The sequence below is a fragment of the Marmota monax genome, unplaced genomic scaffold (assembly GCF_021218885.2).
Source record: "Marmota monax isolate L192 unplaced genomic scaffold, Marmota_monax_Labrador192_F-V1.1 WCK01_AAM20220418_F8-fsc00059, whole genome shotgun sequence".
In the NCBI taxonomy this organism is placed as follows: Eukaryota; Metazoa; Chordata; class Mammalia; order Rodentia; family Sciuridae; genus Marmota; species Marmota monax.
In genome coordinates, this window is record NW_026693595.1 from 7,160,859 (window position 1) to 7,411,353 (window position 250,495).

The following is a 250,495-nucleotide window of genomic DNA, read 5'->3' on the forward strand; positions in this document are numbered from 1 at the left end:
GTGAGAAGAGAAACGGAGACTTATTTGAATCCACTTCAGTCTCAGGCCACTCCAACTGGCAGGTTGGTGAGTAACACAAAAAAATGAAGGAGTTAACAACTCCCAGCCCTTGCTCTTACTCTCAATACATAGCTCAAGAAAAAATGGAAAGAAAGACAATCAGGCACAGATAGTGATCATCTATTCTCATCAAATATTGTGACCGCCTCAGTGGAAACAATTCATTAATTTTTCATTAATAATTTTTTTGTGGGTGTTTTGTTTTTGTTTTTGTTTTGTGTGTGACTTTTCTTGTTGATTGGTTTATGGATATATCCATAAACCAACCAAATACACACACACACACATACACACACATATTTGCTTCTTTTCTTCTCATTTATAGCATTTTTTAAAAATGTAGTTACTGTCCTTGCCTTGTCTTTTGAGGGTTAAGGTTTTTGATTAGTATATGTTGGTTTTGTTTTATATTTTTTAATTTGTCTGTTTTTCTCTCTTTCTCTCGTTTTTTCTCTGTCAACAGCCAATCCTATTGTTTCCTCGTTCACTCTACTTTGTTACTTCTATTTTTTTCTCCTCCTTTCTTAAAATATCACACTCTACATCTCTTCTGCATTCTCTCTGTTCACTTTTTGAAATTTTATACTCTTTTCTACCTTTCTACTACATTTTCTTTCTCTTAATTAGCTGCATTCTTACTGTCTTTTAGCACTAATTGGGTCATGTAACTCCTACTCCCACCATTAATGCTATTGCAGTTATTACTGCTGTGGATGACATAGTTGACACCTGTTGTCAGATATAGTTCATGGTTACTTATTGTTTTTGCTTTGGGAATTTCTGACCCTGACATTTCTGTTTTCTTTTGTGGCAGTTACCATTGTAGATATCATAGTAGGAGCCAGGTATTTAATTTAGTGCTGCATGTTGTTTGCATTGATTGTTGCTATTGTTTGTTTCTCCAGATTCTGTAAGGTCCTGAGAAACTATAGGGACACTACAAGTTCACAGGGTAGAAACTATGTTACTGAACTAAACTCAACTAAAAGTTAGTGTATCTTGCTCCACACACAAACTAATGATACACAATCATCAAATGTACTTTAATGCAAAAATAAAACCCCAAGCTAACAACCAGATTCCAATAAATGCCTAAAGGTGAGCCCTCAGGTCCTATCTACATCCAATTCTACAGGAAAAAAAAAAAAAAAACAGAGAAATAACACAAAATCTCTGAATAACACACTTACAAGGGATTCTCAATCTAGATCACTCTAGGGCATTTTGGCAAGTGAAGTCTGTGCCCTAAAAAAATCCCAAACAAAAGAGTGGAGGGGAAACCCTCCCCAACAGATACATAAAACCCACTACAGGAATATAAAAATATGAAAAAATAAGCTAACACAACACCTCCTAAAGTTCATAATTCACCAGTAAATAATCCCCAAAATAGTAAAGTGGATGAAACATCAGATAAGGAATTCAAGAGGATTATTATAAAAATTATCAATGAATTTCAAGAGAACACAGGAAAAAAACAGAGTGAATTAAGGATGTCAGTACATAAAGTAATGAGAAATTCAACAAGGAGATAGGAATATTAAAAAGCTTTAAAAGCCATTGAGAATTCCTCTGTGACACAGTATAAGACTGATTTTGAGAAATGTTTGTAATTTCCAGTTTGGTAATGCTGTTGTTTAGTTCTTCTAAATAACAATTACTTTTCTTTTTCTGCTTAACCATCAGTTTCTGAGAGAAGTGGGTTAAAATTTTCCACTGTGATTGTGATTTATCAACTTCTTGTATTTCTGTCTATTTTGCTTTATGTATTTCAAAGCTATGTTGTTAATATTGACTGTGAGCATAAAAAAAGAAATATTAAAAAGACTATCAGAAATGAAAAACACAATAAATCAAATAAAATGTTCAGTTGAAGGTCCCTTTAATTGAATAGACTAAGCTGAAGACAGACTCTCAGAGCTAGAAAACAAAGTGATCCACCTTGAAGACTCAGATAATATTGAAGACGAAAAAAATGTACCATGATCAAAATATACAAGAACTCTGGGAAAATATTGAGAGAGACCAAATTTAAGTCTCATTGGAATTGAGTAGGGCTGTAAAATGCAGACTAATACAATGGATTACCTCTTCAAGGAAATAATAACAAAATTTTCCCAACCTTCAGAATGAGATGAACATTCAGATACAAGATGCATTCAAAACCCCTAGATGTCAAGATCAAAAAAGAACTATAACACATTTTAATTAAAATGCCTAATATCCAGAACAAGGATAGAATTTTAGAAGCCTCAAGAGAAAAACATCAGGTCACATTTAAAGGTAAGCCAATCATAATCACTTCTGATTTATCAACACAAACTCTACAAGCCAGGAGGATTTGGAATGATGTGTTCCAAGTCCTGAGAGAAAATAACTGTCAAACTGTCAACCAAGACTGCTTGATTGACAAAGCTATCCAGCAAAACTATCATTCAAAATCAATGATTAAATAAAACGTTTTTTAAAAAAAATTTTTTAGACGTTGATGAACCTTTATTTTATTCATTTATTTCTATGCAGTGCTGAGAATCGAACCCAATTCCTCACACATGCTAGGCAAGTGCTCTACCACTGAGCCACAACCCAAACCCCTAAATAAAAATTTTTTTTTTAATTTTATTTTATTTTTTTTTATTTTTAATTTTTTATTGTGGGTTGTTCAAAACATTACAAATTTCTTGACATATCATATTCCACACTTTGATTCAAGTGGGTTATGAACTCCCACCTTCACCCCATACACAGATTGCAGAATCACATCAGTTACACGTCCATTGATTTACATATTGCCATACTAGTGTCTGTTGTGCTCCGCTGCCTTTCCCATCCTCCCCCCTCCCCCCTCCCCACCTCTCCCCTCCCCTCCCCTCCTCTCTCTCTAGCCCCTCCACTGTATAACCCTGAGGGTCTCCTTCCATTACCATGCAATTTCCCTTCTCTCTCCCTTTCCCTCCCACCTCTCATCCCTGTTAAATGTTAATCTTCTTCTCCTGCTCTTCGTCCCTACTCTGATCTTAGTTACTCTCCTTATATCAAAGAAGACATTTGGCATTTGTTTTTTAGGGATTGGCTAGCTTCACTTAGCATAATCTGCTCTAATGCCATCCATTTCCCTGTAAATTCTATGATTTTGTCATTTTTTAATGCAGAGTAATACTCCATTGTGTATAAATGCCACATGTTTTTTAATCCATTCGTCTATTGAAGGGCATCTAGGTTGGTTCCACAGTCTTGCTATTGTGAACTGTGCTGCTATGAACATCGATGTAGCAGTGTCCCTGTAGCATGCTCTTTTTAGGTCTTTAGGGAATAGACCAAGAAGGGGAATAGCTGGGTCAAATGGTGGCTCCATTCCCAGCTTTCCAAGAAATCTCCATACTGCTTTCCAAATTGGCTGCACCAATTTGCAGTCCCACCAGCAATGTACAAGTGTACCCTTTTCCCCACATCCTCGCCAGCACTTGTTGTTGTTTGACTTCATAATGGCTGCCAATCTTACTGGAGTGAGATGGTATCTTAGGATGGTTTTGATTTGCATTTCTCTGACAGCTAGAGATGTTGAGCATTTTTCCATGTACTTGTTGATTGACTGTATGTCCTCCTCTGAGAAGTGTCTGTTCAGGTCCTTGGCCCATTTGTTGATTGGGTTGTTTGTTCTCTTATTGTCTAATTTTTTGAGTTCTTTGTATACTCTGGATATTAGGGCTCTATCTGAAGTGTGAGGAGTAAAGATTTGTTCCCAGGGTGTAGGCTCCCTATTTACCTCTCTTATTGTTTCTTTTGCTGAGAAAAAACTTTTTAGTTTGAGTAAGTCCCATTTGTTGATTCTAGTTAGTAACTTTTGTGCTATGGGTGTCCTATTGAGGAATTTGGAGCCCGACCCCACCGACTGTAGATCGTAGCCAACTTTTTCTTCTATCAGGCGGCGCGTCTCTGATTTGATATCAAGCTCCTTGATCCATTTTGAATTCACTTTTGTGCATGGCAAGAGAAAGGGATTCAGTTTCATTTTGTTGCATATGGATTTCCAGTTTTCCCAGCACCATTTGTTGAAGATGCTATCCTTCCTCCATTGCATGCTTTTAGCCCCTTTATCAAATATAAGATAGTTGTAGTTTTGTGGATTGGTTTCTGTGTCCTCTATTCTCTACCTTTGGTCCACCCGCCTGTTTTGGTACCAGTACCATGCTGTTTTTGTTACTATTGCTCTGTAGTATAGTTTGAAGTCTGGTATCGCTATACCGCCTGATTCACACTTCCTGCTTAGCATTGTTTTTGCTATTCTGGGTCTTTTATTTTTCCATATGAATTTCATGATTGCTTTCTCTATTTCTACAAGAAATGCCGTTGGGATTTTGATTGGCATTGCATTAAACCTATAGAGAACTTTTGGTAATATCGCCATTTTGATGATGTTAGTTCTGCCTATCCATGAACAGGGTATATTTTTCCATCTTCTAAGATCTTCTTCTATTTCTCTCTTTAGGGTTCTGTAGTTTTCATTGTATAAGTCTTTCACCTCTTTTGTTAGGTTGATTCCCAAGTATTATATTTTTTTTGAAGATATTTTGAATGGAGTGGTTGTCCTCATTTCCATTTCAGAGGATTTGTCGCTGATATACAGGAATGCCTTTGATTTATGCGTGTTGATTTTATATCCTGCCACTTTGCTGAATTCATTTATTAGCTCTAATAGTTTCTTTGTAGAGCCTTTTGGGTCTGCTAGGTATAGAATCATATCATCTGCAAATAGTGATAATTTAAGTTCTTCTTTTCCTATTTTTATGCCTTTAATTTCTTTCGTCTGTCTAATTGCTCTGGCCAGTGTTTCGAGAACTATGTTGAACAGAAGTGGAGAGAGAGGGCATCCCTGTCTTGTTCCAGATTTTAGAGGGAATGCCTTCAGTTTTTCTCCATTCAGAATGATGCTAGCCTGAGGCTTAGCATAGATTACTTTTACAATATTGAGGTATGTTCCTGTTATCCCTAGTTTTTCCTAGAGTTTTGAACATAAAGGGATGCTGTACTTTGTCGAATGCTTTTTCCGCATCTATCGAGATGATCATATGTTTCTTATTTTTAAGTCTATTGATGTGGTGAATAACATTTATTGATTTCCGTATATTGAACCAGCCTTGCATCCCAGGGATGAATCCTACTTGATCATGGTGTACAATTTTTTTGATATGTTTTTGTATCCGATTTGCCAGAATTTTATTGAGGATTTTTGCATCTAGGTTCATTAGAGATATTGGTCTGTAGTTTTCTTTCTTTGAAGTGTCTTTGTCTGGTTTAGGTATCAGGGTGATGTTGGCCTCATAGAATGAATTTGGAAGTTCTCCCTCCTTTTCTATTTCCTGAAGTAGCTTGAAAAGTATTGGTATTAGTTCTTCTTCAAAGGTTTTGTAAAATTCTGCTGTATACCCATCCGGTCCTGGGCTTTTCTTAGTTGGTAGTCTTTTGATGGTTTCTTCTATTTCCTCAATTGATATTGGTCTGTTTAGGTTGTCTATATCCTCCTGACTCAATCTGGGCAGATCATATGACTTAAGAAATTTATCTATGCCTTCACTATCTTCTAATTTATTGGAGTATAAGGATTCAAAATAGTTTTTGATTATCTTCTGTATTTCTGAAGTGTCTGTTGTGATATTGCCTTTTTCATCCCGTATGCTAGTAATTTGAGTTCTCTCTCTTCTCTTCGCTAGCATCGCTAAGGGTCTGTCGATTTTGTTTATTTTTTCAAAGAACCAACTTTTAGTTTTGTCAATTTTTTCAATTGTTTCTTTTGTTTCAATTTCATTAATTTCAGCTCTGATTTTCATTATTTCTTGCCTTCTACTTCTTTTGCTGTTGTTTTGCTCTTCTTTTTCTAGGATTTTGAGATGAAGTATGAGATCATTTATTTGTTGGTTTTTTCTTTTTTTAAGGAATGAACTCCAAGCAATGAATTTTCCTCTTAGAACTGCTTTCAATGTGTCCCATAGATTCCGATATGTTGTGTCTGTGTTTTCATTTATCTCTAAGAATTTTTTAATTTCCTCCTTGATGTCTTCTATAACCCATTGATCATTCAGTAACCTATTGTTCATTCTCCAAGTGATGTATGCTTTTTACTTCCTTCTTTTATCGTTGATTTTCAGTTTCATTCCATTATGATCAGATAAGATGCATGGTATTATCTCTACTCCTTTATATTGTCTAAGAGTTGCCCTGTGACATAATATATGATCTATTTTTGAGAAGGATCCATGTGCTGCTGAGAAAAAAGTGTAACTGCTTGATGTTGGGTGGTATACTCTATATATGTCAATTAGGTCTAGGTTATTAATTGTGTTATTGAGTTCTATAGTTTCCTTATTCAACTTTTGTTTGGAAGATCTGTCCAGTGGCGAGAGAGGTGTGTTGAAGTCTCCCATGATTATGGTATGGTGGTCTATTAGACTCTTGAACTTGAGAAGAGTTTGTTTGACGAACATAGCTGCACCATTGTTTGGGGCATAAATATTTATGATTGTTATGTCTTGTTGGTGTATGGTTCCCTTAAGCAGTATGTAGTGTCCCTCTTTATCCCTTTTGATTAACTTTGGCTTGAAATCTATTTTATTTGATATGAGTATGGACACTCCTGCTTGTTTCCGAAGTCCATATGAGTGATATGATTTTTCCCAACCTTTCACCTTCAGCCTATGTATGTCTTTTCCTATCAAATGCGTCTCCTGTAGGCAGCATATTGTTGGGTCTTGTTTTGTGATCCATTCTACTAGCCTGTGTCTCTTAATTGGTGAGTTTAAGCCATTAACATTTAGGGTTATTATTGAGATATGGGTTGTTCTTCCAGCCATATTTGTTTATTTCTGTTACTAAACATGGTTTGTTTTCCTCTTTGATTATTTCCCCCCCTTTACTGTCCTACCTCCCACTGTTGGTTTTCATTGTTATTTTCCATTTCCTCTTCCTGTAATGTTTTGGCGAGGATGTTTTGAAGAGATGGTTTTCTAGCTGCAAATTCTTTAAACTTTTGTTTATCGTGGAAGGTTTTAATTTCATCTTCCATCCTGAAGCTTAATTTCGCTGGATACACAATTCTTGGTTGGAACCCAATTTCTTTCAGAGTTTGAAATATGTTATTCCAGGATCTTCTAGGGTTCAGAGTCTGTGTTGAAAGATCAGCTGTTATCCTGATTGGCTTACCCCTAAATGTAATCTGCTTCCTTTCTCTTGTAGCTTTTAAAATTCTCTCCTTATTCTGTATGTTGGGCATCTTCATTATAATGTGTCTAGATGTGGATCTCTTATGATTTTGCACATTCAGCGTCCTGTAGGCTTCTAGGATTTGGGATTCTGTCTCATTCTTCAAGACTGGGAAGTTTTCTCGTATTATTTCATTGAATAGACTGTTCATTCCTTTGGTTTGGAGCTCTGTACCTTCCTGTATCCCAATGACTCTTAAGTTTGGTCTCTTAATGTTATCCCATATTTCTTGGATGTTCTGCTCATGGTTTCTTAACAGTCTTGCTGAGCTGTCTATGTTCTTTTCCAGTTGAAATACTTTGTCTTCATTGTCTGATGTTCTATCTTCTAAGTGTTCTACTCTGATGGTAGTATTCTCCATTGAGTTTTTAAGTAGGTTTATTGCTTCCTGCATTTCTAGGATTTCTGTTTGTTTGTTTTTTATAACCTCTATCTCCCTGTATAGTTGATCCTTTGCTTCCTGGATTTGTTTGCGTAATTCATTGTCGAAGTGATCTTTCATTGTCTGATTTTGCTGTTTAATGTCTTCCTTGATACTCCAGATCGTCTGAAGCATGTATATCCTGAATTCTTTATCTGACATTCCATCTGCTGCAGCTGTTACCTCTTCTAAAGTTGCGTTGACCTGCATTGCTTGTGGTCCTTTCTTTCCTTGTCTTTTCATACTGCTTGCGTATCTTTCCTGCAGGCGTGGGCGGCGGCTCTGCTCTCTCCTTATTCCAATTGGGGTGTCGTGGCTACCACGCCGGCAGGTCACTGGGCCTGTTCTGGGCGCTGGCGGCGGCTCTGTTCTGCCCCTACTCCAATTGGGGTAACGAGTGTACCCTTCAGGCGCAGGCGGCGGCTCTACTCTGCCCCTACTCCAAATGGGGTGACGTGTGTGTCGTACCGGCAGGCCACTGGGCCTGTCCCGCTGGTCAGTCGCAGATCTGCCCACCTTTTGGGCACGGGTGGAGGCTCTGCTCTGCCCCTACTCCAATTGGGGTGTTGTGACTACCCCGCCTGCAGGACGCTGGGCCTGTTCCTGGCACGGGAGGCGACTCTGCTCTGCCCCTACTCCAATTAGGGTGGTGTGTGTACCACGCCGGCAGGCTCCTGGGCCTGATCCGCCAGTCTGTTGCAGGCCTGCCTACCTTGGAGGCGCGGGCGGCGGATCTGCCCTGCCCCTCCTACCACGCCTGCGGACCCCTGGGCCTGATCTGCAGGTTGGTCACAGGTCTGCTCACCCTGTGGGCACGGGTGGCAGTTCCGCTCCGCCCCCACTCCAATTGGGGTCACGTGACCACCACACCGGCAGGGCCTGATCCGGGCGTGGGAGAAGGATCTGCTCTGCCCCTACTCCAGTTGGGGTGACGTGTGTACCACACTGGCAGGCCACTGGGCCTGACCCGCCAGGCTGTCACAGGTCTGTTTACCTTGCAAGCGCGAACGGCGGCTCTGCCCTGCCCCTCCTACCACGCCCATGTACCACTGGGTCACGGGTCTGCCCACCTTGCGGGTGCGGGTGGCGGCTCCGCTCCGCCCCCTCTCCAATTGGGGTCATGCGGTCACCACGCTGGCGAGCCGCTGGGCCTGCTCCGAGCGCTGGCGGCGGCCCGGCTCCTCCCCTCTGGCTCGACGACAAATTGAGGAGACTCGGGTGTCTGTACCTCACCCCCCCTACCAGGAGACCAACTGTTTCTGTCGCCGCTGGTATTGATGAAGTTCTCTCCTCCGCCGCTTTCTGATGACATCAGATCTCTGCCATGTTGGTATCCTATGCGAATGGCAGCATTTCGTTCCCCTTGCCGGGCAACCAAAGCAACGGGTGAGTCCTGACCGGCCCTCAGCAGGACCCGGACAGAGAAGCAGTTTCCGCGGGCTCCCAGCCCCGGGCCAGGGAAGTTCCGGGAGCCGGGAGCCGGAACTCGGCCGCTCCGTGCTCGGTGTAAGCTCCTATAAGAGCAGTCCCCGCGGGCTCAGTTCCGGGAGCCGGAATTCGGCCGCTTAGTGCTTGGTGTATGCTCTGATAGGAGCAGGGTCCAAGAAGCAGCCTCCGCAGGCTCCGCAGCCCTGGGCCAGGGCGGTTCCGGGACGGTTCCGGGAGCCGGAACTCGGCCGCCCCGCGCTCGGTGTTTGCTCCGATAAGATCAGGTTCTAAGAAGCACCCAGGCACTGAACCCTAGCAATCTGTCTGCAAGCCGCAGGCGAATGGCAGCCTGAAATTACCTGTTCTATGGCTGAATGAGCTGCGGTCAGTCGAAAACAGGGATGGTGACGTCAGCTTTCCAACATGGTGGCTGCTGGCCTCCTCTGTGGTCTGACTGGTGTGGAGAACCGAGATGGACCGCTTCCTTCCCCCGTCTCGAACCCAGAATTCAGCCCTGAGTACGGTGCTTGCACGGCTGGCAGAAACTGCAGCGCTGTATCCCTGCGTCGCTATCTCCTCCAATAAAACTTTTTAAGATAAGCAGAAACTAAAATAATTCATGAATGCTAACCAGCACTACAGAACTTAAAGAAATACTGCGTGCAGAAGAAATAAAAAACAAGCCTCAGAGCTCACAAATAAACAAATCTCATTTGAAGAGTAGCTAAGCAAATGAGAAACTGGACCAAAATAAACATGATAAATAAAATGGCAGGAAGTCTTAAAAATTTATCTATAATAACATTGAATGTAAATAGTCTCAATCCTCCAATTAAAGGACATAGACTGGCAAAATGGATTAAAAATAAGACCCACCATATCTTGCTTGCAAGAGACTTTAAAGGCAAAGACAGACACAGGCCAAAAGTGAAAGGATGGAAATTGATATACTTTGTAAATGGAGCTTAAAAACAAACAGGAGTAATTAATCAGAAGAACAAAGAAGGCCACTTCATATTGGTAAATGGACAATCCAACAAGAAGAAATAACAAAAATAAATATTTATGCTCCAATGTGGGTGCATCTAATTACATAAAAGAGACACTACTCAAATTGAAGCCTCAGATAGCCCCCAGTACAGTAATACTGGGTGATTTTAACACACCTCTCTCAACATTATATAGGTCATCCAGACATAAACTTGGTAAATACTCTTTGGGCATGAAAAATATTGTATATCAAATGGGCCTAATACATATCTATAAAATATTCCATCTAAAAACAGCTGACTGCATTTTCATCTCAGTGACTCGTGGAACCTTCTCAAAAATAGACCATGTTTTAGGTCACAAAGCAACTCTTAGCAAACACAAAAACCAATATAATTTTTTCATCTTATCAGATAATAATAAAGTGAAATTAGAAATCAACATAGCAAAACCTATCAGAAACTATATAAACACATGGAAGTTGAACAATACTCTTTTGAATGATGAATGAGTAATAAAAGAAATCAAGAGGGAAATTTAAAAATTCTTAGACTCAAATGAAAATAGTGATATAACATAGTAGAACCTCTGGGACACCAGGAAGACAGTTTTAAGAGGAAAGTTTATAGCTATCTATTAGTGCCTACATAAGAAAACCAGAAAAAGCCCAAGTAAGCAACCTAGTGATGTATCTCAAGGCCCTTGAAAATGAAGAGCAAAACAATTTAAAAACCAGTAGAAGGAAGGATATAATTAATATCAGAGCCAAAATCAATGAACTTGAGAATAAAAAAAAGAACAAAACAAAGGATCAATGAATCAAACAAATAGTTCTTTGAAAAGCTAAACAAGATTGATAAGCGTTTAACCAAACTAACCAAAAGAAAAACAGAGAAAAACAAAATTAATTAAATTAGAGATGAAAAAGGAGAAATCACCAAAGACATCTCAAAACTTCAGCAATCATTATGGATTATTTTTGAAAACTTATAATCAAATAAATTGAAAACCTAAAAGAAATGGATACATTTCTAGACAAATATGATCTGCCAAAACTGACTCAAGAGAATAAAGAAAACCTAAACAGACAGATAATTTGTAACAAGGTACAAGTAGTAATAAAATAAAGAAAATCCCAGGACCAGATGGATTCTCAGCTGAATTCTACCAAATATTTAAAGAAGAACTAATACAAATACTTCTTAAATTATTCCATGAAATATTACAAATTCATTCTGAAGCCAGTATCACACTCAAACCAAAACTGGCTAAATGAAATAAACTAATCCCAAAATACAAAAGGCCAAATATTCTCTCTGATACATGGATGCTAACACACAATAAGGGAAAGGAAGAGGGAATAAGAGAAGTTCAGTGAATTACACAAAGGGGAATAAAGGGAAGGGAGAGAATATGAGAATACAAATGACAGTGGAATAAATTGGACAACTTTCTTATGTTCATATATGAATACATGACCAGTGAAACAACCACAAGAATGGGATCTTAAGTTACACTCCATGTATGTATGTCAAAATGTACTCTACTATCGCGTATATCTAAACAGAACAAATTAAAAAAAAATACAGACTGATATCCCTGATGAGCTCAAATGCATAAATCCTTAAAAAAATGTTAGCAAATCATGTTCAATAACATATTAAGAAGGTTGTATATCACAACCAAGTTGGTTTTATTCCAGAGATGCAATGATGTCTTAATACACACAAGTAAATGCATGTAATTCATCAAATTAACAGAATTAAGGACAAAAATTACATAGCAATCTCAATAGATGCAGAGAAGACCTTTGACAAAATTCAGCACCCATTCATGATAAAAACACTGAAGAAACTATGGATAGAAGGAACCTATCTCAACATTGTGAAGCTGTATATGAAAAACCCAAAGCCAACCTCATAGTAAATGGGGAGAACTGAGATCATTTCCTTTAAAATCTGAGACAGGATGGCCACTCTCACTACCATTTAATAGAGTGCTATAAATTCTAGCCAAAACAAGCAAGAGAAGGAAATAAAAGTGATAAAACTAGGAAAGGAAGAAGCCAAATTATCACTGTTTGCATATGATATGCTTCTATACCCAAACAATAAAAAAAAGAAAGAAATTCACCAAAAGATTGGTAAAGCTAATAGACAAATTTGGCAAAGTAGCAGATTACGAAATCAACAAAAATCAATAGTTTCCTATATACCAACAATGAATCTGCTGAGAATGAAATCAGGAAAATAATTCCATTCACAATAGCCTCAGAAAATACCTAGGAATAAATCTAACCAAGAAGGTGAAAGACCTCTACAATGAAAACTATAGGAACATTGAAGAAAGAAATTGATGCACTCAGAAGATGGTAAGACCTCCCATGTTCATGGGTAATCAGAATTAATATTGTGAAATGGCCATACCACCAAAAGCAATATACAGATACAGTGCAATCCCCATCAAATACCAATGACATTCTTCACATAACTAGAGAAAAACAGTCCTAAAGTTCATTTGGAGAATAAAAAACCCAAAATAACCAAAACAATTTTAAGCCAAAAAAAGCAATGCTGGAGGCATTACAATACACAATTTCAAATTATACTACAGAACCGTAGTAACAAAAACTGCATGGTTCTGGCATAAAGATAGATATATAGACCAATGGTAGAGAATCGAAGACACAGAGACAAATCCATACATCTACGGTCATCTGATCCTTGACAAAAGTGCCAAAAGCATATACTGGAGAAAAGACAGCCTCTTTAACAATGGTGCCGGAAAAACTGGTTATCTATATATAGAAGAATGAAATTAGATCCCTGTATCTTACCCTGAGCAAAAATCAACTCAAAATGGACCTAGAAAGTAGGTCAGAAACTAGCAATTCCTAGATGAAAACACAGAGTCAACACTCCAACTTTTAAGAACAGGAAATCACTTTCTCAATAGGACCTCTAAAGCTCAGGAAATAATGCTAACAGTTAATAGATGGGACAGCATCAAATTTAAAAGCTTCTGCACAGCAAAGGAAACAATTAGGAATATGAAGAGAAAACTCATAGAATGAGAGAAAATCTTTACTAGCTACTCTTTTGACAGAGGCTTAATATCTAGAATACACAAAAAGTTCAAAAATATTTAACACCAAAAAATCAAAGAACTCAGTTAATAAATGGGCAAATGAACTAAACAGATACTATGGAGATCAGTATAGAGGTTACTCAAAAGACTAGCCATGAAAACACCATATGACCCAGATATACCACTCCATTTGCAGGAAAATGGATGGAACTAGACACCATCTTGCTAAATAAGTCAAACTCCAAAGTTCAAGAGTCATACATTTTCTTATATGTGGAACTAGAAAGGAAAAGAAAAAGAAAGTTGGGGGTAGATCTCATAAAAATCAAAGAGGTGAGCAGTGAGGAGAGAAGAAGAGCTAGAGAGTGATATTGGCCAAATTATATTGTTATATCATGTGCATGTACAAATATGTAATAACAAATCCCATCATTATGTATGACTATAATGCTCCAATTTAAAAATTGTGGAAAAACACTCTATAAATATGGTATCTTTAAAGTCTGCGTATTATTCCCCTGTAAAGACATACCAGCCTATATTCCACTGTAAAGACATACCAGCCTGTATACCAGTTCTTTTATAGCTCTACATTTAAGTTAAAGTTTCTACTTTTTCACTGTCATAAGCCTGAGATGAGCAGAACAATAGATGTTTTGTTCCCTCTGTCCCTTTTCCCTTTTTTATGGCATACATGTCTTGTTCTTGCTCTATCTTCAGTCAGCCATGTAGTTTGGGGAGAAATGATTCTGTTCCAGGATTAGGAGTTGATTGGCTTAAGTTAGTCAGTGTAAATCATGCCCTTGGCCATGGAGGATGGTTCATGTAAGGACACAAACATTTTTTTTTTTTTAAGGCAGTATGTTCAATGACACTCTTCACTCAAAAACTTCACTTTCAGGGGTAGACTTAACTGTATGTAGCATCGGGTGTCTTTCAGTGTATCAGATAAACACAGTGATAGTGCAAAATTCTAGTTGGAATTATTAAAGGGCACAATGCATGTGATTCAGGAAAAGAAGAGAGGGATTCTGACCTGTTCTGGGAGCAGAAAAGAAAAGAAGGGAACCTGTTGTAGCCTGAACAGAAGTTATGTCCAGAGTAAAAGCCAGTGAAATAAGAAATGGCATACAAAAGCAAATTTATTGGCGTTTAGGAAACATTGTCTATTTCATTCATACTTTTAAAATCCTGGTTATATTGTACATTAGAAAGAATGCTTGGCTATCAATTATTAGAAAAACCTAAGTCAAGAAAAACCCCATCACCAAAGGTCATTGTGTGTTTTTCATTCATACAATCTCAAGTCATAAGACTTGAAATGAAAGACTGAGATGGAATGAAGGTAATCACTAAAGAACTCAAAGGAAGGAAGGAATCTACTGCTATCAGAATAGGTACATACAATTTTGCCTGTTCAAAACCATATCAGAGCTGGGCATGGTGGTGCATGCCTGTAATCCTAGCAGCTCAGGAGGCTAAGGCAGGAGGATTGCAAGTTCAAAGCCAATCTCAGCCACTTAGAAAAGCCCTAGGAAACTTAGTGAGACCCTGTCTCAAAATAAAAAATAAAATAGGCTGAGGATGTTGCTCAGTGGTTAAGCATTCCTAGGTTCAATCCCTGGTATGAAATATATACATATATCTCAAAAGCTTAAAGATATGACCACACTCTTATGGTGTTTGAATTAGAAACAGATGAATAAAAATTCATGGATGGTTGTCCTCTTACCCAGTGATCAACAGTGCTTGAACCAGTAAGATATACTTGTAGGCTGCCGGTACAAGACAGGCTGATGGAGTTTGGGACCTCAAGGATTATTTTAAAGAAAGATATCTATGAGCCAAATACTTGAGTTTGCCTATAACCCGTGGCTTTAAATTGGCATGCACAGAGACTTCAGATCTGCATGCAGTGGCAAACAAGGCTTTCATTTAGACCCTATACATTTAGCATGGTGCCTATAATATTTTATCTACTAGAAAAGCTGGCAGGTTGCCATTATTTTATATGGTACTCTCTGAAACACTGAATATCAGTTTTGATTCTTGTTAATGTGAATAGGTAGATACAAATATTTGAAGTACCTTCTGAGAGTATCTATAATGAAGTAGAAAAAACACTAATAAAGCAGCCTAGAAAATCTGTAGATAGAGTAGAATAAGACCAAGGAATGGTAAGACATAGATATAAATGCCATAACATATGGATCCACCACAGTTCCTACAATCATCTGCAAATTTGGCTTTGAGTCTCCTGCTAGCCAAAGCACAAAGAGTAACAGGGACACTTAACACAATGTTTCACATTGTCAAGAAGGAATAGGGATATCTGTGTTTTTTTATGGGGGAGGGATTTCCACATACAAATATAACTAATTAGTTTTGGAAGCATTTAAACCACCATTAGAACAATTATTTTCCTTTATATGGCACATAATACTTTGTGGAGTAATTTCACATACTTTATTTAATTTGCACCAAAAAATCCCTATGATATAAGATTTGAATACAGTATTATTAAAGTAACAGGTATCTCTCACTCATGAATCTAGGAACCTTGTCTAGCTGGGAACCCAGCACAATGAATAGAAAATAAGCAGAATGATCTCTGAGTTAGCAAACCAAATGGCAAGTTTATGCATGGAAACGAACCTCTCATTTGGGACCTATATTCTCTTATATAACCTAAAATTCTAACAAGGTTAGCTAATTTCCCCTTTAAAACTACAGTGGTTTAAAAGTATTAAAATAGAAACTATTATAGAGAAACTATTACAGATGCATCCCCAAAATGGCTAGGTATGAAAGTAGAGGTGAGAACTAAAACAAAGGAGCTGTTGTAGGGACAAACAAGGCAAGGCACTGAAGATAGCAGAAAACAGTTTTTTGGTTTTTTTTGTTTTTTTTTTTTTTGGCTGCAGCCAGGTTCAGAGGGAACAGCTTTTGCTGTAATCAATTAATCCCATGAACCCCGAGTTCAGGGAGTTTCAGAGTTTTACACCCAGCATGGAAGGGGAGGGGCTCAGAAGTTCACAGTCTGCAGAAGTTCACATAAAAGCAGCTTTTTCTTTCTCTGTTTTGGGCAAGTTAACCCTTCAAGGACAACACCTGAGAAGGGGAGAGTTTCTTCTCCCCTTTCTTTCCTCCCCTGCCAGCTGTTACCATGGAACCCATTTGTAACATCTTAAAAATGTAGACATCTCTGTGAAGCCCAGCTCAAGGCCAGAGCCTTGTTTGCACATTTCTTCAAAGTACTATACTGGATATGTTTGTGAAAAACTAGTAAGGGGGTGTCCAGCACCTGGAGTGCTGGTATCTTCTCGGCCAGTGGCCAAGTAAACAGGGCGACACGAAAATAGGAAGTTTATCTACATTGAACTCTTTTGCAGAGACTCTTTTGCTGACAATCCTAAAATCAGTCTGGGTGAAGATTTCTGGAGAGACCCAGTTAAGACTTTTCAGTGGAAAAAGGAGGTGCCACTTCAGAGCAGTTAGTATAGACTCAGAAAACCCTGCCAAGTACACTAAGTAGGGAATGCAGTCATGACTCAGTTTCCCCACCCTGGACCTTGAACCTCCACTAACCAGCTCTTCACATAATTACCTCTGCAATCTTTCAGGAACAGAAATGTGATGCCGTTTTCCCAATCCCAATTTTTAAAATCCTTCAGTGGCTTTCTAGGCTAATGAGATAAAAATCCTATTTAAAAGGGACCACAGGGCTGGGGTTGTGGCTCAGTGGTAGAACTCTCACCTAGCATGTGCAAGGTGCTGGGTTCAATCTTCAGCACCATATAAAGATAAATAAATAAGATAAAGGTATTGTGTGTGACTACAACTAATATATATATATATATATATATATATATATATATATATATATATAAAATAAAAGGGACCACAAGGTCCCAGCAGGTCTGGTAGCTGCCTGCTTCACCACCCTCCTCTTACTTGGGTCCCACCTGCTTGCACTTTTTCGCTGCTACCTCTCCTGTGCGATCCCAAATGTCATCACCTTAGAAAATCTTACCTAGTATTGGTGACTAGATTAGGTTTCCCTGTGCGTCTTTAGCAATTAGATTGGAGAATATGCTAAACTATACAGTCGCTCCTAACTAGTTTCATTCTTTGATGATATTTCCTCTAGTATACTGTGAGCTCTGGTGAAACAAGGACATTTCTGACTTTTATATGTGCTGAATAAATATTTACTGAATAAAATGAATAGGTAATGTCACAGGACCAGCATGCTGCAGCTTCCTGGTATATATAATATTTACATTTTACTAAAAGATCCTTTTAGGGAGGGCGGAGATATGGTTTTATTTATTAAAGCAAAGAAATTTATTATGGAACAGAGTGCAAAATTCATATGAAATTTAAAGCTAAACAAGACTTCCAGAATGTTTCTGGCTACACTCCCGATTTTTCCAGAGGCATTGTGCTTAAAATAATGTAGAAACACTGTGTGGAAAAGATCTATTTCCCAAAGGATCAGGATAATCAAGGGTTATCTTTGTTTTAATAGATAAGAATACGTGTATGAAGAGGGCTTTGCCAATATAAGTTTACGTGCCAAAACAACTTTATTATTATTGAGAACTCTTTCCTGAAATGGGGGAATTAAGCTAATACATCGCCAATTACAGGTGGAGCTGGCTCCAGAACCCCTGCCTCCTGGGGCCTGTCCAGCCCACTGCTTTTCATTAAAGCGCAGCACCTGCCACCTGGTCCCTGCTGCAAAGGGTCCCCACCCTCCTGATCTAGAAGCCATATCTGGGGCAGAAGGCCTGTGCCAGGCTCAAAGACACTTTAAATTCTGATCTACCAAAACTGAGCAGCAAGTAGGAAAATCAAGCTGAGCCTTTCCCGGCAGCATAATCCAGAGCCTTTCTGCTTTCCCTGGTGGGACTGGGCAGTTCCCCTCCTGGGCTGCAAATCCGGCCAGCTTTGCTGGAGCCCAAATCCGCACGACTCTCCCCCTTGCGGGGAAAATGTGCAATGCAGTGCGTTCCGGAGACAGCGTCTATCTCCTTTTTGAAGTACAGGCAGTATTTTAAGGGACCTGAGAAGCTGGAAAGCTCGGGAGTAACTTCCCGTAGGAGTCGGCGCTGAAGCCTGACTTCGTGGTCCTCAGGGTGGTTACTTCCTACGTGCAGAGTTTGACCACAGCTGCTGGTTAGGAACCTTGGCCCTCCCCGCTTAGGCTGCTGCAGAGACGGGTGGAGGTGCCTGTCAGTTCCCTCGGAAACGCAGCCCATTTTCTCCTCTGGGAGCCCGGCTGAGAGCTGAGGCATGTTTCGCCCACCGGAACCTGGGTGCTAGAGGCGGGGGCACACCACGCGCCCACCCGCGCAGAAGCTGCGGCGGGGCGACCAGCAGCCCATGGAGTACACTGGCGCCACTGCCTCCGGCTCGCGCGCCGCGCGTGCACGCGGGTGGGCGTGGGAAGCAGGGGCGCTACTAGCTCGCGGCGTGCGCGCGCCCTCACTCGCAGGCGGGCCCGGCCCGGCCCCAGCGCGCGTCACGAGGGGCAAGCAGGCAGGCGGGCGGCCGGGCGGGAGGGAGGGGTGAAGGGGGTGGGGCCGCCGGACCGGAGGGGCCCGAGCGGCTGCTGCGGAGCCGGAGCAGAGCTGGGCGAGGGCGGCGGCGGCGGCGCCGGCGGCAGCGGCAGCAGCAGCAGGAGAAGATGGTGGCGCTGGAGGTAGGAGCGGCTGGAGCCGAGCTTTATTCCCAGGCTCCGCACCATCGCTGTCATTAGCGCCTACTGCTCCCGCGGGCCCGTGGACCCAGCTGTCAGGCAAGGTACCACCGACAGGGAGGGGTGGGTACGTGGTGGTGCTCGGCGCTGATGCCGCCCCAGATGGGAGTCCTGGTCCTCTCCTAAGGGCGCTTCTGGGCGCAAGAGGCTCTGCATGGAACAATAGTATGGATGAACAGGGACAGCAGGCTACATCCAGGGGGCAATGCCTTAGCCAGCGAGGCGAGGGAAGGGGACATTGGAAGAGAGATGTCGGGTGTCCGGTGCGCGCTGAGGTACCGGAGCTTTGGGGGCAGCGAGCGGGCCCGATGACAATCATGGCAGGAGTGTGTGTGTGTGTGTGTGTGTGTGTGTGTAAGTACAGCAGAGGGTATGGGGGTGGTGGACCAGAGGTGTTGGGGAATGACATTTCCAGGAATCCCCACTAGGATCCTTCATATCTGGGCTGACTCTCGGGGAGAAAGAATGTGATGATGGAAACGGTGAGGTGGGCTGGAGGCACTGGGTGTGCGAATTGTTGAGGGAGGCAGTGGGGTAGAGGCGGGTTTGTAAAATCCCGTGGAAGTGTGCGTACGCGTGTGGTTGCATCCACGCTCCTAAAATTGCGCCCCAAATCAAGAGATCTGCCGGTGCCTAACCTCATGTCACCAGCTAACACTGTGGGACAGTGTTTGTTATTTTGACCCTGCAACTCTGAGTACAGTCTCTGTTCTGCTTTTGCGTGTGGATGGCCCAGAGTAGGAATTCTATCTTCCCCTTTCTCTGGCCTCATGACGTGGGGATGTGGAAGTGAGCGTGTGGCTTTGGGGCACATGGTAGGGAAAGAGGATAATGGTTACACATTCTGGGCTTGCTAGTATCCCTTGTTTTGAAGGGTTTCTCTCTTGATACTTCTCTCCTCAACTGCTGTTCTGTAAGGGTCTTGGACTCCCTGACTCTGCAGTTTCTATTGTTTATCTCTTGTCTAACCTGAGTCTCTAACTATAGATCACCTTCCTCTCCCCTTCCTCACAACTTTGAATGCCAACCAGACCTTGTCCTTCTACATTTGAACACTGAAATCCTATGGCTGAAGGATGGGTAGTCTTTGTGTTGGTTATTTTAGAATGAACTCTGGCGGTGTGTAGAGAGAGATAGATGGGGGAGGAGTAAAAAGGAAGAGAAAGATCTACTGAGAAATATTTGGGGTCCACTTTCTGAACATCACACAGCCAAGGTGTTTCCCTTGGGAAATGGGATACTTTATTTCTACTGCTGGTAACATTCACTCTCCCAGCTTTCACAATGGCTAGTTAGTACCGTGTATCATTGAAGAATTGTAATCTTTCAAGACTGTGGGGATGGGATCTCTGATCAGTGAAGTCCTTGCTTTTCTACCTGATGTAGCACACTAGTAGGGAATTTAGTAAATGTCAGGCTTCCAGGCTGGGGCTGGAAGCCAGGACACAGAAATGCATACAGAGTCCATAGCTGTTTTAATTGTCTCTGCATGATAAAGATAGGCTTCTGTAGGGTCGGATGGATAGAAATAGGAAGGGAGATGGTAAATTCATGTGTGTCCACTGCAGTTTGACTCCTTGCTGTCTGTATTTCTCCTGCAGCACTCGTAGGAATGAAGGCACCTTTGTGCTTAATATCTTGGTACTTCTTTATTAAAATGTTGTATGACTAGATTAACCTGCTTAGGACACATTTTGGTCATAACACCCTAAATTCTACTGCATTGCTGTCAGAATCTAAACTGGCTGCTCTGGTTCTCTTTGAAGAAAGCTTGTAGCCATTGTGGTCTTTAAAAATAAATGCACAACACGTTGGCACCAAGGTTTCTTTTAAAAAATTGCTGTTTGTTTTTTGGCAAATATTGCATGAATTCATTGTTACATTGAAAATAATAAAACTAGAGCTATCCACATATGTTTACTCCCCCCATTTATCTTCTCTTAATTAATGATGATATATAGACCAGGTGCTCTGGAAGCCATCAACATTAAGTAAATTTTCCCATGTCCTTCAAGTCAAGCCTTCTAAAATTTTAATGTGAGGTTGTTGGATCTCATCCAAAATTAAGGATAGATTTATAAAAATGAATTTTGAGTCTTAGTTCTTTACTCTCTTATTGTTTCTGCCAAACCTCTTTCTGAGAAAAGTACTTATGAAATTTAAAATCATTCTAAGGGGTTTTGGTTTAAAAAAAAGTCATCATTTTCATATTTGCAAGTAAAACCAGAGATGTAACCGCATTATAAGAAAGTTTAAGAATTTAGAAATTACCAAGGTAAATAACCTGTTTAGCAAACAAGGAATTATACAACAGCATGATTAATGACGTGGAAATTAGTGATTTCCTTTCTAATGTAAATGGGATAATTTTTAAAATGTAATGCCTGGCTTTTTTAAATATTGGGCTGGTAAGGCTAATGATATAGCTCGAATCTGTAATTCAGCCTGGTAAACGGTTATACCTTGTGCCATAGCCTGCAGCAAGGTATTTGTTTTGCGTGGATGCCCTTTCTTCACTTAAAATAGCATTAATGCTTTTTTCATTATTGAGTCTCTTTTTTAAAAAGTTTGGTTTTTTTTTCCTTCCCCAGAAGACATGGAAGTAAGACATTTGAAAATTGACCTGTGGGGCCAAAAGGAATAAACTATGGTCCCATGGGGGGAAATCAGGCCTTTTTATCCTGAGAGGAACAAGTAATGGAGAGAATGGCAATCAGTGGAAACAGACTTCCTTTTCAATAAACCTGGTGGAAAGGAAGACTGGAGGAGAGAGTAATAAGTCAAAGAGATGTCACAGTAGAGGGAAAGGAATACGTTTAGTATAGAGGACTCGAACCTACTGTATAAGCTCAGGAGAAGAATCACTGAGAGGGAGAGAGATGGAGAATGTAACGGGGAGGCTCAACTGATGAAGTCTTCGAGAAGATGGGCAGGAGGGTACTGGGGAAGGTATGACTTGAGACAGAGGCAGAGGAATTTTGAGGTGGAAAGAAGGGAATTTGTCCATAGTCTTTTAAGGAACATCAGAAAAGATGTGGCAGGTTGAGGCTAGGAGTAGAATGACAAAGACTTGTGTGCATTGTGGAAATTTAGCAGTGAATCCATTGGGGTGATTAAAAGATTATCAGGCAGCTATGAAGACTGCTTGTGTTTGAAGAGCATGAATTTGTAGTAGAACCAATTAGTGCTATATAATTAGGGTTTGACAATTACTTAGGTAGTTTTTGTAACAGTATTTAATGTTGCTACATTCAGAGGTTCCCTCCTTTCCTTAAACTCAGGGAGGAAAATGTTACCTTTAAAATAATCTGAATAAAAGACTGCACTTGAAAAATTTCATATGCATATTTTCTCTGAGGAATCTGAGTTAAATGAATAAGGCTTATAATAAAATAATGGGGAAAAAGATAAATATTTCTAAAAAAGATTAACTTTCCCCATCTAATTATAAACTGTGGCTTTCATAATAAATTGTAAAGTTGATTTTTTTCAAAAGAAAAATCAAATATAGAATCTCACTTAGAACCATACTGATCATATATATTTTTCACATGAATACATGAATAAATTATTTTAGTAAGCTAGGTGTAGGGTCTGAAATCTGAAATCTCAGGATTTCTTATTTATATACTTAACATTGAATGAGTCACATTCCATGGCTTCTATAAGTTTATGATATTATTAAAACAGTTTTATTGATTTATACCTACTATGTATGTTGAAACTTGTCCAAACAGATAAAAACACACACACACTTTTTTTTCCCACAAAATAATTGTGTCCACTTTAGAGCCTTGTGACCCTTGTGTTATGGGGTTGTGTCATGATTCCAGATGAGTTTATAGAACTTCAACTGTAGTGCATGATAATTTTGAAGTTCTGATGACAAATTTATTTCTTCTTTAAACAAGTATTTATTGAGCACCCTCTTTGGGCCAGACACTATTCTAGATGAAGGGAATACATGCAAGGTTGGGGAGAGGTCCCTAATATAACAGAGCTTTTAGTGGGCGAAGATGAAAAATAGATAAGCAAGTATATAATATGTCAGGTGGTACAAGCTATGAAGACTAAAACAGGGAAAGCAATAGGGTGGGACATTACATAGGGTAATGTTATTTTATGTAGGGTAGTCAGGGAAGGCCTTAAGCAGAGGGAGCTTAAGGATCTGAAGGAGTGAGACATGCAGCTATTTGGGATAAAGGTTTTCTAAGTGGAAAGAATATTCAGAGTGAAGGGCTTGAGGTAGGAACATGCTTGATGTGATCAAGGGATAAGGAAGCATCCCAGGTTCACCTGGACGTGTGGTACCTTACTGCACAGATGGAACAGTCACTTAGGATGTCTATGAAAAGATGCTTTGCCTTTTAGTATTGAACTGGTCACCCTTCATGCTGTATCACCCCCCACCATATTTAGGATGACCTGTGAGGCAGAATAGTGTTTAGAAAAGAATGAATGTTTTCAACCAAACAGATTAGTATTAGAAAACTTGAAGAGTGACTCTGAGTGGTGACTAAATACTAGTCATTTAGAAGTAGTCCCTCTCCTTGGAATTTCCACATCATTTTTTCGTGGTCTGAATCTTTAAATGTAAGTTTCTTGTCTTCCTCCATGTTTCACATTCTATTCTCAAGAGTTAACATCCTTGAAGCTAGAACTCTGCTTTGTTCATCTGGGTATACTTTACAACACACAGAAAAACTCTTTGTGGTGGTAAGAGATTAAATACTTACTGAAAGGAATGGAGGAGACATTCCAAAAGTTTTAAGGAACGTGGATGCAAAGATTGAGGGTAATTTTTTTTTTTTTACCTGACTTCTGCAGACAGCTAAATGTTCTCCAAAGAAGACCCAAAGTCACCTCATGATGCTGATGTGGTGGATACACACAGAAGTGATTCATACATGCAAACCTGAAACGAGGATTTGGGTCCAGATAGTTTATTGGGGAGGCAAGTTCAAGAAGCACAAGTGCAATTGTGAATAAAATGAGGCAGGGAGGGGAAGAGAGTGAGGAAGAGTGGGGTTACTGAGCAGGCCACCACTGTGAGCAATTGATGCTTGGCTCTGCTGGTATCACATAAACTACAGCTTAAAATTGCCCTCCAAGTAGTAGGGAAATTGAAATATTTTTCTACCACTTGCCCTCAGAGCATTAAATCCCCAGCACATTGGGGCTGTTGGTATTAAGCCTGAGCAAATTCCAGAGGCACCAGAGTAAGCCCCATGTAGAGAAGCAGAGAGGAAGGGATGGCTGGAGTAGAAAGCTGTCAGTGTGTATGGGAACCATCAATCAAAGTTATAGGTAAACTCAGAAGTGGGCTGAGGGGACCTGGGACCTCAGGTCCACATGGAAGAGACATCTTATAGGAGTTTTCGACACATAAGAATTAATTTGATAGCAATTATTAGTATTTTAATGTAGGGATTTTCATGTACTGCAGTAACTACCCGCAGTTCAGTTCATTCAAAAGCCAGCCATTTGCAACCCTCAGTTATCTGAGATGCAGATTATCCCATGTGTTTATGTAAAGGTGTCCTTGGTTATAAGGTGGCTCCCAATTTTCCAACAAAAAGGTTTTAAAGATGGTTTTATGTCAATTTGTATATGTACATTCTTAGAATATAGCAAAGAATGAAATATCTATTTATATTTAATTAATTTACTTGCATATGTTTCAAATTGTCTTGTTAAAAATTAACAGTTTAGAAATGCTACATCCACTCTCACATGTTATGAAATCATTTATTCAAATGTTTCCCATTCTTCTTTGACATTAGAGTCTGGCATCCTTAGACCACTTTGGGTATATTTATTTCCATATGACTTATCTGAGATAGAGTACTGTTGCCACTACAAACTTTATTCCAACTTTGTGTGCCCAATTGCACAATATAAGAACATTTGTTTTTTCTTTTCTTTCTGTAGGTATATATTCAGGTCTTCAACCAGCACTTCCATATGGCTTGTGTAAGGACATCCAATATAGGCAATTATGAAGCTCCTCCTGGGAGTATGAATCTAAACCCATGTTAACGCTTGGCTTCCTTTACCTATTCATTGGGTCATTTATCATATTCTAGTCACATGAACTCCATAAGCATTCCTATCTTGTATTGATTGAGGTTGTTTCAGGCAGTCCTCTCCAAAGAGTTCTCAAGTAACCTCTGAAATACACAACACTTTTCCATGAAATCAGCAGTCTTACTAGGTAATGTAATTTTGACCTGGCTTCTCCTTTAAAATCAGTTGCCATTACATCCAGTGTTAATGAATTGCTTGATTTTTCAGTTCCAGTTATCTTGGGGGTAATAGGGTTCTTGCTTTTTGGCTTTCAGGAGAAAGTAATAGAGAGAATGCCCTCTAAAATGGGAGCCTTTATAAGTATTCAAACATAAGGCAGATTTCTCTTTTCTGAAATATACTTTTTTGGAGAACAAAAATCTCATGTTATTTTGGTATGTATAAAGTGATCGTGGGAAGCTGTCAAGGTATATTGGTGGTGAAACCATCTCTGCCCACCAAGTTTCCCCAGCAGCCTCCTCCTCTTCTGTCCCATGGTGGATTAATTTGTGTACAATTAGTGTGAAAAATAGCAATGGTTTATAGGAGTTGACTGGCTATCCTTTCAGTTCATGTAATGATTTAGGTTTCTGACTTCTGACAAATTTTAAAACTCAGGATTAGTGTTTATTAACAGGTACACACTATTTTAAAGAACAAGCATATGTGACAAGGTGTGCATAAACCCTTTTCCCCCTGTAAATCATAGCATATTTAAAATGCAAAGGAAAAGCTTGTCATTTAATGAAATCCTACAGGAATAAATACCCCCTAACTTGACTATTCAATGAATTAGGATATTTATACCAGACTTTACTGAAGTAAATCACATTCTGTTACACTGTTTTGTTTTGTTTTTGTTTGTTTGTTTGCACATTTTTGACCACAACTTTTGGTGACAATACAACTTATATCACAGCCTGACACTATGGGTGAAGTATGTGTAAACACACAAACACACACACACACACACATCACTGAGACAAGTTTCACATCACAATATTTGCTTTTTATTATGTGTAATATGCACTCTGATATTTTCTCTCCTGCTCTGTCTTTTTTCATATGTTTGCCAGCCCACTAAATTGATTTCAGCACTAATGAGTCCTGACATAAGTTTAAAACACACTGCTCCATTGTGTTACACCCATCAGAAGAGTGCTTATTTTTTTTATAAATTAAGCTCACGTCAGAATTTTTTTTTTCTGTTTTGTTTCAAATCATGAGCACATTTGGATATTTGGTGGTGTGACTGTACTATGTCACAGTCCTTATAAAAGGAAACTTTATTCTCCAGTGTACATTTTATATCTGAAAGAAGAAATTATTCGTGTGGGAAATGGAAATTGGAGGAAGGTGAATGGGCTGGTTGTAGAGGCCAGCGGCTCTCTGGGCTGTGTGAAGCCTGTAGCGTGTGGGCCTGGTGTCCTTGCCAGGTAGCTGTCCCACAGGTCTGGCTCTTCTCTCCCTCCTCATGGTTCTTCCCTGTCCTTCTCCCTTCTAGTCTCTCCCTGGCTGCTTCCCTGAATACCCCAGGGCTCAGGATGTACAATTCAATTTCTTAATTCTAAATTTCAACCTAATTATTTCTTTCCAGATGTGAAAATAGTTTTTACACCTGCTTTTCTTCCAAATAACGAGACAACACAGGGATCGTTTTTCCTCTGAGCTAACTAACACCTGAGGGATTTTTGTCCTGCAGGAGCCAGAAGGGATTCCACAGGTGGAAGATTTCCATGGTGTTGGGTCATACAAAAGCATAACCAGGTCTCATGTTCAGGTACAACTGTGTCCTTATGCCTTTCTAGTTATTAATGTAAGCACATATCAATTCCTTTTTTAAGAGCTCAGCATGTTTCCCATGCAGTGACTAAAAACAAGTGACCATCACAAAGCACCAAGCTTACATTAAGTATTACACACACGACTACCTCATGCACTTCTCCTGAGGATCTTCCTTCCCTTTCATTACCACATCAGGAGAGAATGCATATTGCAGACAGGATTTTCAGGAGCTCAGAGGTTCTCTCAGTGACTAAAGGACAGGGGTTAGGAGTGGGTCCAGACAGCTCTTGGTCCCAGAGTCTCTTTTATCCTCTGGGCCTAGCAGCATCCTCCCATCCCACCTTTCCTAGCTGGACTTCTTGTCATGTGCCCTCATCTCATGTACTGGAGGTTGGAAGAGACTCAGGGTGACCTGGAATATAGTGCTTCCACTCAGCTTCTCCAGTGGTAAAAGGGAAATGATGAAACCTGGACTTCTCATTTCCTTCCACATAGAGCCACTGGGAGAGTCAAATGGGACATAAAGGCTAAAGTAAGGTAGATGAGGCACTTCCTTTATAATGACATCAAACAGAAACAACTTCCTACTCCTAGTTCCTAGCATCACCTTCCTCTAAAACAGGGGGTCAGCTAACTTCTGTATAGGGCCAAATAGTAAATAGGTTTTTTAGGCTGTGTGTTCTTTGTTGCAGCTTCTCTGCTCTTGTAATGTAAAAGCACCCTAAGACAATGTGTAAGCTGGTGAGTGTCTCTGTATTCCAATAAAAGTTTATTAATAAATACTGGGATTTGAATATTGTACTATTTTCATGTATCAGAAAATTTTGACTGCTCTTTTTTTTTTTTTTTCCTCCAACTATCTAAAAGCATTCTTAGCTCCTGGGAAGTGCAGTCACAGGCAATGGGCTGGATTTGTCCCACAAACTTAGTTGGCTGAACCCTCACTGGTCTAAACTCTCATTGCACTTTATACCACCCTGGATTCCAACAGCTCACCTGCACATTTTCTCTGCATGTACATATGGTAACCCCCTCACACATGTATTTTATATACTGAATAAGTATTTATTGAATAAAAGGGCATAAGAAAAGCTATTGCTTTTCTGAGCATCCTGTTTCTCCATCTTTAAAAAAAATTCTACCTGTTTTATAAGCAAACCTTTGGGAATGATTGAGTTAACATTTTGTGATTAACTTAAGAGCTTTGAGATTCTTGTTTTAAAGTTTCTCTCCCCACCCACTCTGCTATTAACCGTAAAAGGAAAAGAATGTTAGGGAAGAAAGAAGGGAAAACAAACAGACAAAACAAAACCAACATTTCAGCATAAAAGGGGCTTGTTAGAGAATGACTGTAGTGGCCAAATGCTTAGCTCTGGTCCCTTAGGCTTCCTGTCACTATAGGGAACTCTAGGACAGGGTGAAGTACTTCTGTGCCTCAGTTGCCATCAGCCTGCTTTTTGATGTGCTCTCTTGAAAATTTAACATTGGGGCCCACAACTCCATGCATTTGGCTATAAATGAAGAGGCGTTGGTAGAATGCACTTATGCTTTTATCTGTATTTCCCCAACACATATTGATGAATCATATACATGATCTCTTTAAAGAGCAAAGCTTTGAGCATAGCTCCTGTCTTACTTCTTAATATGTATGAGCTTGGGAGTTGAATTACTAGGAAATATATAAATTTAAATTTTTCTTCTCAAAATGAGGTGGACAAAGACTGGATGGTGGAATCACAGCAGAGTATGTGGGGTTTTGTATATTTTCCAAGTAATCTAGGAGAAAACAGATGCTCCTTAACTTACGATGGGATTATGTCCTGATAAACCCATTGTAAACTGAAAACCTTGCAAGTCAAAAATGCATTTAATCCTCCTAACCTACTGTGCATTCTGGCTTAGCCACACAGCATACTCGAGAGCATCAGTTGATTCCCCTTGAGATCATGTCCCTGCCTGGGAGCTGCAATTCAGGCCACTGCCCAGCATCCAACATATCCTAAGATCAAAATTCACAATTTGAAAAGTATGGTTTCTGTTGAGTGCATATCATTTTTGCTCTATCATAAAGTCAGAAAATTGTAAGTAGAATCGTTGTAACTCAAGGACCATATATATCTTTATAATAAGGAAATTGTATACATGTGTGTGCACATGCTCCTGTATTTGAGGTGTTGGCAGAGGGACTGTATCAGAAAATTGATACCAAAATCATTAACAGTATATCCTCCTCATTAATATTTTTAAGGAGAGGAACAATTAAGTCAACTTTCAAGTAAGTACTTATTTTAACCTGCCCAAGTATATTAATTTGCTATAACCTGGAAACAGATCCACAGCAGGTGTAAAATAAATTATAAAGTTATTTTTGAATGGGCTTAAATTGTTAGTGCTATGGTGGCTGATGTCTTAAAGATAAGATATTAAGCCTGTGTTAAAAATGCATATTTCATTTCAGTTGTGCTAAGTTTGTGAAGGCTGCTTGGGGCAGAGTGGAGGCTGTAAGTCTCCGGATTTTGTTCCTATTATGTCTAAGCTGTTTGGTATGAGACACAACATAGTGCTTACTACAGTGCAAAGACTTCTTTCAAAAGCACTAGATGGATGCAGAGGGGGCGAGGCGACTGGGAGAGCAGGCTTAGAAATAACCGTGTGGTGGTGGGTAGGTAATTATCCATCTGTCTGTAGCTGCTTATGTAGAATGAGGTTCCCCTTGATAAAGAGAATGTGCTTATGAAGGTGGATGATTCAGGTTTCACTTATGAAGTCATCTGCACATATTAGTCACATAAGTGGCTCTTAGCATGTCTTCTTTCTGACATTTTTTTTTCCTTTTTACTCCCCCCCTCCTCGTTTCTTTCTTCCACTTGGGAAATTACCGAGGGCTTGTTTATATCACCTTGTTTACTTTGATTGCTTCCTTCTATTCTGGATATTTTCAGCAAATGTTTGGTTATCACTAATTGTCCATTCTTAGGGCTGTGACACTAAAGCTGGCAACAAAGCCTATAATAGTTGTCAAGGTTTGTAGATGGCTTAGGTCAGGCTCTGCAGAAGCAGACGTAGGCAAGGAGTTCGTGTGTGTGTATGAGCCTCCTTATTAAGGAGCTGGTCCCCCAGGGAAACTGGGAAGGGAAGGGGAAGAAGTCAAGCACAGGTGTGATCTCAGTCAAAGTGCCTCTGAGGGTGACTTCAGCCTGATCCTGGGGGAGCCCTGTGGCGTAAGGCAACCTCAGCCTTGAGTCAGTGGGGGTTTGGTGGTTCATCCACCATACCTGTCAGTCATCGATTAAGGGTCTCTAGGGAGGGGGCTTTTGAAGGAGGGGGATATAAATTCTGAAGTATTTCTGGCTTTCCACATGAAAAGACAAAGCTAGTCTATCCCTCCCCCAAAAGTCATATGGGCTGGTAATTGGATAGAAAAGTACATTGAAAATAGGGATTTTGGAGGACACTGGCATTTTCCACTAGTGGCCTCTCTTTAAAAATAATCAGGCAGGGTGCTTCCCTGGGAGTCCCCAAATTTTAGTTGTTTTCTTGAGGAGGAGCTGCTGGTTCCTGGTGATATATGTGTTGTGCATGGAGCACAGGGCCAGTGCTTACTGATCTGGTCAAAGAATCCCCTGTCCCATCTTTGCTAGGCTTGTATCCATCCCTGGGTGTCAACATCCCAGTCATTACAAAGAAATGTGTTGAAATTTCATTTGTGAGTATTCTCTCTTCCATTTTCTTTGTGGTCTAAACCTTTGTAATCATTAAAATGGGGGCTTGAGAAGAAAAGGGTAAAAATATATGTGGTCTGTTTGCCACCTTTAACCGGGAACCACCCCAAACAAAATTGAGAGTAGAAAATTAAAGTGACAGAAGTCTTAAGTGTGTGTGTGCTTAAACATTTATATTCCTGTAATTTCATGGAAAAAGGCCAGTAGTTGGGAATTAGTCAATCCAATATTATCTAAGAAAGTACTATACTGGTCAAGACTAGTAGTTATCATCTGTAGTAACCATTAGCTGGATAATGTGAGTCGGTGGCCATTGTTGATATCTTTGGGCTAAATCTCTGTCTTCCCCATTATTCTTGGACATCAACATCAAACACAGGTCAATAAGCTGCTGATGTCAACTTGAACCACAGTTTCCAAGTCATCACATCAGGGTTAATCTTTGAATTGCATAAGTAATAACTTTGGCAGAATCAGAAAACACTATCTTGTAGTTCAAGGAATCTGAAATTAAAGAAACTGCCCTCTCAAATAATTTTTTTTTTAAAAAAAAGAAGAAACTTCCCTCTATATAGAACAGGTTTATTCAATGGATTAGGATTAGTAGGGAAAAATGAAAATCATCTCCAGTTCTCTCATGGCTCCTCCATATCCATTTTGTAGACTTCTCTTTTCTTCCATGTTGGAATAAAATCTTGGGCGGTCTTTGAGATTTCCCAGTTATTGAATAGTAAAGTGTCACATGTGTCTATTAATCACATAATACATTTTCACATAGTAATATAAATTCTGGACTGTCATCTAATTTTTGATTTTTAATAATTACAATACTACTTGAATATAATGGAGAACAGAAATATCAAGTATCTAGTTTGCTAAATTTTCACGTACCTGACAACTTATATAACCTAGCACTTGGGTCAAGACACAGACCAATTCCCATCCCCTAAGAAGCTCCCTCACTTCTTTCTCAGTCAGCATCAGTCAGCATCAACCCTAACATGACTAAACCTTTCACCTTTAGCACCAGAGAGCAGTTTTTCACACTTTTAACTTCATATAAATGGAATTATACACTATTCGAATTTTTTTGTCTGACATCTTGTTTAAATATTATCTTAGAGATTCATTCATGTTTTGTGTCGACCAGTATTCTTTCCCTTTTATTGCTGTTGAGTAACCATCATGCAAGTACTGAGTCTGTCCATTCTTCTGTGTGATTTCACTGTGAACTTTCCCATACATTTGTTTCGGTGCACATATACACTGACTTCTGTAGGCTGTAGGCTAGGCTCAGGAGCGGAATTGCTGGGTCATAGAATGGGTGTATGTTTTAGCTTTAGATTCAGCCAAAAATTTTGCCAAAATGGTGATACCAGTTTACATTTCTAGCAGCAGTTTATGAGTATTGCGGTTGTTCCACACATCCACAGTAGCACTTAGTGTCTGACCATTCTGTGTGAAATTTATCTGATTTTAATCTTCACCTCCTCCAGCTCAGGCCGGCTGCTTCTGTGGGAACCACACTGTACCCAGAGGAAACACACAACCTTGTTCCTTTGGCAGAAGAAGTATCTTTGCCGCAACATGGTGCCCCCTCTCTCTGCTGTGCTATATCTGACTGGCCTTTTTCTTTCTCCCAGAAAGTCAGATATCAACATCTGGGTCCCATAAACTTCAGAAGGTCACGTCAAGCTCCTGGAGTTTGTTTTGAAGACTTTTTAATTTGATGTCTTAGTTTGCTTGGGCTGCCATAACAAAATACCCCAGACTGGGTGGCTTAAACAACAAATCTATTTTCTCATAGTTACAGTGGTTAGAAGTCCAAGATCAAAGGTGTTAGCTTCTCTGGTTTCTCTCGATGCCTCTTTTCTTGGCTTGCAGGTGGCTGTCTGCTTGCTGTGATCCTTGTATGATCCTCCTTCTGTGGGTGTGTTCCTAGCATCACTTTCTCTCCTTATAATTATAACAGTCATGTTGGATTAGGGCCTCACCCTTATTATTTTATTTAACCTTAAGTAAGCCTCTTATAAGCCCTATCTTCAAATATAATCATACTAAGAGTCGGGCTTCAGCATATGATTTTGGTGGGTGACACAATTCAGTCCACAATACTTGGTTTGATGTGTTTGTGGGTGGAACGCTCTGTCAATGCTTCAACAACGCATGAAGTGAGCGTGGCAATCAATGATGTTAAATCAAAGTATAATCAGTCATGAAAATGACTGATTAGGAAGGTTTTTCTTTATAATAGAAGTAGAAAAACAAACTTAACTATATGGCTTAATGAATTTTGCATACATATAAACCCATATGACCAACACCCCATAAGGTTTTCTCCTATTCTTTTTCAGTCTGTACCTATTTCCTTCTTCCCTAGAGGTAACCATTGTTGTGATTTCTATGATTATTGATCAGATTTGATGATTCTTAAACTTTATATAAAGTAAGCTGGGCACAGTGGTGCATACCTGTAATACCAGCGGCTTGGAGGCTGAGACAGGAGGATTGTAAGTTCAAAGCCAGCCTCAGAAAAAGCAATATACTAAGCAACACTGTGAGACCCTGTCTCTAAATAAAATACAAAATAGGGCTAGGGATGTGGCTCACTGGTTGAGTGTCCCTGAGTTCAATCCCTGGCACCCCCCACCCCCCAAAAGAAAAGTGTTGTTAGTTTTCCATCACCATAACAGAATACCTGAGATAATAAACTAAAGAGAAAAGCGTTATTTTGGCTCAAGTTTAGGAGGTTTCAATCCTTGATCCCTACTACTGGCCTGTGGTAGGGCAGTACCTCACAGTGGGAGCATGTAATAGAGCAAAACTGCTCACTTTAATGGCCAGGAAAACCAAAAAAGGAAACAAGGAGGGGCCTGGGGTCCCACAATCCTCTTTGAGAGCACACTCCATGACTTGAAGACTTCCTGCTAGGCCCCACTCCTTAAAAGTTTCACCGCTTCCCAATATAACCGCGCTGGGGACCAAGCCTTTAACAAATGGTCCCTTGGAGGACACTCAGTAGCCAGTCTATAGCAGTCATATGCATGATCTTTTTGGTCTAGATTCTTTTACTCTATGTAATTTCTGGGATGCATTCATGTTATTACACACATTGGTAGTTGTTCAGTCTCACTGGTGTAAAGTATTCAGCTGTATAAACACACAGCAGTTTGTTGATCCATTCTCCTATTGATAGACATCTGGGTTATTTTCAGTTTTCAGATATTATGAACACAGCTACTATGAACATTTTTATGAACATTCTCATACGTGTCTTTCTGTCCCTCTTCATATTTCCTGGATATATATTTAGGAACGGAATTCCTTGATCATAGTGACAGCTACATCTCCAGTTGGAAGCATTTAGCCAACTGTTTTAATAGGTACATTTTGGTCTGTACTTTTTAATGCAATCTTAGCGGTTTTTTTTCCTGTTGTGCTGTTGGGCCTCATACATGCTGAGCAGGCTCTTCCACTAAGCTACACCCTAGCTCTTTAACATGCCTTCTTTACAATTCAAGGATAGATATTACCATACATGCTCTGCTTTAATGCAGTGATGTAGTTTTGTTTATTTCATTGTCTAGCTCAGTTAACTGAATATGGCTTTGTTATTTTATATATCAAAGGTAAACGAGGCATATGCTTATGAATTCACTAGATACTGAACAGGTTATTCATGCATATTTGAAGAATGTTTTTGTCACAGTCTGTTAAGAAGCCAACAACCATCCATTAACAGGCATTTTGTTAGTTTTATCTGAATCAACCAGGTTATGCATTCAGAATATTTTCATTAAATTGTCTTATGTATAATAAAACAAGCCAGTGCATATTTTAATTTTAACATCTTAATTTAAACATTAATTGAATCCCATTCGAATTAAAATATAACAGTTTTAACCAGAATGCTGTAAAGCATCTTTCAAAAACACCTATTAATAATAAAATGGCAGACATTTATGAATCGCTTACTATAAGCAGCATAAGACACTGCTCAAAGCATTTAACATTCATTTAACTTATTTAATACTCACAACAGCTCCAAAAGTTAGGCTATTGAGATCCTCATTTTTCATATGGGAACACTGAAGCACAGAAGAGTTAAATGAGTTGCCTGAGATGGCACAGCCAGTAAGTGACAGATCCATGATTTGAATACAGGTAGCCAGGGACCAGAGTCTGTGCACACACAACTACCATACTTCTCTGCCTTTTCACTCAAACTTTTATCTGAGTGTATATTGTTTATCCATGGGTGAGGAGATCCCAGGAATGCATATTCCTGTTTGGTTTACACTGAAGCAGATAAAATCTTTATCATTCCTTTAATAGATGCTATTAATCAGTTGCTTACATGATACCAACTTGCTATCACTGTCTTCAAAAATCACATAAAAAGACTACCACCCCCTCCCAGTATTTAAGCCCAGAGATCATCCTGGAGAACTGGCTTAGAGAAAGACTAGATGTTCCTCCAGACCCTCGGAGGCCCTTGAAAGCCTTGTATGGCAAGAGCCTTATCCTGAGTGAGGATGTTCCTTCACTGCTATGATCCCAGGCCTGGCTTCATTCTAAACATCTACCCTGGGTATGTTCATTTTACGTGCATTGCTCTGCATTGACAGCGAGCCAGAACCATGCAAGGCCCTGGGGTTGGTGGGAGCAGCTTCTCTACTCAGGGAGCTTTGGGGCCAAGTCCAGGAGACAGCACTAAGGCAGACCCACTTCGGGTTTCTCCCCACTGATGAGTTCTGTGGGGGAGAAGTGAGGGTGCTGGCGTGTGACAGAGACGCCTGTGTATCCTGGCTGTCAGGAAGGTCTCTCTATGAGGGATATGACTGGGGCAGAAGGTAGAGTATGCACCATGGCCCTGGAAAGGAGAGAGGGCAGTTGAACATTTTTATGGACTCTCAGCCTCAACCTCAGTGGGGGTTGTTGACTGGCGGGAGACTGAGCCAGGGCCATGGCAGGCAGGAGTTCCAGGTCACCTTTGGGATTTTCTTCTTTTTTCCGAGAACAATTAGAAGCCATTTTTTAGCATTTCAGATATGATCAAATCTGTGCTTTTCTATGGTCTTGGGTCGTAAAGGGGGCAAAAGAGAAAGCACATTTATATACATTTTATGAAATGGACAGTGGTTCCCATTAAGAAGTTGTTACAGAGCGCCAGGTGGGAGGTGAGGCTTGGAGTGCTGCGGAAAGAGCTGGGGAGAAGTGCACGGGCTGGAGATGCAGGTAAAACCCTTGAGGCTTGGGGGTGGACTGGGTGTGGGAGGTCAGGGAATAGCAGGCATCAGGACACCAGGTTCTGTTTCATGCCTCTGGAGGAGTGGGGCTGCCAATCACTGAACAAGAGGTGGAAACGGAAAGATGTCTGGTTGGGAGGATGGGCAGGAAGCAGAGAAGACCCTGACTTCAAGGTGCCTCTGAGATTCTCAAGGAGGAGTGTAAGGCGGGGCCCTCGGTTTATAGGATCTAAAGCCCTAAGGAGAGTTCTGGATGAGAGGTTAGCTAATCAGTCATCGGTGATTTAGAAATTAGGTTCTCTACCCCCATTCAGAGGTCATGAGCTTTGGTAGACCAAGTGTTTTCACAAGGCAGCATACAACAGGCACCCGGGAGTGAGGGTAGTTAGATTTGCCCTTGTTCAAAGCTTCAGACCTTTGATTGCATCTGGGGCTCTCCTTGGAGTCCTAAAACGGTGAATTCTATGATAGCCAGGTGGCATATGTCCTAGAAAACCTCCTTTTAGTCTAAAAAATAATGATTTTTGTCTACTATGAAATGGACAGAAAAGTTAAAAAGAGAAATAGCTGAACAGATATGTTTTACTAATTTGTGAGTATTTGATCCATTTTTCTCTTAAATGCAAGTGAGTGTTATGTGTAAAATGTCTATAAATATATTTTCACATAAACCTGGTTAATAGTAAAGTTTGTAGCATCAAGTATGGATTCACTTGAAAAGTTACTCTGTGTCTAGGCTTTCAGTATATCCAAGTAACTTATTCAAGTGCTCCTTGTCACTTTATCATGAAGTTAAACCCATTTATCTATTCTGGCCCAGCCTTTACAGTAGTTTTATTCCTAACCTTTTTCTTGCCTGCCTTTGATTTCTCCCAAGAGCACTTCTCTTGTGAGAATTGGTGAGGCTGAGAGTCCAGTGGCCCCTGATTGAGAAGCCAGGACAGAGGTCACAGCAGACTCGTTACTTCTTGGCAGGTGGCCAGCCCTTCACCTGTCCAGATACTGCAGACAGGATACCCGAGATGCCTTCCAGCCTTGGCCTGGATGTGCACACACTGCGGCCCCACCTGGGCAGCAGTGACTTCACCAGTCACACAGTCCTGTCCTTCAAACTCTGTCTTAATCAATGCCATTCCCCAATCCCTGAAGAAACCACCAGAACCCCAGTCAACAGTCTGCTTGTTTGATTAAAAAGGACCGAGTTTCTTTCTTGATTCAGCACCTGTGGTTTGGTTTCCTGGAAAACAGTGTTATTAGAAACATTTTGGCTGAAGATTTTAGGTCCCCCATCATTTAGTTCTGTTTCTGTGCACTGTGTCTTTGCATTTCTATAGAGTATGTTCTGGTGCATTATGGAAGCAACTCTTAAAGGTCAGTTTTTTGATGAGGTTTGATTTTTTCTGTTTAATGGCATGCATATCTCAAACTGTTGCTTTCGTGACCTTGAATTATAACTCAAGAATAAATTTGAGGAAACTATAATCAGGAAACCTGAGAAAAGTGATTGGCTTTGGTTATTGTCTATCCTGAAAGCTGCCAGATAAAGATTATGTGTAATAGTTTGAATTTGGCTGGCTACTTTATTGTGGTTTTTGAAGCACTTACTGTATCCAGCTACTTTGCAAAATGCTGATAAACTCTTGGAAAGATGGGTGTGTTTTTATAGCTTGATTTTAAGAGTAATAGTTTATGAAACTAAGATATTTTATCTGAGGGAGGCAAGGAATAATAAAATAGCAAAGGTAGAACGGTGGATTTGAGATCCAAGGATTTGCTTTCTCTTCACAGACTTTATGAAGGAGAAGGTTAAGATCAATGGATAAGCTTTCTAGGCTTGATCAGGGTTTGCTTTCTGAACCAAAAAACTATAATCCCATTAAAATATCCTGCTGCTAATAAAACCTCAGGGCCTGGCTTCAGATATTTGATTTGATGACAGGTTTCAAACCACTGTTACTGAGGCACGGAGTCCTATTAGGGAGGTTCTGAACAGTAAGTAATGATGCATTACCCTTGCAGGCAGTGAGGGAGAGGCTGTAGGCAGGACTAGCAGCATCTTGGGGCTGCTTGTCTTCTCTGCAGAATTACAGGTGATTGAGAAGAGCCATCCAACAGTCAGTGTTCCTCTGTGTCCCAGGACGTAGGCATGGAGGACACTGAGAAACCTAATAGTGTTAATTGCAGGTCCCTGGGTGGTGCCTGGACCCACTAAATCACCTCCTTCCAATCCCTTCCTGCCATGGATATTCCCTCTGAAAGTCATGTTAAACATCCCATATTTGTATGTTGATGGCATTTAGAGGGAGGCCTTGGGAAACAATTGAGATTAGATAAGGTCATCAAGGAGAGGCCCACAGCATGGCACTGATGACTGTATAAGAACAGAAGACCAAGCTGATGCACGCAAGCTCATTTCTGCTGAGTGATACCCACTCTACATGTCACCATGCAGCAGGAAGTCCCTCACCAGGTACAGTGCCATGCTCCTGGGTTTCCCAGACCCAGAACTGAGCGCTAAAGAAGCCTCTAGCCTTTGTAAATTACCATTTTATATATTTTGTTGTGGCAACAGAAAACAGACTAAGACATCTCTCAACTCTGGAACCAAGTGGGAAATAAAACCCAACAGACAAATGGAGCTGGGTTAATGATAAAACCCAGATGGAAACTGTATCTTAGTTATGTGGCTACCTAGGACTGTCTGGAATTACGGTCACTCATGCTCTCAGCCCTGGCATGGCAAGAGCAGCCCATGCCTGGTAACTTACCGGGCAGAGAGTAGACTAGATTGTGCCCCTCTGTGGGCAGAAAGAGGTGGAAGAAAGAAGAAGGGTTGAAGATGGGCATGCTCAGGACTTCCTCCTGAACTCTCCGATGATTACTGAGGGGTGATGGGGTGGGACTAGAGAGGCCCCTCGTGTTGTTATTCTTTGCAAATCCTTGTGGGAACATCAGACCAGGGCAAGGAAGTTGCTCATAACAGTGAAGATGGAAAGTAAGGATCTGCATACCTGCAGAAGAACACAGATGGGTTTCTTTATGCTCAAAATAATATTTTATCCGAAACCACACGGTACCCCCAAAAGATGTGCAATGATTATTGTTGCTAAAATAATTACATAAGAATGAAGCATGCACAGGAAAAAATTGGTCAATTGTATATAAACAAAGTAGAAGGTACCCTTGTCACTCGTTACCACCTTAACCCAAGATAATGATACAACACTCTGGTGTAATCTTTCCCTATGTCTGTAACAAAAATACAGAAACTATACTATTTTGCCTTTTGCCTCATTTCACTTAACAAAATCATAAATAAATATTAATAAATCTAGAAAATGATTCCAGAGTGCTTACTAAAATAAAACTTCCTATGTTTATCTTGTTTATATGTTAAAGGTTTTTGAACTGGTTTGTTGTAAGATCGGTGCATGGACATACACGTGTGGGATTTAAAGTAAAATAAAACATTTTGGGGTCTTAATACATCTCCATCGAAGTTCTTAGATACAGGCAGCAGAAAGTGGCTCTGGCTGACTCGGCAGAGGGCTAGACAGCTGGGGAGTTGTTGGGAGACCTGAAGAGTCGGGTGAGGGCCAAGCTTCCCGGAACAGCACCCAGCACCAGACCTCAGAACTGGTCTGACGAGAAAACGCCATGCACACTAGCTCTCACTGTCACACTTGTACTGTGTCAGGACCTCAACCTCACCTGAATCATAACTGCTGACCCTGCCATCATCACAGGCCACTGCCACCGTGGAGAGAGTGAGCACCCTCACCCCCCTTCACATCTGGAGCTCTTGATTCCACCTCTGTGCAACTAATTGGCAGAGCTCAGCTCTCCCTCAGCCTCTTCTTTAGGGACCAGTGAAGCTGGGCAAGCAAATATCTGGGAGTTTTTCTTCCTACTTTGGGTAGGCAACCTTGCCATGCCTAACCTGGATTCAGAAAATGGTGACTGCACCAAACACAATGCAGTTCAGTCCATGGGTAGCCATGGGAACACAAAATGTTCTGCATGTATTCTGTTACAAGCCCTTGCCTTAACTGATGCTTTCAAATAACTGACAACTTCCTGTCCCAATCTTGTTAGAGAAATTGACTCCACTGCTTTTGGCTCATGCAACTTGGACACGTTACAGTCTTTCTTACCTGTCTGTCCCACAGGCTAGTAAGGATCAAATTAGATGAAAATGCTTTGGAAAATATAAAGACATATATACATAAAAAGTGGAAGTTATAGTCAACCCCTCAACCAATTCCTTCGTGTCTCCTTTTCATTCAACCTCCATCTAAAACTTACCTGAAGGATTACCATGGATCTTCTGATAAACAATCCAATGATCTCTTCCATCTTGACTCCTTGGCAGCATTTGACACCTCTCCCACCCACAACCCCACCCTCTTATACCACACGTACTTCCAGTCACTTGCCAAACTATAGATTCCTCTCATTTTCTGACCCTGTCCTCTGTTTCTAGAGCCCTGTTCAGGACTACATCATCTTCTGTTGACAACTACCACTCTTGAAATACAGCTCTCCATACCTACTCTTGCTCAGAATCTAGCAATGGCTCCCAACGTTTTCTAAAATCAAGTCAGATTCTAAGGGACTTCACCATTAGGACTCTACTCTCCATCCAGCACATCTCACAGTTCTCAATGGACTTTCCCAACTTTCTCTGCACAAACCAGTTACTTGTATTCTCCCAAACACACGAGAGCCATGCCTTGCACCCATCCAGCCCTGTTCCTGCGCCTTCCCTGCCTCCATCTGTCAAAACAGCAGCGCAGTCCGCACTCCCTCATTTCTAAATCTCTGCTGTGTCTATGCTTATTTATCCCATTTTGATCTGTTTTACTGGAGTCTTCTCTCTTTGGATGTGAATAGTCTTGGCAGATGTTTATCTTACTAAACCTTTTTAAAAACCAGCTTTTGATTATGTTACTATATTTCTCTAATGTATTGATTTCCACCTTAACTATTGCCTTCACTGTGTTTCTTTGGGCTTCCAGTGTTTTTGTTTTTCCAACTTTTGTATTTGAATGTTTAGCATCTGTATTTTTAAATTTTCTTTATTTCTGGATTGATGTATTTAAAGCTATAAATTTTCCTCTACATACTGTTTTAGCCATATCTCCAAAATTTTCACATGTAATGTTTACATTCTAACTCACTTCTAAATATTGCTCCTCTACATTCTTCAAGGTCTTTAAAATAGCCTACCTTCTTCCTAACACCTTTTGAATCAAACATGAAGTTTCACTCCATTCTCCTTAATTTTGAGAATCTTTTTTTTTCCTTCTTAGAACCCTTCTTATAATCTGCCTCATATGGGTTGGGGTTGTGGCTCAGTGGCAGAGTACTTGCCTAGCAGGTGTGAGGCACGGGGTCAATCCTCAGCACCACATAAAAATAAATAAATAAAATAAAAGTATTGTGCCCATCTACATATAAAAACATATTTAAAAAATCTACCTCATTTGTTATCTATGTGGATGCTTTTTTAAAATTTATATATGACAGCAGAATGCATTATAATTCTTATTACACATATAGAGCACAATTTTTCATATCTCTGGTTGTATACAAAGTATATTCATACCAACTCATGTCTTCATACATGTACTTTGGAGAATAATGATCATCACATTCCACTATCATTTCTAACCCCATGCCCCCTCCCTTCTCCTCCAACCCCTCTGCCCTATCTAGAGTTCGTCTGTTCCTCCCATGGTCCCCCTCCCTACCCTACTATGAATCAGCCTCCTTATATCAAAGAAAACATTCAGCATTTAGTTTTTTGGGATTGGATAATTTCACTTACATTATCTTCTCTAACTCCATCCATTTACCTGCAAATGCTATGATTTTATTCTCTCTTTTTGTAATATTCCATTGTGTATATATGCCACATTTTTTTTTATCCATTCATCTATTGAAGGGCATCTAGGTTGGTTCCACAGTTTAGCTATTGTGAATTGTGCTGCTATAAACATTGATGTGGCTGTGTCCCTGTAGTATGCTGTTTTTAAGTCCTTTGGGTTTAGACTGAGGAGAGGGATAGCTTGGTCAAATGGTGGTTCCATTCCCAATTTTCCAAGAAATCTCCATACTGCTTTCCATATTGGCTGTACCAGTTTGTAGTCCCACCAGCAGTGTATGAGTGTACCTTTTCCCCACATCCTTGCCAACACTATTGTTGTTTGTCTTCATAATAGCTACCATTCTGACTGGAGTGCGATGAAATCTTAGAGTGGTTTTGATTTGCATTTCTCTAATTGCTAGAGATGATGAACATTTTTTCATATATTTGTTGATTGATTGTATATCATCTTCTGAGAAGTGTCTGTTCAGGTCCTTGGCCCAGTTATTTATTGGGTTATTTGGTTTTTTTGGTGCTTGGATTTTTGAGTTCTTTATATACTCTAGAGATTAGTGCTCTGTCTCTCACCATGAACAAAACTCAACTCAAAATGGATCAAGTACTTTGGAATAAAACCAGAATTCCTGTATCTAATAGAAGAAAAAGCAGGCCCTAATCTCCATCATGTGGGATTAGGCCCCAACTTTCTTAATAAGTCTCCTCTGGTGCAAGAGTTAAAATTAAGAATCAATAAATGGGATGGATTCAAACTAAAAAGTTTTTTCTCAGCAAAAGAAACAATCTGTGAGGTGGATAGAGAGCCTATAATTTGGGAGCAAATCTTTACCCCTATGTGGATGCTTTAATTTCCACACTTGAGTGTGTCTCTTGGCAATGGGTAAAGGCTGTGCAGTGCTCTTGTCTTCTGCTCTGTCCCCTAGTGCAATGCAACAAAGCAGGTAGTCACAATTAATAAATCATTTGGACCAAAGGTCTTCCTTTTTTAGCTCCTATGCACAAAATGATCACTCAGTAAAACTCAATTCACAAGCATTTATTAAGCTTCTTTTGTTTTAAAGTCACTGTACAAAGTCCGATAGGTGAGTCTTGAAGAACTTAAACTCTTGAGGTCCCATCTTAGACGTGGCTAAAGTTGGAAAGAAAAGAACAGGGTTGCTAGATCTCTTAGAATGGAATTCTACAGTGAGAACCTTTGAGCCTTTTGGATGGGTAAAATCAAACTGAAGCAACCAGTTTGTGATTGAATGGCAAAAGAGGAATTGAGTTGAGCCTCTTAGAAGAGAACTAACAGAAGAAATTTAGGACATGGGAATAATAACTAATGTCAGCATTGGAAGAGTACAAACCACTGGTATGGACATAGTGGAAAATGTTCCACTGTGGGACAGTTTCCCTGGGTGTAAGTGGACTGTGATGGTGGCCATTCAGTTATAGACATGTACAAATTAATACTTTATTCAACAAATATTTATGGAACATCTACTTTGTGTCTGATGCTAAGAATCCTGGTGATACGGTAGGGAGCATACCTGTTCTCATTCTCATGAAGCTTACACTACGAAGGAAGCAGATGATATACATTTACTTCCTAGTCTGTTTACTATCAGTTATTTTACAATACTCCGAGGAAAAATAAAACAGCATCATGGCAAAAAGTATAACATAGGAGTTTCTGGTTTGGATATGGTAGTCAGGGAAGACCTGATCATTTGAGCAGAAGTCTGACTAAATCAGGAAGCAAGCCTTTTGAAATATCTTTGGGAAGATATATCTAGGCAAAGGGAACAGCAAATGCAAAGACCCTGAGGCACCAGCATACTTGGAATCCTTGGGTAATAGTAAGAAGTGGAGAAAAAGTACAATGGTAGAAAGAATGGTTTTCAGGGATCATCTCAGGTAGGGCCTCAGAGAAGAGGGATGGATCATTTCTCCCTGTTCTATATCTCCTTCCCTGAGAGTTATCTTCAAAGTTCCCCCTGGCTCTCTAGCAATTGGGCCTTAATGTGGAAGTTCTGTATCCATAGACAAATCGGATGGGCACTTTGTTAGTAAATTCACATGTACTTAAGAAAGCTTGAGTGAGTTCTTCAACCAAGGGGCTCATAACTCACACATTATTCTGTGCCAGATGGAAAGTGGGGAAAAGTGGCTGTTGACATTGAGGAGGGAAAGGTCACTGGAACCCTGCAAGGGAGGACAGATCTCACAGTGAGCCTATGGGCCTCAAGAATGCAATGGCTGTTGGAACCTGTGGAAGTATTTCCAGCTGTCATAATATTTATTTTACAATTATTATTATTTTTTAAAATGAGATATAGCTTACATACAATAAAGTTCACCTCTTAAAGTGATTTTAAAGATTGAAGAGTTTTGACAGATGCATACAGTTTTGTGACCTCCACCACAATGAAGAGACAGACATTTACGTCATCAGTAAAAGGTCACTTGTGCCCTTTGTAATCAATCTGCTCCTCTCCCCTACCTTTCAGCCCCTGGCAACTACTGATATATTTTCTGTTCTTATGGTTTTGCTGTTTTTAGAACTACATATAAATGAAACCATACAGTAAGGCCTTTTGTGTTTTGCTGTTTTCACTTAGTATAATACTTAGAGATTAAATCCCTGTGTTGCACAGATCAGTAGTTTGTTCGATTTTATTACCAAGTATGTTCCATTACCACTGTTTATTCATCCACTACTTGATTTACATTTTGTTTATTTCCCATTTTTACTATTGTGAATAAAGCTGCTTAGAATATTTATTTGCATAAGGTAAATATTTGTTTTCAGTTTGGGGAAATAAAAAAAGGAAGAAAGAAACATTAAGGGAAAGAAATGGATGTACTGGATCATATATAAGTACATATTTGATTTGATAAGAACTCCCTATGTTAGGGTTCTCCAGAGAAACAGAACTAACTGTGTGTGTGTGTGTGTGTGTGTGTGTGTGTGTGTAGAAACGGGGAGGTAGGAAGGGAGAGTTTGCTTAAGGAATTGACTCACATGATGTGGACACTTGATGTATCAAAATCTGTGGAGTAGTCTGGCAGGCTGCAGACCCAGGGAGGAATTCAAATTTGAGTTCATTGGCATCAGTTGGAACAATTCCTTCTTGCTCATGAGAGGGTCAGTCTTTGTTTTATTAAGACCCTCAACTGATTGAATGAGGCCCTCTTAAATTATGGAGTGTAACCTGCTTTACTCAACATCTACCATTGAATATTAATCTCATTTTTAAAAAATAGAGAAAAAGAAACCTTCACAGAAATTTCCAGAATAACGTCTGACCAAATGTCTAGGCTCTTTGGCCTGCAAATTTGATACCTAAAATAACCATCACACGACTGCACTGTTTTCCCCCAACAGTACATGCAAGTTCCAGTTACTCTGCATCCTTGTCAACACTTGAAATTTTTAGTCTATTAATTTTTTTTCTTATCTTAGGTAGGTTATAGAGCTAATACAATGCATTTTTTTAATAGCTAATAATGTTGAGTATCTTTTCATGGCTTATTGACCAGTCATGTCTTTTCTTTAGTTAAGTGTTCATTCAGATCTTTTGCTTTTCTTTTTAGTGGATTGTTCATCTTATTATTAACTTATAAGTTCTGTTTAAATATTCTGGGTAAAATCCTTTATCATTTAGTTATTTTGTGAATATTACCTCCCAGTCTATAACTTGTCATTTTTAAAAATTCTTAGAAGGATAGAAATTAAAAAAAAAAATTGTTTTTCAGTGCTGGGGATTGAACCCAGGGCCTCACACATACTATGCATGTGCTCCACCACTGAGCTCCACTGCTAGCCTGAAGTTTTAAAATAATGATAAGGCCCAAATTATTCAGCTTTTTAAAATAGTTCATGTATTTTTACTTACTATTTAAGTAAGTAATTAAGCAATCTTTGCCCAGCCTCAATTGAAAAGAACATTTTTCTCCTATGTTTTCCCTTCCTTCTTTCCTTTCTTCCTTTCTTCCATCTCATCCCTGCCCCCCCCCCCCTCTTTTCTTCCTTCCCCTGCTGGGGATTGAACCCAGGGCTTCTTCACTCATGCTAAGCAAGTTCTCTACCACTGAGCTGCATCACCAGCCCTCCTACATTTTTTTTTAATAGAAATTTTATAGCTGTACCTCTTACATTTGATCTCTGGCCCATTTCAAATTAATTTTTAAAAATATAGTGAGAAGGAAAGGTCCAGGTTCTTTTTGATTCATATATAACCATCTAGTTGTTCCAGTACTATTTTTTAAAAACACATCCTTTCCCCGTTGAATTATCTCAGTACTTTTGTTTCAAATTAGCATACCATACATATATGGTGAGTCTATTTTTTGGACTCTGTTTTCTTCTATTGATCTGTATATCTATCCTATGTCAGTTAAAAAAAGGAAGAAAGTAATCAACACTATCTTGATTACTGTGACTTTATACAAAGTCCTGAATTCTGATAGCATGTGTCCCCGAACTTTACATTTCCAAATATATTTTAAAATCGGGTCCTTGACATTTCCTTAACTTCTAGAATCTGCATATTGATTTCTACAGGAAAATCTGCTGGGATTCTATTGGTATTATAATGAATCTCAGGAAATAATTGACACCTCCTCAATATTGAGTCTTCCAATTCATGAGCATGGTATATGTCTCCATTTATTTAGTTCTCCCTCAGTTCTCCTTAGCAAAGTTTTATAATTCTAAATGGGCATATTTTGTTAAATTAATCCATAAGTTTGTCATTTTTGATTTTTTTTCATTAATTTCAACTTCCAGTTGTTTGTTGCTGATACATAAAAATGCAATTGATATTTATATATTGGCCTTGTATCTTGTGACATTGCTAAACCCAATTAATAGCTTTGTAACTTTGGTCTATTCCTTGGAATTTTTCTACACAGATGATTATGTCGTCTTCAAATAAACAAATTTTACTTCTTCCTTGATTTCTTTTTTCTTATTATACTAATTAGGAACAATAATATTGAATAGAAGTGGGAGAGAAGTGGACTTCCACCACTAAATATGGTGTTAGCTTTAGGCTTTTTGCTGCTGCCCTTTGTCAAAGACATTCTATTCCTACTTTTCTGAGAATTTTTATTATGAATGGGAGTTGAATTTTGTGAAATACTTCTTCTGCATGTATTGAGGTGATTATATGACTTTTTTTTAACTAGCTATATAGCCTTGGGCAACTTACTTCCTATTCTGAAAAATAAGGATAAAAATACCTGTTCTTGTGATTGTTATGTAACATATATAATGTTTAGCATAGAACCTGGCATTTGGTTAGAAAAATAAAAAAGCATGACTCTTCGTAATATTATTATATGCAATAAATTTTTTTAAATTTTACAAGTATAAATTTATATTGCACATTAATTCTTTGCAAATTATATGAATTTTAACAATTGTAAAATTTTCCCAAGGGGTACTTGTGCCCCAGATGAGCATTACTGTCCTAAGTCTTCCAAATTTGCTTTGTTGCCCAGACATGAGGGCTCACACTGTTTTATGATTTCTCAATTAAAATATACTCTATTATAAAATTTCTGAATTATAAAAATTCTGTGATTATTTCCTAGTAATTTTAATACAACTTTTTGTTTAAATATGCATATAGCATATGTGAGTGGTGTGAATAATTGTTTTGGGAATTGTACATATATATAGTGGAGAATAGATGAAGCTTATTTACATTCATATTCTCTTTCATCCCTTCATAATTTATTTGCTAGAAAAAAAATGTGTTGATTTTTCTGTAGGATATCCCATGCCTAGTCCAGGTTTTGTTGATTGCCCCTTATGGTATTATTTAACATGTTCCCTGTTCCATGTACTTTTTAATTGGTTGATCTAGAGGCCTCTTCAGTTTTTTATTTTTATTATTTTTGATGAAATAATTTCATGAATATTTTTTCTAAATATATTAATTTATCTGGAATTTTAAATATTGGACTCCTAATTTTACTATTTGCTCATTTATTAGCTAAACTTCTCCTGAAAAAATATTCCTCCTGTCCACTCTCCAGTTTCTCTGAAACATAATTTATACTGACAAGGCAAAATAAATGCTTGATTTTTCTCCTTGTTTACCAGTTTTTAAAATAAAGAGTTGGTGTGCTTGCATCCCCCAGAGATAACAAGAGAGGAGGGGAGGTTGTTATTCTAACTGTTGACTTTGGTGTCATGAATTTAAACATACACTGTGGTCCATTTCAGTTTGGCCTATTAAGTTCGCTCCTGAGTCCTTTTAACATGATCCTAGTAGTCTTGGATAGCTCCCTTGCTTCTGATGCAATAAAATGTTCTAAGTTCATATTTTACATTTCCTACCTTAGCCTGGAATCAGATACTTTCTCAGGAAATCTGATCTCTTTCGGTAAGAAGTGGTTCTAGACCAATTTAATGGGTATATTTATAAATACGTGTGTGTGTGTGTGTGTGTGTAAAATACATTGTGAATTCATGCTGTTCTCTCTATTCAAATTCAACAAAATAGGATTTCAACTCCTTTTTCAAAAAAAAGTTCACATAGGTACATACAACCTCCTAGCAGATTTCAGTTGAGAACATTATAAAGATGATGATATAAAATACCTTTTAATTGCAAACTCATCCTGCAAAATAGAAACTATTGTACTTAGAACTTACAAAATAATTAAGGAAGATAGAGGCAGAGGATTGGATGACCATGGAAATCAAAACCTGTTATATATTCTCCTACAGTTCTAGGGGTCCTGAGAATGGGGCATGGATCCTCTAGTTTGACAAGCCCCATCTCAGTTTATTCCTCTATGTTATTCTTTTGTGACTTCATTAAGTTTACACCTTGTATTTCTTTTCCCTTAGCTTCTTAGTGGGTACTGAAGCATCTGAAGCTAAAATATATTTTATATCTTGCTTAGATGGACATCCAGCTTATCGTTTCTTAGTAAGCATTTGAGGTGACTTTGAATCACTTCTGAGTCCTTCACTCTCTGGAAACCTGAATGATGCTGTAAATAAGCATGCACATACAGCATGCACACTTAGGCATGCCCACACACAGACCAGCTGTTCAATCTCACACACATAAAGAAAGAGAGGGCTGGGGCAAGGGCTTCACTATTCACATTACAAAGTATTAACTTTGGTGTTTTGTCCATAAATTCAGATCCCCTAGCACATTTGAAATATGACTTCTGTGCAAAATCTGATTTGTATACAGCAATTCAGCAACATATCTCTTGAGTAAATAAAATTACAGCTTATCAGTTGTGTTGTGTTTGGAAGAAACAGCACCATTTATGATAGTTGCTAATGCTACCCAGTTGTGAATTCTGCACAGAGGCATTCATGGCAGTGTCATGATTCATGAATTATGTGCCACAATTGAACAAGGAAGTTGGCTTCATTTTCCTTCCTTTCTCTTAACTCATATGCCCCGCCTCTTTTTTCCTACATTGAATTTCCTTTCTAAATTCAATGTTTAGACATTGTCCATCTTTTATTAAAATCTAAATTCAGCGTTTATTGTTCATAGTTGTGATTTTTTAAAATATCAACCGTTTTGAAGAATTTGTGCTATAGCCCTTTTGCTCTTATATGTTTGGTATCTCCATTAAATTGGCAGAAAGCAATATACAAGATAAACAGTGTCTCTGCATTGAAAATTTACTGGAACTGCTTCTTAGCCTGGTATTGAAATATGCTTTGTTGTGCCATGGTATTGAAATATGCTTTGTTTATTTTATTTACATAGGCTGATGGTTTATCACGAAAGCAGCCCACAAACATTTATTAAATAATTGTCTCATATAGATTATGACCTAAAGATGCAATTAATGATTAATTCATATTGTGAAGCCAAAAGTTGATATGTCACCTTCTAAAATTAAGCTTCTTCATTGTAATTAAGAGCAGCAGTCCTGCAGTATTACTGGGAGCATGATTACTAACAAGATGTGACTTTTAACTGCAGTTCCAGGCCAGCTTGGAAAAGGCTAGCTAACACTAGAGAAACTTATATTTGAACTTGTTCTCAAGTGCATGATAGCAAATGCCTCAGTGGATTGAATGTGGATGGAGAGGATACTTTGATCATTTGAGAGGCTGAGTACCAGCAAGTCTAGTCCCATGTACCAGTGGGGGAGACTAGAGCACAGGGTGTGAGTCCTCGGCAGCTTCTCAGCTGCCAAGTGGGAGAGGCAGGGTTAAAATTCATGCTGGAGAGCTATACTCCTTCCACCCTGTGTCTCTCCTGATAAAGGAAAAGTACATAAAATGCATTTGTGGGGTGAGGTTGGGGTGTTGAGTAATGATTACTATATATCTTCAGTTTATAATTAGATATTTTAAGAAGTTTGATGTATTTGAAATCTCTTCACATTTAAAGAATTTTACTTAAGGTTTACAAGACAAAGAATGTTAATTTGATTGTGGATCATTAACAAGAGTTCCACCCAGAACAGTTTAATGAAAGCTGTTTTCTCCCTCCCCTATTTTAAAAAAAAAAAAAAAAAATATATATATATATATATATATATATATATATATATATATATATATATATATATATAGTTGTTGCTAGACCTTTATTTTATTGATTTATATGCAGTGCTGAGACTCAAACCCAGTGCCTCACACTCACACATGCCAGGCAAGTGCGCGACCATTGAGCCACAGCCACAGCTCCTCTCCCTCCCCTTTTAATGTTATTTTTTCTTTCCTCTGTTATTTAATAATCAGTGCTTTTTCTGAGCCTGTGGTGTACAGGAGCAACAGAATAGCATCTAATAAGTACTGGGCTTTGACTGGAGACCTCAAAAAGGGTAAATTATTTAATTTCCCTATCAACTGTGTAAGGTTGAATCCTTATTTTATAGGTGAGAAGATAGTCCTGGAGACATGGTGTGTCCAAGTTCATGATGTTAGAAAGTGCAAGCTCAGGCAGGTCTCACGTGCTCTGCAGTTCCATCTTCTCCACCAAAGTGTCCCTCAGCTTAAGTGAGTTGTCCTGGGTCAAGGTCAGCAAGGCTGTTGAATGAGCCTTCCATTAACCAAGCCCCTGAGTATTTTTTTTTTACATGATCACCTGTATTTATTCATGGGTTATTCCCAAGAAGAGATGTTGAGGACCGATCAGAGATGGCAAGGGACAGAAGGGTGGCTGTGGAGTTGGGGAGGGAAGAGAGCCTTTCTGGAGTGGCAATGTGGCCACCTATGCCAAAGGCAGCAGAAAGCCAGAGGAGTCCAAGGCAAGGTCTGCTGCACTGGGGCCTGTGGAGATCATTCGTGACCTTCTAGAAGTGTCGAGGAGGGATTTAATTAGAGTGAAGTGAAGAACTCAATGAGGGCCAGGAGCCAGAGTGGGGAGCAGCATGTCTATTCTCTTCCTTTAAGAAAATCATCTGAGAAGGAAGGAAGAAATTGAATGATAACCAGGAGGGAGCCATGTTTTGTGAAAGATAGTAGATACTAGAATGTGTTTGAAACTGATGAGTGGGGTCCATTGATAGGTAGAGGATAATAGCATCACAGAGACAGGGAGCACCTGAGGGTCCAGGTTGACCTTCTAGACTTAATTCTATGTGACCTGGCCCCCACCCACACTGCAGACACCATCTTCTGGCCACCATGCCAAGACTTCCAAGGTGGAAGTTCATATGAGACATGAAAACTCTAGTTTTCTTTCTGATCTGCCATGCCAAACTCAGTCCTGCATTAGGGCCTTGGTGTTTGCAGTTCCCTCTACTGGGCATGCTCTGTCCCTGGATCTTTCTGTTTGTTTCTTCCCTGATATGGTGGTCTCAGCTAAAATATCATCTTCTCATAAAGGACTTGTCTGGTCATTCCATCTGGAGCATTCCCTGTACTCCCTCGAGCCCCTCCTTCTCACATTCTATGCTACCTCCTTCAGGCACATTTCCTCCGTCAAGTATGTCCAGATGCCTCTCCTGACCACTCCGTTTAAAACTGTGACCCCTGCCCCTCCCCATGCACTGTTTCAGTCACCCTTACCCTGCTTATGTACTTATTTATTTTAATATAGCACATGTCACCTTTTAACACAGCATATAAATCACCTGCTTAGTATGACTTCTGTCATTGTCTCTGTCCCCTTTTAGAAAGCAGTCTCCATGAGGATGGGAATCTATATCTACTTCCTTCACAGATATATTTCAAGTGCCAGAACATTGTCTGGCAAGAAGTAGGACCTCACTAATATATTCATTTGAATTGGCCTAACTCTGGGCTCTCTGAAATTACCTGTATCAGTTCTTTGCTTCCTTGTTAGTCATCTGTCCTCCAGCTGGAATGCCAGCAGGGACCTGTCAGTTTCACCTACTGGGGCAACTTCAGCCCTGGAACTGTACCAGTGCATAGTAGTGCTCATTGAATCTATGTTGCATGATTGATGGTTACATCCCCTCACCTGATGGGAATCCCAGGCTGCAGACCTTTGATCTGACATAAACACAGATGTTTCAAGACTCTCAATCTGGACTCTCAGTTTTTAGACCTTTGCCATACTTGTCATTCTGGAAAGTTCTGGAACATCAACATCTGCAATAACACAAAATATGGATTCTGATTCCATTTTATACAATGGTTGTCATCCTCATAGAGATAACATGTTTATACTTCATGTAAACTCTTAATGCGTATACATGATTAATGAATATTGTTCAAAAATTAAGCTTAATCTTACCATTAGCATTAGAAAGAACCCCAGAATCTAGTTAAATCTGTAGCATATATCATGGTAACATTAATATTTGCTATCTAATCATCAGAGGAAGTAAAAACTACAAAAAAACCCGTCAGTGTCCCAAATATTATATAAATCTTGCCATCAATCACATACCTCATATTGACATTCTAATATGTGAAGGAGAAGGCTGATGAGATCTTGAACATACATTGAATATGTTTAAAAGTTATAACTGGATTCAATTAAAACTTTAACTTCCTTTATTATAGATGTCACATGTTTTGAAGATAACTTTTATGTAGTTTTATGTAAGTAAATTTGTATAGCTAATTTCTAAAGTTGACATCCTATTTTAAAAAGCTATTAAGAAGTTGCTGAAAGTCTAAGAAATGGAATTAAAAATTAACAGAGGCGGCTGGGGTTGTGGCTCAGTGTAGAGCACTTGCCTAGCACATGTGAGACACTGGATTTGATCCTCAGCACATAATAATTACATAAATAGCTTTTCAAAAATGCATTTTTAAAAAAGAATTAACATAGGACTAGATGAACACACAAAAATTTACAGCCCTGTAAAAAGACTTCCAAGGTGGAAGTTCATATAAGATATTTTTTTCTTCTTTATTTACTTTCATTCAAGAACTGTTACATGATCTCTCAGGTATGGAGATTTAATGGAAAATTATTTGCAAAAAATGTTGGCTATAGGCAGATGAAGACAAATTGACTATCTCTTACTGTTTTGCATTTCCAGTAATTTTAAGTAAAGCTGCTTAGAAGTTTCCTTTATAATATAATAAGATTTTCTAACATGTCACTATGCCCATTATTTTTCATTATCTGCTTAAGAAGTTTCTCTGGTTAATAAGCTTTCCATCATAGATCTCAGAACATCTAAGAAGCTAATAGACATCCTTTGGTTCGGTTGCCACAGTGCGCTGATGGCTCTGTCACTCTGAATGTTTCCTCCTATGATCATTTGCAGAAGAGGGGGTTAACAAAGTATTCTTCAGCCACTATTAGGCTGACTCTGACTCACTTTAAGGAAGAAAAGAAAAGGACCCTCATTTCTCCTCTGAGTATACTAGCTTTCTCTTTCTGCACAAGAGATTACTACAAAGTTGGCGGTTTAAAACAACACACATTTCTTGTCTCATGGTTTCCATGGGACAGAAGTCTGGGCTTAGGCCAGGTTTCACAAGATTGTAATAAAGATGTCCATTGGGCTGCATTCTAGTCTGCCCGCTTGACTGGGGAAGAATCTGCTTCCATGCTCATTCTAATTGTTGGTAGAATTTATTTCCTCCCAGCTGTAACTGAGGATTCAGTGGTTTTCTAGTTGTAGACTGGAGTCCACCCACAGCTCTGCCATGTGATCTTCTCAGCATGGTTGCTCACTTCACTGAGTCAGCCAGAGACCCTCCCACTCCAGCCTACTAAGCCACAAGCTGATAGCAATACTTATGGGAGTGATATCCAAACATCTTTGCTCTATTCTGCTGGTTAGAAGTAAGTCACAGGTCCACATTCACAGGGAGGAGATTACAGGAAAGCATGAACAGGAGGAGGTGGGGTCCCTGGAATTGCCTCAGGGTCTGTCCTCCATGCTCAGGAATCTCTCCTCATCTGTGCTTTTGCCTTTTGGCCGTCACATCACATCTTCTGCTGAAGTGAGAGATGAAAAAAGATGGAGGACTTTGGACCATATATTTTGTTTTCTACTATGGGATTGATTTGTGTTCCATTCTCCAGCTTCTCTCTATGTCCTGGAGTCCCTCATGATTACTCAGGGAGATGGAAAGAGCCCCTAAGGATAATGGAGGGAAAACAGATCTTGTTCTTAAGGAAAAGGATGTTTGATTCCAGAATTTTGGGGGCACTGTCATGAGTATTTCATGTGGCATTAACACCCTTTCCACTTGGTTTCTCATTATGTCACCAGGTTATAACAACAAATTGACACCCATATGGCACAGACACTGCTGAAGGAGTCCTACAGTCAGGTGGGAACCGGTGCAGGTGAACTCACTGAGCAGTCCCATCCACAGACTCTCTGTTTTTGCTAAAAAATTAGAAAGTCTGCCCTCCCATGCAAGCCATTAAAGGAAGGATATATCCCCCAGAGAGCTAGTTAATGGAAGAACTGTTTTTCAGAATCTGAGAGAGAAGGAAAAAATGAAAACCCTAGGGTAATCTTACTGTATTGAACTATAATGAACCTAAAGACAGTGTGATTTAATAACCAAAAAAAGAAAAAGAAAAGTGAAAAACAGTAACCCTTCACAATTAAAAAAAAAAGTTGGAGTATATTTTTAAAGATTCTCTCACATTGAGAGTGCCCATATTTTTATAATTATTTTGTAGCATGTTTCTGTTTATATTCTTACTAATGACTTGCTTTTAAAGTGCTTTAAGAAATGCCCACAGAGTGCATTAGTTTTACTCATAATAAAGAATAGGTCAGCAGTGTGTGTCATTGTATGAAGGGTTTTGAGTAGTGACTGGAAGGCACTTTTAAACATTGACAGCCAGAATTACTGAGGTAGAAATCTGCAAAAGCAAAAGCATTATTTAAGGTAATAACTCTGAATTTATCCAAGTTTCTTTCTCTGTAAGTGCTGTTTTCCTCCCACTGGCCTCAGGATTACTGGCTTTGGGGACTTACTGGCTGGCATTAGTAGGTAAATAAATGTGAGGAGAGACGCCATTGGCTTTTACGGATAGCAATATGCCTTAGGACATAAAATCGTAATATTTCTTTTCTTAGATTTGGAAAGCTTATATTCCTATTCCATTCTCTCCAGGAGGTTTGGCCAAGTCTTAAAGAGTAAATTCATATAAACAGACAGAAGTGCCAGGTGCTTCTTGAAATCTGTTGACAGATAAAGAGGGCAGCAGTTTCATTTTTACTAGTTTGTATTTTTCAGGAGATGTTTGTTTATGCAGCTTAGCTGACAGTATATTCTTACTTCCATGTGTGTTATAATAACGAAACCTGGTCCTAATAAGAAGGTGGCTGCATATTAAAATAAGAAATCTTTATTTGATTTTTTTTTTGTTTCCCAACTGTTGGCTTTTATATCATTCCTTAAAGACACTAATAGCTTCTAATGTACATTTGTCAAAAGCTAGTTTAGTCCCACATGAAGACCTTCATGACAAATTCTAAGCCAATACAGCTGCTCTTTTTGGTAGGTACCTGTGGCCAAAGCTCAGTTTCTCTTCAAACCACTGTGCATGCTGCTCCTTGCTGACCTTACAAGCTTGTATACTATATTTAGAACCTACCAATTGCTCTAGAAAAAAATACCTCATCTAAATGCTCAAATAAAATGTTCATATGACCTGTACTTAACAAATGGCTTTTTCCTAGACCTGGAATAACTTTTAAATGGTACTTAACCTTTGAGTCTCCCCCAGTATCTAAGTTAAACCCCTTCTAACTCAAATAAAACCTTTTCAGATGATCAGGGTAGCATTGGATATACTGCCCCAACAATGTACTTAAGAATTAATCTGCTGAATTTATTCTCAGAGTAATCTAGGCAGTGAGGAAATTCAAGCCCAGTGACATATGTTGCACTCTTATATAGTCAAGTTGACAATTTGCACTGAGTTCCAACATCTCACAGTTATTGGGATATTTTTTAGCACTTCTCTAATAATAGTTTGGTTAATATTAAATTTTACAAAGAACATATGAAAAGTCTGAATTATGTTTTAATTAAATTAGCCCCAGTAGAGGATAGTGATTTAAATTAATTGGGCCTGAGAGTGACACATCTCTGAGCCCAATTAATGCTTGAGGCCCTAAGAATTCTCCAAGACTTAATATTAATCAGGCAAACTCAGTGTTTCCCGTATTCACTGATCCAGCAAATATTGGTGCCAAAATTACATGCCAGGACCCGTTCTAGATTGGGATGCCACAGTGGTCAATACAGACAAGATCTCTGTTCATTTGGAACTTACATTACACTTAAGAAGAGACCACTAAGCAAAAGATATAGATGTTCAAGAATACTATCAGCTGGAGAGGTGTCCTGGGTGGGGAATTAATCAGGGCGATAAAGAATGATGGGACAGGTATTTTAGATGGGTGGACTCGGAAGGTCTCATTGAAAAATACAGCTTTGAAGGGAGACTCCAGTGTTAAAAAGGAGAAGACCTGGGAAAGATGAGGGAGAAGACATTCCAGAATGAACTGCTAGAGCAAAGTTAGCATGTTCAAGGACAGGTATAAGGCTTTGTGGCTTTCATGTTTTAGAAAAGGGAAAAAGGTCCAAAATAAGGGCAAATTGTGTGGAACTTTATGGCAAGGAACGTATTTAAATTTAAACACAAGATAGAACCCCAAAGACCCTGGATTGTAAGCTCCTTGAAGGCAGTGTCAAGGCAAGAAACCTGGGTGAAGTCTGTAGCGGTGGTGGTTGTTTGCAGCTGTGTGTCTGTAACCAAGGTGGCTATGACCTATTTTTCCTTTCAATAGGAAGAAAATCCAGGAAAAAAAAATATGTCCTAATTTGACAGTGGAGAAAGAGAATTTGATGCACTGTTATTTTATTGTTCATGTCTTTCTAAACTCAACTCCGCCTCTGGGTTCCTCTGCATTTGTGAGAAGTTAAACTGTAATTCAAGCTTTGCTTTTTAAAATCCTTGCTCAGTAACAAGTTTTGGTCATGCTATTGTAATTTTGTTTCAAAGACTGATGTAATTTCTTGGAAATGACTTCAGTGGATTGCTTTCTAAAATTCCGAACATATTTAAGTCTTCAGATAAGGCAGGCCTAGTTCAGGTAAGAGCATGAAACCAGGTCTTTGGGCCTGCTGGGCATCTCACCTGAGCTCTCTGGGGTCTTGGGGGAGGCATATTCAACCTCCGATGAGCAGCAGGGATTGAACAGCATCCTGGCTGTTCTCAGAGAGATGCTCTTTTGTAAGCACTTTCAAAATAATTGTCAAGACATGATAAATAGAGTACTTCTTGGAAAAATAAATATTGTTTCAAAATTTAATGTATTTTTCATTTGGGATCTTGGTTACAGCTGAACAAATTTTTTTGGCACAATAAGTATGAACATTATTGGCTCCTGTAAGTGTATGGGGTGTTTTATTCTTAAGCATACCCCCATCCATCTTTATGCTGACCTTTACATATTCTGGCCACTATTGAAAATTTACTGTGTTGCCAATTCATGTTTTTCTTTGTTAAATTCAGAGGATGTTAGATTTTTCACTGCAAATTGGTTTCGGCTGTACATTATCCTAATTTGAGCATCCGGGAACTTTTTATTTCATATCCGGAATCCCTCAAAAGCAGTTTGTCAACATGTTCTAAATATAGGTTATAAATGGGAGGAAATGAAAACAGTGGATTATGGTGATTTATGTTTCACATTTCATGTTTTTTTACATTTCAAAAAATGCCATCTCATCTACCTCATGTATATCCATATGAGACAGAGACCACATCAAGGCATCTCAAGATGTCCCAGTATGAGAGGTGTCACAGCACACCTAGGGATCCATTTGTGACCCATTCGTGATCACAAGCTAAAACAACAAACTGTCCCCCAGTCTTGTTTCAAACCTTGTGAAGGGTGCTGGACTATAATCCTTAGATGTCCCTCCAGGTAGCTGGAAGCCTATTAGGGTACAGGTTCCTGGGCTCCCCAAAAACCTCCTGAATCAAACTCTCAAGATTGAGAAGTCAGGAATCTGCATTTAAAAAACACTCCCCTCCCCAGCTGATTTTTATATGGGTTTAAATTGGGAACATTTGGTATAAAGAACAGATAGATCTAGTTGAGTTCAGTCCTGGGCAAAACTGTGAGGTTAGGGAAGATTTTCTGTGACCTATCCACATCCTTTTCTGAACTGTGTTCCTCCCTTCATGACTTCCAGTGTGCTCCCTGCTGACATTAACCAACCCCTTCCCTGAAAAAGAGGTTGTGCAAAAGCTAAAAGTACCACTCTCCCATAGGACTTCTGCTTTTTAACCAAGACCAATTCCTAAGAAGAAGAAAAGAAATAAAAAAAAAAAAAGAGGAAAAAGAAATATCCTGGAGAAGTTGAGCAGGCATTTTGGAATGAAGGAATAGGAGATCCTTCATGAACCATAGGCTCACTCTCTGTCATCCATTCCATCCCAGGCTCAGGTCAGTTCTGGGTAAATGGAAGCAGAGCACAGTCCAAGCACTCCTCTAGAGGGTGCACATTTGTAAACAATAGATTGGTGACATATGAGTTTTGGGTGGGGTGCCTCTAAGCCACTCTTGAACTTATTATTTTCCTGATTTTTCAAGTATAATTTAGTCATTTGACCCAAAGCTCATTGGCCTATAGTGATAAAGTCTGGGCCTTATCTTTCTAGTGGGACTCCTGGCTCTGCCAGGGGTGTGGAAACTTGAGTCATGAGGTCATTGTTACAGATTCTGTTGCTGCCTGCACTAATCACAAAGATAACACGTGCCGTTTCTATGGGCTGTGATTGCCAAAGCCACAGCTGACCGCAAGCCACTTTCCAGACATTAGAAGGTTTTTGATGTTGAGAAATCTTATTTCTCACCCCTAGTGAACTTCTAGGGAAAGTCCTTAACTTGGCAGGAATTTAGGATAGATTGTTCTTGGACATACAGAAGAATACATTGCAAGAATATTCTCCAAAGCCATTTGGTATAAAAACAGGCTTTGTTTTAATTTGCACTGGCCTTGGGTGCTCTCGTTACTGAATGACCTCATAGGCTGGAAACATCTTTCAGTAGCACTTACTTCAGCAAATGGAAGAACCCATGAAACCCAGCCAGAACTTTCCTGCTTTTGTGATGAGCAGGACACTTTCTAGAGAGATTTGGGTGCAGGAGATGTGTGTGACACATAAGATCTTTGCTTGGCCTCTTACTCCCAGATGTGGGGCTAATCCTTCTGGGCCTCAGATCCATCATCTTTGACAGGAAGGGAATAGATTGAATCTGTGGATCCCAAACACACATGACATCCCACATTCCTGGGACCTAACCCAGAACTTCTGAAGCACAATTTCAAAGTCTGGGCTCTGGGGAGGGAGGTAGAGTAAGAGAGTATATACATATTTTCAACCTTCTGAAGTGATTTAGGGGCTCCTTGGGTTTGATGGCCTCTCTATCAGGTGATCTTTAAGACCCCTCTGCCTCTAATGGGCAAGAAGGCAGCATCTGTCCAGTTTATCAGGTTGCCACATGTGGGGCAGCAGAACATGGTTTGTTAGTAATCACAGCCAATATTGGGTTCCAATTAACTGCTTCATTTCTGCCAAACACCATGGTTTATTCACTAGTAGGAAGTGGACTAACTTCAACAAACCTTTGCCTAAGAAGCCTTCTGGGCCCGATTCACTCATAATTTTCTTGTTTATTCATGAAGGAAAGTTGGATAGCCAATACTCATTTAGTGCTGTGTGCCAGGCACTCAGAAGTCCTTGATCTATATATGAAATCATCTGATCCCAACGGCCACTATTGTGGGGCTATTATAATACACGTTTTACAAGTGTGTAAACTAGGGAACCAAGAGAATAAAAAACTTTCCCAAGGACCCATAGTTAATTCCTAGTGGGGTCAGGACTGCACCTGAGCAGCCTGACCAAGAACCATGCCCTCTGCTGGTGTTCTACCAGTTTCTCCACAGATAGGAATTTGTCATTGGATTTCCTTCCATATTTTAGGCTGGTCCAGTGGAGGAGTAGTTGGATATTACTCCAGGGAAGGCAGCAGAGAGACCACACGCATGGGAAAGAGCTATTTGGCAAATTGAGCTTGAGATATATTATGGACTGGCAAAAGATAAGTCACATTCAGAGTAGGAATGGCCAGAAAAACAGAGTGGGAAGATACCAGAACAGACTTGGATGGCAGGTAAGGAGCAGAGTATAAAGGGCCAAGAGAATCAAAGAGAACCACGGTATTAGTCAGGGTTCTCCAGAGGAACAGAATGAACAGGAAGTGTAATTATAAAAGGGAGACTTATTAGGTTGGCTTTCATGACCAGACGCTGGCCGTCTGCAGGCTGGAGAGCTGGAAGAACCAGTAGTTATGCAGTCCAAGAAGCTGAAGCCCCAGGACAAGAGGATAAATGGTGCTACCCTACTCCAAGACCGAAGGCTTCTGGAGAATCATTGAAAGAGTCCGCTTTGCAAGAGTGAAGAAGTAAGAGTCTGATATCCTCAGACTATTGCAGTAGCAATCAAGAACTTGTTCAAGAAGAATCCAGCTTGCTTCTGCTGCTGCTTCCTGGTTCTTCTATTTTTTATTCCATCCAAGCCATCATCCTATTGGACAGTGCTGCCCATGCTTAAGGAGGGTCTCCATTTCAATTGGCTATCCCACATGCCAGTCATTCCTAGACACACCCTCATCAACACACATAAGCCTCTTAATCCTCAGCATCTCTTATTTCCAATCAAGTTGACAATTCAAATTAACCATTACAACCACCATGGGGGTTGCCTGCCCCCCAGTCCAGATGGATGAGGAGCCAGGTTAAGGGCAAAGGAACAGAGAAGTAAGAGGGGAACCAGAAGGGTGGAGATTCAGGAAAACAAGAGAGCTGGAGATTTTCTCTGATTAAGGAAGGGTAAACAGTGTCAATTAGTGCAGTGTCAAACGAGTGGAAAACTGGAGAGGTGGTAGAAATGGAATAACTACCACATCATCAGGAGCTTTCAGAAATGAATTTCAGGGGTGTTGAAGTACCAGATGACAAGGTAATGAAATGGTGTTAATGTGCTGCATTTAATTTAATTCATGTGATCTTGGCTTTAACACATTAATAAAATCCTGCTGGCATCAAGATAACTGGATTGCCAGGCAGTCAGCACCTGCCCTGCTTCAGTTTCTTTAGTTAACCTCATTTTGCTGGGGATGAAACTACCACTTGGTGAATACTTATTTTATACCGTCACTCATCTGTACCCAAAGTCCTAACATCCCCATTTTACAGATCGTGAAACAGAAGCACTGAGGTTATAACCTTGCCCAGCATCCCACAGTGAGTTCAAGGAAGAGCCCAGATTCAATCCCATCCCCTGGGCCTTTAATTCAGTCCCCCATGTGGTTGCCTCACTCAGCCACTCGGGCCCTGCTCTGGGTTCAGGCTGTCTCTTCATTTCTGGAACCTCACTGTGGTTCACCCGTGTAGCACCTCCATGTGGCCAGACTGGCCTGGGTCCGTGCACTTTTACCTCTCCCCATGAGCACTTTAATGACTGGAACAGGGCTCTGCAGCAGCTTTTTGACCCCTGTGGGGTCTCCTTGCCAGTCACAGAACTCAGAGGCAGCACACTGTCTTGCCTAGAGATCTAGGAACGGGCGCCAGTCCCACTGCCACGCTGGCCACCACCCATTTCCTTAGCATGCACCTCAGATCCTCGCATTTCCTTACTGAAGATGGCAAATCCATCTGCAGGAGGTACGTGGGGTTACAGTGTGTGTTAGTCTCTGCCTGGATTAGAAAACAATTTTAAGATAAAACCCACTAGACCATCCTTAGGAGAAATTGGAACCCCCCTCCCCAGTACCAACTGCAGACCTAATTGAGAGGAAGAGGAAATGTTGAAAGCTTGAACATCCCTTTCCAGAAGACAGACAGGGCTTTGAGACCAAGATGTCAAGGGAAGACTGTTCCCTGTTCACCATTTAACTGCTTGAGTATAGGGAATCTCTCTCTCTCTCTCTCTGCCTCCTTTTCTCTCTTTCCCTCCCTCTCTCCCTTCTTCCCTCCCACCCACACATCTCTCTCTCTCTCTCTCTCTCTCTCTCTCTCTCTCTCTCTCTGTCTCTAATGTTCTAGAGATTTGGGGTAACTTTTCACACCCAGAAAAAGATTTTTATTTTCATCAGAAAATTCTGTTGGCTGTGCAGACAGGGAGCGAAAAATTTGCCATTGATGTCATTCAGCCAGAGCACAGTATGTGTGTGTGTCTATGTGGCACATGCAGATGCCACCCAAGTGCCTTTGTCAATGTGAACAAGTAGGCCAGGCCACATCCACTGAAATCCAGGGTTTAAGAGATGACTGTGCATCAGGCTCAGACTTTTTCACAAAGCAAATTTTATTGTGTCAACAGGTAAAATCCATTCTGGCTTTTCTGTTTGTCCCAATCTATGTACAGGGAAGGGAACCTGTGTTTCAATAACAGAGATTCTCTTATATTCTTTGAGATCATGGTAATAATAATATCTTGCTTTTGTATGGCTCCTCATGGTTGGCAGAGCCAATCCATGCTCATTATTCTCTTTGAGGCTCAGAACATCATGTGAACTATACAGGAGGGAGATTAACCTGCTTTTTATGACTGGGAGAAGAGAGATCCAGAGAGGTTAAGCAATTGCACAAGGTCACACAGCTAGTAAAGATTAGGTTTGAACCATTTGACCCAGCTATCTATCCCACTCTTTGGTCTATATCCAAAGGACTTAAAAACAACATACTAGAGTAACACGGCCACATCAATGTTTATAGGAGTTCAATTCACAATAGTTAAACTGTGGAACCTACCTAGATGCCCTTCAATAGATGAATGGATAAAGAAACTGTGGTATATATACACAATGGAATATTACTCGGCATTAAAAGAGAATAAAATTATGGCCTTTGAGGGTAAATTGATGGAGTTGGAGAATATCATGCTACAGGAAGTAAGCCAATCCCAAAAAACTAAAGGCTCAATGTTCTCTCTGATAAGTGGATGCTGATCTATAATGGGGGTGGGGTGGGGAAAATGGAGGAACTTATATTGGGCAAAGGGGAAGGAGAGGAGGGGTGGGTGCATGGGGGCAGGAAAGATGGTGGAATGAGATGGACATCATTACCTTAAGTACATGTATGGCTGCACATATGATACAATGTTACATCGTGTACAACCAGAGAAATGAAAAGTCATGCTTCAGTTGTGTACAATGAATCAAAATGAATTCTGCTGTTGGAATGTGATGGTCATTATTATCCAAAGTACATGGATGAAGAAACAAATTGGTGGGAATATACTATGTGTACAACCAGAGATATGAAAAATTATGCTGTATATGTATAATAAGAATTATAATGGATTCCACTCTTACATATAACTAAATAAGTAGATAAAATTTTAAAAAATTCATTCTGCTGTCATATATATGTAATTTAATAAATAAATAAATAAAATTTTAAAAAAGGTTAGGGTTGAAATAACAAACAAGTCTGTATGTAGTATTTATAAGTCTCAAATTTCCTCCTGTAATTTATGGAAATCTTTCCAGTTGCTTCAGAGTTCTCTCAGCCTTCATGAATAACTATTATGTGGTCACTTGAGTATATGTTTCCAAAGTAACGTGCACACTATGGATTCTTTCATGAATATAATTTCCTTTCTTATGGCTTTTTAAGATATATATATTTCTTTCTCTTACCACTCAATGAAGTCCTTGAGAATAGATTTTAGATTTTCTTTGAATTGACTCAAAACAACAAATACTGTGCTCGTTTCTATAAAGGTTGACTGATATAGTTTTGTAGCCCACTAGTCAACTTAGAACTTTCTTAAACAAAAAGAACAAAAGCTCTTAGCTACTTGTCATATGCTAAATATTTTGTTAACTGTTCTGCAAAATCTATCTCCATTAGCTGTGAAGCAGCCTGTTGGGTAGACGTTGTTGACCCCATTTTGGAGATAAATAGGAAGTGTAGAAAGGTGGAGAGACTTACCCAAGGTCACCCGGCTAATAGTTGGCAGGGTTAGGGTGTGGACCCCGCTACCTTTTACTCTATGTAATGTATCTTTTAAAACAAAGGCTGAAAATATTTTGCCAAAAAACTTCTTATAACATGTACTGCTCCCTGGCCCCTCCTGTTGCCTGACTCTCAACCTAGGTCCTCTTCAGGTTGCGGCACAAATCCCACGTTACTCTTGATTAATTCTGCTTCTCTCAACCCTCTGATTCTCTGTAGTGCCGATGATCTTCAGTTGAAGAGAACTGGTGATCTTGACTTCCTTCTGCCCTCACTTTGTTTGTCTCTTTCTGTGGAAAGTATCACCTCCTTTCTCCTGCTCTAACCTCCTTCTAGAACACTGAACTTACCCTGAATTTAACCCTGCTGTCAGCTAGTCACTGTAGTGCTGGGAACCGTGCCCTTTGCACGTATCAGGGATGCACTCAAGGTGGAGTGAATGAAATCGAGTCAAGGGAGGCCGAGAGCTTCCTAGACAAGTAGCTGATGAAAATCCAGAGGCTCGTGTTGTCAGCTCATGAAGTCTGAGGAGCACCAGGGATGCCCCACAAAGCTATGGTCTATGGCTATGTATGTGCTTGCCAAAGAGCCTATGTGGCCTTGTACCAAAATGGCTAGCCCACGGGTGACAAATGCATAGCATGCATGCTGCCATGATCCCAGCCACCTGAGGCAGATATCCTGCTCAGTCGTGGAACTTACTGTTCCCACGTTGCATCACAGACAGATTTTACCAAGCAGATAAGGTTGGCATTTAAGGAAATATATCTGCTACTCCTGTATGGCTCTACCTAAGCCGTGTGTGTGTGTGTGTGTGTGTGTGTGTGTGTGTGTTCAGTCTTGACAGTAAAATATTGGAAGTTAGGGCATTAGCAATGCTAGCTATCCATATATCATTAAACACCTAGACTTCATCTTCTGATTGGCAGGAAAGCAAGATACAAGGGGGTATGTTGGCACAAGTGTGAATGTACTTAATGATACTGAATTATATACCTAAAAGTGGCTATCTTGGTATGTTTTACTTGTATTTCACTACCTTTTTTGTAAGGAGGTATAAATCCCAAATATATGGTGTTGACAGTCACATGGCTAGGCGGTAGGAGTGGGTAGAGGTTTCCAACAGAGTAGAGATATAGTCCCCATGTGTCCTCTATATATTCTCAACATTTTCCCAATCCTACAGCAAATATGTATCATAATCTTGGATGAATTTATCACTAAACTGAATTTATGGCTCTTACAGCCAAGCTATATAGGGAATAGTCAATAAGTCTCAATGATGGTAATGATCAAATGTAGGCTTGATACTCACATACTAGTAGATTAGCCATTGTCCTAGTGTGTTTTGTGCCACTATTATATGAATACCATGATCTGAGAACAGAAGTTTCTCTTCTCGCAGTTCTGGAGGTGGGGAAGTCCAGGATCAAGGTACAGTGTCTGCTGAGGGCCTGCTCACTGTGTCACATGGCAGAAGGCGGAAGGACAAAAGGAGTGAAACCCTTCTCAGTGTTTTCTTAAGGGCACCTCATCCCCTTCATGAGGGAAGAGCTTTCCTGGCCTAATCATATCTTAGAGAATCCACTTTTAATACTCCACTTTGGAAACACTTGAAATTTAGAGGGGGTATATTAAACCATATTGTCATTACTGATTGTCCAGACAGATGTAATTAATTGCTCAGTCCATTTCCAAATTGTACCACCTTGATAGTGTGTAGCCTTCTTTTCCATCAGCTTTTGACTTTTATAAGTCAACCAGTAAGATTTCCCACCCCACTCTCGAGGACAATGCCTAGCAGGAAGCATGTTTTAAAGAATCATTGAATGGATAAAGAGAATTGTATCCAGTTTGTTTTTATATTTGTCACCGTGCTCAGCCCTGTCACCGAAACAGTATGTGGTTATTGCTCCACTGATGTTTTAGATTAACAGCAGATCCTGTACCAGGTTAAGCCTCACCTACCAGCACATGAAAGATAAGTCAATAGTAGTGGTTGATATTAGAGTATATCTGGGAATATTAAAGATAACAAAGTGGCAAAAAGTCACATCTGTGATGGAGAAGGAAGAGGAAGATGTGGAAACATCATAAAATTAGGGCTCCAACTTGGGAAGCTATACTTGGTGGGTCTGGGAAAACCCAAGCTCTCCCTGTGGGTGCTCTTGAGTTCAGTTTGCTCTCAGTGACTGTGTGTAATTACCCTCCAGGTCTTGATCACCACTTTTAGGGAGGACAGGAGGACCCAGAGAGGCCTCTGAAAGATAATGGTGCTTACAGATGTTCCTTTGTGCCTATTTACCTGTAAAAAGCCATAGTGTGTCAGAAATACTGTCTTTAAGGGGGCCCCTACCTTAAACCAGTGAGACTGGTCCAAGCAATGGTCCCTCATCCCAATCTGTCATTGCCCATCATCTCTGAATTTTTTTCTAGCCCTTTTGGAATCTGGCTAGTACAGGGGGTGCTGGATATAGTTCTGCCCTGTGTGCCACCTCCTCCCCTTTCTTTCTGAGTAATTTGATGATGGTGTAGATTCAAGACTTCTTTCCAACTTAAAAAAAAAAAAAGGAGTCCACCAGATGGATTAAGATGCCTCTAATCTGGTGTGGGCGCATTAATTTATCACTGTAGCAGTTTCCACCTTGGTAAACATTTCTATTTTTTACTACTGAGTTTTCAGCCAACAGTGTTCATTATTTTAATTACAAAGATTCTGAGATATCTTTTCCAAATATGGTCCTAAGTGTTCTTTGGGGAATACGACTACATATAAAAAGGGTGAGTTGTGGGTTAGTTTGCAGTATTATGTACTTCCAATTAGGTGAATGTGATAATCTATGGTGATCGGAGTCATCTAAAAATAGAAGATGTGGCCTGTTTCTACCATGTACCATCTTGTTACTGCTAATATTTTATAAGCATAGTCTAAATATAATTTGCTAACATTTATTCTAATTATATAACAAATGCTGAGTGCCTTACATTTATAACTTCACAAAGACCCTGTGAAGGAGTTGCTGGAAATATCCCCATTTTTCAGATAAGGAAACTAAGGCTTATCCAACTTAAGAAATGTGTCCAGAGTCAAAAAACTAGTCAGAGATAGCCTTGAGGTTCCAGCCCATGCAGTGTCTCTGGAGCCCCAAATGGCTGCAAACCTGGTTAGTCCTGCCTCTCATGAGCCATGATGAGCAATGATAGACCTGTTTTTGTCCCATTGATGTTTTACTTTAGTAAATCAAGTTAACAGAAAATACATAAATAAAAATCTGTGGTTTTATTTACGGATAGGAACCATACTGTGCTATTCAAACGCCTAGGGTAAAGCTTCATTCACTTGGAAAGTTAGAGGAAACTTGAATTAAAATCTATACATCTGTCCCATCACTAGGCCTCCCAGTAACAGTGGAGGCCACTGCCTCTGCACAGATCAACTCAAGGCCAAACTTCTCATTTGGGAAACAAAATTCTGGCTGGAATTATGTGGTTTCTCTAAAAAAAACTACTGTGTTTCTTAGGACAGTATAATTTTGCTTTTTGATGTTTGCGTTTACCTTCAAAACAGGAAATTTCTCCATCTGCTGCTGTCACTTGCTCTCTTGCCCCTCACCCCCACTGCATGTGTCACTTCTGTTAGGGAGCAACGTGTCCTGAGAACTATGTAAAGACTTTCACTGTACAGACCCAAGCCACTCCCTTACTGTATCAACCATATTTTTCTTTTCTGAGCATCAATTTCTTCATCTGTCAAAAAGTAAGTAAAGCCTACCTCACAGAGTTTTTGGGAAGGCTAAACTAAGCAACAGATGTCAAGTTCATCACCAGGCCTGTTGGCTATAGCAGGTGTGAAGACAATAATACCCTGTAGGTCTGCCTCACCTTCCTTTCTCTCACTCCATTGCACCACAGTTTGATGATTCTGGTTTTTTCTAAACAAAAGCAATTCTTTACTAATTGATAGAGGACACAGAGGCCTCTTTAGCTGCACTGATATTCATAAGAAAGATCAGCTTGGGATGTTGCTCAACAGTACAGCACTTGACTACCATGTGTTAGGCCCTGGGTTCAATTCCCACTATTGGGGGGGTGGGGTGGGGGAAGAAGATCTTAAATAAGAAAGATCATTGCCTTTGCTTACATATCATTTTTTTTTTCAAAGTGATCTGGATATAAAATCAAGTGAGTATGAGAGTGGATTCTTAGAGTTGTCAAACCTGCTGACAGGACTTTGCACATGTATTCTTCCTTCAGATTCCAAGAGCCTGGGAAATATGGATAGATTTCTTATGGTCACAGGAGTTCTATTTGATAATTTCACATTCATTCTCTCAATTATTAATTCATTGACTTTGAATGTACATATCTCATCACACACTGAGCACTCTGTGAAGTCCCGGGAATAACATAGTCACCAAAATAGGCCCACATCTCTGAAGACATGGAATTTTCAATTCTAGTGAAATTCATGTTGATGATGATTTAAAAACAAATGTCACTTAAGCATGTTCTGGACTCACTGGTAACCATCTTTAGACCTTGCTGTGAGGTTTCAGTGCCTACGATGACTTGTGACTATTAGTTCCCTGACATCAAATAGCTCTTCTTGCATAGTCAGCAGCTCAAAGGACAGAGGTGAATATAATTATAAAGGATGCCTTCCAGCCAAAGCCTGGCCAGAGGACAATATGGGGCAGTGTCTGTGGCAATGAATGCTTCATGAGGACCTGAGTAGGAAAAAGCCTTTGGACAATTGAGCCATCATGTGGCATTCGGCAGCACAGGAGGCCAGCCTCAAAACAAATCAGGCTCCTGCATGGGGATCTAATTCCAACAGTACGTACTTATCAGATTAATTAATGTGATTCATTTGGATTTTATTGGCTTTGTGGGTTTGTTTATATTATCAGTTATAAATTTGTACTGATTTTATAGCTATGTAAGAGCTTGAAACATAAGGTGTTTATAGCTTTATAATAATGTTTTTAGTTAGCCTGGGGAAGTCTGAGATAAATTTTTTTTACTGTAAAGGAGGTCAGAACCATTAGTCAAATGCACAAGCCTTGCTCCAGAGAGAGGTTCTTCGTAGGTAAAATTCTTTGTACATGTAAAGAGTTTAGCAAAGCCCAGTTATATCCTTGATTTATCAGAAAAAATTAAAAAGGGTTGAGGGGAAAGGTGGTAGCTGTTTCTTTACCCCCAAATTGTTTTATGTTTTGCAGTTATGAGCTGCTGTGTTTTTTTTTATCTAAGTCATGACTGAACTGCCAAGTCTCTTATTTTTCATGAATTCTCTTCAAAGAAAGACATTACAGCAACCTCCATCTTCCTTGCCACACCCTCCACTGCCCACACTAGGGGCAGGTACAAGCATACACATTGCCCTGTGACGTCTTCTAACTTACAATCATCACTTAATGATGTTGGACATGTCCTCAATATACACTTCTGTGTACAGGTTCACAAGACTTGTTTTGAAAACATGTTTAATTTTCAGGGTAACTCTACTCTATCTATAACAATCATAGGGGAATTTTTAAAATAATTAGCACTTTTACAATGTAAGATAGCAGGACCTGATCTTTCCTGTAGATCCTGGGATCTGGAGCAGGACTGAGAAGTGATTCTCTGCTAGGACCTGGCATAAGGCCATTGGTAGGGTGACTACACATCTGTCTCCATTTGTCCGGCACTGTCCAGGTTTATGTTTGCTGTCTCAGCTTAATTGGCAATGGTGCTCCCCCCCCCCCCCGCCTTTCACTCTCATATTGATGATGAATGATAAGGTCACTCTAATTACACAAAACATTTTGGCATTTGGACCCTACTAGATTCAAATAAAGCTGTTTTGCTTTTTCATCAATTATTCTCTTTCTTCACTGACTCTTAACTGTAGACCTATGTTTGAATTTATACCATTTCGAAATATTAATGTATAAAGATATGACAATATTCATGTACTTTTGGTAAGATCTCTGTTAGGATCAGAACAAGTTTATAATAGAAAAGGCAGGAGTCAGTCACTTTGAACCAGGGATTGTCTGAGATTTAGCAAAACTTTTTACAGTGTGAGCTGATCAGAACATTTCCCATCCAGGAAGTCAAAGCCTGCAAATCCTGTTACAATTAATATCAGGATTTATAAACATTCTTCTTTCAAAAATTTAAAAGCCAAATTGCATTATTGTGAAACAAATGTATCATTGACTAATTGGTTTTCATAAGTTTTGACTATAACTTCTGTTTTTAATGATGATTTTGCCTTTGCCAGAACTGCTTATTTGGGTGTTAAATCTGAGATCTTAGACCAGGATTGTTTTGTGGAGTATGGCATGTGGACACAAGATAAGGAAACCCCTTCTGATCGTTATAGAGCCAGCTCTCCAGTTTACCCATGGCCTGGGCCTTGCTTCACCTCCTGCCCCTTTCTCTTTGGCTGTTTGGTTTGATTCTCACAATCCTCCCAAAGAACCAGAAGGAAAGAAGAGGGAAATTCCCCAATACTGGTTTTATAGAAAAAGTCAAATGGTAAGAAAGATGACTGAATCTGTTCAGCATACTTTTATGATTTTTTTTTGAGGGTTGTGTGTGTGTTATCTTCTTTGTTTGCCAGACAAGTATAGACCCCACTTATCTAAAGGGTACATTCCAGGAAACCCAGTGGATGCCTGAAACCCATAGATAATACCAAACACACACACTCAATCTCTCTATCTCTCTATCTCTCTATCTATCTATATGTATGTGTGTGCATGTGTGTATGTACATATACGTGTGTGTATGTACATATACGTGATTTTTATATAAATAATATAAATTTAAAATATAAATTAAACAGTAATAATAAAAATCATCAAAACAAAATAGAACAGTTATAATAATATACTATAATAAAATTTTGTGAATGTGGTCTCATGCTTTGTCAAAATACCTTATTGTGTTATAATCATTCTTCTTGTTGTGATGATGTGAGATGATTTGATACCCACACAATGAAATGAGGTGATGACTAAGCACTTATAAAGTACTGAGGGCACAACTATTGCAGTTTGAGAAGTGACTGCAAAACTAGTGTGAATTTCTTTTTTCCTTCTTCACAATTTCACAGATGGAATATTCATTCTTACCTTGAATCTCAGTAATCTCAGCATATAATTCTTTTCTTTCCTTAACTCAAGAACTTTCACCTCTTCACTTAAAAGAAGCACCTTACAATTTCTCTTTGGCATATCTGAGTTACTAGCATCACTGCTCTTTCACTTTGGGCCATCATTAAATAAAATAAATGTTATTTGAACACAGCACACAAGCACTGTGATACTGTGACAATCAATCTGATAATTGAGATGGTGACTAATAGCAAGGTAGTATATACACTGTGGAAATACTGAACAAAGGAATGATTCATGTCACAGGCAGGATGGGGTGGGATTTTCCTCACACTACTCAGAATGGCATGCAATTTAAAACTTATGAATTGTTTATTTCTGGAATTTTTCATTTAATACTTTCAGGCCCCAGTTGATCATGGGTGACTGAAACTATGTTAAGTAAAACTACACCTGTGTTACTAAATATGTAACATTTTTTATTTTGTGAAAAATGTCAGACATTAGAATAGAAACTCCATTAGGAGCCAGGTTTGGTGGCACAAACTTGTAATCCCAGAAGCTTGGGAGGCTGAGGCAGGAGGATCACAAGTTCAAAGCCAGCCTCAGCAACTTAGCAAGACCCTGTCTCAAATCAAAAGAATAAAAGAAAAAGAATAAATTATCTTACACAGTATCATAATAAATACAATTTTTGATGACTGAATGGTTGTTTTTCTATACCCAACTTCTCTCAAACCTTGATGTGTTTGTTACTAGTTATATGGCTGGGTCGTTATCAGTTACAAACACTTGAATTTAAGAATTTTAAGGTTTACTGTGGAGTCTGAGCTTTGTTGGGAATGAGAAGGAGAGGGAACATACTTTGTAAAATGTAGTAGAGTCTCTCTGGGAAAGTAGTTTTGTTTGTGAGTCCAAAATAAGAATGACTGCCTGTCTGTGGGGATTGTTTGATTCTAGCACCACCCAAGGCGACTACAGTGTGATGCTTTTTAAATTTTTTAATATCAGAGGAGAGAGGCCTCTGTCAGAGGTAGCCTTAGATCAACTCTTTCCAATTCTTTTATTCTATGTACTTATTAAATCAGTTTAAAGTCCCTATGAATCTGCTGTTCTTCACAGAGTAAAATCTGTCAAAACAGATTAATGCCATCACCCCAAAACATTTAGCTATACTGTGACAACTAATCTGGAAGGATTTATCAGAATTCATGTAATTTAGCCACTTAATCATTGCCAACAGGTGGTTATGCATAGTCATTCAAGCCAGCAAAGACTGGGAAGGTGGGGATGGTTTTACATCCTCCTTACCACAAGGTCAGGTAGAATTCCAAACATACGTTTTCCTGCATTTCTGGTGGTTTTCAGTATTATCTTTTCTCAAAAGATTTTTCACTATTGTGTGGGTATGTAGTGTCATCTTATTAGATCTGAAGGACTATGTCGAAAGGAATAAGAAACTGATCTGATCAGAGAGGAATTTAAACATCTTTGGATTTTGGAATGTATTACCTTCTTTTGTTTGAAACTTTTCCTGGAAGGTGAATATTCTGTGTTGTTCACGTTTATCTAATGCTCTCAAAAGCTTGCATCTTTGTGTTGACATGAAGATATGGGGACCTTCTGCACATACTATCTACTGCCAGCTTTTCTTTTGGTCTGTAAAATTATGGATGTGTTGGTCAACTTTACATCATTACGACAAAATACCTAAGAAAAACAGCTTACAGGAGGAGAGATTTTATTTTGGCTCATGGTTTTGGAGGTTTCAGTCCATGGTCAGCTGAATCCATTGCTTTGGGCCTGAGGCGAAACAGAACATCATGGCGGAAGGGAGTGGTAGGGGAAAGCTACTCAGCTCATGGAAACGAGGAAACAGAGAGAGAGAGAGAGCAAGGAAAGAACAAGGAAAAAGATACGTCTTACCAGGGCCTACCACCAGTGACCCACTTTCTCCAACTAGACCCTACTTCCTACAGTTTCTACCACCTCCTGGTAGTGCCATTAAATTATGAATCTGTCAATGGATTAATCCACTGATGAAGTCAGAGATTTCATCATCCAATCACTTCCCAGAAGCTGCACCTCAGAACATTGCTGCACTAGGGATCAAGACTTCAACATGAGCCATTAGGGGACATTCTAGACCCAAACCATAAATGGCAGGAAAACCTCATATTTATTAGCTATAAGTTTTGTAATACGGTTAGTATTAACCATTTGTGATTTTTTTCTACCATATGTTAGCAAGTATACTATGCCTGTTGCTTACATCATCTCATTTAATCCTCACAACAACACTCTAAGATGGAAGGTGGGATAATATCTCTTTGAATGACAAAGAAGCCTGCGTAAATGGCACACAACTAATAAGCGGTAAATCTGGATTCTGACTGTGACCGTTGGCTACTTTCTCTTAAAGGGTTTTCACTTGCATCTTTTCAAATTCTCACAAGAACTCTGCCACCTGTTTTTTCACAAATGAGGAAGCAAGGGTCAGGGTCACCCAGCATGTAAGGGAGAGAAGCTAGACACAACATGAGATTTCCTGCCCCTTGCACCTGATGTTCTTATTACCTTAGTCATTGTTAGGAAATCACTAATGGCTGCAGCTGCACTCCTCCTGTCCTTCTTCACTCTTCCCTGAAGACACAGGAAGGGGAGCTGACAGGAGTCCTGACTTTTATGGCGGCCACAGTTGTGAAATGTCCTCTTGTCACTGTCATTACCAGAAGACAACAGACCAGATAAGAAGGGGAGAACAGCAGCTGCTTCCCTGGTCAAACCAGTGGGAAAGTGCGAGGGAGGATTCTGTCCTTCCTGCAGGAAGTATGAGGGTGTGATCAGATGTTTGCAGAATGCTACCAGGCCATCTTAGATCAGTCTTACAAAAATCATAAAGCCTCAGAAAGAAACTCATACTGGTTGGCCTTCTGACTGGCCTTACCCTTCTAGGGTGACTATGCTGGTTCTTAACATTTTAGGTGTCTCAGACTCTTAGAGTGATGGTGTTCACCTTCTACATGCATGAGAATCCCCTAAAGGAGTTGGGAAGACACAGAGCACTGGGCACCACCACCAGAGACTCTGGTTTAACAGGAGGCTGCAGAGCACCTGAGAATCTGCATTTCTAACACACTCCCAAGGATGCTGGTGCTGCTGGTCGGGGACCACACTTGGGGAACCACTTTCTCAGGGAATTTTGGTGAAAGTTCTGTGCCCTCTCCTTGAATAGATACCAGGTTGATAGGTTTAAGAGCATTAGTCTTTGGCAATGGAGGGAATACATGAGGATATGATTTACTGAGCAATTTGAAGTTGGTTTGGTGAGTCAGTTCAGGGTAGCGCCTACAAGACAGGGGTCCTGGGGAACCCAGGGGCACCCTTGCTATTGTGGGTTAGCAGCAAGAAATAACTAAAAAATCTTTTAGTATTTACAAAGTGGTTATAGGCTATGACTAAACCACTTTTAAAACATTGAGAGCTGCAATGAAATGCAGTTCTCTAATAGGCAACTAATATTTTAGACTAGGTTTTGAAAGTTGTGTTAAAGTATACATAAATCCAAAATTTACCATTTTAACCATTTTAAATATCTAACACAATGGCAACAAGTATATTCACATTGTGGTGTGACCAACACCATCTTTTGCCTTTGGAACTCCTTTATCTTGCTTAACCAGAACTCAGAGTCCATCAGACAGCAACTTCTCTTTGCCTTTTCCCCCCTTCCCTCAGGCCCTGGAAACCACCAGAGTAGAATTACTTGCTGACTCTCTGAATTTGACTCTCTAGGCCATTCATATAAGTGGAGTCATATAGTATTTGTCCTTTGGAGACTGGTTTAGACTACTTATTTGAATAGACTTTGAAATGCCCTAATAATAATCCTAACAGGACATAAGCAAAGATAACTTGAAAAAACTCACATTAGAAAGCTTTATCTTTAAGCTTTAGAAGAGTCCTCTGTTGTCCACTAGAAACCTTTTTCTCGGTGCACTCTAGGCCCAAGATGACCCTGGACACACGGACTCCTTTCCTCTCTCTTGACAGGTAAACCTTATTCCTTGTTCTTGTAAGAATCCTATCCTCTTGAAGCCCTTAGGTAGGACTGTGTCTTGGGCCACCCTCCTCAACCATTCATTTATGCATTGGCAAATTTATTCATTCAGCAAACACCAGGCTCAGGCGCCACTGAAGGTGCAAAAACCTAGAGCACGGCCATATTCCCTCAGCCTCCCTCCCCGCTCCTCACCCCAGAGCTTCCCTCTGGGCCCAGAGGAAGTTGAGCAAGAGCCAGGCCCCTCAATCACCTGTACTTGCAGACTGATATGTGGTGTCTCAAGATTTCCCAGGTGAAGAAATGTGTGACTTTAAATGTCTTTTAAAATTTTCAACTAAGTCAGTGGGAATCTTTCTATAATGTATCTGTCCTCCCATGCCTTAAGGAGAATGTGCTGGATATAATTTCACCTTTCCTCCACAGCCAAGGTCTGCATTGCACTGTAAATATTGATTTGCTCTCCCACTCACCGTCTCAGAGCTGCTGCGTATAATTTAGCAGCCGCTGCCATTTCAGCTATCACTTCCCAAGGTGTCTTCACATCCCTTTCTAATCTGCTAGTTCTGGGAAGATTTAAGGAGAAAATCACATGTTCTAGACTCTGAATCAGCTCACTGGACTGAAGAAAGACTGTGGCAGAAGATAGTTTGTATCTCTGAATATCTGCTGTCTACTTTCTTATCTATGGAATACTCAGTATAGATGGTCCTGGACTTCGGATGATTCAATTTATGATTATTCAACTTCATCATGGTGCAAAAATGGTACACATTCAGCAGAAACCATACTTTGAGTTGTGAATTTTGATCTTTCCTTGGGCTTGGGTTTTGTGGTCCAACCCTCTCTTGTGATGCTGGGTAGTAGCAGCCGGTGCAGCTCCCAGCCAGCCATGCAGTCTTGAGGGCCAACAACTGATGCTCCACCATGATCTGTGTTGTTAAGCTAGGATGTTTGGTAGGTTAGGTGTCCTCAGTGTATTTTCAACTTACCATATTTGCAGTTTACAAAGGGTTTGCTGTTAAATCTGTTGTAAGTAGAGGAACATCTGTATTTAGCTGGTTATGTGGCAGCAGAGTGGGGAAGACTACATTTCCCAGTCCCCCTTACAGCTACGTGCCACCATTATGATGAAGTGCAATTCAAAGAGACATAAACAGAGTGTGGCTTCAGGTGGTGGGGTCTTCTTAAAAGATGATTTACACCCATCTTCAGAACATGGATAAGGTGTGTTGAGTTTCAGCTTGGCCCATGAGGATATGAAAAACACATTTGAGGAAAATAAAGCAGAAAGTCTGAAGCTATCTGGTCCCCCATAACTGGTGCTGTCACACCAGGCACAATCTCATTTATATAAAAGAGAGAGAAACTCATTTCTTATTCATTCACTGGGAATTTGTATCTTAGTAACTTGCAGCAAAATCTCATCAAGGAACACACAGGTAAATCTAATGAAGGGATTTAGATGCCTCAAAATGAGAAGTACTACATTAGTGGTTAAAAAAAATTGTCAGCAGAGCTCCAACACATAAATAGGTAAAAAGAAGTTGCTAGCTGGGCTCAGTGGCACACACCTGTAATCCCAGTGACTTGGGTGGATGAGGCAGGAAGATTGCAAGTTCAAAGCCAGCTTGGGCAATACAGCAGTACCCTGCCTATAAACAAACAAAACATTTTTAAAGGGCTGGGGATATAGCTCAGTGGTAAAGCAGCCCTGAATTTAATCCCCAGTACAGCAAAAAAGAGAGAGAGAGAGAGAGAGAGAGAGAGAGAGAGAGAGAGAGAGAGAGAGAGAAGAAGGAGGAGGAGGAGGAGGAGGAGGAGGAGGAGGAGGAGGAGGAGGAGGAGGAGGAGGAGGAGAAAGAAGAAGAAGAAGTCCTTGGAGTGAGGAGTGTCTAGTCCCACTGGCTCAGCCTTCTCTCCTCTTTTGTAACTTCTGCTGCATTCTGTTTGTAGTGTTGGGGATTGGACCCAGGTCCTGCACTCTGACACTGAGTCACATTGCCAGCCTTGCTTTCCCTCCTTTCCACCAGGGCTCAAAGGCCTCTCCAATCATGAATTGCTACAGAACATAGTTTGAAAGCTGCTTTGCAGGAAGGTCTCTTCCAAGACTTAGATCCTGGGAGGTAAATGGAGCCAGCCTAGAACTGTTGTGTCCTAGACAGGCTGTCTCCTTGGGCATCCTGCTGTTGTCATTTACTGCTAGCCCATGGAACACCTCAGTGTGGATTTGGCTAGAATCAGCCATGGGATGGTGAACTTTAAGTAACTTCACTCACCTGAAAATAATCTGTGAATCCATAAGTAAACCAAAAATGTTTTTGAATGGAAATAGTTATTATAAATCCATATCCCTTCTTTGCATAGGACCCACCCTCAGGTTACTGCCAACAGACATAAAATGGCATGTGATTTAGTGATCCACTAAACGATGTCTGGGAAACTGGCTCAATCAGTCAATCTCTGCCATTCTAATTGTGATTTATTAATAAGCAGGAAGGCAGAAGACATGAACTAGATGGATTTTCTTCAGTCTTCTTTGAAGTCCCCCAGGAGTACAGATTCCTTTGGGAACCAAACCAGAAAAGGAAAAAAAAGGAGACTGAAAATATTAAACATCAAGCGTTTGTTTGATTTACTGCCTTCATGGTGTTTGGCAACAGACCTCAAGCCGAAAGGCAGTTATACAGATGTTACCCAGACACTCAGCAGCAACTTTTTTTTTATGAGAACACTAATTTTATTTTTTATTTACTTTTATTAATTATATATCATTAATGTTTATGATAGTTGTCATGAATCCACTGTTTGCTTTGTGTCAGTCTTTGTATCAAGAACTTCATTTCACATTTCTCACTTAAGTCAAACAACTAAATTTTAATTCTTATCATCCTATACAATATACAATTCAGGAGCCACTTGTCAAAAAAAAAAGAACTTTATTTTTAGAACACACACGCCAAACCACACAGCTCTTCAGGAAAAACCCTCAGAGCCCAACTGCCACCACTGGCTTCCCACAAGCCTCTCCACCTCCCCCACTCCTCCTGCTCTTAAGGCCGATTGGCTGGGTCTCGTGGGCGGAGCCAAAAAAGTCCCCCAGTGAGCAGCTCCGTGGTCTGAAAGGGCAGGGAAACAACCCAATATGCATCACGGCAGAGGAGCCAATCAGTTGGCAGCTGGAAGTTTGCTGGTGCCCCTTTGTCTGTGGCTCTCAACACTATATGACAGATGATAACATTTACATCCAGAGAGATTAGATAATTCATCTAAAACTAATAACAGAAAATCATGATTCAGCCTTTCAACAGACTAAAACTAGTAACAGCAAATCATGATTCTGGCTTTTCAACAGAATTTTTAACCACTGTATGATGGGATTGGTCTCTGTAGGGCCTGCTCATCAGAAAAGATTGGAATGCTTTTTAGAACTCTTTGAGCTCTCAGCTGGATGAACTTTTCTATTAATATTTTCTTCATATTATCACCAGGAATCTTCAGTTGTATCATTAATATATATTAGTATAATCCCAAACCATATAATCAAATCATATTGTGCCCAGTCATATTATCTTCACCACAATCATCCTTTTTAATTGTATCCAATAATTTTATGTCATTCTTCTCTCATTCCCTAATTCTCTCACATTCCTTAATTTTCCTTTCTTATGATCACCTCCTGCACAAATGAATCAGGGAAACTATTCCTCCAAGGGCTAATTTGATATACTGGCACACTAAAGGAGATAGGGGCCTGAGAATTTGATTATACACCCCAGTTTCTCAGAGTGTCATATGTGAGCCACCAGCATTCATGTCACCAGGCAGCTTAACAGAAATAGAGACTCTTGGGCCCTACCCAAACCTACTAGATCAGAATCAGCACTATACCCCACCTTCCCTACCAGTGACAGTAGCACATTGGGGTTTGAGCTGTGTGGCCCCTGTCCATGCTGCAACTGTGATGTGGAAATAGATGGTGCCAGAGGCTGTTTCCAAAAGATGAAAAGTGGACAGAGCCAGCAGGAAGAAGACCCAGAGCCTGTGGCACAACTAAGGAGTGTGATGAGCCAAGAAGAGGAAAGAGACAAGACTTTTCCTCCACGTATGTAAAAGAACATGTCTGGAACCCAATACCAGAGGATCTGACACCTTTGTTGTTGCACAGATGCAAAAAAGATCTCAGTCCAACTGAAAACTATAGGAAGTTAACTAAGAGTTAGGTCATCAAGGTCAAAAGTCATTTCAGAGAGCTTTATTGAACAGATTTCATAAGTATGGCATCCTTCAGGGCAGGAAAAAAGCTGATAAAACAAAAGATTTTTTTTTTCCTGAAAAGTAATTTTGTTTATTTTGCTTAATTTTTTTAAATCCCTAGTCTATCTTGGATTTCATTGTAGTCAATAGAAGTGTGAAAGAATATACCTCATTAGAAATTTTCTTTCAGCAAATGGTCTAACCTTTGTCTTCTGCTCCATTGTTTTTTAAAGTGGAACATAAAAATAATGTTCGTGCTCTGGGCATGTGCTGACTTTAACCTCCTGTAATTCCCCGATCCCCACATTGCATCTGTTCTCTGCTCATATGTGAACCTCCACATCTCACCCGCCATAATCCCGCCCGTGTTCTTTTGGCTCCTTGTTGATAGTCCTTTGATAATTCTTATGATTACAATTCTTTGAAAATTTTCCAGTGATGACTAGATCTAAGCAAGTGAGGTATCACACCCTGCATTTTTCCTATCAAAGCAATCTTATATTATGTATGCATAATGGTGTGGTTGCTGATTTAAAAACCAATTCTAGAAGAAAAATGCTTCCCAGGGATTATAAATAAACAGACATAGATAAGCACAGGTGTATTTCTGTCAGGCTTCAAATATTCCGACAAGAAGAAAGAAATGTTGCTTGACTTTCAAATGGCACAGAAATGCAGGCTCTTACTTTGTATTTTACATGCACTTTCTTTGGAAAATAATATGATATTATGAGGGATAGACACTGTAAAGTCAAAGGTTAGGGTCTTCTAACAGTGTAATCACTCTAAAGGATTTAAATTACTAATACTCTTATATAATATTTTATAACACTTTTTAGTTGCAAATCTTTTTATCTCATTCAATATGATAAAATAGCATAACATTTTTATGTACATAGAAAACCTCAGTTCCTATGTAATGGATATGGTTATATTTACAGTTCAGCTTTCAGGTTCAGGACAATTTTATTCTTAGCAATATGAAGAAAATCTTATATAAGATTTCACTTTCTTTGGTACAGAAATGATGAGCTTTGTGACCTATAGGAATGAAAACATCACAAAAGATGGTGAGCATAAAGTGCAGAGGAACCTAAGATTCCTATTCAGCATTTGAATAGGGGTAGTTCAGGTAAATGACTTTCTAATTATAAAAAATGATGAAAGCATCCATTTAAAAAATCACTTTTACAAGCAAGAAAACATCACTCGGTCAGAATACATTCTGTAGAATTATTCTCAGCCATGATGCCACAAGATGAGGACTGGTTGTTGTGACTTAAAACATCCATCACATCCAGGTCAGTCGGGATGGCAGGAGGTGCACTGAGGACTGGGCTTGCTGACCGCGGCATGTATTGTTGACGGCTTGTGTGTGCGACATTTCAAAAGCAGTGGCACACAGTGGTCCTTATCTTCAAGAAAAGGAGGAACAGCTTACACATTGGAATGTTTAAAAATATTTGTTAACTCTCTGTATTGAGGAGTATAAAATGTTATTCTACTGGAAGAGCTTTGAGTTGATTATGAATTCAGGAGTCCTCAGAAGGCAAACAAACAAAAAAAGACAAAACTAAAGAGATGGACTAGGGCATGTGAAGGGAAGGGGAATGCATGCAACAAGCTGAGAAACATCAAGGCTTCAAATCAGAAGCTGTACCTTGAAAGCATGTAGGGAGAGGGAGCCTGACAGGCAGGACACCCTGTCTTCTCAACCGCCCCTCCCCTCTGCCTCTGCAGGAAAGCATCCCATGCCATATTTCACCTCCTCTCACAGTTTGGGACAGAAGTACAAGGGCTGTCCTGGAGTCATGGCAACGATGGGAAAGGATTGCCTTCATGGGTCTATTCAGATTTTCACTTGGCAAAAAACTTCCCACTGAAAGAAACCAATCAGCTTTCTCTTAGGACTTGGGCCATTAACCGGATCTGGGAATTAAAATCTTCCAAATATTCTATGTGCCATGTAGCTGACTGCAGTGTGTGCCTGGGAGCAGAAACCTGCTGTTATTGGGTACCCCACTGTCTCCCCTGCCTACCCCCATCCTGGAAAAGCTGGGAGTGAAAAGCTGGGGAAGCACAGGGTATATTCTTGGCCAGGAAAAGACTGACACAATTAGCAGACATTAGAACAGTTGTCTGGAAATTGAGGGTGATTATTTCTCCTTCATTGTGTGTAGCATCCTTTTGAGATCGTTTGGGGAGGGATTTTGTCAGATTGGAGAATTGTGATTAATGATGAGAGCCTTGTCGAGCCAACCTGCGTGAATGCATTATCCTCAGTTGCTTTCCCATCTGCACACACAGATCGCTCAGTGCCAGAGCTCAAGGCCCTCAGAGCTGAGCTGGGCTGCCCTGTTATTTTGGCCGATGAACAAACAGACTCAGAGAGGGTAAGGGGCTTACCCCGGAGCACATAAAGGAGTTGGCTCCAAGCCAGGACTAGAACCAAGATCTCCAAGTCCACAAGATACTGTTTTCCCTGCCAAACACAATGTCATTCCATCTGCCAGTCAATTCAACTGCTGTTTATTTGAACCTCACTGTATCTGCCAGGAATTGAGCTAAGCCCTGGGGTTTCTAAGACAAGTAAAGCAGGATCCTTCTCCATGAGGAACTCATAGCCTGGGAGGGAGGAAGGAAAGAAGAGGGATACATTGGTAACTCATGTCATCATTTAAAAAAATTGAGACAGGAATGAGCGCAAGTATAGAAACACCGCAGAAAAGCACCCCCAGAGCATCCCAAGGGCCGTCTTGGGATACTGGAGGAGGTGTCATTTGAGCTGATGCTTCAGAGATTGCCAAGGGGAAGTCTGGGGAAGAAAGAGGGAAAAGGCAGCCCAGAGGCATGAGCAGCCGGCGCCCCCACCCCATGCTTCCCAATACCAAGACAATTCCTCCTGGTCCTCTTTGGAGAAGCTGTGGGGTCCTCAACTTTAATTCAGTAACCTCATTTCTCTTAAAATGGCAGGTAGGGGATACAAGGACCGTTTCTGAATTATTCTTTTTCTATTTCACTTGAGTGGAAGATTGACCTAAAACATTTGGCTAGAGAAAAATAGAAAAGGCAGTCCCAGTTTGAATTGCTTGAATCTGATTCAATTAGGATCTCATATGCTCCTGCTTATGATTTCAACTCTTTCTGGAAACTACCTGAATTGGGTGGTGAGGAAATCCAAAATGAGTTTTCGCTTGAATGCCCTACAGACTACCTCAGTGATCTGAAAGGCCCAGTAGAAACCCATGGGCCAGATGAGATGGTGAATGAAAGCTGTAAGCGGAGACCTACCTCTCCCTGTTTCTGGTGACTTCATGCTCCAAGACTGTAATGACAACTGCACATACCCCTGTACAGTGCTCTGCCTGCTCCTGGAGGAGGAAGCTGAACTAGTGGGCAAGAAACTTATTACATGGAGCCAAGGAATAAGGAGGCAAAAGAGCAGAGAAAAGGGAACTGGCGTGGGAGTCTAGCTTCACGTCCATCATTTCCCTCTTGCCATGAGCAAGGGAATCAAGCAATAATGACTGATTGCCTTCTAAGTACCAATCATTCTACTATGTGCTTTAGGAATGCAGAGAATGAAAAGATACTGTCCTTCCCCTGCAGTGCCTCTGTGTGACAAGGTTTCATGCCATATAAAGTAGAACCCTACCCCGTTTTTATTTAGGGAGCCATGCTATTGTTGACAAGGAAATGCAAGCCTCAGTTTCCCCATCTATAAAATGGGAGTGCTAATTCACAGGAATATCATTAGATTTAATGAGAATTCTATATAAAGCATCTCACATAGAGTCTGATGTGTAACGTTCAGTAAATATTAGCTGCCATCATCATCACCATTGCCATGGTTTAGAGGAAGTAAGCTGTGACACATGAGCCTTGATGTCTACGTCGACATCTGCACAGAGATGTTTAACAGGCAAATCAAACTTAACATGTCCAAAAATGGGAATCCTGTTATTTTTCTCCCCACACTGGTTCTTTTCTTATCATCTGATTAAATGGCATCTCCATCTAAGTTCCTCAGGACAGAAACTGGGAAGACATTATTGATTGCCTCACTTCTCCTTCCTTAATTTTCAACCAGCAAGTTTGTCGGTGCTAGTTCCAAAAATACGCTATCAGTTTTCCCTCTTCTTTTCCATCTCCACTGCTATGACTGTGGTCCAAGGCATGATGTCTCATCTGGACCCCTGGCCCCACCTACCTCACCTAGACCACGGGGCCCTGTTATCCTCCCGCTATTGCTAAGCTCCAGCATCACTACCCCTCCTCTGTTCCTCCACCATGCCAAGCCATTTCTTGCCCTACCTCCTTCATCTACTGGGAATATTCTTTTTGCCTTCTCTCTCCCCAACCGCTCTGTGGCCTCTGTTTGCAAAGTAGGTCTCTTTTCAAATGTCATTTTCACAAAGAGGTCTTCCCTGACTGCCTGAACTTCCCTCTCTGCCAGCAATCTAGCTTCTGATTGTACTCTCTTTTATTCCTTCTGGACCATCTCTGAGGATACCACTAAAAGGGGGGAAATACTGGAGGATCTCACGGGATGTTTTTAGGAGAGGCTTGGAAGTGGCTTAAATTGTTTCTGTTCATATTTCTTTAGCCAGAGTTCAATTACAGAGACCCAAACTATCTGCAAGGGAGCGTGGGGAGTATTTTTCACTCAGGTAAAGGCAACAGTGTAGTGAAATCATCTTTGACTTTCAGAGAATACATAACTGAAGGTCCACGTGTGTGACTTCACCTAGATGCTCCATGACCCCAATCTCCAGTTTTTCCCTCTCCATCTTGGAATTCTACATCTCTTTGTCCACATTTTCAGATGGGCTCTCCTCTCACTGACACAGATGGATGCAGAAGCTCCATGTGTTGTCATTTATAGTTGCAAACAGAATCTCCTGGAAGCCACAGCAGAAGCCTTATTGACTGACTTGGTCACCTTCCCACTACAGAACCCTTTACTATGATGAAGGGAGCATGGCCTGTTGGTTACCTTAAGACCAATGTTATGCTCCTGTGCTTGGCTTTGGGGTTGGGGTAGGGACCCACTGAACCACAGTGAACCAAGATTGGGGAAGGATGGATCTCAAAGGGACTGTCATACAAAGTAGGATGAATGGATGCCAAAGACAAAAAGAAAGAAATCAAATGTCCACTGTATCAGCTCATAATTTATCAACCAACAACGTGCCCCTCTAAATAATACTCTCAAACTTAGTTCATCTCAGGATCAATGGATCCCATTTTCTTCTTAAATTACCTCTGGCAGCAATGTTCAGAAGTATATCGTATAGCCACAACTATGTTGAAAGTACTTAGAAACTCTTGTGGGGTTTTGTTTGTTTGTTTGTTTTGATTTATCTTAGTTTAGCCTGAAATTTTATTGTTGTTGTTGTTTTCTAAGGTGAAACCTGTCTTCATTTTAGTAAAGAAAAAAATATTTTTTGAGTTGTTAGTTATAATGAACAGACAGAACTTCCATTATATGAACTCAGTTCACCTCTGCTTCACAAGACAGAGTAGCCAAAATAGGGTGAGAACAAGATCTGCAGAGAATTCAAGGAGGTTTGGAGTCATGATGTGGGGAGTATATTGGCGTCATCCAGATATATGATGGCAGAAGGGATCCAGAGCCTGAGGAATGAAGCTATGTGACTCGGAGGTGGTTGGGTTGCTGAAAAAGCCTGAAGGGTTTAGGGAACAAGAAGAGAATGATCTAGAAGCAGCACTGAGAAGTAAGGAAGATGGCAGTGCTTCTCCTAGACCAGAAAAACAAGGCCTGCAGAAAAAAAAAAAGACCACATTTGAAATCCCTGTAAGGGAAGCAGTGCCCTGCTCAGAACATTAGGCTGTGGCTAGAGAAAGAGGATAAAGAACATTCCATGAAGAGGGTAACGTTGACATTTTCTGTCTAGAAGCCAGTTCAGCTCAGGTAAGGGCTGAATGAAGACAGACCCTTATACGTCAGACAGCCAGAGGCCACTGTCTGTTGAGCGATGGTCACTCAACAAATATGTGTTGAGACCTATGACGCATCAGCCCTCTGTTAAGCTCAGCAGATCCCATACGAGCCGGCAGACGAGCAGATGCAGTCCCGGGCCTCGTGGAGTTCATGGTCACGCAGAGGAGTGCTATCCTTTGGATCTGGAATGTCCCCCAAAGGCCCATGTGTGAAAGGCCTGGCCCCCAACCCTTGGCACTATAGGGAGGTGGTGGGAACTTAAGGGTGGGGGTAGTGGGAGGTTTTAGATCATGGGGTATAACCTTGAAGGGGATTTTGAGACCATGGTCACTTCCTCTTCCTTTTCTCTTTATTTTGCTTCCTGTCTGTGAAGTGAGCTTCCTGGATGTGAGGTGGGCATACACACTCTCTGGCATGATGTGCTGCCTTTTCACAGGCCCAAAAGCAACTGGGCCAACTCACCATTGACTTAAACCTCCAAAACTGTGAACCAAAATAACCTTTTTCTCTTTCTAAGTTGGTTGTCTTAGGTATTTGTTACCATAATGGAAAGCTAACTAACACAAGGAGGTAGACAAAAACAGGAAATAAATGTCAAGATAGAAGCTCTGATAATAAGAGATGTGCAAATATGTGGAGCACGACAGAGGGAGCTATGATTCTGGATGATTCTATGCCGAAGGGTCAGGAAAACTCTAGGTGAGAGTCTGGACACAATATTGGGTGTGTGATGTTAACTATTGCAAAGGTTGAACCCTAAAAATGTAAATGATTCATCTTTTTAGGGCTCATAATATGTGAGTGGGTTACTGCATGATGGCTCCAATTGTGTACCCCAGCACAAAACCTACTAAGCAGCCTCAATAAAGGGTCAGGAGCTCCAGCAGGGCAGAGGAAAATTCCTGGGCCGTGTGATTGGTCACTGTGGTCCATTATAAATGATAAGGCAGGCGCACACACCCATGAGCAACACAAAAAAGCAGGCCCAATTTGAAAATGCTGGGAAAGGTTGGCAGTCAACAACCCAGGCCACTCCAGGGTTATATGAAAGACTGGATCTGGGTCTCAGGATGAAATGGGCAGCAGAAAGGCAATAGTCCCAAGCCCTAGGAGGACTGTAGACTCCGCCTGTGACTAAAATGGACAAAGCCTAAACAGGAGTCCCATCACCAACAGAGTCATTAGTTGACATCCCGATCTCATGAACAGGGAGGAAGTCCACTTTTCACAGCAATTAGTACAAGTCACAATGGTCGAGGGGATCTGGATACAGGGCCTGGACATCAGACCAGAGTTCCAGAAATGCCCTCAGAAGCAGATCAGGACTGAGTTGTGGGGACCTGGCAAAGCTGAGCCTGAAGCTGGGAGAGATGGCTCTCCTGAGGTTAGGGGAATGATGAGGAACCTGGGACCCAAAGCCAAGGCTGGATGGGTCATTGAAGTGGTCCCCTTTTCTCGAGTACTTTGGCCTTGGCAAGAATGTGAGTATCTCTTCCCTATTCTTCAGGCTCTTCTCTCCATCCCTTCTGCCTTCATTCAGAGGATCCTAGTGGAGGTTTGGGGTAACTAAATTAACTGACCTAACAGATTATTATGGTTAAGCAACTATTTTTGTCTTTAAGTCTTTCCCTTCTACTTTTAGTATTTTAAGGAATAGGTAATTTTTCAAATGCAAATTTACTAATTAGATATGAATTATATCGCTACCTGACATGGTATTCATTTGTTTGATGTCTAGGGCAGGGATTTTGTTTTGCTCTAGGGAGTCTCCAGTTCCTAGAACAGTGTTTTTCATATAGTAGATGCTCAGTGTATTTGTTGAGTGAACAAAAGTGTATAAACGAATAAACAAGAGAGCATTCAATTCTAATGAATTTGACTACTCAATTCTTTCCAGACATATTATGCCCAAGTGACATAATTAATAGTTATGATAAGTTATTAAAAGGTTCCTCTGGATATTGTAGGTATAAGACTAGTTCATCCCAGGCACCAAATGACCATTCCTTTATTTTTTGGCTAAGCCAAGAATCATTCCAATTTTTATGTAAATTTAGACTTTGACCTTTTCTTTAAGTTTTCCTACAAGAAAAGAAAAATGGGATGGATTTTACTTCAGAGATACGGTATTATTTATTTCCCCATTAAAATGGACCCCCAGAGTTTTCTAAAATTTACTGAAAGCTTACTGTGTATCTAGCACTGTTCTAAGCCTTTTCCATGTATCAACTCATCTTTATAACAACTGTATGTAGTACTATTCTTGTAATTGTTATTATTACTATTATTCTCATTTTGCCTATGGGGAAACTGGGTACAGAGAGGTTAAATTACTTGTCTAAGGTCACACTGCTAATAAGTAGATGAGGCAGGAGCATTCTTAACCACTAGACCATACAGCTGTAATGTTTATCAGTAAATGTCACTCAAGTCTTCTTTGCTGAATGAGTCAAAATAATAAGACATATTGACAACTACATCGGCTTCTCCTGAATTTAACACAGAATCTGTCACATGGTAAGCACTCAACAAATATTAGCCTTTTTCATCTCCCACCTCCTGTAGGAACTCATAGTCTTGTAGAGGAGATAAGCATGATAACCATGCTTTTTTACACACGCACACAGGTATGTACATATGGATGGATAAATATGTGTGTGTATTTCATTATATTTTTAATGAATTTACATTTTTTTCTTTCACTGGCAGAAGTTAGAAGAAGAACCAGAGCCAGTGGTATTAACTGGAATTTATTTTGCAAACACACAAGAAGGGACTGTGACTCACTATTGGAGAGATTGCAAATTGCAGCCATTCTTCAACTGACCTGATAGAAGAGCATTATACAAATAAGAAGGAAAGTGGTTGACATTTAAATGATGCTCACTATGTGCTGGATGATGTCTTGAGTCCTCCCCCCATCCCTTGAAGTTAGGTATCATCACCCTCGAAGGGGAGATAAGGAGATGAAAGCCGGGGAGGCTGAGTACTTGCAGAGGGAGCAGCTGGCTAGCGTGCCCTTAGAACCAGTGCTTTTAGTGACTCTACTGTACCACACATTGTAACATCAAGATCATTGGTTGGGTGAGAGGAGGTCAGTCATGAAAACTGCTGCTATCTAAGACTTTTATGAAATGGTGGGCATAGTCGCGACAGAACCCCTGGTAGTTTTTCTAAACTATGTAATTACAAATCTTTTTTAAGATGATTTTTCCCCTTTTAAATCCCATTCATTTGTGGGATCATTTTCTTGAGCTAACTCTAATAACACTATTTTAGTATAATTACTTGATATAGGAGCTGAAGATAGAATTCTTAAGAACAGGGTCTGATTGATGAAGGGTGATTTTGTAGTGCATTAATAGATTAAAATAAATCCCAGTGGTCATAGCCATGACCACTCAGGGTTTCTGATCGTCCTTTCCTTCATTTGTTTGCTTCATTTATTCGCTTCATTTATTCATTCACTCAGCAATATACATTGGGAGCCTACACGGGATTTGTTCTGAATGAACATGACAGCTTCCGGTTCGCGTGGATCTTACCTCGGTTTCATAACTGAAGGAGCTGAGAAAGCAAGTGAAGCAGGAAATTCAGGAGGTGGGAGGAAAAGCTAAGTCCTCAATTAGAAGAAGGAGCCCTCGGTAGAGCCATCAGCCATCAGTGGAGCTGGCGAGGTGGGGATGGGAAGAAAAAGCCAATAGGTAGGAGAGAGCTCCAAAGGAGAGGGCAGAACAAATCTGTGGCATTTCCCCCATTTTACCAGCGGGGGAAACTGGGCTGAGGGGGTTGGGAAGGTGGGTGGGAAGCAAGGTGATCCAGAGGAGCCAGTAGCGCAGGCAACTTGCCTACAATCTGCAAATGCCCAGTTTGCGTATTCCTTTGTCCCCAAGTCTGGGGTTTAGTTTGATAGGCTGTTACATCACCATCTTGTAGATAATTCTCAAGGGAAGGAGCTCTCAGTCCTCTGCAGGAGAGGGCTCTTTGAGCTGCAGTAGAGACAAGTGGGAAATGTAAGAATTCACTCCTTTGCCTGGAGCCCTGTGATGCCTAAATGGGGAGTTTAGCTATAAGCGCCTGCCACTGTTTATCTTCCTTGGTTATCTGATCATTTAAATCAGAAAGCAGGGGCTGGGGATGTGGCTCAAGCTCGCCTGGCATGCGTGCGGCCCAGGTTCCATCCTCAGCACCACATAAAAAACAAAGATGTTGTGTCCGCCGATAACTAAAATAAATAAATAAATAAATAAATATTAAAATTCTCTCTCTCACTCTCTCTTTAAAAAAAAAAAAAATCAGAAAGCAAACCATGACTCTCCTGGATGTACTGAGGGCCAGGTTAGATGCCTGTGGGCTTTTAGAAAAGTTTAATATATTGACTGGAAATGTAGCTTCTCTTTTTCCTCTTGTTTAAATAACTTGAAAATCTCTAAAGAGAGATCCTTGGATGTTGGCAGCGATTGCTTGCAAAGGCTACTTTAGTCTCATGAAGACACTTCATATATTGGCCCTCACTCAGTCCAGGACTCTGAACCAACTAGACCATGCCAATCTACGGTCCCTCCTGCACAGATGGCCTTGCCTGCCCCATGTGTCTTCATACTGGGAAGTTCCGAGAGGGAAGCCACACCATGGTCCTTATCCTCAACCCACAGGGGACTAGACAGGGATCACATAGCTGTGAAGCAACCAAGGCAGGATTTGCTCAGATCTGCTTTTCTCAGTCCTTTCTCTGAGCCTACTTTTCCCCTAGGACATTTTTTGGGAAGAAATCTTCTTGCTGAAGGGGTCTTCCTTCACAATATTTATTGAGTGCCTGCTGTGTGCCATTACAATTCCAGGTTAGTCATGGCTCTGCTTTCTTATACTGACACCAGATTTCAAAAGGCAAAAATATAATTGTCCTTGAAGTTTGGAGGTTCTATGCAATCAGCCCCCAACACACCTAAAGACTGTATATTTCCCTAACAAAATGATTTGTTCCTTTGTACCATGTAACTTTTGAAGTAGGCAGGACTCTTTGTCCCCTCCCCCCATGCCCTTAGAGAAGTGGAGTGAGCTAAGCTTTCTGGATGCACTAAGGTAAATGTCAGGGATGTTTTCTTAGTGAATCTCAGTGGCTGAACTTATTTTTGCTTACAATGGAAAATAATGGCAGTGGCCAGGCCAACATGTAATTCCAAGGTGAATAAATTGCAGGACAGGGTGAGGGGAAATGCATTTTGACACTCTCACCATTTAAATGGCCTGTCGTGAGCCTGAATTTGATTTAGGTCAGATGTGCCAGTAAATTACAATGCCAGAAAAGGGTGCCTAGAGATGACGCCATTCACAGGGTATACTGGTGGTGTCACTGATGGGGGCCATCTTTGATCTCTGTCGCCTGCTGCTAAGGAAATGAGTGACTATAAATTATAGAAGATGGCAGAGGCTCATAGAGGCATGTCAAAGATGGATCCAGGTCAGAATACCCATCAGGAGTCTGTACAACAATTCAGCTATTCCGTTTAGGGATGACTATTGAGCTCCTAATGGGCATTCGTTTTATTTAATTGCTTAAGAACAACCCCACAAAGCTGCCAAGGTGACAGAGACGGTGACATGAAGCTGATGTAGTAGGGAGCTGAAGGTACTTTATGTAGCCCACAGGATTCTGTAGGCTCAGTCGGTGTGTCATATGGAACACCATTCAGTGGAGTGAAAAGCATTTCACGCTTTTAGTTTTGCAAAGGAGACCTGTCAGCAAGTTTCCTATGGGGGAAGAAAACTGTGCCACAGTCTTCACTAAGAGTCCCATCCAATCAGAACAGATCATACCATTATGAGGGGGAATTTAGGGCTTAGCTAGAATAATAGGATACTAATAGCTGCCAATAGGATTTATTTTTTTGCTGTTCGGGGGATCTGAACCCAGGGCCTCAACAAATGCTAGGCAAGTGCTCTACCAATGCACAATATCTCCAGCCTGCTGATAGGGTTTCTTAACTCAGGACAGGCCATGGCCACTGAAAAATTGATTTTTACCCCTTAAACCCAGTTCTTCTCAGTGCCTGTTCTCTATCTTAAGTTCATGTTGGGTGATGAGGAGGTGGTGCTCTAGTCAATGTGAAGGTTGCTAAGGAATAATTCAAAGTAAGGGAATTAATATTTAAATATACACTCAGTGATATAACACTAAAAGCACCCACACTATGTGCCCATGGCAGACATTGCTAATTGTTCATAGCACCTAGATTCAGGCTGGGAATCCTCCATAGAGGGTTCCTGGAAGCTGCAGTCAATCAACAGGGTTTGACAAGCAAAATACTCATGTGCCATCCAGGCATTTAAAATGATTTCCTTAAGGACGAGAACAAAACCCATAGCTTCCCTTTTCTTGCTTATGTGTGGCTATCTTTGCTGCCCAGCACAGGTCTACTGTTACATTAGAATTTGCATTTTGAGAATGGTACCCACAAGCAGATGGGTATATTTTTTAAAAGGAAGTGGGGAAAAAATCCATGTAGGACTACACATATCCACAACTCTGGGTCAAAGCCTGACTGATATAGTTAGGTATGTGCTCGGCTATAAAAAATACTCTTGCAGTTAATTGGCTTTTGAGAAATGGTATAAAATGAGCAAGAATCAAATTAGATCTACTTCCAAACCGGCTTTTCTCTGTTTTCTCTCCTCTCTTCCTCCTCCCCCACCCACTCTTTTCCATCTCCCTTTCCATCTTATTTCAGTTATGACATATTTACAGGAAATCAGGCAACATGCAAAATTGAGATCTACCACTTTGTGAGCACCATAGGCGCTCCGGTGAAATGTTTAAAAGCATTGGCATAAAATCAGACTGCCTGGGCTTGATTCCCCTGCCTTCCCATACTAACCACACGACCTTGGACAAATTACTTAATTCTTCAAAACCTCAAAGTACTTAGCAGTAAAACAGGGCTAATACCAGCCCTGTGTTTTTGTAAGAATGAAATATGATGTTACTATTGCACAGATGAATGTAAAATATAGTCCCTGCTTATACTTTGAGGAATTAGATTGGTTTAAAAAAATGAAACAAAAATATAGACATTCTTCCCATGGCTAAAGTCTCCATAAAGCACAAGGTTGTGGACATGCCCATCCATAATTTGGGAAACATGGTTATGGTTTGGATCTGAAATATCCCCCACAGGCCATGGTTGATTTAATTTCTCACTCTAGAGTGAGAAACTGCGATCACCAGCCTGTGGTACTATCAGGAAGTGAGGGAACCTTTAGGAAGTGGAGTCTAGTAGGAGGAAGTTAGGTCCTTGGGGTGTGCCTTTGAAGGAAATATTGGGGGCCTGTCCTCCCACTCCTTTTTCTGGTCACCATGAGGTGAGTAGCTTTGCTCTACCACAAATTCCCCACCATGATGTTCTACCACCCCATGAGCCCAAAGCAACAGAGACAGGTGACTGCAGAACAAAACCTCTGAAGCAGTGAACCAAAACAAATCTTTCTTCCTTTTAACTTGTTTGTTTCAGGTATTTTGTCACAGTGGCAGAAAGCTGACTAACACATATTATGTCCTTCCTGTGGTCTTCATTTAAAATGACCTAATCTTACTCAGAAACTAGCACCGTCCTTAGACAAAACTGCTGCTCCAAGTGCAGTCCAATGGCATTCTTCAAGAGACTGTGCACCTTGTCACCAGAATGGGTACTGCAGTTCATATCATGATGCGGGGGAGGTTGGGAAATACCCTTAACATGGAGTGGCATGTTAACAAACACTGAGCTTTCTTAGTGGTGTTTGGCTGTGCCTTTTTATCTATAAAAGTCTCATCAAAGTTTCTGTGAGAGATAGTACTCAGTTGTTGCTAGAACTCCATTTCCTAATCCTCCTTTGCCTATTTAAAGAATGGATTTCCTTAAAGCAGTTTGCAGCAGCCACAGATTTCTTATTCACTTGTCTGCCCATCCACTCCTTGATTCATCCAGATGTCCATCCATCATGTGTTCATCCAACAAGTATTTGGTGCTTTCTATGTGCTAATATGAAGCTACGTGCTGGGTAAAATGGTGTACACAGAGATAGAATCCCTGTCTAATATACTGTTCCAATAAAATTGCTTTTGTCCAAATTCAGGTATCATATTATAGCAGACAGGCTGTGTGTACTAAACTGCACCATAAAGACTGAGGGGAAGAGAAGAGATGATACCAGTGGTGGCCAGGGAAGGGGGTGCTGTGCTGCCCCCCAAATTCACCACATTTTCCCATCCTTCAACATAATATTCCCAATGAGAGACAATTGACTTCTCCATCTTTGTTAAGTATGGAGAGAAGCATTTTTAGAAACTGTGCAACCTTTTATTTAAAGCGTATAACCAGATTGCCACCTCAAAGGCTCTTCTGTCCAGAAACTCTGGATAGCATTTGGAGGAGAAATCAGTGAAGGTGAGAAGATTCAGAAAACCTCCAGCAGATGATGTTCTGTGAGTCTAACCTCAAAAGATGTTGAAAATCATGACCCTAGATGCCTCAGGCTTTCCACACAGAATTGGAACATAGTCACAAGAAAACCACTGGTCAGCCAGGTGTGCATTGGCTGGGAGTGGCTGGGTCTGTGAGATCACAGAACAGCTTGAGAGGTTGGAATCCGTGATCCTGGGCCACAGTCCGGCTGCCCAATGTCTGCTCCTCATGCCATGCTGGGCTTTGCCAGGGGCTCCCTTGCCATTGCAGTGGGGCGATTCTGATCTTGCTTGGTTGATTTAATCTCTCACTCTAGAGGGAGAAACTGCGATCAATGTTTTCTAATTTGCCCCTAGACTCCTTTAGCCGTTGCCTTCAGCACAGCGAATCTGAAGTACTTTATTTTAGATTAGTTAAGAGGAACAGAGAGAGCGTTTGCAGAGTCACTTGGGACAAAAGGATTTCTCCAGCTGGGACTGTTCTGGTGATCACCTGCTTTGCTGCCACACCAGAGTTTTGCTGTGAAATCCAGAGATGTGTGTGTATTACAAGGGTGTTACCTGGACCAAATCTTTTAACCTCTCTGGCCTTTCTTTATAGTCATCCAAAATATAAAGAGCTTAGATTAAATAAAAATTTTCACACACTGGCTAGACAAATGAATTTTGGGAAAGTAAAGGATGAGCATTCTTTATTTCCTAGATTAGATTTATTTTTCAAGGTCACATTCCACTTAAGTAATGATACCATTTTTTAAAAAAATAGTCTTGGGTAACATTTTCATGTGTGATTTCTTCCTTCCCAAGCTAACCCTAACTCTGTAGCTGCCTTGCCCCAGTGGTTTTAAGTTATAAACTCTTTCCTGTCTCCTTTCCAAAGGCTTCTCCATCTACTTCATGGTGCTCTTGAGAGAAACCAGTCCCTCTGTGTGCTGAGTGTAGGGGAGTGGTTTTCAGTAGAAAAACAGGAAGCCAAATGGATTTCACACCTAGAGACTGGTCCAGCCCAGGACACTCTCTGTCTTTCTTCAGTCCCCTGTCACCTTCATAACTATTTTCATGTCTATGCACCACAACTACTCAATGGCTTAATGTTTTCTTCAGATAGACTGAGTTTATTTTCCCACTCATATAAAAATGTGTAATCTTCTTTACATGTTTTTTCATATTACCTAAAAGAAGAGTAGCATCAACATACCACCTACAAAGAATCATAGTGACCCTTTATTCTGTTTAAACTTTTGCTCCCTAGAAACCTCACAGGGTCTCTTTCCCCAGAGGTCCAGTAAGAGATCAATAAAGTCATTTACTTTGTACAGGTTATCTCTATACATAAAGGCTTTAAAAAAAAACCCATCAATTTATTAATCTGGGCCTATTCTGCTGACTCAGGTGTTCAACTCAAAGGGAAGCGGGTACTGTTGTGTGTGAAAAGGCAGGTGGAAGCACAGGCATTCCTTTACAGGGGAAGGAAGGGGGATGTGTGTTTGGGGAGGTGATCGCTATGTTATAGGTAGAACAAAGTGAGGCTCTTTGGTAATGATTCACAAAATTCAGCAAGCTCAGAGCTATTCTGGAAGTTTTTTGCCAAATACTCTGTATCTGTAACCTGTGTCTGCTCCTCACACCTAGTAGAACCGCTGGTTCTTACCCAGGTACACAATTTTTTGAATGAAATGAATCGTTTTTTCCCCCAGTACTGTGGTTGAAACCCAGGGCCTTGCCCATGCTAGGCAGACATTCTACCACTGAGTTATACCCCTAATACTTTTTAAATTTTTTATTTAGAGAAAGGTCTCATTAAGTTCCCCAGGTTGGCCTGGAACTTGTGATCCTCTTGCTTCAGCCTCCAGAGTATCTGGGATTCCAAGCGTGCCTCCCCATATCTAGCTATGAATAACCTTTGGAAGTTCATCCTATTGTAAGATCTACCATTTTTTTAAGATATTTGATGGGTGGATATTTTTACTTTATCAATATCAAAGATATTTATTTGGAGATGCATAGATATATGCATATATATGTACACACATATATAATGGAGTGACTATTTTTATAGGGAAAATGTTTGAATATCACCCATTTCATATAACCTCATGGGCTGGGGGTGTGGCCCATAGCACTTGGCCTAGTGTGAGTGAGGCCCTAGGCTTAAACCTCATTATGGTATGGAGGGAAAAAGTTAGGGACTGGGATGTGGCTCAGAGGTAGACCATGTGCCTCACATGTGAGGGGCCCTGAGTTTAATCTCCTGCAGTGCAAAAAAGAAAAAAAAATGGTTCTCTTACCTAATAAGACAAAGTTAGAAAAACAATCTCATAACCAGGACCAGGGAAAAAGGAAAACATCACTGAACAGAAATACAAGGATAGCAAAGCTGTTTCTAAGTCACAGTGCTAAGTCGCAGGAACCCCTGGTTCACAGTCAGCTCTCTGAGCAGCCACCTCCCTTTCCACCCTGCAGGTGTCATGTGTGTGTGTCGTCACAGCCCCAGGCTCTGCAGCTTGGGAATCATCAGAAAATGCTGAGTTTCTTCAGCAGAATGCCATTTTGCAGGGAAAGACATTAACCCCAGCTATTTTGTTGATTCATTTAGAAGTATTAGAGCCATCAATATATAAGATGGAGGCTGGAATCTAAAGATACCATGCTCTACCCTCTGGCACTGTGAAATCAAAAACTTAACATGTTCCAAGCCAACAATTCTACCTTCTAAATTTTATTCGTAAAAAATAAGATTCATGTATTATTATGGTGTTCTTTGTAAATTTATTTATACTTTTCCCTTCCTAATAAGGGGCTATAATAGTAGGAAAATAGTTAAATAAATCACAGAACCTATAACACAAGGAAGTATTATGCAATGGCTGAAAGTCATATTTTTTAAGATGTGTGACATGACAGAAAAACTGAAGGCCATTCAGGCACCCAAGAGCTGGAGCAGCTACCGTTATGAAACCCTGAGCTACGGGTTCCAGATGGAAACCACAGCTCTGACCTGGAAGAATTTTCAGTCTAGTGGAAAAGAGATCATGATCATACTCAGAAAAAAAAATAAACAGACAAACAAAAAGTGACAATTGCTCAGATGGAGGTACATACTAGGGGTTCTGGGACCCCCCAAGAGGGGCACTTAGCCCAGACAAGGGGTCCCAGAAAGATCACAAGAAGATGCATCCCTGAACTGGGTGGACATCAAGTGGCCACAGAAGAGACGAAGTGGAGGGGTTTCTCTAGAAAAAGAACATGCACATGAAGGCTGTGGAGCTGCAGGCGGGGAGTTGGGGAGTGGTTCTTGGTTCCTCTGGCTGGAGCTTCCAGGGCCTGGAGAAGAGGTGAAGGTGAGGGAAAGATAATAAAGGCAGCACTTTCCCTGGCATACACCAGTGTGCAGCAGGAACTCTATGCCCATGACTGCATCTTGTCTCATCTCATGACCAGTTTTGAAGAAGTGGCAGAGCAGGATTCTGATGAGAATGTCCCATGCCAGTGTCTGTATCTTCGGCTCTGCCCTGACATTGGAGTGGTCAGCAGAGGCAGGATCAAGGACAGCCTCTCTTTCCACGGGACACAGTTTGGTTGTGGAGACAGGGAAAGTAATTCAAAGCTTAAGCTACAGGTTGCACATCCCTAAGCTGAGAGCTGAAATGTCCCCAAAACCAAAACCTTTCGACGAAGGCCAACATAATGCTTGAAAAGTTTCAGATGTAGGAGCATTTCATAGTTTCAGATTAGGGATGCTCAACCAGTAAGTGGATGCAGATGTTTTAAAATCTGAAAAACTTTGATATCTGAACACTAAGCATTTCAGATAAGGAATAATCAACCTGTAAGAGCTAAAAAATGGGAAATGGCCTACTTTTCTCCACAGGAGAGTAGGAAAGTTACATCCATTTAGTGTACTAGTGTCTGTGAGCATTAAAATAATAAATTTAAACCATCATATTAAAACTAACATATTTAGAACTTTTTCCATTGTACAATGATAAATGTCTATTATAGAAACTGAAAAATTCAGAAAAGTATTAATAACAGTATCATGTAAAACCATCATTAATATTTTGGTATATTTCTTTTTGTCTGCATGTGTGTGGATAAGTGTACATGTATACACACACACAATTAGTGTCATAATTATATAGTTCTAGAACTTGTATTGAATATTATACTGAAAGTATTTTACCATACATGCCATTAAGTTTTCTCAGAAAAGAGACCTTTTAACATCCCTGTAATTTTCCATGTTATAGAGGAATAATTATTTAAGTGTATGTTAAAATAAGGATAAAAATGGCATGGTCTTTACAATTGCAGCTGTGGAGAACTGTCATATAAAACATATTAATAAGGTAGGGTTTATGGGCAATTTCTCTATTTGCTCTAATGTGATTATTTTCATAATTTAGTTTTTTAATGATTTCTCAACCCTTTCCATTCATTCATTCATTGGCAAGTAACATTTTTCACCATCTTACCATTTATAAAGTTACTGACTAATAAGAGAAGCTGTGCTTCTGTTTTGACATCCCACCCTGGGTTTGGGTTTGGAGGAAAAAATGCAGATTGGACAGCAGAAGGGAGGGAGAGGAAGTCCTCCACAGTGTCCCCTCAATGTCACTGCTTTGGAAAGCACAGGGAACCCATGACCGAGTGGTCACGAAGCCGTGGGGAATCGAGAAGGACGTGTGTTCTCAGTGTTCTCAAGTGGAAATGCCCGCATGCTCCCAAGATGGCCTTCCAGCGTCCACCCCTCCTCCCATCTGAGAGTTGCAGAATTGCTTTGTCAATGTGATAAGTAATAAAAACCAGAAGAGACTTGTTTTATTAGGCTTCTATTGTTCGTGTTGATTTATTAACTCGATAATTTTTTTTTCTTCAGAACATGGTCACAAACAAACCAAGAGGAACAATTGAGATTCTCGTTACAGGCTTTGACGATCAATGGCTCTGGGAGTGAAATGTTATTTAATTTATAGCCTGTTCATGTTTGTATATGGCACCCACAGTGTCATAGACGGGGGAGTCATAGAAGCAAGCCTGTAGAAAAGTGACAATATAATTTGTCAGTTTGGTGAGAGATAAATAGTCAGAAAAAGTGAAAGGGGGCTACTCTATTAAAACATTCCCCCAACTTCCTTGAACAAGTGTCACAACTAGTTACAAGGTAGGTCTTTATTTTGTTTTTGTTTTTGTTTTCTATTACAAAAGCATTTACTTAATCCCTTTTTAGGGAAACATTAGATCATGTTTTATCTGTTTAAAAATCTTTCAATATCAGAAAAACAGAAATGCTTAAAGGATTCCAAACTATTTGGGGAGAGTTGCTTTGAATCTAAGAAAAAAAGATTTTAATGTTAACTGTCTCAAAAATAGTACTATATGACATTGAGAAAGCCTACCTTTATACAATCAAAAGTGTATAAAAAATATGACTCCAACCCATATTTCTAAAGAATATCTGAGTATCTTGGCCGCTCACACCAGCATGCTCTTTCAGTCTGAGAAACCCAGGATTGAGCCTCCTGAACATGCCATGCCATTCTATACCTCAGTGCCTTTGCACAGCATTCCCCGCCACCAACAACAGTACACCTAGCAAATACTTCTTCACCCTTCCAAACCAAAAAGACACCTCCCTGTCCAGGATGACTTCACTACCCAGATTGTGGCTCCCTGTTTACCCTCAGGGAGTCTTTGAACACTGGACTCCTGCCCTTCCACACCACACTGCTCTCCTTTTGCTGGACTACTCTCCATCCTAAGCCACGGAAGGTCAGGGGTTATGTCTCTCTCTATTCTGTGTCCTCACTGCCTGGCACATAATACACACTCAGTGCAGTTTATATGAAAAAAAAAATCCTCCATTTTAGCTATTCTTAAAAATGTATTCAGTGGTCTTTAGGACTGGGCAGGTTCCCGTTGATTGGAATGATGCCTGCACCATCTCTGTTTTCTTCTCAGGCTTCCTAGCTTCCTGATTAATATTCCCTGATTTTCCATCTTAGAATGCATGGAAACCTCTCCCTCAATTCTGACCTATCTGGCAGGGGAACAAGAATTTACCATGTTTCTCACAATAAAGGCCAAATGCCTGGCAACTTGATTCAATTATTTCTGGAGCTCCATCCAGGTTGTTCTTATTTACCCAGGAAGAAAGAAAGACTCACTATCGTACGTTTTTTGGCCACTTTCAAATCAGTGTTATTCCAGAAGAGGGCAAGGGATCATTTTTCCCCACGCTAAGCCTGGCTTTCACCCCATACTGCAGAGGTTTTATTTCACAGGAAGAATGTTAAGTCTTACAAAGTTTTCTGTTTCTGCACTTTAGTAGAAATTTCTGGTATTACCTCAGTCACCTTAGATGATGTGCATAATAGAAATAGGCACATATATTTTTTCAGAGCTTCTCACCTTTGGCATTCTTGAGATTTGGGGCTGGATAATTCTCTTGTGAGGGATTGCCCTGTGCGTGGTAGGGTGTGCAGTAGCATCCCTGGCCTGTGCCTACTAGATGCCAGTCTCACTCCCCTTCACACACCCTGATAATCACAAATGTCTTCAGACATTGGCAAATATCACGGAGTGGGGAGCAAAAGAGTCCTAGCTGAGAACCCCTGATACACATGCTTATAGTGTTTAGAAATAAATACACATTACACACATTCTTGAACTCTCATACAGCCTTGGGCAATTCTGCTTGGCTTTCATTTATTCATGAAAGTCACTTGCTTTAGAAATATTTTTCCAGTTTAGGCTGTGTGTGTAAAGCCACACCTAAATGGAAAAGGTAGCATCCCCAGAACAGACACCAAATCAACCTTCCTTTTCAGAAAGGAAGCACCCAGGAGGTCAAACAGAAACATGGAAGTAGGCCCTTTCCATTGCTAAGTGACCCTTACAATAAGGGAATGGTCCAGTCTTTGTTCTTTCTCTTTGGACTCCAAGCATCCTTTGCTATTGCTGGGTGTGGGGGACCAATGAGACTGTAAAGACTGAACCCTTCCAGAGAATAGGGGTATAGCTCAGTTGGTAGAGTGCTTGCCTTTCATGCACAAGGCCCTGGGTTCAATCCTCAGCACAACCGGTGGGGTGGGGGTGGGGGTCTGACCCTTCTGGAAGGTCCAGTTCTTCCAAGCTGGCTCACATCCCACCTCCAACATGCTTGGCTGAAAACTGTGGGGATTTCTTACTATCATCCCAAACCCCGAGCTCATCATTTCTTTCAGTCCTACAGTACCTCCAGGTAAATACCATTACAGTCACAGCTGACACCCGAGGAGCCTGGTGCAAAGCAGTGGGTCCATGTGGCTGTGTACATGCTGCTGTTAAAGGGTAGCCTGGCTCTGGACCACCACTGTGCTGCCTCACAAAGAGCTCAGGGGTCTGCTCACCAGGAGCCTCAGAAGACTACATCAGAAGCTATTTATATAAATGATGTCTACGTCTCTATATGACCTCTTCCATGGCTGGTTGGAAGATGGAGGGCTGGTGACAGCGAGGAGACACCTCAAGTTCTAGTGGAGGCAGTCAGAGGCACGGCTGGGCAAGACTGGTCCCGTTACGTTGGTGTGGATGTGACAGAGTGCCTGCATTACGGCTGGGTTTTTATAGCACTGAGGTGGAAGATGTAATTAGTTCTCTTCTATTTCAAATAACAGATTAAGCTGTAAAATTTAAACATTCAAAGGAAACAGTGATTCATCCTCAGGCTTTGAGAAGGCTCTGGATCATTCATGAAGTTTTTTTCTCTTGCTGTGGTTGTTGGAGTGTGTTCACAGGCTGGCTGTGCTTAGGAGATTTGAGAGATGAGAAGCTCCACACAGGGCCTGTGGGAGCCTCTCAGGAAGTCCAAGTGGCTTTCTGTTGCCCTTCTCAAGTGGAAAATGTCTCTGAGTCTCCTACCCAGATGACCAAGGAGGCTGTCCTGCACAGGAGTGCAGAGTGGACCTGTCATGGGTCATTTTTCTTACCTTGTGTGGTTATTTAATCATTTTGACAGTGTGATATTGCTGTTTGAAAAGTAGTAAGGGGAATTTTCAGGAAAGGAGAGGGAGACACAGCCTGAACAGGCCAGCTCGAACCCTGACTCCTGCCCAGGGTTGTTTCTCCAGCCTGATCACACCTGAGGGGTACAGCAGCACTCTTCCCCAACTCTGGTACACAAGCTCAAAGGGCCAAGACGGTCAGGTGCAGAGTGGATGGTGAGAGGAGGCGAGTCTACCACGTAGTCCAGGTCCCTCCTGTCATTTAAAGAAGCTCTACAGCTTCTGTCAGACCTGTGCCCTACTTGAATTCACCACAGTCTGATATGATAAGATGGGGTCCAAACTTGGGACTGAAAGTTGGTGAGGAATGTAGAAAATGAAGACTTCCACTGAAGCGGATGTCTAGCCTTGGCAAAAGTCCCTGAGTGTTCTGAGAGCCTTGGCAGGTGCAAAGGCCCTGATGTGAGGATGAGCTTGTTTTGCCTGAGACAGAGGACAAAGCTGGGAGATGAGGTCAGACAGGCACCTGAACCTTGATTGGCCATAAGAGGATTTTGAATTTCATTCTTAATGAGATGCAAAGCCATTGGGCAGGAAAGAGACCCAATCAGATTGATATTTCAGTGTCCTGAAAGCCCTAGCTTTCCCCTTCATGGGTGTTACTTTCTCTGTTGGAAACACCCTCCTCTATTTGGCACATACCAACTCATTTTCAGGAGACAGTATTATTTCTTGTACATGGAAATGATTGATCCCTTCTCTATGCCTTACAGAATTTAGTAAATCCTTGTTGAATAAACTGGGAATTCCAAATCAGGATCTCTAGTATTTTTTTTTTATAACAAATGATCCCTGTTTAAAAGCTCAAGCCATACTGATATGTAAAATCACTCAAGTTTGAGCATTTATTCATATATCATTCATTCAACAAATATTTGTTGTACCCCTGTTTGGCTCTGGCTCTTGTTCCAGTGGCTGGGAATATAGCAAGAAGTAACATAGACAGATCTTCAGCCTAAACAAAATAAAACAAAAAAACAGCATTGGCAGAGGGTGATGCCGACTTATAAACCAAGAGCAAGTATAATGTCAGAAAATAATGCACAGTTAGGATATAGGGAGCAGGGCAGGAGGGCCGTGGGGGAGAGGGCCAGGTGGGCATGGAGCTAGCTAAGCAGGCGGGGCAGGAACATCTGAGGTGAAGCCCCAGTGCATCTGAGGAGCTAGACATGGAGACATCTGGGGAAAGTGGGTCCAGATGGAGGGCATGGCAAATGCAAAGGCCCTGATGTGAGGATGAGCTTGTTTTACCTGAGACAGAGGACAAAGCTGGGAGATGAGGTCAGACAGGCACCTGAACCTCCATTGGCCATAAGAGGATTTTGAATTTCATTCTTAATGAGATGCAAAGCCACTGAGCAGGAAAGAGACCCAATCAGATTGATATTTCAGAGTACTTTCATCAGCTTTTATTGCTGCATTTATCTAGCACCAATATGTGCTAGGCACTGCCCACATACTGGGGGATGGCAAATAAAGGACACTTGTGGGGAACTTGAAGTCTGGCATAGAGCCCATGAGGCCAATGGACACCTACAGCACACTGGGCTCATGTGATGGTCAGCATAATAGAGAGCTGAGACCCAGGATGAAGGGACCCAGGACAAGGGTATAGGAGGAGATTTTCTGATGATACTGTTGATGATGTTCTAATCTGTGACATAACAGCAGGAGTAAACCTGGCTAGGGGATGTGCCACAGGGAGACCTACCTCAGGCTGAGAGGGTTAGGGGAGGATGTTGAAGGAAAGGAGTTTGAGATTATTAGGCTGAGTCTTGAAGATGAACCGCAGCTGGTCAGGCAGAGAGGTAGAGTCAGGTCCAGGTGAGGGTCCAGCATGGGCGTAGCTGACAAGGGGCAGATAGGGGTGTGACCACAGATGCTGTGGGCTGGCTGACAGCCAGAGTGCAGCCCTTGAGGCTACGGTCAGGGTGTGGGCCATTGTTCTGAGAGCAGTGGAAGCACATTAAATAGAGCAGGGGCATGATGGGGTCTGCACTCCAGAACAGTCTCGGGGGCTGCAGAATGGGGGATGTCTGGGAGCAGAGCAGCAAGAGCTGTGCTGAGGCTCAGACCAGGGCAGACACGGGGTGGGAGGGTCAGAGGCAGCATGGAGGAGCTGAACATGGGCAGGAGGCGGGGCGGGAGGCCTGGGCTGAAAGGCTGGACAGGGAGGGTGCTGGAGAAAGGTGAACCATCAACTGTCACAGAGTTGTCCTGGAAATGGGAGCATCAGGGCTGTGTATCGAGATATTGAGACATATAATATAGTATGGAAGAAGAAATGTGATAGACACGGAACATGATGTGGCCTTTGGGGGTAGTTAGAGACAGCTTCAAAGAGCTACCCAGGGGGCAGTTGGATACTTGGGTCTGAAGCTCCACTGGGAGGTGTGACATGGAAATACACCTGTGGGGCCATCAGTGGGTAGACGTTGGAGGTGATGGGAACAGATGGATCGCTGCAGCCCCCTGCATGTGAGGATGGCCTGGGCACTCTCCCCAGCCTGTGAAGTTCAGGTCCTTCAGGACACATCAGGAGGCTGCCAGGGTGGGGCAGGCACCCCAGACAACAGGAGGGTCTTTGAACAAGTGACCTCCAAGGTGATAAATGAGCTTAGAACCCTGCCTGATGGTTCTGCCAACCACCTTCACATTTTAGCTGCCTGGAGGCTTTTGCAAGTAGAGAATCAGTCTTGTTTTCTGCTTCTTCCCTCAGAATTAGAATGAGAACTTTCTTATGCTTCTTTCTCTTGGCCCAGACTAAATGAGGAGGGCAACAAAGGACTGTTGCCATTTTTTCCTTACATACTCAAGGTGAAGTTTTTTCACTAAATTCACTTTAGAAATATTTCATTTGACTTTAAAGAGGTTACTGTATTATTATTTTAAAAGATTTTTTTTTCTCCATTTGGGTTGCTTCTTCTTTGTTCTAGTTTGGGCTATTGTGAATAACCCTGCTATGAACATTGGTGTACAAGTATTTGAGTCCTGCTTTCGTTTCTTTTGAATTTATACCCCAAAGAAGAATTGTGGAGTCATATGGTCATTATTTTATTTTATTTTATTAGCAGCTGTATTTCTTCCCCAGTAGCTGCACCAGTTTACATTCCCACCAGTAATGCATGAGGGTTCCAGTTTCTCCACAGCCTTGCCGACCCTCATCATTTTCTGATTCTTAGATGACAGCCACCCCATTAATTGTGAAGTGCTGACTCCTGCCGCTGACTTCCAAAAATTCCAGCCCTCTTTTGAGCACATATTAGGTATTAACTTATTTTTAAATTGATGGTTTGGAATCATGAGTTTCACCTTCACCAGGTGAGCAACAGTGTCAAGAGCAGTGTCAAGCCTACCTTATTGAGTGGCACATCCATTACCTGGGGAAATGGGCCTTTTCTAATTCAGAGACATCACAGTCGAAAGCAAAGACATACTCTTTGTTTTTAAATATTGCTCTCTGATCACTGTATTAATATTCATAAAGCTCTTGAAAGGAGATTGTCATTTGGTATTAAGGCCATTATGGTTGTCACTAGGTTTCAGAACGTTGCTGCAGAGATTAAATTGCCCCAGCTCTTCCGGTCTCTTCAGATAAACTGTGTTAGGGTAGGAGTTCCATCATTCATTTGCAAGCCTGTGCTCCTGAAGTGGAGATGTGGTTATTAGAAGTACAGAAGTTAGAGAGGATGCTTTGGAAGGAGCTTCTGGGAATCCAAATTTGGGGAGTTGCAATTTGTGTACACATTAAGGAGATAATGTCTCTAGGAAGAGAACTCTGCCACCAGCCAGCAATCTCTTACTGTCAGTGAATGCCACCAAACACGATTGACTGAGACTGGACATTGAGTAGAGGCTGTGCTGTTTGTTTTCAAAGAAGATAGCTTGTATTTCTTAACATTCTGTCCCAGTGACTTTCACATTAACAAAAGCCAGTGGGTGCTATGGAAATAATCAGTCTTTGGCAAAGCTGAAGACCTCCTGTTCTCTCACCACTTGGAGAGAGATGTTCATCTGAGTGTTAGCAACCACAGGACCCAGAGCAGCTAAGCCAGAAGGAGTTGGTTTCTATAGAGTGAACTGAATCATCTGAATCCTATTTGTGTGTGTGTGTGTGTGTGTGTGTGTGTGCGCGCGCGCGCACGCACATTCTTGGCATTGAACCCAGGAGTGCTTTACCACTGAGCTACATTCCCAGTTCTTTTTATTTTTTTTATTTTTAGACAGGGTCTCACTAAATTGCTTAGGACCTCACTAAGTTGCTGAGACTGTCCTCAGACTTGCAATTCTCCTGCCTCAGTCTCCTGAGTTAATGGAATTACAGGTGTGTGCCACTACGCCTGGCTGAGGGACCTGAATCTTGATGAACAGACAAGTGTCTCTAGTAAATTTTAACAAAAATTCAAATCAAGTCATGGATAAATGGGAAAAGATATAAGCCAATATGTTCTCTACTGATAGGAATCAGATGAGGTAGAAAAGTTGAGTATACATAGGGGTACCCTGATTTTGTAGCCATGCAACATATAAACATGTTAGCCTACATAGTAAACTTTCCTACTTTTGAATTCAAATGAATGTTTTTATTTTAGAGAATAGAAAGTAGACCTGACATTGGATCTTAGTGAAACTATACTACTAGTACTGGACAACTTTTCACTTGTGATCATTTTAGAAAAGATGTTAGGATGATTTCTCCTTGGCCATTGAGAATAGCAGAGAAATTTAGCAACATTTTTTTTTTTAATTTCAAAGTTCATTTTCATGACTGGGAAAAAAAGAAGTCATTTTAAACTGAAAAGTGATAGGATGCATGAGGGGATACTTTTTTCTTAAATTTATTAAAAATGATGTAACTGAAAACATGGAAGATTATGTAATTTGGGGTTTTCAGGATGTTTCCAAGTTTAGGTCACTTTTTACATTTACAGATAAGATAGGCTTGAGGCTTGTGTGTGGAGAGGTTCGATTTACAGATGGACCTGTTCATTCCATGGGCAGCTGAAGTCCAGAGCAAAGCTTAGCTGAAGGTTTTTAAGTATCATGAGGTGACTTTAAATTCTGCTCAAGATTTAGAAAACAATCATTTCCAAAGAAGCAAGCTAAATTTTGCAAACACCTTTTGGAATTGATAGTGACAGCAAATTTAAAATAAGTATCTTCTATAGTGTTCAAGTCTACCAGTTCTGAGTATCAGTATTCCTTATACATTAAATCAGTATTTTAAAAGAATGTTATATTTTTAAGCCCAGAATTCAAATGTTCTATTTGGGCAGATTTAGTTCGTCCTATCTGCAGCAGGCTGACTACACTCTGTGTGTGTGTGTGTGTGTGTGTGTGTGTGTGTAGACCTTAATCTCCAAAAGTTTTGACTAAAGAAGAAATGCAAGAAGAACCAACAAAATCTGGGATATTTTAAAGATGCCTGTAATATTTACACTACAAGATATAATAAACTAGTGTTTGATTTGACCTTATAGTAACAAGTTAATTTCCTTTGAATGTATGTGGGAAACATCAGTGGGTTTACTTTGGAGTACACCAAGTCATTCCAACTGCTGCTTCTTTGGGAGAATAATGAAAAAAACTAATTGAGAAAAATTATCACATTCTACACATACACACACACACACACACACACACCTATTAGAGATAAAATAGCAAAACTGAATATTGTGGTCATCACAGTCACCTTAAAAGATGGAAGTTGTAGAACTGGCAGATCCATCTATGTCCCCAAATTAACTACTGTCAGGACTCCAGTGGATCTCTGGAGTGTGTGGCCGACGTGTATTGCTTTTAATGAACTTTCTTTGATCATATGGCATGATTAACTTTGTTCTCCACCTAAAATTATTGCTGAACTCAGGTCCTGAGAATCCAGGGCACTTTCCTTTTCTATAAGAGTGGTATCACTTTGATGATAGTGCTAAAATGTCCCAAAACAGTGTGACTTAAAGCTGATGCTCACATCCAGTCAGTGGAGTGTTTGTGACTGGTTGTCAGTGGGTTGCACCATAAAAACCATCTCTGCAGATCAGTTGACCTTTCCTTCATAGCAGCTTTCTTGATGAAGGAAGCACAAGCACAACCTAGGTTCTGGAGCAAGCCATTATGCAAGCACTCCACTCTCTCTCTTAGTGTTCTCTATATGACTTTCAAGAATTTTTTTCCAAACCTTGGAAAATTAAAAGAACATGATATTTTTGTTGGGTAATATTTTTAAAAAGCAATTTTATATATAGTAGTCCCCCCTCTTCTGTGGTTTTCCTTTCCACAAGTTCAGTTACCTGCAGTCAACTGTGGTCTAAAATATTACTGTAGTGCAATGAGGAATTAAGATATTTAGAGAAGAAGAAAGAGCAGATTCATATGACATTTATTACAGTGTATTATCCTGATTGTTAATTTTACTAACAATAAAATTCTATTTTATTGTTAGTTATTGCTAATCTCTTATTGTGCCTAATTTATAAATTTTATCATATAAACATAGGTATATTTGTACAGGAAATAAAACTTAGTATATTTAGGGTTTGGTGCTATCTGAGGTTTCAGGCATCCACTAAGGGTCTTATAATATATCCCCTGCACATAAAGAGTGTCTACAATATCTTTTTTATATAGTCTGCATTATTATATTTAATTATTTACTTCCTTTTTATGAAAGACACTTTTCTGTTTCTGTGTAGTAATGATTTGTACATAAATCTGATTCCTGTGTAGGCAAATTAATAGTAATTATATTGTTGTGCATTGTTTAATAATAATTGCTATTAATAAGTGCTTATTGACATACTGTGCCATGTGCTGTGTGTACATTCGCCTATGTAATCTTCACAACTATGTTTAGAAGTAAAAATGTTTATCATTCTTCTTTTGGGGTTGAGGTAGAGACTTAGAGAGATTGAACAACAAATTCAATCTCAAATAACTAGTGATTAGTACAGCATGATTCAAATCCAGGTCTTTAGCTGTAGGACCCTTGCCCTCGACCACCCAAAAGCCCAGAAGGGTCAGGCAGAAAAGTGAAACAGATGTAGAGTCTGGCAACAGGGTGGACAAAACCCTTGCAGAGTCCCTGTAACAAAACAGAGAGAGAAAAAAATTGTTATAATAGTTGAGATCAAAAGAAAGAAATCACTAGATGAGAGAAAAAAAGTAGAAGCTCAAAGGGGCCAAGTAAGAAAGCTGTTGCTATGGTGGGGGTGTTACTGCACCTAGACCCTCACGCCACCTCCCATGCATGCAGGAATAGTAGGTGTGACTAGACCCATGTAGACTGAGCTCCTCCTCAAGACCTGCCCTTTCTCAAAAATGGGACTTGAGGAACTCCACCTACCAACCTCTTTCCATGTACGGGTATACTGGTGTGAAAACTCTATCTGCCCTAGTGGTGTCAATGTCTGGGGAGGCTGTGTAAACTAAAAGGTGATAAACCCTTAAATTGAGGAAGCATATGGCTTCTGTCATTTTTTTTTAGAATCATCTCAAACAAATACACACTCTAATACAACATTTAGAATTTTAGAACACCAAAGATGAAGAATTTTAAACTCAACCCTAAGGGGAGAGAGCAAATAACCAAAGGAGATGGTAAAATTGTCATCAAAGGAAAAGCAACTCAATTGGTAGTCCACACTTTTTGGTAACAATGAAGACCAAAAGACACTAGAATAATAACTTCAAAATATGAGAAAAAATAACTGTCAACCCAGAATTCTATGCCCTGTTAAACTATCATTTTAGAGTGATAATGACATGGAATATTCAGTGAGAGAGAACAAAACTAAAATAAAAACAGCAATCTCATAAATATTATGTTGAGTGAAGGAAGCCAGACACAAAAGAATACTTATTATACAATTCTATTTATTAAAATTCAAAAATTAGGTCAAATTAATGGATAGTAATAGCTGTCTGAAAGCAGAATCAGGAGGTGAGTATGGACAAAGGACATGAGAGAACCATTAGTTGTGATAGAAATCCACAATGGGTGGTATTTGCGGGAGGTATATATGCAAAATCTTCTGATATATGCACATAACATACCAAATTATGTGTATTTTAAATCTCCTCCACAAAAGAATTTTTTTAAAGAGGAGACGTAATAATGACATTTTAAGCTTTTTATAATACTCACTAAAGAATTGCTCAAGATACATTTCTAGAAGAATGAGACAGAACCCAGAAGATTGGAGTGGGTTTTAATAATGAACAGTGAAGGAAAAAAGTGGTAAATAAGTAGTTTCATTTAAACAAACATTGACTAACAGCAATAATAATGAATTTGAGGAGTAGGGGTTAAAGCAAGATGGAATTAAAGCTCTAAATAACAACCATGGAAGGTGGTAGGTGATAATTGGAGCTCCAGCATTCTAAGATCCTTGTTTTAGGGAGGAGGAGAGTAGAAATGTTGATTAATTGTAACTCTGAGTCAATGTTAAAAATTTAAGGTAGTCACAAGAACAATAGAAACAGGATGTTTAATTTTCATATCAATTGATTAGTAAAAATTAAGAAATTCAATCTTACAGAAAGCAGAAAAGGAGAAAAATAAAACATAGGAAATGCATTGTAAATGGAGAAGATAACAGAATAAATAAGTCCAGTTAAATTAGTAACCATAATATAAATCTAATTTATTAAAGGATAAACATTTAACATCTGTTAGAAGACAGCTTATGCCATGCTTTTTATAAGAGACTTCCAAAACAAAATTACAGCAAGCAAGGGGATTAGAAATTAAAATCCAGGAAGATCCTTTAAAAAAATGAGAAACAATACAACTACATTCATATCATTCAGTTTTACTGAGACTTTTGGCTCACCTCTTTTTTCCATGGTGTTTGAATAATATGGCTCGTTCTCATGGTTACAGTATTCTAGACTTGGTGTGTGTCCTCCTAATTTGTAAATCTCTAGCAATCTTAACCCTTTATAAATGATTCATGTTGGCCTCTCATTTTGTTAGATTTTAGTGTCTCTTTTGCATCTTTTGTTGACCTAGAAATTCTACAGGCAGCTCCATTTTTAGGCTGATGAAACGCAGTGATCCCTGAAGCAATCCAGCAGTCTCCCACAGGTAACCTTCTTCAAGCTTGAAATGATTCCATTTATTACCATGAATCCCTGCCCTTGAGAACATTTCAGTTGAATGTCTGCTAATTTCTTTCCATGCTCTGCCTGTGCACATTGGATATCCGTCTGTCTGCTAAAATCTTTCTTAACATCCCTAAGTTAAGGCTTTGATCACCAAATTATGTATCCCATGGGTGTTTTTGGCTGACACAAAAGGAATAAAACAACCTGTCACAGCTAATTTTACAGTATAATTGAAGAGCTAAAGCAACTCTTGAGGGTGTGCATCATCCTGTCTCTAAGGAATAAATACAGTGAACAGATCTGTGCTTTTCAAAAAATCTAACTATTCTTCCCATTTGCAAAGAGTAATAAACTACAACTGTACACGGTCACAAACTCACCCTGGATACCAGAATTTTTCACATGGTATCTTTGCTGCACTTGTGTAAAAACTTCTGGCAAGCCGTCCAGCCCCTTGGTACCCACAGACATCCACTCTTGGTGCCTCTTTCTAGCCTCTCTATGGCTTCCTATATCTGCCCCGAGACTTTAGTCTTTGATATGTGGACTGAACAAAATGTGAATGCTGTGGCTTGCTCTTACTGACCAAAAAAATCTAGTTTTAATTTCAGATCCAGATATATTTGAGTTGATTTGATATTTTGCACTTGCTATAAAGTGAGGAGATACATCATTATGATAATGACAGATCTCTCAGTTATGTTTGTGTAATTGTTGTGTTTTAAGGGTTCCTGTGAGAGAGACTTCTTTCGCCATGTGTTAATCCCTAGTTGGAGAATTAGCTGATAGTTTTCTGATTTGGACTCAAGCAGCAAATCATGTTAAGCATGAATCTGAAAGGGGCCTGAGTTTTGTTTGTTTCTTTGTTTTCTTCCACCTACATGCTTGCTTACTTAGGGTTCATTAATTTTAGGCTTAGATTAAAACAGTCACCCAAATCATAAAGAAAATTTTATAGCTAAATGAATAGTATCTTTATTATATAACTAGCTTATATAATTTTTATTAATAACACTAAGACCACAATAGATAAATGAGCAAAGGATGTGATCATTCTCCTAAAGAGAAAATCAGTTGGTCAGTATGAATCAAAAAAAAAAAAATGTCCAGCTCACTAGTAATCATCAAAATGTGAGCTAAAAGAACTGTGAAGTATCCTTTTTCATTTTATAATTCTACTTTAGTAAGATACTTAAATTATTTCTAGAACTTTATGAAAAGGCATTAAAGATTTTGATTGTTAAAGGGATAAGTTTTGAGACACATATATTTAAGTTCTCTGCAAATGTGCATATATATGTGTGTGTGTGTGTGTGTGTGTGTGTGTGTGTGTGTGTGTGTCAGTATATAGGGAGAGATGCCTGTCTCTATGCACATTTGTTTACATTGAGATGATCCATTTTTAAATATTGCCAAAGAATGAGCAACATGCTGCACAACTATGATATGATTCTTTTAGGCACTAAACGTATACTTAAGGAGATCTTCTATAACACAGAAAACATGCTTATGAAAAAGACACATGACATTTCATGTATCCCCAATCCCCACTGCTCACATAGTCAAAGCATAAGAGAGAATGAAAGGTGTGTGGTATCTAGCATCACCAGGGTGGATATCCACTCCTTTGATTCCCTCTTCATATAATCTAAGGAATGTTTGGAATCTGGGTGGAATAGCCCCACGGTATAAGGCAGTTCTTCCATGCATTGAAAAATGATGGCACAAATGTTGTTAAAAACATGTCCATGGTTAAATCATGTACTACTGTTTAGAAGAAACTTGGACAGTCTCCATGCAAAATGACTTTCCAACGATGGAATGTTTTTGTCTGCAGTTCATTGCTTGGTTTTGAATATTTAAATTATGGGAACCTTGTATTCTTGGGACACGTGCAAGACATGGGAATCGTTAGTAGTTGTTTAGCTTATTCTCCATGTTACATCTGCAATGAATCCCAAAGGACTGTCTGTGAAGAGAGCTGATCTTCCTGCAGGTGTCTTTACTATGGAACCAAGATGAATAGAAAAAGTTTGTACAGAAAGACTTATCTTTGGAATCTGAGGACATCATTATGAGTGTTTTTTTAATCTAAAAATATATGTAATTCTTCGCTATTTTTAAAGGATGTGCCTTATTTGAGAGGCAGTTGCAAAATCTCACAATCAAAATAATTTTATTTTTAAAGTAGAAAAACTTAGAAATGATGAAATGTTTTGACTGATGTGGCACTGAAGCTCTGATGGAAGTTGCTCTTATGTGCATATCGGATAAGTTTTGTTGTATAATATTTAAGTTCCCTGCAAATGCGCTGTCCTGATGGCAACTTCTGGAATCTGTTTCTGTGCTGATCTTTTGTAATGGAAATATTGGAGGTTTGGAGTCATCTTTGTAGTGAGTAAGCCAGTTGGACCTATGTCTAACTTCAAGTATGGAACATACTAATGGCATAAAGATGTCTTAGGATAAAGAGAATGAATGGATTTTGGAACATGACCCCTAGGATCAACCTCTGGCTCTGCTTTGTACTGAAGGTGGGACCTTAATTTACTTAATGCCCTCAATCTGTTTCTTCACCTGAAATGTGGGAATAACCACACTCATTTGGCAGCATGGTGAGGACTAAAGAAATTTTATGTGATACATAAGAATCAACATATGGTAATTACCATTAATATTTCCATAACATTTTTATTAACAATGTATGTCATAGGTTTTTCAATAAATTGCTTTTTGAATAATTTTACCATTCACCCAAATTGAGTACCACATACCATGGGTTAGATTTCTAGTCTGGATGAGGAGTTTTGCAGGTGATACACACTCTTGCTGACCACCTTATGGTCAGTAGCCCAGCCCAGGGAGATTACACAGGGGGTCTCTCCTGTTTTCTGAAATCTGGAAATATAGCACTTTTCACCAGAAAAACCTACAAGTTTGTCAAGCATTCAGTCCACATTTACGTATTCATTAGCACCATGCTGAACCAAATATATTTAATTGGATGCTTAATAATTCTGATTCAGACACTTTATAGAGTGTGAGAAAGATATATTCTATTTCTGCCAGGAACTTGAGATAAAATATATCAGAACAATCTGTAAAAAAAAATATCTGTGCTGATAACTTATTCTCAGTTCTTTTCTTATGCCCATCTAGCCTGGTCTTAAATCTCATGAAGAGCAAAAACGATGTCCACACTGGAAATGACCCACATGTCCATCAGTAGAGAATAGATGAACCGACCAAAGTATATTTGTGCAACAGGACACTAGTCATCAATAAAAAAAGAAATTCTGAGCTACTGATAGATACAACATGGATGAATTTTAAAAACAATTTGTAGTAGCCAGGCATAGTGGCCCACACCTGTAATCCCATCAGCTCAGGAGGCTGAGGCAGGAGAATATCAGATTCAAAGTCACCCTCAGACACTTAGTGAGATCCTGTCTCAAAATAAAAAGGGCTGGGGGTGTTGCCCAGTGGTTAAAGGCCCCTGAGTTCAACCCCTGGTACCAAAACAAACAAACAAAAAACAGTGTGTTGTGCCAATGAAGCCAGACACAAAAGAATATTTACTGTGGGATTTCATTTTTGTGAAGTTCATGAACAGGTATATCTAATCTATGATGAAGGAAATGGGAAACAGCAGTAACCTATGGGGGGAGGAGGAGGTATTGACTGAAAAGAGGCAACATGAGTTTTCTAAGGTGAGAGAAAATGTCCTGTATCTTATAGATAGAAGGACACCCTCCCCACCACATGCACACACGCGCGCACACACACGCACACACACTTATCAAACTGTACAGTTAAGATTTGTGCATATGCACTATGTCTGTTTGAGTTATACCTCCATTTAAATAGTGTCCAAGAAAGGGAACCATTTTGTTTATGGAGAGAGGATGAGGTGGAGATAGGAAGAGATTAATTCTTAAAATATTGATTTTTCTAGGGTTTACATTTTTATGAGTTCTGTTTCTATAAACAAATATACTATTGCACTCTGATTTTAAAATTAAATAAAGCCTGTCAGCGTGGCTCCCAGCTCCTGAATACATTGGACACCAACTTTTAAAGTCAAATTTCTGCTCTGAAAGAGAATAAACAATATAAACAGTACTCACATTTAACAGAGTTCTAGCCCTGGAATGCTAGAAGGCGCATCTGTTTGGAGTTTAGAAGTGACATTGATTTTAAATGTCTCTGGATGCATTGATATTTTAGTTTGGAGAAAAGAACAAGTTGTTTTGCAAATTCATCTTCCTGGCTTGGATTTGTTCAACTCTTCCATGGGAGAAGCAGGAGGATAAATTGCTTAGAGTTGAATGTGAGCATGTGTTTGAACTCGAGGTAAATTGATTTTCATACATGATATCTTCATTTTATGCATAAAAGTGAGCCACTAGCTGATTAATTTCTGCAGTTTTTGCATTTGCTAAGATTTGAAGAGAAAATACAATGAATCAAACCAGGTAGGAAGATCTCCGCGGCTCAGCCTAAGTGTAAGCACCCAGCTTGTGAAGATCACCTGGGAAGCAAATACTGATGCTATCATTTCATGTTTTCTCTTAAAAACCTTCACAATGGTTAAAAAAATGATAAACAACTTCTTCTGTTGCAGTATTTAAAGCTTATCTTGACACTTTTTCTCAATCTTTGTAGCTATATCACCCCTTCTTCTGCAGGAAGCCCCACTTCTACCTTTCCATCCACCCAGAACTGTGTGAGTTTCCTTAGACCCCTGAAGAGTTCCATCTTGGTCTCTAGACACTGTCACTTCTTCCCCCGCACTTCTTCCCTGTCTCTCTACTTAACACGACATGTCTCAAGCAGAATAGGCATGAAAGGTTTACTCAGTTACGGGAAGTCCAGAAGGACAAAGCCTGTGTCTATCTGCACAGCAGAGATCTTTTTTAAAAAAATGAAATGTTTTAGATTGACCATTTCACGGTACACAGGTTTTACACTAATAAAGATTTCATGGAACCTTTCAACAGCTTTGTTCCTCCCTGCCTTCAAAACTTCATAACACTCAGTAATTAGGATTCTCGTTCCAGCAACAAAAAAAGGTCACCCAGAATTCTTTTTGTAACAAAATAGTTTATCAGTTTTGTACAGGAAAGTAAAGGGGGAAAAACAGATTCTGAAACTCCATAAGCTAAAATTTAAAAAAGGGTAAATAGATAAATAGGTAAATATTGTTATTTTATTTTTAAATATTGTTTAAGTTATGAGGCTCCTCTCACTACTATGAACTACAATGTCAGAGCATCCATGACCTCATCCCCTGAATCTGTCACCAAGGCCCAATAGCTGGGTTGAGACTTGAAAGGCACCTTTGGATCACTTTTATAACATTTTTTCTTGTCATAAAAAGGTATGTCTAAAGAAATCTGAAGGCAGAACATGTCGATAATTTTTTTTCCTCATAACTGAGATTTCAACATTACTTCTGATAAAGTTTTAAAATATTTGTAAATGTATTTCATATTTACTTGCGTATTTGTACATATAATACAGTTACATATGTACATACAAATGTATACACATCAATACAGCATGCCCATATATCTGTGAGGTGTGCAGTAAATTATTTACAGATGTTGGGAGATGACATAAAAATCCTCTTTGTGACTACCTTGGGACCTCTGAACTTGCCAGTTCTTATGTCTGAAAAGCTGTTCCCCCAGATAGCTGTAGGCTCCCTCTCCCATCTCCCGTGTCTTCACCCTTGTTCGTCCCTTCACAGCTGTTTTCAGAACCCATAGTATATATTTGATCATCTGTATTGTAAACTCTTCAGTATAAGATAATTGAGGGCAAACCCCTGGTTTGATTCACCTTACATCCCTAGTGTTATCCCAGTGCACATATCATAGGAATTCAATAAACATTTGCAAAATGAATGGAAGAATGAATAACTTCAAGGTCCAACCCTGATCCAACCCTTTGTCATACATGTGAACTCCTTTGCATCATTCCTGGTAAGAACCTACGCTCATGAATTAATTGAAGGGCACTTCTAAAACAATATGGGAGCAAACTGAATATATAAGAGCTTAAAATGAAATAAAGGATGACCCAAGTTGAGCTGAGGAGAAAATTTTCAGAAAGTATTTCAAAGGAAAGGAGGAAGAAGGAATCAACATGACCCATGTTTGTAGCTGGTGGATTGTATTTGTCATGGCATTTATTACTTTTATTTCAGAATCCCTGAGAAATTAATACCTGTGTAGCACTTTATGCCAAGTATGCTAGTACAGTTTATGACATTATTTAAAAATAAGTGGCTAACTGAATAAAATCAGGCTACACAGAGACTAATTATGAGAGGGTATCATGAACCACATTATGAGGCCCAATCTAGAAAACATTGTTGTATGCCTTATCTAATAGGAGCTCATTATATGAGTGAGTGGGATGTTCCAATTTTTCAGATGTAGAGATTGAGTCTCAGAGACTTTAAATGAGAAGTCTCAAGTTCATATGTGTGCATAATTCCATCTTTGAAAGAGCATCTCTAGAATCCAGAGACTGTAGTATCTGATAGAAAAACTCATCTTCAATTGCTTGCAGCAATCCTTAGAAGTTTAAAAAAGAAAATTAGAAAATTCTATTTCTTCTATCTTAATGTAAGTCTCTTTCCCACATTGCTGTCCATCTCAAAGAGTTTCTTTCTTGAATTACAAACTTATTTTAGAAGTCTTCTCCCACCTCCTCTTCCTCAGATGCAAAAACTGAAATGACATTAAACTAATTGTCTGAATTTAGGTGATTCACTATGCAGTTTCCTGTTTTCACCACAAGAGGTCACTTACAGGCCAGTGAGGGCAAAACCTCCGAGGGGTTTAGGAGAAGTTGTAAAAGAATTCAGGGATTAAAATTTATAGACCATGTCATAACTCCTGACAGGGTGTGAAATGATGACTCATTAGATCAAGTTGGCAGGAAGTGAAATATCTTGGGGTTTGGGGACAACCTTGGACCAAAGAGGGATGAAAGGCAAGAAGACAAGAAGTGCAGAGACCTCTACTGGTTCCATTACAGCAGGTAGAAATACATTCTTACCGGGCACTGCTCTAAGCCACCTTCAGTGTCCCAGGCACTGCGCTGAGCATTTGGAAAATGACAGACAGCAAGGGTGCAGCCTCTCCTCCCACCACTCCTGCAGCTACAGGGGTGATTGACAGCCTGTTTCCACTAATACTCTGTCCTGTGCTTTAAAGACGAGATTGAAAACTCAGGGCCTATAATGGGCTGCAGCTGGATTTGTTTGGCTCCGGTGCTACTCTGTAACTCTTACACATTGTTTTGTTTCCTATCTGGCTGGCTTCGCTCATTGGCATTCCCTGCCCAGCCCCATGGACATTTGAGTTTTCTCCCTGGGCTCTCTTTCACCTTGCTGCAGGGAATACGAGCCCCTTCTACTTCTTTGCTCTTCCTTTGAGAGGTCTGGTTTCCACCGCCCTGGGCATTTCAGGACTTGGCCTTCTTGCTGCCTCAGCAGCTGCTTCTGTAACAAAGACAATGTCATCTCCCTCTCCTCCAGATGAGATCTGAAGTCAAATGACCTTGTTTGCCTCAAAGAGAAGAACCAAAGGGCTTTGTGGGTAGGAGGGAAGTCGGCAAATTAGCAGGATGTTCTAACTAGGGCATCTCTGACTTGGCTGGCCCCGAGGGCATGTATGGCCAAATGTCATTGGAATAGGCAGCCTCCAAAAGCACATGACACTGTAGGTTTCTCTTCGAGTTTCATTTCTTTCCCATCATTTCCTTTTTCTTTACTTTTAAACCTTCTCCTTATGTCATCCACTGTCTTTCCCATGTTTATGCCTTTCTTTGGGGTATTATCATCTCATTGCTTTCTGCTCCCTCTGGTGGCCCTTGCAAAAGCTGATGGTGATCCTAGGGCTTACTTCAACCCTTAGTTGGGACTCATTTATCTGGTTCCATGTTTTAACTCAAGTTGAGCTTCTAGGTCATGGGACATGACATGCACTGCCCAGTTCATGCCACAGCTCCAATCATGTGAATAGTTATTTGCCTATGACTGCATTCATTTAATTTACCTGTTTGATCTCTACCACATTAACCTGTCAGCTGCTCCTGTGCAGGTCAGGAGGAGCATCCAGCAGCTTGCATCAAATGGTGACAAATATTCCAAAAGAGTTTGCAGATTCTATAAATCCACTTGTATTAGTTTCCTATTGCTGCTGTAACAAATTACTACAAACTAAAAACAACAAAAAATTAATATCTTATAGTTCAATAGATCAGAAACTGGTACATGTACCATGGAGCTAAAATCAAGGACTCTGTTCCTTTCTGGAAGCTCTAGGGAAGTGGGGGGGGCCTGTTTCTTTGATCATTCAGGATGTTTACAGAATTCAATTCCTTGAGGTTGTAGGACTGAGGTCCCCATTTCCTACAGGCTACTCGCTGAGGGCCATTTCTAGCTGCTTGTGTCCCCCTTGGCTTTATGTCCTCCTTCTGCCATCTTCAGAGTCTTCAAGGTCAAGCCCTCCTCATGCTTCAGATATCACCTTTTTCTTTGGTCTCACCACTTTGACACAGCCAAAGAAGATTCTGCACTTTTAAGGACTCATGATTAGGTTGGGCCCAACCAGATAATCCAGGATAATCCCCTCATCTCAAGATCCATCCCCTTAATCACTGCCACAAAATCCCTTCATGATGTAAGGTAACATCTGCACATGCCTGGGGATTAGGGGATGGACATCTCTGGGGGCCGTTATTCTGCTGAGCACAGTGGTGAACCCAGCTCTTTAGCAGGAATTCCACATGGTGGTTATATCTGAAACCAGACATGGGATGGTCCACTAAGTAAAGCACTTGATGGTTCAGGGAAATCTTGGATCTCATTCCAGCCCTGTGACCATGAACCTAGCCAAGGCTGCACAGAACTTGCTTTTCTCATTTTTTAAAGGGTATTGCCAGTATATTCAGCTTTAAAGTATCTTAGAGATTGAAAATTAATAAAATTGATTAACATCCTAGTAGTCAGTATTTTCAACTACTGATATGAGAGAGATCTACTCAATATCCATTCTTCCTGTTTCAATTACTGAGAGAAACTAGATTTTATTTGGGATGTCTAGTCAAAACACAACAGTTAAAACTCTGATTCTAAGTTTTCCTTATAGGTGGTCATTGTGACATGTTTCTGGTTGAGGAGATAAAAATGTAAAATGCTAGATGGGGATTCTAGGAAAACTCTCTAAACAGAGCTGGCTCAGCTGTTACACACCATTTCTTACCTATTCCTTGCGCATTGCCTGCCTGTAATGCAGACATGCAGCCGGCACCCAGGCTGCTATCTTCAAAATTTGAGAATAAACTTGAAGAATGGAAGACTGGGAGTATGGGAAGAGCTGATTTCTCAACCATATTGCAAAAACCCCCTGCAAGCCTTGGACTGCCCCCCTCTGGACTTTTACATATGAAAAAAAATGTGCATGCAAGTACAAGTGGGGGAGTCTACTTTGTTCCTAAGAAACTGAAATTAATTCCTCACTGGTCTCTGTGCTCTGACAATTGATTTTCACTCTAAAGACATTATTATAAGATTCAGAAGTGTCTTCTGGAAATAGGAAATAGGCTGTGAAAAATAGCCCTTTCTTTAATAATAAATTTAACTCTAGCAAATTATTTCAAGACATCAGTAGTTATAAATGTAAATCTAACACTTTTAAATCACTGTCACTTTTTCATATGCATTATATGTCATTTTACCATCAGAATAACTAAGAAGCAGGTGAATCGGACATTGGCATTGCCTTCATCGACAGTTCAGGAAACTGAGGTAGAATGAGCTTTGGCTGACTTCCTAAAGACCCCAGGTCCTGTCTTTTGACTCTAAGCCATTTGCTGTCTCAGAATCCTCTCTTTAAGGTTTACTCCTGAATGTTAAGTTTTAAAAGATTTTGTGGTTTACAATGTAAACAAAACATAAACTTTCTTTTCTTTTGTCCATCATATTTAACATAGAAAGACTGAAAGTTGACTTTTCTCAAGAGTTACCTCTCCCAGCTCTGATGAAGGAGGAGGTAGTCATACCCAAAGGAAGACCTCCCAGAAATGAGGATGGTCAGACCCTGGGAATGGAGCTGTGACCCTGCTGGCCAAGAGGCAGCAGCACCACCTCCAACTCTCTTAGTGAAACCAGGACAGCCTAGGCAGAATCCCTAGGAAGAGCAATTCCTAGAGATATAGAATTGTAGAAAGGAAAGGAAACCTTCAACATGAGTGTGGCAGTGATTCAGAGCACTGAAGTAGACAGACTTCTGAATGAGAAAATTTTCTCTTCAGCTGGTGGTGCTCACCTATAATCCCAGCTAATAGGGAGGCTGAGGTTAGAATGGCAACTTCAAAGCCGGCCTGAGCAATTTAGTGAAACGCTGTCCCAAAATAAAAAAGAAAAAAAAGAAAAAAAAAGAAAAGAACTTTCTCTATTGCTATTGTGCATGATGTGGTCTGAAAGATTTCAGGCTTTCTAAGTCTCAAGGATTTACTTGAAAGGCAAAATGCTGATTTTTATGATGATTATTTTAGTCAGTTGTTTTGCTGCTGGGACTAAAAGATCTGACCAGAACAAGTATAGGGGAGGAAAAATTTATTTGAGGGCTCCTGAAACCAGGAGTCAAAATAAACTTTCTTTTCCCTAAAGTTGTTCTTGTCATGTATTTTGGTCATGGCACAGAAAATCTAATACATGTACATTATAAAAGTTACCCTAGGGATTCAAATTATAACAGACTTGTACTCTGACATCAATGTATTTAGAATTGAAAGGGAGAGACAGACTAAACATGTGATAAATAATAAGAACAAAAAGATGCAATGCCTTATCACTACTTGCAAGCATCTTCTGTGAGTTAGCAGATGTCTCCCTGCCCAACAAATTGCCACATTCTTGGTTTTCTATGGATTAGAATTATATTGCAAGTAATAGAAACCAGTTCAAGATAGCTTAAGGAGGGAAGAAGGTTAGGAGAAGTTGTATGTAAAGAATATGTAAGTATCTTATAGGTCTCAAGGGCCAATGGTGCAGCCTGGCTACAGGACAGACAGGAAAGCTACCAAGAACTCACGTTTTATGTTAGGGTTTTGGATTTTTCTGCCCCTGTCTCTTTAATGTGCTCTCTATTTCAATTTTTTATGCCAGTTACCACATCCACCAAGCTGCCAGGACAAAATTGTAGCTCCTGGTGCTTCTATTCCTCTGTTCCTGAAACTAGCCCAAATGAGAATTGAAATCTCTTAGTCCCACTTCTAAATTTCTACAGAGAGAACTACCACTTCTCATGAATCAGGTACCCTCATTGTTCAGTTGGCTAAGGCCAGGTGGAATAAACAAGGCTAACAAAGGTCAAAGTGGAAAGCAATTCTAGAGAAGTTAGAATTGTGATAAGCTGCACAGAGACCCGGACAAGGTCTTCTGATCTGCCTGAACACCATCCATTCATCTCTAGCCTCTGGGTGGAGAATGGCAAGTGGGAAAATGGAGACCTGTTTTTTTGTTTGTTTGTTTGCTTGTTTGTTTGTTTGTTTTAAGGAGGTCCTTCTTTGAAAGTATCTACACAGATTTTTTTTTTTAATTCTCTATCAATTGAATAAATAGTATCTTCTGAGCAGGAATGTGCACATGTTCTCCAGATAGGTGTAGATGCTTTTGAAATTTATGCAATTTAAATTTCTTTCAGTGTGTTACTAAGTTACATATTTAGTCATTATGTATCTTTTTCACTCACTGGGCACTGATGGTAGAGCTATTCCTATCTGGGAGTTCCTGTTGTGCAAAATAACCAATACCCCTGTGTATAATGTGAGGCATGGACTGAAACTGAGGAGCTATGGCTGTTGGATGTCAGGTGTTCATCACCAAGGTCTGCACATAAATTTTGTTTATCAGTCTTCTTGTGTTATCATGAATTCATCTAAAGACACCTTACTACACGGAAGTATGTTATATGCATATATATAATAAATTGGTGGAATGCCTACCTTGAATGATAGAGAATGTTTAACTGTCTTTATATTACTTTCAGTCACATTCAGTAACAGGAACCCAGCCAACCGAAGGTTGATAAGCAAAGGTCCTTTGCAACATGCCATAAGGAATATTTAAGCATGACTTGTAATTTTCATGGTGATTTTTGAAATGTGAGCAAATGCTTTCCAAGTGTTTTAAAAATAGCCCTTAAAGTTACCTTAAATACTAAAAGTACTGTTCACACTCTTTTATGGATTCTTTTTATAGATATTACAAAAGGAAAGTTCCATTCCAGCCTTAAAATAAGAATGACAACAATGTGAATGCAGTAGAAGCTAGTTTTGCTAGGAAGTTTCTTGATATAAAGAGTTGGCACTTTATAAATATCTTTTATTTTATTTTATTATTATTATTTTTTTTTGCCACTAACATGGATACTGTATGTGTATGCCCATTTTTATCCAGCAGGAAATCAAGTTTGAGAGGCCTGCAATTTATGTCAAATTGTTTGGATCCAAATTAATATGTATTATGGTTTAGATATGAGGTATCCCCCAAAAGCTCATATGTGAGACAATGCAAGAAAGTTCAGATGTGAAATGATTGGACTATGAGAGTTTGAACCTAATCAGTGCATTAATTCCCGGATAGGGATTAACTGGGTGGCAACTGTAGATAGGGTGTGGCAGGGGGAGTGAGTCCCTGGGGTTGTGTGTGTGCCTTTGGGGCTTATATTTTGTCCTTGTGTGAAGCAGTCTCTCTCTGCTCCCTGGTGCCATATCCTGAGCCACTTTCCCCCACCACACTTCCTACCATGATGTCCTGCCTGTCCTGGGGCCCAAAGTAATGGAGTCAGCCATCTATGGACTGAGACCTTGAAACTGTGAGCCTAAAATAAACTTTTCCTCCTTTTATTGTTCTCATCCAGTATTTGGTCCCAGAGCAAAAAATGTGCTTTTTACTATTCCCTTGAATGGAAGCAATGATGGCAGAGAGATTCAATTTGCCCATTAGGTTAACCAGTGAAGAGTCGGACATTGTGGTCACAATGGAAAGACACAGCTTCATTATTAAAACCAGATTCTGAAACAAACCAAAAGATAAAAGTTCTAATCCCGTCCCCACCTATTAGCTTTGTGACCCTGGGAAAGTTACCCAACCCATCTATTCCTTGATTTCTACCAAACAGTTGAAGATGGACAAGCACTACTTCAGAGAGTTGTTTTAAGGATTAAATAATATTAAGTGCACAGCATAGTCCTTAGAACATAGGAAATTACCTTCCCAACCTGGAGCCCATGCACTTCGTGTTTAGCACAACTGAGGGGCTGCTGAAGTACAGTGGGCCCCATCAGTGGTCCAGTTTGGAAAGGTAGAGGGCAAAAAAAAAAAATCCAGTCTTACTCCACCTTGTAATTCTCCATATTCTAATGGTTTCCAGACTTCTTTGTTTGGTCCATGAAAGGGAACCATCAGAGCAATCAGAGTGGAGATGCACACTGTGGAGAACATAGGCAGAGACTGGGGGAATTCACAGCACAGCAGTGGTGGAAGAAGAGGGAAGTCAACAGCCTGCAGCCCCCAATCCTGGCTCAGGCAATCATCAAGGGCTTCTTCCAATTAGCGGCCACCACCCCTCCCAGGACTGCCATGATACATACACTTTAAATCCATCCAATGCTGTTCTTAGAAGCTAAGGAACTCTAACTAATTGGACAATAAAAAAAGATTTGGGTCTTGAGAGGGTGGTACACTCAGAGTTCACAGTGATTTTGATTGCACTCTGCTTTGCAGCTGGCTGGCTGAGGCCTGCAGAAGCCTCTTAACCTTGTTGTGCTGATTTCTCCTGCAAGGAAAATGAGAACTGGTTCATTTGCCCTCTCTGGCCTCCCCAGTAGTCCTCAGAAGATTAATTGCTATTTGCGATTCATTTTGATTTGGTTCAAAGAAATACAACTACAGACTATAGAAATACTAAGGCAAAATACTTAATTCCTATAAATCAAGTGAAATTATGTGTCTTAGATACAGTGACCATTTAATTTATCACCCAAATTTGGGCAATTTTGAGAATAAAAGGAAGCAGTAAACATAATTAAAATTTCGTGATTTTTCTTGAAACATGGTTTGGCACTTTCTTAATGGAGCTAAAAATACTCTTACCATCATATGATCCAGCACTCAGTCTCCTTGGTATTTACCCAAATGACTTTAAAACTGGTGTCCATACAAAACTGGCACATGAATGTTTATCACAGCTTTATTCATAATTGCCAAAACTCGGAAGCAACCAAGAGAGGTGAGTGGATTAAAAAAACGGTGGTGAAGCCATACAATGAAATATTATTCAGCACTCAAAAGAATCTGAAATAGTCAAACTTATGGAAGTAAAGAGTAGGTGCCAGGGGCATGGGGAAGGGAACAGGAAGTTGCTGTTCAACAGATAGGAAGTTTCAGTTGTGTATGGGTAATTTCAAGAGATTTGCTCTACAACATTTTACCTATAGTTGACAATACTGTATTATATATTGTTTAATTTTTTGTTAAGAGGTTATATCTCATGTCAAGCATTCTTATTACAATAAAAAATTATTGAGCACTTGTTCAATATCACACACTGTTCCAGATACTGGGGACACAGCTGAGAAGGAGGAATGAGGTAAAGAATCAACAAGTATGTATTTCTTCATGTGAAATGTGCTTTGAAGAAAAAATAAAGTAGCTGATAGTGATGGAGATGGCTATCTTAGATAGGTTGTCAGAGTTTCCTCATAAGGTGACATCTGAGCAGAAACATGGCAGAAATAAGCCATGTGGGACAAGATCTGTCTAGGCAGGGGGAATAGAGAGTGAAAAGAAGGTGCTGGCATTTCATGGAATTGCAAGAAGGGCCATGTGTGAGCAGATGAGGGCTAGGGAAGAGCAGAAGTTGAGGTCTGAGGGCTGAGGGAGAATGAGATGAGCAATCATCAGAGGAGGCACATAGTCCAATTCACTATGGCAGGATCATGAAAGCCTGGAGGCCAATTAAGAAGCTGTGGATATGGTCCAGGGAAGAGATGGGTGGTTGAGTCTTGACTCAATTTTGAAGGTAGAAATAAAAGCAGTTGCTGGAAGATTTAATATAGGGTATAAGAGAGTGGGCTTAAGGTTGATGCCAAGGTTTTCTGGGAGCAACTGAAAGAAGAGTGATGAGTAAGATGGTTAGAAGGAGCAGGTTTAGAAGGAGGAAGCTGAAGTCTGCTCTTCTTACATGTGATAATTTGAGGCACCTGCCAAATGCCCATACTGAGCTGTTAGGAAGGCAGAGTGTATCTAAAGAAGTTCAGGGAAATGGTCTGAGCTGACAGTGGTAACCTGAGAACTGTCATCCTATAGATGGCCTAAGAGCCAGGAACCTGCGTGAGCTCACCTGGGGGAGTAGATGGGGAAAAGAAAGGTTCAAGGTCCGAAACTGGAAGAGAGGTCTGGCAGAGAAAATGGAAATAGCCTACGAGATAGGGAAGGAGCAGCTAGGGAAGAGAACCAGAAGAAAGTGATATGGAAACAAGGAGAGAAGTGTACTTGGAGACAGGGAACATGGCTGTATCCAATGCTGGAATTTGCAATATGGTGACCTGAACAGAAGCTGATTGGGTTGGAGTGGTAGGGATGAAAGCCCATATGGAGGGTGCTTAAGACAGAGAAGGGAAAGGGGAAGCAAGAGATTCCAGAAAGGTTAATGCTGTGTCATGAAACCCACCTTGTAAGTGGGCAGAGGTAGGATTCTAATGCAAACATTCTTACTCCAAAGTGAGGCAGTTTAGAGTCCTGGATCAGAGGTCAAGGCAGCTTTGACACCTATAGGTTGTATGACCTTGAGTAACTCACATTCAACAACATCTTTGAGGTCCTTGTATGTGCCAGCCATAGATAAATAACAAACACCTTCTGCTCAGAGTAGGGAGCTGGGAGGCAAGGTAGGGATGGCTCCTAGGAGAGGTGGGGCAGCTTTGGTAGTTCTCATTTTCCTTGCCGCTTGACAATTGGGAAGTTCATACCAGGAAAGCTCCAAAAGCCCTTATCCTTAAGCTCCATGGACTTGGGAAATAAGTCCTACAGATGAAGGAGGAAGAATCAGCCCAGACTCCCCCACCCTCCAAGGTGTATCATCAGGGTGTTTTAAAGATGTCAACACTTAATTAGAATTTTTAATTGGGAGAAATGTGTGCAGGCACTTTAGGTGCAATTAGTGCAGTAGATTAAAATCATTGTGAAGTGACCTCATTCACTTCCCAAACTATTTAAATTGATTTTATAATTTTCTGCCCATGTAAGTAGCCAGATGACATATAGATAACTAGAGAACTACTAGTAGATTTTAATGAGGTTATTGTTGCCAACAAAGGGGGAAAGGTCAAAACTATTCTAGCATGTCTTTTTTTACTGCATTAATTGAAAAAAAAAAAAGAAAAAGAAAAGCTTCGGCCTTTTTCAATGAGTATTCACAATATCTTCAACAACCTGAGGTACCCAAGAATCTGATGTGTTCCATCTCAACCAAGCAGTCCTCATCTTTGCTGGTTAGTATTACTAAATCAAACTCTGCTCTCTGGAAAGAGAGACTATAAAGCCAGCCTAAGACAAAAGATATATTGGGAAAAAATATTTGCAATAGTGTGACAGATAAAAATTATTTAATATCCCTAATATTAAAAAGCCTCCTACAAGGAAAGTAAAGCTCAATAGAAAATCAGGTAGTTCACAGAAAAGGAAATTCAGTGGCCAATAAGCCTATGAAAAGAGGCCACCTTATTAGTTGTCAGGGAAACTCAAGTTAAAAATCCCCTACCAGACTGGCCAAAATTAAATCTGCTGATAACATCTGTTGAGGGAACTCCATTTCCCTGCATCATGATTCATTGTGAAATAGCATTCCTGGCATCTCTCCCTGCCCCTCATTCCCTTCTCTCCAGAAGATGATTGTTGGTGAATTTGGAGAATGAAGCTGAGTGTTGGGTTGGTGCCATCTGGGTCCTCTTTTCCATCAAGGATGCAGCCAGGATGTGTCTGAATGCCAATAACCCTACAGGAGACTTTCCCATGCAGGCCCTGCGCCTGTGAAGGACACCTGTTGTTGACAGATGTCCCAGTGATCACCTATCTAATGCAGAGGTGAAGTATCACTAAAACAATCTGAGTGCAAATCTAAAGACACACATCAATCCAACTTTTCAGATGATACTTACAGTACCCATTTGTGTAACTCCGGCATTTTTCTTTGTTGGTTCAAAAGTTGGAAAAGGAAGAACAGAGGGTTTATCATAAATTGCCCTCTCCCCCCGCCTAGGGGAAAAAAAAGAAAAGAAAAATATATCCATGGCTACATTCTGGGAACTCACTTTTCAAACGTGGTCCTAAGGTCAATAGGAAGATCATCTGGGGACTTACAAGAGATAGAGAACTGCAGGCCTCAAATTAAGTCAATAAATTCCAATATATTGTGCAGAGTTATGGAGGAAACTACGCCCTAGAAGAGCCCCTGCCAGAAAAACAGTGGGAAAAAAAGTATATTTTACTCCCAGCATTCGTGTTTCTTTTTTAAAGCTGAAAGTTAATGATTTGTTTCCAGGCCCCACTGAAATATACCTATGCATTGATTTATTAGGTTAACATAAACTTCGAATTTTTTATTGGTGCAACCCATTATAAGCTAATTCCTAACAGTGGCAGGTCATTTCTAGTTAGTAGACAGTTTTTCTCCACATGGTTGATTTGGGGACCCAGCTCACTTCCTCCTATGATTCTAGTATTCTCAGGCTTCTGAATCTTCTGCATTTAACTAGAGGATAAGGAAAGAGACTATAGAAAAGGCAATCTCACTGCTTACATGATCTGACCCAGAAATGCCATCCTCACTTCCACTTCCATTCCTTTGAGGAGAACTATTCATGGCCCTATCTAGAGACAAGGAGAGCTTGCAAATGTAGCTTTTGGTGACAGTTCCACATATGGAGTGTCTTAGTTGGTTTTCTGCTGCTATAACTGAATGCCTGAGACTGGGTAAGTTATAAAGAATGAGATTAATTTCTTATGGTTCTAGAGACTGGAAAATTCAAGAGCATGGTGCTGGCATGTTGTATTAGTCAGGTTCTCTAGAGGAACAGAATCAACAGGAAGTATAATTATAAAAAGGGGACTTATTAGGTTGGCTTACAAGACTACAAGCTGGATAGTCCACAATGGTTGTCTGCAGGCTAGATAGCTGGAAGAACCAGTAGATGCACAGTTCAAAAGTCTAGAGCCCCAGAAGAGGGATCAATGGTGCTACCCCAGTCTACCAAAGGCTCTGGGGAATCATTGGCAGAGTCCACTTTGCGAAAGTGAAGAAGCAAGAGTCCAATATCCTCAGAGGACTTAAGCAGCAATTAAGAACCCATTCAAAAAGAATGGAGCTTTTTCTTCCAACTTTTATTCCATCCAAGCCATCATCCTATTGGTCGGTGCTGCCACACTTAGGAAGTTCTCCATTTCAATTGGCTATCCTGCATGCCAATCACTCCTAGACACTCCTCGTTGGCACACCCATAATCCTCTTAATCCTCGGCATCTCTTAACCCAATCAAGTTGAAAATTCAAATTAACCATTACACATGTGGTGATGGTCATTCTGCTGACTCATAACATGGCAGAGGACATCACCAAGGGAGGACATGTAATGCAAGACAGTGAGAAAGATGAGGTCAAACTCATCCTTTCATCCGGGTCCCAGGCTCACAATAACTAACCTATTCCTACAATAGCAGCCTTATCCATTTGCATGGGCTGTGCCCTCATGACCTTATCCCCTCTTAAGGTTTCACCTCTTAATGCTGTTACAGTAGCAGTGACATTCAACATGAGTTTTGGAGGGGACATTTAACCATAGCATGGAGGGTGAGCCCAAATCTTGGTAGATAACAAACCATTACTGTCACACTGTTTCCAAATAAGTATGTATACATGACACGTATCCCCTGGACTCTTCCCACAGAGAACATGTGTGTACAGATATAGGGAAGTCAAATGTTCTCTAGCAGGGAGGATGACAAGTCAATCAGTTGAGCTGTTTGCATATTTCAAATTCCTTTTCTTTGATATCATTTAACCAAACATCTTTTTGTAATTGCTTTCTTTCATTTAGTAGATTTGTTTCCACAATTGGATCTTGTACTCTTTGTAATGAACACAAAGGCCTTGTGCTGGAAGAATGGAAGGAGGTGTGGAAAGAGTCTGGCAACAGGCTCTCTAGTGCTAGCTTCATTAATACAGGAGTGAGTATGCACAAGCTACGTAACCTCTCCACTGCCTGGTTTCCTTATCTATAAAATGGGGACTTGTTGGGCTTTCCCAACCTTTTCAGTTCTAAATTTCTATTACTTAAATCCATCAGTGAACTGATAAATCTGAGTTTCTAGAGAGTAAACTTGAATGTTCACAATCTGGATTAGACTTTCCCACAAAAGGACTGCAATTCTCAAAGTCCTTACCACTCCCACCCCTGCAGCCTGTCTACAGAGACATCACCCTTGAACAGTGAGGATTAAACAGATACAGAGGGTAAGGACCAGCATGGCCGCAAGAAACCTGACACATGATGAGAATTTCCATCAGCTACACAACAGAGCTTTGACAGGGATTCTGCTCATCAGCCCTGCCACACAGACCTTCCTCCACAGGACAGCAGGACACATTTTCCCAATCACTCTGCAGTTTGTAAAGTAATCACCAACATTGTAAAATAGGCAGTATTTTCATTACATGTTTAGTTTTTTTTAATGGGTTCATGGTTTTAACATTAAAAAGTATAAAAGACATATGGTGCAAAGCCTCCATCTCACCCCAGATCCCATCTCCCCATTTCTCATTCCTTCCCCTGCTTCCCACAAAAGAAGTGGTCACTGGTGTTAGTTCCTTACCTAGCCTCTCATAGATTTTTATACACATCTATTCTTTTCCTCTTGTACTGTATATTAAACAGCACAGCAATCCTCCCGATACAGGGTTTCACTTCCCGTTATCACACTAAGGCGACTGAGGTCTAAAAACATAGCACAGGACAAAGTATAGTACCATGAGATTTATGTGCTTGCATGCATATGTGCATGTGTAAGAGAAAGAGGCACCATATTCACATACTTTCATTACAATATATTATTACAGTTGTATTTTATTATTATTATTTATACTAACCTCATACTATGCCTAATTTATAAACTTTATAATAGTTATGTATATATAACAAGGAATATTATATACACGCTTCAGTACTATCCACAGTTTCAAGCATCCACTGGTGGTCTTGAAATCTATCCCCCAAAGATAAGGGGGACTACTGTATTCATTACACATGTCTGACCTTGCTTGGACATAATGGATCCAGAGAGTTCCTTCTGTCTCTGTTACAAAGAACACCCTCTTTGCGTTTTGCAGAATTCTATCCCATGGACACCCTATAGTATATTTTACCAATTTCCTAAGGGTGAACATTTTGTTTCCAGTCTTTTCACTTCACCTACTTGTGAGTGAGTATGTATGTAAATTCCTCTGAATGGTAATTTTCAATACGTTCAAATTACTACTCGTCACTGGCCATTTCATGGATGAGGAAAAGCTGTAGGAGTGCATGGTTGCAAATCAAGGGCTGGAAATGACTTGCCTGCCCAGAGGCATGGATTTCCTGAGTGGTCATGGACGAGCATGAGTACCAGAGGGCGGAAGAGGCTTGGGATGGAAGCTCAAACAGAGCATCTCAACCACTCACTGAGGTGCGAGTTGAAGTAATGAGGCTTGGTTGCAGCAGACTGGGAAGTCACAGTGGCAAATGTGAGCTGAGTGCTACCTCTGGGTGAGCAGGCACTTTGTGAGCCAGAGGCCGCAGTGCGGGGGCAGACTTGACAGGGGGCTCCAGAAAGAGCAGTCACACACAGTATCACCAGGCAGGCTTTGAGCCAGGCAGTGGGGAAGTGGCTCTCCATGCAGGTTGCTGCCACCCACATCTGCACCCATCAGGTTTTGGGCTTGGGACAGTGATATCACAGTGTTGGAGTTGTGACCAACTCTCATGGTGATTAAGCTTCCATGTGGGCAGCTTCATTTTTGTGTGTGTTCTGTAATTTTTTTTTAAGAGTAGTTTTTGGTTCACAGCAAACTGTAATGGACAGTACAGCAAGTTCCCACATTAACCCATCATACAATCTCCCCCACCATCATCATCCCGTACATGAGAGGTATAATTGCTACAATTGCTGAACATATTAAGACATTATCACCCAAAGTCCATAGTATATATTAGGGTCAGTCTTGGTGCTATATACCCTATGGGTTGCAAAGTATATTTTATTCCTATACTTAGTGCTACATTAACTCATTTAATTCTCATAATAACTCCACGAGGTAAGTTTTATTATTACTCCCATTTGAAGAAGAGGAAAGTGAAGGACAGACAGTAAGGTTAAATGACGGCCCATGGTCACATAGCTGGTGAGTGTTGGAACTGAGACTTGGTCTGGGCAGACTGACTCAGTGTGTGTGCCTAACCTCTCCACTATCCTGCTTCTGATTCTGTCCCCTAGTTCCTATGGTTCCTTTCCCCCTGCCCAGCTATCCTCCCAATAAGGCAAAAAAGTTCCCTCTGTTCTTACATCCCCTGGCTTCTCCTGATCCTTGTTGCCTGTTTGAAAACTTTGAACAACTTCAATTACTGTTTTCTGGAGTGAGGGCCTTGGTTGCTAACGGACAGGATCTATTGGTTAGCTATGGCCATGCCCCCAAGGATTATTGTGAGGGGCACAGAAAGGGAATGGGAGGGTGAGATTTGGGGTGACCAAAGGGGAAAAGGGAGCAGGGGCCGTGACTATAGATTCGCAACTCCAAAGGATATGAGAGCAGAAGACAGATTGAGGGAGGCAGGGATGTGGAGAGACTGACGGCCAGGGAGACCGAGGACCAGACAGCATAGGACCTGATCCTAGGTGACAGTGACCATAATCTCCCATTATTTAAGAAGCACAGTTCTTGCCATTGAAGGGCCTTTTGTTTGTTGAACAGAGTGATGGAAGTAGGTAACAATATATACTTTCAGAAGCACTTGAACACAGCTAAATTATTATGTAAAAGAAAAAATAGGGAGGAGCCCAGAAGGAAGATCTGGAACTGCACCATCCAACATGCGGCTATCAAACGCTTGAATGTGGCTCCTCCTAATTGTGATGTGCTGTAAGTGTAAGACACACATTAGATTTTGAATACTTGGCAGGGAAAAATACTATAGACCTTCGGGGTAGTAATTTTTTTATTAATCTTATGTTAAAATAATAATATTTTGGTAAGTTCCTTTAGAAACTCACATCTCCCCTTGACGTTCTAAGGCCATGGGTCTTAGAACACCACATTTGGATCTCATACATCTTCCCTTATTTGGACCCTAAATGAAATTAGTGACTAGAAGAAGAGGTTTTGCTGGAGACACACTGCTTCTTTACAGTCTAATCAACGTGGCCTGTGAACTATTATGGGTTTCTTGATTGTTCACAAATCATTTTGAAGGGGAAGTAATTTTTGCCTTTGCCCACATTGTTTCCTTCCCTGTTAACTTTTTGATAACATGATGAGCTGAAAGAAGTAATTCTCTTGGGAGGCTTTGAAGTCAGTACGGGATTTCTGGCTCATCAAATTCAAGCCCCCTCCATTGTTGCTACCTCGTAGTTGCTTAAAGGACTTTTTTCTCTGGGAGTTGTGAAGTTGGGCTGGCAGGGAGCAAACCTTCCTGGATATAGGTTTTTTAATCACTGAATGTAGCCTTGCATAAGCAGATTTGAGGCATAACTGAAAAAAGGTGTTTCAAGATAATGGTCAGCATGCTCTATGCTGCTTTTCTGACCTATGAATAGAAAGAAGCTCCAAAACAAAAATTTAATTTGAAGCTTTGTAACGAGTAACATGGCTGACATTCTGGTGTACACCTGGGGAAAGAAATGCACAGGAAACTTGAGGGAATAGAGATGAGCAAGTTAACTGACTTTCTAATGAGCCAAATAATTTGTAAAAGTAACAATAGTAGTAAATTTGAGATGATGTGGTCTCAAAGGAAAGACTGTATTTTAATGAATTACTGTTCAATTCGTCCTTAGCCTGAGATTCCCCTGTCTTCTCCTTTTGCAGAATGAATTAATGAGCCTCTGAAAACTAACATAGCTGAACTGATTTTAGAAACTTAACTATCCTTAAACCTATGGTGCTGTGTGTATGGCTGTGTGGTAGAAATATCAGAAAAATGGTCCAGATTGATTGTAAATGGTGATGTGATACCTCCCTGATCTGAGTGTGATGCAGCAACAGAGATAATAAAGCCATGGGGATGGAAAGAAAGGCATAAAAAAGCAATTGTAACAGGAAAAAAATATCAAGTTTCTGTAACCTTCAGTAAATTATGGATTGTGTGTATATATTTGATTTTATACCAGGGGCATTCCACAAAAATTCAGATAGACTTTTAATTGGCTTTGATTTCCAGAGAACATCCCTTGAGTTTTCTGTAAAATTTGCAAGATTTCCCCTCTGACTTTCTGTGATTGCCTTGAGCTTATTTCATGTATCTTATTGGAATCAGGATGATAAATGAAGGATTTGATCTTTAAAGTGCTAAACAAAGAGCTAGACAATAAGGAAATCTACATAAATTTAGAAATTTCTCTTTAATCAAAGGTTGGATTATGATCAGAGCTTTGTGGTTGACACTGCTAAATTCATCTAAGTGGATGAATTAATTTTCCTGCCTGGTTAACATTGGCCACAGACTTCAAGGCAGGATGAAAGCAATGAACCTGATTTTGCGGTAATCACACGGGGTGCATTCATCCAATTGGCCTCTGTCCCACCATTTCCTCTGTGAGGAAAAAGGCTTGTGTTAAAGATGTGGCCGTTGACCAAAACAGCTTTTAAGCTCATCCTTTGGAATTAACTTCAGAGCTTGAACTAGAATCTTTAATAACCCTGGATGCTGCCCATCTTCATCCTTTAGGGACAGATTGGATGTTTGGAGGATATAAAAAATCATTCACAAAGATAAAAAATAAAAATGAGAAATAAGAAAAAGCATTCTTGGCCAAATCTTATAAGTAAGGTGGGTGATAAATCTGGATCATACCCTTTGAGGTTAAAAAGTCAGATATTACTAAATATGACTATGGAATTGAAAATGACTTGCTGGTAGCTTCAAAGCCCTTAAATTAACTTTGAAATCAATTCCAATATAGACATGCCCAAAGTGTTTTGAGTAAAGGCAGTGCCCTTGGAACATGTATGTCTAGAGTCTGCCAAGGTGACTATTCTAAAAGGGATTACACCAATTTAGATGTTTGTTTTAAAAAAAATCAATCACATCACTTTATGAGCTCAGTGTAGTGTAACAGGAAGAACATGAATGGTGAGAGCCAGAAGATCTATCTCCACCCCTTTCAGCTCTAAATGACCTTGGACAATTTATTTAAGCTGTCTGAGCTTCTGCTTCATAATCAGCAAATGGAGATAACAATTCCCACTGGGACTGTTGTGAGGGCTAGAAATACAGCACATAAAGCATGTATAGTATGCCTATATATAGTTCAGTGTTTGTGATTATTATTTGATGGAATTATTTACACTCAGTCTTATTTCAGAATGCTTGTTCTCCATTGCCTTACTTAGAAAATGGTAATATTAATAAATGAATTGTGTGCTCAGGCATTTATACTAACATTGTTTAATTTTTTAATGTGTTAATGATTTTGTGTTAATCTCTTAAATACTAATTATGGTGGGTGCAGAAAATGCACTAATAAATGTTAAATGATACTCCCACTGTGTCAGACCTTGGTCTTAAGTACCATATTAACTATATAAGCCTTACAATAACCGTTTGCTATAGGTACTGTTATTATCCTCATTTTAGAAACAATAAAATGGACACATTTGCTGCAAGTTGTCCAAAGTCAAAGAGCTAGTAAGTGATAAAAATCAAGATTCAGAATCACATTTTGTCTCCCAAGACCATCACTTTAACCTCTAATACCCTCTTACTTGGAGTGGATGGTGGGATAATCATTCACAGTCAACAATTGTAAATAAAGTGATGGTATATCCTTCAAGGTAAAAAAAAAATCAAATAGGACTAAATATTGCAATGGATATAGAAAAGGATTTGCTGGTAACTTCAAATGCTACAAATTAACTTAGAAATTTATTTCAAAAAAGGATCTTTGAGTGAGGCCAATGTCTTTGAACAAAGGCAATGCCCTTGAGTAAGTACAGCATCTACCACATTCTTGTTGAAAAGGACCAGGATCCTGCCCTGGCCACCCAGACAGGGCATTGATAAGCTTGATACCAAAGAATGAGGAATTGAAAGTAATGAGGAAGATTGGCCAGTCTGCCTATAGGACAAGTTGCCAAATCACTGGATATGATTAGGGGCCAGATCCCAACCCTAGAGTGAAGGATAGAAGGTAGGATTGCATGAAGCCTGGGAACAGGCTGCAGTAGATGGAATAGAGCAGTGAAAGAGGGTCAGATGGCCAGTGCTCTAGGGACAGGAGGGACAGAGAGGCTGAGGCCTAGGGAGGCACACTAATTATGCCCATTTGTCTTCCATTGGATGTCCTGTGTCAATACCTTGAATGACATATAGACTCTGGAGAAGTGGTGCTGTAGAGCTGGAAAGACATAGTAAATAGTAAAGCCTAATGCAGGATTTCTCCTGAGGGTGTCACCTTGGTTGATGCCATACTTACTCAAGAGCATTGCCTTTGCTCAAAAATCTTGGCCACTCCTTTTTTGAAATAGCTTTCAAAGTAAATTTATGACATTTGATGTTACCAGCAAATCCTTCTCAGTATTCTATTGCAATATTTTAACTCTAGCTGTACTAAGTAGTATTTTACATTTGTTTTAAAATGAACTAATTATTGTTTTATTTATTTATTATTCTCTACCAACATGAACATCATACCTTAGGTATCAGTTAGGTTCCAGTAAGAGGTAGATGGGGCACTCAAATTGGGTAATATGCAGAGAGGCAAAGAGTATAATAGGGGAACTATTTACGAAGGTCTGGTCTATGTGGGACTCTACCACCCCTGTGTCCTATAAGCCTGAATGGAAGGGGAAGGAGTCATCATGTTGAGGCTATGCCCTCCAGAGTAGAGATGTTACCCATCAGAGGTTACCCTATACAGAGAGAGAACTGGAAGGAAAAATACACCAACCCCAGGCTCCTCCCTCCAGCTGATATCTTGCTAGACGTCCCCATTGGCTGAACCGAAACCCTGAGGCCCAGATAGCTCTGATGCAGTCCAGACAGAGAGGCCAGCCCTGTAGGGCACAGAGCAGGCAGAGGGTACAGAGTGGCTCTGCAGATGTGCAGCCATATGTCTTCATCTAAGTTAGACAAGGTCAAGGACACAGAGACCCTACCTTACTTGACGTCTAGCCATTCAACAGCCCTCCTTGGTTTCAGGTATTCTCCTCACTCTGAAATCATTACCAACCCTATCCTCCGGGTCATGCTTCACAATTTAAGCCTCAAGGATATCAGGGGAAATAATTTTGTTTTTCTGCTGAGACAGATGTTTTGTTTCATCAGGGTTTTTCTGACCACATGAATCTATCTAAACTGGAAAACAAATTTAGGAAGAAGAAATGTGTTTTGTATCCATGTTTTGACTACCATTATCACTAAATTTAATTCCCAGATGAGTCAAAGGAAGTTAAGCTTTAATGAACTCTAGTCTTTTGTATTTCTGTATTTTATGTTACTCTTGCATATGGATGCATTATGTTTAAAAGAGCTGATGACTCAAGCAGGGTTCTTGATGTCCTTTGGATTCTCTAGTGGATATTTCACAACTGATCTAACTCATGAAAGGAAAACATTTTTATATGGTGGAGGAAATAGACAAAAATACATGGGTATTCTTAATAGTTTCATCCATTTTTTAAAAATAAGAACTATTAATTTCTCAACCTATTCAGAAGGCGTGTGTGTGTGTGTGTGTGTGTGTGTATTGCATTGAGGGCATAATCCTCTTTAGCAACCACAACTATTTGTTGCTATGGATATTAATATTAATAGTCTCAGGGTCAAATGCCACCTCCCCCCAAGGCTTGGTGGCAGACACTATGTTACTGAAATAGTCCATATACAGGTATATTAGGAAAGGCTGCAGGATCAGGAAATGGGACTTTATTTCCAACTGAAATGGAGAAAGACAAGCAAAAACACATTAAGTCCATAGATGTGACCATAAAACACAGAGTTTGCCAAGCCTTGGTCAGAAGGACAAACATCCACCCACCTGTGTTGAACAGGTTCTAGAAGGCAAGTCCAGCTACAGGTGTAGATGAAAGATGAGTCCAGCAGGCCATCTGCCATCTAGAGGATATGGTGCAAAGATAAATATGCACAAATATAAAAGCTTTTATATAAATAGAATCATTTATTCTATTTTTTTAGGGAAGAGGATAGCTAGTCCAGTCTTTTTTCTTCTTTTCCCTCTTCTCCTCCCTCCTCCACCCTCATGTGTTTTCTCTACACCTACATTACTAACACCAACCCCTGACCGTTTCTCCCCACGAACCCACAAACACACAAGTTCCCTCTGTATTAACAACTTGCTGCAATTCCTTTTTTTCCTATACTTCATTTGATTGTCAATCAGACCCTTCTTCTAAAACTACTTCTGAATGTGTTAAAAGGCCAGTTTGTTGGAAATTCTTACCAACAACTAAAGGAAAGATCAACGAAAGCAATTCACAGCTGCTCCTTCTATAGTCTCAAATCAACATGAGCCTCAGCTAACCTCATGAGATGTCAGGATTCTATTGCCGAATCCGGAGATAGTCTTTCAATTCTAAATGGTGCACTGCAGTGAATTTCTCTTCCTTTGTTCTCCTTTCCCAGCCAGGCTATGGAACATTCCAGAATTAGGAGCCCCCAAACCACCTGTGCTTTCCTACTGGTAGTCTGGAGGTCCTGCCTTTTGTAGCCCCCCTCTTCATATCCTGTAGATTCCCTTGAGGAGGGGTGCTCTCTCCTGTGTCTTCCAGGTCATGAGCCTTTTTGTAGATAAGGAGAAATTTTCTTTAGGCAGCTGCCTGTTCCTCCTCCCTTTGCTTCATCTTCCAGATTATCAAGAACAAGATTGAAATGGATTCCATACTCCTGTGTAACTAAAAAGAAGGAAGGAACGAAGGAGAGAAAAGGAAAGAAAGAAGGAGAGAGGGAGGGAAGGAGGGAGGGAGGGAGGAAGGAAGAAGGAAGGAAGGAAGGAGAGAGAGAAGAAGGGAGGAAGGGAAGGAGGGAGGGAGGGAGGAAGGAAGAAGGAAGGAAGGAAGGAAAGAGAAGGGAGGAAGGAAGGAAAGGAGGGAGGGAGGGAAGAGGGAAGGAAAGGAAATGACTGGACAATGGCATTTCTCCCCTAGGCTGCTAATGAGTTCATGGAATCCAGACCCTTGAGAATAGCACACTGAATTTCACTCACAAGGGGATGCAGTTGTCCTTGTTTTAACTCTAGGCTCCTTTTGTGTCTTGAACCTATTTTTATTTTGCACCATCACGAGGTATTATAATTATATAATAATTACACTATATAATTATATATTATATAGTTAATGTCTGGGACCATGGTTTAGGAACTTTTGTGTGTTCATCTGCAGTAACACAAGAAAACCTTCTGAATACCCTTTGCCCTGCACAGTGCCTGGTATATGTCCAATAAAGGCCAGTTGGATCTGCACACTCAAAAGTAGGAGAATGTTGAATCTCTAGCATTCTTTGGGTCCTTAAACATCAGAAGAAGGTTAAGGAGGGTTCATAGGTGGATGAGGGCAGCAAAGATTCAAGATGGAAAGAAGTAAGTTCTTCTCCAATGGCAGATCATTCCCTAGTTATTGATTGGGAGGGCAAGTGAATGAAGATTTTTTTTTTTTTTTTGCTTTTAAAGTAATAAAAATTCATTGAGCACCAGCTGTATATCCTCACATATCCTCCATGTTTGGCATTAGAGAATCAAAAATGCATGGCAAGACCTCTTTTCCCAAGGACTTCATCTTTATAAACAATTATTGCCCAGAATAGGGTAGGGAAAGGCAGAGGGGGAGACAGACGTACATAGAAAACAGACAGGTAGATTAGTGGGGACAGGCCTTATCTCCCCCTTGCTTAAAATCCCCAGTAGTATACACCTACCCTTGAGATAAAATCACACCCTGAACCATGATGTGCCAGATTCTGCCTGACTCAGCCCTTTCCCATCTCTCTATCTTCATCTCCTGCCACACTGTCCCTTACTCACTTCATTTCTACCCACAGATATCATTTTTTGTTCTTGAACACAGAAAGTCCTTTCTCACCTCAAAGCCTGTGCCCTCAGATCTTTTCAAGACACCCTCTTTCGTGATCATTCAGGCCTCAGCTAAGTATCACTTCTTCTGGCCCATTTCACCATATTACCCTCTCCTCAGTCACTTCCTATGACAATGTTGTATTTCCCTCATAAAATATTTCACTGGGAAATTATCTTGTTTACTTCTTCACACAATTAGTCTGTTACCCTTTCCTTTGCTTCCACCCTCTCCCATGCATGAGAAGGGGGCTTCCAGAGAGCAGGGGAGTCTCTCAAGGCTTGGCCACTGCTTTGCCCTAGTGCCCATGACATGGCCTGGAGATGGCACCTAACAGACACTCATCAAATACGCACTGTCTCCAGGAAGATAAGAAAGGTTCACTAAGAAGTGTAACAGATGGGAAATTTCCTAAGAATAGGCAAGGCTGTTAGTGCCAGCACTGGGACTTTGGGCTGTCGGACATAGTGCAGGGTGGACTGTGAAGATAAGGATGGAAGAGGGAAGCAGCCTGAGGTCTTGGTTTGCCAGGAGTAAGACTTAAGAACCTAGACCCCACAGTCAGAGAACAGGTCTCAAACACCAGTGCCATTCCTTGTCAGGTATGTGACCCAGGCAATAACTTAACTCCCTGTTCCTCTGCTTCATTATTTTCAAAAGAACCAAGATGACATCCTCTCTTAATCAGGTTAATGTGAGCAACGAATTGGTCAGTGGGAAATGCCTGGTACACAGTTAGTACCTGGTACACAGTTAGCTAAGTACTTGTACTGCGCACTGGAAGGGAATCACTGAAGGGTTTGCAGAGTATGGTTACGCATTCATATATTGTGTTCTAGAAAGATCATCAGGCTGGAGGGGGCTGAGAAATCAGTGACTAAAACACTGTGTAGACAAGACAGACCAAGGCAAGGGAGCAGCAATGAGGACAGACTTGAGAGTTACTAAGGCAGTGAAGTTACTAAGGCTTTCACCCATCAATTGAGTGAAAGCAAGGATCCCATGGGTGGCTGGTGGTGCCCTTGATTCATACAGGAACTACAGAATGGGGGGCCAGGTTTGGGAGATAGGTGTTCTTCATGATCAATGGATGATGCTCAAATGCTTAGCATCATACTTAAAAGTACTTAATAAATGTTAGTGCTTAATAGTTAGGTAATATAATTTTTGCTTCTTAAGTAAATACTAGGAGAAGCATCTGTCTTGGCATTTTCTTTTAAACTATAAATAGAATTACTGGGGCACAAGGTGTATTACTTTTGAAAGACTTTAATTCATTTTGACAAACTGTTTTTCAAAAATGTTGTACCAATATGCATTCCCACAATAACCTGGGATTCTTTAAGAAGTCTGGGTTTGGTTTTGTTTTTAACAAATACCACTTCCAAAGTTGCAACAGTACAGAGAAAAGCCCTCTCCTATGTTAGTAATGGAAGTAACCATGAATTCCAGCTCCTTCCCTAGACATTGCCAGGTGCTTTGTTGTAGGGAAATCCCTCAATCCAAGTGTCTGATACTCATTAATATATTGTAATGAATATGCACACTGTACTCTTGAAATCATGATGGCGAATGAAATACAGACATTATATGCACAAATATTCCTTTGAGGTTTGGAGATAGAGAAATGAAGAGAATATTCTTAGCGAACAAAGAGTTCCATTGTACCAAAGCTGCATTATTCTAACAATATTTTCCCTCCAAAGGCTTTCTTTATCATGATCTATTGTTGCACCTGCATGGAAATTCCATTTCCTTTGAATCGATGTGTGATTTATGAGAAGGCACCGATTGCTGATCATATATGATTTTAACCCAGAATATACTAAAATTTCTTTTTAAAACATACATCAATAGAAGAAAAAGCCATTTTCACTGAAGAATGTGGTTTGGTCACTTCTGCATGTGCTCATGAACTCTTAGCCATTCACCTGCTTCGAATGCTTGTAACTGTATTTCTATTATTGACCATGCACAGTTGAGAAGCCTCGGGGTAATAGGACCCAGAGAAGCTGGTAGTATGTTCATTATCCTTCTCTGTGAACACTTGCCATGTGTTCATTAAACTCAGATTTGTATACTAAGGTGTAAGTGTACTTTTAAAGTAGTTTGTATCCGCTGTCTTTTCTAGAATCTTTATAAAGGAAACTGAGTTAACACTGTTCTTATCTGTGTGTTGCATTGAATCCAGTGTTTTGCATTCTCCAGAATCGTGTAGAGACCATTTAAGCAGGTGTCTTTCAGTACCAGCTCTTGACTTTTGTTCAGGGAATTATCTATCAAGGTTTGAATGATAATGCATAGCTTCTTTGGGGAAACTTCTTATACTTAAGGTACAGTCACTGTTCTCAGGGATTAATGAGAGGAAGCCACAATTTTTCAAAACAGGTTGGGAGTAACTTGAAGTGGAATTCTTTTTTGAGTAGAGAAGCAATAAGGATTGTTCATCTTTGGTAAACCATGATTGTTTTCTTCTAAAGAGCATCAGTTAGAGATGGCTCCATCAAAGAATGGATGGAGGGATATATTTCTGCTTCAAGGTGGACTTGGTAGTTTCAAAATGGTCTGCTTTTCTACTTGGCTTGTCATGAATGTCTAAAGGGAAACTGTTATGGTTATGGTGGGGAATTGGGTGGAGTATAATTCATGTCAATATATCTATTAGCTGTACCTTGTCGGCCATGTTAGCATACGATCAGTCCCTTTTCTAACTCCACATCCTCCAGTTTTTGTCTATAGCTATATTGACATGATTAGGTTCTTCCATTCATATCCATTCTTCTTTTACATACATTTATAGAATGTATGAAAATGTACTTCCCATTTGCATCTAATACCATCCTCCACCCCCCTTCTGAATCAGAGTATTATGTTTCTCCGAAGCTTTCCCTGACTTCCTCTCCTCCAGGACTTAGTTTTCTCTCCATTAATTGGTCACTCTTATTAATACAGAACTCAACACTGCACTGTACTACCTATATAGAATGTGAGTCAATCAGATCTCTAGTCTTCCTGGAGCTGTCAGTTATTACACTTAGGAGTTTACTTCCTGTCCATGAGCAATGTATAAGATGGACTCTCCAAAAGAAGATGAGAAAAAATCACATATATTATTCAACCATTTATCCCAAATGTCTTAAAATCCCAAGGATCCTGAGGTTTTTCGTCGGTTGGTTCCCTGGTTGGTTGGTTAGTTTTGTTTTTGCTTTTTGTTTCTGTTTTTATTCTTTATATTCCTGTGTCTGTTTCCATTGCACAAATTATGCTGTTAAACTATTTTTTGATTAAAAATAATAGAGGTTGGACCCAAATCTGTCTATAGTTTCAAGTTTCTCTAGAACTAAAAAAGAAAATGTCCCATACTTTCTAAAAATCAGCCATGTAATCCATTTCCAGCTATTATCAATTCATAGAATCCTAGAATTTTAGATTCAGGGCATATGGGGGAAGTATTAAAAACAAGCTAGTTAATATTTCTGTAAATGAATTTGATACAACTCCAGCTCACGGGGGGGGGGACTATTTCCTGATTAAAAAGTTAGGGAAACATTTCTTATCTTTTTCCTGAATATTCACAATGACAAGCCAACTGTAACTTCCCAAACTTATTGTACCATGGAGTCCTTTTTCCCCTATGCAATAGCTGTTAATATCTTGCATTCAGGAAATGAGTCCCTTCTCATCTTGAGGTCCAGAAAACTAAGCAAATTGCCCGAGATAACATAGTAATGACAGCCAGGATGTATCCCCACTGATGGTTGATAACGTCCCTCAGAACAGTATTGACAGCAAAGGCTTCAAAAAGATTTCAAGATTAGTTTTACTTGAAATTTAAAGAATTGCTTCTAAAGTACTGAGGATCCTAGCTTAATTTAGAGAGATTTATCTTTCAGCAGATGGAAAATGTGTCAATTGGCCCATTCAATTTAGTAGTACTCTTTATTCATATACATCAGAAATGGAACCTGAATACTATGCACAAGAACAAAATGCTCATGAGGCTCCCAGTCTGAGGGTGGAGAAGGCAGAACGCCAATAAGCAATTTAAAAAGTAGATATGTAATTACAAATTATGGTGTGTGCTATGAAGAAAATGAGCTGCGTAGTGTCAGACTGAACTTAAATTTGCAATCATTTTTTAATTGACCCACATTCAGAAGGGATCAATAGCAGCTGTTTTTATGGTTATCTCTGTGGTTAGTTCAAAACTACAATTTGAACCACGTGACAGCCTCTCCCCTTCTTGTCTTTCCAGCCCCTTGGAGCAAAATGAGAGCACAGTGAGCAGGCCCAGCCTCTCTCCCAGCCATCCACGACGCCCACCATGAACCACTTGGAGGGCTCCGCGGAGGTGGAGGTGACCGACGAGGCGGCAGGTGGGGAGGTCAACGAGTCAGTGGAGGCCGACCTGGAGCACCCCGAAGTGGAGGAGGAGCAGCAGCCGCCGCAGCAGCAGCAGCACTATGCGGGCCGCCACCCGCGCGGGCGTGTGGTCGAGGACCTCCGCGCGCAGCTTGGGCAGCAGGAGGAGGAGGAGCGCGGTGAGTGCCTGGCGCGCTCCGCCAGCACTGAGAGTGGCTTCCACAATCACACCGACACTGCCGAGGGCGACGTGATCACCGCGGCCCGCGACGGCTACGATGCGGAGCGCGCGCAGGACCCTGAGGACGAAAGTGCTTACGCGGTGCAGTACCGGCCGGAGGCCGAGGAGTACACGGAGCAGGCGGAGGCCGAGCACGCCGAGGCCACGCACCGCCGCGCGCTGCCCAACCACCTGCACTTTCACTCGCTGGAGCACGAGGAGGCCATGAACGCGGCCTACTCAGGCTACGTCTACACGCACCGGCTCTTCCACCGCGGCGAGGACGAGCCCTACGCGGAGCCCTACGCCGACTACGGCGGCCTGCAGGAGCACGTGTACGAGGAGATCGGGGACGCGCCCGAGCTGGACGCGCGCGACGGCCTGAGGCTCTACGAGCAGGAGCGCGACGAAGCGGCCGCCTACCGCCAGGAGGCCCTGGGCGCGCGGCTGCATCATTACGATGAGCGCTCCGACGGCGAGTCCGACAGCCCCGAGAAGGAGGCCGAGTTTGCGCCCTACCCGCGCATGGACAGTTACGAGCAGGAGGAGGACATCGATCAGATTGTGGCCGAAGTCAAGCAGAGCATGAGCTCTCAGAGCCTCGACAAGGCGTCAGAGGACATGCCCGAGGCCGAGCAGGACCTGGAGCGCGCCCCTACTCCCGGTGGGGGCCGTCCCGACAGCCCTGGTCTGCAGACACCTGCTGGGCAGCAGCGGGCAGCGAGCACCGCCGGTGGCGAGGCAGGGCAGCGGTACAGCAAGGAGAAGAGGGATGCCATCTCTTTGGCCATCAAAGACATCAAGGAGGCCATCGAGGAGGTGAAAACCAGGACCATCCGTTCGCCTTACACCCCTGACGAGCCCAAAGAGCCCATCTGGGTGATGCGCCAGGACATTAGCCCCACCAGGGACTGTGAAGACCAGAGGCCAGTGGATGGAGATGTAAGTCTGCGAGGGTTCTGGCTGGCTCAGTTCCGCGTGAGGAAGGGAGGGTAAATGGTAGCTCTGTGGCCTTGACCGTAATGGGAAAACGAGGTCATGGGATAAATGGGCTGTGCGAGTGCTAAGAACTCTTACATGGTAACCCTCAAACAGCTTGCACGCAAGCTCTGGTCAGTGAAGCAACACCCGGAGGGAGTTGGGGTTCCAAGCATTTATCAGATCCACAGCAGGATCGCTGTAAATCATTAGGTTCCAAACTGTACCTGAAGGATTTGTTGAGAATCAGATTCCTGGACACATGCCCCCACCATCCATTTGCTGATTCAGAAGTTCTGGGATGGGTCCAAGAATTTGCATTTCTAATAACAAATGAAAATCAAGGCTGGATTGAATACAGAGAAATTTTATTGGAAAGGATTATTGCAAAGGAGAGAAAAGGATGGCGTGAGGGGGCGGGGTGGTGAAGGGTATAGCAACAGGAGAATCTCCAACCTTAAGATCTGTAAACCTTTCTAGGATAAGACCAAAGGGTTTTGTTTTTGCAGGGAAGAGTAAGGCTAGAAAGAACAAGGTGTGAGGAAGTGGGATGAAAGAGTAGCCTAACTAAATGTAGATCAGAGAATAATTTTAACATGCTACCAGCCTATTTGGGGGAGGTGCTTATGCAGGCCAAAGTTGAGGCACCTGGGGGAAGGAAAGAAGCTTAACCAAAGTTAACAAGCATTTTATTCTAATTAATCAACAGTTCAGCTAATCATTTATTAGGCAAAGAATGGAAGTTTGGAGAGTTCGTGCCTGGCCTTGTCAACAAGAGTCATCTGAGAATCTTATCCAAGTCATTTAGGGAAGGGGGTTTCTTTGCTGTAAATTTTTTCCAGAACACACAATGACCGGAGGGGAGGTGGGTCTTAATCTTCCCTGTTTTCTAGGCAGGGCTCTTAGCTAAATATCAGCATGGTCACTAAAAAGGTCCCAGGTGATGCTGCTGATTCCAGAACCCCAACTGGGGAACCAGTGCCTTAAAGATATCCCTTAAAGATTTGGGTCAGGCATTATGGCCTCTTTGTTGGAAACCCTTCTGAGCCCTTTCTGGCCAGGGTTTCTGCAGGTGTGTGTGTTTCCCACTCTTTGCCTCGTTGTGGTTTTCAGTAAGTGCTAATTTCACTTCTGGTGGTACCTGGGCATCCTGCCCACCTCATAGAAGTCATGTTTTTTATTTAAAGCTAGATTTTTACTTCCCTGTGAAGACCTACACAAAGCTATTGTTGCCTCTATCAACATTTTATTTTCCATTCTTAAAATATCTAAGGAGTTTGATAATATGGCAAGCTTGGGTGTCACAATCTGTTCAAAATAAATCAAGAAGACTAACCTTTGCCCCTCTGCCTTGCTATAAAGATTCTTTCTGCTCCAACTCTCACTTTTCCATCCTCTTGGGTAATTTTTAAGCAGTTTCATTTAAAAATGGAGCTTGGAGTAAGAGAAGGGTCAAGAGGTTAAATTCAGTTTCATTTAATTCTGCATTTACGATTGTACCAGGCCGTTTCTCGGTATATCCTTTAGAGTGAAAAATTATTATTTTGTTATAAACATTATTATGTTCACTTTTTCTAATATATAAAGGTTTGTGCAGGCTACAGCAGTATCATTCACCTTTTGCTTTGGTCAAGTCAGTGTGTGCTGTCAGCTGATTACACTGCAAATCTAGCACCTTGTAAGTAAAGGTTGGAAACCCATAGGGAAGGCAACTGCATCCTCCCCAGCCAGGGGGCAGCATTGAGTAGGTTGAGACATGCCTAGCATCTCTTCTCTGTTTTGTAGGCTTCTGAGTCAGTTAAAAACTGGTGTGCTCACATGGAGCATTCTCCTTGACCTCCAGCTGTCTCTAGGTTTCTTACAGCTAGGAGAGATTGCAGCAAGCGTTTTGCAAATGAGGTGGAAATTGAGCAGATTTTCAAAAGTAAGGAGCTGGCAAGAGGCTGGGTTGCACATCCTTTTAGAAACTTGAAAACCATCAGAGAAGAAGCTGCAGAAGCATCTGGTCCAGGTGCTAGCCTCTCCTATAAGCTTCCTCAGTTGCACCAACTCCTTGAAATGACCTTAACCATGTGACCCCAGGAGCTTCATGCTGTGCCTCCAGCACAGCCTGTGTAGGATCTGAGACAGTTTTTATTCATTTGAACTAGGAAGACAACTTCACTGTCTTGCATGATGTTTCATTCTAAGCAGAATTAATTACAGAATGTTGAATGATGCTTTAGGAACCCATACATCAGAGAAAAAAAATTCAACTTGATGTTAAGAAATTGGTGAGTGGGCTCCCTGGGTTATGAATACTTAATATGAAGCAAAACCTAAAACCTGGGTTTTAAAATATTCCCCTTAAAAAAGCCATTTGAATTTGTGGGTTGTATTTCATCTGCCATTCCATATTTATAAGAAGGACCTTCATTTGCTAACCCTTTGATGGTGTTATTCCACCTCAGCATCAGAAAAATATTTACTGAATGCTCATTCCATGCACACTGATGTAGAAAATAGAAAGCCATCATGAAAAGCAGTGTGGTCTGATGTCTAGCTGGAAGGTACTTGTTAAAAATGCAAGTTACTGCTGGGCGCATTGGCGCATGCCTGTAATCCCAGCAGCTCCGGAGGCTGAGACAGGAGGATCATGAATTCAAAACCAGCCTCAGCAAAAATGAGGTGCTAAGAAACTCAGTGAGACCCTGGTCTCTAAATAAAATACAAAGTAGAGCCAGGGATGTGGCTCAGTGTGCAAGTGCCCCTGAATTCAATCCCCAGTACCCACTCCAAAAAAAAATGCATGTTACTACCCTTCCTTTCCAAACCTAAATACCTGAGATGGAGCCCAGTGATCTGTTTTTTGGTTTTGTTTTATAAATTCTCCCTGAGATTCCTGATTATGTGAAAGTTTGAGAACCACTCATTTAAAGGAGAGTGTTTTAGTCAGCTTTTTTGCTGCTGTGACTAAAGGACCCAACTAGCCCAATTATAGAGGAGTAAAAGTTTATTTGAGGGCTCACAGTTTCAGAGGTCTTATTCCATAGAAGGCCAGCTCCATTCCTCAGGACTCAAGATAAGGCTGAACATCATAGTGGGAGAAGGTGGTAGAGAAAAGCAGCTCACATCGTGGTGACCAGGAGGCAGAGAGAGAGAGACTCCACTTGCCAGATACAGATATGTACCCAAAGCCATGCGCCAATTCCTACCTCCTCCAGCCATATCCTATCACTTCAGTTACCACTCAGTTAATCCCTATCAGGGGATTAAATCACTGATTGGGTCAAGACTCTCTCAACCCAATCATTTTTCCTCTGAACCGCCTTGCATTGTCTCACACATGAGCTTTTGGGGTACAACTCACATCCAAACCATAACAGGGAGGGAAATTATCATCTGGGCAGTTATCCCACATAAGGTCTGTGAACTTGAGTTTTAAATCAGTTATTAGTAGCAAAGATAAAATTTTAACAAAAAGGGCTGACCCACAGTGGTTATGGTCAGCAGACCTGGAGAAGTGACTGTAGAATTCTTGTTGCAAAAGCTGTGCATTCTCAGAACGGCAAGTTCAGAAACTATAACGGAGCAAACAGAAGGTAATTAAGAATAGCTTTATTACCACTTACCAGAGATAATAGCTAAAAGTCAAGTCTGCTTTTAACACTACTTTTCTTTCCTTCTGAACTTCAGCCCTTTACACATGGAGCTGACTGGCATGTGTTTGCTGGTGAGTCATACAGAATGAGAAGATAGGATTGCTCATCTATAAGTTATTGAACTTGTAGATGTTTGTCACTGAATGGAAATACTTGTTTTCTAAAAATATGAAGGAAAATAATCTATGCTTTGAAAAACAACCTGCTTCCTAAAATTTTACTGCAAAACCAGTGAGTGAAAGCAAGCACTGACATGTGTTGCTTACAAACAGGAAGAGCAAAAACCATGTTTTCTTCTCTAGGTGCTAAAACCTAGAGCCTTTTGTTGAGATGGTGGTGTCACAAGATGGCAGCACCTCTCTGGCACAGTACAGGTCCTCTGGGTATCCTGCACACCCACAATGAGGGGACTCAGCTGTGTGAGACATGTACCAAGAGAGGAGGCAACCTTTGTTGTTTCAAGCCATGGGGATTTGGGAGGTGGTTTGTTACCATGGTGTAGCTGGTCAGTCCTGAATAATACACTATGAGGTTTCTGTTTCCTCTGTTCTACCAAATAATTGTGAGTATTTGTACTGTAGACTCCCTGGAGAGGCTTAGGAATCTATGAGATACCAGATACCTCAGGTGGCATGACTATGGGGATGTAGCTGAAAAAAATAAGAGGATTATTTTTTTTTGAAAGGCAGTCAGGGGAGGCATTAGACTTCCCCATGCCTTCTCCAGCCAGGGGTCTCTTCCTCCCCACAGGAGATCTGTGACTTCTATAAGGAAAGGGTAAACAAGAGGAGCATGACACTGGGGCTGCCAGCCACAGCTGAAAGTGGGAATGAGGTGCCTTGGGGAACACAGAGCCTTGCAGTGGGACTGCAAGAATGTCATAGAATTCTGTGTACAAGGAATGAAAGAACATTCTGCTGTCATGTGTAACTGATTAGAATGAATGAATGAATAAAAAAAAATGTCATAGAATTCTAAGTTGTCAGGCTTAGAACCACCCATCTGGAGCCCCCATCCCCCAGCAGATGAGAGTATTCCTCTCCAGGGAAATAGGTACAAGAGAAGGTCCCTGCAGAGAAGGATGCTGATGTCTGTGATTTCTTGGCCATCTGGATCCCCACCTGGTCTCCCTACAGTGAAGGCTCCTGCCACGAATGGATCTTCCAGTAGGGTTTTTGGGGACTCACTCTCAAAGATGAATGGACAGCCAAAGATCATCAGACATTTAAAGAATATCTCTTAACATGAAAGACATGTGGAAAAAGACACTTGGAGAAATAAAGGCAGTTCTCAGAGCATGCAAGGACTATAATAAATCTTTTATAATTAATATCTTCAAAGATAGAACAAGCCAAGGGAGCCATTAAATTAGAGGAGGGTACCATCTTTAAGAAATTCTTTCAAAAAAGGGAAGTCTTAAACTAAAAACTATGGCAGCAATCATTCAACATTAAAAAGAGGACTTCCGTTAGGTTAGAAGACGAAATTGAAATCTTCAAGGCCATAGAACAGTTAAGGCAAAAGATGGAAAGTAGTAGAAACAGATTAAACAAAGGGGACATTAAGAAAAACTATTTCCTAGAGCCAAAGGACATGCCAACTTGTATACCTGACTAGAACAATGAAATAGGAAAGACAGAAATTTTAGAACCAAAGGACGAAAGGGAAGACCCTATAGGCTTTCAGAGAAGTAAAAACAAATCACGTGATCAGGAATCAGGATGGCCATGGCCTTCTTCCAAACCACAAGAGATCTTCCATGGTCTAATTTCTAATCAGCATGAAAGTAGAATAAAGAGGTTTTCAGACACTCGGGGTCCCAGAATTCCTAAATTCTGTAGCCTCTCTCAGAAAACTGGTAAAGGATTGCTCTCCCCAAATGAGAGCATTAGCCAAGAAAAGAGCTAGGAGATCCAAAAAACAAGGAGCAATGCAAAGGGAACCTCCAGGTGATGGGAAAGGAGACTCCAGGGTGAGGTCTGTGTAGAAGGCCATGGTAGCAACCTTCCCAGAGGTCTCTAAAGAGAATGGAACAGAGATATTTCCTGGTATGTGTGGATTGACTTACAAATGGTTTTAGAAGAGTTTTGTATAAATTATTGATCATAACATAGAAGACTAAGCAAGTTGAAATATAATTATGTACCTCTCTAAAAACAATTATTACAGAAGAAATGCAGAATAGTCTGCATGTGGCTTAGTTGGGGAAATCACAGATGTAATCTTCAGAATGCAAATACTGAATATTGATTAACAAAAAATTATAATGAGAATATGAGGAAATGTGTAGCATAAAAGAGGTATATTGTAATCATTTATAGTAGAAGCCAAAAAATAATGTCTAAAATTGAAAAACGAAGACAAGACACTATAAACTTGCTACTTATGAACATGGAAGTAAACATCAGAAGAAAGTGCTAGAAGCAATTGGGTATGGGGAGTGGTAAAGTGCTTTGATTTTTACCATAAGCTGTATAGCATTATTTGACTTACAAAACTGTATTTGTGTATTTTTTGCCTTAAATTACAAAGCTTAAAAGAGTTGTAATCATTAAACAGAGATCACTCACCTTACAAAGAGATAATCTCATTTTACTATTTTCTTGAAGTAGAGAAACCAAATAGTTCTGCATGTTGTGTGCACAGTTTGTAGGAAAGGACTGGTTTATTAACTGTGTTATGGTAAGATAAGTGTGCTGAGTTTTTCATTTTAATTTCATGCAGTGTATCTGTTAAACATGCACACTCTCATTTGACTTACATTACATGCAGAAGAAAGAGAAAAGAAATTTTAAAAATAGGTCAAGACAGAGCTGTGCCACTTAAGGTGAAGAACTAGAATTGGTAAGTGGATTTGCACCTTGATGATAAAAAACCTGAAGTGTTCTGAGGCCACGGCTTGCTCTTGTGCTTGGTGTTTGGAAACCACAGAACCTTCATGGGAAGAATAGCAGCAGGCATACTAACCGCTGGGAGTAAAGTGTGCTGAGGTCAAGTATAGATGCACTGATTCTCTGCAGACTTGAATAATTATGTAGGTTAATGGTCTTTACTTTAAAAGAAATGTTTTTGAGAGCTGCCTTTTACCAGGGTAGATTTAACAGTCTATTCTGCAACTTAGAACCCACAGTAAAGTGTCACATCCCTGCCAATGGGGCATAATGCTCTATATAGCAAAACTTAGTTGTCAATAGCAATTAAAAAAATGAGCCATTTTTCTATGAGCTATGAGGACCTGAGTTCGGGGCAAATGTTTTAAAGATGTAATGATCTTATGGCTGATTTCAAAACAAAGAGGCTTGACCTTGAAATCTCATTTGAAAAAGAGCAAGTGATTCACTTCAATCATGAACAAAAGGTGATAGGATATTTGCCTTTGCTCTCTCTTCCTAAATTCAAAGTATTACTCCCAGTGATCTTAATTCACCTGCTGCCTCTCAGGTAACTCCTTCCTGTCCTCAGACCATTGCCATATCTGAATCACCAGAGCAGAACTTGTCCACTGATCTGCACACCAGAAGGCAAGCTCTCCAGTGACTTTGTGCTCCGTGGAATTAAAAAAAAGATCAAAGCTGCAGTTTTTTTCTCTTTGCTGAACCTCACTCCCAAGAGGAATCTTTCTCAACTTTTTAATGGATTGTCTACCAGACCATGTACATGTGAAACTGTGCCAAGAAACAATAAGACAAGCAACAGGGAAGGAAATGGACAGTTTAGCCAGAGAGAATTTTATCACTTTCCAGTTAGATTTGCAGCACACAGAGCCACAGTTTAGGTGTCTGATGTGCTCACTTAATAAGTGGAGCCTCAAGAAATTGCCCATGAGTCTTTAGAAAAATTGTATGTTCTTTCTCAACTGGGCACTCTGGATATTTCCTATGATAAGTAGACTGGAACTGCATCAGGGAGGAAGAGCAGGTGCACGGAGAGGAACCACTGTACCATAGACCATGCAGTTTCTTATGTAACCAGTTAAATCCTGGGGTCCAAGTAGTCCTGCAGAATTATGAAATGTGATTTGTCTATGTAGATGGTCATTAAAATGAAAAATATTCCCATTATCAATACAATTGGCAACATGTTCTTAATGCAAAATGAGTTTCTCAATCCATTTTTTTAAAAAAACAGTTTTTGCTGACTACTTTCTTGAGAGCAGCCAGAAAAGAGGACCGTTTGTATTAGACAAAGGCCTCCTCACTTTCCAAACTCCAGCAGGTTGGTTTTCTCATGCTATTTCCCACATTGTGACAACAGGCCTTCAACTCCCACCTGGTGTGCCTAGCTGACCTCTTCAGTGGGTCAAACACTGTCAGTGGGACACCAAAAAATAAATAAGGCTTGGGGATAGGTTGAAGAAGCTTTGGGGCCAGGCTGAGCATTGTGGCCTCAGTTTCCCCAGATGGAATAGCTGAGAATAGACTTCATATGACCTCGGGTAATTATGAAATGTGATTTGTCTATAAACATGATCATCTTTAAAGTAAAACATGCCAGGGCTATTTCTGCTATCCAGACAGGTCTCCATCCCACACTGACTCCCCTCTGTCCCATTCCATTCCATGAAGTCAACCCTCCTTCCTTAAGCATGTAGATTCCAGGATTCCAACTTTCTAACTGGATCTCTGGAGGTTGAGTGTTGGTATATATATTTCTGAGACCCAGTCAAAATAAGAAACTACCAACTTAATCTGTGAGCTAGCAGTTTAACACTTTATTCTTTGGTATCCTACTTCCCACTTTTTTCACATGCATTAACCTATAGCCTCTGTAATTCATTGTCAGTTTACTCAGTGAAAAGTCAGTGTTCCGTCCCATTCTGACACTTCTCTCAGAACACATAGCACAAATGTGATGCCCATTATCCTCACATGTAAATCTTTGCTTTATAGTTGGCCTGCTACAATTAATTGCCTTGAGGTGGTTACCTGCCTTCCTCTTGAGTTTCAGCTTCCTCCACAGTAAAATGAGTTATTGGATTTCCTTCTCCAGATAATTATGAGAGAAAATGGCTTTGCAGTTGTTGAGTCCTCTGTGGAAATGTGAAATAAGAATCACAAGTTTGGTGTGTGAGTTACCTAAGGAGTCAAAGCTCACTTACCATTTGGGGTTGGTCAGTGGCAAACTGAATAGGAGTGTCCTTAATGCTCCTAAGTGTCCTTACTTTCTCTGGGCTAGGCTTCCCCTCTGCTGTCCCTGGCACTCAGCTCCTTACCATGCTGCCTGTCCTGGTCATGCATTCTGATGACCCTGGTTTCTGGCTTCAGGCTTAAAGAACTGTCACCAGCCTTTTAGTCCAGGGCTAGTCTGATTAAATCAAACTAACCTGCTAGTTAGTGATGATGGCACTACGTACAACCCCCTTTAGAAAACATTTTTTACTGACATCTTACACCCCATTCCAGAGACCAACCCAGGAAGTCATTTGAGGCAGGAAATCACTTTAGCAGTAACATTTCTTAGTCAGAAACCAGCCACTGTCTTGCTAGGAGGGAGGGATTTAGCCTCAAAATCGTGGGAAGTGGGAGCCCGAGTTAACACCTTCCCTGATCATGTGCTCTTTTATACCTGCTCTTTTTTCTTTTTTTAATTTTGAGAAAGATGAAGTAAGGAAAGTGGAGGAAAACCCTGGCTTCATCTAGAGCCTTGGAGTCCTTGATGTCACTCCTTCCCTGCCCTGAATTCAGCATGCAGCCAACATGGATTTTTCTTTTCTTTTTACTGTTGCTAGGAGACTGTTGACCAAGGTCAAGTACACATGCTAATTCATTAAGACTTATTAGTAGCTTCTTATCCTATTGACCTTAATGGTCGTGTTGTCAAGCTTACAAGGGCAACTGAGAAGAACTGCCTTGCTGCCTGAGGATTCCATTTTTGTGAAGGCTTCCTGTTGAGGTTTTCTGCACTGAGAGGTTTGCTCTTGTGGATCTACACTGGCTCGTGGAGGCCAGCCAGAACTTTTCCAGGATCTGGACAGCAAGGGATGGGGTTGAAATGGGATCTGAGGTCTGGTAGACAGATTGAGGATGTCTGCATGTTCTCTTGGAGCCTGATTTCCCCAGCTGGATCAGTTCCTGACTGTTGTATTCTTAGGAAGGAGAGAGATGGTATTACAATAGTTAACTCCATTCTGTGTTTGTGGCCTAAAGAATACTAGACCCCAAGCATCCTTACCCCAGATTGTTCTCCTAACATGCTATGCAAAAATGTACAACCCAGCACTGGCTCTAAAACCAACTTTGCTCTCTTATATGGTTCAAAGCTTAGAAAAAAGGGGCAGACAGACCTAGTTCAGCATCCCAGAAGCTTATGAAGAAGCATAATCTTAGAGCCACAGGATCTTCTGCCAGGACAGTAGAAGTGGGCTCTGGTGTATTCTGCCAAGCAAACCTCAGAAAAGGATGGGAAGCCACTCCTTAGACAAGTGAATGGAATCAGAGATATGTATCTGCCATGCAAAAAACCACAAGGCTTTTGAGTTAAGCACCTGCTATGTAAGGTCTAGGGTCTGTCCAAAAAGCTACAATGTTCCTCATTTTTCTAGGTAACTAGATTTATAACTATTGTTCCCAAACACAAATTTAAAGTCCATCTTACAATGTATCATCCACTCATACAAATATTTTTAAAATTTTCCCTGTGCATAAGGCGTGGTATAAGATCCCAGGAATACAGCAGTGTCACCCAAAGTCTCTGCCCGTGCAGTGTACAGTCCACACCAGTCCTTCTCAGAGTTGTAGCAAGACCATTAAGCCTCCTCTGCTCTTGAGGCTTTCATGTGAATCCTCATGTCATGTCTTAATCATCTACTGTCATATAACAAATTGCCCCCAATCGTACCAGCATCAAGCAATGCACACTAATTATCTCAGTCTTTCTTTGGGGTCTCTCAGAGGCTGCAGTTGCGATGTTAGGTGGCCCGTTGTCATCTTAAGGCTTTTGTAGGGGAAGGTCTGCTTTCAAGTGCACAGGCTTATTGGCAGGATTCAGTTCCTCTCAAGACAGTTGGGCAACAGCCTCATTCCCCATTGATTATTGGCCAGAGGCATCCTCAGACCTTGGCCACATGGGCCCTCTCCCACAGCTTGCTTAATAAAGTATGCAAGCCAAGGAGGCCCGAGTCTGATGACAAGATGAAAGTCACCGTCCTTTTAACCCAACTGCAGAGCAACATCCCATGGCTTTTGCTGTATTTTATTGCTTCAACTAATAACTGACCCATGCTTCCTCCCCAGGGAGGGGATTATGCAAGATTGTGCATACCAGGAGGTGGAGATATTGGGGGACCATCTGAGAAGTCTGCCTCCCATATTTGGTATCTATCATTAGCTTGTGCCAGCAAAGAGCTGCTGGGCTTAAAACCTAAGGGCACATCAGCTTCTGGCCTTGACTTCTACCACAGCCAGCGGTTTTCAGCTCTCAGGCTGTATGTGTTCTGTCACTGGCTGACAAGTAGGCACGTCTGCAGATCCCACAGTGACTGATGGAGAATGAAGCCAAAGTGGTATAAAGGGGAAGGTGTGTGTAAGCCAGCACAAAAGTGGGACAGGTGGCTACACCAGAGAACGCTGGGACTAGGGAGAGCTGTGGAAATGAAAAAGAGGAGATGCTCTCCTGAAAAACTAGGCATGCCCATGGTGAATTGTTCTCAAGGGGCTACCAGTGGCCAGAAAGTTCACTGTAAAAACTCATCGTTACAGCAGCTTTTCAACCAGTTTGCTCGTAATCTCCCTAGACTTTTGGGATGGAGATAACCTGGGCCACCAGGCATGTTTCCTTTAACCCTGTGCAGCCTCCCCTGGGCTCCAGTTGACGTAGTATATTGTACAAACATTATCATTTCTTTGTGTGTCAAGATATAAAAAAAAAAAAAATACAAAGCCCAGAATTAAGGAGTATTGCTGGTGCTGGGGGTGCCTTTCAGAGAGAAGAGGCCTTGAGGCTGTCTGTTTTGGTGCCCTGATCTCTCCCTTGGCTATGCATCTTCTCCTTAATGTTCCCCTCTCAGCCGCCTTCTTGCTACTGCAGTTTACCATCACAGACGCTATCCATTATTGATGAGGCATGGAGAAGGTGGTGGTGAATAATTAAGTAGGCTTCAGGTGCAGAATGAACATTAAAGGGAAGGAAAAATGAAAACAAAAAAGCCAGGGGAAGAATTTGGAGTTCTCTTGTGCCAATAAGGTGCTATGTGTAGATGCTTTCTATACCCTTTCCAGAAGGCCAAGCATTTGTTTTTGTTTTCTTATAATCTAGTGATTTTTAAATCTTGTGTGAACTGGTCACTTGCAGCTAATAACTGGAAAAGTTACAGGCTTTCCATGGTAGCCATGAAAACTCTAATGGCCTCAGAGGCCCTCATCTGAATGGCTCCTGAATCCAAACCAAAGCAATTTTCAAGAGTGATAATAGAGATGTGGCTTTGCCATGAGCAAGGAAGAGTTAAATGGTAGGGAGTGTTCAGTCTAGACATATGAGAGTCGAGATGCAAAGATTTTCTTTCTTTTAAATTATTAATGGAAAGAAAAATTGTTTCTGGAGAATCCTGGTGCTGTTAACTAGGAAGGAATATGTCCTACAATGCTATTTTAAAAGGGCTTTCTCGAGTGGTAGCTGTAAGAATTGCATCAGACTGGCCTGAGTTATAGTAGGTGCAATCTAACTGCCAGCAAGAGTGGTCAGAAACCCAAGTACAATGAGGGAGAGGGGGGAATGGCCAGAGAAGCCCTCTCTCTGTTTCTCACTTTGGCTTGCAGAGCTTGTCCATAGCATAAGAGACCAGGTAGCAGGGGTAGATTTTCCAGCTGTAAATTGGTTCAGATCCTTTAGCTCTCTTTTTTCTACTATTTGGTTAAGTATCACAAGTACATTAAATAAACAGGTAAACTCAGAGAGACCTGCCAGCAAGTCTGAGAGAGCTTAGTAAGAAAGAAATGTGAAGTCATCTTCCCGTTGCCATGGATCAGTAAGCTCCCCCAAAGGCCCTGGGAGCCTCCCTCTGGCCTCTTGCTCAGCTCAACACTGCACTACTATCTTGGTTTCCATGAACTGAGTTGGTTTCCATCCAACTCAGTTCTGCCCGGCCTTGTCTTGACAGTACTCTTGTCTGTCTGGACCAGCTGTTGTGGTTCAGCTCTGGAACCCGATTTGGGATTATCTGTTGGTTTGATTCAAACCATACTGACACTGGGACAGCTCTTTTATGTGCCACTGGCTTTTCATAGGCCTCTTTTTTGCATTGCAGCATGAGACAGTCAGTAAATCTGAAGAGGGGTGAAGGCCCACTTCAGCATCTGGTGCCCCCTGCCAAAACCCCTGCTACTGGCTTGCCAGTGTTCTCTGAGCTCCCTTCATGTGCCCAGGTGCAGTCTGATGCGGGGCCCCAGAGAACCTTTTCCTGTTCCCACTCTTTCCTTCCTCCTGAGCTGGATGCTTGCTTCTTCACAGGTTCTATAAACGTAGCAGAGTTTGGGGTGTGTGAAAGTTACTGGTAGCACCTCAGAGCTGAGTTTATTTCCCCCAGAAATAGTCGGTGCCACTGCCAGAGGGGGTAGGCCAGCTCTTCTCAAAAACATCACCTGATTATGCTCCACCAGTGACGTACAACAGCCCCGACCGCTTGGGCGCTGAGGGGTTAATGTGGAGCTTTGGACTCCCCAATAAGTCATCACATCTCCTGTTACCAGTTGCATTATTGACTCAGGCACTTAACACCACTGGAAACAATCCACCAAACGGGCACTTAGGTCAGGAGTTAGCCTCAGCTCACAAGTGGATGTACTAGAGCTGGTCCAGCTGCCCAAACAGCATCTAGAAAGATGGAAAACTTTTGGATGTACCAGTTGGAGTGTCATGAAGGAGAGGTACGTGCCTCGTCAGGCTTTACAATGTTTACTGCTTTGCTTTTAGTTCTTAATCTCATCCTGTTAGGTCATAAGCTGTTCTCTGCCTTTTCCTGGAGAATAGGAATAAGTGAGCAAAGCAGGATGGAAGGAATGTAACCAGCTTTGCCTGCAGCTTGGGCATGCAGGCAATCTGGAGGGGGAAGAGGCCCTTTGGTCACTCAGCAAGGTGCTTAGATGGTGTGTTCTTTGCTGTCTCCATCATTGCTGCATTCTGAGTCTCCACATTCTAACAAGTGAGTGACTTTGAACGCCACAGCCTCTCATTCCATGCTCCGTAGCATCTTTTGCTTCTGTGGTGTTAATGAAAATGAGTGGCCATTAGTGCCCTGTGTATAAGGAACTGCTTTGCCAGTAAGTGAGGTAATGGGTATAATGTGTCCTTGTACAGTGCCTGACACAGTAAGCCCTTTGAAAATCATAGCTGCCACTGTTCTTAGCAAGTATTGTGCTATTGCAGCAAATCATGTGCTCTTGGTTGCATCTCTCAAGATGGATTAAAACTGACTTTGGTTTTTTTCCTTCCACTGAGCTTAGGACCTGGGAATAAAAGTATGGGAAGATAACCAAGGAATGAATGGACCTGAAAGGGGAACTGAATGAATGGCTCCCTCGTTTGTCCAAATTGTGATGCATTTCAAACAAATACAGTGAGGCTGTTTTAAAGTGGGGCAAGGTAATCTCTGTTTGTGGATCAGCTTTATCAGATGTTAAAAGGGTTCATCCTTACACAGGTGACTCTGGTTTATAGTTAACTGGATATTTTATTTTTTGCCTTTGAGAACAGAGGCTTATAACCCTTATGATGGTGATATAATGAATTATTTGTGTGGCCTCCATGATGAAATTGCCAACTAAGTGGAGTGCTTCCTGGCAAGGCTCCCTGCAGCTCTGCGTTGTTCAGGTCTTTTCCTTGCAGCTTTTACACAGGTTAATGGACTTGGGGCTGGGAATGGGAGAGCTTTGCCTATGGGGAGAGAGAGAACAGAAATGGGTAGAATAGTTTAACTGACAGTTATCTCAAAATGTTCCACTGGTATTAATTGAATCCATTATAAATGTATATATATACAAAACTCTTCATTAAGCTTAGGCTATTATCATTTTAATGACATAATTATGCCCCTACAATGTGCCTATACTAACTTTCCTACTTCACCACATTAAGGAAATACAAGTATGCACTGATAATATAGTTTGAATTGAGAATGAATAATTATAGAATTCTTAACCAGTTTCAACTTTCAGACATGGAAACATATCTTGAGGTAAGAAAAAAAATATTCATTTTTTGGGGAATTAATAATTCTAATGTGAAATAAGGTTAATTAAAACAATATAGATCCTCGAAGGAAACAGTGTACATTCATTTGAGAAAGAAATCAGGGAAAAAAGCCAGATAAAGCAATAAGTATTAGACAAAAAGCTATCAAGGAAACTGGAACTCAAAGCCCCACATAGTCTCAAAACAATGTTCACCAGAAGAACTAGGGCACGAGATACGGCCTGCCCTAGGTAACCACACCTTCGAAATCCCATCTGAAAAAGAAGTGGAATTAGAACATTCCAATTGGATAGGAATGGAATAGCCAGGTGCTTTGCTACAGTGTATATGAAATGCCACCTTTGAGAAGGTTTGTTCCCTCCATCATACCCACCATTCCACTAATCCTGTAGGGATACACTTTTTGCAAGATAGAGGAGACAGACCATGATTAAAGAGCAGGGAAGAAAACACAGGGATGCACAAGGATACCAAGAACCACAAGAACACAGAAGTACAGTGGAATGTGTGTTCAGAACCTACTTCGTAACCTGTTTTTCATTTCCTCCTCCTTCTGATATAAGATAGGTATCTGTGCCTCTTTCCATCCAGCACATGTATTGAACTCCTATTGTATATTTTATGAGGGGCTCTGTATTGGACACTTTGAAAGGAAACATGTAAATTAATCATAAACCCTGCCTTCATGGTGCTTATTAAAATGGTACAATTAAAATCTATAATATAGTATTACATTTTTATAAAATACAAGGGAGAAAGTGATGACTAGCAGAAAGGTGCAGATGAGGTCTTGCAAGCAGTTCTTCCAGGAGGGTGGATTCCTGTCACTTAGGAGACTTGGGAAGACTGTGTGAAAGAGTAATTTTTGGAATGAACCTTTGGAAGCTCATGGACATAGGAAATTCAAAAAAGAGCAAAAACAAAGCCACTCAGCAGAAACATGCAAGTTATATGCCGAAGGGAAAAAAATCAATTTTTTTCTTGATCACAAAAGATAAACAAAAGTGGAGGGAAAACAATAAAGGAATTAAGACCAACTCTGGGAGGTCCTTCAGTGACAGACTAGCCTAGAATTTATTCTGCAAGCAGAGGAAGGACTATAAATTTTTGAATTGAGGATGTTTTGCTCAGAGCTTGTTTAAAACTATGTTTTAAATTACAGTAAATAGGTGCTTAGCAAGAGACCTCTTGTACTAAGCTCATAAACGCTTAGTCCAAGTCTCATGTGGTACTGTAGGCTGCTTGGTCACTTAAAAAAAGAAGAAAGAAAACCAAACACCTTATTCTCAAGTTCTATGAGTTGTTCCATGTGTAAAATTAGTAAATATCTAAGTCCCAGGTGGAAATAGCAAAACTATAACATTTAAAAATATTCTCCGACCCTTCATTATAATGAATTTTGGTCAGCACATGCCCTTGGAGAAAAGGAACAGCATTCACTGGGACTCGTCAGGTTGACGAATTTTACATTCTTCTCATCATTTTTAAATGTCTCATATGTGCTGCTGGGTTCTTTCACCAGGTGTCCTAATTAGCAGTATATCAAGGTCATGCCTGAGCTTGGCTATAAATTAACAATAGGATAGGGTAGATGCATGTGATTCTCTTTTGTAAATCAGTCACTGTAATAGCATCACTCTCAACTCTTATATCCCCAAATGGCTTCTTGCACTGGAGACTGGGGACATGCCAGAAGTTGCAAACAGCCATCGTACACATCCCCCCAGCTTTAGCCAGTAATGAGCTGTTCATACCAACATGCCATCAAGAGTATTGAGGTCTGTGAGTTAATAGAGAGTCTTTGTAGTATGATTTTATAGAGCCTTCTGTGTTCTTTTTAATTTTATCCATGAATGAAATTCTAATGAGGATGGAAACCAGATGATGAGGAAACTATCCCCATGGGTGTGTGTCTGCCTTGTGAGCCATCTTCCAGAGGGCTGAAATAATTTTCGTAAAGTTGGGATCCTAAGACACGGCTAACATTTGTGAAGTGTTTTGTAGTACCCAGGCACTCAGCTGGTGTGTTATTACCAATCAGTCCTCACATCATCCCAGGAGGTGAATAGTAACTGTTCTCCCCATTTCTCAGGAAGGATGAGAGAGGATGATCTACCTGCCCCAGGCTCAGAGCTATGAGTGACAGAGGCAGAATTCAGAGTCTACTCTGCCAGAGGCCAGGACTTGAGCATTTAACCACCTCACTGTCCTGAAACACAAGATGCAAGTTTAGGTCACAATAGGAGATCAAAATAGCAAAGTCTCTTTCAAGGGAGAAATGTCACTTATGATCCCTATAATCACACTGTGTTATTGAAAATGGACCCTAATATTGGAAAGTGAATCAAGGTGGATTTAAAGACTTAATGTCTTAGGAATTGATTGCTATTTACTTCAGCCAATCAATAGCCTTTGTGCTGGAGTTTTCGGGTCCCACACATTATGACTGGGACACTGTAACAGTGGCTTCCCTCCAAATGTGCTTGGGCCCATCATGGCAACTTTTGCATCACATTTTAACCACAGGGTGGGGTGTTCTAAAGATTCCCTGCATAAATGGACATTCAAACAATGACTTGACATTAATTCACTTAAAATGAGGACCAGAGTTTCATAGTATGGGGAAGAAGGGATCCAATTAGAACTTCAACTTGAAAAAAAAACTCTAAAAATTATAAATATAACCTTTGCTTATTTTCTATGAAAAACAGCTAGGTTAGAATTTCTAACTATATACAGATTCTTAGAACAGAGTAGTTGTGTTGATTTGCGGGGGATTATCATATTTTAAAAAAAAAAAAAAAAACATTGAATCTTACAATAAAATAGCCTTCTTCAATTCACATGCAACTTTTGCAGCATGATCAGAAAAGGTCTTTTCAGTTATAAAGCAGAATATTTCAGCAAAAGTCTGTAAGGGCTGAATCGGTTTTTCTAAGGGCCTCTTTTAATGATTTGATATTCCAGTTACTTTCTTGCAGAGCACTTCTATTTCATCATTCACATTCATCTCTTTGTCTCAGTCCATTTTCCACTTTGATATAACAAATACGACAGACTGGATAATTTATGAAGAATAGAAGTTTATTTGCCTTACAGTTCTGGAGGCTGGGAAATCCAAGACCATGGTGCCGACATCTGTTGAGGTCCTGCACTGTGTCATAACGTGGCAGAAGGCAAGAGAGCGAGTGGGAGACAGATAAGGGAAGAGGGCTGAACCCTCTTTTTTATAACTTACTCTACTCCCACAGTGGCAGCTTTAGTCCATTGGTGGGGGCAGTGGCCTCTGATCCCCACATAAAGTTCCCATCTCTCAACATGATTACATGGGGGATTAAGTTTCTAGTGCATGGACTTTGCGATATATTCAAACCATAACACTGTTTTTTTCTTTTAACTTTTCCATTCTAATTTTATGTGAAAAATATCAAGTAGAATTTTAGGAGTAATCATAATCTTTAATTTTACAAAAGATCCCAGTAAGAATGTTGACCCCAATCCTTCCCAGCTGAGCAGGGTTAATTTTCCAAGGATGATACAGTGTCTTGGATGATGATTTCTATTTGATGACAGCACAGTGTTCTTAAGGTCATCAACATTGTATTCTTGGGTGCTATATGTTTTACTGAGACAACATTTGTACATCTTCATTACAAGATGTGTGATACATTATGTGTGATAGCAAATCAGGGTAATAAGCATTTACATCATGACCATTAATCATTTTATGTGGTGGGAATTTTACATTCTTCTCATCGTTTTTAAATGTATCATAGATTGTTTTAATGAATAGGTACCCCACTGTATGAAAAGACAAGAAGTGATTCCTCCCCTCTGTGTTTGGTGTCCCTCCTCCCTGACCTTCCCAGTCTATAGTAACCCCTATGCTCTTCTGTTCTTCTGCAAGGTTTACTTGCTATTTTCCACAACTGAGTGAGAACATGTGATATTTGTCTTTCTGTGTCTGACTAGTTTCACTTAATGAAATGTTTCATCCATGTTGCTACAAATGATGGGATTTTATTCTTTTATGGCCAAATAGTAGACCATTATGTAAAGATACCACATTTTCTTTATCCCCTAAAGGGCATCTGGGTTGCCTCCATTGTTTTGGCTCTTGTGAAAAGTGCTACAATAAACTTGGGAGTGCAGGTATCTTTTTAATATAATGATGTCATCTCCTTTGGGTATATACCCTAGTAGAATAACTGGATCAGACAGTAGTCCTAGTTTTCATTTTTTTGATCTATCTTCATACTCTTTTCTCTAGTGGCTATACTAATTTACATTCTCACCATCAGTATATACGAGTTCCCACTTCCTTGCCAGTATTTGTTATTTTTGATCTTTTTAATAACAGCCATTCTAACTAGGATTTTATCTCATTATAGTTTTGATTTACATTTCTCTAATGATTAGTGGAATTGAGTATATTTTCATGTACTTGTTGGTCATTTGTATGTCATCCTTTGAGAAGTGTTTAGTTCTTTTTTATTGTTTTGCATTTTTATGAGTCCAGAAGTGTTTGGCTCTTCAGCCCATTTTTTAATTAGGTTTTTTGGGGGGTTCAGTTTTGGGGGTTTGAGTTCTTTATATATTCTGGAAGTCAGACTCTTGTCAGATGCATAATTTGCACATATTTTCTTCCATTCTGTAGCATGTCTCTTAGTTCTGTTGATTATTTTCTTTGCTGTGCAGAAGCTTCCTAGTTTGATATAATCCCATTTGTCAATTTTTCACTTTCATTGCCTATGCCTTTGGGGTCCTATCTAAAAAACGATTTCTTATACCAATGTCTTAAAATGTTTCTCCTATGTCTTCTTGTAGTACTTTTGTAATTTCAGGTTTAAAGATTTAGGTTTTTGATCCATTTTTAGTTGATTTTTGTGTACAGTGAGAGGAAGGATCTAGTTCCATTCTTCTGCATGTGCATGTACAATTTTACCAAGACCATTTATTGAAGACTTTCCTTTCTTCACTATATGTTCTCGATTCCTTTATCAAAAATCTTTGATTGAATGAGCATGGATTAACTTTGGGACTCTAAATTCTGTGCCACTGGTCTCTATGTCTGTTATATGCCAGGAGAATGTTGTTATTTATTACAACTTTACAGAATATTTTGAAGTCAGGTATTGTGATGCCTCCTGCATCCTGTCTCTCACCACCACCCTCAGGATTACTTTGAATATTCTGGGTCTTTTGGGTTCCATATTCATTTTAGAACTTTTATTTTCTATTTCTGTGGGAAAAAGTCATTGGTATTTTAATGGAAATTGCCCTGAACCATACATTGCATTGGGTACTATCATTTTAACAAAATTGATTCTTCCAATCTGTGAACATGGGATATCTTTCCATTTTTTGTGTGTCCTTTATAATTACTTTCATCAATGTTTTATACTTTTCCTTTTATAGATCTTTCACTTCCTTGGGTAAGTTCACTCCTAAATATTTTTTGTAGCTGTTATGAATGGGATTGCTAGTTTTTGCAAGTTACTTTTGTTTCCTCCAACTTTACTGAATTCATTTATAAGTTTGAACAAGTTTTTGTGGAGTATTTAGATTTTTCTATGTATATAATCATGTCATATGCAAACACTGATAATTTAGTTGTTTCTTTTCCAATTTAGATGCCCTTTATTTTTCTAACTTGCCTAATTGCCCTCACTAAGTCTTCTAGTACTATATTAAATACGAGTGTAAGAGTAAACATTTTGTCTTTTTCCCTGTTCCCAGAGGAAACGCTTTCAGCCTTTCCCCATTTGGTATGATAAGGCTGAGGGTTTTTCATATGTATGACCTTTAGTGTTTTGCAGTCAATTCCTCTCTTCCAATTTGTTGAGAGTTTTTATCATGAATGGATGTTGAATCTATGAAAGGCTTTTTCTACATCTATTAAAATGATCACGTGGTTTTGTCCTTTGTATTATGTTTATTGATTTGCATATGTTGAACCATCCTTGCATGCCTCAGATGAATCCCACCTAATCAAGGTCTATGGCCTTTTTGATGTGCTGTTGGATTTGGTTTGCTAATACTTAATGAGAATTTTTGTATATGTGTTCATCAGTGATATAGGTCTGTAGTTTTCTTATTGTACCTTTGGTTTTGGTTTGAGGGTAATACTGGCCTCATGAAAAGAATGCAACCAAGTTCCTTCCACTTCAATTTTTTAGTATAGTGTAAGAAGAAAAATTTTTAAAAAGAATTAGAATTAGTTCTTTAAATATTGAAGAATTTGTTATTTGTAAAGTCCATTAGTCCTGGCCTTTTTTAAGATGGGAAATTTTTAATTATTGCTTCATTCTCATTACTCATTATTGGTCTGTTTCTTCTTGATTTAATTTTCTAGATTGTATGTGTTTGGGAATTTATTCATTTCTTCTAGGTTTTCCAGTTTTTTAGCACAGTATGGTTCAGAGTGGTTTCTTATGATCATCTGTATTTCTGTGGTATTAGTTTTCATGTCTTTTTCATCTCTGATTTTGTTTGGGACACTTCCCCTTTTTTCTTGGTTAGTCCAGCTAAAAGTTTATCAGTTTTGTTTATCCTTTCAAAAGCCAATTATTTTTTCTTTTAATATTTTTTTAGTTGTCAATGACCTTTATTTTATTTTATATGCACTGCTAAGAATCAAACCCAGGGCCTCACACATGCTAGGCAAGTGCTCTACCCCAGCCCTCAAAAGATGATTCTTTATTTTATTGATCTTTTGTAATTTTTAGTGAGTTTTGGTGCCGCAGTCTGGCTGACCACAAATCACGGGCCACTGAAACAGGAACAAACTTTATTTCTGAACTCCACCAGCACGCGCCACACATGCTCCCGGGAACTCCTCCCGAATGCCACACGGCTCATCCAGGAACCAGCAGCCGGAAATATCCTCCGGAAATCCCTCCTCCTGCACTTCCCCAACCAATGGGAACTCTCCGGGAATCCCCACGAGAACTCCAAAGTAGTGTGAGAACTGCAAATTAGCGGCCAAGGCAGATAGTAATGCCTCGCCTGTCAATCAATACTATTTGCAAAATGCCAGGGGCCATTCCAACTCAGCTGTGGCTCTCAGCATCTCCCCCCCTCTGTTTAATTAAACAACAAGCAATGTGGCTTAGGGACCGTGCCTGTTAGGTTGTCCAATTCAACATATAGTCCTTACCCGTCATGGGATGAGCTGACCTCTAGGCGTCAGCCTCCTATCTTAGGTTGGTACCACTGCAATTGGATCATACCCATCACTAACTATTGGTCCAGCATACAGCCATACTTGTGGATAGGCCTTTGTACCAGTGGGGGGGTGAGGTTCTTTGCCTCACCTTTGTTGGCCCCCAAATTTGGCCTTGGTGCCAGTGGGGGGGGGGTGAGGTTCTTTGCCACACCTCTGTTGGCCCCCAAATTTTAGACCATCACTAGCAAAAGGGAGGAGGATAGAGAAATGCCACGACACTAAGCCAATTGATGGCTCCTTTGAAAAACTGTACCACCGGTGACACCATCAGCAAAGATACTCCAGCATTACCACAATTTGCTGCACCAACAGATAGTTCACAATATATACAAGTGATACATAGTCCAGGCAAGTTCTGTAAGCAGTTCAAAGCGGAGGAATCTATCAATCTGTCCATTTCCTCCCAAAGTAAATTGACTGCTTGATTGAGCATTACTTGTTGAGTTATTATTCATTGATGCATCAGTTTATACAGTTTACTGTGATAGCTATCAAAGAAGCTGTAGTTTGGTTTTATCTTTGTCTTCACCGGCACTAGGATGAAGATAGGAATTCTGGCAATGAATTGTGTAACATTCCAACAGGTACTAAGAAAACAATTTTCTGAACAATTTACATTATCCTGAACAGAATTATTAAATATAATGAAAAGGAAAGGTGAAAGTAAACAAACAGATCTATTAACCTCCTTATTTGTACACATATTAAAACAATCCTGAACAGCTGTTTACCCAATTTAAATTAAACCATTAAAATCACGTGAATAAAAAAAAATTCGGATTCATTTATTCATGAGCACTCCTCATATATGATATATGGACATACACACATACAGACATACAACACAAAACAGAAGTGTGCACACATAACATAATATATACAACACATAACATAATAGTAAAGGCCTTGTAGTTTTTCACAGGTGAAATCTCCATTGCAATGTTTAAAAACTCCACAGTCAAAAAATAAAACTGATCAGAAAAACATTAACCTAGGTCTGTATAAGCTCAAGAAATAAAATAGAACTTTATGATGTGGGAAAAGGCAATGATAAAATAGATATTGACAAAAGCATCCTGGTTAATTACTGTTGCAGATGTAAGAATAGCCAAGCTGGAGCTCTGGATATCAGCTGTTATGGATTTGAGTCAAATCATCTTCTTTTTGGTCTGTAGAAATTGCTTTGGTTAGTCTCTCTGGAATCCAAATCGGCTGCTGTTCTCCCTTTGGAAACACACAAACAGAACCCCGACTCCAGACAATCACTGGGTCAGGACCTTTCCATTGTCCTGTTAGAATATCCTTCCAAAGTACCTTAGGCTTATGTACATTTTTTGGACACATATGCCTTTCCGCAGCACTAAGCCCTGATGAATCCAAATTTTAAAAGTTTAGAGTAAAAAGGGTTTTTTAAAGTTTATCTTTGGGGGATATATACCCCTTTCCAATCCCCTCTTTTTGCTTTAATAAGTACATTTTAATAGTTTGATGAGCTCTTTCAACTATGCCTTGTCCCTGTGGATTGTATGGGATTCCTGTTATGTGAGTAATGCCAAATGATGAGCAAAATTGTTTAAAAGAGGTAGAGGTATAGCCAGGACCATTATCTGTTTTTAACTGTTTTGGAACACCCACAGTGGCAAAATTTTGTAAGCAATGAGCTATAATATCTTTAGTTTTTTCTCTAGCATGAAGGGAGCCCATCAAAAATACGGAAGAAGTATCAACTGTAACATGCAAATATTTTAACTTTCCAAATTCTGGCAAGTGTGTGACGTCCATCTGCCAAATATGGTTAGGTATCAATCCTCTAGGATTGACTCCAAGATTAACTTGTGGTAAAAAGGTCACTCAATTTTGACATTGTTTTATTATATGTCTGGCTTGTTCCTTAGTTGTTTTAAAACGCTTTTGTAAAGTATTAGCATTGACATGGAACCTTTTATGAAAATTTGTAGCTTCTTCTAGTGTAGAGAAAATATGTATGTCATGTGTAGTTTATCTGCTAAATCGTTGCCCAAACTAAGGGCTGCAGGCAATCCTGTATGTGCTCTGATATGTCCTATAAAGAATGGATATTTCTATCCCAGATTAAACTTTGTACAGTGGAAAACAAAGAGAAAACAGTAGAGGAAGGGGAAATCCTACCAGCATCTTCAAGGGATTCTATAGCATTAACTATATACTGACTATTAGAAAATAAATTAAATACAGAATCTTTAAACATCACAAAAGCTTGTAAAACTGCATTAAGCTCTACCTTTTGAGCTGATTGTTTGGGTACTAAAAATGTAAAAGTTTGATCAGGGGTAACTACTGCTGCTGTACCATTATTTGACCCATCAGTGAATACATTTGGAGCATTCATGATAGGGGTTTTTCTTGTCATTTTTGGAAAAACTACAGGATGCGAAGACCAAAAAGACAACAAAGGATTAGATGGTAAGTGATTATCAAATGAAACATTAGATTACCCTCCTCCTATGGGGCAATTCCTTTTAAAATGTCCTGTTTGTTCACAATTGTAGCATGTTTTTGGCCTGGCATCTAAAGCCTGTTGTACTGCAGCTGCCAAAGACTTGCCCTTGTTCATTAATGTCTCTACATAATTTAATATATGTGTTTAAATCTCCATGTTTCCATGGTCTAATGACCTCTCTGCACCAACGATTTGCTTGGTCATAAGCCAGTTGTTTAATTAATGGCATTGCTTGTTCTGTATCCCCAAAAACTCTGGTAGCTGTTTGAATAAGCCTATCTACAAATTCAGCGTAAGGTTCATTAGCTCCTTGTATTACCTTAGATAATTGACCTTGTAAATCTCCATGTCCTTGTAAAGTCTTCCATGCCCTAACTGTGTGTGCAGCAATTTGTGCATATATAGCAGGATCATATTCAGTTTGTTGCTGTTGACCCTCATAAGGTCCTTTTCCTAACAACATATCTAGATTTCTTTGAGGGTAACCGGCTGCTGCATTTCGCCTAACCGTCTCCATGCAAAATTCCTCATCGGCAACCTTCCATAACAAATATTGTCCTCCATTTAGCACAGATTTACACATGCTAGCCCAATCTGCTGGTGTCATGTCCAAGTTGGTAATGGATTCGACCATGCTTACAGTGAAGGGTGCTTGAGGACCATAGGTTATTACAGACTCCTTTAACTGCTTCACTGTTTTGAAATCTAAAGCACAGTGAATTCGCTGCCCTCCTGCCTGCTCAAGTACAGGGCATGCTAATCTTTGAGGTCCTATCTCAGGATTCCATCTATTAACTACGGGGTTGAGGGCCACTCAGCTGTCTCCATAGGTGGAGCTGTTGGTTGAATTACGCCCTCTGGTGATAGAACGGTGTTAGTAGAGCCTCCTGTTGTAGCTTTTCCCTAATAGCTGTTTCTCCTCTAAGCTTTCTTCCTTTAAATTTTCTTCCTCTATCTGACTAGCTCGAGAGAACTTTTCTTTTACTTGATTTAAAATGTCTTTCTCCATGGTCATAACCTCTAACAATTTACTTAACACTCTTTCGGTTTGTTTTTTACTAATTTCTAATCTGCTATAAAGATAATGCAACCCAATAAGATAACACAAAACAAAACCGAAACAGAATGAAACAAAAAATCATTGTATCAATTTTCCTATTTTCTTGACATGTGCATTTGTGGTCTGTTTCTATCTCTTCCTCAGGGGCGAACAACTTCAAACCTTGAGCCAACCATTTTTCCCAGTTTGCCTGAGAAAGTTCTAGGGATAGGCAGCTTGAAACAAAAACAAAACAAATCAAAACAAGAACACATTGTTTTTTGAAATGGTCACCCATTCTCTCGCCTTCCCTTAGGGGTGAGCAATTTCACTTACCCCTGAGCTTCAGGCGTTCCCCGCATGGGCCGCCAAATGCCGCAGTCTGGCTGGGCACAAATCATGAGCCACTGAAGCAGGAACAAACTTTATTTCTGAACTCCACCAGCACGCTCCACATACGCTCCCGGGAACTCCTCCCGAACGCCACGCGGCTCGTCCAGGAACCAGCAGCCGGAAATATCCTCCGGAAATCCCTCCTCCTGCACTTCCCCAACCAATGGGAACTCTCCGGGAATCCCCGGGAATCCCCACGAGAACTCCAAAGTAGTATGAGAACTGCAAAGTAGCGGCCAAGGCAGATAGTAATGCCTTGCCTGTCAATCAATACTATTGGCAAAATGCCAGGGACCATTCCGACTCAGCTGTGGCTCTCAGCATTTTGGGAAGGAGGGTTGTTGTTATTGTTGTTATTGTTGTTATTTGTATGTGGGGGTTGAACCCAGTACCCACCCCAGCCCTTTCTTTTATTTTGACACAAATTTTCATTAAATTGCAGAGGCTGACCTCCCTGCCTCAGCCTCCAAGTAGCTGAGATCATAGTCATTAGCCACCATGCCCAGCTGGTTTGTTTGCTGTTTAGTTTTGATTTTATTTATTTATGCTCTGATTTTATTATTTGTTTTCTTCTACTAACTTTATGTTTTGTTTTTTTTTTCTTATTCTTCTAAATCCTTGAGGTACATTGTTTGGTCATTTATTTGAGATCTTTCTGTGTTTTTTTTTTTTTTCCATGTGTGCATGTTATGGTTTAGATATGAGGTATTCCCCAAAAGCTCATATGTGAGACAATGCAAGGATTTCAGAGGTGAAATGATTAGGTTATGAGGGATGAACCCTAATATGATATGAATTAACTGGCTGGTAACTATAGGCAGGTAGGGTGTGGCTAGAGGAGGTAGGTCACTGGGTTGTGCCTTTAGGGTTTATATTTTGTCCTAGTGATCAAAACACTCTCTCTGCTTCCTGATTGCCATGTTCTGAGCTGCTTTCCTCCTCCACACCCTTCTGCCATGATGTTCTGCCTCCCCTCAGCCCCAGAGAAATGGAGTCAGATATTTATGGAATGAGACTTCTAAAACTGTGAGCACCAAATAAACATTTCCTCCTCTAATTGTTCTTGACAGGTCTTTTAGTCTCAGCGACCAAAAAAAAAAACATGACTAAAATGATGCCTTTATTGCTATGAGCTTCCCTCTCAGCACTGCTTTTGCTGTGTTGTTCCATAAATCTTGGTATGTTGTGCTGTCATTTTTATTAGTTTCTTGAATTTTTTTTAATATCTTTTATTTCATTACCAATTAGTCAATTAGGAACATAATATTCAGTTTTCATGTATTTGTATACTTTCCATTCTTCTTGTTGATTTATAGTTTTAATCCATTGTGATCTAAGAAGATTAATTATGTGATTTCACTTTTTTGAGACAGGGCCTTCCTAAGTTGCTTGGGCTGGCCTCAAACTTGTGATCCTCCTGCTTTAGCTTCCTGAGTAGCTGGGATTATAGGCATGTACCACCTCACATGGCTTTAATTTTTTTTAAACTATAGAGACTTATTTGTGGTCTGATATATGATATGTTGTGCAGAATACTCCAGGTGCTGATGAGGAGAACATGTATTCTACTGCTGTTGGGTGAAATGCTCTGTAAATGCCTGTTAGGTCCATTTGGTGTAGTGTGGGTAAGCTCAGATGTTTCTTTGTTGATTTTCTGTCCAGTTGACCTGTCTATTGAAGAAAGTGGGGTATTGAAATTATCCAACTATTATTTTATTAGAGTCAATCTATTGTATTATTGTATTAGAGTCAATCTCTAATCTGGGGTTGGGAGGTCCAAAGTAAGCACCTTCTTTAGAGCAGAGGAGTTACTTTCAGACCCATTGGTTCCCTAAAGCTTCTAAGTACCATGGAATTCTCTTGTAGTTACGACTGCCAGTCTGCTGCTATGGCTAGAGTTGCTGGAACTTTCCTGTGTGCCTTTGGCCAATAGCATCAGGTTTCTCAATTCCAACTGGGAAGCCCTTGAAGTCGGGAATGGCTTTAAATCTAATAATGGCTTTAAATCTAATAATATTTGCTTTATGTATTTGTGTGATCTCATGATGGATGCAAATAACTTACAATTGTTATATCTTCTTGCCAAATAAATCCTTTCATCTATCTATATATGCCTTCTTTGTCTCTTTTTATAGACTTTTTAAATTTAAAGTTTACTTTAGTTAATATGAATGTAGTTATTCCTGCTCATTTAAATTCAAACTTTAAACTTTATCTTTCCCTTCACTTTGGGTCTCTGTGTTGCTTTTAAGTGAACTGAGTTACTTGTAGGCAGCATATAGCTGTGTTTTTGTTATTGTTGTTGTTGTTTGGTTTTATATCCATTCATCCAGTCTCTGGTAAATTTAATCCACTTACATTCAGGGTTATTATTGATAAATATAACTTCATTCTGCAATTAATTGTATTCGCCTTACTTTGTATATTTTTTGTTCCTTTCAACCTCTTTTGTTATTTATCTTTGTGATTGGGTATTTTTCTGTGATGCTAAGGTGTGATTCTCTTTATCTTTTGTGTATCTATTTGTCAGTGAGTTTTGTATACCCATGTGTTTTCCAATGATAGTTATCACCTTTTCATTTCTAATATCGGAATCCATTGAGCATTTCTTATAGGGATTCATCTGGTGGTGATGAATTCCCTCAGTTTCTGCTTATTTGGCAAAGACTTTCTATCTTAAAAGATAATTTTGCTGGGTAAAATATTCATAGTTGGCTGGTTTTGTTTTGTTTATTTTCTTTCACTATTTTGAATATATCAACTCATTCTTTCCTGATTTAAAAGGTTCTAAGAAATCTGTAAGTGTCATGGGCCTTCTCTTATATGTGACTTAATCTTTTTCTGTTTTAAGATTCTTTTTTGTCTTGTATTTCTGATATTTTGAGCATAATTTGTCTTAGTTAAGGTTTGTTTGGGTTAAATCTAGTTGGGGTCCTTGGTTTTCTCTTTGAAGATTTTGAAAGTTTACAGCTGTTATTTCACAAAGTATATTTTCAGTGCTTTGCCCTTTTTCTTCAACTTCTGGAATTCCCATGGGAATGGGAATGTTTGGTCCCTTGTTGGGGTCCCAAAAGTCTCATAGGCTTTCTTCATTCTTTTTATTTTTTTTATTTTTTATTTTTGGTTTGACTGGATTAATTCAAAAGACCTATCTTCAAGTTCCAAAATTCATTATTCTGCTTCTTGTATTTTGTTGTGGAAGCTCTCTATATTATTTTCAATTTCACTGATTGAAACTTTTACTTCCAAGATTTCTAATAGGTTCTGTTTTATGAGTTGTCTTTTCCTGAATTATTTTTCTTGTTTCTTTGATATCCACACAGTTGGGGTAATGTTTGTTGTTTCCAATTTTATGAAGTAGATTTTGTAGGAAAAGAGCTTTTTGTTTAAATGAGATACAGGATATTGGCTGGATAGGTTTGGTAATAGGAGAATTCAAAAGCATAGTCCCTGTGTAATTTCTTCATCTTTGATTGATGTCAGCAGTGTCTGGGAGTAAAAGTCTAGACTGCATTATTTCATCAAGGTAATTGTATGACTTTGCAATGAACACAGGCTTCCAAGGGTTTATCTTCAGGCTCCACAGAATTCAGCCCTGATGGCACTGGGGATTGTGGGGCAGCTGACACAGTTTTAGTGGTATCAGATATGAGGAATGCTGTCTCCAAGTTTCTCAGGACAAGCCCAGGTATGCCAAGGGTTGTGGCACCAGGCACCACAGTTCTTGAGTCAAAGGCCGTGAAGACTTTTTCCCAGTATTCACAGGATGAATAAAGAAGATGTCTGGGCCTGTGGGACCAGCAGCCACAAGTCTGGAGCCACAGGATCTGGAAATTTACATATATATAAAATGCATATAAAGCTCTAGTGAGAACAAGACTTGTGGCATTGATTCTTGTAGTCTGTGAACTGGAAAACACAGATGGGACTTTCTCTTTGTCTCCAGAGCCAAGCATGAGTGAGGCCAAGGCTTTTTGCACCTGCAGTTGTCATTCTAAGGCTATGGGCTGGGAAGATCTTTCCTAGATCCTGCCAGCTGAGTGCATGTGTTGGTCATTGGAACCAATGGTTGCTGCATTCCTGGGGCTCAGCTGGGAGCTTTCCCTGATGCTGATGCCCAGCTGTGGGTAAAGCCAGGTTTTGCAATAGTGGCACAGTCCAAGGCTATAGGGAGGAATGGGAATCTTCTTTAAATCCCACCAGGGAAACACAGGTGGGGGTTGGTTCACTGGCCCTTTTGTTCCTGGATCTGTGGGGCCTGGCCAAGCGCTTTTCCAACTCCTGATGCACAGGCAAAAGTGAAACTGGAATGTTGCAGCAGTGGCAGTCCCAAAAGTGTGGTCTGGGGAGCAGGTTCTCCAGAGTTATGCAAGACAAGCATGGGTGGGTCTTGGCTTGTGACCATGACACCACTGGTTCTGAAACCGCAGGACACTGGGGAGGCTTCTTCTGCCTGGTGAGACATATACTGGCAAAGGCATCTGGTACAGTTCAATGCAGCTGCAGCCCCTTGGCCAAGATGGCATCTAGCAGGGACTCTTAAAGCTTGAGTTCTGGGGCTGGGAGGTCCAAAGTGAGCATCTTCTTCAGAGTAGAGGAGTTACTTTCAGACCCATTGGTTCCCTAAAGCTTCTAAGTACCATGGAATTCTCTTGTAGTTACGGATGCCAGTCTGCTGCTGTGGCCAGAATTGCTGGAACTTTCCTGTGTGCCTTTGGCCAATAGCATCAGGTTCCTCATTTCCAACTGGGAAGCCCTTGAAGTCGGAAATGGCTTTGTTCTTCTAAGTTGCCTGAGTGTCCATGCTATTTAGTATTACTGTCAGTTTGCTGATTTCCAAAGTTCTTCCTCTTTCACTGTCCTAAAAAAATAGTTCCTTCTCTGCTGCTTTGACTCTTCTCTGTGGCAGAGTCATGCGCAGGGCACTTCTGTTCAGCCCTCTTGGCTCCCTCTGCCACAGCATTACCTGGTAATGCCAACTCCTCCACTGTCAGTAGCTGTTTAAGCAGTTTTCCAACTTTGCCTTCTCCAACTTTATGGAATTTTGCTACCTATTTATTATTACTTATTTTTGTACTATTTATACTACTCTCAACTTGGCTGTTTCTGTTTTTATATTTTTGTATTGTTTTGACCTTGTAATGCCAGGTAGTCCTGACAGTCAATAGGAGACCAGTTGACTAAGACCTGGATCAGACAGATGTTAGCATGGGGGAGGGCTTTTCAGGTGGACACCAGCATTGTAAGAAGTCAGCTCATTTGTGAGTGTTTTTGTGTCATTATGACGTTTGTTTTCCTGTAGGGACTGAGACAGTGATCACTGTTGGCAGAGGACACCTTGTATTTGTAACCTGTGGGTCTCCCCTGCTACACTGGGCGCTCCCTGGGGTAAGGCAGGGATGTGACAGGCAGACCTGTCAGGACTTCAGTGTTGGATGACTAAGTGAATGGCCTGGGAGAGCTCACTTTTATGGCTTTTGACTAGAACGTCCCCACAAGTCCCTCAAGATCTCTGTCCATCTTGCCAAATCACAGCTTTGCTCTTGGAAGCCCTGCCCCAGTCCTTGGGCCTTTCTTGGAGAAGCAGCGTCCATTATCCACCAGAAAAGGGCAGGGCCCTCTACCTCTAGCTTTGGCGTATTATCATTATCATCCCGTTCACTCTTCAGATGGTTATCTTTCTTTTCCCCATCCGATTTCAAAGGGTGAAAAGGATTAAGGGAAAGGGAAAGAGGCCATAGTAAAACCTCAATCCCTCACTCCTTTAGATCATCAACTCAGAAAACAGTTCTGAAGTCCCGGTATCAGGCCTCTTCAGTGAGGACAACAGGCTAATGACTCAAAAAAAAAATCAGTTCCTGAGCAGAGAATAGAGCTGTTTCAAGCCTTTGTGATCCTGGATGAGGCTCCAGACACTTACCCTCAGTCTGGTCCCTGGCTGCCCAGACGGAGTACTTGTTGAGTACTGTGCAGTGTTGAGGATTCAGCAGAAGTTTTGCCTTTCCCATGACACACTGCCCAAGACACACCCTCCTGCAGAGTTGATCACTCCCAGCTCAGTCCCCACTGCGCAGACTGATAGCCTAGCCACAGGCCGCAGTCCTGTCTTCACCTGTCGGCTTCCTCTCATTCTTGGGAAGCACGTTGCCTCCTTCTTTGCGTCCTGGCCTAGTGTTAGGAATATAGGTAGACACCGAGATGCCTTCTGTAGGAATAAATGAATAGTAATTCTTTGCATGCCACTTTCCTCCCCCAGAGGCCTAGCCGGAGAGTCCCTGGAACTGTGTCTGTTTCACCCTGACCACAGTAGCACACTTATTGCCACTAGGAGCTGGCTGTTCATTCAGGACTAAAATGAATAATCAGCTTTCCCCAGGGTTGCTTTTGCATCCTTAGGCCACTTCTGCCCAGGCCTTGGATGGGACTATTCTCTGATTTTGGCATTGAGAGAATTAAGACTTAAGGCCAAGAGCTCTACTTTTTGGAGTGCCAGAGCAGAGGAAATAAAACTTGGATCACAGTTGTGAGGGATCTGCTAAAATATGATCTGCTAGGACGTCATCTGCACAAGACAAAGTATTGAGCTCTTATAATTATATACAACAGCATCATTGAAGGTTAGCTTGAAATATGGCATCCTGAAGACTTCTTGTTAAGCACTCACCTATGTGAATTCCCTAATCCACATTTACTGTCCCCACTTGGTCTCATTTGCTCAAGATTGAATATCCACCCAACAGCCCAGAAGGCATGAGACACCAGACAAAAATATATATATTTTGTTAACTTTTACTTTTTTAATATTGGGTAAAATTTGTCTCTCATCCATTCTTTGAAAGTAAAAAGTATTATCCAATTTGTTTTTTCTTCCACTTTAAGGAGGTGGACATTGGAGGTAACAGGGAAAGGGTTTTAGAAGCACAATTTTGAATTCCTTTATTTCAACATGGAGGCTGGGTCTGATTGAAGGTGCTTGTCCACCCTTGACTCGGTCACTAGTGGTATGTGATGGTTTGTAGACTTCTGCTCGATGGGTTCCTCTTCTTTTGAGATGGCTGTCTTTCAAAAGAGCTTCACTGGGGCCTGGGTTAGAGTTTTCACAGGCAAAGGCCATTTATCTAATACAAAATCCAGATAGGATTTCTGCACAGCAATGGAGGGACAAAATTAGAAGGGGGCTTGCCACTGACCACCAACAACTAATCCAGAAATTAGTAGGCATCTGTTTCTCATGCAAGTTGAAATCATTTATTCAGCGCCTACAGTGGCTGAGTATTTAGTGTTTACCAGACCCAAGACTTGGCACTTGGGTGATAAGTTGAAGGAGACAAAATCCCTATCACCGAAGAGTTTTTGGGGCTGGGAGCCATTCGTGTATATATATGATAATTAGAAATCATGGCACATGCCATCAGGGAGGAAGTGAACTGAGACTGAGAAAGCAGTGAGATGAGCACTTCTGAACTGAACACTGACTGGAGGAGAGTGGAGGGGGACTCTGTAGATGGAGGTCATTTGTCACATGTGCCCATGGAAAGAGATTCATCCGAGCTTTGTGTACAGTCCACATCATCTGGAAGTAGTCCCTGATATGTTTGGCGTGGATCCATAAGAGTGCCCCCAGGTTTTGTTAGTTCTTCTTCCCCAGCATTTCCTGGGGGTCACTTAGCTAAGCTGTGGGGTGTGAGCTCCCTGGTCCATGTCCTCACCCACCGTCCAGAGAACCTGGGCTCTCACATCATCCTAAGAAGATCTGGTGCCTGCAAAATTATAAGGAATCTATTTTTAGAATATTGGAGCTGAAAATAAATAGGAAATAGGGAACTCTCAGGGGATTGATTTTTTAATGAAGAATTTGCCAGCCCTGAAATCAAGCAGTTAAAAAATTCACTGCACTAGCTTCCCCAGGGGTTAGACCCTTAAAATCTTTGTGACAAAGAAAATTGTTTGTCAGGGTGGCCCGGCCATAAATACTGAAGGAAGCTGTTCAGATTTGAAAAACTGGGGAAAATTTAAGGGCATTAAATTCTCATAAAGATTTTTATACATTAATTTTTAATAGACCTAACAATGCTAAATCACCAAGTACCCACCAGGCTTCGTGGGTGACAAGTGAAAAATTCTGTGTGTGTTTTTAAAGGTATTCAGGACTGCTTTACTGTGACCAGGGTCTGTGGATACTTTGTTACTCTGTGCCTGCCCTCTTGGCTTTACTGCAATGTCCAATTTCTGGTGTGACTACTTAAGGGGTTCATTGGTCCACACCTCCCTGCCCAGAATTGGGTAATATATGTACTGATGGGAAACAAACCCTAGCCTCACAGCCGTAGACTCGGATCAAAGAACTACTTGATCTGAATAGCACTTTACTGTATCGTCTTTTGGTTCATTTGCTGCCCCCTATAATTCAGACTTTTTAGAAAAGATTTTTCTTTTTAAATTTCACATAATGTGAAGTAATGTGAGAGATCCCCTGGTCTGTTAACATGCTCTCCTCGCCAGCACCATTGCTTTGTAAGCTATTCTCCCTTCCTGAGCAGACGTATTTTACTGATGCCTCTGGCCTCCACCTTCCCAAGGGGCCAGTCACAAGAGATCAGACATGGATTCAAGCAAATACCAATGGTAGTTTGATTTTTTTTGCCTGGGACTTCCCTCCCCTGGCTCATATCCCTGTACTTCCTGAGAGAATTCCTCCTGTGTGGCTTCTGTGTTTTATGCCTATTGTCAGGCATCACCCACACCAGGAAGCACAGCACTCCCTCTCAGAGGGCCATCGCTGCAGAATTCTTAGCCATCTAACATATAGATGTTAATACCCTTAACATCTATATTCACCTGAATATACCCTCAGCTCCCAAGATTTCAGGAGCAGGAAGAAATATTCTCATAACATCGGGGACACGTTTCCAGAGCCTGTTTGTTCCAGGCCTGTGCTTGCTGGCTTTTTTTGGTCATTTGCTCAGGATATGCTTATGGAGCACCTGCTGTATTTTGGGCACTGACTCAGAAATTTCACATTCACATCTAGCAAGGCCTCCCTGGGCGCCTGACCCCACCCCCCAAACGTTATTTTCAATCATTTGGCAAAGGATTTCTGAACCATTCTAAGAGCACACAAGGGTATGTGGTTTGGATATTGAAATTTCTCTGAATTAAGTCAGACAATATATTTGAAATCTGAACTGACCAAGAAAAACACAGGTGATGTGCTTTTCAGTCATCAAAATCAGTCCCTCTGCCTCTTTAAAATTGCAGGCTTTAATTTTTCTTTTCCATTCAGAGTATCTTGGGCATGATTTTGTAAGCCATTTGTTAACTAGGTATGCATATTTTTCCTTAAGAAAAAAACAATTGTATAATACCCTTAACTCTATTCATTAAGGACTTTCAGTTTGATAGACAACTTTTTCTACATTTTCTTTCAATAGTTAGCCTAAGGGGAAAGAAAAGGTCCTAGAGTTATAAAACTCCTGGGAGGGATGGTAGGAATAGAAAAGCAAACCTAGACACCCTGGCCTGTTCTGTGTACTTGGAGTCCGCCCTTTTCCAAAGGTGTTCCTCTCCACTGAAGTATCCCATCATTAGAGTCCACTTGCCCCCTCTGCCTGTCCCCTTGTCCTGGGCTGGGTGTTGCCATATCCCTTGGGTTCTCACTGCTGTCTATCCTCTTGTTGTGTTCTAGTCTCCATCTCCTGGCAGTTCCTCACCCCTGGGTGCAGAATCGTCGAGCACACCCCTTCATCCCAGTGACCCCACGGAAGCCTCCACAAATAAAGAGGTAGGGCACCATGCGCCACCACAGCCATTGGCCCATTGTGCTTTATTCTAACACTGCTCTGTGAGGTCTGCAGCCCCTGTGGCACAACTGGCCCAAATTACCCCAGGGAAGAACACTGATTTTTCCAATCCAGTGTATAATTTATCTGGTAAAATTATTCCATCCTATTTGATAGCCATGGTTGTCTATTTTAATTAATTTTAATATACTTTAATTGAGTAAAATGAAAAATTTATGTCCTCCTCCATGCTAGTTAACATTTTAAATGCTCAGTGGCCACCTGTGGCTACTGTATTGGACATAGCAGGTCACAGGACTTTTACATCCTTGTAGACAGTTCTATTGGATAACACTGGACCCTATCAGAAAATCCAAGTACCAGAATCCTTCCTCTGGCATTAGGTGCCTTCTGATACCATGGATTGACAGTTGCTGTGTGATTTGGGAAATGAGTTGGTTTCTTAAATACCCATTTAGTTCAGGCCCAGGTGAAATCTAAAAGCCAGTGACCACATGTCCCAGTTTACCTGGAGTGTGGTTCAGCTTCACATCTGATTGTCAGTACACCTTTCTACAATGGTGCTGTCCAAGAGAACTTTCTGCGATGATGGAAATGTTCTACTTCTGTACTGTTGGGTAGGGTGGTCCTTAACCTCACATGTTCCTAACCTCCTTAAAATGTGGCCAGTGGGGCTGAAGAACTGAATAGATTTTCATTAACTTAAAAGGCATACATGGCTGGGCACCACTGGATGGAACAGCTCTAAGGTGTCCCTGTTGGACAAGTTGTATGTTCACCCCTACTTACAGAGAACTCGTTGAGCTCTGACAGATCATATTAAAAAAAGATGCTATTTTTTCCTTCTGAGGTTTCTGGGGCTACAAAAGGCCAGAACCCAATGCCCTTTACACCCAGGTAACTGTCATCCCACCTATTTGTGGGCCACAGAAATATTGACCTGCGCAATAATCTGTGCGTGAGCTCCAAATATAGATGTTCCCTCTTCCACACTGCAGAGATGTGTCAAAGAGGTGAGCCATATAATGAATGATTGGGTTCTTCCATTGCATGTAACATAAAATTATCAGCAACAGGAGAGAACTTGAGATGATCTATTGTAACTTGAGTGGCAGATTGCTTTTAAAAGGGAGTCTTAGCCAAAGTTTACCCTTAAAGTGCCATGGAATATATACGCTATTCATGGGAGGGAGAAGCATATTTTTTTATTAATGTTTATATCAAACCTTTTCTGAAATGGCACTAGTATTAGACTGGAAATATATTTTGTCCTCCTCTGTCCTCTAACCCTAGGCTACTGTGACAGGATCCTCCATTTGTTTGCTTCATATTCTATTCATAGTACATGGGTGGGTAAGAAATAGTAGAATGACAGCTGCAATGATAACAGCAGTAATGAGCATTATCATTTATTGAGCATGTACAGTATTCTAAATGCCAGACTGAGCAAATCAGATAGTATCTCATTTAATCCTTAAGTTAATTCTGTGAAGTGGATATCATTGCCTTCATTTCTTAGTTGAGAAAGCTAAGAGGTTAAGTAACTTACCTGAGGCCACAGACTGCAGAGACAAGGTAGCTTGTAGGTAATTATTTTAATTGTGAAGACTCCAGGCTCTGCACATAGTTTGTGTGAGCCCCAGGAAAACCCCAAAGATCTCAGACTTTAGCTTCTTGAATGCAGTTTTATTATCTCTTGAGTGCTAATGGGTGGCTGATGTTCACCTCAGTCCACATGTGAGAAAACAAAGAGCTAATCAGATGTCTGAATATCCAGCCTTTGATTAGGTTTCAGATATAATGAGCAAGGCAAATTTGTTAGTTTTTCAGTTCCTACAAAGACTTGGCTCATGCTTCTGCATATCCTTAGAAATAATGATGAAAATCCTCCTTGTGTGCAATAATTAGAGAGTATTTCATTTCACCAAACTTTTTTTAAACTGATTACCCCAGAAACCAAAGAAAGCTAGTCATGAGTTCATAAATAGTAAGGAAATGTACCAAATGCTTACCATTGTAGCTCTAAATAAAACAGCAGCTTTTATAACCAGAGACTAAAGAAATTCTTCTTGTAGCATCTGCTAAAACTTGGACACTGTCTTTGAAATTTGCATTCAGGGAAGTATCCTAATAGCCTAAGAAAATCCAAACTGGCAACCTGGATGTATTTGGAGACTAAGCAGTGTAAATTCCCAAACCTGCTGCGCACTTGCTACTGGGCACAAGGGCAGGAAAATGGTTGGGAAATTATAATTTAAGACTTTGGCCATTATGAAGAAATTCGTATAACCAATTGTGGGAGTTGATCTTTAAACCAATCAGAATTCTATTGGCACTCAGCTGGCCCTGTCCTGACTTGGACAAGTAGAATTGGAGTTCTTACCTCCTATCCTGGCTTATATTTGGTGTTGTTTTTCCATAAATACATTAGCAGCCAGTAACCTTTCATTCCTGATGCACAAGAAATCCCCCCACTTTTGCTATGAGAAGCCATCGGTATGAACCCATCTGCAGTAGGTTTCTTGAAAAGTTGCCCTGTGTTGGCTCCCTGTGTGATTTGTGTGGCCTTTTACCATTGTCCTGAATTGAGTTAGTCTTCGACTAACTACACCCAGTTTTTCACATAACAATTAACATTACAATTATTAAACTGTTGTGTATTAACTAATCAATCATATCTTTGCATTCCCCTCTTCCAAGTAAAGGACTTGCATGGATGCATGGATGGTGTGTTGATGCATATTACATCATGCTTTTCCCTTTTTGAAACCTCTTTGTCTTAATTACAGTCAAGAAAAAGCTTGGCTTCAAAAAAGTGCTAGCATATGAGTTCTTTCCTGTGACATCCCAGCCCTCACCAAGAGCTCTCTCATGTGACACATACCTTTTAAGAGATCAATCTATGGAGCAGCTATGCTGTGCAAGATACCCCTTCTCTAAAAGGCATATATTTAAATGATCACATCATACCTGGAGATTCTCAGCAATAAAAATCTCAGCCATGCAAACTACCTTTTGCCTGGATAAGGACTCCTATTTTTAATATGAGCTCTCCTGAAATGCTTTCAGGAAACTAAGCCCTGCCCCAGATTTATCAGCTACAAGTTCTGTCACTATTTGAAGCAGAAGTGAATTTCCAACTCTGTAAGAGTTATTGCTAGGACATTTCCTTCTGGAAGGAGCATGTGATAAGTGTTGCTCCTCTAAGTGCTACATTTATACTGCCACCAAGTCAGGTTCTAGAAGTTTCTAGTTCCTCATATCCACTTCCAACTGTGCTGTTAGAAGATTGGCCTCTGCTGGGAGATAATAATATAAGAAATGCCAGGGCTTTTAATTTACTCCTGTGTTGTGTTCTTACTTAAAGGAAACACATAATAATGACTTAGATAATAATGCAGTTTTCAACTGAAATCAGTAAGAGATGATGAGGGGGAAAAAATCTAACACATTTTTAGCACAGAGATCCTTGCATCCTAGATACAAAATAAACTTCTCCCAGGGAGTTCTTCATTTGTGTGTACAATTATGTTTGGGGTGCTTTTATTAATCAATTGTTTTTCCCATGGAATGCAGAGGTGTGAGAATATAAAGTGTGCCCTTTTTATTGCTGTTTATAGATTTTGGTCTGTGTGATATTATTTAAGCTGATAGACCTCTATGAAATGTGGGGTTTTCCAATTATCTAACACTTTGAAGGGCCTATTTTGGGTTCGAGGTAACCTTGAATAATAAATGCACATGTTTCTCCACACACACTAACAAAAAATGGTTGATAACTGGTTAACAAATGCCACTAGTAATGTGTTTCTTTTTCATGATGCATGGATGGTGTGTTGATGCATATTATATCATGCTTTTCCCTTTTTGAAACCTCTTTGTCTTAATTACAGTCAAGAAAAAGCTTGGCTTCATTCCCAACCTACGTTGAAGGTAAGAGCTCAAAATACAGAGCACTGAATATTAAGCACATGAATCTTTCAGCATTTGGGGCATTTCGAGCACTGGAGATAAGGAAATAGTGGGAAGAAGGGACACAGACTTGACATTCTTAGTATCTTAGACTGTAATAGCTATGAAGCTCTCAGAAACCCTCTTCCCTGGCTCCTCATGTGGATAGCAAACCCGAGGGTGGAGGTGAGCCTCTGGGCTTCATCCATCTTAGTCATGATCTGAAACCCAAGTCTCCCTACTGCTAGCCCAGTGTACCTCTTGCATCCCTCAAAGATAATTCAAGTGGGAATGAATTTAAGGGAAGAAATTTTGGTCCCCTTCATAAAACGTTACCAGTGGTTCCCATCTCTTGCTGGGACGAGTAACATTTATTGAACATCTAGTCTGGGTCAGGAACTATTCTAAGCACCTTGCATGAAATACTAGTTGAATCCACACATCAGTCTTGGGAAGTGGGTTTTATTATTATCTTCTTGTTTTGGTAAAAGAGAACCAATGATCAAGAGAGTGAGTAACTGGGCCAAGATGATGCAGTTAGCCAGCTGCAAAGCCAGGCTGTGATCCAGGGGCAGGCTGACTCCGCAGGGAGCCACCTCTGGTTGTGCAGGTTATTCAATGCAAAAGGAAACCCATTCAAGAAGCCTCCTGGGACTAGACTGTAGCTCAAGCTTTGTGCCCTTTTTTTGTGATATTTGAGGTCAAGCCACCCAAATGGAGTGCCAGTTTCTCATTCACAGAGTCTGTCTCTGGCTATAGGATGGCCCTGATGCTCTAACTGTAGGTGGCAGGTCGTTTTTCAGGTAAGGCAAATTGCCATCTTCTTAAAGTTGGCCAAGCCCAGCCTTTGGACCCTGTGAGGGAGCCGTTATGAACTCTGGTAACTCAGAGCATCCTAAACCTTCATGAGCCCTCAGTCCACAAGCCCAGAACAAGATCCTAGTTTTGGTTTAGTAACTCCTGTTTCCTTATTAAATAATCTGTTATTTGCATAATTTTTGTGAATTTCTGGAATTCCATGAGAGCACCTTAGAAAGCTTCCAGAAGTTTGGAAGTTTCCACTTTGTCTCTCCAGGCCTAGGGATTTTCAGTCCCAACAGTAGTGAGAGGATGCATCCCATGATGTGCTCCTTGACTCACAGGGCAACTGCAGGCCTCATGGAATGGAAAACTGTGTTCTAAAAGGCCACCACGAAACCTGCAATTCTTTGATGCAGGATCATTGTAGCTTTAATTTAAAAAAAAAATTTTTTAAAATATACTGGCACCAAGCCTAAAGTGAATTTATAAAAATACTTTTTTTTTTCCTGGGCATGATAGACAGGTACATTCAATTATAGTCAATTTCCCTGAAGGACAAATGGTATGCGATCGTATCTCAAACTTAGACTTTGTTTAGGTCTGATATTTATGTGCCTTTGTTGCTAGGCACTTATGTGATGATTCAAGTATTATTTAGATTTCTTTTAAGAATACCTGCATACTCACTGCCATTGCAAAGGGACCCTTTTCAGTGAATAGTGCTAAATCAGAGATGGCTATGTCAAAGCCGCACAGAAAAAGGAAAGATGGGTTGAACATTATATTCTAAAAATAGATGGAAGGTTCTTAAAATTATCCCAGGTGAGATTTTTTTCTCAATATCTGATTGACAAAAATGATTTAGTAACAATATAAATCCATCCTCTAGGCGCTTATCATAGAAGACGGCAATCTTTTTTACTTTATATTGATAATAGTGTGGGTCCAAAACTGTCTGTGTTACCTTAGAGCTGGGCTTCCCTACTCTACAGGTAAAACACATATCACAAATAACCCAACTCCTCAAAGCCACACAAGTTCCAGGGTGGGAACCAGGCAGCTGCTGAGAAAGATACATATGGCCTTAATTTTGGGAGTGGTTTATAGTAGTTTTGATTAGAACCTGATGCCCCCATTTAAAATAAGACTTGATTTACTAGGCTGGTGAGTGAGAACAGAAAATTTGATCAGTGTGTGGGCCTAGACTGTGGGCATTATGGCCTCTAAGTTGGCAAGCCTAGCAGCATGAGACCATGGCTTTGGGGTCAAAAGCCATCATAGAAATCCAGATGTTCTGAAACATCCCATTTTTCTAATTAAATGTGTTTCCTTCACTTATGGACTAAAGGGAAGAGGAGATATGAATAGGTGACAGGTAGTAGGTAGTGCTATAAATGGACATTACCCAAGGCAGCCTTCCATTCACCTAACCATTTATTCAGAAGACATCTAGTTGATACCAATTAGGTGACCAGCACTGGAACATGACAGAGATGAATATGACATGGTCCTTGTCCCAAAGAACTCAGTCTTGTCACTAGACTTTCTTTCAGACTTAAGTCAATACTTGAATCATTTCAAAAGGCTCTAAGAAACCGTGCCTTCTGTGTGGAAAGGAGGGGTGACATCAATGCCTTAGACCAGCTCTGCCAGCAGGGAACTTGGGGAAGGGTGTACATGGTCTGGATGTAGAGGGCCTGCCCAGGATGGCTTCACTCACCACTGTTCTCTCTGTGTTACAGTTCCTGGACCTTGCGACCCTGAAGACTTGATCGATGGAATCATTTTTGCTGCCAATTACCTTGGCTCCACCCAGCTGCTCTCAGACAAAACCCCCTCCAAAAATGTGCGCATGATGCAGGCCCAGGAAGCAGTTAGCAGGATCAAGGTGAGGAGATCTGCAAGGTTGGAGGGGGATGGTGGGCAACTGCAGGCACCTGAGAAGTTTATAGCATCATCCCACACCTGTGTCTAGTCCAAGGTCAGAGAGTAGATTGAAATATCATAAGCAGGGCTCATCTATGACCCTGCCAACAGTTTTAAACAGAAAAGGATTTCTAATGTGCACTGGAGTCTTTTTATTTATAAACACTATCAACTTAGGTTGTTCTCACTAGCCAGTCTTGAGGAAAGTACATATGATCATAGACTGAAAAGTTGATACAATGAGGAAGGACGTCATTTTGAATATTATGCCTCAAATGTGAGATGGATCCCTGGATTACCACTGACAGAGGTCCATTGGTATTAGGCTTGGTTCAAACTAGGTGGCATTGCTTTTTAACCACTTGATACTGTTCAAGACAGACTGAACTGGTTAGCTTCAAGTAGAATGAAAACCTAACCTGGCTAGTCTAAATAAGTCAGGGCAAAGGTAATCCGGTTTAAACTAGTTTGAGCAAACCATAACCTGTTTCAATCTATTTTTAAAAGACTTTAAAGGAATAAACCTATTTGGTCATTCACAACTAGTTTGAACCAGCCCAAACCAGTTTAAGCCTATGGAAATGCAGAGCTGTATGATTCTTTCGGACATCATGGTAGAGAGTCTAAACAACTAGGACACTTAATGTGTGTTCATGCCACAGTGCACCCAGCCCTTAGAACTGCAGACAGTGTTCATTCTAAAATCCAGAATGAGACATTTCCAACAAATTGGAATGAGTTAGGACTCACCAAAATTGACTTATCCAGTGTCAGCTGGTCAAAATTGATTCCCCCCTCCAAAAGGCCATTCCCTTTTTCATTCCTTTTCTCACACATTCCCCAGGTACATCCTGAAATGACAGTATGGAATAAGAAAGAACAACAAGTAGACAGCATTAAGAGAGTCCTTAACCTTTGGATTAAAGAAAAATATCCCTTTAGCACATTTTTGTGTAGGCTGTGCCAGGTCCTAGGAAGGAGACAGGAGGAATCAAGCCAGCAAGTGCACAGGGCAAGCCAGAGGTATCTGGTCCAGGCCTCTTACCCGAGTTGATTCCAGTGGTAGTCACATGTCCAGGTTCTGCCCTGTGGTTGGTGAATATTAAACAGGTCATATTTCCATTGCTGCCTTAACTATCATGTTTTGAGCCCCCAGCTTCCCAGTTATACTGCAGTTCCCCAGGATGCTGTGTGCATGTCGCCGGGTCTCCTCTCATTGCTTCCTCATCAAGCAGCTCTCCATTGCACCTGCTGCCATCATATGTTACTCGCTGCTCTTATCATGGCTCTGTGCTGGGAAGAAGCACTTCTCTCCCAAGCTGCCCCTTCACTTAACTTATAGTATGTACAGTAAGCCATTCTGCAACTTCTGACACCTTCAGATGTGTACACCAGGGGATCTTTTACAGCTATCTCAAAGGTGGCTATTGTCACAACACTGATAGGACCTACCAGTTGTTCCAGGGGCCCACTCAACCAGTTCTTCAGGGACACACAAACATTGTCTGTGCTTCAGGAGCCCCACTGCTATAGGCCTCGTTCTGTGGTATGTGTTCTTCTCCTGAAGTTAGTCTCTTCCAGGATGATGGACAGTGGGGAAACGCCATGAAAGCATAGTAGGAATGTCATTCAAACTAAATAAGCAAAGCGCATCAACAGGTTATTGTTAAGCTATCGATCCATGCTTGGTGGGTTAGCTTTTACCTTCTGATTGTTACAGTGACTGGGGGAATTTCTTAGGCCAGGCTGCTCAACACCCTGTAATGTACAAGATAGAGCCACACAACAAAAATTCATATCCTCCAAGTGTTCCCAACATGGAATGCAGCTAGAGGAATCTACCAAAATAAAGCAGTAGATCAGCCCCTAAAGGAAAGGGGAGTCTTTTGAGATAGAAAACTGTGTGTTGCTTTCAGGTTAGTTTCTCCTAAGTTCTATATAACAGGTTTCAAAGTTTTTAAGATTCAGGTTTTATTCTGGGTACTTTATTTATTTGCCACCTTATAGCTTTTGGCTCCTGCAGCTGGAGTGTCTGCATCTCTCTCCTCATCTTATGACATTTACATAGGACTAGGTGGTCTGATAAGGGGCAGAAAGACGCAAGGTACATCACTTGAACACAAAGCAGCTTGCATGGTACACTGTAGCATCCCTCTATCAGACTACATCCAGTGACCATGGTAGCCCAAATGAGGTTTTCATGTTTCCACTGTGGTACCTGATAATGTTGTTCTTCCTTCAAGGAAATCAAATTTTCATAAGAAGCCAGAGATTTTACTCTGAAGCTTTCAAGGAATCTATATCCATAAGTTCCTCAGTTCATTTTAGCCTAACGCTCCATGGCTCTGTTGATCAGAAAAGGCAAGATAGAGGCTGTTCGATTATGAATACATTTTAGACCTGTCTAGAGCAGAGTAGACATTTGAAAAACATGTGTTTATTTTTTTTCAAGCAAATTACTTTGATTAAAGGACCCCATTACAGAGTGGTAAAATTAAATGGATGCATTGACACTTAAGTGTCATTTTATAATGTGCTTCTATGCATTGGAAAGAACTGTTACCTGTCATTAAATATTTTTGGCTTTGTGTTCCTTTTACATTCATTTAAATGTGCATCAGATCGTTTGACCTCACACCCAGCCAGAAGCCTTTTCCAAGTTTAAGTGGAGATGGCTGTTGATTTCAGCACCCCTGGAAAGTGGCTGTGTCAGGGAGCATGTACACATTTTGCCAGAAGCAAAGGAGGGCATTGATCCCCAATAGTCCAGGTTCAAGGAGAACTTGCACCATGATGCTCTCTAAGGGAGATGTCATCACACTGGTTCCTTAAGAGCACCAGACCTTTCAGGAATGAGTTATTTGAGACCACTTCAGTAGAAGAAATGCAGAGCCTAGCAAGGCTGCAGATTTCACAGTACCCACCCAGGAAGGAAAAAGAAAAGCTCTAGGGATTTATTTCGCAATTCATTTAGAAGCCTTGTCCTTAACCTCAGGCTGATGAGTCATCTTCAGATGGGGTGCTTTTCTCTACACTACAGTGAAGCAGCTTCCCTTCCCCACCCCTCCTCCTGCAGACCCTGTATTTCCTCTTTCCTCTGCCTCCATGAATTGTTTCATGTTGCTGGAGGGATGCAAGTGCAGCCTGGTATTTGTGCTGCCTTCTTTGAGCAGACTTGGACCCTGAAGCCAAGTTTTCGTTTTCCATTTCTGGTCTATTTGTCCTGGTGTCTGTCACTCACATAGCACCAACTATATGCTAGGATAGAATGTCACTCATTGGATTTATACTTGGAATTCGGAGAGTTACTATTTTCTTAACAAAAAATTTAGATTTGACAAATGGAGAGAGAATTTGGAGTTGTGCTTTGGCCAGTCATTTTCCACTTCATGCAAAAAGAAAACAAAGGAATTTGACTCAAAGAGCAAACTGTATTTCTGAGAAGTCCTGTAATAGGCACTTTAGAAGTCAAAATTAACCAACACACTCCTTGACCTTGAAAACTTGCAGTCTAATAAAAGGAGCCAGAAAGACCATGTAGGTAAGAAGACTACAAGGCAAACTGTGGAAACCTAAAGGCAACTCTGTCTACCAAAATATAAGAAATGAATCATGTCTGAATACAGTAACGGAATTAGAAGATACCTAATGGTTTGGGGAGGGTTTCCTAAACCATTTTTGGTTGGCCCCTCCCTAATATCTCCTTTCTGCCCTTGTTGTTCATCCATTTTTTTAAGAAGAAATACTATTCTTCCAGGACCTGCACTCCTCCCCGACATACCTTAGAACAGTGGTTTCTCACAGTGTGATTCCAGGACCCACAGCATTCACATCTCTACAAACTTGTGGAGCAGGTTTTTTGACATGGAGGGAATAGAGGGCACCACTCAGGAGACCAGAGAGCTTGCACTCTGAGACCACAGGCATGGCCAGCTATGGGTAGACTCATGCCAAGACTTAAGGAAGGTACCTAACAGTTCCTACTGCCCTTCTTCTCTGCTCTGCACACAGGCTTCTGACAGGGCAGAGTGGGAACTGAGAGTCCACTGTTGCCCTGCACACAGGGGCATGCTGAAGAGCCCTTGAGCAACTCAGTTGGTTCTGACTATTGCCCCGTCCCAGGTGTGTATGGCCAAAGGGGGCTCCAAGAGGAACTTTAACCTGCTCTGGGCATGTCCCACAACCAAGGTGGGCATTAGTGCTAAAGGAGTCTGCAGGGGGAGAAAAGCCCCAGCTGCTCCCCTGCCTGTGGGTATACAGGATCAAAGGTCCCTCTCCAGGCAGGCACTTCTACATAATAGCAGAAAGGAAAACCATACTTCTTGCTGCCACCCACCCACATGGTTCCTCTGCACCTTGTTTGACCACACAATGCTGACAGGACTGGGTGTGAGCACCACAGAAGGGAACACTGCAGCTGCTGCCACCACCTCTCCCTTGTAGTGTCTGGCCCTCACCACTGTTCAGGCTTCAGGCTCACTGTGAGTGCCAAAGGCCTTTGCTAGGAACAGAGCCAAGGTCAACATTACCAGACAGGGGCCCCCACTCCCACTGTATGAGTAGTCACACACTGTGCGCCTCACACAGTCTGCCGTCTATATCACCTGTCTGAACTATTGGAGTGTCCCCGCTCTCTCATGGCCCAGAGATGCGGGATCTCTCTGACTGTGATACGGTGTGCATATTGTGCTCAAACTCACTGACCACAGCCAAAGAAGTTGTAGAGAATATGCAGTGTTGCTCAGCTAGGATCAAAGCCAACACTACATGATAAACTGACACCCCAAAATATCTTCATGAGAAAGATGCTTACTGTGAAGGCCATCCCATAAAAGTGGTAGTGAAATCTGATCCATCAGATGCAGGCATCTAATGAAGGAATACAAGAAATATGAAAAAAAAAACAAGGTACTATGACACCTCCAACAGATTCCAAAGAAATCAAAATGGAGGAAATGCCTGATAATCAAATGATACAGAAAAGCTCAGTGAGATCCAAGAGAAGACAAACGAAATTAGGAAGGTAGTGCAGGATTTGAATACCAAATTTAGCAAAGAGACAGATTTTGAAGAAGAACCAAACAGGCCTTAGGTAATGAAGAGCACAAGAAATCAATTTAGAAGCTCAATATACTAGATTAAGCAGAAGAAAGAATATCTGAATTTGAAGACAGGTCCTTTGAAATGTCCCAATCAAACAAAATTTTTTTTAAAAAAAGGAAATAAGAATGAAGATAACATTCAAGATCTTTGGAAGATCATTAAACATCCAGATCTAAAGTGAGGAGATAAAGATTACTTTTCAATAAGTTAATAACAGAAAACTTCTCTAATCTTAGGAAAGACATGGATATTCAAAGGAAGGACAATTATAGAACCCCAAGTAGATATGCTGTGAAGATCTTTTCAGATCATATTATAGTGAAACTGTCAAAAGTATAAGACAAAGAATCTAAAAATCTGTAAGAGAGATGTGTCAAGTCACTTTTAATAGCTACCCCATTAGACTAACAGAAACCCTATAGGCCAGGAGGGAATAGAATGATATATTCCATATCCTTAAACAAAACAACCAAGGTTACTATACACAGCAAGGATATATTTCAGAAATTAAAAGTAAATAAAGACCTTCCAAGATAAGCAAACACTGAGGGAATTCATGACTTCCAGATCAGCCTTACAAAAGATACCTCCCGTGCTTTCGGACTGGAAAAATATTGCTAAAATGCCCACACAACCCAAAACAATCTACAGGATTCAGTGCACTCCCCCTCAAAATATTAATGAAATTCTTTCCAGAACTAGAAAAAATGAGCCTGAAATTCATATGGAAACTCAAAAGACCCTGAATATCCAAAACAATCCTGGAGGCATCACATTACCTGACATGAATGTACACTGCAGAGCCACAGTCACCCAAGCAGTGTGGTATTGGCATAAAAACAGCACATAATCAATGGAATAGGATCAGGATCCCAGAAATAAAACCTCACATCTACAGCCAAATGGTTCTTTACTAAGGAACCAGAAATATACATTGGAGAAAGAACAGCCTCTTCCATAAATAATGCTGGGAAAATTAAATATTTACATGCAGAAGGCTAAACCTTGACCCACATCTCTCACTCTTTGCAAAAACTGACTCAGAATGTATTAAAGAACTTGATGTAAGACCCAAACCCCAAAACTACTAAAAGAAAACATAGGAGAAACATTTCAAAACATTGATACAGGCAGTGATTTTCTGGATAGGACCCCAAAGTTCAGCAAAAATTGACAAATGAGATTACATTGAACTAAAAAGCCTCCGCACAGCAAAGGAAACAACAGAGGGAAGAGACGACGTACAGGATGTGAGACTATATTTCCCAGCTATTCATCTGATTAATATCCACAATATATAAAGAACTCAAAATAGCAATAAGAAAGAGAAGTAATCCAGTTTTTAAAATGGGCAGCCAGGTACCATGGTGTGCACTCTTAGTCCCAGCTGCTCAGGAGACTGAGGTAGGAGGATGGCCTGAGCCCAGGAGTAAGAGGCCAGCCTGGGAAATATAGTAACAAATTCATTCATTCTCATTCATTCCCCCACCCACACACACACACACACACAGCAGATGATCTAAATAGATACTTCTCAAAAGAAGAAATACAAGCAGTCAACAAATACATGAGAAAAATGCTCAATATCACAATATCATTCATCATCAGAGAAATGCAAATCAAAACTGAAATGGGATACCATCTCACCCCAGTTAAAAGGGCTTGTTATCAAAAAAACAAAACAAAATGCTGGCAAGGATATGGGGGTAAAAGGAACACTTACACATTGTTGGTGGGAATGTAAATTAGTAAAATTATATAGCCATTATGGAGAATAGTATGGATGGTCCTCAAAATGCTAAAATTAGATCTACCATATGATCCAGCAATTCCACTCCAAGGTATGTATTCAAAGGAAGTGAATTCAGCATACCAAAGAAATACCTACACATTCATGTTTATTGTGGTATAATTCATATTAGCCAAGATATGGAATCAGCCTTGGTGCCATCAACATGTGAATAAATAAAATATGGTGTGTGTATGTGTGTGTGTGTGCACACACACTCACACACACACAAAATGGAGTATTATTCAGCCATAAAGAAGAATGAAATCCTGTCATTACAGCAAAATGGGTACATTCAGAGGACATTATGTTAAGTGAAATAAGCCAGACACAGAAAGACAAATACTACATGGTCTCTCTCTTATGTGAAAGCTTAAAAAAAAAAGTCACCTGAAAGTAGAATAGTGATTACTAGAGACTGGGAAGGGGAGGATGGAAGAAAAGGGATTGGTTGTGATCAGTGCATGCTGTTTGCATGTATGAAGATACCATGCTGAACATCTTTTCCAAAATGGTTCTGCCCCAAGATTGTGTTCACTTTGCTTCACCAGCAGTTCCCATAATTACTTGGACACAGAGTACATCATCACTGTGTCTGTCACCTGCTAATGTTTTCTTACTCATGCTCTCTGCAAGATGTTTTGGAGAAACTTCTGGAGAGAACTTTGCCCTACATCCTGTCTCTCAGGTGGCCCGGGGTAGATTCACACCTCTCTCAACACAGTAAGGACATCTGGTACTGTCGGGAGAGTACCGAACTTGAAACCTGTGCAGCCAGCTCACCTGTCCTTTCTCTCCTCACTCTCTGCATTCCACCCTCATTCCACTTCATTCCCTCCTCTTCAGCAGGAAGACAGAGTGGCCTGCTGAGCCCCACTGAGCCAGAGAGACAGGTGCATGTCCAGTGTGGTGTCTCTATCTCCATTCTTGCTGTATCTGTGAAGCTCATGGAACCAGATCACAAGTGGTGTTGACATATTTTGTGGCATGTGTGCTTTTTTTAAGGAACATTCATTATTATTATATCTGTCTTTACCAGCCTGTCCCAGAAATCAGATTTTTTTCTCATTCTTTTATGATTTCCTTTAAATGTCAAAGCTTATGATTTCATTGTAGAATTAAATTTTCCATCATTGTAGCTTTGTCTGAGTCATGTCGTCTCCCATGTTGCTTGAAGAGGACTGTGATCAATAAAGAGGATACTGACACTTACATCAGGCCCTTCGTATACGTTATCTGGTGGAGGGGGGTGGGGAATCCTGACAGGTTGGTATTATTAGCTCCATGATACAGGCAAGCCAAGAAGTTCTCAGAAGAGAAGCTTGCCCAGGCTGCACAACCAGTGGTGTAGAGTGTAATGTGAGACTGCCTGGCTTGGAATCTGTTCTGCCACTCCACAGAACAGTTATGTGATGTTGGGCCAATTAATTAGCCTCTCTGTGCCTCGTTTTCCTCTTCTGAAAAGTGTGGATATATAGCACCTGCCTCACAGGATGGTTGTAAGCTTTTACACGTGAAATGCTTAGAAGGCTCCTGGCACTTCTAAGTACTTAGTAGATGTTGGCTAGAGAAAGAAAAGAGAACAGCAGGGAGCAGCTGGATGTGGCTAACCTTAAGTGCAGAACAGCCTCAGTGCACATTGTACATGAAGTAAGTGGATGGCTCCACAGTCTGTTTTATGTGCCACCACCCAGGCTCATAAGCCACAAAACATGAGGATTAAAATGGATGTGGACACTGTTGGTTTAATAATGCATGCTGGCTTAATATTTCTCCTGAACCTCTTTCTGATGCTGTAATTTCTCATCCTGGCTCTGACTCCATTTTTTTATTATAATTTGTTGCAGGACACTTAGAATAATCAATGACTTATCATATCCAAGTGCATAAAATATTTTTAACTTCATAAAAATTATTTCTGCAGACTTTTCATGAAACTCAGGTTTTGATCTTCTTATCACCCATTTCAGGAAAGAAACAATTTGGGTTTTCCATGGGTGGTGATCTATTTTCCTTTGAAAGAGTTCTTTCAAGGCATGGTTCTCTGGAGATAGAGAATTTTGACCAACTGTTCTTGGATCTCTGGTATCAAAAGCAGTAGAAATTCCTGTATCATTGCCATCTCACTTCAGGAAAGGTGGCAGAGAACAAATGTTTGGATCCCACTGCTGTCATTTATACTGCAGATTACAACTGAGGCAGTTCAGAACATCCCAGGCAGGACTCTCACATTCTACATTGGAATATGTGTGACATGGAGTAGCATCAGCTTAGGGCAGTTTTCAGATACAGAAATAGTATCACCATAATGGCCAGCAGTTAGGGTAATGTGTGGCTGCTGCCTTCAGAGTTTTCCAGAGCAGACAGCTCACCCTGAGCTTATAACGCTAGGAAGAGCTGTGGGGTGGCTGAGCGGGAGTGGGATTTTCCTAGTTTCCTGAGTGCACCAGAGAGTAGCTGTTTGGTGTTTGGATGGCTGACTCATCCAGTTTCTCTAAAATGAGTTAGTACAGGCAACACACTTTAGACATTAGTGGAACAGGAATACTACTGAGCAGAAGAGCTTTTCCACCAGGTGAGTACCAAGGAGTCCGAGAGCTCAGCTTTTCCTCCACCCCACCCCATCACCAAACCAGCATCCACAGTTTGGCCATTGACTCACCATTATTTGTACAAGATCTGTATATATATACATATATGTATCTATATATATATCAAGCCTTGCCAAGAGCCAGGAGCCAAGAAATTGCACTCTGACATAGGTTAATTATAATCATCTGCAGACACAAAGTACTTAGTGCACTGTTGAAAGAGTTTGCAAATATTCATTCTGTCCTCAAAAAAAAAAAAATCTCATGAAGTAGATACTGTTTTATCCCCATTTCACAGAAGAAAATGAGGCACGGTGACATTGAGTGGCTAGCTCAAAGTCGCAGAACTAGTAGGTGGCAGAGCCAGGATTTGGTTTTAAACAGTTCAGCCCCAGTTTTATCCACCATATTTTTTTCAACTATGGGCAAAAGGAGAAATATTATATCCATTTTTAGCTAGTCATGAATTAATATTATAAATTGAAAGGGGAAGTATTTAGAAATAAAGAGGGAAAAAATAAAAGGATCTATTCAATAAGAAACTATACCACCCTAAATATACATGCACCTTATAACTACAAAACAGGCAATGCAAACATTGACAGAGCAAAAGATGCATAGGTAAACCATAGTAACAGCTGGAGATTTTAACACACCTTTCTCAGTAAAGGGGTAGAATAAAATGACACACACACATAAAAAAAAGCAAGTACATACAAGATTTAAAACATCATCTTAACCAACAACTATAAAATACCATATTTTGAAGTCCATGTGACACATTAACCAAAATCAATCATGTGCTGGGTCAAATTTCAAAAGACTGAAATTTTATACAGTATATTCTCTGATCCAGTAAAATTAATTTAGAAATACAAAAATAATAACTAAACCCCAAATGTATTCAAATTAGTAACACAATTTTAAGTAATTCAAGGTTCAAAGAAATCACAGTTGAAATTACAAAATGGTTTAATGGGACAGTACTTAAACTGCAATATACCAAAATTTGTGGGAGACAGCCAAAGCAGTACATACAGGGAGAGTCATAGCTTTATATGTAAGAAAAGGAAAAAGTCTGAGAAACCATATAACTTTATATCTCAAGAAACTGAGGGGGGAAATTAGCAAATTAAACCCAAAGAAAGTAGATGGAAATAAATATCTAGGATAAAATCCAAGAAACAGAAAAATAGGCATGCAATAAAGAAAATCAAGACAACTAAAATGAGTTCTTTGAAAATATCCATTGCATTTAGGCACAGGCAGCACCTCAACAAATTTCTTTCATCCCACTGCCTCCACCATCTACTAAGTTCTGAATTAGGAAATCAATTTTCTTTAGAGGGGGATTTTTTTTTTTTAAAGCTAGTCCTCCTCCTACAGAAGTGCTTCATATCACTATCAGTATTAGTTTTGTCACCTCCCTTTTTGACTTTGAGTCTCTGCAAATTCTAACTATTCTCCTGTCTCTGTTTGTTCCATGCTAAGCAGATGGCCCAGAAATTAGCCAAAAGCAGGAAGAAGGTGCAGTACAAACAACTCCATCGCCTTGGTGTTATGCCTGTTCTTTTCATTTGTTTATGTTTTGCCTTTTTATTATTTCGTGTTTTTATTTTCTGCATCCAGCAAGTTTTTGTTCAGATTTCTTTTCAAACCGCCCCATAAGCCAGCATTTCTCAAAACTCAGTTGCCTACAGTGGCTGTGTTTTTTGTTGCTCATTAGTCATTTCACTTCAGAGGAAGGACAGGGAACAGATTGGAGACACTAAATGAATCCTATACTAGTGTGTAAGTTCCAACCATTCAGGAGCAGGGATGTGGCAGGGACTTGGGCCTGTGCAATTACAGTTATGTTTGATTGGGGAATTTGTCAGATTGCTGGATGCAAAAAAGAAAACTCGCTAATAACCACACGTGTGCAGAGTTCAACCTTAAATGAACCAGACTGCGCTTTTTTGATTATGGAGCTTCTAGGTGCTTATGAACTACTCCTGGGACATTGAGGCCTTGGGGCTCTTTCTTATTGGGGTGGCTTCAGGAGTGGGCAGCTGATTCTGTGTTGGCTGGGTGGTATATGAACATGAAGACCCTCTTACCAGAACTGCATCCAAATGGCTTCATTTGTACCTGCTCTAAACATTGTACCCCTTCAGCTCAAGCGGGGATAAATTCTAACTGACTTCTCCAAGGTCATTGGGTATGAGTTAGTTGCTCTTATCCTGTCCTTATCCTTCAGTCTCCAAAACCCTTGCAGAATGGGCCACTTGCCATCATTGCTCAGAGCCAAATCTACTGCAAAGGGGATTCGACATTTTCCCCCAGAACCTAAAGATGCTAACACTCGTCCATGTGTCCATCCTCTGTGTGGTACCTTCAGCTTTGGCAATTAAACCCCAGAGTCTGCGTTGCTGTTCTGGTGACTGTGTCTTGGTGCCTGTGTGTGTGAGCTAACCTTGCCCCTTTTATCTGGATCAGAACACCATGGTAAAACTTGGTCTTGGTGCTTTTTTCTTTTTAGGCTCCTGAAGGCGAATCTCAGCCAATGACCGAGGTGGACCTCTTCATTTCTACCCAGAGAATTAAAGTACTGAACGCCGACACACAGGTACCAGCTGGCTCCCACCTTTCCTGGGGTGAAGCCTAGCAGCATTGCAAGGCAGAGTCTTTGCCTGTGCCTACGGTGTGGCTGTCCCCATCTGCTGAGCTCCATGCACCCTGCTAGTGCCTCTTGCTGGGTGGGGCTGTCATTGTCTTAAAGCTCAAAGGAAAAATTAAAACATGGACGTTGTTTGTCATTCTCCTGAGTTTTCTGCAGAGATTTCATTAACAGGGACAGATAAGCCTTTTGAGAAGTTTGGTTTAAAATCACGCATGAAAAACCTGTCATTGAGATTTTGTCATTCTTTTTCATTTCACCAGAGAGTCTAGTGTTTATAAAATATTTAAAATTTCTTATTTCTTTTCACTGTCAGAAAGCATTTCTTGCCCTAGGTTGGTCAAGGGAAATGCCTCAGGCCAGAGGGAGTATCTGTAAATCTGCCAACAAGATCTTTGCTATGAGCCCTGAAGCCCACCCCAATGGCAGACCTTCTCATAGGTCTTTAGACTTATGGGCTCTCCCCTCTTGCCTCCAGGAGACAATGATGGACCACCCTCTGAGGACCATTTCCTACATCGCAGACATTGGAAACATCGTTGTGCTAATGGCCCGCCGGAGGATGCCCCGCTCCAACTCCCAAGAGAATGTCGAGGCCTCCCACCCATCACAGGATGGGAAAAGACAGTACAAGATGATCTGCCATGTCTTTGAGTCTGAAGATGTAAGGGTGGCTTCCCTTGAGCTTTCTCTGGGTGACCTGACAACAATTGGGTGGCCAGATTCTCTCGATTTCTCAGAACTGAACCAGTCTAATTCATCATACATTAAACAGATATTTATTAAGCACCTGCCATGCATCAGGCACTGTACTAGAGCTAGGGATATGGGGCTGAATAAAATATACAACAAGTAACTCACATGGGTTGAAAGTCACAGAAAATAAATAGATAAATATTCTTGGTATAAAATTATAGCGGGGCCAGGCATGATGACACACCTGTGATCCCAGTGCTCAGAAAGCTGAGCAGAAGGATCACAAGTTCGAGGCCAGCCCTAGCAACTTAGTGAGGCTTAGCAACTCAAAATTAGCACCTCAAAAACAGGAAAGGCTGAGAAGTAGCTCAGGGTCAAGCAGCACAGGGATTGGGCTGTTTTAAGTAGGGTGATCAGTAAAGTCCTCTCTTAAGAGGGTGACATTTGAGCAAAGACCTGAATAAAGTGAAAATGAGGAAAGAGCAAGGGCCAAGTCCCTGAGGCACAGGCCTGCTGGGTTTGATTGAGAAGGGAAAGGAGCCATATGGCTGGAGAGCTTGAAAGAGGAAGAGGGGGAACAGTTCCATCAGACTTCAGCTGCAGGGGTACAAACAGGTCTCACGTGATGTTTAAGGAACTTGGAGAGGGCAACTCTGTGTTGTTGACAGCTCTGCCCTTAGCTATAGGAAAGTTCACATCCCTGATCCTCCCCCCCCACCCCCAGCCAAAGGTAGGAGACCCCCCCACCCACTCAGCCCCAGTCCCTAGGATCCCAGCTCCTTCTCCCTCCCAGAACTGCTAGTCTCTAATCCTCATATCTCCAGGTGATAAGATCAACAGAGGCAGTTTACAAAAGAGGTCATTCTTTCATTTGACCTTCTTCCAGGTTGGCCCTAGAACAGCTGGTAAGGCTGCCAGGCTTTAAAGGGCAATGGCACCTGGGCTTCCCCCAGGCACCCACCCTCCATGGGCCTTCACAGGCCTGGGAAGCTGCCCTCCAGGACAGGGTCACAGACCCATGATGATCTTGAACCTCACAGCCCAAACCCGGAGGGCCACGTCACCACCCTGGACTCTGTTCATTTTTTCCCTGTGCCACAGAGGGAAAGGTCTGTTTCTCGAATGGAGCAGAGAGCCCCAATTTACCCAAGAGCACCATTTTTCTCCAGCCAAGTGTTCACCTCACTGCAGTAATTTGCCTTCCTCCAAGAACTTAGGAGCCCAGGCAATCCTCCTTTTCTCCAGGAATCCAGAGCTGTGAAGGCTGTAACACAGCAGGGAAACACTGACACTTATTGACACTTATCCTCTACTGGTCTGGTTCTCTAGAAAGCAGCCCCCAGACAGGCTGGCTGAGGAGGTAGGGAGCTTGCAAGGCCTCTTCCTACCACTCTTTAAAGCTGAGGCCAGGCATGCAAACTGGGACAAACTGGGTTTCAGGAGATTGTCAGAAAGTTTGTGAGTGACACTTGAAGATCTTAAGTCCCCTGTGTTCTGCAGAGGAGTGGAAAAGTGGAGAGAGCTCTGCTCACCAGGTTTGAAGATCTCAAGGACACCCAGCTGCCACCATCTGACCTGGAGCTCAGGAGGAGGGGTTTCTTGTCCTTGAGATTTCTTGAGGGTTCATCCAGAAAAAAATGGAAAGAACAGAGGAGCAGGAGCTAGGATAGGAGTGGACCCGAGACTCTCACACCTTTGCTTCCACTACAGCATGGACGAGCACATTGTCTGCAGCACTAGCAGGGCTGGGTTGGAATCCTGATTCCAAATACAAGCTGGGCACTGCTGAACCTCAGAGTCCTTTTCTGTAGAATGGCAGTGCCACCCTCTCTGGGCCACTGTGTGACTCAGAGGTGCTGCATTTTCAGGCTGATGCCTGGCATATGGCAAGAGGTCCATAAATGCCAGTTGGTACATCCATTAATGATGATCAGTAAGTCCACAGGTCATATTCCTGGGTTATATTGTTTCAATTCATCTACACACACCTCTTGATGCCAAAGCAATTCCTCACTCCCTTCCAGGCTTACAGCAGGTCCTTGGTGAGTTTTGGCATGTGAAGTCACCAGATTGTCTAACTTAGAAAAATTAAGCATCTGTTTTCCTCTGGCAAACCATAGAAAGTTATCAAAGTCCAGAGCAGGAGGAAAAATAATAGCAGCCAAGTCCCCCTCCAATGAGCTGTATGACCTTTGTGTCCCTAGTCCCAAGTCTCCTCACCTAGAAAATGCAGGGTTGGACTGGATCAGAGCTCTTGACTATTGTATCCAACACAACCTTTTGAAAAATTTCCACAAAATAATCAATATTTGGCCATATATAGTAGAAAGGAGAAATAAAAGGTAAGCAAGCTAAGGTAAAAATCATAGCACAGTATGTAAATGTGCTTATACCTTCTTGATTTATAAGTAAGAGAACATAGTATTCAGTGTGATGTTGTAAACATTTTCTACTTGACATTTTGAATTGAAGGCTAAATAACAGTATGCATATATAAACACACAGGCAGAATCACCATGTACCACAGTGAGGGTACAGGCCAATAGGGATGTGATTTATTGGCAGCTCAGATCCCACAAACACTAGTGATGTGCATAATTTTCCAAAGTCATGAAGCTACTCCTGCTAAAGTCTTGGACAAAACAACCATTTTCCTTCCACTTAAGCAGTACTGTTTTTGGAACATTCAGTGTAACTACACTATGAAAGTCTTTGTGCATATAAGCCAGAGTTCTTATGTCCCAAGTCCTGGACACAGATGATTAGAAACAGGTGTTACACATACATGAATGTCCTGTATGATATTTGAAAACTGTACAGGATACAAAACAACCTGTTATTGCATGGAACTGTCCCTTGCATGGCAGGATATTCAGCATCTCTGACTCCTGTCCATTGTCCTCCCTTAAGATCATTGTCATAATCAGAAATGTCCCCAACAATTTTGAAGACAGCCCCTGATAGGCACTGGTGATCCTTTGTAGAACTTCTGGCCTACCTGATGTCTAGGACCCCTTAAATTCAGGAGGATGATAATCCAGGGGGGGGGGACAGTGCATCAGACACCCACCCACAGCACTGCCCATTGACCATCATCTTCCCCTCTGGCTGCTACTCTAGGCCCAGCTGATCGCACAGTCCATAGGGCAGGCATTCAGTGTGGCATACCAGGAATTCCTCAGGGCCAACGGGATTAACCCCGAAGACCTCAGCCAGAAGGAGTACAGTGATCTGCTCAACACCCAGGACATGTACAACGACGACCTGATCCACTTCTCCAAGTCAGAAAACTGCAAAGATGTAGGTACTTTCCTGAGACTGTTCCCCAGGCCGGGTCAGCTGGGTGGGGACCCCAGGGAGAGCGGGGAAGCCCTGCTGTGTAAATGAAGGCAGCAGAATGTGGGTTTGGCAGGACATTGTGAAGGGCTCACAGTCTCTCTAGCTCTACCCCAGTGGACCTCGTTACTAAATCAGACACCCACCCACAGCACTGCCCATTGACCACCATCTTCCCCTAGCTCTTATTGTTATTGTGGACAGGTATCGCAGTATATCCTGTGTTCCTAGGAATCCAAAGCCAAGTGTTAGTGGATTCTAGAGGCAGATAGCTTGATAAGGGTAGAGTCCAGGATCTGAGAGTCTGGATAAGGGCACTAACAAAGTTCAGTTATGGTGCTCCTTCAAGCACTGGTCAAAGCCCACTGCATTTGGCAGAACAGAACAGACTGCAGGTTCAGCTGACAGATGCTGTGCACCCCACTGCTTCAGACTAAGCGCCCCAGGAGTAACTGGAGGTAGACAGAACCATCTGAGCTGGTCTGGAGGTTATTTGGAACACGTAGGAGCAAACAGAACTGAAGTAACAGGAAAATAGAATGTCAGAAAGCTGCAGATGCGTCTAGGGAATCAGAAAGGCTTGGCTTGAACAGAGGGTGGACCCAGAAAGAGAGGGTCAGACCAAAATAAGGTCCAGGTCAGACTGAAGGGCTTGCAATTCCAGCTGAAGCTTTCAGACTTTATCCCATAAATGTCAAGCAGCTTTAATGAGAAAGTTATCTTCTAATCCATTAATGTATGAGGGATCTCAGGTAAGGCTCCCTGGAAGCAGATTCTCAGGTGAGGATTGTTGTTCAGCAAGTTTATTGCAAACCTCCACTCAGAAGAGTAGAATGTGGGAGCAGGATGTGGGGCACTAGGAAGAGTGTGGTCTCACTGGCATAAGTTTCTTTGTAATCTGAGGGAAGCTCTGAGACACAGAATACAGGACAGACTTATCCCACCTTAGAGCAAATGACCTCTATTGCTCATTGGCCAAGGTTGAGCAAGAGATATAAAAGTTTGTTAATGCTTCTGTAGCAAAGTCCCACAGACTGGGTGCCTTCTGCAAAAGACGTGTGTCCTCTTCTCAGGTCTGGAGGCTGAAAGGGCAAGATTGAGGTGTTGATAGGGTTGGTTCCTTCTGTGGGCCTCAGGAAGGATCTGTCCCAGGCCTCTTTCCTTGGCTTATAAATGACCATCTCTTCCTTGTGCCTTCACCACATCTTCCCCATACAGTCTGTGTCCAAATTTCCTCTGAAGAAGACACCAGTCATACTGGATTAGAGCCCATCCAAATCACCACACTTTAACCCCATTCCCTCTGTAGAGACCCTGCCTCCATTTTGATGCCCTGGGGATTCTGGAGATTAGACAGCAACATAGGAATTTGGGCAATGGGAAACAGGTCACCCCATAATGGGGATGGAATGTCTCCCTTCTGGCCAAGGGCAGTTCTCAGGGAAAGGGCCAACTGTGAGCGTCAGCAGTAGTGGGGAGGGTGCCGGCTTAGAGAAGACCTCTCCAGACCCTAATAAACACACCCACACTCTGCAGGCTGCTTTCAAGAAGCACCTCACTTTTTCTCAGCATCTCTGAAAACCTCCCCATCCTGCAGGTGTGCAGCTCTAACTCCTGCCTGCTCTGCTGCCACAGAGGTCAGGAGAACATTATGCCTGCCCAGGACATGCTCTTCTGTGTGCACTCCTGAGCTTGCAACTATGATGACTCCCACATCAGTTTTTTCCTTTTTCTTTAACTTTCTCCTTGCAGAGAAGTTTTTCTGAATATTTATTTTTAACTCAGGAATCTTAAATGTTGGAGAGAACTTATGACATATTGTGGAATGGGATAACCTGTGCTTAGAATTCAAAAGCCATTTCTAGAAGCCATAATAGGCCACCAGAGCTCCTACTGACCAACTTTCCTCCCCTGCCAGTAGAGACAACATTGAAAAAAATGTTGGACAGGCCAAGTGTGTCAGTGCATGCCTATAACCCAGGCAACTCAGGAGGCTGAGGCAGGAGGATTCCAAATTAGCCTAGACAATTTAACAAGACCCTGTATCAAAATAAAATAAAAAGGGCTAGGGATGCAGTCAGTGGTACAGCATCCCTGGGTTCAATACCCAGTATCAGGAGGGAAAAAAAAAATCTAGTGCCCTGTGGTTTTGTGCTGAGATCAGATTGCTAATATGGAACAAGTATGAATTACAAAAAACAGCACTGGCCTATGTGAAATTGTTTCTTAAGGACTCTGGATGTGATGAGATGCAGAGAAGACAGGAGCTCACCTGGGCTGAGGTCATGAGGGAGTGTGGGTGTGTTTATTAGGGTCTGTCTTTAGGCAAGAAGTGGAGTGGCTTTCACTTCTACCACTACCTCCCATGGTTAATGATTCAGGATTTCTCTGTGTTTTTCTCCTGTCAGGTTTTCATAGAGAAGCAGAAAGGAGAAATCCTAGGAGTTGTGATTGTGGAGTCTGGCTGGGGATCCATCCTACCAACCGTGATCATAGCCAACATGATGCATGGAGGCCCCGCAGAGAAGTCGGGGAAGCTGAACATTGGGGACCAGATTATGTCCATTAATGGCACCAGCCTGGTGGGCCTGCCTCTGTCCACCTGCCAGAGCATTATCAAGGTACCCAGACCTGGGAAAAATCTTTTCTGTTAATCAACCCAAAATGACATGAAGTGTAACTGCTGTCTAATCATTAACATTTACAAATGTATTCTAAGTGTCAGGCACCAAGGAAGGCACATACAAAAAAGGCTTGTGCTCGGGGCTGGGGCTGGGGCTCAGCAGTAGTGCACTTGCCAGGCCTGTGCGAGGCACTGGGTTTGATTCTCTGCACTACATATAAATAAAAATAAAAGGTCTAAAAACAAAATTATATATATAATATGCTTGTTCTCAGGCATCTCATTATTTAGTATTTATAAGCTCCTCCTATTTACAAGTCATTTTTAGATCAGGGATAGTATATTTGGCTCACTAACAGCCACTGCAGGCATCACTAATCAATCACAACCCTCTCTCAGTATGCCTAGACTCAGCCTCAGCAGCCTCAGCTCAATAATCCAGACAGTCCCTTAGAGTGAAGTCAGATGTACTTGAGATGATTTACCAACTCTGTTAAGAATTATGGGAATGATAAACCAGGCATGGTGGCACACACCTACAGTCCCAGAGCCACTTGGGAGGCTGTGGTGGGAGGATCTTAAGTTCAAGACTAGCCTGTGTAACTTAGCAATACACTGTCTCATAATAAAAAAATAAAATAAAAATAAAAAATAAATAAAAACAGAAAGGGCTAGAGATTAAGCTCAGTGGTAGAGCACCCCCAGGTTCAACCCCCATTGCCACAGAAAGAAAAAAGAAGACCCTAGAAATGCTTCAAACCTGAAGCCACTGACACAGGCAAGTGTCTTTCCCAGAGCCTAATGGCTAATTGCCGTAAGGAGGAAACTGTTATAGTCCATGGAGTCCTCTTCATACATGAACATAATGACTTCTCATTCAACCTGAACTTATACCGTTACATAAAGCTAAGAAGAGCTACTTAAGTGAAAATTAAATGTGAATACTTAAGGAAAAGAAATTAGATTTTCTTCTTAACAATGAAGCATCCATGTGTAGTCTTCAACACTGATACTTGCTGATCGCATGGCCAGCATGACAGGAAGTATTCCTCCTATGAACCCCAAATAGTTCTGTACCATTAGCTAGAACATAGCTCTAGGGGATGAATTAATGCAGTCATTACAATCGTCCTTCTGAGCGTAAAAACAGAACACAAAAGCCAACATCCTCATCTAAGAGGGTGGGGGTGCGAGTAGAGGGTGCAGTTGAGTGTTTACCACCAGGGTCAGTGCTTTTGCTTTTTTTTTTTTTTTTTTTTTTTTTTGTAGAGGAGCACAATACCTTTATACATTACGTTTATTTTATTTATTTATTTATTTAAAATATTTCTTTTTTAGTTGTAGTTGGGCACAATACCTTTATTTTATTTATTTATTTTTATGTGGTGCTGAGGATCGAACCCAGCGCCTCACATGTGCTAGGCGAGCACTCTACCACTGAGCCACAACCCCTGCCCTATATTTATTTATTTTGATGTGGTGCTGATGATGGAACTCAGTATCTCACGCGTGCTAGGTGAATGCTTTACAACTGAGCCACAACGCAGCCCCAGTGCTACTTTGCTACTTTTAATGAATAAATTCTGCCTCTTCTTTAATGTATAGCCCTGTATCCTTTAATCATAGGGATAAATTCTGAAAAATGCATCATTAGGCAATTTTGTCATTTTGCAAACATCATAGAATACCTACACAAACCCAGGTCAGTCGCTAGATGTAACCTTTTTTTAACCTTTATTTTATTTATTTATTTTTTAATTTTTTTTTGTAATTATGGATGGACAGAATGCCTTTATTTTATTTATTTTTACGTGGTACTGAGGATCAAACCCAATGCTTCACATATGCTAGGCAAGCACTCTGCCACTGACCTACAGCCCCAATCTCTAGATCTGGCCTCTTGATGCAAACAAGAGCTGTGGTAATCACCAACTCTGAGGCCGCTATTGGCATCACATACCATACTGTTTTACAATAAACCTTGTTTTTTTAAGTAAGTATACTCCAGTGACAAAAGTATAGCATAGTAAATGCATGAACCAGTACTGCAGTCATTGATCAGGCATTATTACTGTACATAAGTGTATGCTGTATTTGTACATGACTGGCCCTGATGTAGGCGTGTTTACACCAGCATCTCCAAACACATCAGGAATGAGTTGTGCTACAACCTTAGGACAGACACCATATCATTAGGCAACAGGAATTTTTCATCTCCTTTATAATCTTTTGGGGCTATCATGATATACGCAGTCTGTGATTGACTAAAACATCATTATGTGGCACATGATTAGACATTAAAGATTAAGATTAGAGACTCTTCTCTGAACATGAATATTCAGACATGTTTCATTGGGCCTCTAGTAGGTGCTGAGCTGAGCAATGAAGATACTAGATGGCAATATGTATGTGGAGGATAATTTCAGTGATCCTAGCAACATAGAGGTAAAAGATTTGCCAGCATTTAGAGGAGGGAAAATTTTATACAACAATAGTTAAATTCACTTTGAGGGAGTAAAACCTAAGTTGTTAGCAAAAGGGAACCGTGACCTTTGGAAGTCCCTGTTTCCAAAGTGGGCTAGAATCAGGGGGTGAGGCATGAGTCTGGCCTGTGAGAACTGATCTGGTGTTACCATGGTAACATGGAAAAGCAGCAGGTGGCCAGGGTTAGGAAGGCAGCATCAATCCACATTGATATCTCCCTCTTCCCCATGAATAAGTTTCTTATTAAACACCTTGTTTGCATGTACAAGAATCACAAGGGACTATGAGACCCAAAGACACCACAGACAAAATCTCCACCTGGGGACTTGGTCTAGCAGGGAGAAATGACAGGACTGAAGGCCCCAGTGATCAAGTGTTGTGTGCTGTTGTTGTAAAGAGTGTGCATGGATTAATGCACTGAACTCTCACAACAGCCTTCTGTGGGGCAGGTACGTTTGTTTAACCCATTGGACAAGTTAGGAAACTGAGGCACAGAAAGGTGACCACATGGTCATTATGGAACATGGTCACTTAGCCACTGGATAGCCTCTTTCCAGTAGTTTGTTCAAGTGCTAGATCCAAGACCCTCAGCCAAGGATGATGTTGCACACCTCAGAAGGCCTGGAGACAGTCTCAGTTGTCATAAGGGGGAGGAAGGTGCTACAGGCATCCAGTCGGTAGAGACTAGAGATGCTGCCAAACACTGAAATTCTCAGGACAATCCCGCAGGGGACTGGGTTGTGGCTCAGTGGTAGAGTGCTTCCCTAGCATGTGTGTGGCACTGGGTTCGATCCCCAGCACTACGTAAAAATAAACAAATAAAATAAAGGTGTTGTGTCCATCTACAATTTAAAAAAATTTTTTTAAATGAAGAAAAAAAGAATAACTTTATGTCTGGAAAGGTTTAAGGAGGGGCAAGAAGAAAGGGATATTCTAGACTACATATGTCCCATGAAGTGCATTTGTTGAAGCCCTAATCTCCATGTTATGGCCTTAGAAGGTATGCCCTTTAGGAGGTAACTAGGTCATAAGGGTAGAACCCTTGAGAAAGGGATCTTTAAAAAGGGATCATTTTCCTTATGAAAAGGGCCCCAGAGAGCTCTTTGGCTTTCTTTATCCAGTTGAGGATATGAGGAGAATCAGCAACAGGCAGAGGGCCCTCTTAGGACCGCCCACAAGGATGATGGCTGACACCTGGTTCACATGAGTCATCTGAGACCCCGAAGGCACAGACACTTGCCCAGGGCCCACCAAATGGCCAGTGAGTCCTAACCCTCCCTGCCAGTCTCCAAAGGACACAGACTGTATGAGGGGCTTGTGAGACTTGGCACCTCTGCTGCCACCTGGAGACTCCGCTTCTGTCATACAGATCCCTGCAGCAAGGTGAAAGGGAAGCTTCTGGGAATACAGCTACCCAAGCAGCTTCCTGGGGGGAGGGTTTGTTTGAGTAGCTGAACTTAAATGTCTGTAAGTGGAGTCTCCATGGATTCAGAAAATTAAAAGACCATGCAACGATGAAAGAGATGTAGCTGCTGGAGATGGAGAGTAAGAAAACCGCTGCCTTGTGGCTCTGCTCAGCAAAGAAGCACTGGGCAGGAAGCCCCAGTTAGACTCCACGGAGCTTGCACAGTGCCCCAGAACACACAACCTTGTTGAATGGGAAAATGAGATGGCCCATCTGTGGCCTCGCCCGGCTGGGGGGAAATGCTAATCACTGATAACAGCTAGAATTGCCAGTACCACACAGACTGACTTCAAGTGGGTTTATTACTATTTTATTAGTTCCCTAGACAGCACCCGCTTCTTGCCTGCACCTTGACAGCTGAAGGCACTGCCCTCACCACCCTTCATTGCCACTGCAGGGCACTATCTGGGCTTTTGGTGCTTGGTGATCCCATTTCAGTAGGTCTCGGTGCCCTCTGCAGCTGCAACTCCAGTGCTTCTCAAACTAATGTGGGTCGCACAGCAAGCTGGTTAAAATGCAAGTTTTGATTTGGTAGGTCTCAAGTGGGGTTCTGCCTTTTTCACAAGCTCCCAGGGATGGTCATATCGCCTACCTTCAGACCACACTTTGAGGAAGAGGAGTTTAAAGCAGTGTGTTGACCTCCTCTGCCCCCAGACACAGAAAGAATAGATTTCTAGAGTGGAGTTACAGATATCAAACTATCTGTTTTCCTGGCTCTTATTTCTCTGTTATAATTCATTCCTGAAGCATAATTATTGGTAGGTGAAGCAGGCTAGCATCTTCTCTGCTCATGCTATTGCCCTCTGGATTTTTGTTCTTTTTGAAACTAGAGCACCGTTTCCCTTTCCTTCTATAGGATCATGGTTCTGCTCTCCTGTTGCTATAGAAACCATTCTGGCTTCTCTTTCCTCCCCTCCTCCCTGCCCTTCCTCTCCCACCCTATTTCTTAATTTACTGCACCATTCCACTGTTGTCATGGGGATGAAATGACCGTTTATTTAATTGGCACCTCCAATAAAATGGCAGCTCAGAAATCTAAGTTAATGGGACCCAACTTGAAACATTGATTAGGAATAGCAGAGCAAAGGCATGGTCTGGTTATTTCAAATTGCCATTTCTCTAAGCCTCATCTTGCAGCACATTTTCCCCAATCTTGAAATTCTTTCACTGAGGGACTGAGCAGGCATCTTAAATCAATTCACATAAAAGGAAAGAACTCACCAGAGGAATGTGAATTTTTTTTTTTGTAACATTAAGAAAATAGGATCACTCTCCTGCTTTTCAGTATGTTCTGTAGTTTTCTGTATCACACAAGCACACCTAAATAATTCCAGTGGTTAATATTTAATCCCAGTTTATTTATTTAATCCTCATTAATCCCAGTGTAAACATTTAAGGCCGATGCTTATCTGAGGTTATGATTCTAATAGGCTCCCGTCTTAGCCTTCTTACCTCTCGTTTCTTGCCCCTTTCCTGATCTCCAGGAGGCCCAGAGATGGCTTATTCTACCCAGGACCTAACACATTTCTTGGCACATAAAAAAAAAATTATGGGCCACTTTCTAAGTCAGTGGTCAGTGAGATACATGCATGAATGACATTAAGCCGCCCTTCACCATACCCGGCCCCAAAGAAGAAAAGACCTAATTCCCTGAAGAAGAAACCTAATTTTAATGTGAGAGAATAGATTGTTTTTAATTATAAGGGTTGAGATTTTTTGTTGCAGCCTGGGGCATTTAGAAAACCACACAGGAAAAGGGGTGAAGGCATAGACACTGAAAGTGGCAGAACCTTCTGTGAGCTTCACCATTTGTTGGGAAAATTAGGAAACTGAGGCAGCAGAAAGATAGAGCACCGCACCCAAGATCCCGCTGTTGGTGGCAGAGCACAGCTGGAACCCAGGCCTGAAACCACCACAGTCCTCCTCACCTGGCCCACCCATCCACTAGGAGCAAACAGACAACTTCCATGCCCCTCATGGATGTGGATGATGGGACTGTTGTCTTGCAGAAAACCCGGATCCTTTGCAGTCTTTTCCACCTGAGAAAACCACTCTTGGCTTATTCCATTGCTCCACTTTGAAAATACCATTTTCTTAACCAGTGTATTTCCCTAAAATGTTCCCAAACCCCCAGGACACACTGATGACAACAGCATGCATATGAACACCAAGTCACATGGTACAGGGACACCACAAGCTGAAGGGCACTCATTGGAAGGCTCATGTCCCCCTGGATACAGCAATTCAGAGCACTGAGGGAACAGAAGCTGAAGATGAGGAAACAGAGTCCCATTCATACATTGAGGGAACCATCTTGGTGTCACTTAAAAGGCACAGGAAATCCAGGGGAAGGACTATGAGGACCATGAGCCCAGAATAACTTGGAAAGTGACCTAAAAATACAGCCCTAATTCAAGACTGGAATAAGATTTGAGGGCATAGGGTTTTTTCCTTCTTTTGCTATCCTTGGCTACATGGTTGAGCAAGGCTTAATCATGAAGGACACTCTCCAGTTTTATATGTAGGAGAAAGTACTTTGGGTTCTGAAAGCAGACCTGGGTTAAAGTTGGCTGTGTGTGAACTTGGGTGAGTCACTTAGTATCTCTGAGCCTCAAGTTCCTCTTCTATAAAACTGAGATAGCTGCCAGACAGAAAGGGAGATTAAATAAGGCAATTCCTGTGACTCTCCAGGTATTTCTGGGCAAGAACTAGTGCTCAGTGACAGGTGGTTGGTATTGATATGGCTCAGCTGCTTCCACTACTGGGCTGGGGTTTGGTGCAGCAGGATCCAGGGGGTGCTCACACCTGGTTCAACACCAGAGATGGCTACCCAGGGACCAGGCTGAACAGACATCCACCTTTCCCCAACCTTGCTAGTACCTGCTTCTATGGAGCATATAGACCTCAGGTATGAAGCCTAAATTGACATCTTTGAGTCTAATCACCTCTTAAAGAAATTAAGTCTCGTGGGCACAATTGAGGCCAGTGTTTGCCGTGGTCTACACCAGTTCTTAAGATTAAATGTATACTTTGGGGTGAACAGAAAACACTGCTGTAGTTGGAGGCCCTGCTGTCCCCCCACCTCCAATCTTCCAGAGCAGAGGTATGGGAGGTCTTGTTAATGCAAAGTCTGATTCAGTAGGTCTGGAGTGGAGCCCCAAATCCTAACACATGGCCAAGTGTCACTGATGCTGTTAGCATGGGCCTGGAGATCCACTGGTTATATCCTTGTCAGTCAGATATAGAAAGCCAGATGACCAGTGGCACAAGATCCCCTAACTACCCACTGACCTAAAGCAAAACATGTGTGGCTCTCTTCTGGTATAGGAGTAGCAAGTCACACCCTTGCCACCATTCTGCCTGGGCTGAAGTTCTCCTAACCCCACTTTCACCTCCTGGCTGGAAGGTGTTTGTGAGGTAGGTAGAAGCCCGAGCAGGGATCTGCAGTTCTGGTCCTGACCTCATGGAGCCCTTGGAGTAGCCCTTCGTGTCCATGTGTCCATTCTCATCTACAAAATATGAATATGAGTTTTGACCTCCCACAGAAAAATGTTCGTAGCAGCCATGAAATTTGCATATTTCCATTTACAGGATGCAAGGCAAATGGTCCCTGTCTATAGAAATTTCATGGATTATGTCATCCTTCTCCCCAGACTGATCCTTGCACCTCACCTGTGGAGTGAACAAGCTGGTCCCCTTGTGAACTGATGGGGAACTGTCTCTAATGGGCACCATGGGCATGGGTAAAGCCAGCCTTGTCCCTGAATCCCTAGCTCTGCCTGGTGCAGAGGTTCCCACCCACCCCAAGTACTGCCTGTTAGGAGCCACTTCTCCCCTTCAACCCTGGCCCTTTGGAGAAGAGGGACTGTGCCTGACCTTGAGTGGCTTCCTAATCAACTCAAGCTGGGGTCAGGTCCAGCAGGAGCTTCCCACTCCCAGCTCAGACCTCCCCTACCTCTGCTCTGAAGCTTGGGGGTGGGGGAACAGCAGGGCCTCCAACCACAACAGTGTTTTCTGTTTACCCCAAAGTGCAAAAAATTTTCTCTGTGCACTAGAACTTAAAACATACTGGGGAGCTCCTGCTTTGGGCCACCCTATCTATGCACAGGTGAGCAAGCAGGAGTTGGGTGAGGCAGGTTTAAACCAGGCAGAGCTGAAAGGTGGGCATAATTTTAGGGTTGATTATATCTGCCTGGCACCTTTCTCTTGGATGAAGCTGACAAGTGGGTGGTTGGGCCTGAGGGAGGCACTTGGAGCTCTGTGCTGGTGGTCTAAAGCAGATGCTCCTGCAGAGGGGAGAGTGCCTGTCACAGCTCTGAGTGTGACAGAGTCTAGCCTGAGCTCACCTTAAACCACAGTGGGGTGGAGGAAGCTCCACTCAGATTGAGACCCGTTTCCTTTTCCTCCTCAAAGACTAGCTTTCCTTCCACGTTCCATTCTAACAGAGGAAGGGCTCTGTGGTCTAGGGTCATGAAACCCTGACCTTTGTGTCTTTCCTCCTCTCATCTCCCTCAGCACCCACCCTAAAGCCCTCCCCAGGAGATGGTGACCAATGGCAGCCCCAATTGCTGTGGGAATGTCCATAAACCATAAAAATCTCCAACAGCTGAGAGGATGGGGAAAGGAGAGAAAACAGTCCCCATGCACCTGCTATGAATGAGACGTCCTTTGTTAGGAGTCACTGCTCGAGCTTGGGACTCCATTTCCCACTCCTCTCTCTCCTGACCAGACAGAGGGTGCATCCTTCATCTTTCAAGCCAGAAAGCCCATGTAACATTTTTTCTCATAGTTGCACTTCCATCGGGTCCTTGAACACAGTCCATTTCCCAAAATGAAGATTCTGCCCACTTGACTCTGATCTCTGCCTGGGTTGAAAGAGCTCCATTTGAGCCCTACTGTTTCCTCCCCTGGGGTGATAAGGCCTCCAGAGCACAGGACTGGAGCACGCACTCCCAGGCGTCCTAGAGCGGCTTCGACCTTGGATGCTGTTTGCTCTTATTTGTTCTGCCTGCCTCAGGGGTCACCATATCCACTGTATACTATTCTTGTTTAAGGGCTTAAAGAATCAGTCCCGAGTCAAGCTGAATATCGTGAGGTGCCCTCCAGTGACCACGGTATTAATCAGAAGACCAGACCTTCGCTACCAGCTGGGTTTCAGCGTCCAGAACGGAATTGTAAGTGCAACTCGCTTCACACACTTTTCCAAATGTTGACAAAAACATAGCCATGTTCTGTTTTTGTTTCTTGTTTTATTTTTTCCCCCCAGCTAGTCCATTCCCCAAAAGCATCCCTAAGGGAAGGAGATAAATGGATAAAGACCCACTCAGCTCCTTCTTTGGGTAGATTTCCTTTGAGCAGAGAATTCTGTGCCATTCTACGTGGGAAGAGACAGGCCCTGGAGCAGAGTTTGGCAAAGAGGCCCTCCAGCTGCTCCCCTGGTAGCTGGGATGTCCCCGCCAAGGGCTGCCTCCTCCCTGGGATTGCAGCTATCTTCCTGGCTGTACTCAGAGCCCCTGCTGAACTGCCGCACTCCCAAGGACAGGGCAGAGAGAGCTGCTCACTCAGCTTCAAGCTCCCCAGGGGTCCAGGGTGCACCCCAGGCCAAAATCCCTGCCCAGGGCTGTTGTGCAGGATTGATCTGTGCTTAGCCCAGTCACCGTTTTAGCCTGAATTAGCTTTAGGAATGGAGTATTTTTAATCACTTGACTGTCTGCCTTAAATAGTACTTCCTTATGTTTTCTTTTTTTATTGTGGTAAAATATATATGATCAAAAATTTACAGCTAACAATTTAAGTGGCAGTAAATACATTCACAGTGTTTTACAGCCGTTGCCAACTAGCTGTATCCCTTCCTTCATCCCAAACAAACTGTCCTCAATAATACTCCTTTATGCCCTGGTTTGCCTTGTTCTGTATTCACAGTAACTCCGGGCTGTGGTGGCAATGGTCTCCATCTGTAACCTTGCCTTCATGGGTTTTGGATGGAACTGCCCTCTCTTTGGATTTATCTTTCTCAACATAAGGACCCTGTTCTTTTTACACGCTCCCCTTAACTTTCAATTAAGAGTCCTTCAGTAATTAAAATTTCATTCCAAGTATGTTGTAAGGTTTAGAAATAACCTTGAAATTCCCAATTGGAGTTGAAATTTCCAGCCCTGTTTCCTGTGGTCTCTGTATCTCAGTAGCCTGGCTTGCCTGTTAGAGGAACCAGGGTTACTCCTCAGAGGTTTGGTCTGATGTCATCCCTTTACCTGTTTATGCTTGTTTGCTTTGTTCATATTTGAGTAATGTTAAAAGCTGGCACTGGGGATGTAGCTTAGGGGTACAGCATTTGTGTAGCATGTGCAAGACCCCAGGGTTGAATTTCCCAGCACCACAAAAAAAAGAAAGGTTGCTCAGATATTAACAATGGGTTGCTTAGTGTGAGAGGGAGGGAGGGACAGCTACACCCTGTAGCTCTAGAAACCTCATTTGCCAGCAACCAGGAGCCTCTATCCACTGCCTGGTTGCACAATACCAAGTTTGAACATGGTTGCAGAGCTTGGAAAGCAGAAAGGTGCCTCCCCACTACAACTGGCCATACTTTGGAATACAAAGTGGAGTGGCTCATGCAGTTGACCCTATAAAACAGGCTGCTAACTTTAAACAGTTCCATGTTTGAGCCCACTTGTGACTCTGGAAATGCTAACCTGTGCTACACAGGCTGACAGTCTGAAACACTAGCACCCAGGTGACAGGCCCAGGCAGGCTCTTGTCACCTAGGCCCAGAGGATTAACTTTTTCCCAATCAATCCCACCAAATATGCTTGGAAGACTTAATTCTTAGATTCAGCTTGTCATGAAATCCAGCAAACTACATGAACAAGGTGGCCATGTCAACCTACAGAACCTATTTCCTGTGAAAATATTCTAAGAGATTTAAATACCCTCAGCCTAGCTACATCTGCTTCTCAGAGATGTGCATGCTGGGGGATAAGGGTCCCAGGGAAGAGAGTCTTTTGACCCCATGGAGATCTGAGACATGATGCTGCCCACAAGGAGTAACCTGGTGTTTGGCTCTGGTAGATCTGCAGCCTCATGCGAGGGGGAATAGCTGAGAGGGGAGGCGTCCGCGTGGGACATCGGATCATTGAAATCAACGGACAGAGCGTTGTGGCCACCCCGCACGAGAAGATAGTCCACATCCTCTCCAATGCTGTTGGGGAGGTAGGAGGGAGGCTCGGGCTGGGGAAGGGGCTGAGGGAGCCATCTGGTACCCCTTGCATCCTGCTGACCCTGATCCCCATAGTCCTTCCAGGGACCTTCCTATATGTCCCTTCCCCTCAATACCTGGAACCATCTTAGACCTAAAGTTGAACCCATTGTCGAAGAGGTTGTCTGAGGGCTCCCCCACAACATGAAGTCAAGTCACCAATCACCTTCTCTTCCACACACAGAGTGGCAGTTTTCCTGTTGGTGGCTTCCCAAGTTTTCTCCATTTTCCCCCATTATTCTCTGCAAATGTGCTTGGCAGACCTAACCCTTAGAGTCAAGCTGCACCCACACAGTGGCTCTCCTGAAGCCCTGGCTGCGGGTCCAAGGCTAATTGGCTGTTGCTTTCTTAATGCCAAGGGTGGAAAGGAGACAGGAGCCGTGAAGCCGAATCACTTTCCTTCCATTTGAAAGGTTCTCTGTCTTGCCAAGGACTGATCAGAATGAAAATATTGGACTGGGAAAATAAGCCTTCTCTGGTTTCCTTTGTTAACTTCACATCACCCCTGAGCATTACAGAAAGCCTGTGGGTTCTGTTCTTCCTGGGCCACTCTGGGTCCGGTCCCTGTTGGGGTGGGTACCCTGGAAGCCCCTCCCTGGAGGAGGCTTCGTCTCTCCCCTCCGCTCCATGCTCACATGCGTTTCTGCCTTCAGATCCACATGAAGACGATGCCAGCGGCCATGTACAGACTGCTGACGGCCCAGGAGCAGCCCGTTTACATCTGAGCGTGCCTGGCTCGCCCTCGCCGAGGCTTGCATGGAGGACTCTCCTCATCGTGGTTGTGTTTCTGTGCTGCATCCATGTGTCCGCTGAGACATTTTCCTCTCGTGCCCAGCATTTGGTCTTACACAGGAAGAGAAGAATCCGCAAGGACCTCTTTGCTCTCTCTCTCTCCAGTTTGCTTCCCCCCCCCTTAAAATCAGGAAAGTTTTGTATGTGCTCCCTTGAGGATAAATAACAGCCCTCGTCCATCAGGGATATGCCCAGGGCCATCTTATAGGACCTTCAAGGGTCCCAAGGTGGCTCTCACTGCCCAAGGGGGATCATCCTACCCCAAGAGGCACAGACTGCTTAGAAGGAACTCCCAGGGGCAGTGCAGATGCTCCCTCAGCAGTGCCTAAAACTCAGTTGCTGATCTCTGCTCTCTTCCTATCTCTTGACAGGAATGAGGCAGGAACAGGGACCATCCCACATCAAAGGTATGCACTGTCCACCATGCAGTTGGGGCCCCCTATGTTATCTCCACCCAGAATTTCTGAGCCAACCTGCAACCTCTTTCATAGGTAGTTTTAGTTTCTACATATACATGTGGTCTAATACAGGCCTCCTCACATAAGGATAAAGGGAGAAGTGACAGCCTTGGATAGGCTGCCCTGGCACTGCAGAGCGCGGCAATTCACCAGGCAATTGAAGCTCTGCCAGGTGCCCTGAAGTCACTGGTCAGTAGATAATGCAGGCAGGTGCCATCTGCCTCTCCGTATATTACACACACACGCTCTCACAGTATCTCACATGCATATTGCCCTGCCCTGCTCTCTACCACCAGGAAGGCAAGCTAAAAATCTGGCACACAGAGCCCCTGGAAACCCACAGCCCCTCTCTGGGAGACCCCTTGCCCTGGCAGGGGTCAGGCATGCAGAGTCCAATCAGCCTTGTCCTGAGAGAGATGCCGTCTCTGGCTGAGGCCTGGCCCTCCTGATACCACTTGACTGAAAGTGTCTTCTCGGACTCCCCCACCCCTGTACACATGGGGGCGGGGAAGGGAGGTAGGGAAAGGAGGCAGGGAAGGGAGGCTGGGAAGGCTGTACTATCCTCCTAGAAGAGAGTGATGGCATGTTTCTGGGCCCCAGGTGAGACCAACCTCCTAGTCATCAGGACCACCAGGCAGGATGTGATACCTGAAAGGCCAGAATAGCCCATAAACCACAAAATTAAGGGGTCAGTAATGACCTCAGATTATGCCTAAGAATCCCCAAATGTGTTCTGGAAATATCTCCCTGCCTGGTGGGTCTGAGGGAGCTTTCAGCTGGTGTGGAATGTCGTGTTTGCATCAGGTGCCCCACACTTCTGGATTCTGTCTCAGTTCAGTGTGGATGTTTTAGTAATATTATTCTGAGCCAGTTTTCACTTATTCTTGGTCCAAAGAGCTTTTTTCTTTCTTTTTTTTCATGTGGGGTGTGACTTGGTTTTGTTTTCGTTTTGTTTCATTCATGACCTCAGTAGAGACAGGGGAAGAAAAACTAATATATTTTGTAATATTAATATAACCCCTGTTCTCTGCATCTGGGATATTTATGTTGTGTCTGTGGAAATAGGAATTCAGAGATCAAATGTTAGGTAGGATGTATTTATCTAGAGAACAGAGGGATTTAAGGGAGAAAAGTGATCATAACAAGTTTAGAAATATGAGACTTCAGCCAGAGAACAATGTCATCCAACCTCCTGGACTTCCTGGACTTTGAGTTTTCTGAATTAAAAATCAGAAAATCCAAATGTTTGAAAGAAGTCAGCAGCTGAAGTCTCTGTTTTACTGTAATAAAAAAGCCCCAATGAAGGGTGGCCACCGGCTGCCCCCAAGTCCTATATAGGCAGGAGCTGCTACTGCTGTGGGGCACTGGCTGGGTGGGGCCATGGGAGCCAGGATGGGTGATCTAGGACCCTGGACTTGTTTAAAGGATACTTAACAGAATGCTGCCAGGTGACAAGCCCAAGGTCAACCACCATAAACGTGAGGATCAGGAACCCCAGTCCTAATTCTATTTGCCTTTCCTAAAATAATCAAATTTCAGAGAGTCTAGTATTATAATTAAATACTAAAGAGTCAGCAGTCCATCTCTGCCATGCCAGAAGAGACAGTGGGTAGAACAAGAATGAAGCATTATCAACATTTCATACAGCAGAAGCCTTGGAAAATCATTGGAAGGGCTCTTGCCAGTCTGTCCCCAGGGTGGCCCCTTGGGGCACCTGCCCAAGCTCCTAGATAGGACCAGAGAGACCTGCCTGCAATTGGCCCGGGATGGGAACTCCAGGAGCACATCCCTGCCCAACCCCTAAGTAATTACAGTGAAGTATCTTCATCCTAAGGAGAGAGAAAGAGAAAATACTTTCTATTCCTATTGCACAAAAAATGTTGGAAACTTCAAGAGGTGCTGAAAAGCCAATTTGTAAGCTCTTCTAGAGGACTCACGTATTTTAGCATAAGAGTAAGAGTATGTCTGCATCACTTTCTGTTGTGCTAATCAATGTGGTTCCTCACACCCGAGTGGAAGCTGTTGGAGCTTGGTACAGGCCCGCCTCGCTGAAATGTGTTCTTCCTCTGCTAACATCAGCCTACCTGTGGTTAACCTCAGAAATGGGATCTCAAGTGTTAGTCACTCTGTGTCCGAAAGTCCCAAAAGAGGTGGTGGTCTCTTTCCCTTCTGACATCCCATATGTGTGTAGTTACATGTGTAAATATCTCAGCACCCACATAGCAGGGATGATGTACGTGCAGAGCAGCCTGTCCCCAAAATGCAAGGCACAAAATTACCCTAGCCACTCTGGCCACTGTGCTGGGACAGGCTAGTGATTCAGCTTTGGGGACGGGCTCCCAGATTCACCTGTTCCTCCTGGTCTTCCCAGGATGCACCAAAATCCACCCTGCCTCTGCCTTCTCCAATGGGGACTTTTCAGGGAGCCACCCACCATCAGCCTTGGGTCATGAGAGGAAGAAACCCCCCAAACCAATGCCTGAAGCCCGTTTCCCAGGGGATCCCCTCCTCCCTCTCCAGAGTGCGCTCAGCAGGGGTAGAGCACATCCCAGGGCACCTTGTCCCTGTGCACAGGCTTGCTTTCTGAACATTGCCCATCAACACTGGCCTTCAGGGAGTCCAGAGTAACCTACTACCTCCCCCATTGCTCCTCCTCCCTCTACACCCCCACCACACCCAACGCTCCCTGTGGCAAGCTAATGAAAACCCACCCACCTGCAGAGCCCTTCCTGGGTCTCTCCACCCAGTGGTGTGGCCATTACCAATGTTTACAACCAAGGGCCGCCTCGTCCTGATGTATCAACTCTCACCTTCACCAGGCTACTTGTTGGTTAGTTTCACCTCCGTCAGCTCCTTCCCTGCTGGAGTCCACTTGAGCACTCAACCCTTGATTTTATTCCCCCCTCCATCAAGGCAGTGTGTGAGGACTGTGTGGGAATGAAATCTCTTGTACATACTTAGCACAGCACCTAGAGTATGAACTTGTACTCCCGTTCAGTAAAGAGGGTGCATAGAGCTTACTGTAAAGCGTGGGGAGAAGTATTGTATTTGTAACAATATCGTTCTTTGTATACACAAAACTCAATGATCTCTATATATAAATATAAATAAATATATAAATAAAATATATCTACACGTGAGCCTGGAATGTTGACACCGCACACCCACTGAATGTATTTCCTCTTGACAGTCTGGTCACCGGTCCTGGCCCTCCCTCCCCTTCTCTGTACCGTGGCCGCAGTTGTCTGGTTTGGGGTTGTGATGTATTTAATGTGCTATCTCCTTTATTTAACTGAACGCTAATGTCTGTATAAGAGTTGCTGCAACAATAAACAAGAACTTCATCTCTTGGCCCCGCTGAGTGTCTTATTGTTTCAGGACAGGTACAGACCTTGTTGGGGAGGATCATGTCTTTTCCCTAATAGGCCACCTCCTGCCCACTGTGACTACAGGGTCTTGCTGCCCGGAGTCCAGGCTTTTGTTCTGTGAAGCTGACCTGGTTATAAACAGAAAAGGCTATTTTTGCCTGTTGGGCTGATCCTCCCTGGTACTGTCAGCCCCCTATGAGTACACTGTGAACAAGAGAAGGACCCTCTGGATTTCACACTTTGTATCCTTGAGGGAAGTGAAACAGGAATTAATTCCCCTCTCCTCAACCCCCACAGAAACCTCTAGTGAAGGGAGGGAGGGTCTGTTAAGGGCCTGAGACCTGAGTGGTGGATAGTGGAAAACGGTACCCTGGAGACCCATTGGAAGGTTCTGTGAGAAAGTTCTGAAAGATTTTCAAAAGAATTGTTCTTTGTAATTCTACTTTTCAAACTTCAGCAGCATGACCTTCCTGTATGCTGGAGGTGCTAACAGTATCCAGCCCTCTTTCTAAAGCAGAATACTCTTCACAATTTTTCTCTGAGAATATCATTGCCCCCCAAAACTTGACACAGACCCGTAGGTTCTGTGCATTGGAATTGCCAGAAGCCCTGGGAAAGGGCTCCACCTGGGAGGTGGACGCTGGGCATTGTACAGTGGTCCTGTGGCAGCCTCCTGTGGTCCAGCTCCAGAGGACCTATATTAGTCTGTTTTGTATTTTTATAACAAAATACATGAGGCTGGAAAACTTATACAGAGGTTTAGGAAGGAGAGCAAAACAGTTGTACAGTAAGGCCCCCCAACCGTCATCTCCCCACAGAAACATCTATTTAAACAGTTATGCACATACAAAATTGCCTTCACAAGAGCTAAGGAAATCCGATGAGAGATTGCAGTACCTGGTTTTAACACAAGAGACACCCTGAAGAAAGCAGGAAGGAAAGGGTTGGTTATGTCACCATCCTTCAACTTTAAGCAGCACAACATGGAAAGAGATGCCTCCCACTTGGGAGAAGGAGAGAAAATTAACTGTAGGCCTTAGACTTGAAACCCAGAGTCCCCATGGCCCCTGCCTGTGGACATTAGCCTGGTGGCCAAGGGATTGCCTCCATGATCCCTCCTACATCTCTGGCAACACATATAAAGCAAGACTCCAACTACAGGGAAGTAAGCATGGGACTTTGCCTTGGACCCCACCCAGTAAGACAGGTGAAACAACATCAGGGAGATCCCAATGGCTCCTGTCCCCAGACTAGTGCCCGCAGAGAGAGGGAGAGTCTGGACCCACACTAGTGCCAGGCAGAGATCAGAAGCCCCAGGAGGATGGGCTTATAGTGCAGCCCAGCGTCACCTCTACCTGTCTGCTGCAGTCTTGGGCCAACAAGCACACCAGATCAGCAGACAGGCTGTAGCAAAATGGGCTTTGGTCCTGTCCTTGTACTGCCCTGGTTTCAGGGGACAATGGGCTCTGGGTGTGATCCTGAGTACTGATATGGTTGCTCTTCCTATTCCTACCCCAAACCCAGGCAGCACAATATTGAGAGTTGTTATCCCATGGAGAGAAGAAGGAGTTAGGCACAAGTCACTGCTCAGGAGACTAAGACTGGACCCTCTATGTGAGGCCTAGAACTGGACAGAATTCTGCAATGCCTGATCACAGGTTGGTACCTGTGGATGAGGTGTTTGGGCCCACCCCACACCAAGCAGAGACTTACAAAAATACACAGCCCTTTTTATGCACTCCCCCATTCCATCCCAAACAACACAGCAACTGCAGATTTGTGACAGACTTGGGCGGGTGGCATCTTCTAAGGCTAGAACAGTGACAATACATCAACCTCAGACTCCTGATGAACGTGAGTTTTGGTGCCATCTGATGCTGTGGCAGTGACCATAGGCTCAGAGAAAATAAGTACCCTGCTTAACTTGTCACCACCAGACCTAACCTGCAAGAAATAGCCAAAGGGAATTCTTCAAACTGAAAGAAAGATGTGAATAAAGAAAAAAAAAAAGTAGGAAGGTATAAAGCTCACTAGTAAGAGTAACACAAATTCAGAATGTCCAAACATGATGGATAAACCCTTTATATTTTTAGTAATACTGAAAAACAACAATTACATTAACATATTAAGAGATAGGCAATATAACAAGTTGTAAAATGGGATGTCAGAAATTCCAAATGGAAGAAGGAATTGAATGCAAAGATAAAGTTTTTATTAGTATTTTTTACTTTTTTCTTTTTCCATCTTTACAATCAAAATTAACTTGCTATCATTGTGAAATAGCTTGTTATAATCAAAAAATGTTTTTTTCTAAGCCTGGTGGTAAATACAGTGAAAAAATCTACCAAAAGACACAACAAAAGTAAATAATCAGGGGCTGGGGTCGTGGCTCAGTGGTAAAGCGCTCATCTAGCATGCATGAGGCACTGGGTTCGATCCTCAGCACCACATAAATATAAAAGTATTGTGTCCACCTAAAAAAAAAACTAAAAATAAATATTTTTTAAAAATAAGTAATCAAAACACACTACTAGAGAAAAATCACTTGGCCACACAAGACTAAAGGGGAATAAACTACAAACTGAACACACATACACAAAAAAAAAAAAAGAAGAAGAAAGAAAGAAAGAAAAAAGAAACCTAAAATAAGAAAATAAGTACCAAGTAAATGTCTTTTTAGGTATTCTATAGTCGGATCTCAATTTTTTTATTTATTTTTATTCTAATTTGTTATATATGACAGCAGAATGCATTACAATTAATATTTCACATATAGAGCACCATTTTTCATATCTCTTGTTGTATACAAAGTATATTCACACCATTCCTGTCTTCATACATGTACTTAGGGTAATGATGTCCATCTCATTCCAGCATCTTTCTACCTCCAAGCCCCCTCCTTTGCCCTCCTACCTCTTTGCCCTATCTAGAGTTATATTCCTCCCATGCTCCCGCTCCCTACCCTACCATGAATCAGCCTCTTTATATTAGAGAAAACATTTGGCAACCGGTTTTTTGAGATTGGCTAACTTCACTTAGCATTATATTCTCCCCTGGGTCTTAATTCTTAATTCATTCTTTCACTGTGTTTTTGCTTGGTGAATTTAATCCATTTACATTTAAGGTGATTATTGATGTATATGGTCTTCCTCTACCTGTAAAGACACATATAGACTGAAAGTAAAGAAATGGAAAAAGATATTCATGAAAGTAGAATCCAAAAGAAATCAGGAGTAACCATATTTAAATAAAATAGACTTCACATGCAGTAAAAAGAGACAAGGAAGTTCATTATATAATGATATATAATGATAAAGTAGACTTTTCAGCCAGAGGAAATAATGATTATAAACACACCCAATATTAGAGCACCTAAATATATAGAGCGAATTTCAGTAGACCTAAGGGAGAGAGAGACAGACTCCAGAGAGAAAATCAGGGAGGAAAAAAAAAAAGAAGAGGAGGAAAAACCACATTTTAGAGACCAACAGTTCTACCAGCAGCTGCAGAATATACATTCTCAACAGCATATGAAACACTCTTCAGTACAGATCACATGAAAGGTGTTGAGAGCCACAGCCAAGGGGCCCCAGCAAACTTCCAGCTGCCAGCAAACTTCCAGCTGCCGGCTGATGATTGGCTCACAGCGGCCCCAGCAACTTCTAGCTGCCAACTGATTGGCTCCTCTGCAGTGATGCTCATTGGGCTGTTTCTCTGCCCTTTCAGACCAGGGAGCTGCTCATTGGGGGACTTTTTTGGCTCCACCCACGCAACCCAGCCAATCGGCCTCAAGAGCAGGAGGAGTGGGGGAGGTGGAGAGGCTTGTGGGAAGCCTGTGGTGGCAGTTGGGCTCTGAGGTTTTCCTGAGGAGCTGTTTTGTTTGGCTTGTGTGGTTCTAAAAATAAAGTTTGTTTCTTTTGACAAGTGGCTCCTGAATTGTGCCCAGCCAGACTGCGGCAAAAGGCCACAAGACAAGTCCCCCCCACCCACACACACAAAATGAAATTGAAATCATATCAAATATCTTTTCTGACAAAATTTTAATGAAATTAAAAATTATACAAATAGATGGAAATCTAACAATATATTCTCAATATTCAATGAAGAAATTTAGAAAATTTAAAACGTTTTTAAAAAGTGACAGTGGGGGCTGGGGTTGAGGCTCAGTGGTAGAGTGCTTGCCTAGCATGCAGGGGACACTGGGTTCAATCTCCAGCACCACATAAATGTAAAATAAAGACATTGTGTCCACCTAAAACTAAAAAAATATTTTAAAAATTTTTTTTTAAAAAAGTGACAGTAGACACACAACATACCAGAACCTATGGAACACAGGAAAGGCAGCACTAAAAGCAAAGTTTATAGTAACCTATTATTTATTCCTCCAGGAAAAGGGAAAAAAGCCAAACCAAAATTAGTAGAAGGAAAGAAATAAAGGCTAGAGCAGAAATAAATGAAAGACTAAAAGCAAAATGTTGACAAAACAAAGAGGTGGTCTTTCAAAAATAGAGAAAAATTGGCAAACCCCTAGCTAGACTAAGAAAAAGAGGGAAGGCTCAAATAAAAGCAGAGAAAGGAAAGAAATACAACCGACATCACAGAAATATGAGGGATCATTAGAGACTTATTATGCACAACTATATGTCAGCAAATTTGTCAGCCTAAGAGAAACTGGCAAATTCCTGGACATAAACAACTTAACAAGATTGATGCAAAGAGACAGAAATAACTGTAGAACAGATCAATAAGTAACGAGATTGAATCCGTTATAAAAAGACTCCCAAGAGAGAAGGGCCCAGGATCAGATAGTTTCACTGCTGAATTCTACCAAATATTTTAAAAACCAATATCAATTATCTTTAAAGTATTCCAACAAATTGAAGAGGAGGGAATTCTTTCATTCTACCAGCCCCAGTGTTACCCTAAAACCCAAACCAGACAAGAACACAACCCCCCCCCAAAAAAAAGAAAGGAAGCTATAAGCTAATTGCCCTTCTTGGACTTTTCCCTGAAGACCTTAAAAGAGCGTACTACAGGGATACTGCTACATCGATGTTCATAGCAGCACAATTCACAATTGCTAGACTGTGGAACCAACCCAGATGCCCTTCAATAGATGAATGGATAAAAAAAATGTGGCATTTATACACCATGGAGTATTACGCAGCACTAAAAAATGACAAAATCATAGAATTTGCAGGGAAATGGATGGCACTAGAGCAGATTATGCTTAGTGAAGCTAGCCAATCCCTAAAAAACAAATACCAAATGTCTTCTTTGATATAATGAGAGCAACTAAGAACAGAGCAGGGAGGAAGAGCAGGAAGAAAAGATTAACATTAAACAGATACATGAGGTGGGATGGAAAGGGAGAGAAAAGGGAAATTGCATGGTAATGGAGGGAGACCCTCATTGTTATACAAAATTACATATAAGAGGTTGTGAGGGGAATGGGAAAATAAACAAGGAGAGATATGAATTACAGTGGATGGGGTAGAGAGAGAAGATGGGAGGGGAGGGAGGGGGGATGGTAGAGGATAGGAAAGGTAGCAGAATACAACAGTTACTAATAGGGCATTATGTAAAAATGTGGATGTGTAACCGATGTGATTCTGCAATCTGTATTTGGGGTAAAATTGGGAGTTCATAACCAACTTGAATCTAATGTATGAAATATGATATGTCAAGAGCTTTATAATGTTTTGAACAACCAATAAAAAAAATTAAAAAAAAAAAAAAAAAAACAAATACTCTCAACAAAATAATAGCAGTCTAATTCAACAGCACATTAAAAGATTATTCACCATGATTAAGTGAAATTCCTCCCAGGGATGGAAAGATGGTTCAACATATATAAATCAATAAAAATATACCATACCAACAGAATGAAAGACAAATACCACATGATCATCTCAAACACAGGAAAAGCATCTGATAAAATTCAACATCTCTTCATTATAAAACTCAACATAATTGAGGCTTTATATAAACAAGCCCACAGCCACCATCATAGTGAATGAAGGAAAGCTGAAAACTTTTTGTCTAAAGTCTGGGAAAGGATGCTCATTTTCACTACTTTTATTTTAGAAAGAGCAATTAGGCAAGAGAAAGAAACAAAGGACAATCCAGATTGGAAAAGAAAAAGTCAAAAATCACTGTAGATGTCATGATCTTAAATATAGAAATTCTTAAGACTCCACTAAAGAACTATTAGAATAAATGCATTCATCAAATTTGCAGGATATATATCAACAAACAAAATCAGTAGTGTTTCTATATTCCAGAAAAATAAATCAAGAAAGCAATCTCATTTTCAATAGCTCTCCTTGACCCGTTCCCCCACCAAAAAACCTAGGAATAAATTTAATCAAAAAGGTGGAAGATCTCTACAAGGAAAACTTCAAAACACTGATGAAAGAAATTGAAGAGTACACACACAAACACATATGACATTCTGTGTTCATGGATTAGAAGGATCAATATTATTCAAATGTCTATATTACCTAAAGTGTCTACAGATTCAATGCAATTCCTACCAAAACACCAATGACTTCTTCAAAGAAGTAGAAAAAAAAATCCTAAAAATATTATGGAACCCCCCCACACACACACACACGCAAATAGCCAAAGCAAAAAAAATTAATAAAGCAAATCTTGACCAAAAAGAACAAAGTATCACACTTTGTATATATCAAAATATACTACAAAGCAGTAGTAATCAAAACAGCATGTTTTGGGCATAAAAACAGACACATAGACCAATGGAAAAGTATAGAGAGCCTAGAGTAAGCCCGTGCACCCACGGGCAACTGATCTTTCACAAGGGTGCTAAGAGCACCAGACCATCTCTTCGATAAAGGGTGCTGGAAAATTAAACATCTACATGCAAAAGTATAAAACTGGAAACCTTTCACCACATAGAAAAATTAATGCAAAAATGAAATAAAGATGTAAATATAAGACCTGAAACTAAAAAATTGCTAGAAGAAACCAGGGCAAATGCTTTTAAAAATTGGAATGGTCCCAAATTTTTTGGCTAAGACCCCAAAACACTGGAAACAAAGGCAGAAACAGACCTATGTAATTACATCGAACTAAAAAGCTTCTACAGGAAACAGCAGAGGGAAGAGACAACCTGCAGAATGGGAGAAGATGTTAACAAAGGGTACATCTGACTAGGTATAAATATCCAGGACATTTAAGAAATGCGGACAACTCAAAAGCTAACGATGATCTTAATGGTAATAGATCTACATAGACATTTCTCAAAACATAACATACAAATGAAAAAAAAATCATTACTGATCATCAGGGAAATGGAAATCAAAGCCACAAGGACACCTCAACTCCCTCCCAGTTAGAATGGCTACTACCAAAAAGGCAAAAGTGAAGTACCGTGGACATAAGGGAACCCTTACAACTCCGGTGGAAATGTAAAGAAGCAGTCATTATGGAACACAGTATGGAAATCCCTTGAAAAATAGAACCATATGATCCAGCAATCCCACTCCTGGATGTATATCCAAAGATAACAAGGTCAGGATGTCACAGAGACATCTGCCCTCCCACGTTTATTGTGGCACTGTTAACAATAGCCAAGAGACGGAATCAATCCAGGGGTCTACCTGCTGATGAATAAATAAGGAAAATGTGGTACAGACACACAATGGAGTATCATTCAGCTACGAAACCCTATCATTTGCAACAAAAGTGGGGTGGAATTGGAGGGCATTGTGCTAAGTGAAATAAGCAAGGCACACAAAAACATTATCTCATGATCTCACTGACATGTGGAATCTTAGAAGGTTGATCTCATAGAAGTGGACAGTAGAATGGAGGTTACCAGAGGCTGGGAAGAGCAGTGGATGGGGTGGGGGAGGCTTTGCAATGAGCACTAAGTGCCAGGTAGATCAGAGATCCATGTTCTAGAGTGCTGTTGCACAGGAGGAGGACTACAGATAATGATAATGCACTGTTGCCGCGACACCCGACTCAATCAGTCAGGGTCACTCCAGGTGAACTGGTACTAAATAATCACAGAGACAGAGAAAATACCTCTTTCTTGGGGTTCTGTGACAGCTCCTGTGCCCCAGCTCCCACAAGGGATGCAAGGGGCGGATGGGATAAAAAAGACAGCACGCCCTGAACTCTGGTTTTTATTGAGGGGAGATGTTTGATAGAACATTCCATCCAAAAAAGGTAAATGAGTAGTATTACAAAAGCACAAGGAGGCAGCCCACTCCCATTGGGAAACGCCCGCTCCCAGAGCTTCATTCCCCTGCCAAGCGGAGGTGAGGTCCACCTGCTTCCAAGCTGAGGAAGCCAGTTCCATCCCTCCATCGCTCAAGGCTAAAGGTGAATGTTTTCACAGAAATAAATGTTTAAAGAGATAGATACATTTATCCGCACTTGAACACTGCACATTAACATTACTGTTAAACTCTTGAGACCAAATGACCTCTGAAACAAAAGAGCTTATTGAGCAGTTACAGATGCTAGCCAGAAAAGGAAAGGCCAGCTCCTGGGATGGGTTCCCCCAGCCTCTAGTAGCAGAGCTGGGTAGCATTTGTAAAATGTCCAGAACCAAGAGCATTGGGGAAGGAAAGCACCCTAATCTTCATCAGCTATAGATAAAGAGGGGCAGGATGACACCAAAGGGGGGGCATGTGGGGGTAGACTAAGAAGTAAGGAGAAGTAATTATTGCTTCTGGATTCATTGGGGGTAACAATCTGAAAAGTTTATAGGGACCCAGGCCCTGTGGTCAGCTGCCATGGGATTTGGGTTAAGGTTTTAACATAAGGTTTTTACATGGAGATGTAAATCAGCCTCTTTTGTTGCCAGCCTGTGGCTTGCTACTGATTCACCTCTTCCCCTTCTCTCCTCCTTTTGTCCTTGAGCCCTTTCCAATTAAGTTTAGAACATCTCAGAATTTTTATCAGTGGACATATACTAAAACATCACAATAACCCATTTATATGTACAATTTCTGTGTCTTTAAAAAAAAAGAAAAACGATTCTGAAAATAGGTAAAAAGGTCTATTGGACTCACAATTCTGGTGGCTGGAGGGTCCAAATGGCATGACACCGGCGTCCTGGCAAGAGCCTCTGGCTGCATCTCAGCATGGTTGAGAAGCAGACAGGGAGCAAGCCAAGCACAGAAGGGATGAAGGGAGCAGCCGTCGCCTCTCTTTTTAACAATCTGGTCTGGGCAGACTTAACTCCTTCCAGCGAGGCCCCACCCACCCCACGAGAGCACTGATTGCTTCTTCAGGGTGGAGCCTGTGGCCTAATCACCTTCCCTGGGCCTCACCTCTTGAAGGTTTACACCCACCCACTTCCACACCTGGGGCCACGCTTCTAGTCGTTTCCCAGCTTCCCTTCTGGGACAGGCCATATCCAAGTCACAGCAAGGCCCCTTCTCTCCCTCTCCTCCTTGCAGAAAGCAGAGTGTGTCCCCGGAGACACTGGTGGCTGACTAAAGTGAGAAGCCAACGCTGAGGTGTTGAGAGTCACACTTGGACTGGTCCTGATAGCGCCTTCCAGGGTGCCAGGGACTTTTCCGAGCACTCTGGATAGATTGACATGGTTAGTGCCCACAGTGCTGCTGGGAAGTAGCTGCTATTATCCCCAGTACAGATAGGGGAGCTAAGGCACAGAGCGCTCCTGGGGCTCAAGGACTATCTTTACTCTTCCAATGGCGCCAGCTGTGCTAGGGAGAGGCAGGTGCTGGGAGAGCCTATTTGAGCTGTCTCCTCTGGCCTTTTCACCTGCTGATGGAGGTGGCAGGGCAGGTTTGGTCTCTTAGATGCCCTCCCTCTGGGTTCTCATCATGTGCACCCCTCCACCTCCTGGTCGACCAACATGGCCCACACCCCTGTCCTTGGGGTAGGTTTTTATGAGGGTTCTTGGCTCTGGAGGAGGAGTCTTTGCTTTGGGCTTTCCCTCTCCCCACTTCTTTGCATCCTTTAAGGACAGAGGTGGGTGGAGGACGCCTGCATTAGTTCTCACCCTTGGGAAGGTCATAGGCCTCCTCTTAACTGACTTTTTCTGCTGACCTGCTTCATAGGGGTTCCACAAAACAAGCAGTGGGCAGCCCTCAGGAGCTGGGGGTCCCTCAAACTCTAGTGATATACTGGTCCCTTAGGCCACACCCAGGCCACGTCCCGGAGTCTCACAGACAGTGAGCTCCTGCAGCAGCCATCGTCCTTGCCCCTCAGAGGAAATGAGAGGCCACCCTTAAGCCTTCAGCCAAGCATCCACTGAGCCCTCTGCTCTCGGTCACTGTCTCCATCAAGGATGCCCAAGTCCTCCACTGGGCCAGTTCCTCAGTCACGTCAGAGGAGATGGTTGGCAGTGCTCAATTTAGGGTAGAGGAGGGAGGCTGACAGAGGCCTCTGCACTTTGGGGTATAAGAGAAATACCTCTCCTTCCTTACCCCACAGGGAGGAGGGGGGAGTAAACAGCTCCTTTCCTGAATTCTGAACTTCCTCAAGCGACAATGCCCTTTGACAGCCCTCTTATATCATCAGGATGAGGGTGGGAGAGGCAGGCGCTGGGAGAGCCTATTTGAGCTGTCTCCTCTCAGCAAGCCCTGTCTGTCTCTCCTGGAGACCACTGGGTAGGTGGCATCTGCCCCCAGGGTTGAGGCTTCCACCAGACAGATGATGCCTCCAGCTCTCGCCTCTCAGTCTCCATCTTAGCTGAAATTGCAGAACTAGAGGGAAAATCTGCTCAACCCTCCTGATGCACACAGAAGCACTTGGTTTTGTCTTTCTTCTAAAATTTTTGCTTAAACCATGATCTTTAGAGTTACTTAAACTCACTGAGCTTGCTTTTCATTTGCAAACTTGTGACTGTCTCATGGGGACTCTGTGAGAGTAAGAGACTCCACAGGGAGTTCTCAGAATGTCCCTGACTTACAAGAGAGCTGAGCAGTACTGGCCACTTCTGTACTGACACAGACATGCCACCTCTCCATACTGTCCCTCTAGGGACCCATCAGGTCCAAGTCCATGAAAGCTTCCCAGAATTTACAGACCCCCGCAGAGTACATAAGTTTGAACCGCAATTCAAGAGCAGATGCTCCAGTAGCCCCGGGTCACCTGAAGACCCAGCCTGACAGCACTATAAACTAAGATGTGATTGAATTTCATCCCACAAAGGCAGATCTATGCTCCCAGTAAAAACTTTTGAAATGTCTGTATATACCTTTTTTAAAATATTTTTAGTTGTAGATAGTCACCATATCTTTATTTTATTTATTTATTTTTATGTGATGCTGAGGATCGAACCCAGTACCTCATGAGTTCAAGGCAAGCACTCTACCACTGAGCCAAAACCCCAGCCCATATATGTACTCTTAAAAAATATATTTTCAGTTGCAGATAGATACAATACCTTTATTTTACTTATATATTTTTATATGGTGCTGAGGATCGAACTCCATTCCTCATACGTGCTAGGCAAGCGTTCTACCACTGAGCCACAACCCCAACCCCTCTATGCATACTTTTTTCTCTGTGCATACTTTTTAAAAGTTGAAAATATAACTCTCATACAAACATAGAATGAACACATATCAAAGATTTATTAACTCATGAATGACATAACATGTAAGATGGTAAAGCTGGCCCTGAGAACTAAGTATTTATTGGCATTTTAAAAGGAAGGTTAGAATAAAGTTGCTAGGTTAGAAACAAAACTGGTTAAAGTCCTTTAAGGCAATAATATTATAAAAATTAGGGTTATCTCCCCCTCCAAAAAAAATTATTTGCATCTCTAGTTAGGGTAGTGGGAAAAGTTGGTGTTAAGTGCCATGCAGAAAAATAAAATATGGAAAAGACAATCAAAAACAGAGACACAGATAGATATTTGTACACCCATGTTCACACCAGCATAACTCACAACAACCAGAAGGTGGAAATGATCTAAGTGTCCTTCAGTGGATGAATGGATAAACATTAAATCAATTATTATTCAGCCTCAGGTAATTCTGATACAAAGCTACCATGTGGATGAACCTTACCCTAAGGACATTATGTAGAGTGAAATAAGCCAGGCCCCAAAAGACTAATAATCTGATTGCCCTTATGTAAGATGCCAAGAGTAGTAATCAAATTCATAGAGACAGACAACAGAATGGTGGTTGCCAGGGGCTGGGAGAAGGAAAGAATAGGGAGTTGTTGTTTAATGTGTACAGAAGTTCCCTTTTGCAAGATTAAGAGAGTTTCAAAGATTGGTTGCACAACAGTAGGAATGTATTTTACACTGTTCCCTTAAAAACAGCTAAGGTGGGGCTGGGGGTGCAGCTCAATGGCCTAAGAGCACTTGACAAGTGTGTGTGTGAGGCCCTGGGTTCAATCCCCAGCACAGCAAAAAAGAAGGAGGAGAAAAAGAAGAAACGCTAAGGTATTAAATTTTATGTCACAATATTGTTTACTACAATTTTTAAAAAATTTAAATCATTAAATAAGTTTGATGCTAGTGGTTTTATGTAGGTTGGTTTCAAAAGGCCTTATGAAGATGTGAGGGAGGGGCCTGTGGATGTCTAAGAAATGAGAGACAGAGGGTGGTGTTGGCAGATGCAGGTCTCTCTCTCTCTCTCTCTCTCTCTCTCTCTCTCTCTCTCTCTCTCTCTCTCTCTCTCACACACACACACACACACACACACACACACTGCTAATTGCTTCCACTGGTGTCCACACAAGCATCTCCTCTGTGCTCTCCAGGCTGAATCACCCCTTCAGAAACCAAAGGCTAGATGTGGCGCCCTCTGGTGGAATAATGTGAGAATGGCCACACCCAAATAACCCCGATTCCCCGGGCGCGATCGTGTGAACGTGGAAACTTAGCCACCGGTTCAGGTCCCGTGTTTTCCACATAAGGAAACGAGAGTCCCAGAGTGGTAGGACTCGCCTGAGGTCACATAGTGAGTGGGCAGCTAGAACGTCACTCGTTGGCTGCCGGGCTAATGCCCTTTAGTGCGATCCCCGCCGCTGACAGACATTCCATCTTCCTATTGGCCAGGCTCGGGGCCCTGGAGACAGGCAGAGCTCGCAGCTGCCGCCCAGTCCTCCCGCCGGCCCCAGAGCCTTGGTGAAAGTGGGCAGCGAACAGCACAGACGATTGCTGCACCCACCCCTCCCTGCAGGTTGAGGGTACCATTAGAGAGGGAGTAGGGAAGCACGAGGTGGGAAACACAGCCTATCTCTACCTGGACCCCTTCCCAGAAAGCCATATGCTGCTTCCATGGGCAATCTCAGTACAGTTCACCAGCTACTAACTACCCCAACTGCCTCTTTCCCCTCCACGAACCAGTTTCTCAGGGGTGGGGATATGTCTTCCTCAGTTTTCCAGTCACAGTGGATTATCATATGAAGAGTCGTAGACAGCAGGCTGAGTTATGGCTTTGCTACCTGTTCCCACTGTATGAGCTTGGCAAGTTTCTAGACTACTCTGAGCCACTATTTCTTCATCTATATGATGGGGCACAGCTTGCCTCTGTTGTTCTGAGCACTAGAGTCTGTCCCTGAAGCACTTAGCCTGTGCTTGTACATCCTAAGTCATAAGGTACAGAAGATGTAAAGGAACTCTTCTCTGAGGAGGTGAGATCCCTACAGGGCTTTGAAGATGATGTAGGAGTTTGCCAGGTCATGTCGTGAGGCCGAGGAGAACATTCCACGTGTCAAGGCCTGGAACAACATGGCGGGGGATCCCCACATACTTGGCTCTGTGGAAGCATAGGGTGTGGTATGTTCCAAGTCAACCTAGAAGCTAGAACATTGTTTTCTAGAATCATCTCCCTGTATGATTCCAAATTAGGGTTGGCCACAGGAGAAGTTTGAGATCTAGAAGGTGGAAATGAAGCCTCCGCCAGTGTGTGCCACAGGTCCATGGGATGCCAGGTGTTGCACAAACTGTCACTAGTCTGCCAGTCAGCACTGCCCACCAGAGCTCTCCAGACCCTCCTAGAAAGGCTCTGAATTCTGGGCCAGGTGCAGCCCACTCCTCCTGCAGGTCCCCATGCCACTGAGGTGGACGTGGGGTGACAGACTACACACCACGCTGTCCTCATGGCTTCTACTTTCTGCTTGCTCTCCTCAGCTTGTCTTTACAGCAGCCAGCCCTAATGGACCCAGGGACCCAGCCTTGCCCAGACTTCTTCCCCAGCTCCCTACAGCTGGTTCTTATCACATCCCACTGGAGGCGGTCAAACTCAAATAGACGGAGAAGGGGGTGCAGATGAGGAGGGGATGGCTCAGTCTGGGCCTAATCACAAAGCACTTTGGGAAGGCTGCTTCCACTTGGTCCCCATTCTCAAACTTGGTAAGATGAAGTCATTCCTTATTTTAGGAAGTCTACAAAGGTAAGAACTTCCCCACAAGATATTTGCTGTCAAGAACAGTGATGCCAGAAAAATGAGTCCCTCAAGCTTGAGGTGGGGAGGGGATAACCATGTGCTCACCCATCTGTTCCTGGGCACACCTGGGTCCCCACAGCAACAGCTACGTCACCCTCATTCTGCTGAAGAAATTAAGGCTCGGAGGCTCAGGAGGAGATTCGGCCCAAGGACACGGCTGCTGCGTAGAGGGGCCCAGACTCGTTCCACATCCTACAGGGTGAGGGATCGAACTTCCATCCTGTGAGCACAGCCCACAAGCCACTTCACAACAGAAAGCCAGGAGAAAATAAACTTAGCTCCTACAGCAGGGCCCAGAAAGACTTTCTCTCCAATATCCCCAAACCCAGCCCTTGCCTGGTGTTCAGGACCCACCCTGCATTTCTCAGTGTGGAGGAAGAACTTTGGGTTGTGACAACCCCCTATGCCAGCCTCAGTGACTCCAGGACCACAGGTCTTGAGAAAACAAACTTCTTGCCCCTTGATTGTGCCCTGGAGGCCTCACACTGGGGTCAGGAGTGTGACTTGCAGTGGGCTGTCTCCCTTCATTGGTGTGTTGGAGCCAGCACTTCCTCATCTGAGAGAATCATTCTTAAAAATGAAGTGAAACATACTAAAAACAAAGCTAATACATCAGCCAAACTCATCACTTCCTAATTATTTTACTTCTAATCCCTGCTCTTTAGGTCCTGGCATCTTGTGTGCCAGAATGACAGAATGGTGGCCTGTGCATTTAACTCTCAGCTCCGTGACATCACACTGGCAGCGTGAAATGAGCCATGGGAGCATTTAAACCACAGACACCAGTAGAAACTACAAACCAGGCTCCATGTATTGTTTTGTGGATCATCTGGGCTTAGGAATGTGGCATAGACCATGTTAATAGTATGGATTAAACCTAGGAGTTTCCTTTCTATAGACATCACATTGTGAACAGCACAAAATTAGAGGGAGGGGGTTGGGGGACAGAAGGACTAGGAGACACCAAAGCAGATGCCTGGGAATAGGGAGCAAGAACCAGATGGTCTGGGCCATGAGGAGTGCAGTGAATCCAATTTGGCAGAAAAGTGACCTAGAGTCAGATAATGGTGTCTGTGCAGTCCAGGCTGGACCAGATCCCGCCTTTCGATTTTCTTATTTTTCACCAAAGAAGAGCTCTGGGTGGTTGCAAGATCATTCTGTGCTGTGAATTGCCAGGTTATCTTCTCAGCCCTCAGGCCCCTTCTTCAAATTCTGACTTGGTGCACCCGTGCATGGGCTGAGGATGCAAGGACCCTGGTCATTGTTCCGTGGGCATCAGTCACAGTTACTTTATAATAGCTTGGGTGGCAACATCCTAGTCTGTGCACCTGTAGGAACGCTGGGGGTTGCTCTGTGTGGAGGTAGACCAGGCACCTCCCAGCCCCTGGCTCTCTTGGCTTCCTCCAGTCCAGACCCATCACTGACCCATTATGTGTTCTTTTACAGACACCTGGTGGGCCAGAGGGGAGTGCAGCAATAGTTCAATAAACCCCACGATGCTGGTGCTAGAGGGAAATGAGTCCTAGAAACAACAGGGTCTAGATTCATTCCTCTGGGATTGCTCAAGAAATTGGTGTATTTATCTATCCTGGGGAAGGATGGAATTGGAATGAAATCTGCCCTTTCTATTGCTTTGCTCCTCAAATTACTTCCATACTAAAATTACCTAGGCAGAGATGGAACACCAGCCTGGAGCCCAGGGACATAAATGGGTGTCTATGAACTTATCTCACATTCTAGAATGCCCCCTTTGGCACGGTGACTCCCACTGGATTCTGGAGATCCCAGCCTATTGGTATGAGGGTGGTGTTTCTCTTGGTCCCAGACACCCAGGACTCCATTCTGCACCAGAAACAAGAAGCACCCACCTGGGGAGCTGTGAACAGGCTGCAGGGGTGTTGACATCAGCCTGGAGCTGCCTTAAGTAGATGTGGGCTAAGGATGCCCAGAAGCCTCCAGAAGCGAAAATGGTCTCTGTACCCTTAGACCTGTGCTTCCCCCAGTCAGAACCCAAACCACAACTGATACCAGAATGTACTGGCTGCGATCACAGCATCAAGGTCACAAGCTGCTGCAAGAAGAGCACATGGCAATGTGCACAGTAGCCCCATGTACCGCTTGCTGCTTGGAACAGCTGGGTACAGGGCTGGCACCAGCATACCAAGGACTGCACCTCCATGGGCAAGATCTAACAGCCCCCAGCACGTCCTCCCATCCATCAGCCCCAGGGACCCCCAGCCTCCTCCCTGCCCCAGGCACTGACTGCCACTTCCCAATCTCTGACCCACAGATAGAGTCTTGTTCCTGAGGACAAAGAAACCCACCAATAATGAAACAAATAAATAATGTAGAAAGGGAATTCTTTAAAATGGAATCTTTGTATTCAAAGAGCTCATGATTAAAAGAAATCTAGCCATTTGATACCTTTCAATAAGTGGTGGAAATCTGAAGGTCTTTTGGTGATAAATGGAGTGTTTGGGTTCTTTACTTCCTTCAGTAAAGGTCTTTTGGCCAGTCAACAGGCAGTGTTAGTTCTGGTTTAGAAGCTGGGGAGGAGGCAGTGCACAAGCCGGAATCCCTGCCCTTCTGCAATTTACATTCAAGTGGAGGAAATAAAGTAATCAAGTAAAATATATAGCTCTATTAACTCATGATTTGTGCTAAGGAGAAGCACAAGTAGTTGAAGAACAGAAGTTCTAGGGTGTTCCATTTTAGAGAGGGTAACCAAGAAAGGCCTCAAGAAGAAGCACTTGAGTATAGATTTGAGGGAGGTGAGAAGGCAAGACAGTTGTGGAAAAGCCTTCTGAGATGGAAGTGCGAATGCAAGGGCCTGAGGCAGGAACAGATTGACCTCCAGGAATAGTGGGGAGGCCGGGAGGCAGAGGGAAGGAGACCAGAAAGTGAGAGAGAAGCCAAGGGCAGGGTGGAAAATTCTACGGGAAGCTTTGAAGTGACTCTGCCCATACTGGTTTGCCTCTGCCCGGAGATGGGACCATGGTAGGGTGCTGAGCAAGGAGGAACAGGATATGAATTTTGTTTTAACAGGATTTCTCTGGCTGCTGCATTGAGTAGGTACCAAAGGGTCACATTTAGGTTCCCTTTGACCTTTGCTTCTCTTTTTCCCACGTTCAGTCAGAGAACACATTCTTCTCATTCTGCTTCCAAACTACTTATCTCCTGCTCTAAAGCAGGCCCTTAAGGGAACCTTCCTGATCCTATTCAGGAAATCCTTATTTTAAATTTCACATGAATATGCATCACAAAATCAATGCATATTCATGTGAAATTTTTCCAAAACTCTAGAAAAGTTGAAAAAAAAAGGGGGGGGAGTAATCACATCTCACCTCAGTTCCTGCAGAGAATCACTGTGATCCTTGGGCCTGTTTCCTTTCAGATTGTGTGGATTATTTCTCTATCCTGCCTCTTTTATGTAACATTATATCATAAACTCTGTCCTCATCATTAAGAATTCTTTGAAAAAAATGTAATGTCTTATGCTATCTGACACACCATCAAAATTGTTTTTCTTTTTTCTTTTTTTCTCATGCAGTGCTGGGGATGGAGCCCAGGGCCTCAAGTACACCAAGCAAGCACTCCACCGCTGAGCTCTGTTCTCAGCCCTAAACATTTTTAATGCAAAATGCTTCATTCCTCTTGCTAGATATTAGGTCTATTTCGATTTTTTTTCCTTGCTATTTTAACTTATGCTGCAGTTGAGATCTTGGTTCTTAAATCCTAAACCTTTTTAATGGTGTTAACAATAGCACTGCAAAAGGAGTCCTTATTTCCACTCAGACCGACACTGGGCTCCCTCGGGCCTCTTCCTGTGCCTCCAGGAGGAAGCCCAATGGCACTAGCATGGCATTCCAGGGACTTGGCAAGCCTGCTTCTAACTTTCGTCCTGCCTTGGCTCCTGTCTCTCCTCGCCGCTCCTGGACACAGTCTGTCCTCCATACACGGCTTTTCCCCTCTCCGTGACTACATCCGGTGCCTGTAACGCCTGCCACCCCATCGAGTCATGTGGGTCCTCTCTCAGAGCTGGCTGCTTTGTGTGGCCCCTCGTAATTTTGACAGCATTTCCTTTAAGCTGCAGTGCATCTTCTGCCTCTCTTCCCTGCGGCTCTGTGAGGGCCATGTGGGTGGGCACCATGTCTGTGTTGCTCACTTCCTCACCCATTATGCCACAGTACCTGGCACCTATGTGTAACACCGGCCTTTGGGGCCTTTGGTCATTAAAAGGCCAGAAACTTGAAACTTGAAACTTGTAACACTGGCCAGAAACTTGAAAAAGTCACAGAAACCTCCTTATCATGTGTCAGCAGCACCACCTCCTGGACACAGAAATTGTGGCAGGTACAGGAGTCTGACCGAGTCTCAGGACCTCTGCTGTGTCCCCTTTAGAACCAGCCACTACAGCATCCTCCCAACTGGTCTTCCTCATCTCCCTGATCCCTATTCAGCAGCTGGAAAGAACTCAAGAGCAGGCCGAAATCAGATCACCACTCCTCCTGCTCAAAACCTTCCAGATGACGAACACCCAAGGACCTTACAGTGCCTCCGTCTAATCCGGCCCGGCTACCTCTCTGATCTCATTTCCTACCCATCATTCCCTTGCTCACTTTATTCCAACCATGACATCTCTGAACACATACCAAGAACACCCCTGCTCGGGGCCTTTGCCCTGGCTGCACCCCTGGTCTCCATGTGGCTCACCCTGGCATATCTGCCGGGATGCCACCTCATCAGAGGACTTCTCTGAGCACCGTCTTCTATACAGTGTAGCAGAAGAACCTAATGTGGACAGTTACCTGAAGGAGCAATGCCCGTCTCCTCCTACCCTTCAGCACACTTTAGTTTTCTTCACAATCCATATAGCCATTGCTCTTATTTTAATTCTCTTTGCATTCATTGCCTGGCCCCTCCCACTCAAATGCAAGCTGTGGGCAGGCAGGGAATGTGTTTGCTTTGCTCAATGCACACGGAGACTCCTGAAGAGTTTACTTGTATACCCAGTGTCACTGTGTACACTTAAGACACGGAAGGGGAGAAAAAAATTCTTTCTTCACTTATTGCTAGGTTCATGGCTGACACACCTACAACAAAAGACAGATTAACAAGACAAAGGCATACCAATTTATTTAAATTCTTCATTACACGGAAGCCTGGAGAAATGAAGATCCAAAGAAGTAGGGACACCTGTGTATCTTCTGGATAGGTCTGATGAAGAGTGGACAAAATGGGTATGTCTGATCAACCGGTAATAAACTGGGGGACTTTCCAATCTGACTTTGTTCAACAGATTCTTCTCTGCGTCTCTGTCTTCAGAGATATGAACTTCCCTATTCTCTATGTATATGGAGGGTGTCTCTCCCCTATCTCTTTCTTGGTTCTCTCTCTGGGGCTCCAGACTGCCATGTTGTGACAGCCCCATGGAAAGAACCACATGGTGCCTCAAGTTGGCAGCTGGGGAGGAACCAAGGCCCATCCACAAGCATACAAGTGAGTTTGGAAGCAGATGGCCCGGCCCCAGCTGACCACTTGAAAACAATCTCATGGGAAACCCTGAGCCAGAACCAGCCAGCTAAGCAGCTCCTAGATTCCTGACCCTCAGAGCCTGTGGCACAACAAATGTTTGAGGATAATGGGTTGCACAGTAATAGAGGACTACTGTAGTCAGTGTTGCATTCCCCATAGGAAGTCATCCTGCACTGCTAGGGCTCATCTTTCCAGGTAGCTTTCTGTAGCACATGTTCTTCAACTTGATGACTGCAGGGGAGAATGAGAGGAGCACTGAAGCCAGTCCTTTCTGGGCATCAACAGTGTAGTAGGCACAATGCAAAGAACATGGGCTTCAGGTTTGCACTGTTCTAGATGTTAGTGCATGGTCTTGTCCATTTTCTATTGCTATACTTAAATACCATAGTTGGGATAATTTATAAAGAATAAAGGTTTACTTGGGTCATGGTTCTGGCAATCTAAGTTCAAAGAGGCATATCTGGTGAGGGCTTTTATGCTGATGGGACTCCCTTCAGTATCTCAAGGCAGCCCAGGGCATCACCTGGTAAAGTGGAGCAAACATGCTAGTTCAGGTCTCACTCCCTCGTTTTATAAAGCCACCACTATAATCATGGGGGCCCCATCCTCATGACCTCATTTCAAAGACCATAGTTTCCAATCTCTTAATACCATGTAATGGGGATTAAATTTCAAGACGGGTTTTGGTGGGGACATTCAAAACACAGCATTCACATACCAACTGTATATCTGGAGCACATTATTTAACATTTAGAAACTTCAGTCATTTAAAAATGGTAATAGTGCAATAGTCAGGCATGTAGTTTAAAGAGTATTGAGATAAGGTTTGCCAAGTTCCTGGCACAAGATTATATGCACCATTGTAGTTCATCTCCAGTTCCCCCTTCTTGCTACTCATGGTGTCAGGTCTGACCTTACTGCTGTCTGTCTCAACAATACTGACCTCCTACCTAAAACTCTGTGTAAATTCCCAAGCCTTACTCATGTACAGCAGTGAATGAAGGCTGGCCCATGGAAATAAGGAGCCATGACACTTAAATTTCACTGGGTTCCCAGTAGAAGGAAGAGATCCCCTCTCCAAGGCCCTGCATGTAATTTTGTATTGCTAATTTAGTATTCTTTTTCTCCAAGGGTAGTCCTAATCTCCATGAAAATATATCAGATTCTATGGAATGCAGTTCAAGCAGTGATAAGAAAATCCATTGCACTTAACACTTTTATCATTAAAATAAAATGAAATAAACTTACAGCTCATAATACTACAAAGAGAAAAAGAGAGCTGGGAATGTAGCATAATGGTAGAGTATTGGTATTTTAGCTAAAGATCCTGCATTCAAAACCCAGCATCAGAAAAAGAAAAGAAAGAATTTCTTAAAAGAACAACAAGCCAAAAAAGAAAAACGCATGCATGTGTGCACAAACACACACACACACAAACAGAAAATAATTAAGAGAAGCAAACATTAACGAGAAAGAGAACAGAGAAACAGTACATGTAATTAATAAATCAGAATCTGGTTTAAAATACATATATACATACATATATATATGTACATACTAAGCAAACTATTAGTCAACATGATCAAGAATAAGAGAAACCACAACTATACATAATAAAAATTACAAGGGGGAAATAACAACTATAACAAAACTACTTAAATTTGAGAAACTATAAACTCTATGAAAATAAATTTGAAAAACTAGGTAAAATGGATAATTTCCCACCAAAATTGACTTCTCAAAAGTTCAAACAGAACAAATTCCATTAAAAATATGGTAATTTATTAAGAAACTATTCACCCACAAAAGCATCAAAACAAGAAATTCTACCACACCCCCAAAGACCAGATAACCCAATGCTCTATAAAATATTTCAGAGCACAGAAAAGGAATTCATTTTGTGAATTGACACCTAAATTAGATACAGAATAAAGAAATATAGAAATGAGCATCATTATTATTGTGAAATTTCTAAATAAAATATTAGCAAATATTCAGTATCATGTTAAGGAAATAATTCACCATGAGTTAATATAATATACTCAATAATCCAAGGTTAGTTTTCTACCAGTAACCCATGAAAATCACGTTCCATGATAATAAACCTAAGAAGGGAAAAATCATGATTATTTCTATAGACATTCAGGAAGCCTTTGACAAAATTCAATAACCCTTCATAGAAGGGAGGGGAAAAAAACTCAAAAACTGAGGATACTATCTTGACATGATAAAGTATGTATACCTCTGTTCTCAAGATAACATATTATTTAATGGAGAAGCATCCAAGGCATTTCCTCTAAGATTAGGAACAAGGCAAGGATGTCCACTATCTCCACTGCTCTTCCACATTGCATTAGAGGTGTCAGCCAATGCAATAAAACAAGAGAAAGCAAGTACAGTCATAAGAACTGATAAAGAACTGTAAAGATGACTATGAAGATTAATTGAGCTAAGTTATTAAGACAGCCCTAGAAGGGTTCACAATAAATGTTAGTCATTATGACTCTTTGTAAGTGATACCTTGTGTTCATGTTTCGGCCCCTTAGGGGTTCTTCTGATATGTTTCTATGCCTCATTCTATGCACCTGTTTCATGCCTTAGACTCCAGGGAGGAATAAGTAGTCTATTATGACAGAAGCCATTCTGACACTTACAGATTGTACAATATTAAGTAAATCAGTTTTCCTTGCTGGATGTTGGACTCATCTGCAAAATGTGGAGACAGTCCTCCATGCCTAATGCCTCTGATACTGTGTTGATGATTATAACTGAAGAACTGCTTGCCTCCTCCAAACAGATACAGGAGTAGTGGGAGAGACAACTCACTAATAGTAGAATAATTCGAATGACTCTCCTTGTTTGGAATTCTTTGCTGCCTAGTGTGTCTCTCTGCTTTCACTTAAATATTCCTTTTGTATCAAAATATGCACACAGTATCTAAAAGACACTGGAAAAGCCTCCTCAGACCTGGGACCTACAGGCACCTGGTGAGAGAGGATTAATGATTCATCCTGAATTTTGGCTCTTGCTGCTTTGTTAGGGCAAAACACAAGGTATCCTGCCAGCTTTGGGAATTAAAAAAAAAAGCATCCTGCTAAGGCAGGGATGAGCCTGCGGCAAGAGGTTCCCTTGTCCTTGACCTTCTTAGTCCAGTTTTGGCCCATCCTTGGTATCTAAATGAATTCTTCATTCTCCACCCTGATTTCCTATCACCCTGGCCTGCCTTCAGAGAGGATTCTATTAAGTTGTTCTATCAAGAATCATCTTACCCCTGATATTTCCTCATACCACTTTTCCTATCCCCTGACCCCATCCTTGTTCCTTGCTCTAAGTCTCCATTTGTCCTTGTTATATTTAGGGTTGAGTCTGACCTCTCTCCCCTTGCAGTAGTCCCTTCCTGAATAAAGTCTTCCTCACTTGTATTTAACAAGTGTTATAATTTTTCTTTAAGAATTCTCAAGATGGTGAACCGCCTGCTGCCACAAGCCCGGGTTTGTAAGGCACCAGACCTGTTTCATAATCAGAGTAAAAGGGTCCCCTCATAGCAGCCTCCTGACAATCAGTCCTAAGTCTCTGGTCTCCAAAGTCAATTTGTCTTGGTTGCTCCTCCCTGTAGAGGCCTGGAGCTGTTCAGCATAGCCAAGAGGGAGGTAACTTTGCATTTATGACTTGCTTGCTTTTTTTAATGTCTCCCTCTTCTTGCTCAGCTTTCTCTCTTCAACTCCTGGCCCACTGCCCAGGATTCCATAGCTCAATAAATACCTGTTGAATGAAAGAGGGAGATAAATGGAAGAAATGTGGTGACTTCTGGCCCCAGGCTGGGCTTGCCTTGCAGAGGCTTCAGCGAGGAACACCCAGTAAACAAAGATGGCCTTGTTGAGGCCCTTTCCCTCAACCCTTCATTGTTCTCTTCTGCATCCTGTGGAGGCCTAGGGGGAGGTGGAGATGAGCTCCTTTGTTCTGTTTCCAGAATTCTTCTCCAGATGGGTGGGGAAGCCTGGCAGCAGCTCCCTCTTCCTCTGCCAGTTCTTTCTAACCCTGAGAGTCACAGAAGCCTTGGACTTTGGCACCATGGGGAGGAGCCTCAACTCACAGGCAGTCTCTGAGATGCGGTGCAGAGGGAAGGATGTCTGCCAATCCTCTTCATCAAGGTCCCCAGGCCCTACCACCTAGAGCAGGAAACTGGCAGACTCAGACTGGAGTGGGTACCAAGACCAGCACTTACCAGTGTGGGCCACGGACAAGATTAATTTCAGAAAATGAGGATAAGAGTTTTGAGAAGTTAACTTTATAGAGTAATTTTACGACTATTGAGCCTAATGATTTTTATAAAGGGATTGAATGAATTCTCAAGCTATGAAAAGACATGGAGGAAATTTAAAAGCATATTACTAAGTGAAGGAAGCCTCTGAAAAGACTACAGACTATGATCACTACAGGACATTCTGGAAAAGGTGAAATCATGGACACAGTGAAAAAATGAGCAGTTTGCAAGGGTTGGTGAAGGTAGAGGTGTGAATAGTCAGATGGTTTTTAGGACAGTGAAAATACTCTGTGTGACACTACATTGGGGGATACAAGTCATTATACTTTTGTCCCTAGAATATACAACACAAAACAAGGACTCCAATATACTATGGACTTTGGGTGATGATGATGAGTCCACGTAGATTCATCAGTTGTGACAAATGTCTCTCTCTGGTGGGGGATGTTGGCAATGGGGCAGGCTGTGTGTAGTGGGGGAGGGGGGCATATGAAAAATCTCAACCTTCCACTCCATTTTCCTATGAGCCTAAAGTTACTCTAAAACTAATATCTATTTTAAAAGAGGTGAGTTGTATTTTATGTCTTTTTTTAATACTATTACCTCATTTACCTGTTAAGTCAGTTCACTACAATTTACAAAAGGTTTTGGTGCATGTGAGATTGAACGGAAGGAACTGTTCTTTCATCCCAAATAGTCCAAGCTCTTCTGCTGGTCCAGGAGCCGGAAGTGCTGGTCTCCTGCTCTCCTCTTAGAGCTGCACTTCAATTGCCTCATCTGCAAATTAGAGTGACCGAACCTAGCCAATGAGGCCTTCAGCCAATGTGATGCTTTGGTAAATGTGAGCAGTGCAGCCCAGGCAAGTGGAGGCCCTAGCCCAAGCAAGTGGAGGCAAATGGAGGCCCACCACCAGGTGGGACAATCCAGGGAAAGCCAGCCTTGGGGCAACTCTGCCAGCCAGACAATCATCAGAAGTCTGCAGGAAAAAAGTATGGAAACTTGGAAAGGTCCTGTTCTCTGGCCTTAGACACATGGACACACAATAGGCTGGGGAAGACTGAGGTAGGTGATGACATTCTAAAGAAGCAACCCAAGTCCTGGTCTAACTTATGACCTCATCATGGGGGGGACCAGATTTTTACCCTTTCCTAGAACAGCGGCAAAAACTACATACATATCTTTACTTCACCAGTAAAAACTTATTTAGATATCTCTATGCTAATCAATCATCCCTCTGGTACAGTTCTGACACCACATTTGAGAAATGCTTCTTTGCCACTTCTGGACTGTAGATCCCTAAGGTAGTATACACCAAAACAGTCTTCCCTATCTACAGCCAGCTGACCTGTGAGCAAGTATATCACATCACTACTGCCTAAGTGTTCGAGACTATTTATTCACCAACATCCAGACAAACCATTAGGAAGATGAATCATGTGACTAAGTTCCTTCCCAAGGTAAACTTATTTTTTTTTTATTATTAGTTGTTCAAAACATTACAAAGCTCTTGACATATCATATTTGCCAAGGTAAACTTATAAAATATTGTACTGTGTTATATTATATACTGTAATGTTTTATATATACACACACACACTACTTTAATAGTCCTAAAAGTCAGGGAAGCAAGACAAAGACTTTGCCAATAGCTTCAGGTCCTGATTTACACAGAATGTTTCTCAGGCTGCAGAGTCAATTCTGTGAGGCTGAGACAGGCCACCACTTCCTCTTAGACTCCATCTAAGTGACACCCTCAGACTTTATGTCCTCCTTTCCTCCTCCAGGTGTTGCTGGCCACTTTCCCATCCTCGGGATGACTGAAACCACCTCTGACTATCCCCCCAAGGCCAGAGCCAGAAGCTATTGACATGTGCAGCATCCACCTGTCCACTCTTAAGCCGTCCAGGCACACTGTGAGAGATGCAGTGGTGGTTGGAGTTGACCAGCAAGGGCTTCTGGAGAGATGGAGATGCAGCTAGAAAAACAAAACACCATCCCAGGGGAGCAAAAAAAGCAGAGGTCAAAAAAGTGAGAGAGGCCTGGCCACAATGAGGTAATGCAGCATGGCCAGCCCCTTCTCGTCAGCCATGGTGGGGGAACCACCACTGCTCACCAGGCTGGGAGAAATCAGCAGCTCTGTGGCAGGAAGTGGCCAGACTCAGCAAATGGGTAGTTTGCGGAGCATCAGAGCAAGGGTGAGGCAACAGCTTGTGACACCAGCAGAAACCCTCAGGGAAGGCAGGGGCTTGCACCAGAGCAGTGGGCCCGTCCCCAGTGAACAGCCATGGTGCCAACAGCAAGGAATTAGAAATAGAATAACCACATGCCAGCTTGGGATGAGCTGAGGGGTGGTGATGACAGAGAAAATGTCTTTCTGGGAGGCTCCTGTAACACTCCCCAAAACAGAGCTCACCCCAAGAAGGTGTGCCAGACTCAGTCTGTGCATGGTGAGCCATCTCTTCCCCATTTCCAGATGTCTCCACAGCCCATTTTTCACTCCAGCTCAGCACTTCTCAGTAGTCTTTCATCTTTTTCTCTCTCTCCTGACCCCACCTCAATCCCCACGCTGCCACGGGTTATTGGAGCCAGTGAGCCAAGCAGGATGTCTTAGCCACTTTCTCACAGAACCATGAAGTGCAAACTACCACAATTCAGGAAGCTGAGGCATGGTGTACTGTCATGAGCTGGGTGGCTTGACAGTAAAATGTCAGCTTCTGCATGACCTTGAGAAAGTCCCAGAAACTCATTTTCCTCATCTATAAAATGGGGACAATAATAGGCCCCACCACACAGGCTGTGCTGAGCACAAAACAAGAACATAAGTTAGGCCCTTATCACAGTGGTTGGTGCCCGGGCAGCAGCCAGCAGAACCAGTATTCCATTTACTATATAGCCTCCGATCCCACTTCCTCCTTCCACACTTCCTCATATACCCGACCTAAACTCTTCCCCCCGCAGCACAGTGATCTTTTGAAAACACAATTAGAACTGTTATTCTTCTACTGCAAACTCTTCCATGGTCTCTGTTAGCCCAGAACATGGTCTGTGAGTCTCCTGTCCACCTCTCCTCTGACTCAGGTTTGTGGTCACCTTTAGTACTCTTGGCCTCTCCT

General features: G+C 41.5%; 1 protein-coding gene and 1 long non-coding RNA gene across 5 annotated transcripts; one reads left to right on the forward strand and one right to left on the reverse strand.

Annotated features, from left to right (window-relative positions):
• The first annotated feature begins 18,867 nt into the window (after positions 1 to 18,867).
• Positions 18,868 to 223,146, forward strand: Apba1 (amyloid beta precursor protein binding family A member 1). 4 transcript variants are annotated; one of them, XM_058584027.1, is made up of 13 exons: positions 18,868 to 19,051; positions 144,801 to 146,069; positions 181,755 to 181,850; positions 185,763 to 185,802; positions 188,364 to 188,509; positions 199,522 to 199,557; positions 200,552 to 200,638; positions 201,168 to 201,353; positions 204,506 to 204,685; positions 207,130 to 207,342; positions 216,348 to 216,467; positions 218,359 to 218,499; positions 219,199 to 223,146. In XM_058584027.1, exons 2-13 carry the CDS (start codon positions 144,870 to 144,872, stop codon positions 219,268 to 219,270), a joined length of 2,517 nt encoding a protein of 838 aa, XP_058440010.1. In that variant the 5' UTR covers positions 18,868 to 19,051; positions 144,801 to 144,869; the 3' UTR covers positions 219,271 to 223,146. The 4 variants fall into 4 exon arrangements, with proteins under 4 accessions (XP_058440010.1, XP_046315411.1, XP_046315412.1 ...); XM_046459455.2 differs by having other exon boundaries at positions 18,869 to 19,051; positions 199,525 to 199,557; XM_058584028.1 differs by having other exon boundaries at positions 18,870 to 18,950.
• On the reverse strand, positions 178,883 to 232,595 carry LOC131424736 (uncharacterized). The gene is made up of 3 exons (XR_009228204.1): positions 232,214 to 232,595; positions 189,298 to 189,398; positions 178,883 to 179,829 (listed from the first exon to the last, which is right to left on the reverse strand). It is a non-coding gene; the product is annotated as an uncharacterized LOC131424736 (long non-coding RNA).
• Between the last annotated feature and the right edge of the window lie 17,900 nt (positions 232,596 to 250,495).

Coding starts and splice junctions, on each gene's coding strand:
- Apba1 (XM_058584027.1), top strand. CDS start 144,870: ATGAACCACTTGGAGGGCTCCGCGGAGGTGGAGGTGACCGACGAGGCG. Junction 188,510..199,521: donor AAGCAGTTAGCAGGATCAAG/GTGAGGAGATCT, acceptor TTCCATGCTAAG/CAGATGGCCCAGAAATTAGC. Junction 201,354..204,505: donor ATGTCTTTGAGTCTGAAGAT/GTAAGGGTGGCT, acceptor CTGCTACTCTAG/GCCCAGCTGATCGCACAGTC.